We start from the raw sequence: 288,358 nt of genomic DNA on the forward strand, positions 1-288,358 counted from the left end.
TGAGGGTTTCTCTCTCTCTAGCTTCTGGAGGCATCTTTCATGTGGAGCAAGATGGAGTGAATTTCGCCAGGCTCTCCATTGTGCTAGGTTTCAGAGCGCCTCTGGGTTCTCTGGCTGGTTTGCATCTCGTTCTCCTCTCTCATCAGCCAGCGGCTGCGCAACGGAACAGCTGGGGCCAATTGATTTTCTATGTAGTTTGTATTGAGACTCTTCTACATTATTTATTTTCTGGTGTTGTAATATGTCGTCTGACTTTGCATTTCTTGCCACCACGTGTTCAAGGAAATGCATTTTTGTGATTGTTTGCAGTGTTTTGCATGTTATGGGAAGATGAATGTTGTTTAAGGCTGTTTGTTGGATTGGGTGTGATCTGTGTGTGTGGCTATAGATAAAACTGTTTACTTTTTAACCTCTACCTTTCTCTTCCTGAGGCCTTTAGAAAATGATTATGCTGTTGTAAAACATCCTCAGAGACCGAATTATCCTTTTTATACATTTGAGCGCATAAGCCCCTGAAATCATAACAGGAGACCCCATGCAGCATTATGCCCTTTCATTCACCTATTTATCAGCTTTGTGTTTGTGGTTTATCCACAGTTTCTTGCATTATGTTTCACATGAAGCGTTGAAGAGATTATGGGTAAAATTCATGTGGCGTGACATAGTACATCTGTTTTTGAATTGTTTTCTTCATATCTACAGTCGATCTGCAATCTTTCTTTCTGTCTGTCTTTCTTTCTTTTTTAATTTCTTAAAAATGAATATAATTAGTAGTGTCATAATTTGAAATGCAGTAAACGGTAAAACATTTTGGTCTTACTTGAAACTTGTTGTCATTAAAACTTTGTTAATAGTTTGTTGTTGATTAATAGTTTGTTGTTGTTGTTGTTTTTAATCCAAATCACAAAATTGGCCTTAGGTGTGACTGTCTGTTCAATAAATTACAACTTTTAATAATTAAAAAGAAAAACATAAAAACGTTATTAATGATAAATTCCTCAGGCATATTTTTAAAGCAACACTTTGTAGTTTTTCGACCTTAAAATAATGTCTCTAAAATTATTTCAGTGGTTGAACACCTCTTAACCGGAAGAATTCTACTGCTGCTGCTACCTGACCAGCCTCATAGTGGCTACAACCACACTCTGTAAATTCTGTGTTTGGGTCGGTACAAACAGCCCCGCCCATCCCCTGCCTGCGGAAGAGTGCGACATGGTTTCCAAACAACATTTCTGCATTTGCCGGTTCCATCAGCTTCACGTGTTCACAAATTCACGTGTATTGCGCTGCCCACGGGGAAGCTTATACAGCGACAGTATTTATGACACTGATAACAGACAATTGCGCTTATCAACCACACGGGGGAACCGTGAGCAAAAGATCTATGGTGTTGCTTTAACTAAAACTTTTTCTGGAACCACTATAAAATTATGTTTTGTTGTCCTGTGGTATGAAACCATATAGGATTAAAAGTAATGCTCATGGGGAATTTTTTTAATTCATAATAAGGGTCTAACAATGAAGATAAGTCTCTCTTGTGCTATTTATGTATAATTTGCTATTTGTGTTTTTTCACGTCAAACCATAGGACACATTTGTGCTTCGTTTTTCAAACATCAGACCTAACACTACTGCACAAACAATTATGTATTTCTTCAAAAACTTTTTTCCAATCAAAAACTACCCATTGACATGTTACCGGACATGACACGTAGAGTTATTGCTTTGACATCTGCAACAGTTTTGGATATTATATATGAGCTATATAGGAGGTGTTTGCATGCCTCCCAGTATGTTACCAGTATAATAAATAGATGCCTGGGGGCGTTGCCAAGATGGCCTACATGTGGACTGACATACCTTAAAGGAACTTTGTTATCAGTTTCTTTGCTAATGAGTTAGCAGGGGATGATCTTGTGTGTATATGCGTGTCTCTGCAGGGGGCAGATGAACCAGATGGCGGTGGCTGCTGGTGATTGGTAGATGAGGGAATTAGAACCCTCCTCCTTTAGCTTCTCTCCATAACCAGCTGGAGCACCAAATAACAGGAGACGACCAGGGAGAGGACAACTGTACGCTTTCATAATTACTGCAGGTAATTATAACCTATACAAAACCGAACAACCTTGTATTAGACTCTAGTAATTGTGCATTAATATGAATGTTGAATAAGGATGTTGATGTTGATGTCGTTCTTTGCTAAATTGAAATGAGTGTAACGGGACCCAAATGTATGCAACCTGCTCATTTGTTTTTATGAACGCATCAAAAAGCCAGTATGCTTCCAATACAAGTGCAGTTTTGTTGTACAGTGTTTGGCCCATTATAAATGACCCCCGTGAAACAGCACTCCGTTCGATTCCAATCCGTCTCTCATAAAAGAGCTCGCCACTCTCTTGAGGAAACTAATCTCATTTTCAGATCAAAATATATTTAATCTGTGAGTCAGACCGTTGTGAAGGAAGTCATTAGTCTTGTGTTTGCCATTACTCAATCGCATATCCAATGTACAAAATCTAATGCATTTCAAGTAGATATTCTTAATTGATGCCGGAAGCTCGAGACATAATCAGGATCAGTTTTCCACAGTAATTTACTGTCACTCAGATGGAAGCGTCTTCATGAAAATTTTGTCGTCCCTGGCGAGCCTGACAATTGACGGAACCAAGCCTCCGTTTCATAGCTCTATATAGCACAAGATTTATTCGAGCAAATTAACGCAATCACCATCCGATTCCCAGTAAGCGTGCCATATTTTTCTTCATGTCCTAAAATGTGCCCCCTTCCCGAATTCCACTCTCCGAAACACTGTGAAGTTAATTCAATTTGTATAATCAAGGTGATAAAAATGTATTAGGAGTTGACTGAACTCTTGAACTCGTTCTTGTTGCAGTGGACTGGGCCACATTAAATTTCTCAGAAACTTTGCAGACTCAGCGAAAACACTGCGCTGTCTGTATATCATGAGAGTCAGTGTCTGCTTATTATGATGAGAGAAGGAAGAGGAGAGATGAGAAACAGGTACGGTAAACAGTATGTGATGTGTACAGACATGTACACTAGTGCATAGAGAAATTGAGTTAACTCAGAATAGCATTTGATCATGGGTTACTAGTGTAAACAAGAACATTGTAAAACAATATTTTAAATTACATAATGCTATATTCCTAATTATTGTTTTTTATTTTATTATATTTATTATATATACCAACTTACAGTGGGTGGTCACATGATGCCATAAACAAATAATAAACGTATCACAATACTGTAATGCTGATTCATAAATTTTACTACAGTTTACTTTAATGTGGGGACTAATTCAATGTGGGACAAACATTTAAGGAAATCATTTAAATTCTTCAGAAAACTAAGAATATACATTGCAATGAAAATATAATTTATGTTATAAAAACGACAGAATCGTTCAAGAACAAAGAAAGTTAACGCCTGTTTCTCAATATGTGTTCTTCAGTGATCTTGCATCTTTATGTTCTCGCTCTCTGTCATCATCATCCGTCAAAGTCCTTAGACCAGCATCCAACCCACGATGTCTTTAGGGGCGATTCACATTTCACATCTAAAACCGCGCGGAAAATGCGAGCCGCGCCGCTTTCTCTAGGCAAATGACCCGCGTTGCACGCACTCTGAAAAGTAGAATTATTTCCTTCTCAATGCGGTGCCGACGCGCCTAGAAAAGTGTGTCGCTCCCTATTTGCGTGCGGCTGCCGCGTGTCTACATTTCAAATAACGAACTTGCAGGCGCAAAAGATGCGAAATGTGAATCGCCCCTTAAATGCTGGTTTTCCAGTAGGTTTCTGAACAGAGCAACTGTCTTTTCACCGTGTCCACGGACTGGACAAGACACACAAATAAACACCCAACAGCACCACTGTACGTGTTGAGGATTACAGACATGTTGACTAAGTGCATCCTAGTGGTTTATTGAGCCAGGACTCCCACCCAGCTTGAGAGCGATGGAAAGCAATTTCATCTATCTCATTCTCCGGTGATGCATTTGTTGTGGAGTGATTATGTTCGGCCTGAGTTGATGTCCATTTTCCAGCAAACTGTAATCAATAGAGATGACTGCTTTCTCGCACTCAGAGGTGCTTTAGTCTTCTGGTTCTCATCTGGCTGTTCCTGGATCTGTGTGATCTTCATGATCTATGGGGAACAGACGTGTCATCACACGAGTGGTCTGCTATGAGCGATGAACAGGCTAAATGGTATTGCATGTGAAATACAAGTACTGTACAGGCAGGTTCTAAAATTAACTTTGCGGTGAGACAAATGGCAAGCTACCGGTCTTCTTTTTTTTGAAATTGCAATCTGTCACTTTTTTGTAGTTGTTGAAGAAGAACAAAAATCAGGTATTGAGAAAGAACATATAGGGGTGGTTTACAGGACAGAGATTATCTTAAACCAGGACTAGGCCTTAGTTAAATTAGGAAATTTAAGCAGTTTTTATAATCATGCCTTACAAAAAAGCTTTACTGGTGTGCATTTTGAGACGAAACAAGAGGAGTTACGTATTTTAAAACATGTCACTGTAAATTATTTTCAGTTTTGACCGCTCTAACATTTATTTTAGTCTAGGACTAGTCTTAAACCCTGTCCAGGAAACCACCCCATAGTGTTTTATTTTACAGAATTTTCGCTTAGTGGTTTCCACATATGCATCTACAGGTTGAGCCGTGGTGCTATGCAGGTGGCATAGGTTTGAGTCTGCACGATGTCTTCATCCCATTTCCCACATCATCAACATAATTTCCCTGTAAATTAGTGTTCGATTGGGATTAAGATTTCTAGGGGCGGTTTCCCGGACAAGGATTACCTAAAACCAGGACTAGGCCTTAGTTAAATTAAGATAATTAAGGACATTACTGTGTGCATCTTGAGAAAAAACAATCGCAGTGATACATTTTAAGTTATGTCTGTGCAAATTGTTTTGATCAAGACATCTCTCACGTTTAAATTAGTCTGAGACTAGCCTTAAGGCCTGTCAGGTTTTGTAATGCAGCACTTTTTTGTGGATTTATTAAAGACTTCAGCCTGCATACCCAATCCTAAAGAGTGTGTTTGTTGATAAAGTTTGAGATAGCGGCAGATTGCAAATGAGGTGAGACGATGTTGGGGGGGAGTGCGATACAGGTTGTTGCAAGACAGGACGGAAGAGAGTGAAGACGGCATGAAGAGAGAGATGGAATGAGTTCATTAGTAACGGAGCGAAGATTCTGCAGTTTGAGCGGAAATTCAATAAGGAGGAAGTAATACACAGCGCAACAGTCGAGACTGTCTTTGTCCAATTACAGTGTGAAACAAATACACACATTTGCACGGAAATAATCCATCAGTCTGTTATGATTCTGATATATTTGCAGACTAATGACTATCAAAATTAGATATCTGTGTATAATTAAATTGGGAATGTCAATATATTAGAAAGTGTTTGACAATATAACATTGCTTGTGACTTACTTTCAATAACTAAACAATTTCTCTTATCCAGGGGCCTATGAAAAGTAAGGGGCATATTATAACTTTCATCACCTAATAACAAGTACTTTAAATCTCTATACACACATATGAGACACTTTAAAAGTTTTAAACTTAAGCTTTCTTTGAATGTCTATCATTTTGCAATAAGTTTAATTGCGAGGCCTTAAACATTTATGATGATTAATTTTTTATATAGGCCTATAGTTGTTGCAACAGAGATGATTGTTCTTGTTCATATCTTTTTCAACAGTGCCGCACACAAAATGTAGCTCATGAATATTAATTTTGTCTGCCCCACATTATACTTTCTATAGTTTATTGTCACGGTCCCACCGTCTTGTTTATGAAATTCTAGTCGTGTGGTGGGATCGGGGCAGAGTCCTTAGGTTATGTGTGGAGAGAAACATATTGTTGTCCGTTTGACAATAATATACGTTCTCTCCAGTGTCTTGTCATTGGTCCCATTCCTCTCGTTTCCTCGTAATCTTTCCCTGAGTGTTTAATGTCTCACACCTGCCCCATGTCGTTATCCCTCGTTTGTGTTTCCTATAAATACCCTCTTGTTTCTTTGTCTTGTGCTCGTGCATTGTATGTATGTGGTTGTTCTCGTGTCCTACGGTCCTTGTTCCTGTGCTACTGTGTTTGCTGATGTTCCTCGTTTCCTCCCGTGTCACTTGTTCCTGTTATCATTTGTTGTAGTAAGTGTTAGTTTAGTTTGTCAAGTGTTTATTCAGTCTTGTGTTTAGTCAGTCTTCGTTCTGTGCTTGTTTATTATTTCTTGTTGCTGTTTTACCCCATCGTGGGTCCTTGTTTTGTGTTGTTTAATAAATATCTTGTTTAACCCCTTCACTGCCTGCCTGCGCTTGGGTTCTTCTGCCAGTCCTTGACAGTTTATAGTTTTTATAGTTATTTTACAGAATTTTCACAGATTGTCAAATTACAGAAACAGACTGCAAATGTACAAGTTGGCTGCGGAATAACATAAAAAAATTACTGTACAAAAAAACGTTCTTTTATGGTGTTTTTGTAATTAATTAATTAAATATAAATAATATAATATTAATGTTAAATGTTTTGGTTTTTATCATTTTTAATTCATGGTTTTTAGCAGGGGTGTTGTTAGACCTAAAGCTCCACTGGGGCACAGGCCCCCATTACTTTTTCTATCACTTTTTTTCTCAAAAACCTGCTGTGTGCAAGAAGTGTGCAACACAATTCCTACAGTGCAACATTCCTGGGGATGGTAAACATTTATGTATTTAAAAATATTTATTTTCAATATACTTAACATAAACTTTATTAACATGGTTGCATGCACTGTATAGAAATAATGAAAGCAGAGAGAAATTTTTCTTGCACATCTGCATTCATTACACAGTAGCCGGGTTTCCATCCAAAGTTGCGAATTTAGCTTATGTGCAAAATTGGAATATTGCATAAAACATTTGCGAATAAGCACCGTTTGCATCCAACTAGTCAACCTTCACTTCCTAAAACACTGCCACTAAATATCAGTAAGAAAAGTAAGAGAAGCCACTAAATATAATAATTTTCATATATAATACTTGCGCAAGCAGACGATTACGAAACACAATAAATGCGGTGCTTTTTTGGATGCCTGCTGTTTGGGAAATTTGGGAAAAAGGCAATTACAGAAATACTTTGACGACTTTGCTCAGGCATTTTACGAATTACCATAAAAACATTTCTCATGCTGTGTAACAAGATCAGTACTCTGGTTAGTCAGGTTACGCCGTCACATGGTGCAGTTACGTGACTTTTGGGGGGGATTTTGTCATGATCCTGTCCTTCTTGTCCGGAGTTTTCTAGTTTTGTGGACAGGGTCATGACAGTACCATGTCTTGTGTGTGTGTGTGTGTTGCGTCTTGTGTGGAGACACGTGGCTGTTTGTTATGACATTGCGCCAGGTATCCTCCTGTCTCCTGCTTTGGCCCCGCCCCCTCGTTTCCTCGTTATCTCTCCCTTAGTGTTTGATTCCTGTCACCTGCCCGTCACTAGCCCCATGTAATTATACCTTGTTAGTGTTCCCCTTTATTAAGCACCAGTTCCCTCTGTCCCGTGCCTGTTCGTTTTGTAACATTTGTAAACCGTGTGACTTTTGTGCGTTAGTTTGTCTAGTTTTCAAGTCGAGTCCTGCCTGCCGTGTTTTTGATTGTTTATTTTGACATCCTGGACTTCCTTTGTTTTTGATCCTTGTGGGTAGTGTTTTGGTTCATAGTCTTGTTTTTGTTGGTTTTGCTCCCCATCGTGGGTTTTTGTTTGAGTTCTATTAAATAAACGTTTTTCTGTTAACCCCTTGCTGTCTGCGCCTGGGTTCTGTCTGTAACTCATGACAGGATTTATTCAGAAAATGCATTTCCATCTCCCATTATTCGGATTAACCCTTTTTCGCAAAAATGAAAAACCACCTCAAGTGAGCGTAAAAACTTTTTTGTGAATTAAGGGTTTTTAATTCGAATGTGTGAGTGATGGAAACCCGCTTACTGATGACAATGAATAATTACATCATTTCAAGAATTTACAATTACAATGGCTCATGGTCATTTTATGGCTCTAATTTAAAGAACAAATTTTGTTTAAAAAGAATATATATATATATATTCTGGTTTAACAGCCAAGTCCAAACAAAGTTGGTTCATTTTTTGAACCAACTGTACTGCCTATAATACCACAGTTATATCAGCCATAGGTACTGGCAACTTTTTATGTGATGTCCTAAACTAGAGCTAGTAAATAAAATATTAATTTAATTTCTGAAAGTACAGAACACAAATGTTTTTCTAAGCAACAGTGCAATTTTATAGACTTGACAAAGGTTTTCCTGAGAAATTTTCCTCTATGTCTGAGACCTGACTGGCTGGGGATGTAACGTTACAGTAGTTTTTTATCAAGTCTTACCAACCTCAAACTCATCATCTCCTTTCTGCTTCCATTTCTCTGCTTTGCACAAACAAATTCTGATGTCCATCTACAGGCGCTATTGACGATCGAGTCAAAATATGATGATTGCTATTATTTCTAAACTTAATTTAGCCTTCCTCAGTCGTGTGTCGTCACCCTTGCGTGCCTGTGTGCTGCAGTTGTTGCAAGGAAACACACAGACGTGCGGGGACATTGATTTCTGCGCGAAAGTACGGCACGTGCCCCAGTAAAAGGGGTCTAGCAACGCTGCTGGTTTTTTGTCATTTTTAGTTCATTATTTTGTCGTTTACGTTTTGCAATTTTGTCATGTGCTTTTGTCATTGTATGATTTATTAATTTTTAATAAATATTATAATAATTAAAAATAATAAAAATTTTTACAATATTTTGATAAATATTAATAACAATAACAATAATAATAATAATGACTATTTAAGTTATAATTATAACGCAGTTTTAGTTTAGTTTTTATTTATTTTCAGTTCATTATTTTAAAGGTCCAGTGTGTCATTTTTAGGAGGATCTATTCACAGAAATGCAATGTAACAATACTAATAATTAATTTCATTTATATAGTGCTTTTCTGCTTACTCAAAGCACTTTACATGGAAGGGGGAATCTCCTCAACTAATGTGCAGCATCCACCAACATTTCTAATTTTTTCATTTGAAATTTCATTTCAATTAACAGAAAAATGTCAGTTTTAGTAAAGTATAATAACTTTGTCGTATATGTTTTTTGTTTCAGTTTATGGTGGACAGTGATCGCTATGCCCTGGTCTAAACACCATCTCAACATGAACATTTTTGTGTGTACGTGTGTCCATCAGCTATCACAGTTGGAGGTCGATAGTATGGATCTGTGTAGGCTGAAGGACGTCGACACATAAATAGCGTGAAGCTGAAAGTGGTCCTTCCCTGAACGGCTAATGTATGTGTGTGTGGCCTCAGGGCTACCATTCTCTGCCCCCCAGCCATTACTGAGTAAATGAGTATCAGAGCAAAGCTCTCAAACCTTGAACTCGTCCATGTGAGATGTATGCGTACACTGCACTTACGCTGGTCGATGTTCTTCATCCAGAGAGTGGGCTCAAGACAATACAGAAGGATCAAGAGAAAGAAAAGAGAATCATCTTTCAAAAGTGTCTTGATGCCTTGAGTAACCATTTCAATCTCTGACCATGAGGTTACTATTAAAAGTTACAGCGCTCTTGACACATCTTCACAGACGGCTTATGGTGGATATTGACTGACATGGAGATGGCTCTCTGTGTGTTTGTAGTGTGTATCAGCATGATGGACATCTAGGGGAGATTGAAGGTGGAATTTCACACGAGAGCTTGTGGTGAGTAACTGAATCTATTTGATGCCATTTGGATTGTTCACTCTATGTCAAAGCTCCACCATTGTACCACACACGAGGTGGTCTGGCCGTGTTGAAGACCAACACCAGAAGCAAGTGATCTGTTTGGTAGGGGAAGAGTGCCTAAAGTTGTTTCGGATAAAAACGTCTGCAAAAGGGCTACTTGCACTTCACATCAGCCACAACACGCTGCCTCTCTCTTCACATCAGCATTTGTGAGAATAGCTATCATTTCTCCTTCCATCGCCTTTGGACGCATCCATTTCTTTCTAACCTGCAGGGCCTGGCATCTACCACAACAAAATTACCCAAACATCTTGCCTCCCCATGCCCTGGAGGCGGTTTGTTCTCGCCCGACACCGACCGCTTTGATGGGTGTTTCAAAGGCCGATGGGAAAGAGCCAGATGTCCACAACGTTGGATTCTCACAGTGGTCTCCTTGCTGATCTACTATCCCGTGGTTCTGCTCGCCGCACGAACGCTGACTGCTCACCGCCAGTCAGCCGTGGTCACATTCGGTCATTAGATTTCACGTCGGCTCGCTGCTCTCATGTTATAACGTTAGCTAATTTATGTTGACCTGGGGGTTGTTGACTTTCAGTTTCCCGTTTTTGCCTCCAGGTCATTTGATTACATGGTACTCTCAGTTTCCAGGTCATTTGATTAAAGTGTCAACACATCAGAGCAGCGCTAGCATTTCTTACCAGGCTAATACACTTGACGCAACTCCATCTGCTGTCGCTCAGCGCAAGGACATGCCGCATCCAGAGATTCTCCGTCTGGAGAAATTTAGCATCGGTGCATTTCTTACCTTCAGTCATGAATCACAGCTGTGTTGTAAAAGGCATTTTTAAATTCAGTTCTGTATGGCACACAATCCTGGTAGCAATAGAGCTCTGAAATTGCTTTGCGGTCTATGTTCTGATCCATGCCGCATCCACTTTGCACTACTAACAGACAGATAATCAAGTGTATCCTCCACAATAAAAACCAGAGCCTGGGGAATGACTTTCCCACCAAGCTGGATTTGTGGATAAGACCATAGGATTTCAGGATTGCTCATTTATGGAAGCAAAGAGCTGTGTTACACTGTGTTCCGTTTGAAGATCTGGGATATCCTTGCTTGATATCTCCTACATCCGACTATAAAGGCATTCCTCTGGCTGATGCTCATATGATGACGTCAAAGGAAACAAAAGGACAGTGATGTTTTAGGGTCGCAGGTGTTTGATTGCCAATAAAGAAGTCTGGTAGAAACAAAAATGCGGATAGCAATCCACATTTAGAGGATCATTTAATGTTTTGCACAAACGTTTAATATATACAGATTTTCATAAAATTTTACATCAGAACATTGATTTGTGCATTTGCTTAAAAGGCAATATTTTTGTATTAACTCACTTCCACCGGTTTTAACATCGCAAGCACAGTCAAGTTAGTTCGTGGAGACTGTGTGCTCAGTTGTGAAATAAAAAAAACAAGGCAAGTGCATCTTGGGTGGTGTTACGTGTGGATAGGCAGGCAAACAGGGAGAGGATCCAAATGCAGTAAAATATCCATTTAATAAAGTCCACAGAGTGACGTGACATTACATCCACAGAGAAATAATAAGTCCAAAACCACACGAAGAATCACGAGAGCATAGCATACAACATAACAGGTACAACAATCGAAACTAGACAGAGGAAACACTGGGGTATAGACAAACTAAAGAAGGCTAACAAGACACACCTGCGAGACAATCAACAGGGAACCAATGAACAAAAGAACTACAAAACAGGACAGGAAACAGGAACTCAAAAGAAACAAACTAAAAGTCCAAACTACCAGAGAAAACACAGACAGGATCGTGACAGGTGCAAATCCAGTCTAAGATATAGGCTCAAAATATGAAATATGTTTTGATATCCCCTGTCTGCATGCAATAAACGATGCAATTTTTCTGTAAAATTTGTCAACACCAATTTCCCAAAATTTGCACAGTATAATTTTGAGGGGGTTATTGTCCACATCATGAATTTTTAGGTTTAACTATAATCAATTTTAAAAATTCAGGATGCAGTTTGTGTTTAGAAATCAGTATTTTTTGGTATGTAAAATAAGCAATTTCTAGAAACGAAAAACAGGTTAGATCTATCTGTGGGGGTGTAAAACCAGCGTTTCCTTGTGGCACTTTGTCAGTGAGTCTTACTGAGAAACAACTTAGTCGTTACTTATTTGCATTTTCTAAACAGCCACTAATGCAATGATAAAATATGTGCATTTTCTCTGGCCTTTTGTCTCGAGCCACCTAGTCATGGATTATAAAATACAATCAAAATAATTGTAGTAATGGTTAAGTACACAAGTTACCCTCAGCACATTTTGTGAACTAAAAATCCCCCTCCTTCCAAGTTTCATGGAGTAGTCCTGAGAAGTATTTTGCATTGCTGAGAGGCAGGCGTGATGTTGAGTGAGCTTTTCTCAGACCTCTGAATAAATGAGCGGAGGAAGTTTGTGCCCTCCGAGCAGTCAGGGACAGTCACCCCACATCACACTGATTGCGTGTGAAATGTGTCACCTGTAATGAGATCTGCTTAAATGAGACAAAAGATGCCCAGCTTTCAGTCTTGTGGATGCATCCAGAGACAATTTCTTAAATACAGTGGCAGAAAAAATGAAATTATTTTCAGCTTTTTAAATGTACTATTTATAGGTATGTGTAAATTGATCATTTTTGTTTCATTCTGTGAACTACTAACAATATGTCCGCCAAATTTTAAATACAAATATTGTTCCTATTTGCATTTATTTGCAGAAAATGAAGAAACGGGTCAGATAACAGAAAAGATGCTCTGTATTTTTTCAGAACTAAAAATACTGCAAAGAAAACAAGTTCATTCACTTTTAAGCAATATTATAATATATATAATATTTTTTATGTGATAACCTCATGCTGTCAGTCTTTCACATTGCTGTTGGATGACTTTATGTCACTCCTGAGGTTTGATTTTGTTGAAATTCAACAGACACTGGAAGGCCACACAATAACTCAAGAAATGCTGATTAAATGAAAATTTCAAATGGTCTCTTAATTTTTTCGTGGCTATATACATATATATATATATTATCCGTTAAGGTGAAATGGCTTTTTTATGAATTGGTTTCAAAAAAGCCAGATGAGTAGATTTGTTTGAACCGAGCACCGGGGTAATTTTGCGCTGACAGTATGGTTCACTAATCCGTAATTGAGCCTGTTTTTGATTATTTTTCCCCTTCAATAAAATATGCTCATGTAGAAAGTTCTAACCTCTCCGTGTGCACTGAAACCTTTCAGTGACTTCTAATTCAACTACTTTCCAGAACTTAATAGAAACATGTATTTTTCCCCCGTAGCCATAAAACTGTCAAACTTTCCAAATCAAGACAAACCTCAATTTGGTATGAAATATGGTTCCTGGGAGCCCTACCTAATGTGTTTGTGCAATTTCAAACTTGGAGAAACTTTTGTGATCAAATTTTACTTCCAAATCATAATCCCACGCTGAAGAACCACCTTCGAGTTGTTTTGAGTCTCGGAGCATCGCGGTGTGACCGCTAAAAGTATATCGGATATACGGCTTTCATGTATTAACATGAAAATCTCTTGGCTCTGGCAAATGCATATGCAAAAACGATGCCACATCCTCCTACCCAACCCCTTGAAGAGCAGAGCATAAAGGCTTTTTTTACAGGAGGGGGAGGATATTTTCCTCAAAATCAAAGCGGTTTCCGTTTGAAGAAGCCAGCCCAAGAGATATAAACAGGTACAGCTTACTGGCTTTTCCATTATAACGTCTAGGGATTGTGAGGAAAATGGGAGTGAATCTATTCCCTGTCTTTATCCTTTACGATAGATTGTTCTTCAGTCACCTGTATATGAAACACTTACGCGAGTGAAGACCGCCTCAGTGCATTCTGGGATTATTGTCTATTGTCATTCTTTCTGTCGTCTTCTCCTACTCATTTGACTCTTCCTCATCTTTTTCTCCCCTCTTCCACTTTTGGTTCACTGGGCCTTTAGATGAATACATCTAAGTAACTCACACCAGTGGTTTTCACACACCAAACAATATATTGGAAAGACTGCAGTTAGTTCGATGCATGATATGTGATTCGTTCATGCTCATGGTTCAAAGGGTAGGGTATTCACAGACATGACATCTGCCCTGTGTGTTAATCACAAGCGTTTAATTTACAGTGTGATGGTGCCCCCTACCTCCAAACCATGAAACTGAATAAAGTCCTAGGAGTTAAGAAACCTCTTACAAACATAAAGTTAACCTTTATAATGGACTATTACATTATATTAAACATTGCATATACATTATACATAAAGTTAATATTAAAGATGTACAGTTGATAACCTGAATGACTGACGCCTTGAGCCTGCAGTTTCCAATGAATTCTGTAAAGATCTACAAAATGATATCAACATATAAAGACGTTTAAATGTTTATCTTAATGAGACTTTCAGAAATGTATTTTGTTGAACATTATTATAATGGAAAGAAAATGAACAGGACGCCAAATAGTTTAGTTATTAAGCAAGTACATTCAAATCTTACCTTGATTCGCAATGGTAGGCAGATGTATTATGCAAAGCAACCTGCAATTTTGCGTTTCAAACAAAGAGGCAAAAGTTACAAACTGCAGAAATTTGACCAAATTTTGAGTGTAAATATCGTCAGGGTCTCAATCAGCTTTGTTGTCTATTGCTATCAGTACATATCTTGTCTTGTTTTTTTAGATGGTTCACAGTCATGTTTGCCTTTGAGTCATAGTTCACTGTCTGTGTCTTGTTTTCTCTAGAAGTTTCACAGTTCATACTGGATGTGTACTGCCAGTTGGGAACCAGCCTTATCATAAACTTGGCCCTCACCACAGTACAGCATGCTACAGTTCTTCAGAGGTGAAGACTACCATTGAGAAGGCAAGGGAGAGTATCAGGCTATTTTCAAAGCACCATCTGTTTCTTGTCAGAAATGCTTCAGTCGTGTACTGTGCTCACACACAACCTTCACTACAGGCAGAGAAAAGCAAGGCAAAGAAAGAGAGAGAGAGAGAGAGAGAGAGAATCTCAGCTGCCACGCAAGATAAATGTCTTTTTCCTGAGCTACTGTGACCCACTTGAAAGTAATCTCTTCCCTCACCATCTCTGCCAGTTACTTGTTCAGGATGAAACGTTTAATCATCACAGTTGTAGTAAACAAGAAAGTGCTGGTCAATGCTGTAATACAGTGAACCAGCACTGAACTCCAGCGAGAGGCATGAAAGGCTATAAACCATGTTCTTTGTGTTTAGACCCTTGTTTCTTCAGTTGTGGGAATTTCTGGCTTTGTGGACTTTACGGTGATTTTTAAAGTCCCCCTGTGGTTGATCATTCTATCCCGTAAAACTAATCTTACAAGTTTAAAGTTTGTTGTTCTGCTGAACACAAAGAAAGATATTTGGAAGAATATTTGGAAACGGTAGTCAATAATGCCCCAAAGGTTACAAGCATTCTTCCAAATATCTTCTTTTGTGTTCAATAGAAGAAAGAAATTAATACAGGTGTGGAACAACTTGATGGTGAGTTAATTATGACAGATTTTTCATTTTTGGGTGAACTATCACTTCGCAGCACGAATGATGGCATTGTCAAAAGTTTCAAAGACATTTAATGTGACCTTAATACATCAAAATCAAATCAAACTGAAAGTATAATGAGAACGGGATGTGTGAGCATATAGAATATGTAAATTCATACATTAGCCATCCTTCTTTATCCCATTGACAATTTCTTTGATCTTAAACCTTCTGCCCTGCAAGCCTTTGATGGATATAGAATCAGTGAAGGGCTTCTGTGTTATACATTCAATGAAAAGTGTAAACCTGCTTTATAACACGTACATATTTACATGCTTTTTATGAAGGGATTTGTTATAATGATAGAGTATGTTTTACTTTCATTTAAAGGGATAGTTCACCCAAAAATGAAAAATGTTTTGTCATTTATTTACCCTCATGTCATTCCAAACCTGTATGGCATTCATTCTTCTGCCAAACACAAAAGAAGATATTTTGAAGAATGTCAGTGACCAAACAAGATTGGACCCCATTGACTTCCACTGTATGGACAAAAACACTTTTCCTAAAATATCTTATTTTGTATTCCACAGAAGCAAGAATCATATACAGGGTTTGAATGACACGAAGGTGAATAAATGATAGCAAAATCTTCATTTTTGGGTGAACTATTTTGTTTTGTACTTGAAGTTGGCTTAAAGTACTTGTTTGCATATATCCTGCTGTAAATTCAGTTTAGATTAAACAATACTCAGTGAACCCCTTGCCTTAACCTTTTTAATCTAAATTTAACCAAATACTGCAAAACCTTAAAACAATAAAAAAACTGTTTGCAGATGGGGTGAGAAAAAATATCAATATATATTTGCCGAGTCTTGTATAAACAATTTGCTTATTATTAATTGTCTTGTTTGGAACAAATACTGAATAGGAAAAATATGTTTTTTACCATGTGTGCAAAAAACACAGATTATGGAGAAAAGATACAGAGGGGAGGAATTGCTTGAGCCTGTTCTGCAGGTGTCTGTGATGTATGTATTCTTTAACTAACAGGGTCACCCTTTACGTGCGACACATTTGGCAAAAAAAATCCTAAAGTGATGATTCCTGACAGCGAGAGTCACATGATCAATATTTCCAGTATATCTAAGGTATCATTTTTATACCCACATCATTGGTTCCACAGCTACCATCTCCCTATAGGATCTGTGACTAAACTTGGGCTGTGTGTCCCAGCCTGACAATGATTGACAGATATTGTTATTGTGTTAGCACTACATGTCTGATCTCAGTCACAGGATTCCTGCGCTTTCCTGTACATCTTTAATATTTTATGCGATTATTCTTTTTTCCTCTGCATGCTGGCACGGGCACATTTTTTTCACATTCGCTGTTTATCTTTCATACCTGCTGAGTGAGTGTGTTTTGATGTATAGTGCTTTTCTATGTTTTCCATAGTTGCAACCCTTGCAGTATGTGTCAGGTGTTAAATATGACATAAACAACATGTCAAGATCCAATTCCACCTACACACCGGTGAACATTGAAAAAAAAGACAGCTTGTTAAATGTGTGTCGGTTTAACCGACTTTGTGTAATATCACAGCAGTACGTGAGAAAATCTGCAATAAATAAATAATATCTTTTTTTATTAAATGACTATGATTAATAATTTAGTTACATAGCTTTTCCATGAATTTAATGTGTAGATACAGATCATTTTGTTTTTGATGAAAAATAGGTTTTGTTCATTCATTCGTTCGTCCGTCCGTTTATTCATTCATTGTTTGTGAAAGTGGATTTTATAGAATATACTTTTTTATTAAAACTATTATCAAGTCAAGTCAATTTTAAATGAAACTAGGAAAAAGCCTGGCCGATTTGTTGGCTTATATTGTATTTGCTTTTTAAATAATTTAATACCACATCGCTTTAATTGCATTCTCCATGATAATGCATTCTGTCTCTCACCGTGGGATGTTTTTCTTTTCTTTTTATTAAGAATATTTTTCTATATGAGCTATAATCTGTCCACGCCTATCTCATCCAATAAACTTGATTTGATTTTAATATCACAAAGGCTGCAATTCAGTTTTATCCACAGGCGGAGTCTCGCTCAGAGTAAAATTGCCTGGCCCAACAGTAACACCTTTCATTAAAGGAAAGCCAGGTAGATGTAGAGGGGTATTAAAAAGCCCCGTGACCCTGGCAGATGGCACGACCCCTTAGGGGTGTGAGACGACCTTCAGTCGCATCAGGTAACCAGGCTGCTGTCTAGAAATGCTGAGTCGTGCTAACAGCGGTGCATTATGGGGGCGTTGTCAGGTGCCACACGTATACAGCGGGCATTAATATTGTATTACCGTGGAAAGTGCCCCCTGTTCCTTACTTTATGGAAATGTGCATATGTATGCAGCAGAGAAGTTATTGACGTAAGGTGAACCAGACCAGCGAATCTGTGGCAATAGCTTATATTTTGATGCTGCATTAAAGTCATCTAACAAAAGCAAGAGAAACCGAGAATGACCGACAAATATGGATTTGGAAGTTATGTCTGTTAATATGGAATCATTTTATAGATTTTCGGTTAATTTCCATAACCGAGAACCGACACTCGTTATCCGAACATTAACCGTTAACTGATAAGATTCTAATAATAAACTGGAATTAAAAAAATACATGTTGCGTCTCATTTCGAAGGCTGCGTCCTCCGGAGGTAGCGTTTGTCCGCCGCATACGCCTTCGCATGCGACATCCGGAGGACACACACTTCGAAATGAGACACAGCTACAGTTGACGAGGGTCTGTGACACTTAAATATACAAACATTTTTTTTCACAGATTTATTTTAACATGCAAACAGCAGCATAACGAATACATCAACAACAGCACCTGCATTCATATATTATCACATTTTCACGAACCTGCGGCGTTTTGGACAATGGAGAAAAACTAAAATAATATATAAATCCAAAGCATAAAATAAACAGGCAAGAAAAAAAATGAATTAATTAACAAAATATGACAAAACGAAAACACAGAAGAACCGGCAAAGTTTATATCCGTCAGAAAGTTTTTTCATCAAATAAAAATAGCAGGCCTACCTCAATCCAAAGCTTGGAGTTTTTATTTAATAAAGTAACATGTTTACGTGTTGTGGTGACAGTCTGGAGCTTGTTGACAATTAGACCCGAGGCAGAAAACACCCTTTCAGATGGCACGGATGTCCCGGGAATGTAGAGATAATGCCTCGGGAAGCGCGTCACATTTGCTTTCCACCAGCCAGTCTTAGCTAAACATACATAAATCCGATCTGCTATACCACCCAAAATACAAACATTATTTTTTACTTATTCATATTTCACATTCGTATTTTTACGTCACGTCTAAAAGAAGGCAGGGAAACCACCGGTCGCGCCGTTTTCTTCTCCAAAGCGCACGGGCAGCCGATGCTAAGCATCCATGAGATAAGTTTATGTACAGGATAAATTGATGGCTAGCACCGAAATTCCCTTGCAGTAGCTCCGCTATTAGCTTTGCTGAGCCGTAGACACGCCGGGAAGACAGAGAATGTCACAGCGCATTGTGAGCGCGATTGTCCCGTGTCTACATTTAAAACAAGAACTTGAGCAAGGCTGCCAAGTGGCACTCCGTTTGGAGGAGTAAAGCCCTGACAAAGGTGGCCTCAACAATCAGATGAATTACACGTGTCCTGTTTCGTCAAGTGACTTGCGTGATCGGATTTTAATCGGTCTCGAAAACGTTTCGGAGGACATTTACACCTAGTCGCACGTGTCTGCACGCTCAGTGAGTTAATGCTTAGCATGTTTTTCTTTCACCATACAGAAAACTAAAAACATGTAGATTTAATAGTCGTTTAAAAACGTATTATTAAATTATTTGTATTATTATATTATTAATATTATTAAACTTAAAATAAACATACCTTTTAAATCGTTTAACTGTTAACAAAATTTTAACGATCAGTTAACGGTTAAACGGTCAATATGAGCATCCCTAATAGATTTGCAAAGCTTTCATCAATTTGTTTTAGTATGTAACTGGTGATTTTAATGGCTACATTTGTGTTTTAAAATTTTGTTTTGTTTTGTGTTTTTCTACATAAAAAACTTCTCATCTGAATATATCTCTTGAACATTTTTAATTGTTTGTGGTTTTCTCAGGTCACATTGCAGAAACTTCCTATCTTAAGTAAAGATTGGTTCAGTGATCTGAAGAAGTTTCTAACAGAAACGTATGATTTCTAAAAAGCTAAATTAGGATTCTAGTTAGCTTTTTGATATGGCCCAGTGTGATCATAGAGGTTCATGTTGATGTGCCCTCTGTTAATCTAGTGGCATAACTACAGTTAGCTGCCGTCATAAAAACTGAGGAAGATCTAGTTGCATGTGTCTAAAACTAAAAGTATTTTTTTGCATAATTAACCTTTGATTGTCAACAGAATAATGTGTTCTCTTTATTTCTCATTCAAAATCGTTCAGGTCTAGAAATTATTTTTCAGTAAACCACTAGATGGCAACAAAGGCCTTTCGGTCCTCACATTAAATCCTCATCGTAGTTATTTGAAAGGATTTTCAGTTTCTGTTTGGAAACACGAAACTGCTTGAAGAGCACAGAGTAACTACACATTAAGCCAGTATGTATGTATGTATGTATATGTAACCTTTTAGCACTAATTATACACATTTACAACCATCTCTCAGTCTCTGACGGTGAATTTACTGTTTGGTTTGTGTCCATTGTTGTAACTGGCTAGACTTGTGTGTTAAACCAAAAGTTAAAATCACACACCAAGGGGTTTTTCAGTAATAGTAACATTTACTGTGTAGTCTACATAAACAGTATGTAAATTGCAAGATACAAGCGAGTCAATGACATATACCTGTCAAGCAGAATACATAACAATTGTTTTGCTCTTCTTCAATTTGTTCTTTTGTCACACTCATTCTAATCTTGCATTGCATTTTTTTTTTCTGATAGATCAGTCATCCTTTCATTTCATCACTTTCATTTTGAACTGCTGCTGCCACCTGCTGGTTGGGACATTTATAAATTCCTTGATGTCACAGGAGGTGAGCTACGTATTTGTTTGTTTTAGCCATGCTGTTTAACAGTTACAATTTTATTATAGCATGATTCTGGCTTTTTTTACTTGGCGCTGTGGTTAAAAATAACAAAGTTTACTAAAGAGTGAAATGTTTTATTCTTAAATACATAATTTGCTTACAGTGCATATTTTTGTTTACGTAGGTGAGGAGGTTGCAAGAATTTAGTCTCCTAAACAGAAAGAGGGTTCGGCCCGTTCTGGTTGAAAACACCAGGTCCAACATGTTATTATCCAACAGAATTGTCTGTTGTGTTACACCTTGTAAGACAAATTCTGTTAGCAGTGCAATGTCCTCCACAAACCAGTTCAACATCAGACTGACATTTCTTATTATCTCCTGCCTCAGGACAGAGTGGATGTCTATGGCAACATATCAAATTGCTGGGCAGGAAACCGTATTACCAAGATCTAATCCGGCATCACGGTCACAAAAGTAGTGAAATGGGACAACAGATGAGAGAGAGACAGAAAGAAAAGGGTCATGGGTAGTTAGGTAGGTCTTTTCTCCTTCATTTACTGTTCAGTAATTGACAGGAAAAGCAGAACAATGGTCTTTCCCAGTAAGGTGGTTGACCTCTTCTCAACTTACTCCCAATATACAAACAGTTTCTAACGTGAACACACACATAGTGTCGTTTATTCACTGTATAGAGGCGAAACTTTGAAGAGATTGAAAAGACAAAGAGTAAGAGTAAGTATGAACTTTTTGTTGACTTCTACCATTTTCTGGCCAAATTTAAAAGGTATAGTTCACTCAAAAATGAAAATTTATGTAATCATCATGTAACAGTTCACTCAGCTCGCGATGCGATTCACGATACAGATCTCATGATCACAATATTTTTTCATGATTTATTTTTACAAAAGTTTTACAAAACAATTCTACAAATTAGAAATGAAAAACTGCCCTTGTATTATTTCTCAAATGCTGCACATTCCTTTGTAAAATATCTTTTATATCAATTATGTCTGTGCTTTTCTTGGATTGTTTTTACATTTAAGAAATATCCGCATATCCACGGTTTCAAAGTTTGCCATAAACACAGCGGCCCCTGCTGTTGAAAACATGTATTGCAATTCATTGACAACCGTCTTGAATCGTCACATATTACTATCAATTTTCAACCAGCTCATGGTGAATCGTTACATTTCTATCATCAGGTAATCAACAAGGCAATCCCAGAATGCATTGCAGTGCACTCCAAAAATAATTTGTCATTTTAGAAAATAGATTATTTTAGTCAGGGGCGGATTTAGGGATTTGGGGGCCCTAGGCAAATCCATGTATAGGGGCCCCAACTATGCGCCATTTTACTTTACTGCAACCCTTATTTTTCTTCCTGCTCAAAGCACACAACTTTTCATCCCAGGGGAAAACTAAGCTTAATAAACACAGATACTCACTAATTAAAAAAGATTCGCTTAATAGGACTAGGTGCTATAATCCCACTATTTCAGCACAGTTGAATTTCCCAATAGGACATTTCCCACGCCTAATGCATGACGGGGGAAATAATAACGAATTCCCAAATGAAAAAAAGAGTAGTTCACTGAGCTTTGAACGATTCACAGATCTCTTACATTCTGTGTAAACGAATTGGTTCAAAGGAGTCATTTGTTTGCGAGTCTTTCTGATCACAATGTGCGTTCATACTGACGAACTCGCTGTGTACAGAATAACGCTGATTCAACGATCGAGCCAACTTCACAGCTAAAAATATTACAATGATGTACAGCAAGTTCATTTAGGAAACCTTTTAAATAAATTTAACGTAAAACACAGCTAATACAGCTCCTAATATAGCTCTTTTACTGAACTCTTCAGCGTTTCACTGTGCTGGTAACGAAACAGCGCCTGCATTGTGGCGTAATGCTGCAAATGCAGTTACAAATGACAATATGTTTAATGCACGCAGTGTTTTTTGTGAAGACTCGACATATTTTTGACGAGAGTCTGGGGCGGCACGAAATTTGACTCAGGCGGCCGCCTCCAATTTCTTTATGCAGGAAACCCCTGATCTGGCATTACTATATACAACGTGTGCCATCTCTCCGTATGTTTTTTGTGGTTTACGACCTTTCATGCATTTAAATGTGACCAAATATCTGTACTAGTGCGTACAGTATGAATCGTTAGCACTGTACTGACGTTATTATATTAGCCTATGCCTTTATGTGCCCATCGGTCTGCGCAGCGGAGTCAAACAACCTTTCTACCTTTGAACTGGCCGCCCTCTCCTACCAAGCGCACAGCGCTCTTTGTTCGACAGATGTTGTGGTCGGCAGTCATGATAACTGTGTTGTCAGTGTTCATGGAGAGATACTCACCGGCACATTATCATTGCTAGTAGCCGGGAGAGTGCTGTGTCTGGCGGGAGAGAGAGGCGCTGCTGCTGTAGGAGCAGCGGTGGAGTTTGTGTGGGGAAAAGCAGAGACTTTGGCAACAATCTTTAATAAATAATCTTTTTTCCTCTCCGCTGGTGTAGCTGCGTTTCTTTGTTGTTTTATTTCCCTGCGACTTTAACTTCGTTTTGCAGCTAATGTACCACACAATGACACTCTCGCGGTGGGCAGATCTACTAATTCCGCCGCTGCGTTAACTTTCTCTAGTGTCGAACTCGTCTCGCGCATATACGGTGCTAATGGAATTGTCCACTCTAATCTGTAATGGGGGCAGTGCCTTCGTACAGATGTAATAACGTAAAACGTTAACATGGATATCCCAACTATTTTGATGATTACTTGGGGCTCTACGTGGCTAGTGATATGGCTTATTGGTTAAGTCCGCCCCTTCCTTTTGGAGGCCCCTGGTAGCTCGGGGACCCAGGCGAATGCCTACCTTTGCCTAATGGGTAAGTCCGCCCCTGATTTTAGTATATGTTTGATGCACTTATGTGACCCTGGATCACAAAACCAGTCTTAAGTAGCACGGGAATGTTTTTAGTAAAAGCCAAAAATACATTGTATGGGTCAAAATGATCGATTTTTCTTTCATGCCAGAAATCATTAGGATATTAAGTAAAGATCATGTTCCGTGATGATATTTTGTAAATTTCCTACCTTAAATATATAAAAACTTTATTTTTGTGAGTGGATGGCCTGCCACAGTGCTCCTGATTAACAACTTCAAAGGCAATTTTCTCAATATTTTGATTTTTTTGCACTCTCAGATTCCTGATATTTGATTATATGAGTGAGGTAGTGAGGTGGCCTAATCTGCCAGCAATGTGCTCATGTGGTCATTTCTGTTTCCATAGAAACTACTTGTTTGTCTTTGATAAAACTTCATTTTCAAGTCTATTTTCATTGTTGCGGAAAGGACTCAAAAGTGTGGGACAGGCACATTTACTTCATAAAATTATAAAAATATGTTTAAATATATTACATAAATATATGTAGTTTTATATTTTTGTAAAATATACAAAAACATTTACGATGCTGTAAATTAATGTATATTAAACAATTCTATTTGAAATAATGTCAAATTGTAATTCAATTAGCTTATTTTACATATCTTAATATTGTGACCAGAGTTGTGGGACATGAACAAAAATGGTGTTTGGACCTATAAATGCTATATAATTTTATATTAAATCACATAAATCATGAATTATATTTTTTTCAAGGTGTGTGATGACCTTGTATATATGAATCAAGTGTATATGAAAATTTTGACATAAATCTAAAATTTCACTGCTGGGACTTTTGAAAGTACCCTCAGTTGCAGAAACACCCATTAGACATGCTAATGTCAAATTCTGACATGTGGAGTTGCTGCCTAGGGCATTCCACATCCATCACATTTGGTTCATGATGGTTTGGATGTTGCCTTTAACGTCAGCTGTTGGCATTAAACAGCTCACTTGATTTTGAAACTGAACTTATTTTTCTGTCACTGGGCTGCCTGTGTGCTGTGCTTCTTATTCTCTCTCTCTTCCTCGTTTCTAACCTCCCTTTATCTAAATGTCCCTAATCATCATAACTGTTATCTAATGATGTCGTGCCCCTCATTCTGTCATTCTCTTACCATATACTTCCATGCCTGATTGATTTCTATCATCTGACCTCGGGATAATAAAGCAAATCCAGTAGATACACACCACCTCTGAAGGCCATATGCCCGCCTTTGGAGGTCGCAGGGGTCCTTGTGAGCTAACACACATTTTGTCAGGAGAGGTCTTGGTGCTGGGGTTAGCACAATAACTGCTCCTGGGGGACATATTAAGGCTGGGAGTCTCCTGACCCACCCTGTAATCAACTCTTACTGTACAATATAGCGGGGAGGAGCAGGAAATGTCTGCCAGGGCTTGTGAAGGAGCGTGTTCACAGATGATGAATAATGAGGTAAACGATGAAGAAAGAGTTTGCCCAAACATTTTCATTTTGTTGTTGTTTGCTGTTCTTTCAGATACCATGAATTAAGATTTCTGTGTTTGTGCTCCATCTTTTGGTTTTGATTAACATAACAAAATGTTAATTTATTTAATATTAAGGTATTTAAGGTGTAGCAACTGTTCTCTATGGTGAAAGGAAACATGACTGGACATTGTTAAAACACACCTTCCAGAGCTGTATGTGTGCTGGTAAGGCAGTGTGAGTGTATTTGGCCGTGTGCTGGTTACACACTGTGAAATAGTGCAGTGGATCAGCAGATGTCTATCTTCAGATTTGTCCCTGAAGAGCTTGCAGGCTTCTGTCGTCCCTCTCTGCATCTCTAAGACAAGTGTACAGACTCCCGCACACACTTACGAACGCGTCATTGGAAATCACTGGCATTGATCCCGCCTGATCAATAAAGCCATATAGCAACTGCAGCGCAGAAGGTTTTACTAATACAATCTATGCAAACCATGACCTGTACACACGCACACACGCTACACGTTATATTTTAAAATCTGCAGGAGATTTTGCCTCCGTTTGCCTCCATTGCACATGTACACTGTTGGCTGATATTCAGTTTACTACTATACTATTCTATTCTATTATACATGACTAGTAGCAAAATAACAATAATTAATAATAAGATTACATTCATGTTTTAGCTCATTTTTTTCTTATTTACTAGTATTCTATGGAGTGTTTTTTTCCTTACCACATTTGCCCTGGGTTTGCTCACTAGGGGCATATTAACTCTTTCCACACCATTGCCAAAGTTTTCCGTCATTTATGCGCTATTGACAGACGTTTTTGGCAATCCATATTTTATACAGTAGGGGGCTGTGTTCAGGGTTGCCAGGTCTGCATAACAAAACTCAAAATATGCCTACACATAAATTGCATATTTTACAGCCACTGCAAAAAAAAACTACATTAGTAATCATAAACACAATTCTTTGTACTTTACTTCAACACCCTGTCTTAATCTGACGTGACCCAGCACGACGCAACACCATAAAAGACTATAGAACCCATTATCATTTTAAATTTTGTCCACACCGGATGCGGCACAACGCAACACGACAAACCTATTAAGAACAAGGCATTTGTTGTGTCGCATCTGGTGTACACAGCTTGTAACAATGACGGTTGAACAACTAAATCATTTCACTTTTAACCCGCAGAATAAAAAACAAACCGTGGAACCGTTTAAAGGTAAGGAAAACCACAGACTTGGCAACCCTGGCGCTGTCACACATCTTCTGATAGAGTACAACATCTGCTGATCAAAAAGCAGCAAATACTCTTGATTGGTCAGTGTTCTGAATCTGATCTTCATGAAGTCATTGACAAAAACGTGATTTTCTCAACATTTTGTCGTTAAATGTTGTATTTTTGAGGAAATCTACCTAAGAGGATTTGAAACTGTGCTTTTTCGTTACTGTCGGCCTACCATGTTTCATGTCCTTCAAATGAATGAAAGTGCTGAAAATGGGTCTAATTACACTATTTAAAAAACTCACCCACCCATATATCTTTAATTTGCAAACTGCATAAACCTTACAAGTTTACAACTGAATACAAAATGCTAAAAAAAATTCTTTCTCATTCTAAAAGTTCACCACACTCCTCTGATTTATACCCATAATCTACTTCTTACTTGAACCCGCTACGCGGCAGCACTGAGTGCGTGAGATCACAGCTCAAAGTTGTGTGATCTTCTGACAGAGATTTACATCTCTGGTTCATCTGTTTGTATCTCCCATCAAAGAGCCTCATCATGTTGGCCTGCGGGAGAGGGAGATTACCAGCATGTGAGTGTGTAAAAGAGAGAGAAAGAGAAAATCACTAGCCTGTGGCTAAAAGCAAACCTCTTGTGACAATCCACAACTTCCACTTCTATTCTGAGTCATGATGTGTGTAAGTGAGCGTCTGTGTTTCTGTACATCTGTACGTCTGTGATATGGGTGGGTGGGTGTGTGTGTGTGTGTGCGTGTGTGTGATGACGGTTCTAGCCAGGTGGGTGGGCAGTCGGGGCTCTCAGTACACACTCAGCCCAGCTGTTGATGTGATCCTACGCCTCTTTGAAGTGCGGCTATCACCCGCCCCTGCGCACACCCTCATACACAGACGCACACACACACAGTCACTGAAGAAGCTTCCAGACCTCTCCATGCCAGTCATAGCACTAATAGCTGTTTTGACGTTGTGTGCAAGTTTACGCGTGCACGCATGTCCGCGAAATGTTTGTGTCTTTTTCTGAGTCACATTTCAGTGTAAAGTGCATGTGACAGCACACGGTGAATGATCTCGGTCGTAGACAAAATTACCAAGCAGGGAAAAAAGTGCAACTTCAGTTTAGACTTTGATGCCTGAGTGAGTTGGATACAATCAAGAGCATCTCATCTCAGGTCAAAGGCATATCTGTAAGTGCATGTGCATGCGTGCCTCTTGGTCTGAACCAAAATCTAGTGTGTTAACTTTCATCATAGGCACGCTTGTAGATATTCAAATGCCTTATTTTAGCCATATTCCTAGGTGTCAGCTTTTTCATGTATCCTTCTATAGTGAAGGCAGTCCCAAAATGCATTGTGATGAGCTCAGTGAAAAAGATAAATCAGATATTCTTCGATGTTGAAAGTCAGTGTAATAAAATGGATAGAATGTCCAATAGTTGTGTATGCTGTGTTTTTTTATGGTTTTTAAAGTGATTAGCCAAATTTTGTCATCATTTACTCACCCCTTTGTCATTTCAAACCTGTATGACTTTCTTTCTTCTACAGAACACAAAAGAAGATATTTCGAGACCTGCTCACACAAGAAATGATAACGATGACTATAAAGTTTTAAAAGTGATAAATGTAAGAGAATAGCAATTCAAAGGAACAATATTGTTGGGATCATTCTCAGAGCATTTGTTTTTTTCTTGTGCATTAAAAATGTAAAACCGCAGCAAACTTTAAAAAATAATAATATTGTTCACTAGCATGGATGCTAATAAAAGTGTTATAGACCACTTCGCAAGATGTAAACACTGGTCCAGATGCACTTCCGGTTTCATTTATTTATTTATTTAATATTATTTTTACATACATAGAATCCTAAAGATATTTATTTAACATTTTGATTTGCTTATAAATGTTCTGTTGGTTGTATTTTGTTCAAACGTTTGTGTAGTGTTAAAAAAGTGAAGCTGGTCTATAGTTATCGTTATAGTTAGGAATGCGACTGTATCACATTTTTTCATAACGCGATAATTGCTAGGGCTTTTATCGCAGTATACCATATTGTCGTGGAGTGTGTTGTGTTGTGTTGTATTTAATAGTCAGGTATATTTGCTGTTGTCAATAGCGACACTGTTTCATACAAAAGTGCGCCATTTAGCTAGCTTTTAATTATTTGTTTTTATTACTTTTAATTATTTTTCATTATTCCTTATTTGTTTGCATTGAAAGAATACTAGCATGCTCGATATACATGCTTTTTATCATAAGTTTTGTTTACACTCGACTTGACCTTGTAATGGAAACAAAACAATGACCTCTATTGAAATCAGTTATGATTCAATAGTGATATTTGTCTGGCATGCAGAGTTGCCATTTAAAGCGTTCTAGGTCACTTATAAGGTTCTTTGCATTTTAAGATGTTGCCTTATAAGCAGTAGGTGTGTGAGTGTGTGTGTGTGCGTGTGTGTGTGTGCGTGTGTGTATGTGTGTGTGTGTGTGTGTGTGTGTGTGCGTGCGTGCGTGCGTGCGTGCGTGCGTGTGTGTGTGTGTGCATGCGTGCGTGCATGTGTGTTTCTGTGCATCCATTCATGTTGCTTTATGTATGCATGCTCATAATTACTCTCTCAGTATGTCCTTGTTCACATTTCCTTCAATTGTATCTGCTGCTGAAATCTCTCTATACCTTCCAAGCATTAGACTCTTATCGAGTTACAAGGCACTTCCCAAAACCCCCTTATCTAGCCCTTTAAGTCAGCACTAGCAATACATGCTAATGTAGCTTTAAAAAGCTCCTCTCTGAACCGACATGATACCTGGCCTTACCTGGGCCCCCTGTCTTCCATCTGCCAGTGGTTCCCAGCCCTTGTAACCCCGGTGAAGAGGCCTTTTGTTGGGTCGATAAACCCGTCATTGTCTCCCGTCCCTCTGATTTGCGAACCACAGGGGGTATCAACATTCAGTCGCCCCCCATCATCAACAACAACCAGGGTTCCCTTGCTGCCTCTATTTCTTTTTTACATTCACCCGAGAGCACTTAGTCTGGCAGAATGTGATGATGGGAAGGAGGGGTAGAGAGATGCTGAGAGAGGAGAGAGGAATATGTCTGTTTCGGATCTTGCAAGAAGTACTGTGGTGGTACCACGGTAAAATTATGGTATCAGATGGTATACATGTACTTCTGTGTATGTCATGGTTTTACCCTGGAGCATTACCATGGTACCATTTTCTATATCCCATGTAAACGCAATGGTATTTTTCTCAGTGAGGTGTCGGGAATGATTTCTAGTTAAAGTGAGTTAATAATAGTCTTTTATGAGGAAAATGTTGGTGTTGTTTGCAAAATATGTGGACATGATGCTTGAATTTTTGATACGTAACTATAGTTTTTATGATATTGTGGGTGGTTGCGAGAATGTCCAGAAAGAAGTCTTTATCATATTCTGGTCCATACTGAAAAAAGGTTTGTTGGAATTACTCAATTTAATCATGTACATCAGTTCCACAAGATTTAATTACGTTTTTTTAACATAACATTTTTCAAATTGAAGGAAAAGTTATGTTAAAAACTTAATTAAAATGTGTGGAACCAATGTACATGATTAAGTTGAGTAATTCCAACAAACCTTTTTTTCTCTCCTTCAGTGTGCAACTATGATATTCTTAGCTTTAAACAGAATCATCGGCTAAAATTTTCACTCAATTTTTCACCCATCAGGCAAATATCCCAAATATAATTACGTACAAGAAGTAACATACCACCTCTCCTTAACATGTTTCCCAATTTAAGGTGCTAGTTTGCTTTTAGTTTACATTAGCTTGCCATTTTTACAATGGTGAATTGTGGGAAGTCGTTGCTACAACTACTAACTCTATAGCAAGCAGGTGGCACCGGGAACGTATTCAGAAAGAATACATTGTCTTCTCCAGACTTAGAATTTCACATCGCACTTAGGAAATGAGTTTAGTACGGATGTGCGACCTTGTTTGTCTTACATCTCCCGTTCGCTCTCTGTTGACTTGTAATTGAAATTGCACACTTGAACAAACAACTGAACCTTTAAGGATTGTTACGAGTCTCAGAAAGTCTTTTTTGTTGACATTGAATGTTAATATGGTTAATGCTAATACAATATTTGTGTAAAGCACAATTTTGCTGTTGCATTTTGTTCTTAATTCTTAATTTTGTATATTGTCGAGCCTGTGTAGTTCATAATATTAACACATTTCACTGTTTGATTTTTTGCACTATTAACTTAAAAATATATATATTTCATAACTTTTTACATTTTAAGCTTTTCAAAAAATGTGTTCATTCACCTTAACAAATCAATTATTTATAGCTTACACCTTCTTTTGACCTCAAAAGCCCTTTGCCGACATTTCCATGATTGCAAGGTCAAACTCTACAACGCATCAGGGCTCCATTGAACTTTCCAAACTACCCGATACTTCAAAGCAAATAAATCCATACGGGTAACCAAGACTGATCGCTTTTGGCACATCACCCATATGCCGAATCTTGTAGGAGCCCCATTGGGTATAGGCTGTCAGTATGACAGATGTGTTTAAGTCTCTTTCCTTTTTTTGAGTGACTAGTAGACTAATGTTTGGAGGACATTTAAACCTGTCCTAGGTTTGCTCACTCAGCGATCTAGTTATTGGGCAGAACAGGTTCCGCCCTCATGTTTCGTGCTCTCTAGAGTCTGTCAGATTGGCGTGTTGGCCCTTGGGTGACTGTTATTGATAGACGTTTTGTCCAAAGGAATTAAATATTAATGATTTTAAATTGGAAATCGGACGTAGGAACGGGAATCACATGTGTGTGTTTTCCCAAGATTCTTGTTAGCCTTTCCTCGCCATCCAGAAGCATTTACAGATTTCCATCAACGTGCGGTCGGCTTTTGTGTCTTTCCATTAGAGCTCTGTATGTAGTAAAAGATATACATATTCCTTTCTTCTTGTCGTTTTCGGCCTTTGATTTATGTGTGTGTTTAAATTGAGATCTTTAAAAGCTCTATGTGTGTGTCATTACAGTTTGTTTTAAGATCTGCGGGGCACCAGGAATTTCCCTTAAACACTCTAATGTACCTCCCTCTACCTCCCTAAAATCGTTCTCTTCTCTTTTCTTCTTAGCTGTGAATGTGCGTACTGGCTCTGTGATTTGGCAGGCTGCTGTCGTCTTGTATCCGTTCTTGGTGTGATTTGTTTGTGTCTGTGTGCGAATGTGTATAGGATTCTCGCAACATGCCGAGACCTCGCCGAGGAATGTTATGCATTTGAGTCAATAACACACACTCGTGCACATGCAAAAAGCTGACATCATTTAATCCCTTGTGCTGCAAATGTGTGATCTGCCCCATTGCGCCACTACCAGGTTTGCAATGCAGAAGCGATGTGGTGCACATGTGCACATTTTACATGCAACTTCAATGAAAAAAGATATATCTAATGATTGATAAATATATATATATATATATATATATATATATAATATTAAGATGCATCTATTATGCTTACACAGTTCCATAAAAACTGCGAGAATTTGCACTATTTCTCTCTGTTTTCTTCTCTTTCTATATTTTTATACTAATGTTTGCTATTTTTTAAATGTAATAGCTTTATTATTAATATACTTTTTTCTGATCAGGAATATATTTCACTGTTTATTTCACCGTTTTGCACCATGCAGGCAAAATCCTTGTACATGTAAACCAGTACTTGGCAATAACGTTGATTCTGAAATTTCGTCAGTCCAAAAGTCACACCCTCCACAGATCATTTACTTTACAACACTAAAAATGTTGTCATCCTATACCCACCCTCATCTTTCGAAACTCGTATGACTTTGTTCCCATGAAAAAAGTAAAAGCTGCTATTCTCCAAAATGCCTGCTTCTCATTGGCTGTTAAGTTCAGCTACAATTTCACTTGGTTTCAACACAAACCTCAAGTAACCCATCTTGCACTTATTTAAAGAACCACAAAGTTATTTTGCATTATATCATCTTGTCCTTGGCACCAAGAGAAAGATAGCACGCCGCCCCTGTTGCGATGTACCTTGGTACTGCATGGCCTGCAGATGAAAAAAAGAATGAGAAAAAAGACAGTGGTATTGAGAGACAGGAGAGATGTCTCTCAATACTACTGTCTTTTTTCTCATCTTTATTTTGATCTTTCCTTTCTCAACCTCATCTTTTTGTCTTTGTCTGGCTAGAGTTCTGTATCTCTCTTTCACCCGCATCCTGTCACCTCTCCACCGATCGTCTGTCTCGGCGGCCGCATCTCTCTTTGATACCCGAGCCCAGCAAGTCTCCTGCGCAAACAAAAGTCTTCTTTGTGTGTTTGTGTGTGCGCGTTTGCGACTCCGTTTTCTGTACGTTTGCCGGCGCAAACCCTTTCTGCCCAGAATCACTGTACCATCTCTAAGCTGCATGGGAGAGCTAACAAACCCGATTGGCATCTTAAAGTCTCAATGTGCGCGTAGAGGGGTGTGAAGGAGGTCAGACCACACCGTTGTGTTTGTGTGTGGCACGGTATAAAAACAAGATTGTCTTGCGAGTCTCACGAATGTGATACGTTGGCATCGGTGGTTTGAGATTCATAATTCATAACATTTGATACAGTAAGTGACATCATACTCATTTAAGAGGATGTAATTTAGCACTAACAGAGGATGTTTTGAGTTGCAGTTCTACCGGCGAAACTAGCACATACACGTGTATTCACATTACTGAAGGAAAGAAAGTCACAAATGATGAGATGGGAATAGATCACCATTTGTGAGACCAACGTTTTACAAAAATACCATGTATGTTTAAACTGATCATCCATGACCTTAGTGTTGCTAGCGCCATGGTCTGCTGGCTGACTCTTATTAAAATGAATAATGATTTAATTAAAGTTACCTTGGTTTTTTTCGGTAGTATTGTCTATTCTGAGTTGTTTAAATCCATTGTCAATGTCAAATATAAACCCATATTAATAAAACCCAATGGCGGTGTTGTCCCTTTTTGACCCAATGCTGGATTGAAAATAACCCAGCATTATTTTAATTGTAGTTTTTTGTTTTATTTATAGTCAATCCATAATCCAAAGTTAACCATGATTTTACTACAAATAAAACCAAGGTCATGGGTACAAATCCCAGGGATAAATGTAATTGTGATGAAGTGACCTTCAAATTTCCATTAAGTGGAACCGTATTAGTTATCTATGTCTGAGTCAAATGCTCAAATAAGTCTATAAAAGAGCAAAGTTTGAGAAATAAAAATGTGGTCTTACGCTACTCTATAAGAAGAGCAAAATAATCGATAGGTGTTCAGCCTCCCTTGTGCGTGAATGATCCAAAGGAGGAAAACACATTGCTTTCATTGTCTCGTTTGATCTGAGGCAGTTTCACATGTTTCGCACACACACACTGCCCGAGGCTGAAGGTTGTACAGGGTGGAGGAGAGATGCTCGGCTGTTTGTTCCTCTCAGATAGACATGTTTGTTTTTTACACACCAGGGCTCGGTATAAAAGACTTGTCTGTGCAAATATAACGTTTATTTAATCTGCCCCTGTATACACACAGTACTCCTGCATGACAGCACACACACACACTCAGGTACATGCACACACAATTTACACTTTGGTCCACACATATGCACACACACTTCGTTTTATTGAAATGGTTTGAGTTGAGGTCAAAACGTGTGATTATTAGATAAGCGCCATACTGAAGCCCCTCCCCTAACCCCACCCATAAATCTAACATCACTGTTGCGAAAGCAAATCATACTACAACGTACAAATCAGATTGTACGAATTTATACAAATTAGCCACCTCGTAAAATAGTTACGAATTGCTTTTTTTTTTTTTTTCAAAAAAATGTGTCATTACGTCATCAGTGTAGCTATTTGAGCAAGAAATTCAATTGACGAATTGATGAAATTTAGAATATGTCTGTATTTTTTATTTGGCTTTAATGACATAATTCACTTGGCATGGAGCTGGCATGGTGTCCACAAGTTTGTGCAAAGCCTGATGATCCATGTTATGATTTAAGAATGTTGCGTGCTTAACACTTCATTACCTTTTGTAAAAGTTGAGGTGACATGGCGAGTGTCACAAATTAGCTTATTTGAAAAGTAGTTTAGAAATTGCGCTGAATCGTATTTCTTACTTCATAAAATGTTCTTAAATGTGCAAAATCATATAAATTAGATTTCACATTTTTTGAATCCCATATTTTCTCAGTTTTTGTAACCAGCTGTATGTTAATGGCAAGTTGTGCTCATGTACATGCAAATTGGAAGTATTCACAAATGTTATTTAAGTACTGCAATCTGTTGTGAGTTTTTGGTGTTGGAATGATCCTGTGTGATAAAAAGAAATTGCCGTGCCACGTGCATGGAGAGACACAGAGCGTGTGAGAGACATTTTCTCCACCTGGCTCTCTGCAATGCCTTTGGAATGAGATGACAGCATCACACAGTGACGGCCACTGCATAGCTGTCAGGGCAAGAGAATGGAAAGTTTGGCGCTCGCTCGGATTTATGTGTGTTTGTGCAGGAAACACAGCAGATGAGCTCATGCGGGTGTATGGCAGAACAAACACATACAAAGTGATTGAGGACACATGCACGTTTTCTCGCTCATCATCACTTATTAGGTCGAGATATGAGACGCACAAATGCACAAACACGCAATAAGTAATATCTTTGTTGCTTATCACAAGATCTAATTGTGACTGATCCTTGGTTTTCCCAACCAGGGAATTTCCTCCCCTCTCTGCGGCCCCTTTGAGCATACGAGTGCGTGCGTGTGTTTGTGCAAGAAGTGGCTGCACGCCGCACCACCAGGCGCTTTTGAAGTGTGTCCACACACACACACACACAAACCGCATAAAAATCTAAACCAGATAATGTTTGCTCTCCGACAGGTTGCAGCAGCCCTTTAAGTTTCATGTTGTTTCCCTTTGCACTTGCTGACACACCAACACACACACTTCTTTAAAGGAGTGATGACACATCATGACAGTAGACGAGGAGAAGAGAGGATTGAGATCACCGTTTCTTCTCAACAAAAGTTGTGTTCCCATGCTGTCCATCAGTGTTACCGTATCTCAACTGATAGCGCTGGCAACATCAAGGTTGTGGGTTCAATTCGCATGGAACGCATAAATAGGTCAAATGTACATCTCTAATGGGATAAAAATGCTAATTCTTTCATCATTTACTCGCATTCATGTCATTCCAAACCTGCAAGACTTTCCCTCTCTTGCAGAACACAATAGAAGATATCTTGAAAAACGTTGGTAACCAAACAGCGTTGGCCCTTTATATTGACTACTGAGACATTTCTCAAAATATCTTTGGTGTTCCAATGAAAAAGTCTCACATACAGGTTTTAAATGACATGGGTGAATTAATAAATAACAGATGGGGTGAACTATCACTTTAAGTCACCAACTGGTAACAGCATCTCCTTTAGTAAGCACAACCCGTCCAATCAAAATCATCCGTCTGTAATTTTTTGTCCAAATGACAGCCTGTACACCATCTCAAGGTGTTTTATCTTTAATTAGGACCAGGTGTGTGCGGGAATTGCGATTGTGTCTTATAAAGTGCGGTATCCCCTGACAGTTACCGTCCTTACACAGGCACACTTCTCTTCGTACCGACTTGCCGGGACTCGTCTTCTGCCCATCCACCCCCCGTCCCTTGCCCTGCGTGTCTCTCTCTCTCTCTCTGATTGTCTGATTGATCTCTGCACTGTCTGCACAAGCTTTCAGTGCTTGCTAACTGCGCAGCATTGACGTGCGCGGGCTGTCTTCGCCGTTTCTGATCTGCTTCTTGATCTTACTGAAGTGATAACTGCAGGCCAGGAGAGGTGGGACGATAGAAAAATGCAAAGTAGGGAGAAAAGACAGCAAGCAAAAGCCCAGAGCTGGTTCATTATTATAGAATATAGAAGGAAAATTGAATGTTCTTTTATGGCGCAACAATCTTCTGTGTTTTCCAAGTTATTTTAACTACAGTGCTGTGAATAGTATTTGAGAAGTATTTGCCCCCTTCCTGATTTTTTTGTTTTTTGCATATTTGTCATGCTTAAATGATCCAGATCATCAAACAAATTTTAATATTACACAAAGAAAACCAGAATAAATACAAAATGCAGTTTTTAAATAATGGTTTTATTTATTAAGGGAAAAAACACTCCAAACATTTCTGACCCTATGTGAAAAAGTAATTGCCCCCTAAACCTAATAACTAGTTGTGCCACCCTTGGCAGGCTCGCAATGAGTCTTTCACAACGCTGTGGAGGAATTTTGGCCCACTCTTCTTTGCAGAATTGTTTTAATTCAGCCACATTGGACGGTCTTCGAGCATGAACAGCCTTTTTAAGGTCATGCCACAGCATTTCAATTGGATTTAAGTGCGGACTTTGACTAGGTCACTCCAAAATCTTTATTTTGGTTTTTTTAGCCATTCAGAGGTGGACTTGCTGGTGGTGTGTTTTGGATCATTGTCCTGCTGCATAACCCAAGTGCGTTTAAGCTTGAGGTCACAAACCGATGGCCGGACATTCTCTTTTAGGATTTTCTGGTAGAGCGCAGAATTCATGGTTCCATCAATTACGGCCAGTCGTCCAGGTCCTGAAGCTGCAGAGCAGCCCCAGACCATCACACTACCTCCACCATGTTGGACTGTTGGCATGATGTTCTTTTTATGAAATGCTGTGTTAGTTTTACGCCAGATGTAACGGGACGCACACCTTCCAAAAAGTTCAACCTTTGCCTCATCAGTCCACAGAATATTTGCCCAAAAGTTTTGGGGATCATCAAGATTTTTTTTAGCAAATGTGAGACGAGCCTTTGTGTTCTTTTTGGTCAGCAGTGGTTTTCGCCTTGGAGCTCTCCCATGGATGCCATTTTTGCACAGTCTCTTTCTTACTGTAGAATCATGAACACTGACCTTAACTGAAGCAAGAGAGGCCTGCAGTTCTTTAGATGTTGTTCTGGGATCTTTTATGACCCCCTGGACGAGTCGTAGTTGTGATCTTGGAGTAATTTTGGTAGGCCGGCCACTCCTGGGACGGTTTACCACTGTTCCATGCTTTCTCCATTTGTGGATAATGGCTCTCAGTGTGGTTCGCTGGAGTCCGAAAGCCTTAGAAATGGCTTTGTAACCCTTTCTAGACTGATACATTTCAATTACTTTGTTTGTCATCTGTTCTTGAATTTCTTTAGATCGCAGCACGATGTGTTGCTATTTGAGATCTTTTAGACTACTTCAGTTTGTCAGACAGGTTCTACTTAAGTGATTTCTTGATTCAACAGGTCTGGCAGTAATTAGGCTTGAGTGTGGCTAGGGAAATTTAACTCAGTTATTCAATTCATCACAGTTAATTCATGATTTACCAAGGGGGAAATTACTTTTTCACATAGGGTCAGAAATGTTTGGATTGTTTTTTCCCTTATTAAATAAAACCATAATTTAAAAACTGCATTTTGTATTTGCATCTGCAGAACACAAAAGAAGATATTTTGAAGAAATACTTCTATTGTATGGACACAAAACCAATGCAAGTGAATGGGGGCCAATTAACAACATTCTTCCAAATATCTTCTTTGTGTTCTCCAGAAGAAAGAAAGTCAAACAGGTTTGAGATGACAAGTGGTCAAGGTTATAGCCACACTATTGAACTTTTGCTCACGGCTCCCCCATGTGGATGATAAGCGCAAGTGTCTGTTACCAGTGTCGTAAATAATGTCGCTGTATAAGCTTCCCCATGGGCAGCGCAATACATGTGAATTTGTTTACTAAACATATGAAACCGGTGAATGCTGAAATGTTGCTTGGAAACCATTTCACACCCTTCGGCAGGCAGGGGATGGGCGGGGCTGTGTGTACCGAACACAAAATGTACAGAGTGTGCTTGTAGCCGGTCTGAGGCTGCTCAGGTAGCAGCGTTAGTACAATTCGACCAGTTAAGAGTTGTTCTACCACTGAAATTATTTTAAGGTCAAAAAAACTACAAAGTGTTGCTTTGAAACTCTGGAAAAAATATGAGAAGTGCAAGACTTCTGTGTGCTCTTTAATCTCATTCTAACAGAAAAAAACTGAGGTAGAAAGAGTTACCTTTTTCCTATAAATAGAATGACATCGGGTTAATGTCATCCGAAGTGAAATGCGTGAGAAAACTACTAATATTTTCAGCTTATTTAAAAAACTAAAACCCAAACAATTCCATCTGAGCGTTAAAATCAGATATGGCAACACGTCAATAACTTAAAATCTGAACTAGCTGTCAATATGATATTTTGTCTATACCGTTGAGATTTACCTCACTTAAGTTTACAAAACTATGGCATATTAGAATTTAGTGCTCTGATGCACCTGTTCTGGTTTCATCTGAAGGACATAGTGATCTTCATGTGCTCGCATGTGCATTCACATATGCAAATGCACAAATAGAAATGTGTGTATACATTATGTTAAAAGGAATTTATACATGCATAGCATGTGAATTCATAAAAAAGACTCTTAATTGAATCCCAAGGGTAAACATATGCTCCAACAGTCACACTTATGCAATGTCATATGGATGTCATTCATACACACTGCAGCAGCTCTGAGTGCAGCAGTGGACGTGTGTGTACTCTCTGCAATCAATATATATCCTTACTAGCCATCAGTCAGTGGAGAGGAGTGTGTGTGTGTGTGTGAGAGAGAGAGAGAGAGAGAGAGAGAGAGAGAGAGAGAGAGAGAGAGAGGGATGAGTTCAATATTCTTCAGTCCCCCTCCACTCTAACTAATTACTTTCACACTGTTTGTTTGTGTGTGTGCACATGTTTGCGTGTGTGTGTTAAGCAGGTGCCTCAGGACTCTTCTGATGAGGCTGTTTATTCTGCTTTGTGAGAGCCTCAATATTTCAGGCTGTTTGCAGTGATGAGAGGACACAAGTGAAAAAGAAATAGTTCAACCCGAAATAAACATTCTGTTGTCATTTACTCGTCCTTGTGTTGTTCCAAATCTGTATTTTTAGTTTCTCTTTAAAACACAAAAAATAAGTTTTAGTTTCTCTTATCGTTGTGATGGGGACGTCACAAGTACTAAAGCTGTCGAGCCCAAAACTTGACAGAGAAGTAAAAGTGTCGCAAAGGTGGTCTGCATTATTTTTGGACTGCTGAGCATACTGAAGACAAAATTGTCCAAAATTTAATAAAAATGTTACAGTATTCATTTCTATCATACTTAACATCACATAACATTAACGTTCATGTACATTCTATTAGGATGTAATTGATGTCGAACCTTGTTGATGCATTTGGACAAATGATCAAATTCAAGCACAATTATCGTGGTTTTGTTATTTTTTCATGCTTCTTTTGATGCATGGAATAGTGATGTTTTGATATGCTTTAAAATCTTCAAATTTCAACAAACAAAAAGGTGTATTTCTGGTTTAAAACAACATGAAATGACAAGGTAGAGTAAATTAAATTAAATTAAAATAAGTTTTATAAATTTTATATAAACATATCATAAGGGATCTGTCATTTGTTACAGTTTCTCTTTGGCACTACTGTACTCTGTTGTCTTGAGGTGATTTCTTCCACTAAGTAAAAGTAAAGTGTAAAACCAAATCGGCATGTTCTCAATAAGACATGCAAATTAGAAGATCGTGTTTTGGGAACGGGCTGTCAATCAGACTGAACCCCAAGGCGATGCTCAATCTCTCTCACCTCCCAAAGCTTAAAGCGGAGTTCAGTGCTGAGATTTAAAACTTCCTCATCCATCATGTTAAACAAGTGCTGTCGCAAGCAGCTTCCTATCTGTGGATAGATGAAAAATACTGAATGTAAATAATTATTTATCTTTATGAGCAAAATTTTGTGTTTCTTGTGAAAATGATCAGTTATGAAAATGTCTAGCTCTTAGATTCTCTTCAGTCATAATAGTCAAAAAAGGTTATTTTGTGATATGCATGTGCTATTATAGTGCCATGTGTTTAAACATATATTTAAACATATATATTTTTGGGTGAAGGGGGGACATTGTAGCATGTAATATCATGGATCATAGTACCAGGTGTGAGGGCTGTCCATCGCATGGGCCAGAGATCAGTACTAGTGGACACACACACACACAGTGTGCGCAGAACCTACATGAATCCATGCCCTGATTACACTCGCATCAGTGCTCAGGCATGGCAAGCCAAACTCATTAACCATCTCACATTCCTCCAACCAATGGCCAATATGTAAGCCATTAAGTCTATCTGCTTTACACGTGGGAGTTTAAAAACATTTGCATTTAGGCATTTAGCAGAGACTTTTATCCAAAGCGACTGTTCATTAAAGTGATAGTTCACCCAAAACGAAAATTCTTTCATCATTTGCTCACCCTCGTGTATGAATTTCTTCTGCAGAACACAAAAGAAGATATTTTGAAGTACATTGGCCATTGGCCTCCCATTGACTTCCATTGTATGAACACGACACATGAAAACCACTGACACATTTCTAAAAATATCTTCTTTTGTGTTTCACAGAAGAAAGAGTCAAGAATTTGAATTAGTTAGAATGAAAGAGTCAAACTAGACTGTGAAGAAACCTCTCACAGTCAAACCCTTTACCTGGCACCATTTTAACAGTAATATAAATAATGGGAGCTAAAGAGCATTTTGATCTTGTTGATCTTTGAATATGTTGCCTTTGTCAGTGTAAGGTGCAATGATATGTATGTGTAATACTGTAGGTGAATTAGTTTCTTAAATACCACCTTTGATGTCAATGCACAAACTGTGATTACACTAAACCCAAACTGTGCGTAAACTCAAACACTGTGGCAAAAAAGAAAAAAACATCTCTCATTCTCATTCTCATTATTCATTCTCTATCTTTTGACATTTTTATTGCTCAGAGGATGCTCTTTCAAACTCAGGAGACTTATTGGTAACATTAGCTGTTGTATCGACTTAGTTTCAGATTTTCACCTTATAAGAGAAACATAATTTTAGCAGAAATTGGTTCCAAAGATGAGACAGTTCTTGACAAAGGGTTAAAGTAAAGAGCTACAGGATCAATTATTGTGAATGGTAAAGCTAAAGAAATTTGGTTATGGAACATTTGGTACATGAAGTAAACATATAAATAAATTCAGGAAAATATTTTTATATTTATACTTTTATATGCACTGAAGTAAAAAGCTCACTCCAAATGTTAAACCATTCAACTGTAAATAGAGGAAAATGTGATGTTCTCTCACTACAAGTGGCGACATGATAAGCAAGTCGTTCAGTAGCGCAGAAACATTCAGAATAAAAAATGTACGATATTTCCAGGTCCAGTGTTTACAAGTAGAAAAATGACTTAATAGCACAACAATTCCCTCAAGCTCTTAAAATCAGACACTCGTCATCAGTGCTGTGTGTGTGCGTGTGCATATGTGTGTTCGTGCCTTTGACGTGCCGCATGAACACCTGTGCAGTTTTTACCTGAGCCGCAAAGACATGCAGGTGAAAGATCAGTCACTTCAACACCTGTCCCAGAACAACACCATGTGTTAGTCTCTCCTCTAGAACTATAAACACTCACGAAATCTCACAAACACATAGATGTGTGCTCACATAGACCAGTGATTCCCAACCAGGAGTGCTTTTAGCACGTTCCAGGGGGTATTTTGTTAAACCTGTAAAACAGGATTTATGGTTTCTAAATGGAAAAAACTACGACTTTTTTCTTTCATATTTTTGTAATTAATACATGTACTTTTTAAGAAAAGAATCCAAGTAAGTTTTTTTAAGTTAAGTTAAGTTAGTAGATAAGTATTATTTATTTATTTTGAAGAATGTTGGAAACCGAACAGCACCAGCACCCGTTCACTTCTATTGTATGAACACAAAACCAGTGCAAGTTAATGGGTGCCCATTAAAAACGTTCTTCAAAATATCTTCTTTTGTGTTCTGCAGAAGAAAGAAAGTCATACAGGTTTGAAATGACGAGAGGGTGAGTAAATGATGCTAGAATTCTCATTTTTGGGGTGAACTATCACTTAAAATTGGCGAGTATTTCATGTGACCTCCCTTTAATCTTGAGCAATAGCAGGAACCGGGGTCTCTTAAACCTAAATTGGAACCCTAAGTTTAGGATCACATAACTAAAATGACAAAAACAATCTGAAGGAATATGATGTGTTTGAAATTTGTTTTGTGGACAAAAGTATAATTGTTCACATTAAAATTTGTTTAAATTTTTTTTGAAATAGGTAACTTGAACTGTTTAAGCCAATAAGAGCCCAGACTAAATGGGATACTGTTAGTAAGGCATCTCCTGGTGATACATGAAGAAGATAACCTTTCTGCTTATTCTAGGCAAAATCTGGCCTCTTGTAAGATGCTATATATACAGTATTGACATATCGCTTATTGCTCCCTGAACTCTCTGTAAATCGCTTTGGATAAAAGTGTCTGCTAAATGACTAAATGTAAATGTTCTATAAAACAAGCATTATTTTACTGACCAAAGGTTGGTTTTTGCAGTCTGCAGCACTGTTCTTTACTCATTTACTAACACAACAACAGACCAATATCAAACTAAGTGCAGTTATTAAATAACTAATTCTGGTTTTAACAAACTACTTGGAGTCTGTCTTTTACCAACAGTATTAAATGTTTTATGTAAAAGATGCCCATTTTGATAATGCTACCAATGCATTGGTGTTGAAGGCTTTACTGATGGGGCTGTGGGGGTTACTGTACATACTGTACATGTGCTGGAAATAATAAAAAAAGTTGATCAAGCCACATCACTCTCACCACATCCCTTCTTTAGCTGTAGCTGTGTTTTTGCTCAGGGGAAAACCCCTGGTGTGTTTGTGTGTGCGTGCGTGCGCATGTGTGTGTCAGTTAGTAGAACCCCTGGATCATCATCACAGAGATTCAGAGATCACACATCACACAGCGTTTGCTGATGTGCCTGCGCACACAAATAGAACCATCAGCCCACCCTCGAAACCCCCCAACAAGAAGGGGAAAAGACACAGAGATCAGACATTCAGACACTCCTACCCCATACAATGTCGGAAGATGTGCAGACCTGTGAACTTTTACACTGGACGAAACCCTTACTCTTTCCTTTCTATCTTACGCTGCTACTCAGCAACCCATCTCTCTCGGGTTGGTGACCCGGAGCCCATATCAGCATTACTTTAAAAACGCACGTGTGCCCCGCAGCCAGCTTACACTATTTAAAAAGTATCACTTCCTTTCTAAAACACACACACAGAGACAGCCAGATTGACTGGCAGCCAGTCATCAAGTGTCTACAAAGCAAGTGAGTCACACAACTGTGAGGAGAGGAAAAAGAAAGTGAGTGAAAAAAAGAAAGGGGGAGCACAAAGTAGTTTCAAGATTGTACAATTGAGACCACACGTGGCTCCGACCTCATATATTTCCTAAGTGCACTTCCACCTGCCCTGGGTCAACAAACGTAGACACGACAGTAGAGTCACCCTCCCAGAATGTACCATAGTGCTTGCTTCTCAAAAAGACACTTAGTTAAAGAAAAGACCACTTTGTGGAGAGATCTCTGCATGCCAATATGTCACTTGAGAAGGTTGCCGCAGGGAGAAATAGTTTTGGGCCATTGTGTTTTAATGCTAGCGTCGCGCGGGCCTTTTAACAGCGGGGTGTGTGAGAGAGCTGGAAATTGGATGGGAGAAAGAAAAGCGGGAAGATGCTGAAGCAAGCATTTTTTGCAAATTGTATAGTCACGCCGTACATCTGTACTGTTTAGCAGAACTCAAGTATTTAGGCCATTAAGCAGCATTTTAATTGGGAACAAACTGTCATTTCATTCTACTGCAGAAAGATGGATGAGAATCGGCCTGTTGTTGATACCTGCTGTCCTTTCTTGAGTTTACTCAAAAGTCTATGAAAAGAAATTCAATAGCCATTCACCTCTGACAGGTGACCTTATGTTCTTTAGAAAGGAGACACACGACAAAATGCAGTCATTTCAACTGTTTAATTCCCCAGTGGTTTCTGGAACATTCTCAGGCTTTTATGGATCTGGTTTAATGACATGAGAGATAAACAAACACAGGGGACCGCGAGGAGCGCCAATACAACCGAAAAATGTACAACTTATAAGAAAATACTTTCTTCAGTAGTTCTAGTTCTAGATAGAAGTCATGTTTCACTGTCTATTAATAGCGGTAGAAAATAAAGCTCTCCTGTTACATCTTGCATATATTCTTGTAAAAATATACTTTCAAAATAAATAAATATATAAAATAAATATCTTTAAAAAACATAAATTAAAGGACCTAAAGATAGTTTTTAGTCTCCCGCTCGTCCGTGCCAGTGTTGGAAGAGTCTCAAAAGCATAACGCAGAATTCCTTCAGAAGCCTTCTAGAATTTTCAGTAGTACAGTGGTTGTCCGTCATTGTCTGGCAAGCAGTCCACCAGCGGAAATTTAGCTCTCTCTTAATCCAAACTCCCCTGTGCCCTACAAACAGAAGGTATATGGATCCAAAACAGTGTCCGTCTCTTCAGGAACTATCCAAAGTTCAGATATCTGGTTCCTGGTGCGGGCTTTCCCTCTCCTGCTATTGCTGCAACCTTGGCCGCAGAAGAGGGCCTCTGCCCCCAGCTCCTCGGCTGTCTCCCGAGACAGGTCTGCCCTGCTGGCTGCTGGGGGGATGAAGAACATGCAGGTGCGTTATTTTTTTGGTTTGAGTTTAAGGTTGAGTGGTTTCAGCTGTGTCCTAGTATCTCCTTGTAAAGCTCGGGAACGCGGTCCGGATCCACTGGCCGTGGCAGGAAGTGCGTGAAGCGCTGGTGCCTCCGGGAGCGGGCTCCGTCTCGAGACGTTCCGTCTTTATTGAGAGCTACGTAGTAGTGTGACCCTCGCTCGCCGTGCCGGTAGAGGTTGGAGGAGTAGGTGTTGTACCAGTTTTCTTCAAACTGCTCTCTGAACACACACTCGGCCGTCAGCTTTTCCTAAGAGAGAGAGAGAACAGCAGAGGTTAATCACACAAGAACAAAGAGGAGGATAAACTATGTCCAAAGGCTATTTGAAATTGCATTGGAATTGTGTCATAAATCACGTTCTCGGTGCAGCCTACGAATGGAATTAATTGTGTTGCATGCAAGTAAATGAAAAAATGTGGATATTTCTATAGTGAATACTTACAGATCCATATAGTTCGCCCTTGCTGTTCATTCCAAGATATAATCCACTATCCACTCCACGGATGCTCACCATTCCCACAGCGAGACTAATGAATTCCAATATACCTGTGAGAAAAACACAGCTGTTAGTACCCAGTTGACATGTGCACCTGCAATGGTGGTGCTTTTAACTGGCCTACTTAATTCATCTAGCACATTTAATCGCATTGTCTTAGCTATGGTTGTCATTATAATAATATCACATTTTGCATTACAGTGTTCGCATGAATAATAAAGTAAATGCAATTATTTTGAAGCAATATTAATACAGCAGCTATTCGGTAACATATTGCCTATTATACTAAATAGTGCTTTACTAACCAAATCTGCTGTGGTCTTTTCTCGTGCCTTGCACTACACCGTCCGGTAATATCTCGAGGTGGTAGCCGGTCCTGCAGTACAGCTGCCGTCGCCGTAGGATCCCTTTGAGATGCGTCAGGTCCGGTGAAGTGCTGCGTGACAGGCGCTCGGCAGACACGATGTGCTCGTTCATCAGACCACCGGAGTCCCCGGGGGGCGTGAGGACGAAATGAGACCCGTGGCCAAAGCTCTCAAAGCCGTGAGAGAAGCTGCCCACCGGCTCACCGACTGCACCCATCACCGACACTCAAAGACAACCGCCGGAAGAAAAGTTACCGTATGGAGGAGAGCCCCTGTGGTCTCTCTTTCCCTAGTGTTTTGCGCAGTCACTGGTTGCGGCTTTACAGTCAATGCGTGTTTACATCCGATTATCTCTCTCTCTCTCTCTCTCTCTCTCTCTCTCTCTCTCTCTCTCTCTCTCTCTTGGTTTAGCACATGCTCTCTCGACCTTCCAGGCTACTCCCCTGTGCTCCGGTCCCTTCTGTATCCAACACACTTGTATTACGCACTCCAACACAAAAGCTTATGCGGCTCCTCTGGTGCTCTCAACTGGATGTGCTGGATGTGACTGGCTCTGCTCTGAGACACCAGCCTAAATATGCCCTTTATGTAAATGCCCACTTGACATATGCTAATGGAGCCCTTTATAGATGACTGTTTGAAACATAACTCCGTGATCGTTTGATCCTTCGCTTCTGTCGTCTTTGATGGTCGGTTTCATCTGCATCCCCGCGTTTATTCCATTGATGGATTAGGATAAAAGTGAAGAAAGAAACATTGTGCAGAAGACGCGAGACCAGTGTGAAGATGACGATCTTTGTAACGCGTAAAAGAAAAGTGCAGTTGTATGGAAAAGAGGGATGCGCACCGATCCGTTCCGTTCCCCGGGGTGTACGCGTACTGAAGCTCTGGCGAACCTCTAGTGTGAAGCAGGTGGAAGCCAAGGAGGAAAAAAGGAAAAGAAAGGGGGCGGTGCTCCACAGAGAACGAGAGAAAGACAGGGAGGGAGAGAGAGAGAGAGAGAGAGAGAGAGAGGGAGAAAAAGAAGTCTTGAAGGTGTATGTGTGCGTGCGTGCGTGCGTGTATGTGCGCGCGCTATTATCTGTAGTAGGTGCCAAAACGTTAGTGTCCCGTCTTGATTTGCAGCTTGATTTGTATCCTCGTGCTTACAACTTTCCCTTGGTTGCATAACGTTTCACACAGGTGTAAATTTATATGGCCGTTCAATAAAGTGCGCATGTGACTGTAAAAAAGAAAATGAGTCAAAACAACCTGCACGCACATCTGTGCAAACGCCATCAGTGCACTTTCAACTCTGACTGATGTCAGTGTGCCTTTGAACACTTCCCAGCGAAACACAATCAAAGATATCAGAGATCAAAGATGTAAAAGGAAGAGTTTTCCTTATTACGCACCAAAGATGGGTCATTACCACAAAGGAAACATAAACTGTTTGATGCTAAATCGTTGATACTCAGAGTGATTGATATAGAAATATTCCTACCCAACAGCTAAGAACTTGCCTCGAAGTTGCAAGAATGATTATGTTTTTGTTTATTGCGTTATAAAGCAGAGTATTAGATGTTGTCCACTGTATACAGTAGTGGAAGTGATGTTTTTGTTAATGTAAGCACATATATGTCACTGTTTTATGTCATTGTTTAAAAGACGCGTTTTTTCCCCGTGTGTGTCATGTTTGGTACCAATAAAACAATACTTAAATACGAATCATTATTTCATGTTTTATATTACAGAACACAACATTAATACATGCTGATATAACTTTTATACATGCAATAACACTGCTAAAATACATAACATGTATGTATCATATCATGTTAACCTTAGTGCCAAAGGCTTTTTATTTTTGCTTATTTGTCTCAGGAGGTTAGATCACTTCCATGGGTGATTTATCAAGGGTTCTCTCAAGGGACACGTTCTCCCACGTCGTTCCCCTTAGCTCATTAGTATTTATGATTTCCAAAAATACCTTAAACCAAAATCAATGTGGCCAGATCAGGATCAATCCACAGGCGCAGTTAATCGATCACTTACAATAGAGATGTCAGTTGTGTGCCAGATTTCGTGGTGACACTGACAGTTTGCTGGGGTAGACTAAAACAAGTCACAAGATTCTGCGGATTTCATAAAAGCATCATATAGGCTCTGATGTGACTCGAATCGCACGTGCGCTTTTCATTAGACTTCAATGACTGCACAATGTGTCAAAACTGCGATTTGCGCAGTCACACGAAGATGTGTGAAGTGAACAGATCATAATTGTCAAAGGACCAAAAATGACTGAAGTTATAAATGATACCAAAGGAGGGAATATTATAATTGCACCTCTTATCCACAGTGGACAAACATAATGTGTACTTCATAAGTTATCAAAGCACGGATGACTTGTGGACTTCTCAAGCACGCGTCTGTTTCTGATGATGCCAGTGAGAGAGCGGCACATCTCGCGATGAATGAGAATTCAGCTCTAGCACAAATTCAGTCACACCGACAATAATGGCCGCTATGCGCAGACTGGGAGTCATATTCAGGCGTTTGTCGCTGTCGTCCGCTCCACCAAACGCTTCTTTGCGGTCTCCGGTAAGGGATAACCGATGCGCACGCGGAGGAATAGCCGTCGCTGTAGGCGTTGCCGCAGGGGGAGCGATTGCATATTATTATTATTCAGAAACGAACAGATCGAAAGGGAGGAAAACCCATATGAACTTAACTGGCTGTCGGGCTCTGCTGCCTTCACTGCCTGCTGTATCCGCAAGGGAGAAGGTATGAGTGTTCACACTGTTCTCAGTGCCACGTAACGCGGCTTGCTGTTCAGTTTTTCCTGGCAGGAGTTCATGTACGCAACTGCAGAGTTTACAGCTTACAACTCCTGTTTGGGCGGTATGGTTACTTGTTTTGTGTAGGTACACATGCGCGTTATTGAATTTCACGTAATGCTTTTTTAGACATGTAGCTATGACGGTGCGCATTTCAGAGATGATGCTGCACGATCGAGGGGCGCTTTCCTTAGTGACGGTGCTGAAATGATGATGCTCACTGTCTCAGATCAGATATCCAGAGTTACGCTTGGGTTAAAGAGCCGTGCACTTATCTGTACTGTGTTAGAGAGGTATGTCAAACAGTAGCTATATCCTTTAGCTGTCAAAAAACAGAATTCTTTGGTATTTGAATATAAACATTTTTTTCTTTTGGCACATGCATGCTCATGTTTGGTTTCAATGGGTCCCTGGTTAGACTTTTCCACTCAGTGACTAAATGTTTACTGTAGACTAAATGTTGAATGTAGTACATGTGTGCATTTTGTCACACTTAAGGCAACATTTTCTAACATTCCTCTTTGACTCTGTGTAGTGTATAGAGATAAAACAGTATATTCATATAAATGCACTATATAGTTTTTCAAAGTCTGGCATTTAAACCATAGAAACACATACAATCAAAGGAAAAAGAAACATAAGGAAACAACAATCATTTCTAATTATTAGTCATTTCTACTGAAGTCAAGCTTTCGATTGAAGTTTATTGATTACTCTTTGTATCATGTTTTTGATATTGATGTTTTGATGTTTTTGACAACACATTAACACCTTTAGGCTCTGTTTTATTTTTAGTTCATATTGACAGAAATCAAATTGAAAGTAAAAATATTCTTGATGTATTTGTTACTTGTATGTTTTGTTAGTAAACATATTTTGATTTATTTTAAATGCTAGAACCAATATTTTCACACAGTAGGATAAAAATAAATATATCTATGCACAACATTTTCACAAAACCTACACTGTTTAATAATATAAAAACAAACCATACTAGACTTTATACATTTAACCCAAAAATGAAAAAGCCATTATTGTGAAGGTAATTATGTTTTTAAAATATTAATAAAAGAATAAAAACAACATTTTCCTCAGTGTCAGCCACCTTCCTGTTCTCTCAGAACGTGTTTTTGTCATATTTGTCTCATGTTGTACAAAGATATTCAATTTAGAAATTATTTTATGCCATGTGTAATGCCAACATTTTGATAACAATTTACAAAAGTTTCCTTTTGTAGTTGTTCAATAAAATGTATGCTTTGGTCTGTGTGATTTATCATGTGAAAATTACTGTCTCACCCTTTGTTGTAATGTCACGCTGAATTGTTTTTTGTACAGTCTTTACCACATGGCAACACTGTACGAGTGACAAAACTGCAAAAATGAATGACATCAAAGGCAAATTGCCCCATGACCTTTTGATGTCCTTCAGAGATGTTATCCATTTATCCTAAATTGAGAAAAGCAGCTTCCCTGCAGAGATGATGAGCAAACTGACTTTGAAATCAAGAAGTGAAGCAAAATGAATGTTGTTGTTATGTTTTGTTGTTATGTTGTTAACTGTTCGTGATTATTTATTTTTCAGGCACATGTGTTTGATTTTGATGACGGTGATGTGTACATGTCATCTCATGAGCATCGCTTCCGTCTCTTCAGCTCAGTGGAGTATGATGGGCAGCTGTACATGACTCCTCAGAACTTCATCGAGTCGGTCACCATGAGCGAGCCTCGCCGTGAGTACACCTAGTGTCAATAAACAATCATTTTAAATGGAATTAGAATGCAGACCTGTTTTAGATTTGTTTTTAATGGCAACACAAATGTCGAAAAATCACACTGAATTCAACTTTTTTTGCAATGTGGCTTTGTGAACTGTCAAGCTTGAATTCATACTGTAGTTAATTTACATTATTTAAACAATATTTTATTTGCATTATATGAAGTATACACAGAAATGTCCCAAATATAATATAATCTTTTAAATATTATATACAAATATCAAATCCAAGTGGGAATAGCAGTAGATTGCAATATTCTTGTAAGTCCTTTATCTAATAAATGGATAACATCAAAACTCATTATTGCACCTTTGCATATCAAAGGTGTTCAACCTACCCACTGTAGTGATTATTTGTTTGCTGGATTACATTTCTATTGCTTTGAAGTGGATTTGACACAATACATGTCTTAATGTTCCACAGTAGAGCAGGCAACATGATATGCATTGATGCCAAAAATCCTGTCGATCCAATCAGCTTTAGTTTTGTTGTTTTGTCTGATTGTTAAATAGTATGTGCTGTTATATCTTAAAAGGGTCTACTGGCACAGGGCATGATTGGTGTTCTCGTGCCATGGAGAACATATTGGTATGGGACCCCCATTCTGATGTTATCTCACCGCCCACCCACTTTCTGTTTCTTTTTCTCTTTATCTTCCCCTGATGTCCCTGTGTTCCTTTACACTTAGACAAGAAACCCTGGAGGTCTCTCACTAAACAGGTCTGATGTGAATCTGTTGCTACTGTTATTTAGATTTGGTAGTTTTATTATAAGGTAAAATGTGTATCATTTTGAGGTTACAGTGTGCAGTTTTGTTTGTTGCTATTAGTTGTATTAGCTTAGCCAATACTTTTTGCATATTTAAAATGAAAATTCTGTCTTCATTTACTCACCCTCAAGTTCATTCATTCATTCATTCATTCTTTATTGAACCAGGTAAAAACACTCATTGAGATTAAAATCTCTTTTACAAGAGTGACCTGTCCGGCAGCTACATATAACAAATATACAAATTTACAACAGAACACCTTACACAATCATAATTCACAACAACAAATTATCAAGTAACAAAACACATAATTTGTTAAAAGTGTCTTGAACTCATTTAAAGACGGAAGTACAGTCAGCTTTAAGATGTTTTGTAAATTATTCCAAGCAGAAGAGGCACTATATATATAAATCCTTTTTTCCCTAACTAAAGCCCATTGCACATTGAGTCCGAAATTTGCGTCCGAAATTTCTGCACGTTAAAAATAAATACGACCTCACGTTGTGTCAATCACATTTACACACTGCCTCCGATATTTTCGTCCGTCATAAAAAAATTCAGACCGGGTTCGATTTCTGCGTTTTTCGCATCCGTCAAGCATTTTGAGTGGCCTTTTTTAACAATTCAGAGACACCGTACAAACAAGAGATAAATACGAAAAAACGCATACGAAAATTTCAGACTGTATGTGCAAAGACCTTCAGTTCGAACCCGGGGTAATTTAAGAAAACTAAGTTGTCCCAAATCTGTATAAATGTCTTTTCTTTCAGACAAAGATATTTGGAAGAATGCTTGAAACAAAACAGTTCTTGGACCGCCTAGACTCCCGAAGTAGGAAAAATTGATTTATACATTTCTTTGTTCTGTTGAACACAATTTAGGAAAGCAAACAGTTCTGGGGCACTTTTAACAATTGTAATTTTTCCTACTATGGGAGTCAATGGTGGCCAAGAATTGTTTGGCTACAAGCATTCTTCCAAATATCTTTCTCTGTCTTCATCCAAGTAAAGAAGTTTATACAGATTTGGAACTCGAGGGTGAGTAAATGATGACAGAATTGTTTTTTTGGGGGGGGTGAATTGTCCCTTTAATTGTATGCTATGATGTTAATATTTCTAGGAGCTGGAAAAGATCTTGTCTGACACTCCACCTGTGTGGAAAGGGTCGTCCAAGCTGTTCCGAAACCTTCGTGAACGAGGTGAGTTGTGTGGTCATTATTCCTAATAATATGTCAGGCCAACAGTTTGACATATGAAACAGCATTCCAAACCCATTTAACTTTTATACAACAGAATATTCAAGATAAAAACAAAAGTAATTTTCAGGGTCAGATGTTTATGTTTCATACATGTTTATGTTAGAGACAAAAATCAAACCGCTTATTGTCATACTTGTGGCTACTGTATAAAATCATGCTTATAAAATCCAGACCACACCTTTAGACCCAGTTTCCTTAAGAGTTGATTGTGAATCTTCCCTCCCTCCTTGTGTTCTGCCCTTGGGCTCTCTCTCTCTCTCTCTCTCTCTCTCTCTCTCTCTCTCTCTCTCTCTCTCTCTCTCTCTCTCTGTGGGTACCAGTCGAGCACCCATGAAGCCTGGGCCTGGGGCTTTTACTTCCTGTGATCACCTCTAAAAATAACTCCACTCACTCCCGACCTCTCTCTACCTCCCTCTCTCTCCCTCTCTTACTGTTTCCAATTCCTTTCTCTGCTTCTCTCACTGGGACCAGTGAAATATACATTCTCCAGGCAAATACACATGCCTGCTTACCGAAACGAAGATAAAGACAGAGCAGAATGACGGCTCCAAGTAAATAGGTGTAAATAAAATAACCACAAAAGTAAAGCAGCTCTTCAAGAGCTCAGCCGCAATTAAAGTATTTGCTTGTGGCGTCCGTAACATCGCTCGCTCACACCACAAGCAAATTCCCAGCGGTGATAATTATACACACACACTCCACCCTCATACGTACACTCCGGCAAAACGCTAAAAATAAACCCTCTGAATTCTGCTCTTCCTTATAGTAATTACAGTTTTTGAAATCGTCACCTCAAATTGGCGGCGGTACGTTATCTAGCTGGTTTCACTGATGTGGAGACATGCTTCCAGAAGATGCGAGTGAGGGGCTCGACGCAGCGTCTGATCTCAAACGGTGGTAATGATAGCATGCTGATGTTAATTGAGGAAGCTATGCTAACAAGATCCGTGGATGCCCTTGGGACTCAAAGGAGCGGTTTCTAAGAGCCATCCAACACGAGGGAAGGCTCAGTGAAGAACTTGAAGGAGGCTCGGGAAGTTCAAAAGTTGCGTTGGGTTTTTTAATGTGCTGCAGGATGGACTTCAGTGTGACTTTTTTGATTTATGATTTTACCTTCCTGTTTTACAGACTATGCACACTTGAAAAAATGCTAACTCTTTACAATAGGGTCTCATGAGCATTAGTTAAAGGGAAGGTTCACCCAAAAATGGTAATTCTGTCATCATTCACTCACGTTCAAGTTGTTCCAAACTTATATAGTGTGTTGTTCTTCTGAACACAAAGAAAGATATTTGGAAGAATGCTTGTAACCATACAGATCTTGGCCACCATTGACTACCATAGTAGGAAGAAATCCTTTATAAATTGAATTGTTCTGTTGAACACAAAAGAAGATATTTTGAGGAATGCTTGTAACCAAACAGTTCTGGGGCACTTTTGACTGCCATTGTAATGTTTCCTACCATGGTAGTCAATGGTGGCCAAGAACTGTTTGGTTACAAGCATTCTACCAAATCATTTTCGCGGTGTTCATCAGAACAAAGAAATTAAAACAGGTTTGGAACAACTCAAGGGTGAGTAAACGAATACAGAATTATTGTTTTTGGGTGAACTGTCCCTTTAACAAATGGAACCTTACTGCAAAGTAGTACCTTTTCAGTTGTATGTATTTTGTTTAAATATACTTTTAACTGTTGGGTCTTTTTCCAAAGATGCAGTGTTAAATGCAGGTAATAGAAACTAACTAATAGCTTATCAACTTCAAAAGAAATGCAAAAACACTTCTCATGTCTTTGATTTTGATGTCAAAGGTCATGCGCTGTTTTTGTGTGGTACTCTACTCTAGTTCTTCTGTTACTTGGTTGAAGTTAACTAGGGTAAAGCAAAGTAGGCAGATGCCAACATTGGCAGGTGTGACATGCCCTCAGTCTATTTTTGTCCCTATAGAACTCGGAATTGCGCCATACTCATACATGTTTTTTTTTTTCAAGAACGATGATGCAAATATTTTCCATTTTCATTTCTAATCACAACAAATAATGTTTTAGAGTAAAGAGAAAGGTAATGATGGGAATGATTTGTATGCATTCTCTAAGTCTAAATAATACTAATCTTTTAATACAGAGACATTTAATATGCCGGCTAAAGCCAACACACAAGTATGAATCTTTATTCATTTAAATGACCTATTTAACTGGAGCCACAGATTTTTCAGTGGATCTTAAAGGTATAGTTCACCCAAAAATGTAACTTCCGTCATCAGCGTAAACATGTAGATTGTCATTTTAAACCCTGTATTATTTGAACATGCGCAAGATTGTGAGCATACAATACAGTAGCTACTGCAAAACAATAAATATTTGACACGACTTGACAATTTTAATTCCCACCCACTTTCCTTGTCTAAAAGAAGCATCTTTGACATTCGTTCTATGATCTCATAGAAAGAAAATAATATGGGCTTGTCACAATAGGATTTTCTTGCGTTTATTGACTGTGATTGTTCCGAGTCATTTTGCTTAGCGGCCTCTGAATGCGTCCGTATTGCATGAGTGAGTGTGTGAGACCGGGTGTTGGGTTGAATTTTCAGTGTCAGGTTTGCCTCCCGAAGGCGCGCGGGCAGTGTCCCGGAACACTCTGTCCACTCACCCTGAACTATCTCTGTGTCTGCTACTGTCTTCATGTCCCCCTTCACACAGAAGCTGTGGAGAGGAACACTTTCAATGGAGGTGCAGGAAAACTTATCCCTTCTCCCAGTCCTCCCCCGTTGCCTTTACATAACAGAACCTCGATCTTTCCGACAGCCCACCTCTCTTTGTGTCATTTCTCTCATTCTTTGGACTCTCGCTCTCTCTCGCCTTCTCTTTTACCCCGGCGCTCTGCTCAGCCTCTTTCTCACGAGTGGAACAAAAGCAGGGACAGTTCGCTGTCTAAATGGGGCACATCTCCCAGACCTGACGGATGCTTCTGGAGCACCCTTATCCAAACAGAAGCCTTTGAACGCAGCCTCTGTCTCCATGGTGGTCACTTACAGTGTCAAAGGCTTCAGCTCCAATGTGTGGGCCAAACGTTGGCTAAATGCAGACGGACGCTTCAGCCGAGAGGCACCTTTTTAGATGTTATCATCATGAAAGGGGGGGATTACTTGTCTTCTTCTCGTTTTTTTTGGAGCAGGAGAAGGGAAAAGGGTCCGCGACTCCATCTATCTCTAGAGGCCCCTGGCTTTGAAAATGAGTAAACATTTTAATCTGACCTTCAGATGAGCCGCCTCCAGAGTTTTCAGTTTAGACAAAGAGTAAAAAGAAAAACGAGAGATTAAAAAGGGCCATTTGCGGGTTGTTAGTGTGTTACTGTACATTAGGAGAATGGATGTGACCCTTTGATATCCTTTTCCAGGCATCATCGCTTACACGGAGTATCTCTTTCTGCTGTGCATTCTGACAAGTGAGTATGACCTTTATCTCTTCATCTTCAACTTTTCATTCTTCTCCCCTGCTTTATTCTTCCTCTCCGCTCTCGTTTTAGATCAGCTGTCTGTGCATATATCCTATTTTAAACATGAATCACTATGCTCTGATCCGTGGATGTTTTACGTCTAGAATGGGGTTCGTTCAGACAAGGCCCACCCAGAATCTCACCCCCCACGAAAAAGTCTCCCATTTTCTATGAAAAAGTTTCACAACAAAGCCACTTTGGTCTCACTGTTTTACAGACATCCAGACAGATATATTTTCGGATAAACCAGAATTGCTCTTTTAAAGGGATAGTTCACCCAAAAATAAATATTCTGTCATGATTTACTCACCCTCTTGTCATTTCAAACCTGTATGACTTTCTTTCTTCTGCAGAACACAATAGAAGGTATTTTGAAGAATGTAACCGAGCAACAGCGGTACCCATTCACTTGCATTGGTTTTATGTCCATACAATAGAAGTGAATGGATAATGCCGCTGGTCGGTTACAGACATTCTTCAAAATATCTTCTTTTGTGTGAAAGAAAGAAAGTCATACAGGTTTGAAATGACAAGAGGGTGAGTAAATGATGACAGAATTTTTATTTTTCGGATGAATGATCACTTTAACAGAGATCTCAGTTGTGACTCATTTAGGTATCAACCTGTATCAGTCAGATGTGTCTTCCAAAATGGCTTAGGAGAAATAAAAAAATACAATAAAAAACAAACAGTAGGAGTTACAAATAAATAAATAAACCAGATTGTTGTGGGGAACCAAATCTCAACCATTGACAAACACAGTATCTATATTTATGGGGGTTTTGGCCCTTGGCTTAGAGCACAGCTTAGACAATTTAGTTTTGAAAGAATATTTTAAGAAACATGTAAATAATTTATTATTTGTTATCATTTAATAATTTAAATTTATTATTTTGAATAATTTTATATTTTTATAATTATTATATAGTATTTGTACCATAAGTTCTCAATTTTACCGAATTGATATCTATGAGAAATAACAGATGTGTAAATTAGGTTTTAGTCCAAATTTGCTGTTTTTCAAGAAATTAAAAAAAACACTGTACTCCTTAATGATTAAATGCTGTGTTGACAAGCACTTTTTAATACGTTTCTTGGTTAGATATTAGCAAAACCCAGTGACAGACGTAAAGGGTGACTAATAATATGATTTATGGCCAAAAATAATATGGAGATACAAGGTTTCAGAAGGACGGCAGCAATTTGCAATATATCGTGACTGCATGGCTGTTTGCAACAATCTACCTGAGCTTTAGCTGCAAACATGTCTTTAGGTCTGAACAAAAGTGTGCTCTGCTGTTGCTTGGGAAACATAACAGACTGAAGACACGCGGCTTCTCATAGGGTTCAAAAACAACACAAGAGTGTGATGAAAGGAAAAGTGGTGAAGAGAAAAGGGCATCGCAAGTTCTTGTGGTGACAACAAGTTCTTACAAATACGGGACTCACCTCTGATCACGCCTCTGATTTTGCCACCTAGTGGTAGAACGTATAATGGTTGTTTAGCCAGCATATGTATCATCATCTGAAGGTATCGATTTTACACAAATACATTTTTACATGACTTTGAACCCCTCGCCTTCTATGGGCAAACAAATAGACTGCCACAACCCAAATGTCATTCCATTGGCTGAGCAGATGTTGCTTTTTAAGTGTTGTGCTTCATGTTTTGAGCCATTGTTTATATTTTGTGGGGGAAATCAACCTGCAAATGGCTTACTGTGCATGTTAAGCTGGCATACGATAATTAAAAGTAATAATAAACATGAATAATCTTGTCACATCTTTTCGTCAGAGCCTCATGCAGGCTTTAAGATCGCCTTCAACATGTTTGACGCAGACGACAACCAGATGGTGGATAAGCGCGAGTTTCATGTGGTGAGTCGATAGACTGTAGATCAGGTTTGTTTTTAAACAGTAATCTTAACTGTTTCATTACTCACCAGAATTTCCTCAGTTCACTTGTTTCTTGTTTTTTTTTTTTTTTTGCATGTAGCTGCAAGAAATCTTCCGAAAGAAAAATGAGAAGAAAAGCAGGAAAGGAGATGCAGAGAAATCTGCTCAGCTGGTAAGAACGAATTAGAGCTATCAATTTCAGGAACTTTGCTTACAATGTGATTTACAGTCATCTTTGTGAGTAAGGGTCGACTGCAGACGTTTTGTATAGTGTATATTTTTATTTATATATGTCTTTCAAAAAATAAACTCTAATTCGTTTGGTTGTATGTCAGATGACAGTAGGTTCATGTAACTTGATCAGCAAATTTTGCAAGGTTAATGTAATGTGATAGGATTATACATTATGAAGAAATCACTTCTTTGTAAGCTTTTGAAAATACATTTCACTCGTATTTGAAATTTAGGACAACCACCTGTATTTATAACACCGTTTCACATAAGTGATGTCACTCCCAAGATTCATTTTCTTCTATCACGTTCTTGTTCTGTCCTTAATTGACATTGGTGCCATTTTTACATATGTATTCATTTTTAATATTCTTGAGAAACAGAAATCTTTGAGATCGTATTTTTGAAAGAAGGGAGATAGTGGCATCCATATATGCTCAGTATAAAACTATAATAAACTATACAGTCAACTGTATTTGGTGAGAGATGGTAAAATAGGAATATCGTATTTGGTATGACAACGAGTGATGCTTGCTCATACTTGGTTTAAAGGTTTATTCAAACCTCCCTGTTTGTAACCAGTTGTTTTTTATTTTACATGTGAAACATGTTAAACGAATTTTTAATGGGGGACCAGAGCCAGAATGTCATGGACTTGGGAGGGGGCTCTTTTGAGTTGGACAAAAAACAACACCACCCAAAACACCCAAGCATATGACTATATCCACTCAGAAAGCCTTCACAACACCCTAGCAACCATTCAAACGTACAAGCATCCACATATGAGATCGCTATAACGACCCGGAATGCCTTAGCAACAACATAGCAACAGCCTAGCAACCACCCAAATAGTTTCAAGTTTAGTTTATTTATATAGCACGTTTTCAACAGCCACAAGGCTGACCAAAGTGCTTTACAATAAAAGACAGCATCATAAAATTAGGAATACAAAACTGCGACCATAAAGATAAAACACAGGAATACAAATACTACAACCACAAAGACACTGATAGGAAATACAATGGGCAAAAATTAAATCCTAATAAGCCAAAGAAAACAAATTTGTTTTTAAAAGAGACTTAAAAATAGGCAGGCTAGGGGCCATTCTGATATCTACCGGCAAGTCTCTCCAAAGGCGAGGCCCAAGTAAGGCACGGTCACCTCTACGCTTGAGTCTAGAATGTGGAATTAAAAGAAGGTTCTGATCATAAGATCTTAGGCTTCTCGAGGGCACATACTGATGCAGCAATTCGGATACTCAATACTAACCGCTCAAAATGTCTTAGCAACAACATATTTTTAAGCCATCCACTGTCTGTTTTTATGATGTCTGAACTCCTAAAATACGAACCACATCTACCTATGAGTAACCCGAACCTGAACATAGTAACACCCTAGCAACCACTCAAATGCTTTAGCAACCACATAAACACAGTAGCTATGACCAGTCAGAATGCCTTAGCAAACACATAGCAACACCCTGGTAACCACCCCAGCACAGTGGCTGAGAATTTAACATGAGCAAGCACCACTTATGTTTTCTTTTAAAAATGTAAAACTCTAGTTTCATGTGAGGTGCTTAAAATTCTAGCTCCATTTTATAAACAACTGGGTACTATTGGCCAATCACTGCGCACCTCCTCCAGACTTACTTTTTCCTGTGTTAGTTGCATAAACCCTCTTATCTCATTGACATGTCCAGTTTATCAAGGGCTGTCCGAGAGGGAGCCAATCTTGTCATCCCTCTTGGAACCTTGAAAGTGTGTCAACTGTCCTGTGGTTAAACCACTTTCTGCTCTTTGCATGTTTGACATGTTTATCCATCTCTACTGATGTCACTATCTGCTTCCTCCTCTCTCCCGCATGCTCTGATCTCTCCTCTCGTCTCTGTGTAGAGTATGCAGCTCTATGGATATCAGGTTGCCCCCGTAAACAGCGTATGTATCACCCGCTGCCCTCCGACCTGTGAACTATAACCTCTGTGTGAATCTTAAAATCATGGGAGGAAGGATGGGAGAATGAGAGAGGTCTACAGATGACTGAATGAAAATGTGGTGGGAGGTGGTGCGCACCTCAGAGGTCAGAGAGCACAGTGAAGTTTGGCCAGGATCAGTCTAATTTGATTCTTATTGATTTATTTCTTTAACTGCAACATGTCAGTTACAAACTTCATCAGTAGGTTAAAAAGAGGATGCCCGAGTGGGCGGAGTTGTTGGTGCAAATGTGTTTCTATTGAGCCAGATCAGGAGTCTTTCAAATGCACGTACGTGTAATTGCTGATTCTCTCTCTCTTGCTCTCTCACAGACACATACATACCTGAAGGATCATTTAATTTCTCAATTAGAGCGCAAATAAAAAAGTAGTTGAAAAGAAATTGAGAAACGTCTCCTAGGTTTTTCAATGATATCCTAAAGATATCCGTTTAACATTTTAATTCAGTTCTAAATGTTCTGTTGGTTGTAATCTGTAGTTTTGAAGTCATGCAGTGTGCAAAACTGAAACTAGCGTTGGACCATCATTGTTTACGTTTTCTGAAGTGGTCTATACATTGTCATTCAACCACATTCACTTTTATCACACTATTCTCCTGTACTTTTTGTGAACAGTTGTCTCATTTGGTATCTATTTTTATTTATGTTGTTTGTTGAGGAATTTTTATGAGAAACATATGAGACAAAGTTCAAGCTGAAATTTTAAATTATTCATTAAAAATTCCATTAAGTCTAATGAGCAGTAACATTTTCCATCTGGGAAGACACAAACATTCTCTCACAAGTCTCTCACACACTCAACTCAACTCATAAAAATACATGCAACTACAGAACAAGAGTTTCCAATGAAAGCCCTCCTGAGCTGGTGGTCTTATTTCATGGTTCCTTGATGTTAAGACAAATTGATTCTATGTCACCAATAAAGAGAGTGACAGTAGAAAAGTCTAAAACAGGCCATTGTCTGACTGATTGAAATCTATATATTACCAGTCTGTGTGTATGCACGTTACATCTGTGGTCATGGTAATGGGAAAATTGTTAAAAGAAATGTCATACCTGATGTGTCACTATCAGTCTCTCAGCCTCTGTACCCACAACGTGATGATGGGCCATTTAATATTAATGCAACCCTAAATGTAGGGTTATAATATGCATTAATTCTCAACGGTTGTGAGTCAGTTAAAATATTGTGACAATTTTGAGGTTTTTATCCCTTAAACATTGAAAAAAAAAGATCCCTTGTGTTGACATTTCGAAACCAGTTTACAACTAATATGCACTGCTGAAGTCTCACTATAACTGTTATATTTTGATCGAAGCAAATCCCCCAGAAATGACTAATAATGACTAATAATTCATTTTTTGATGAGAAAATCCCCCACATCATGTAACCACATACACTTAGCATGTGGCTAACATCAACAACTGTCTAACTTCAAACATCCCTTTACAAAATTTTCCAAAATATTCATTTTGTTTTGTGTAGACAACACTGACGTCCGTCGTGTTAGAGCAAGAACTGGGAGGCTATGCGACACATCCTCTTTTCAAACGTTTCTACAGCGACTATATGATAACAACTTTCCATCTCATGCTAACTCCTCTGCAGGTGCTAAAAAAAGAGACTCAGGAGTTTGTGCCCAGGAGCTACTGGGACATGCTGAGACGTGGCGCGAGCCAAGCCCTCTTTTCTGACCTTGCAGAGGTACAGCCGGAGCCCTATGTCCTCTTAAACTCATCCCATGGTTTTTATTTGTCCCCACTCAAGTCTCTAACCTGGAAAATGTACATTTTAGCCCTCTTGTTTTCGCATCCCAACCCCTGATCCAAAATAATGCTTCTTGTCATTTAATAGCAGAATGAAATCATTTTATTGGTGTTTATAAATCAGATTCATCCCTATTTTTAATCCATCCGTTGGACATCAATTGTTGACTGAGACATTTGTTTGTTTTACTGCAAAAAAATACAAAGGAGTTTCTTAGTCTTGTTCACCAGTAAAAAAACAGACTGAAAAAAGTGAATCAAAGTGATTGTTCACCCAAAAAGGAAAATGATGTCACCCTCTTGTCATTTCAAACCTGTATGACTTTCCTCCTTCTGCAGAACACAAAGGGAGATATTTTGAAGAATGTTTGTGACCGGTACCCATTGACTTGGTTTTGTGTCCATACACTAGAAGTGAATGGGTTCAGCTCTGTTCAGTTTCCAACTTTCTTCGAAATATCTTCTCCGGTGTTCTGCTGAAGAACGAATGTCATACAGATTGAAAATGATGAGAGGGTGGGTAAATGATGATTGAATTTTCATTTTTGCGTGAACTATCTCTTGAGCCTATTTTTTAAGTGAAGTGAAATTAAGGTTGCGATTTAATACGAATTTGTTGGATGTGAACTGTACAAAATAAATGATTATTTTAAACAAAAATGTAAGAATAAAGGCCCCACACCCATAAACCGATCATCTCTAAGGCAAAAGCACGTCATACTAAAACAAATGAAATTGATAAATGTAAACTTTAAAGTCACTTTGGACAAAAGAATCTACCAGATGCATAATTTTACGTCATAAGCTAAACTTTATAAGATTTATAAGATTATATTCATTTTGTTATTATTATTTGTTTATTTTTATTTATTTATTGGTGTTTATTTAAGAAACATTTTATTTCTTTATTGGTGTTTATTTAAGAAAAAAATATTTATTTTTATATATTTATGGGTGTTTATTTAAGAAAAAAAATATTTATTTTTATATATTTATTGGTGTTTATTTAAGAAAAAATATATATATTTTAGATTACCTTTCAGATTTATTTTTCTAAATGTATTAGATATTTTTCCTAGTAAACAGGACAGAGATACTTGTGAAGAATGTGACAGTTGTTGTTTTGGTGTATTCAGCCTGAAGATATTAATGTGTGTTGTCATGTTGTTTTTGTGTATGTGCTGTTGTTTGTGTCAAACTGTCCCAATTTCAAATACTGCCTACCATTCATCTCACGGATTGTACGAATCCACAAATAGAGAGTGGCACTTTTAAGACCTTTGTTTGTCCACCAGTTCAGAGTGCCTCTATTCATCCTGATGTGTTTGCGTTGTAATAGCTAATAGAGGCCGTCTGTAGGAAGCAGTATTTTAATGATTGTTGAGGGTTGTGTGCGTATGCCCTGTATTTACTCAGTCTGTTATTCACAATGAGAGGGTAATTTCAGCTCGGCTTCCTCAGATGACACAGCAACTAGACGGGGCTGTTTGTCTGAGCTGACAACTGCAGGGTACCAGACATCATGTGTTTGAGAGGGGCAAAGGGTGCATGTGTGTAAGTGTGATTCGGGTTACTCATCTTCGACAGCGGTAATCACTGTTTTAACCAACATTTTGAGATCAAAGAGTAAAACGCCTCAGGAGGTGTCTAAACCACGTTGTGGGCGTCGCTGAGGTGTTACATGTAATGATGACCTCACAGTAATGGTTTCCTGTAATCGCTGCGTTGTGATGTCACTTCCAGCAGATTGATGACGATATTGTGAAATACCAAAACAAAAAAATATTGTGAGACCACTCCAATTTAAAAAATGTTAACTCTCAGAGCAGTTTTACATCCATGTACATCCATGGCTTTATTCTTTGGGAGTTCATTTTGCGATATGTGAGCCTGAGACGATGTGGCTCATGAAACAGAATCATTCTTTCTCTCTTTAAAACCTTTCTCTGGTTGTATCTCCATGGATAGGATTATAATCTAAAGGTACAGCGGTGGCATGGAACTGCATTCCGGCTCGCTTTATTGCACAGAGGCCCGCGACCGAGGAGTTTTTTCCTGGTTTTAATAGTTTCAGCATGAAAGGGACGAGGCATGGAGAGAAATAACCTAACCAAGCCTGGCATCACCTTCTTCCCAGTTTGTTGGATGCGAAGCCACTGGCAAAAGTCTTTTTCTACTGACAGACTGACATCTTTTTCTTAGATCCACTAAAAAGAAAATGGTTTTAGAACAGATCTTAACTCTTGCAAGAATGCTCTAATGAATCTCAAGAGTTTAAACACACAGACGATCTGTCCGCAGAAGGAAAGGTGGAATCTGCTTAAATCTGTGCATTTCTTTCACATCTTGCCTTGCAGATGCGATGCGATGTGGAGGTTGCTACAGAAATGCACGTGATCTGAATGCTTTGTGTGTCTGTGCTTTTGTTGTCCTGTCCATCACTGCCTCAGGCCCTTTGTATGTGGAAAAAATGGCACGTCTGTTTGCATGTTTGTGTATCATTGCTCTTGATTGTTGAGCTAATATGCAGTCTCCATTAACTGATTAAAATGGTTAAAGGGACAGTTCACCCAAAAAACATCATTTTACTCATCGTCATGTTGTCTATGTTGCGTAGAACACGAAACGAAAATGCTTCTTTTTTCTATACAATGATATTGTTATACTACTGTATAGTCCCTATGGACATTCACATTACACTTTTGTATTCAACCCAAGTGACCATTTGATGACAGGCTTTTCATTTTTGGGTGTCCTGTACCTTTAACTGTGCCGTTTCTGATGGTATAATGATCTGCACGTCTGCTCAGAACATGTGGACGACAGGGCAAAAAGCTTTATGGATGCACACTATGAGATGCTGGATGGTTGGTACTCTGAATGGCTTGGCGAGCCTTTTTTTTCAGAGACAGCAGGATTTTTGTCATTGTTTGTCTTTCTTTCCTTGCCCTCTTTACTGCCACTCCTCACCGATCGCAGCGTGGCGATGAGAATATGATGGTTGACACCACACTGCTCGTGCACTTCTTTGGCAAGAAGGGAAAGGCGGAGCTAACGTTTGATGACTTCTACAGGTATGAAATCTTGGATTTACAAACATGTCAATCGTCTGCTTTTAGAATTATTTTGGCACTCTCTGTCTGCACTGTGGACATTTTTCGTCACAACATAAAACAAAAAACAGATATGTATAAATATATAAATATAAAGCTCAATTATTACAAACCTCAAGCCCCAATCACACCTTCTTCAGTAAATCTAAAAAACATTGTTTCAGGAATAAAATGTGATTATGATTATGACTTTTCCTCATTTTACTTTGACTCTTTTTTTTGTCATCATTCAGATTCATGGATAATATTCAGACCGAGATGTTAGAGATCGAGTTCCTGACCTATTCCAAAGGCATGACTACCATCAGTGAGGAGGACTTCGCCCGAATCTTGCTCCGATACACCAACGTGGAGGACATCCGCAGCTATCTGGAGAACGTGCGTCAGTGCATACCTGATGAAAAGGTAATGAGTAACCACACCTTCATGCTAAATTCTTTTAAAAAGGAACGTGTTGAACAACTGTGACAACAACCCCACACACACACACACACACACACACTCAGTCATACTTTCACCCTTAAAGCCCATTTAAATTGATTTCTTTCAAAAATATTACTTTATTAACTCATTAGTTCAATGAAGATGGGTACAAATTCATTCCTAAAAAAGTGGGCACAGAACGACCCTTAAGTGGTCATTTACTCCTGAATGCTTCACTGCCCCTTTACCAGAACATTGTGTGACACTTCCATGTAAACTGCGGTTTAATCTTATAGTGTCCGTTCTCATCACTCCTCAACTAATACCACTAACTCCTTTCATCCCGTGGACAGCCTTCCCTCTTTATAGCCTTACGTTTATTTAATAAGCGAGTGTCAAACTCACACTTGGCTGTAAAATGGAAATGGCCTTTCCCAGGCCCAGTTTTCTCAATTATATTGTTGCGGTAACACTTTACAATAAAGTTGTATTTGTTAACATTAGTAAATGCATTAACTAACATTAACAATGAACAATATAGTCTTTAAGGATGTATTAGTCCTTGTTAATATTAGTTAATGTCAATACAGTTATTCATAGGTTTTTATATTCATACATTTATAGTTTTTCAGCATGTATTAATCCTTGTTAATATAAGTTAATGTCAATACAGTTATTCATGTTAGTTCTTGGTGCATTAACTAATGTTAACAGTTATATTTCATTTTAAACATGTTTTAGTAAATGCTGAAATTAGCATGAACTAAAATTAATAAATGCAGAAGTATTGTAGAAGTTTTGTTCCTTCTTAGTTCATGTTAGCTCATCCATTGACTAACTGTTACGAAAACAGCCTTATCGTAAAGCGTTAACATTGATGCAAATGTAATATTGTTGCGATTTTGTCTATTTGTTGTATTTACACTTTTGCGTCCCTATAAAGATTTTAAAAAATTCACAATCAGTTAGATGAGGTTTGTGGAACTGGATTTCTGGTGGTTTACATTAAACATACATTAAACATGTTCATTTGAGTCAAATACACCAAAAACACAAGGCCAAAAAAGCATGAATAATAGAAAGGCATTCATATCTATAGAAAAGCATAAATGATAATAATTATATACACATTTTATCATGCAGATATTGCACATAATTTCCCTTTATAGCATGATTGAACTTTCGAGATATTGAAATAACTTAAAAAAAGAGGAAAACATACTAGATTGTGCAGGTCTCAGTTGTACAGCAGTGTACAAACACTTCCTGTGTTTTCTTTGTCATCCCTGTTTATCACACGCCGGAAGAAAGCAGAGGTTTGTTTGCGGAGGGCTGATCCGTCGTATTGCGATCTTTGATCCGTTCACCTTTTGTTTTTCTTCTCTTTTGACCTTGTAACATGCTTAAGAAAGTAAATTCTCATTTACTTTCGACCTGCTAAAATGATCTTGTTTTGTTAGCCGTATACAACTTACAACATACTGTATCAGTTTCATCTGAGAACATTTATAACTTTTGTTATAAATAAATACTGTATATGCAGTGACTCCATAAAGTACATTTGGACACTAAAAATGTTGCTGTTAAATAGCAAAGCACATGCACTTTTGAGCAAAAAATGTTAGTTTGTTATTTTATAAATAAAAAGGGTAGTATTTGTATACTTTCTAGTTATAAAACAATACATTTATATACAACCATATGTCCGTGTTTAAAATAATGAACTCTGCTTGGGCACCTGTGTGAACCCGTTTAGAAATTAGACCCAGGTAGAAGAAAAGTAGTCGTATCATTTGTATGCAGATGCTTGGATTGACATTTTATCTACGTCTTGAAATTAGTGAGGATTAAATGTCCAAATACCTTTAGGGGCCACTGTATTTGTGTGGGTGTCTTGGGGGAGTGTGTACATGTGTGTATGCTTGGGGCCACGTTAGTATTTGAATACAGATTGTCATGCTGTCCTTCTATAGACGCTCAATTGATGTAGGTTTCTCCATGCCTGACTGCTCGCTTTTAGCCCTTTCCCAGTCTTCATCTGAGGGATCTGTTTGTGTTGAGGGTATCAGGTTTTGGGGCCCCTTAGCAGTTTGTACATTTGGATAGAATGACTTTACCCTCCCCTGGAATTCCCACGGAACAGACCCTCAACTCGCTTTTCTGGTGTTTATGGTTTTGCAGAGTGAGTGCAAAGTCTTGAATATAGTCAAACAAATATCCATCTCGAATTCAAACCTAAACCCGAAATAACCCCCAACTAAACCTAACCATGTTAAATGCAACTCTGTTTTCATGTTTGTGAGACCATTCAAAGGAAAAAAATACAACCGTTTTGATGTTTCAAGAAGAGATGGGCTTTCAAATAGTTATTTAGAGGTTAATGGTGTTTTGTTGATCTCGATCCTTCTTTGATTTCAGTCTGTGAGCTCATGTTTGTTTTCGCTCCTCATTCAGACAGGCAGACAGGTTTACAACACCGTGCTTTTAAATGACTCATGCCTTTCATCATTGCATGTGTCACCGTTTGCCGATATCTGAACACGCATCTGCAGGCGAGCATGAGTGACACAGCGTCTGATTCCTTTCTGAATATGTCATCGTTTTGATTTCTCTGTCCATCAGTGCATTTGCCTGTCAAGTACAGATTTGCTTGGGTGTGAAATAGGATTTGGAATGAGTATTTTTGTGATGTGAAATCACGCGCTGATCTCTTGAGTTGGAACTGAATGTACCTGGTTGATGGCGGCGTTGTTTGTCAGATTGAACATCTCAGATATAAAGATTCCTGTTTTTCACTCATGTTTTCTTGCTGCAGGGCATCACCTTTGAGGAGTTCAGATCCTTCTTTCAGTTCCTTAATAACCTAGAGGATTTCGCCATTGCCATGCAGATGTACAACTTTGCTTGTCGTTCCATTGGACAAGGTGAATAAAAAATGTGTAACTTAGAATTTTTTTTATACTAAGTATACAGTTTATTTAATCTTCTATGTCTCGTTCCCTCCTGCACTTTCTCGCACAGATGAGTTTGCTCGGGCAGTGTATGTGGCCACAGGCCTGAAACTGACTCGTCACTTGGTCAACACCATCTTCAAGATTTTTGACGTGGATCATGATGATCAGCTCAGTTACAAGGAGTTTATTGGCATCATGAAGGACCGGTTGCATCGTGGAGGCAGGGTGGGTGTGATTTTTAACATAATTTTTAAAGGTACCAGGTAACATTTCTTTTTGGATACATCTCTGAATACTGAGTGCACTTTGATTTCAGCTTGTTAAAATGTGATGCAGGAAAGTGGTTGTGGCATGGGCAAAATTCTTGCAACTGCAGTGCCACCTAGTGTTAATCTTTGAAATGACCACTTAAATTCACTGTCAAGACAGCTTCAGAACTTGTTGAATGGTTGCTATTGTCCTTTGCTCTGGTTTGCACAGAATTAATTTTGTTTTTTAATTTTAGGGTTAGCTTTAGTTATCTGATTAATTTCATCCTTATGATTAATGTTATCTGATGAATAAAATGTTTTTTTTTTACAGTGCAGTTTTATTTTATACATGAGGCAATACATTTTATACTTAAAATATTTTTAAATTAATGTAATTTTGTAAAGAAAATTATAAAAAAATATTATAATAAAATAATAATTATTAAAGAATTCTATAGTAAAAATAATAATTTGCATTAGTCACAAATAGTCACATTTTCTGAAATTTACAGTCCGTTAATGAACAACACAATCTAATCTTACTCACTTTTTGTGCCTTTTTTATTTCTTGTTTTTTTTTCTCTACCTGCAGAACTATAAGACTGTAGAGCGTTTCACTTCCTTTAGGTCATGTCTAAAAAAGGAACTGGCTGGCAGATAAGTAACCCTAAAATAAACTTTCCGCATCACCCAACTCTATTCATGAATATATATTTTTGTACATCATTGTCACCACTTGCATATAATTGTCCTAAATAGTAAAAGTAATAAATTATAGTAATAAATCATAATTGTTTGGTAATTGGCTGAATCAGATTTAACATTGATTCTTAGATGGTTTCATCGGACGCAGGCTACTTGCCCGAAGTTAACTTCCAGTCTGTGTTTGGTTATAATATAACCATTTATTTTATATTGAATTTATATTAATATATATATATAATATTAATTTATATTCATATTAATTTATATTCATATTTTTTATGTATATTGATTGTATTAAATTAAAACAACTTAACAGTTATTAATTCTAAGTTAAGTTTGGGCCAAATATACACCATTTCACCAATTAACTTCCGGTTAGTGTTTGGCTAGTGTCTAATAATAACTATTTATATTTATATATTATCCTGTAGTTCTGTTGCATTTAAACAAACCGTATGGTACACTGACATCTAGCGGGTGAGCTTGGTATCAGAGTCTAAATTCAAAATATTGGAGTTATGCCAAGTAACTGTTCTTCCCGGTTTCTTTTGATTGTTATCATAAATAATCTACAGGCACTCTATTGTTTGTTAATGTGTACCGGAAGTTCAGTTGGGGGTCACAAAGTGCGCATGCGCAGTAACGTTTGTTTATGTTGTTAAGATGAAACCGTCTATAGTTTATGCTGCCGCTGAGACCGTCCATAAAGATCTGCCGTCCAATCCAACTGATATCATTATCCACACAATCTGTTGATTTAAAGTTATGATATTATACTGTATTATTATATAATACGTATATAAATATTATACTGTATTAATACATGTGATTATTTGGAAAAAATGTTTCTAATGAAGTCCATACCATTTCTCTTTGCACCAGGTGAATGAAAGATGTGGCTTTTCCTTCTCATAAAGAAACATTTCAGAAAAGGTTTCTAGAGAAGGCATATCTGTCATGAGAGCTACCTCTTCTTCTGATCTTGAAACGTGGGGAGATTGTGTTCCTGAAATCAGCACTCTGCACTGCATGTTCTAGTACCGGATAGCTCTGCATGTTTGATCTCTTTCTACTTTAGTTCTTCTATAATCTTATATTCTTGTTTGCATGCAACCTGCGGATGATATCTCTGCCTTGAATGAATTGCAATTGCTACAAGATTTTTGTACGCTTTAGTTGCACATATTTGCCCAGGCAACGACAGAGATCACATTTATTAATTTTTTATGAAGACCTATTTAGCAGTATGGGTTCATGATGTTTTCATCTTTTTTCCATAAATATATGCATTATGATTATTTAATCTTAATCTTTTTTTCATGTTTTTTAATGTAAAGAATTGTACTGTGTAAAAGGAACATACTTAAGTGTTTGGAAGAGGGCTACCTGTAATGTAATATTGAAGCTAATGTAACATGATGAGAATTGCCTTAATCTATTATTATTTCTCACACAAATTATTTAATGTGGTTTGATTATGAAATGTCTTGACCGCACAAAGATTGTACAAGATTGTCTACCAATTGTCGTACAACGTCATCCAAAGCAATTAACATCTTAAGTTTATAACTATGATTTAAGGAATAAATATATAGGGGCGGTTTCCTGGACTGGGATTAGACCTAGACTAAAATAAATGTAAGAGCTGTACAAACTGAAAAAAACTTGCACTAACATATCTTTAAATACATCAGTGCCTTTGTGTTGTCTCAAAATGCACACAAGTAATGTTTTTAGTAAGGCATGTTTGTTAAAACTACTTAAATTTTCTAATTAAACTAGTCTTGGTTTAAAATAATCCCTGTCCGGGAAACCGCCCCTTGATGTTCTGTCAATGACAAAAGATAATAAAGTGTTCAGTATGTATGCCTATAAATGCAGACATGGGTGTTTAACACGCGTTGCGTCCGAAATTGCATAATATGACAGTACGTACTGATTTAAATGAATTCCCTACACGGACTATTAACGTTCTATATAGTATGTGTGGGTAGTATGAATACAACAACCGTTCATGCAACACAAAAATATAAATGACAAGAAAAGCTCAAGAGTATGCATAAAGTGAATGGAAATTTTTGAGTTGTGCAAACTAAAGTTGAAATTAAGTAAACATAACATACATTACCAGTGCAATGAACTTAATATTATCAGTACAAATGCTGTGAGGAATACCCATAAACCCTTGTGCCTGAAAAGTTTGATTATTCATGCTTTTTTTAAATAATAAGCACTTTTGGGGCATTTATATAGATCTTAATAAGATGTACAGTATAAAGATAGTTAAGATGTCTTAAGTATTATTGGTGGTTTTTTGTTGTGAATAATTGTTTTCTGTGAAGTTACCCTTCAGGTGATTTGTGTTTGCTTTGGTAAGGCTAGACCCTGTTCAACTCATCATAATTTAAACATCAACAACGAAAAGACACATCAGAAAAGCAGTAATTAGAGTGCTATGTGTAGCTTCAATCAATGACTGACATCAAATTAGTCATCAATTACTTCAACTGTATCCAATATAATAATTTACTATATGAATATTAAAATGAGTTAATTACATGTTTAAGTACAGTCTACATGAGAACTGTAAATTCATTGAACTCGTGCGACATATTTTTTCAAGTAAAGAAGGTCAAGTGAATTCATGTATTTGTGTAAACCCAACAAAGATTTTCTTGTTATTGTGACTTAAAATCTCCTTAAATTGAATCAACTTAAAAACTATGAGGCAAAAAGGGCCCACATACTGTATATTTTAAGTAAAGTCAACACATCATTTTTTACAAAGTTGGTACAAACATAATTTATTCACGAGAAATTCATTAATCTGTACTTACATGTAAAAAATGGACACCCGCTTCAAAGTTTTCCGCTATTTTGATTTTGTTAAATTTGGAATTTGACCATTGCTCAGCTCCCGTTGCACCATGGGATAGAGAAGTGTCCATTGCTGTGTCCCAATCTGCATACTATCCGTCCTAAATAGTATTCGAAAGTAGAATTAGTATGTCCTGAATCGTAGTATGTTGAAAAGAGTATTCCAAAGATTTCCGGATGATCTACTACTTTCAGTAGAAATTCGAAGTGCAGAACTATGCACACTCTAGCGAGTAGCATCTGATCACACTCACAAATCTCGGCAGAAGCAATAGACCATCCGGGTATTTCTTGGCTACTGTTTTGTACATACTGAGGTTTCGGACATACTACTCATGACTCATTTTCGCATACTATATAGTATGGAAGTAGGCGATTTCGGACGCACGGATGGTGTTCTCCAACTGTATCTTACAAAATATTGCCTTATTGATGTAATGTAAATGATTACATTTTCAGGTCTGTGGTACACATGGTTTTTAAAAAAATGATATACCGTTTTAACAAATTGTTTAAAAGTGATACTTGACTCCACATACACACAGTCGGTTATATCTTATGTGAACGTTAACACTTGGATGTGTATCAAATGTACTGGATCAGTGCATTAAGCTCAAAAAACTGCTTTTGTCATCAATGTTAATGAAACAGCAAAAGACAAACAGAAGTCACACACTGCTCTTGACTGAATAACTTTTGCACCTTTAATTCGAATCACATATCCACACATCCAAGTTTTTGTTGCAGTATGATAGAGCTAGTAAAATACATGTCACATTAGGCCTACTTGGTTATGTTCTGATGAAAGCCACTCCTTGCTAAGCAAAGTTGATCTGATAATGTTAAATGAAATTCAAGTGGATGATATTTATTCGAAAATGACCAAGTTTGGGGTTATTTTCATGTCGGATTCTGCATAATTTATATACAAGACTTTATGGCAAAGACAATAATAGCAAGTCAAAATGATGTGGTCAGCAAGTTACACTTTTGCTCTTAAATCAAACAGAAATGTATTTTTCTAATGAACTTTTTCTTTAAGGTGTCTATTTTCAAACTAATTAAATTATACTAAATAAAATGTCATGCACCTTAAATTAAATAAATGAAATAAAAATGACTAATCAACTATTTAACACTTTATTTACACTAGGTTGAAACTTGGCATATCATATCTAAATGACAGGACTCTGGAACTATAAACATTAAGAGTTTTTTTTTCAAAATGTTAAACAAGACGGAATGTTCCATTGTTAATGTTTACAGTTAACAAAATAATCCTTACCTGTCCAGCAGAAGGAGCTAGCAGAGGTACACTTCTGAACAAAATCTTAAGACCCGGGAAAACGTTACAAGTATTCGCATTTCTCGCTGGTGGATCGTAACCAGGTTATAAGTACTGCTTCAAAATGCCAAAACAAGAAACAGGAGCAAGAGACAAAAAAACAGAGAGTAGGCAATTTATTGAAAACTTCATTTATCTTAATCTGTTATTTTACTATTTGACATTAATAGAAAATTATCCAACATAGATAAACCCACAACCTGACACAAAGCTGTATTATGGCCCAAGAACACGAAGACTAAATCCAGCACACTTGGATACCTAGATATTTGTCGCCACCTACTGTTTGATTTATTATAACACTCCATATCTTTCAATAAAGTCAAGAAATATCAGGATATATCCTGCTCTATATATTTGCTCTTTTTCTGTTTATATTGATACGTATATATAGATACTTTATACATTTATTTTTATCTTATCTGTATTTGTACAGAATGTTTATATTTAATGTTCCTGTGCTTTGGCAATGTAAGATTTGTTTTATCATGCCAATAAAGCTTCTTTGAACCTTGAATCTTCATATCTGGCGCTGCGTGTTCATCTCCTCCGGCTTCTACACTCCAGTCCCTCTAGATCCATCCTGGTGCATCAAAACATAAACCATTCTAATCAAAATCTGTGTCCGAAATAGCCCCCTATACCCTAATATAGTGCACTATTTGAGGGGACATCCATTTTTAGTGGTGTCCGAAATTCATAGTGGACATTATTGAGTGCACTCATTTAATCCCATGATGCATCATAATAACGAGTGTACAACCGATGTACACTCACGGCTAGCTGCTAGCCATACATCGTGATGCTCGCGCTGATTGCTCGGCAGAAGATGGCGCCCGCAGCATTTCGAGTGCACAGGGTGTCCTAATTTACTCACTCGTTTTGACCCGCTCCCGGACTATATTAGTGCACTAATGTAGGGAATAGTGAATGAGGGTATAGTGGGAGATTTCGGACACAGCCAAAGAGATGAAAGTAACACGTGTGTGACAGACATCGGTGTATCATCTTAACTTCTCTCCGGAAACACATATAGCTGAATATTAGTTCCGCAGCAGAAGCAATAGTGTTCGTAAAGCATGGCTAGAGATTAGACAGTTGTGCTTCCTACCATAAAGAAAGAAAGAAAGAAAGAAAGAAAGAAAGAAAGAAAGAAAGAAAGAAAGAAAGAAAGAAAGTGAAGAAACTGGGACACAAACTAAACTAATATTAACATTTACCTTTGCCCATAAATATGAAGTATGAAAAAGCATGAAAAATATAATTATGAAAATAACATTGTTTTAGACGTGTAGTCATTCGTGCTATACAGAGCGACCTCAATGAAATCTGACGCTACAGTCAGAGTACCGTCTGTGAGACCGCGAGTGTCTGAATAGACTCGGGCTGGTTTGTGGTGACAGAAATTAAGACTATACTTTCAGGGATCATTTCTATAGTTATTAACTAGGAAATGTGTTTTTAAAAGAGATTAGTCTCCCTAACTACGATGAAGAGTTTTGAAATCCTTTTCTGAGCGTTAATCGGGCACTGAGAAGTGAATTAATTCACACGCTCGGTGTTATTGATGATCGTCCCGTATCACTTTAAGGTGATATGGGAGAAAAGGGTTTTAGCGGAGTAGTTTTGGTAAGATGTATGAAATAATAGGTTTTTTTGCGTGATGTCGTAATCTTTAACATTTACGTTGTATTTCAGGGTGAAGGTTGTGATCAACTCATTTGGAATGTAATATGACTTTTATTCGAAAATCGACTATTGACTTGTCTGAATGTCACTTATTTTACACACACATTAATATTAATAATGTAAATTGTGTTTACCTTTGACCGTAAACATGAGGAACGAAAAAGTATAAAAATAATATTGTTTTGGATGATTCTTATAAGTTATACAGCGCGACCCCTATTCATAGGAATCTGACGCTGGAGTACCGTCTGTGAGACCCCGAGTGTCAGAATAGACTCGTGCTGTGAGACCCAAGTGTCAGAATAGACTGGCTGGGTTGTAGGAGTGAAAGCTAAGATTGTATGGCTACTGTGAAAAATTCTGTTGTTGGATGCGAAACGAGATTCCAACATACGTCTTCGATACCACGATAAAGTGTCTTAAAGTTCCTTACAGAACGTAAATGCAATATCAAGAAAGGAAGTTTTTCATGTGCTTTGTGTCATTGATGAACGATCAGCGTTATTGAGTAATGTGGAGGAAAGTGTTTGACCAGAGTGGTTATTTAATATTTCGTGAATAATAGATTATCTTACTATGGATATAAGTCTGTTTCGGTGTGTGGTAAGAGTGTGTTCTATATATATCGTTAGTGTATGCGTGTTCTACATAATTCAAATTGTGATGTATAACCTATCTGATGATATGTGTTTTACTATGGACAATCGTCATTTGCTTTGTACAAATATCCCTCGTTGACAGAACTCGATGTACATTGGGCGACTTCCCACCGGACATTTGATACAGACGTACCAATGCACGCTTTAAAATAATACAAATATAAACACTTTATTAAGAGTTCTAATTGTTCTATACGTCAGATTATTGTTACCTATTTTACTATCGAAATTCGTCCGTTGTCTTATAATGTTAGATATCACTCGTTGACAGAATTCGATGTACATTGGGCGACTTCCCACCGGACATTTGATACAGACGTACACGCTTTAAAATCCTTAACCCATATAAGCCAAATATAATACAAATATAAACACATTATTAACAGTTCTAATTGTTCTATACGTCACATTATTGTCACCCATTTTACTATCGTAAATCGTCCGTTGTCTTGTACATATGTCCCTCGTTGACGGAACTCGGTGTACATTGGGCGAGTTCCCACCGGACGTTTGATACAGACGTACCAATGCGCGCTTTAAAATCCTTAACCCAATTATAATACAAATATGCACACTTTATTTACAGTTCTAATTGCTCTAAACATACATTTTTATATACCCCTGAAAGTTTGTACACCAATAATAATTTTACGAAAGTTTTAAAAGAGAAACATACATTCTCGTATTTGATTGGTTGCTTGTTCATATAGCATTATGGGTAACCGTTTGTTTAAAAATAAAAGTGAATTTACCGCTTTACTACAGTCAAAATTAAATGTTAAACGTGGTTTTCGTACTATAGTTAACTACGACAATAAGATCGTGCTTTAAATGCACAGTTATATAAAGTCGTTGTTTTTCTCATTGGTGAACATGGGTAAGCACAGTTTAGATGCGATTTTATTTCTACAAGTTTGTCTGTATATGACTATCTATTACATATGATATTAATCAGTATATGTACTGTTTACAAAGCTTTGGCGGGTGAAATATTATGAAATGCCAGTTAATATGCTTTTTCCCATCGCTTTTTGGTTATATTGACCAAGCTGACTAGTGAACACCGTCTGTGAGACTCCGATTGTCAGAATAGACTCAGGCTGGTTTGTCAGGTGTTTAGTTAAGACTATACTTTCAGGGATCATTTCTATAGTACTTAACTAGGAAATGTGTTTCTAAAGTGATAAGTCTCCCAAACCACGATGATGAGCTTTGATACTTCTTTCTGAGCGTGAATCGGGTGTGCAGTAATGATTAAGTTCATATGCTGTGCATCATTGATGAACGTTCCTTACTGTTTCACGCAGTGGGGAGGAGGGGAGTATGAACAGAGTGGCTTGAATAAAGTTAAGGAAAGATTGAACACTTTTATTATGTCGACGATTTGATTTAGGAGATCTTATTGTCGTATAATTGTTAATTGTACTGATATTTTTTAAAGTATTACTTTAATATTTTTGAAGTAAGAGTATTATAAACTGTTAACGTGTTTTAATCTTCTATTCTCTTTAATATTTTTTATTCTGTTTAAAAATGGGAATTACACGTGAGAAGGATGTTACCAAGATCACATTTAAGACGCGACATACTTTGTAGGATTTCTGTGAATTAAAAGGCACAAACCAGAAACAGTAATAACCAAAAAATGGAGAAAGAATGGTCCTTTATTCAACAAGCAAGTTTTTAATAACCATGTGACCATTCTGAAAGCCGGACAACGGGGAATCGTGTCGAATTATAAAAAAACTTGGAAACCTTGCATGAGTATTTAAAGCACCAAATATTGACGTCTGTGCTATCAGTGTAGTGAAAACCTTTGGTTAAAACATGTTCTAATGACAAGGTTGGCTTTGGGGCAAGCCACTTATGTTTTGCCAAAAGCCTCTTATCTTTTTGAAGATTGAAAACGTTTCACTAAATAATAAATAAATGTATATTATTAGGACTTCTAAAATGTTTTCGTGACGCGGGTTGTGGTAGGTTAGCGTTATTTTACATTATTAAACGCAGTTCTGAAGCGCTGGTTGTGCCGTACTGTTAAACAGTACCTGATCCGGCCAGCAGGTGTCACTGTTTCTACGAACGTCATTCAAGAGCTAATGAGTTATACAGTCGATCTGCAAAATTAACTACTTATTTCTAAATTCTAAGAGTATTTTTTTACTGTTATATGCTGCAGCTAATAATTTGGTAAGAGAATTTTGTGTTCAGATCATTTTAAGTCTCTTTGCACTGCTATTGTGGACCAGGTTTATAAAAGTCTATACAAGCTTCGGGTCATCTCTAATGACTGAGAATCTTGCTCAAACCACCTGTAGAGAAGTGGGGGGGGGCGCAAAATGGGGGGAAATGTTTTTGATTTGAATCCATCACAAATTCAAAATACCTATGTTTTGCGTTGTTTTTGATTGTTTAAATTGATTAAACCATGAAACCAAAAGGTGTTTTTATTGTGTAGCAAAAGTTGATGTTCATGAAGGGGGAAAATGCGAGTATTGACTGAGAAACGGAGGAAAACCTGAAAAACTAAACCTGAATCTGCGGTCGGAAGGAGACGAGCCGGATGACTTTGTAAAATGCTTCAACTCAAAATCACGTGATTGAAAACAATCTTTCAGTGACCTATGTTTAGTGTGCACGCGATGCGCGCATTGACACAGGCAGGCAGACTCTCTGTGTCCAGCTCGGTCCTAGTACTTCGCCGTGGCGATGACGGCGTGTGGTTAAAAAAGTGAGGGGGAACATGAAAGTGAGGGAGACACGAACGGGATTTTGAAAAGTGAGGGGGACATGTCCCCCCTGTCCCCAGTGGAAATTACGCCCCTGACTATATTGGTATACTTTTTACATAGCGTTTTTTTAATAAGCATTGCGTTAGCAACTCAAGAGTCATGGGTTCTATCTCAGGGAACATATATACTGATAAAAGACATGTATAGACTAAATGCACTGTAAGTCACTTTTGATAAAAAACGTCTGGCAAACGCATAAATGTAAATGTTCTCAGGGGGCTAAGCCCACTATCCCCTCCAACCCTAGCAACGCCCCTGATTGACCTTGCATGGAATTGCCACGGAATGTTATAAAAATGTAAAAAATAATTGTAATACCAAAATTCATGTCGACTGTAAATTGAGATTGGCTGCTGGGCTTGGAAACAACAAAGAGCTTCATTACAGTTTCACATGTCCTCTTTCTTGACATAAAACACATGCTAATTTAATACATTTTACCTTAATTTCTCAGACGAGAACAACCATCTGACACGTACAGACGTTGACCAGTCCACATTCAGTCTTGTGTGCAGAGTTTTGCCCCTTTTAATTTGGATAATAGGTGATGTATATTTGTTTTTAAACCATATCTTTTTTATTGACGACAAATATTTAACAACACAGTAATAAAAATGTATACACTAGGGGGAGCTTGATACAAGCGTACGTCCAAATAGTAAAGATACAGAACATGTCTCTTTAAATTCCTCACCGCTGAGAGTGATGACGCAAGCAGCGTTGAACAGCTTGACGTCACGCTCACAGGGTTGTTTTCTTCCGAGCCCGTGTATTTGAGACTACAGCTTAATCTCTCACACTATTTATTGAAATTTAAAGGATCTTTTATCCTCGTTTTTAACAGCCACAAGCTTTTCGTTTGTTTTTCCCATGTACCCATTTAAACGAGTGATCGGTCGCTAATATCAGTAAAACACCAGATAAAGTCGTGGCTAATGCTAATGGTCGCGTTGGGCATTTCTTAAATTTCTGTTTAATTTCGTCACACCTTTTTGAACTGACACCGTCAGGAGATTCAAGCATTAGTTCGTGTGGTAGGAGACGATAATGAACTGGATTTTCCCACTTTCCAAGGGCTCCGGATCGATCCCTCCTCTGAACAGTTTACAGAAACAAAGACAGAGACAGATCGAGTCTCTTAAAGCTGCACACACCAAGTAAGTCAAATATATATTAGTTGAATCAACAGATGAATATCTAGATAGAAGCTGTTCAACAGTAAGTTAGTTAAAGTTAGTGTTAGTGGTCTAATGTTTAGTCACGTGTGTGGTGCTCCATAAATGTTAGGCATCGATTGTTCAGTTTATTGTAAAATAAAGTCTTGATTTTCAGTTCACTCGAGTATTTTTATTGGGAGCAAAATTTGATTGGAACAAGAAAAACAACACAAACTAAACAACGTTATTTCCTGCTGGGTCTTCAACACGTTTGATCAGCCTGGGGAGTCATCCAGAATGTGCTCAGTGTTGTTGTTGTGTGTACTTGCGAGGAACAACTTGTCTTATAATCGTAAAATGTCAAAAATGGACACACTAACAAATTGGCACAGTCAAACTCCTCCTGCTGAAAATCCATCAACAGATGTTTAAACCTATTACAAAATATCTTCATGAAGGGCCTTCCAGTATCTATCCACCTGAAAAAATCCCACCAGCTCATTACCAAGAGAGACCCATAGCGACCATTAGTGTCCAATAAAAAACAACACTATTCTAATGAAAACCATTGAATTTCTGTGATGTTTTTACTTAAAATGTTTACACAGGTTTGTTGAGGGGTGAGAAAATATCATTAGCCTGTTATAAAAGCACTGAAGGTCAATGCAATGTTTCACTATTATTAGTTAGGACAAACCTGTGTGTCTGCTGGATGTTCAGATCAGATGTACTGTGGTTCAGATTAAAGTATTAGCTCAGTACTCCAGATCCGTTCTTACTCAGAAGGACAGGTCTTAAATTAGTGTCGTAGTACACCTCTAGTTTGTCATTTCTCAATAGATACAGGCTTTAGTTTTTAACATAGGCTTTTTTATAATTCCCTCCAGAACTGTTAAAAGCTTATTTTCTAAAAAAAATACAATGCATAATTGTACTAATGGCTACTTTAATATTATTTATGTTGATGATACACCATGCGACATGAGTTAAAAAGGAACATATTTCTGGTTGTATGATGTTTATTATTGAGTCTTACTAATGGCACCATGGGGGACATTTGCAATCTCACTAGTGACATTATACTGAAGTGCATCAAATACAGTCACAGGTAAATGGGTCATTTCCATATAAGTGTTATTTGATATTTGTCAGGAAGTGGAGACGTTTCACATGTGGACTTAAAATGTCACATAATCTAATGCTGTTCATGATGTCTTCAGTCTTGCAGAAATCCAAAAGGATGTGGAGTATAGAATTCCTTTTACTGTCAACAACTCAACAATTACTGTCAATATGTAAGTTAACGTTGCATATTATTTATATCTATTTAATTTGCATGTATTTGACTGCTGCTTCATATATTGTGACATGTCATTCACAGCTTGCTCCCACCACAGTTCCCTCAGGAGAAACCAGTGGTCAGTGTGTTTCCACCAGTAGGCCATCATTTAGTAGACAGTAATAATGGAACAATGGTTACCAGCCTACTCATTACTAATGTAAGTTTTTGTTATTGTTTTATTACTTATGTAGAATGTATTTTTCTGCATTGCAAATGAATAATCAGATTTTCTGATCGGGTTTTTGTTGTACAGTTGGATAAAGTTTCATTTAGTTTTATTTCTCTTTCTGTAGTGCATTACAGAACATGCTGAATTTTTTTTATTTTGTTTTCACTGGCTTCTTATTTTCCTTCTCTACCCGAAGTTCGGAATGCATTCAGATTTAGGAAAAGTAATCCAGAGTTTACTAGATGAATTCTGGACAAGTCCTCCTGTCTTGATGTCAGGCAACGCCACCTTTCAATTGTGAGTAGCCTTCAGAATTTGATCTTCCACATCCATAACTTGAATATTTAAGGATACTGATTCTAACCTGTATAACTTATTTACATTTATTTGCGTGATTCGCTTTTTTTTACAATTATTTAAATTTAGCTTCAAACATACTGTAACCCTTGTTTCTTCGTTGTTTTGAGAACTGCCTTGTGCATTATCTGATATGGTCTCTTGTCAGAAAGAACTATAAATTGTCCTCTTGTTGTCTCTTGTGGCTCAGTATGTACAAACCATCTGGGATGCCTCCTTACCCAACTCAGAGCTTCCATTTTGTTCCTGCCTTCCCGCCACAGGACGGTCAGCGACCGGTTGGCCCTGTGTCACACGCAGGGGTGGAGTCTCAACAAGCCCCTCCCCGTCCAGCAGCACCATCTTATGGACTCATAACAGACCTTCCTCTTCCAGTACCAACCGCTGACTCCCAGGTACTTAAAGAGAACTTACTCTCGAGTTGGTAGCAGCTGTTGTGCTTTGCTTACACTGCACTGCATTTCAATGCATTTAAAACCCAATCTTTAGGACTGACTTGAGTCAGATAGATTTTGGTAAATGTGAGGTGCCGAAATGGTATTTCAGAACTTTCAGATTCAGTTATTTGAATTACATTAGTAAAGGCACAATATTTACTTTTGGTCTTCTGATCTCTGTAGTCAGGACTGAATGGACACATGTACAAGATGCCTGAAATCCCGGATTCATTTCCAGAACTCTCTGAGATTAGGTACGGTACTGATAGTACGGTACTGATTCTGCTGATACTGTTGTGGGTTTGTCTGTTCCTTTATTTTTTACATTGTCTTCGGATTGTTTGTGATCTCACAGTGTTTCCCAGCTGAAGGACATGAGCGATCAAGACGATGTGTTGTTGGAGTTCTTCATGTGTTTGCCTCAGCTTAAACAAGTGACCTCGGATAAAGAGGAGCTGGTTAATAACATAGTGGAGATGGCCAGTGAGTTGTCTGAAAAACATTGCCAATCGGCTTGTTAGTGATGTTAATATCAAATTTAGACTATTATATTTTTTCAGTGCCAACTGTTTATTTTCTTGTAAATGTTACAGTAAATGATTTGGAACGTCCCAACGTTTGACATAAACCCTGAACTCAAACCTGTGACGTGATGTGGTTTATTGTTTTTGGACAAAGTTTGCACATTAAAGAGAGAATTTATTTAACTTGCAGAGAAGAACTTGCAACTTGAGCCTCAGCTGGAGGGCAAGAGACAGGAGATGTTGTGTAAAGTATGTTTTCTCAAAAATATTCATATTCATGCAAAGACATCCATACAGTGAGGTTCAAACATCTAAGACTATGTTGACAGTACATTTTTTGTTCATTTAGGATTTTTTTTGTTAAATGTAAATTAATTTTGTACGAGATTGTACAAAATTCATATATATATATATATATGCTGCATATATGCTCTTTAAATCATTCTCAGATTATAAAATAAAAAAAGTATTATAAAGCGAAACAGGGACATGCTAATACTAATTCATGTTAAGTTTGCAACATTTCATTCAGATTGCTATGCCAATAATGTCATTTTTAATGTACAAAATGTTAGATTTTCATATGTTAAGGCCTCGGAGATTTAGACCCGACTGCAAGTCTCTTCTTGGAGGATGCTAACTGCATTTTCTGATGGGGTTTTTTTGCTTTAGTTTGAACAGCTAATGCAGATGAAGTCAGTATTTGAAACCAAGATGCAGAGACAACATGAGCTCAGTGAGGTAAAGCCAAGAAAAATACTGTTGGTCGTTTACATACAGTATGACAAAGAAAATGTTAGTACTATTTTGCATATACGCATTTGTGTTTTTCTGCCTTAAAGTTTATGCAGTACTTTTTTCAGCCTTATGTTTTTAGTAAATTGAGTTATATTTGGTTAAATTTAAGGGGAATAAAATACACGTTTTATCTGAAATGTGTTTTTGCTCTGACAGAGCTGCAGTCTCAGTGCACTGCAGGCCAGATTAAAGGTAGCAGCCCATCAGGCTGAGGAGGAGTCTGAGGAGACAGCTGAGAACTTTCTGGAAGGAAAGACGGAAATTGATGATTTTTTAGCCAGCTTCATGGAAAAGAGAACGGTATTACAACTAATATTTATTTTGAAACAACGCTTAAAATGTAGAAGTATTCAAATTTGAATCAATTTTACAGCAGCAGGATAAACATTTACAAAAAATGATCACATAGTTTTGATAATGTCTTCATAGATATAATACCACCTATCGCTACTGAAATAGCAAGTAACCAATCTTAAAAACAGTACTCACTTTTGATGTTTTTAAAATAGGGCTGATATAAATAATTTATGCTCATCCCAAATGTTAACATGTTAATAATCTTCTGTCTTAAATATTCCCAGCTTTGCCATTGCAGAAGAGCCAAAGAGGAAAAGCTTCAGCAATGCATGAACACACAGTTTCCTGCCACACATTAAAGCGAAGGATTGGTGCTCTTTTCTTAGAGGAAGGTAGTCTATCTTGTCTTTCTCCAATCTTAGATCTTTAATGAAACCGTTTTCAACCTTTGGGTTGAGTAAACATGAATATTCTTTATCGCAGGTTTGGGATCAATCTACCAGCAGATCAGAAGCCAATCTTGTGGTCTACAGCTTTGATTAATACTTCTGCAAAGAGATTGTTCTTCAAAGTGATTTTTGCACAGGATTTTACAAAGTGTTAAGTTTGAATAGACCATATGTCAGTGACGTCTGGATGTGCCCGGTCTGGCTTTGACCCAAAGGCTGTAATCAGAGGAGAGCAATCTGTTCTTATTAGCTGTCAGAAACAGGCAGTTTGAAGCTTATTAGATAGTAGGTAAAAGTACCGTCAACTTGTTATTTTAAGTTGACTTTGCGACAAATGGTGTTGGGCCTTGTAAGCACTTGAAAATGATCTTAAACAATGTTAATGCTGCCGGAAACTTAACGACGACAAAAGCATACTGTATTTAATAATGTTGATAAAAACCTTTATTATTGTATTATATCTTTATTTAATTTGATAGTTAATAAAACATTAAGAATGTCTGTTATGGTTTGTTTCTTAACATTACTGCCAGTTATGTTTATGCAAGATGCTACTCATATTACCCCAACCTGAAGGTCACTTGCGTTAGCTCAGGTTCTTCTGGTTATTCATGAATGAAGTGTGTGATATTTTGCTAAAATACTTTCTCCTATCACAAAGGCAACTGTAAGCCATTTATAGGTTGCAATCTTGAAGAGTATAAACAATGTGGTTTTGTGTGCTAAATGGCCGACAGTAAATGACTCAACCAGTGGCATCATTTTTGGGCAGAACTAGAATGGTTTAGGTCAGCAATATAAATATAATATAAAGACCAGAAAACCAATAACATGTTTTTATTTGAATGGAAGTTGTTTAATTGTAATGCAGCAGAGTCGTATGGCAGCCAATGACTTAAAACATCCTCAAAGAATAGAAGGCCTAATCTGCATAGCAAGATTCAGGTTCGCAATATACCTAAATGAAGCTCTAGAATTCAAAGCGAATGATGAAATGATGTTAAAAATGACACTAGACATACAGAGTTCGTCATGTAGTTTGCTTCTCGGCAAACAATTTATTGAGGGTATTTGTCCTGGAAAGTTTATGTTCCAGACGAATCACTTTTAAAATCTACTGGTATACTTGAAACATTAAACAGAGGGATGTTGTGAAGGCTTGATTGTCTACATTCTACAGATATACAGAAATTAAACATACTGTAGTATAGGTGCCATTTCAACTCCGTATAAGACTTCCTTTAAATACAAATGGAGAGCACAGACTGGAACATAGTTTTGGCAGGAACTTTTTTAGGAAGACATGGGCTATGTTCAAAATGGAGTACTAGTGTACTGTATACTATATTTTAAGTGTGTGAATAAACGCCATAAATTGTAGTATGCCACACTGTGGTCACATTCAGTAAACTTAGCAAATATTGTTATTTGGGGAATAAAAACAGTTTGTTGTCTATTTGTTAAAATGCTTTAAAAACTGGTTTAACTCTTATCAGTTCAGTCAAAAGTTGTTTAAAATTGGGGCATTGACATTTCTTCCAGATCACTTGTTGCTAGAAACAGAAGTTGAGAGCAATGCATTGTGGGATAACATATTCCATGTGTGTTGTGTTGTGTATTTGCACGCTGCACGCAGTATATACCATATGATGCAGAAATAGTTTGAGTAGTGTAGCTTCGGAGAATAACAAAACCTGTCAGTACTGAAGGCTTGAGGGGAAAACTGGTCGAAATATACACAGCAAGTTAAATAAAACCAAAGACACTACAATGGAAATAAAAATTTAAATACAAATTCACACACCTATAAAAAAAATTAAAACACAGCAGTTCCCAGATACCCGTTATTGTGCTTTTTTCACCTTCCTGCCACCAGTTTTGTTTTTCAGGCGTTTGCGTTGACCCCCTCATCACTATCAGGTTCCTTAGCCTCATCTCCGGCACTTGAGGAGTGGCTGCTGAGGTCAGCCACACCTGACTCGAAATCACTGTAGGTTGAAAGGTCATCAGGGTCGCCGCTCATGGGCGGGGCCGGTGACACCAGTGGCAGTGTGAAGGAAGGAGGGTGTGTCTCGCTTCTCGGGTCGGTGAAGTAGTCTAGAGGGCTGCCGAGTTCACCCTTGTTTGGGATTGGACGGCGGACTTGTTCAGACGGCCTGTTGGTGTTCTTTCTCTCCCCCAAAGTTTTCTTTTTCAGCTGAGCGAGTCTCTGTTAATGTGAAGAAACCGTTGTCAGTGTTTAAAGAGACTAAAGATGATCTGAATCAATCTAACAGATAGGGATCATTTATATTACATCATCAGTTATTTTGTATTGTTCGTCCCATTTTGTTTAAAGAGATTGTTCACCCCAAAATTTAAATTCTGTTATTTACTCACCCTGATGTTATTTCAAACCTGTATGACTTTCTTTCTTCTGCAGAAGAAAATATTTTGAAGAATGTTGATCTGTCATGATTTGCATTGGTTTTGCGTCCACACAATAGAAGTGAATGGGGAACAATGTTTTTTGTTTACTAACATTCTTCAAAATATCCTCTTCTGTGTTTTGCAGAAGAAAGAAAGTCATACAGGTTTACAATGAACCTCAAATTCATTCTGCGTTCATGTGGTACTATAGCTCACATACAGTGATGTCTACCAGCGGTTGTGTTTTTAAAATGCATGTGATGCTTATATGTGATATTTATGCATGCTTCTGTATGCCTTGTCCAGCGTCCGTCTCCCGTGGTACCTCCTGGTGGCTGCTAAGCTCCTCCTCCAATTGCTGTGACTCGTCCCTCACTGCGTTCAGGCAATCGGCGGGAAACTGCTGTGAAGCCACGCTTTTCTCAGCACGGCTGTACATCCCCTTCCAAAACCTACAACATCATTCCCATTCGCTTAAAACAGTCGAATCAAAAATGCTCCATGACGAGTCACACAAATTCATGTTCCATTATTTTAACATTTTAAAAGACCCTCTTATCACATGATTGTCTTTTATCTTGCTAAAGAATTTACTGAAGTGGGAGGTGGAGAACTGACTGCTGTGTTTTCCCCCATCCGATTCTAAATTAGAGAGGTCACCGCCCTTTTTCTGTTGCTAGATTGGCCACTTAAAAGAATGCACAAAAGGTGTCAACTGAAACTATTAAAAGCCCAATTCACTTTCAATTTGCATTCATATTCACATCGAGCTTTGTCACTTCTGAAGCATTTCGTCGCTGTCCATCCAAAACCTTGGATGTCCATATTTGGTGTTTTCAAGTAACTTAAAAAAAACACTGTACTTTTTAATTGATTGAATACTGTTGTCAAAGTTTACAAGAACTTTTAACACTTTTTCTTAGTTAGATATTTGCAAAACCCAGTGACAAACATAAAGGGTGACTAATAATAATGGTGTATGACAAAAATAAAAATAACGAAATAGGGAGATACGAGGTTTCATAAGGACATCAGCGAAATGTAAAACAAGCCATGTGACGTGTATCAATGCCTACTACACAAAGGGATGTGAAAGGAGGTTTCATAATGCCATTCATTCAGGGATGGCAGGCTGTGGTTGACTCACTTGAAGCAGTAGGCGGTGGTGAGAGGCTTGAGAACACCCTGTGTTTGGCTGTGGTCTGTCCTATACAGAGGGTTTGTGTATTCTGCCCTGTTCTCCCACAGGTGAGGCCACAGAGAGTGTGTTCGGTCCTGTATCCTGCAAAGTGTGGAAGCACAGAGGGAAACTGAAAGCAATACAAAACACTTCTAAATCTAAAGGTCTTTACATAAAACCGATACATCTGTAGTTATGCAGAGCCGCACTTTTGACGGTCGGCTTAAAGTCTGGTCCCCTTATGCAGCATTCCCCGTATAAAAAAACGACAAAAAGTGGTTGATTTTCTTACTTCAAGTCTTTCCTCTCTTTCTGGCAATTGCCAATGAAGTTCCCGTACTGGCAGGAGTAGATGTGCGTGTGCAGCTGTATAAGGAATCGTTCATTGAACTCGAATGCGCAGGGGAACTGCTGCATCAGCTGCCAAACACACTCCAGAAACTGATCCATGACCGGCGAAACTTCCTTAGGGTCACCGTCCAGGTGAGCGTACCTGGGTAGTGCAGAATACAGTTAATCGTGTTGATCCACAAGGCGCTTGTGAAATTTATGATGATGCAATGCAGACAATGTCCCCGTTCGCATTGTGCAATCACATTGAGGGCACATGTGGTTTCTCTGTCGTTTGTCACAAGGTATGACAAAGCATGACAAAGGGTTTTTAAGGGAAGTCATCTTATTCTACGACCTTGTAGGCAACGGCGTTACAAATGCAGCTTCAATCTACTTGAATGGAGAAACGCCGAGGTCTCCAATAATGTTTGTCAAAATAACATTTTATTAACTTCGAATCAGACATAAAATATGACAAAGTAATGCTGGTATAACTGTATTTTTCAGTCTGGACCATATTTGTTCTAGTTTTTATTCACAAAAACATGACTTAAACGGATATAATCTCTAGATGTCTTGCAAAAACAGGCATGAGAGACTCAGTGTCTATGTATAGCATATCTGATGGTTTGGTCACTGTATCTGCTATGGATTCTGGAATAAGGCCTATGTGTTCTCACATGTTGTCCTTGTGAAAATGTTCAATCAATTACTTAATTCAAGGAACTGATTTCAACTATAGTGCATACGTAATCTCTACCACGTGATATACACAATCTCAAGGGAGTGAAATGGAAAATGCAAACCTGTGGGAAAATTTGTGTCCGAACGACACCCAGTCTTTCTCTATTAGAACCTGTAAACAAAGCGACAAAACGCTATTCATTTATTCTTTATAGATATTTGTACTGGTTTTATTCTTTTAAGAATAATTAATGAAATGATCACCATCAGTCCTTTGATGGTTCTGTAGTATGGGTCTAGTAGTACACTAGCTACTGAACAAGCCTGAGCCGTCCGATCCCAGCCGTCTGAACAGTGCACCAGAACACTTACTCCATCTTCTGCCACCGCCTGTGGAAACATAACAGAAACACAAATAGAAAAGTTTTGAGTCAAAACCATGACAATCATTTTGTGCCATTTCGTTATTGTTATTATGGTGATTTTTGGTACTACAGTATTCTACCAATCATAGGTATGGACATAGGTGTCTCAATATAATTGTCTTGACAATAACTGTGACATTAATGCCATGGTTATTGGTATCTTATAATAGAGCCGAAAATACTTTTCTGATATCATGAACTGTCGATTTAAAGACTAATGCTCGAATGCTTGGATCTTTTCTTTTAATTGATAATATATCTTTTTTTTTTAACAGTTGCGTCAATTTTATAGCTCAAGGCTATTTTAAAGATTTTGAAAGGAGTTCTACCTTAGCAATAAAGACTCCAGACTCTAGTATAGCTTTGACGTGTTTTAACCATCCAGAATTCTCCAGACCCCACAGGAATTCACTCATGGAAGGAGACACAAGATCGGCAACTGCAGAGATAAAAGAAGAAGAGGTAACTACTTGCTGAACATTTTATCTAGATAAAATCCATTAAACATATTATCGTTACAGATGCATAACAACAAAAAGCATGAGTCCATCTATACCGTCTATAAGCTTCTGTTGGCTGTTTCTCATGACGTGGATGTTTTCTATACCAATGAACTGCAGTTTTATGTTGGTGTAGTGGTCTTCGTTCTCGTATCCCTTTCCAGCAGCACGATTTGCCATTGCATTAAGCTTGAAACAATTACAAACGGTATTAAAGTCACAACACTGCTAGTGTTTATGATTATTTTCAAATGCACAACGTAATTTATTACTTTTAATACCTTTAATATTTCAAATGTTTTCAGGTGAATCTCTCAGTAAAATCGCAACATCCTCTCCAATCAGTTCTGTCACCTATTTGTTTTCATGACCTCTCACCTTTGGCCTCGTGTCCACCACATACATGAACTCGCTGACAGGGTTCGACTTCATAAGGGCCTGTAGCATCTGCTCGTCGTCTGAGGAACGCGCGCTGAAACCAGAAAGAGGCTGACTGCTCCGACAGATAGACGCCTGGAAATACAAAGTGTGGAGGTGAAGACAGCAAATGTTCACTAAACAGAGAATAATGAAACTTGGAGGAAGAGCTGAATGGTTGAAAACTGAGAAGCCTGCAAAGGGTCTGCTTGCTTTTAAAAGAAGATGTGTCACCATTTATACACTTACACTGGTGTCCCTGTGGAAGTAAGAGAGAACGGGAAGGCGCCCTCGACTCCGGAACTTGGCACTGCCCACAATGACTGCAGGAGAGGCTGACATTGGCACATACAGCTCGGATGGGTAAGTGTCACACAACTGCCAATCGAAATAGTTTGATCAGATTCTTTTATGTCTTTAAATTCCACATCGACACTATTTACATGCTTAACGCACAGTCCTGGTCTATTTGTGCATTGTTTACTTGTATTGTGACCTGTATGAAAAACTTGCTTTACCTCTAATATGACTTTCTTTCCCTTTTCTTTTTACAGAAATGCCCACTTTTCCCAATCCAATCAATTCCTGATTGATAACATCAAGTCTCAGAATTGACAAACACTCCATTGCACCTTCTTCTGCCAATATTCTAGCAAACATTATAGTCCCACTTCAAAAATGCTATTGGTTGAACCAGGTGAGCCATAACTTTTACAGTCTTGGGAAAGTTAACCTACTAATAGTTGTCACTGTACATTAAACTGGGATAGAATAAGTATTTTAGCATCAAAGAACAGGAATGATAGAGCTGTGATGTCATACTGACTCTGTACTCGTGATTGGCTGCTGTGACATGCCAGAGGTTTCTGGGTATTCCCATTCGACTGAATTCTGCCTTGAGATCAATGAAGCCCCAGGCCTTTTCCCTTAACTCTTTATCTAAGTTAGGGTTGAAGGAAAAGCAGAACAGCTCTCCGTAGTGCTCTGTAAAGAGAGACAGAGAGAGAGAGAGAGGGTGTGAAAATGCTAAGGCCTTCTCAAAAGCTCAATAAAAGCTATCAATGTGTTAGGATAAAAAGCACAGTGTTTCACAAAAAAGCAAATGTATGGATACTTTTCAACGCTTCGCCAATTACAACGTGAGCAAAGGATACAAAGGGCCTGAATTCAAGGAACTATTTCTGGCCCTTTTCTGTCCACCAATATTACATATTACAGAAGAGGATAGCTTTGGTCACCATTCTCTTTCACTGTATGGCAAAGAGCCACAAACGGCTAAATGGTGGATGACCCCATAGAAACAGCTGCTGATGTGGCATCTAGTTATATAGATTCTATACACACTGTTGTTCTCTGTAGAGCTTTGAACATCATGCACTGTCATGGGCCAACAGAACTGTCGTGATTAGACATGAGATTCATACACTGGTCATGCTAAGGACGTTCCTCTTACCAGAAAGGGAACTTTCCCAGGGCACAGCGGTCACAATACTAGCATTAGAATATGTGTTTTTATTTTGGCTTTTACCTGGGCGTGATAGATGAGTGAGGGAGGCCAGCACATCTAAACAGTCCTTCTCCTGTGGGATTAGCAGTCGGTAGACATGGAAGTTTTTACAGCGGATAATGAGAGGACTTCCTGAAGGGTTTGTCGGAAGTCTCTCCACATTACTCACCAAACTGTGCAGAACCTAACGGAGAAAAAGAGATCCTCAGTGTTTTATTCTTTTATGACTTTCAGGTATACAGTTGCAACAGACACGTTTAGGTAGATATAATGAGAAAGATACAGTAAAACCATTTAACAAAATCCATCTAGTTGCTCTTTAAACTCAGATGAAAGCTACAGCAAATGTGGCGATTTAGAGTAAACTCTATAACATAGTGGATGACGACGTGTGTTCCTGTGGTAATTCGGATTATTTGAAAAGTAAGTCTGATCGTCTGCATGGAGGATTTTGCAGCCAGTTTCAATTCCTACCCAGGTCTCTTTGCGTGCCTCCAAGTTGTCTACAAATATAGTGTGAGTAGAGGAGAGGTACAACATTCCCAGTGTGGATCTCCTGGGGTTCAGCCAGTCTATCATGCGCACATTTTCCACCTGGAGGGAAACACGTCACAAAAAAACAATTCTGATATCTCAAGTACAGAAAAATGTGATTAAAAGAACATCATAACTACATTTACAATGACCCTGAAGTATTTCATCATTGCTTTTCCCAGCTTGGCATATTTCAAGATAGCATTTGAATACAAATGAGGGATGCAAGCATTGATATGGCCAGAATACTTATCATGCGTAAAATTTGCAGTAAAATATCATACTTTGATACTTAGTGTATACATAGGAAGACCCGATGACTCCCACATTTATTCAGCGTTCAGGCTGAACAATTGATCCGATTGAATTTCAAGGGGTTGTGTGAATGAAGATGGAGGCTATCGTTGTGGCCTATCACCGGGTTTATTCTGGGAAGTTCGTTTATTTTCAATATTTTCAATAATAATATTTGCGAAATGTTACTTTTTAGAAAACCACATGGCGTTCAAGCATAAAGACATCTGAAAGATAAATGCTGCACAGCGTGCGTTTATGTGATAGCGGTGCATAAGAGAAATGTCACAATGAGCGTTACCTTTGGTGTTCTGATGTGCTCCATCCTAGAGACGCCCGTCCAAATGATGCGCAGAAAATGTATCCCAACCGACTGGAAGATCGGGTCTCGTTTACGTCAGAAAAACAGAACCCGGCGTCGCATTTGAACAAAAAAAAGCATCATTTCACAATGGGTTGACCCGCACGTATTGTGCTTCCAGCCATAGTCGTGGTGTAACTGCGGGGATCCGCTGTGCGTGAGTGCGCGCGCACTGGCTGGTACACTGTGGTCACAACCCGCACACTCCGTATCCTAGTATGGCAAAGAAGTGGCTCATGAATATTAACTAAATTGCGTAGCATTTACGCAATACTTTTAAATGATTGGGTAAACGGCAGCTGAGGGTAGGCGGGCTTTAGTAAGAATAGCGAATGAACTATGAGTAATGTGCAGCGAGTATTGTTCGTGAATTTCTGATTAGTGTACGTGACTGGATGCCCAGAGATGGTAAGCAAGTAACGTCACAGTAATCTATTTAATATTTAAAACACAATTCCTTGTCGTAGTAGGATTCTTAATTTCGCAGTTTCGTGGATTCGTGGAGTTGTTCTGTATTGACGCATGCGCAGATGCCTCTCTTCAGGAACGAACCATCATCCAGGCTGGATGCATCGTCACTGAAAAAGTTTAATACTGTTTTGATGGCTCATCCAGTAAATTATCAAAAATAAATGCTTTATATGTTCCTAACCCTACGCTCGTAATGTATTTCTGTGTATTACTATAGTAGTTTTAACAGACATTAAAAGTCATACGATTGATATAAGATCGATTATGCTCAATAGACCCATCCGTTACGAATTTTTTTTGTAGGTTTATTATTACAGAAAACCATGGCTAATTTGGGGTACCAAATGACACATCATCAGTATCACCTTTTTACAAATAAAAAATATATTTTACAACATGCTGCTCATGACGTTTAGAGCTACGTCATTTCGCGTATTTTAACTTATTGCTCAAATTTTATATACACGATTACGCAAATTCTGTTGTCTACTAGGTGCTATTTCAGACATTACCAAAAGATGGCGCTAAATCCCCAAAGTTATACATTTACAAAGACGATGGGTATGACGTTCTTACAGCCTCCGTACAGCGATGTGATCAAAGATGAGGTGAAATTTAGGATCTACATATTCCTATTCTTATTGTAAAACATTTCTTGTAGTCAATAGTTTTAAATACGAGCATTTTATAAAAGCTTATGTTAATACGTCAGTAAAAAAACTTAAACGCTTATAGCAAGTTATATGACTTAACGTTATACGATTTTAAAGAACATTAATGTTAGCTAGGCTAACAATTTGTTGTAATTATATTGCGAAATATATAATATATTACTTAATATAAGAGAAAGTTACGTAAAGTATAGTGTAAATTGTTGTTTGGAATATTTTATAACCATACCAACTAAATGTTTTATAACCATACCAACTAAATGTTTTATAACCATACCAACTAAAGGTAATGTTTACGTCAAGTGCTCCAGGTTAAGTAATTACGGTACTGATAATTACTAGTAATTACTCACGGTAATGAGGTTTACCATGGTATTTGTAATAAAACCAGTAAGCAAGCTCATACTTGCATTGTCATAGTAGTAATCATAATTTAACTGTGATATTTGTAGAGAAACTATTTGTGTTTTCATTTTGGAATTTTCCAACAGAACAGACTCGCTTTTATAGTCTTATATATCCTTCTTTGTTGCAAATATTTAAAGGTTAGGAGGATACTCCACCCAAAAACGAAAATTACCTCAAAATTTACTCACCTGCAAGTTGTTTGAAACATGTAGGCCTATACATTTATTTGAACACAAAGAATGACATTTGCAAGAATGTAGGAAAGCAAACAGTTGTAGAGCACCTTTGACTACTTTTTTTTTTTACAAATTTTTACTACTATGGTAGTCAATGATGTCCCAGAAATGTAAGCTGATAATTCTTCCAAATATCTATGTTCAACAGAACAAAGAAATGTTTACAGGTTTGGAACAACTGGGGGGGGTTAATTCATGACAGATTTTTCATTTTGGGGAATCCAAAATTAATTGGGGTTAATTTGGGGTATCCCTTTAAGATTATGGTGAGCGTGTATATTTTATATTTTTAGAACTTTAAACGGCCATTCTCAACAGATAGGTGAGACTTTATTGAGAGATTCTCAATCGTTGTGCAGTTTGCTTTTTTCTGATTCAGATAATTGTATACTGTTGCCAGAGGTATGTGTTAAGGTCAGTGTTTCTGCATGTTTACTGATCTATTTTGGGTCATGGAAGTTGCACAAGGCCCAAAGGAACTACTTGAACATACCTTGTCAGGTGCAGGTGTAAGTGCATGTTTGTTCTTCACTTTAGGGTGTCAGTGGAACCTGTTAGTGCTAATAAAGAAAAGCATTTCTTCTTTTGGTGAGTACGTGTTTGTAACAGTGCAGAGGTAAAACCAGTGACAATGTTCCCAGTCTGCTCTTTACTAGAAAATACTCCAGTCTTGCAGTTGTCAGAGCTAGCATGATAAGCAAGTGATGGACTGCTTGCTTCAGTATCATTTCTGTTTTACTCTTCTGACAAATAACAGCTACACTTGCACTAGTCTCAGCCTCAGACGTCACGCCCACGGTCCGTTGGCTGAACGTCTGATGCATATGGCACACTTTTCTGGAAACACTTCAGCACGTTCAAAGTCGTCATCTGATTGGTTGAATTTCACAGGATTTCCGGGAGACATGCGTGTCGTGTTCTTTAACGGTCCGCCTGGAAACAACAAAGCCTTCTGATCTAAGAAGTAAGCTGTCGTGTTTACAACGGTTGCTATAAGAATTCATCACGATTGACTAAACGCTCAATTCTTAAAAGTATGCGAAGTTCATGGCATAAACTTATAATCATTGTTGTTACTGTTAACTTTTGACACGTTCATGAATGTATATCGGTCTGTTACTGCGGGGACATTTCCACGCCTCTAAACATGACGCGGCACAAAACGAAATGTGATTGGTTGATTTACCTGTGAGTCATATGGCTTCTTGGGCGGGCCTTTCCAAAGAAAGTGGCGATAAGTCGGTCTGGCTACGCGAGACTACACTTGCACAAACAAACAGATACTATTTGCCTTTGGTATTATGATACATTAAACTTAGTTAAATGCTTGCTGTTCGATAACAAGATTGTTATAGTTTGAAACTACCGCTATTTGCCACATTTGGAGTTTTGAATGATTTGTTTATCATTTAACTTGATACCCAAATGACCCTATGCTGTGTTGCTTGTGAGGTTTGAGTTTAATATTATTAGTAACTCTATCCACGAAAGTCTGGTCAAGTGATGTTGAGTGGAAGCCCTGAATGGCTCTTAGTCCAATGTGGGGCGCTTGGGAAGCATGTGACCTGCAGGGTCTCCTACAACATGTTCTTGGGTGGTCAGGATTGTCCGTGATCTCCGTTATATGTTTTAGTGAAGATGGATGCAGCTATATCTTTAATGACCCCCATGAATGCAGTAACCAAACACTAATAAAGAAAGCTGGAGACTAGACATAAAGGAGTCATGCCCATTTATGGGACTAGCTAACATGTTATTTATACCCCTCTATCTCTATACCAAAGAACAAGCTGTGGACTCTGATACTAGCTATGGAGTGTGAGTGTGTAGTGGAAGAGGGTGTTAAAAAAGCTTTGAACAGATAAAGAGTGAAATTAAAGCCCTGCTATCTAGGCTGTTGGCTCCACATACACACGCATCTGTGTGTCCAGACTTGGAGTGTTGCCATGAAAGTGATAACAGATTTATTTATTATACTTGGTTGCATAAGGTAATTTTTACCTTGGCTAATATAACATAATGTTACTAATTCAAGCTAATTTGATTCTTAGATTAAAAAAGTAGTTGAATGAACTCTGTTCCTCTTAAGTACATGTATGGATGAGAAATCACAAAGTTTTATAAACCAAAAAACAGTATTAAAAAACGGAATTGTAAGGTATTGTAAAAAGTAAAAACTGTATAATTTTTTGTAAATCTGAACATATTCATTTTTTATATCTTTAAAAATGTTTTTTTTAATGTTACATTTTTAGGGGAGAATATTATATCATGCTTATTTAAAACAAATGTCTCTTGGTTTGATATCGATGTGTAAAGCATTGCTGTAGGTTATATTGGACCACTGTTGAAAAAAAATACAGAATCATCGTCAGTAAACCTGTTGTTGGGTCACTGGAACACTATAACTATCAAATTGATCTTTAAACGGATAACATGACCGGGCCATGCATTGCACAATCCTGACTTCTGTGTTAAATATTGTGTTGTGGTGCCGTTTGGAGTATATTGGGTGCACATATCTTTATATTGATTGGCAAGACATGAAATGTTTCCGACAGTTTAAAAACTCGCAGACGACAGTTAAGCTAAACAGAATTCTTTTGAACGTTATGTAAGTTTGTCTCTAACCTCTACATGGCCTGAGGAAATAAAGATGGTCACTGAAGCCAAACAAAAAGATGAACCTCATTCTAACTGTCTATTTATGAACAGTCAAACACATAGTTATGCAGCACTCTGATAACATGCTTCTGAATGTCAGTGGTTTCAACTGTGGTTTTGGTTACTGGCTGGTGTTTCTTGTGTGCGTCTGTAGATATGTGTGTTTTACGCATAATGTAGTATGTGTTAAAGATGTATATTTTTGCTTAATGGCTGTTGGTATTAGAAGCAAGATTATCAGTATACTGTTACGAATTGGATCAAACTTTTCTAAAACTTTTTTGTAGTTGTGTGTGTTTCTCCTCAGTGCCTGTCAGCACTGTTCTTCTGGCGTCTAATATGATAAGCCCGAGTATGAGTTCTTGGAGTTTATCAGGGAAAACAGCTGTGCAACTTGAGATATTTCTATTATTGACCACTTGACCACAGTTCAGTGATAATTTAGCTGGCTGTCACACACTACTGTTTACGTTGTGATATATTAACTAAGGCAAGCATCACTATTACTATTGTTGATACTTACGTTTAAGGATTTGAATCGTAATTCCCTCACACATATCCTCTTGGTTCATAAATCAGCTACAAGTTCTATAACTTACCTTAAAACAACACTTTGTAGTTTGCTATAGTGTAGCTCAGTGGTCTCCAACGTGGTGCCCGCGGGCACCTGGTGGCCCGCATGAACTCTGTAAGGTGCCCGCCAAACAAAGGGCTCAACAATAATGCTCAGGACAGTTGACAAATCTGTGACTATACCAATCAATCAAGTGCTACATCGTCATGAAATGTGATTAATATGTTATTATTAGCACGTTTTAAGCTTTAACATATTCAAGTGCAAAAATATGTGAAAGAAAACTCAATTTGATCCTGTGAGCCAAAAAATAATGCATCACATGTTTAAAGTTTGTAAGTATTTTATCAACAAGTAGCCCTCTAGATGATTTTATCTCTTCAGGTAGCCCTCGCTTACAAAAAGTTGGAGACCCCTGTAGCTTATACTACAGCGACATTATTTACAACACTGGTAACAGACAATTGCGCCATATGGAGGAATCGTGAGCAACAGTTCTATAGACCGTTTCATAGTAACGTCACTTTGAAACCGTCTATAGAGGGTATGCATTGACGTCACGTTCCCACGTGGGGGCACGGTACCCTGGGTGGCAAAACACCCAGCAAAATGGCTGAGGAGAATAGGAGAAACAAAGAAACCGGGACTAAAACACGCGATTATTTGCTGAAATTACAAGCAGCTGGACTCGACGGTGATCCTTACGACTTCCCTACAGGGGGGCCACAGCTGACTTCCAAGGGGGGCTCAAGATGACTAATAATTTAAAATTAAACAAAAAATATATTATAAAAGCTAAAAACAAGTCTTTTTTATTATTTTACCATTGTATAATAAAAACGCTTTTCCAGTTAATGTCAAGCTCTGAAATATTTTATTGGGTAGAAATGTTTAGTTTTTGTGACTGGAGGGAGGCCTTTGAATATTGTTGAATAAAGTGGGGGACCTTGGATTTGAAAAGGTTGAGAACCCCTGCCTTAAGCAATATTAAAAGAATTGTAAACTTGACAATAAGTATGTGCTCGGTTTACTAGGATTAGTAAGTATCCACCTTAAAACCACCCAAAACATTCTGCGTAATTTTGCAACGGCATAGTAATGCGTCCTTGCACACCCTGGCACTGTGTCCTTATAAGCAAATTAGAAAATAAAATGTAGTTGTTATTACTTTTCTTTTCATCCGTTTATATGGTCCTTTTTGTTTGTTATAATTTGTTGTTCATTTATCGAATGTTTTTTTAATAAATGAAAGCAAACTGTATTTTGTATTAAACTACAATTAGTTTTTTATTGGTAATGTGAGACTACTTCATAGTCATTCAAACTTGCCAATTGGCGTGTACGTGCATAATGTAAACAACACAAACTTATAGTGAAACAATGCAATGATGTACTGTGTACGTATGCTGTAGTTCTGCCCCCCTGCACGCCTCCAGGCGCTCGTCTTTTTCCGGTAATAATCGTACAGCTGTATCTGGTTTTTATACATTTGATCAAACTAAATACTCTTCGAAGATACAAAGTATGCAATACTACTGTATAGGTACTTAAGATTAATATGAGATTGGCAGAAACTGCCTGTGTTATCTCATCTTTAAACAAATATGATTCTGTTTGTAAGGACTTTCAGAATGTGTATTTCACTGTTAATCTGTGTGTGGTCTTAATTTCCCAGTTTGAGAAGCCCAGTTTTAGTGAAACTTGTGTCTTTTATGTTATCTTTTGTTTGTCATGTTTCCTCACAATATCACTCTCTCTCCTGTCAGGTCTACAAGTGAGCAGACAGACAGAGCAGAGATTTTCGGCAGCATAGCAACCACGCGTTCTGATACACACAGGAGCACCCCTATATCTACAGAATTTGTAGCCAAGAGGAGGTAATCTGCCCACCCAAACACACACGCACACACATTCTTAGTCAGCAGTGAACTTCTCTCTGTGACTCATTATTGGCAGCAACCTCAGACCTTGAGCAGTGTACACGAGTGTTTTTGGAAAGCAGTCTTAGTATGATGCTCTTGTACATTTGTGTCGCAGAGGTGGAAGGATCACCCAGTGTCACCTCTACTGCGTCCGTTGGCATGAATGGTTTTGATAAGAGGGGGAACATACATTTCAAGACTACCTTGGAAGTCACAAGCTCACTTACACACACACACACACACACACACACACACACTTCTGGTTGGTTACTGCGGCATGGTTTGGCTTCAGCTCAGAGGAGAGGGGAGGGGTCTCTTTCTCTCTCTCTGTTCAGGCTGGAATAGCTCTCTTGCAGTGCTTTTGCTGGCAGGATTGCATGAAACAGGACGTTTTGTCCAGGACAGACTTACCTGTGTACGTTAAATGTGGAATACATGTGTTTTGTTGAGACATTCTCTTGGTTTGAAAAACTTCAGGTATGTTTTTGACATTTTTAAAATATGTTTTATTCATTACTTGCCTAGTTGTTTGAGGACAAACTTTCCTCTGCTGTGCGGTACGTGTGAGACAGATGTTTTCATGTGCTGCTGTGCATCAGCTAAACCTATGTGTTTCTATGGCTATTTCAATAATCACAGGGTGTGACTTGCATTATAATCACAATGTAAATTCATGTACTTTTATTCATGTTTATTCTTATTTGTTTGTATAATTTGTTACACCCCCCCCCCATTCCCCAATCTATAAATCTGTATGGTGCTAGTTACAGTTGTGATTATGTAATGTCATGTTGACTTGTTTTTGCACGTGATGCTGGTATTGATAAGTTGTTCTTGGAATTCAAATCACAGCAGTAATAACTTAACACTGACGTTAATCACTGATGTTAATCTTTAACGCGTAAGTTGTGCAATACTGGGCAATTTATTTATTAGAGCGCATCCTTTTTTGGTCGCTGTCCAGGGGTCTTTGACGTATGGTGATTTATCGATCATTCACGGGTTGACGCACGTCATCTTGCCACAATGTTGCGCACGTAAGCCCCAAGGTCAAAATGCGCTGGACATCATCGGTGCTACAGAGGGACGTGACTCTGTGTGTGTGTGTGTTATACGATTCTTTGCTATAGTATGGGCTTGTTTGTGATCTACCTGTCGGTATCTACCTGTCCTTTTTGTGTACACTTTTAAAATATGTTATAAGTCTGTATAGGAATGGTGTGATCCGTAGAGATCTCTTCGTGTCAGAGATACTGCAAATGACAAAGCACACAGCTCATCGCTATGGCAACTGTTTGGTGCTGACGGAAACGAAGAGAAATCCTGAAGAAATTGTGAGAGGATTTAGAGCAAAACTTTATAAAGGAAGATTCACTTTCTAACCGTATATGTGTAAACTTATATCCAACGATACTGTCACGTTGCCACTGAAGTTAATACAGTACAGTCTGAGCTCTTCACATCTGCTGTTGATTTCAATAGAATAAACATCAGCATTAAAAATCAGTATATCATTTCATTCAACACATAGGTCTGAATGCAAGATAACTCGATTCTTTGTAACCACTTACCTTCTGTTACCTTCATTTTCAGGGCATTGCCAAATAGATAAAAGAAAAATTTGTATTAAAACCTCTGGGCTGATACATTCTGCAATGCAACCAAACTCCAGCCATAAGTTATCAAAAGTGCCATGTTCAAAGACCTTAACTCACAGTTTGGACTGTTCTCAAATGGATTGTACTATTCTACTACAGGAAGGAAAATGACTGGCAGCTATGATTAAGTCCTAACTTAAAGTCAGGGTAGGCCATTCTTTCCAGAAACTTTATTTGTTATACTGGTTGAAAATGTATTCACATCCTGATAGGAATCGCTATCAAAGCTAGCTTGCTATTACTAGCCTCTCCAAAATTTGCCTTTACGATTATGAACTCATGATTAAGTTCTCTTTTTGTTTGTGCATTTCAGAGTGAAATTTTTGAATGACATTTTATTACAATTTTGTGTCATGCAAGACTACATTTACATTTATGCATTTGGCAGACGCTTTTATCCAAAGCGACTTACATTGCATTGGACTAACTGTCCAATATCCATAGAGGAATTGGAGGAGAGTGACCTTTAAAAAAGGAAGAGTGTGGGAAAACCGAGACGTTTGCGTAATCGCATCCAGCATCTCGGAAAGAATGACATTTGTGTGGAGGTGTAACTGGCCACCTGAATAATGTATGATGTCATTTATACACAAAATACAAGTCATCTACAAAATATGCGGGCTGCTAAAATGTTTGTGAAAAATAATGGTTGTAAACATACAGAAAAACATTTGGTCATAATGATTCAATATGTATATACTGTGGTCTATGTACTAGTATTCTTTTTGACAGACAAACGACACGAGTTTTAACAATGATAAATGGGGCCCAAAATAGTTGCAGTGGTAAGGGTTTTGTTAAGCCATGCGTGATGTATTTAGGTGGTTTCGGAGAACATACCAGCCTTTTGCCTCATGCTGAAATATTTTCGTTCTAGGTCATCAGTCTTGCATTTCTTTGTTAATGGGATAATTCACCTAATTACTGAAAACTGTGTTATGGAACGATCATGAATATTAACCTGGGGAATTACGCAGGTGCTAAATTTGGGATGTCCTGTAAGGTTTTAAAGGTGAAGTAAAGGTGTTTTACCAAATGTATTGAATTACATTGACAATACAAGAATATGCTTTTGAAGGTCATGCTGAAACTTAATTCCTGGTTGTCTTATAGCAGCATGGCCCAGTATTTATTATATAAGTTCATTTCAGTACCACGCAGCTCATATCAGTTATTTCCAGCCGAGACTCTTGAGTCTTTAGGCAATGAGGAGTGCTCTAGAAATCCACTCAGTTTACCTAGAACATCACATTTATTCACTGTCTCATTCTGTCAGGGGTGGACACTGTGGTAAGGAATCCCCCCTCTAATTTCACTGTTCCTTTCATTTAAAGGGCCAGCGGGCAGACCTTGTTAATATCTGTCATAACTGGTGATCATGAAATTAAATTATATTTTTTAAATACTTGTTTAACCATGTTGTTTTGTATAGTAAAACTATGTTAAAAGTGTCTTTTATGGTAATCACCAAAAACTGTTCCTTATGAAGAATTGTGTGACTTCCTTTATAGTGTGATGTCCGCTCAGAGATTATTTCAGTTGACAGGCATGCACCACAGCGTAGCGGGGCTCACGCTTCTCGTCATGTATGTATGTTGTATCTGTGTGTGACGTGTTTGTGCACGTGTAGACGTGCATGTGTCGATGATTATGTGATTTTGGTAGAATCTTGGTTGTATAGTATAGAGCAATGTGACTTGTTTTGTAACGTCATCCCAGATAACCCAATTCAATCAACTCAGAATTGTGATGCATCCATAGGCTGGCTGTCAATGTGTCAGACTGTCAGTCTCTTCAATCTGGTCATCTGAGTTGTCACAGATCACATAGTTGTTTGACCAAGTGTTTTATCATTTTTTATCAATGTATTGGATTAATCAATCCAAGTAGATTATAGTAGCTTTAGACGGCCCATGTTATACAGACTTGGAGCACATAGCCGGCCAGAGGTCATGTGCTTAATGTTCAGTATCCCATTGGGCAAAGCAGTAGGAGGCAAGCCTTAGAGAACCTGTTACATAATACTGATCTTAAAGTTGTTAGCAGCTGTTTGTTAGCTTTGAAGCGATCAAATAGCCAAATAATAAATATTTAATTTAGTAAAAAATTACAAATGCAAACCTTCAACAATTAAAATGTATTTTTTGTTTGGTACAGTTGACCCAAAATGGCTTATCTTGTCATTATTGTCTTTCTTTTGCAAAAAATAGCAAAATTCTAAACGATAATAAGTATAGATTTTTAGCTATATACACTATATATATATATATATATATATATATATATTTCTTGTCAGCTGCAACAACATAAACAAACTTTATGTGGCCCAAACTTAACTTCCGATCGACCTCTGCAAAGAACCTATAACTGTTGTTTAAATTTCATTTAATACAATTAATATACAATAAAATATTACTATAAATTATATTGTTATATTCTAACCAAACACAGACTGGAGGTTAACTTCAGGCCAGGCGCGTGCGTCCAAAGATACCGCCTGTAAGCATAGCTTGTTTTAAGTTTTGTAAACATCATTTTAGCAGCATCTTGTGACCATTTTGCTCCGAACCCAATGATTTACCATTTGAGCTAAAGAACACCTATAGCTCAATAGCATCAGGAAGATGAACAGATGAGGATTATCTGCCGTGATTCATCGGCATGTGAATGAGACAATGCGATTCTTTCACATTTCTAACATTTTACTGTACACTACACTGTATAACCAGCAGGGCTGTTGTTGGAGAAAGGAGAGACATTGTCCGTATCAGGGGCCCACTTAGAGTTCCTAAGTCCTTGGCAGAACGTCCCACGTTATTAACTAGAATAAAACACCTGTTTATGGCTGAGATCATGTAGTCAATGGAAAATAGCTTCACTTGTAAATGTTAAAAGGGCTGGAATGTGTTTATGCAGTGTCATGGGGTCATTCACCAGCTCTTAGAAATGCCACCCACTTTTCCACCCCGGTCTGGTTCATATCAGCTTCCTCTTTGTATTAAAAATGGCTTAGAGACGTAAGTGTTTCATAGAAAAGTTTCTGTGAGCAGAACAATCGGACTCTTGGTCAGAACTGTTTTGGGTGGAAACACAAGGCTAGTGTTGTGGATGTAACTATCACCATCGCCTTGTGTGTGAGAGAGAATGGCCTGAATCTCAAAATAAAAGCCCTTTTCTTAGCTATTGTCTGACCTACATTATCAGCCACATTTGATCTAGAAGTGTGACTTTGATACAAAGCAGACTTAATTGTGCAGTATGCATAATCTATATTAATAGTGGATAATTGAATCATTTAAACAAGCTTTTCCAGTCCTGAAATTTAAGATTTCAGTGGAGTAATAGAAAAAGGGGTAATCCTGCACCTGTGAGTATGATGAAGCAATTCAACTCAATTTATTTTGGATTTATTTTCTACTGAGCATCAAAATGAATGATCTTAACAAAAACCACTAATCTTAATTATTTTGTTTATAATTGCAAGCCTGGTCGTTGTTTGATGCCAGATAATCATGTTTTTTTCTTACAGAAGCAATGTGAAAGAACTTTGTTCTGTTCTACATTTTCTTGCCCTTCACTACTGTGACTCTCAGTTTGAAAGGAAGTCACCAGTAGGGAGCAGTAGTTCTCTGCTTACGTGCCTCTGCATAAAAACTTAAACAAAAATTTTGAATAGTCACATTTGTATTTTATGAACACATACCGAGTCACCTCTCCATGTTTTCTAAATGCGGTCTTAAAGTTGGTTTGGCATCTTTAGATCTGAACTGGTGGCCCTGTGTTTTTAACAATCTGTATCTATAAATATCTAACACTGCCCTGATAAAATGAACTTGACGTGCTCTTGTCTTCTTATGTTCTCTAGGATAAATTAAAAGAGGGTCAGAAACATCACAGACACCATCTTCAATCAGACCGACCTGAAGGGATGGTAAACACCTTTCTCACCATTGTGGTATTTTTTCTGTCCGACAGCACTGGACTGGGTCTAGCTATGGGAGGAATCTCTCCATGATCGCGTCTTAACATCCTCTGCTCTTCTACGAGTTTCATGGAACCACCAGTAGACAAATCTGAGCTTCCACCCCCTGCTGTTTCCAAGAGACCATCTCAAGGATCTCAGCATGGGATGTGTCTGCCATTACACGGCAGTGACCAGAGCAACAATGCTTTCATCTTTGAGTCTTCATTGTCGTCCTCATCAACTTCGCCTCTGTATTATAGAGGTGAAGCTTCGCCAGACTCCATGCGGAGCTTGTGCAGTCTGAGCAGTGCCAGAACGGATAGCCCGCTGGATGTGGACATGCCAGAGGTGGAGATGGGAAAAATAACTGCTAGCAGCGATGATTCGGGTATACAAAGTCCAGAATGCCGTCCTGACTGTAGTGAGTCCAATGACAACGACAACTCTGTGTCTGTCTATCTGGACGCCAATGAAGAATGCTGGAGTGATGATGAAGATGATAATCATAACGTCGCTTTGGTGGTAACACAGAAGGTTGGACAAACTGATAATGATGATGAAAGATCCTTGTGCTCTTCAGAAAATGATGAGGAGGAGGAAGAGGACTCTTTTCTCTCTTTGGCATCTGCAGATTTGGTGATAAAGAACCAGATTGGTGTTTCTGCTCTGGAAACGAAAACCAATACATTATCAGATATTTCTCAAGGCCAAACAGAAGAAGGTCAGTTGCAAAACTCCAATTTAGTGCTTAATTTAGCTACCGTCAATGACCTCGAGAAGGAAGTGGACAAAGAGAAAGATGACCTCTCTGTTGAGTTGGTCCCGGTCACTCAATCTACTGACGTCATGAATGAGCCAGTGGTGTCCCCTGGAGATTCAGAAGGTAATGAAATCTGCATTATCACTTCAGATACCAAAAACAAACAGATCAACACCTCATCAAATGAGGAGAACCAGCCAAAGTCCACAGCTAAAATGACCAATGATCTGGCAGGACGTGCTATGCAAACCAAGACTCCTACGAGAGCTTCTCTGACCAAAGCCACAAAGCCAGAGCTGAAGAGGTTCCCCAGGCCAGATTTGAGGAACGTGAAGGCCAAGATAATCTCCAGGGCTGCCTTAGCTCCAAGATCAACCAATCCCCGAAAAACAAACGCTAATCTTTGCCAGTCACCTTCAAGTATAGTGAATAAACTTCCTGCAAGAGGAAGAGGCTCTGGAGCTAGTAGGAAAGTTGAAGATAAAGCTGTTGTAAAAAGAAGCAGGTCATCATCTAGCCACGCAAGGGGGGCTGAATCAAAGACCTCAGACAGTCCAGAGTCAGACCCTGAACCTAAACCAACAGGTCTTCTGCTGGAGAAACCTGTCATTGAGTCCTCAGTAAAAGACTGTCAGAAGCAGGATGTAGTCATTTTATTTTTGCAAACACCAGATGAAGAAACAGCAATAAAATCCGAGTGCCCTTCCTTGACTGATTTTATTATTGAAGATGCACAGCTTGATAAAGAAGCAGACGTAAAAACGTCTAAATGCAAAAACAAGGTAAGTGAATGTTCTTTTTCTCTAGAAGCTCTCAGTTACTGATTTGTTTTTGATCGTTTATATTCATGCATTGTAGATATTTTAATCCCAATCACCTAATGTTTCACATTTAAAGTTTAAAGTTTTCATTATGGATGTTAAATATATGTCTTATTTTTGTGGCATTGTTTGAATGTGTTGTTTGGTTACAAACATTCTTCAAAATATCTTCTTTTGTGTTCTGAAGAAGAAAGTCATATGGTTTGGAAGGACATAAGGTGAACTGTCCCTTCAAATATGCTATGCTTAAACTGACTTGATTCATTTAAACTAGCATACTTATGACAGCTGCGTGATGTCTATCTTCTCCCTATGAGGAGAACTGCTACAACTTGTTCAGCTTAATGCGTGTCATCACATGAGTGAGTTATGCTGTTATTCAGGCTTATGTTGTCATCTCAGGACTGTCGCAAGCAAATATAGAACTGTAAAACCGTTTTAGAGTGTGAAGACTGTGATTAGGGAATGACACAAACGCTCATTTGTACATCAACACCTTGTTTTCTGGATCTGTTCACAGGCATGTTAGAGTACTTTTACATAAGCGCTTTCGCATGTTCTGTTTGTTAAGAAACGTCCAAGATCTTTAAATGCAAGCTCCATCTCTCTCTCTTAAACTCTTTCAAGTTTCCTTAACTTCGTCGTAGAACATAAGTGAGATGTTTTTGCCAATACAACAACCGTTTTAAAGGGCAGAGAACTGAATAAAGAAAAAAAAACATTCCTGAGGCTACATACTGACTCAGACAACAGAATCTTTCCACAAACTCACTCCATGTGTGCATAGAGTGTCCAAAAACGAGAGAAAGAAAAACAAAAAGGAGGAGAAAGAGGAAAAGATCTGGGCTGGTCCTGGCATCAGAAGCCCTGAGGGAATCACATACAATAGAAACATTTTCCCCTTTTTTTCTCTTTTTTTCCTTTCTGCTTTTTGGAACCGGCTAGTCTTATTTCCCCTCCCTCCTTTCCGCTCCTCCTCCCTCTCTTTCTCCTCTCTCGTGTTTCTCCCTCTTAATCGCTGCACATTTTCTGTCTGCTTTGTGGAATGGCTAATACTATGGTTACCCTGCGGCGCCCCGAGCTGGGCTCTCTCGCGTGGGACGCTGTCACTAACCAGCGGCTCTTTCTCCAGACTGTATCTTCTAAGCTGGGACCATCTCTAGGGGCTGCATCTACCAATGCATCCACATCTGCACCCCCAGAACACAGACTGAAGCCCCCCGGCCGAGAAGCCAGATCTACAGGTGGTCTGGGTCCACCGGGAAGTCGAGCTGTTCAGCCGGCAGGTGGGTTTTGTTTGTTTAACACGGCACATTCTCCGAAGAATCTCAAGGGCAATGCTTAGGAAAGCCAGCGAATAGTGTGTAGAGCTACAGATGTACTTGTATTTCAAGTATATTCACTGTTACTCTTACGGTATCTAACTTTCTGCTGGGTTTATATTTTAGGATCTACAAGCAAACTGTGTACACATGTGTATCTGTTTTATATGTGAGTTATATGTTTGTACTGTAAATCTTCTGTCTGTCTGACACACCTTTGCAGTACATGTTGACATGACAGATTTGTGATATGAAACGTGTTCCATATTCCTCCGATGCACACACACAGATACACACGCTATTTAAATTAGTTTATACTGTAGTCTGTTGTGTTTACGTAAAGCGAATGATAAATTCTACAGTCTAGCCTTGAACCAAAACCCTTTACAAGCCCCATTTTTTTTTTCATTTTTATAGCATTGTTTGCTTCATATGAATCACTTCTACATTAAAACACACATTGTCCAGCTAATTTAGTACATACCATAAACCTATTGTTTATATTGAGATGATAATATAACAGACTAACCCTAATCCAAATGTTACACCTTACGGAAACCAGAGCCAAAAACATATTGACAATTAAAAATCACTTTAACTTTTAAGAACTTCCCCAACAGGAGGTTTAGTTGATTTGGGGGCAGTTTCGTCTGTATACTGTAGCAGAACCCACAAGGACGTAGACAGGCACTTACAGGATTGACTCATTAAAGCTATCTGGATGCTGTCGGGCAGGAGAGAGAGTGTGTGCGCGCGTGCTACACCCGGATAAGTTGGGAAAACTAGGTAATCAGTTACATCAAATCTCAATTTTAAGTAAGCAGAACTATAAAGTTTTGAGTTTGTTGTACTCCTGCATGTTATTTCCTTCATTTAGTAAGGTAACTCCTTTTTTATTTACTGTTAAATTAAGAAAGGTCTTAATAAGATAACCTAAACATTTCAGCTGCATCAACAATTATCAAAAAGCCTTCACAGAGATTGATGCAACACACATGCCTACAGTGGCACCACTCACACAACCTAATCATAAGCAGCACTCTTCTGAAAGATGGTAACCCCAAAAGTAAAAAATACAGCAAACTCTTCTAAATATCCAAGAAAAATGAACATTCATCATTAACAAGGCTTTATCCTTTATAAAAACTCATAAAATAACACTTCATTTCAAAATTAACTCCCCTAATGCAGTCTCACGCAGAGCATGCTGGGAACTGAAAATCATTCCCAACAAATCGTGTTGAATTAACTTGTTTTAATTAAGTTAAACATTTACATTTAATCATTTAGCAGACGCTTTTATCCAAAGCGACTTACAGAGACTTCAGGGAGCAATAAAGGGATATGTCATACAGGAGCAATAATACAATAGGTGCTAATACCAAGTAACTAGTTTCAACAAAAGTCAGAACACTACCTGTTGAGAGAAAGAGAGAGGGTTCGTTTTTTTTCTAACTCAAGAATTAGTTACAAGAACTCAAAATATTTAAGTTAGTACAATTTTTATGTAAAATTAAGTTTACATTACTTTGTACATTCGGGTTTACAGTGTATAGAGTGAGAGGGCAGAACGCTTCAACTGGTGTTAATAAACTTGCAGAATTCAACGCTTCATTGTTCAACCTCTGCGTAGTGGCCACACGTTCATCATTTATAAGAGACACTTCAGTTTAACACCTCACACTAAGCGTTCATTCTCATTTTGTCCATTCATATTTCTTCCAATGTGTGCCTTTCCGTGTATCATTTCCAGTTTTGTGTATTTGTTTGTGTGTTGAGTGTTGAGTCTAAAACATGTTTCCTTGATATTATTCCAACCTCTGTTTTATTCAGAAAAATATATATTTGTTTAAGGAAATGGCAATTTCAATGTGTCAGTGTGTGTGTTTGTTGGTGTGTTTAGCTTAAGGCATTTTTCCTTGATATCACTCCAGCCTCTGCTAATGTCAAAACAAACCTGTTTGTTTCTGGAAATAGTGATCTCATTTTGCATTCTGTGTGTATCTGCGTGCATCCACATAAAAGCGTGTTGGGTTATCCTGTAACGTAACCCTGCTTTGTGACATCTCTTTCTGTTGAGGGTTCCCTTTTTCTTTTGTCGCATGTGGAAGCAGGGATGCATATGTGTACACATGGTTTCAGGGGCTATATACTATATGTTTATGTCAGTCGTGTTTCATTGTCAACGAAATGTGGATTGAATTGACCGGAGAAGGTCACATTCCTCGTAGACAATTGTCATCTTGTTTCTTCTCCTCAGAGACACTGTGACTTTAGCTCTTGAATCTAATAGTTACCAGTTGGGGGAAGTTTTGTGTCAAAGGATATATGTCCTGTAGCTGTGTGCTGATTCTTAGTAAAGGTGCTATTTTTGTGCATGTTTGTTGCCATAACTTACTACTGATGTTATTAACAGCATATTTTGATACAATACATTTGGCTGTTTATAAGGAAAACTCGTATAAGGGAAAAAACAACTTAAATGTACCTTTTACTTTTATTCTAAGGTTATCTATCTATGTGCCTTTTTCCTCTGTGGGCAAAGTGCAATTTTACTGTAAATGTGATTAAGTTCAACCCTGAGACATATTCCATGCATGATTTATAATAAGACACACTGAACTTTTTATCTGCATCCAAAGAAAATGATTGTTTATTAATGACATCTTTAGGCACAAATGGCAGCTTTCCTAAGATCAAATAAATCTGTCATTTATTCAGTTGCTTATTGTTACCCATATAGCTACATTAAATTATCAATCAACAGAATTGCATTTACTTGATTCAGTTTAACCTCACATAACAAAGAGATGGCAGATTAAACCATTTCAGTTTTTAAAAATCCAAAATTAGAATATTTTCGAGGTGAATGAATAACATGTACTACCATATATCCTCCAAGAGGTGGCATTGGTCTCGTCTCATTGATGTTAATTTGGGTGCAATTATACATTATATATTCAGAAACAGCAAATGCACAGAAAGTGTTTTCTGGACCAAGCTCTGGAGAAAGTGTGAAATGACATCTCATGTTCTTCTTAGTGCAGTATAAGGTGTGCCAGACCAGTAGTTTCAGACCTGCATGAACAATACATAATGTAAGCTAGCTGGTATAATGAGTCTTTGTGTTGGAAAGTCTCCATAGCGGTGGCCCCAGAAGACCTCATTCAGAACATCTACGCATTGAAGTCAAACAAGTGCTCTTCCACATAGGAAATGATGTGTAGTGTAGAGAAACAGGATGCAGGAAGAAGATACACCAAGATTTCCCAGCACACATCTGCACGTTTCTCACAAAAAAACTGAATTGAAACAGTATTAATAAGAACTGTTTATGAAAAAATATTTAATTAATGTGAATTACAAGTTTATCTGCATGATACAGAAGACGCAGAGTCAGTCAGATTCATCCATACTTATATCTGTGCATACCGTATGTGTCTGTACTTGTTGTATTCTCCAAGGTACATAAGTTGTTCTAATAACGGCATGGATTTAAATAAAAGTGCAAACTGATTTATATGCAGAAACATTTTGCTGGGAATAGAGGTGCCCAAGATCAGCCTAGATGAATGCACAACCATGTATAATAACAACAGTCTATACTAGCAGTGTGAGTGCAAATGACATGCTTTTTATTTTTGTGTTCAGGTATTTCAAAGATGCGCACCACAGACAAATCTACAACCCCCTGCAGCCCCACAACTGTTTCAAGCTGTAAGGGTCCTCAGAGAGCCTCTTCCAAACTTCCAGTGAAAGGCATACCCACAAGCCCCAGCTCCTCATCCAGTACATTCAGTGAAAACAACAGTATTGCTGTAAACAAAGGTGCGTGGAAGAGAGAGTCACCATCTTCATTATTATCAATAAAAGTTTTTCTCTCCTTTAATGTCAATTTACCAGCAGATTTACCATAATTTCTGGACATGTGCCATTGCCTTGCCAATACCACAGTTGTCTTTGATGTACCTTAAAGTACCCATGTATGTAAATTAGGGGTGTAACAGTGCATGTATTCGTACCGAAACGTCACAGGCAACATTCCAAATATAATCATCTATATAATCAATGATGACTTCATTTTGGAATTTTCCCCTCGACAGCTAGTGACGGTTAGGTACGTACGCGTACCGTTATACCCCTAATGTAAATAAAAAGAAACGTTATTATTGTAGTCATTCAGTACCACATTACATATAAATGCACCATGGTTTTACGTTCCAGTAGCATCATCATCACCATCACCACCACCACCGTACATGATGTTAGGGCTTCTCCTACTTTCTCTTTGAGCATTAATTAAATCTTTACAGCCTAGACTGCCCTCATTCCTTTCCTCAGGTCAAAGGTCGCATCTGCTCAGAGTTTAGCTGTGACTACGTGCAACAATCATTTCTGCCATTCCAATGCTGAGTGTTTCATACATCAGAGAAAGCATCCTCCGTATACCACCCTCTCAGAATCATAATTGTTTATTCCCACACTCACATACAAACGCCTCCCCATGATACACTGTGAACTTAAATCAAGAATGATCAAGCTCTTTCCACTGATTCTAGTTGTCATGGTAACTTGGAGCAGTGAGATGCAGCCGCTGTTGGTATGGACATGAATGTGTTTACTTAACTATAAACAAGATATTCCAGGTGAATTCACACTTAATTTGCCTATCAATATCCACACAAAAGCCTTTCATTTGAATGATGAACGTTTGAAGAACTGGTAAAGCAATCATATATTGTTGTGATTATGTGTGTTTTGTAATCAATCTGTGCTTAATTGGTTTGCTTTGAATTCTGACTGATTGGGAGTCCTTTACTAATTGCAATTGTATAAACACATTGAATTGAAAATGTCTGCGAATGGAAGATTTCGCGTGACTTGGTCATTTGTTTTAGTTACAGAATGGGTGGCATGTTTGAGCTCACACGCACACTCATGTTTTGTGGATTTTTCCTCCACAAAAAAATATATTTATGCATTAGTGCATTATTACAAGGTATACAACATTACGAGACTATTCTAACTGAGCTACAGGAAATACGAGTTACATTTTTTTTTGTAAATCAGTAAAACAAAATGCATGTGTATTTAAGATGACAAGACTTCAAGAGAAGAGTCTTAACATGATAAATTAATCTGCTTTTCAGAATGTTAAGAGAGTTTTGCAACATAAGAATAGTGTTTTATGTAAGGGATAATGTACAGGCAGCCGGTTGTTATCGCAGAAATAAGCCCCCACAGTTTGATCTTGTATCACACTGAAGGGGCTTATTTCGCAATAACAGCCGGCTGCTTGTACATTATTCCGCTTATTACACGGCTACTTGCCACATGAGAAAAAACTGGACATGAAATGTGAATTTGAAATATTTGATTAGCTCATTTTTTTCCAAGAGGAAAAGCCATTTACTTTCGGTTTTAAGGTAAGAAATGTCGTTCGGATGTCACGAACAGGCAATTTGGTTTAATCATTTGTAAATATAATGTCATATATGTTATTTAAATACATATTTCATTTTAATTTGTATAAAAAAACTGTCAAAATGTTTTGCTGCATCCGGGTTAGTTTTGAGAGGTTGTTATCTGGGAATAACGAACCTGCAAATGTCGCGACTGGCCAATCAGAATCAAGCATTCCAGCAAGCCGTGTAATAAGTGTTTATAATTCTTGTGATTTCTCTGTGATCAGTCCCAGGTGAAGTGATGAGGAATGAGGAGAAATCTATCAAGCAATCACCTTTATCCCAGATGCAAGTAAAGTCTCCGGTCAGTAAACCTGTATCTGGTCACCGCAGCAGAACGAGCTCCATCCCATCCAAACCAGTGGCAGGTGAGAGAAACACACGCATCAGTAGAGATTTGCGCATAGTAATCTCACTAAATCCTGCTAACACTCACGCACACCCTTTCATGCATTCATCCACATTAATCTGGCTCTCATCATTTATTGTTAACACATCAAATCAGCCTCAAAGGGAAAATCTCTTTGTTGACATGTCTTCAATAACCGTTAATCAGTGAGAAGCACTGATTGTCTTAACTTACGTAACCCTCTTTGATGTGGCGTTTTAGTTTATGAACAAGATATGATTACAAACACATGTTTAAATGCTGTTTGTAGTTCCCTAAATAGTTTTGCATTTGTAATTATGAATAGAAAAACACATGTAATTGTTATGCTAAGGGAAACTCCTGATTTAAAGAGATTTGGTCATTGTTTTAGAGTATATGAAAGCAGGTATAAGGGGTCATGGACCTTGATGTAACACGTACACGTAATAATAATCTTTCTTTTTTTCTTTTTCTTTTCTTTTTTAATATTTTTCTTATAGACAACAAAAAATTGAAGCAAAGTTGCATATCGCTGATGTCCTTCTGAAACCTTGTATCTCCATATTTTGTGATTTTTTTGCCATGAATAATAATTATTAGTGACCCTTAATGTTTGTCACTGGGTTTTGCAAATGTCTAACCAATAAAAAGTATCAAAAAGTGCTTGTCAATTTTGTACAGTGTTTTTTTCATTTCCTGAAAAATTTGGACATCTGAGGTTTGGAAGGACAGCAGCTATGTGCAAAAATGAGTATTAAAAGAATATTTGAAGAGTTCATTTGCAAAAACAAATAACAAAAAAATAAAAAATCTTGTTTTTTTATTGTGCATTCAAATTAATATCAATCAAACTGCAGTTGGGTTGTTTTGATTAAGTAGTAATAACTCAAAAATATAGCTATAGCGTTTTTATTTAGTAACACAATAAAACACACAAAAAAACATGAGAACACAATAGAAACATGATTTTTGATATTTTTTATAAACATTTTATAAACCAAGTTATCTGTTTTTGCAAATAAACTCTTCATTTCTTGAATGTAAGTAAATTCTGTATTTTGCATTTGCAAATTTTGCAACTTTGCAAACAGTTTCTGTCACACACTACTACACTTTCAAGTTTCATTATCTAATAGTTTCCATTATCCAAAGGGTTCAGGATTGGGTGTTAATAGTTAAGATTGAAAAACAATTTTGTCAAGGTCGATAATGGCCTTGTTAATTGTCCAGAATGGGAGTACTTATGGTTTAAACGGCTTTCTCACAGCCCCACCCTGTCCTACCCACTGCCATTAAAACACTCACATTCATACATCCTCTTCAGAAAACCCAACTCACTTCAGTGCAACATCTCACTGTGTGGTCTGTAAACATGAAGTTTGATTTCTTCTGCACTGTTTTAATAGGGCTGAAGGCCCCCGTGGTGACCAGCCACGTTACGGCTAAGAATAACCAGAATGCTTTGCAGCGCAGTGGATCTGCACGTCATGTTCGCTCAACAACAACAACAGGTAAGAAGTCAAGAGCATTGGTGTGTATGTTTGTTTCCAGAACGTTTACTATAAATATGTAAGATGTTTTACTAGGAAGGTGTTTTTTAGGAATCAGTGAATGTAGGTCGATCAGCATATGATTATGATCAGTGTAAATGTATGTTTTATTCATTGATCTAAAACCCATACTCAGCAATTACAAACTTGTTATGTTGTATTTAATGACTTGAACTTGTTTTTTTAACAATTTGAAAAGCACGATTTAGTTCTTTTTAAATTGGTTGTTGCCTTAAAGTATATTTAGTAGCGTTTTGACCTGCTGTCATTTAATTTGAGTCCTCCTGAAGTGTGTGTGTGTGTGTGCAATTTGTGGTCATGCAGGTTAACTTACATTGTGTTTATACTGTTCATGAAGGCCTATATGCAGCTTAAAATGGATTCTGAAACGTGTTTCTATGTGTTACAGTATAGTGGGTATGTCTTTTAGTGTGTATAGGGTAGTCGAACTGTCTTTGAATACATAATACAACCATGCACAAGCATACAAGATAATAGGCTACATAGTGTGCATGCATCATCCTCAGGTCTATAGTACACTTTGAAAATCTATAGCACATTGCCTCGGGCCAAAATTTCAGACACATTGAGTACCTTACTAATGCGCGTTTATTGGTATTTCTGGCCTTTCTGTCTTGTTTACTTACTAACAATTTTACTTTAACAGAATTTTACTCACAAGCATATCCTCCACCCCTCTCTAATTGATGTTGTTGTGGCTGTGCAGCTGTCTGACAATTGTGTCACACCACAGCCGTTCATGTATTCTGCTCAACGTCTCTCTGTTCAACAATGTCACTCATCAGTATTCCAAGGCGTTTGTTTCTCTCACTTCTCTCTTTACTCTCTCCCTCGGTTTCTTTCTCTCTGTCCAACAAAGGCATCCATTCAGGAAGCCTGCTGCTTGGTCGATGCTTCAGAAAAGACACCTGAAAAAAGAAAGAGAGAAGAAGAATTTGAAACGTAATTTTAATAGAAACAATGTCAACTGCAACAATATAAACCTGTTAACTAAAAGTTGACAAAAATGATATTAGAATTAATAATAGGATAATGTGATAAATTGAGATAACCATTTACGTTATATTAAGTTTTATGTGAACTTTCAAGTTCAATTCGCAACCTGTCTAATTATGCCAATTATCAGTATATTTTGTGCGTATTTAAGTACATTTTTATAAAATACCAGTAAATTTATTACCAGTATATTATACCAAAAAAACATATTGTAATGGCTGAAACATTGCTGATGTATTTTTACAGTGAATTCAACTCAGTTTTTCTATGAATCCCAAGCTACAACCTTTAAATGCAAAATTCTCCACCATCATGTAGCCAGGAGAGAATGACATTACTCATAAACCACCATCTCCCCGCTCTGCACATACACCCTCCCCTTCACAATTTTATTACCACTTTCTCTCCATCCCCCCTCTTGATTCCACGAGTGTGTGGGTCAAAGCTGCAGAGAGCGTGTGTGCGTGTGCAACACATATAAAGGATTAGTGCTTGCACGCCTGTGTGTAAAAGAGAGAGAGCGAGGGAGAGAGAGAGAGCGAGGAGGAGGATTGTATATAAAACACTGGCTGGTTCAGCATCCAAGAGGATACCGGTGAACAGAGCTGCCGTTCCCACAAGAGCTACTCGACATTCCCAACATCCACATCATCACCATCTTCTGTTTTTCTGGACTTATATTGTTTCTTACATCATTTGATCTCTTTTTTTGGAACAGGAAGTTCTGTTTTTCTGTCACTGTCAGAAATTATTTTCTTCACTCTTTTTTGGATTTTTCTCTTCACCTTAAGAACACCAACTGTAATGTGTTTAAGAAGAAACCGCACAAGCTTTTTCTAGCGCACATCTATTTTTCTTTTTCTCTTTCTATTCGCCTAACATATTTCTAGACGTTTTTTATTTATCCTGTGGAGGATTTGATTTTCCTCCGTTGGCAATTGACGGTCATGTTATGGTCTCCGCGACTTCCCCTATCGAACTTACACGTGAAGCTCACGGCTAAGGGACTATTCCGCAATCTCCAGCTGCTGCCAGGATGCAAGAAATCCACAGTGGTGTTCCATGCAGGTTTGAGAATCTCCCTCTCTCAGTCTGCGCCTCCATCTCTCTCACCATACGCCCCTTCCCCCTCCTGTATTTCTCCTTTTAACAACCTTCTCTCCATAGTTACTGTTGTTTCATCCGTGCTTTTGACAGACGTGTGGCAGCCTTCACAATTGTATTTTATACAGAGGATTCTTACAAAGAAGTGTGTGTGTGTAGTGATGTGAAAAGTCTGCTGGCGTGATCTATAGTGGAGTGATACCCGTGCCAGAGGGCACCACCATGTGCAGAGCTACAAATAGAAACCGCCTGCTGGTTTTCAGTGTGTTTGTTTATTAACAAATTGCATTGTGTATTCTCAAATCTATACGTAAACAGCATGTTTGTTCAGGTTTACAGTACACAGCGATAAATTATACTGATGATTTTTATTCTGACAGTAAATAAAACACAGATAGAGATAGATGGTGCAAAGAGCTTAAATTACTGATTGAAAACATGTTTCTGCACATTTTGGACTTTAGTAACAGAAATTCTCTCCACCCTAACCCAAATTCAGGATGCTGGATGCTGTCTCTCTCTCTCTCTCTCTCTCTCTCTCTCTCTCTCTCTCTCTCGCTCGCTCGCTCTCTCTCTCTCTCTCTCTCTCTCTCTCTCTCTCTCTCTGTATGAGTGCTTTCTCTCATATATTTTTGAACAGAAGATGTTCTGTCTGTCGAGTCTCTCAATATAAAAATCTAGTGAAACCTGTCAATAGCATGTTTGATTAATTAAAAGTTAAAATACTGAAAATAATATAACATGAATATGAAAGTAAAAAAATAAGAATATGATGCTTACTTTAGGGCCATTTTAATTTATTCACATTTTCTTCACAATACAGTTCTCAATACTGTAAACCCTTTCATTTCTGTTGATTTTAATAAAACATGATTGTATTTACAGTAATGAGAATCTATTAGTGAGTTTCCGCTGGAGTTAAATTATAATTTTCATGCCAATAATGTCACTTTTCTTATTTTTCTCTGTTTACTTATGGGTATAATATGTGTCTAACACGTTATTTGTAGGCTTCATGCATGAATGGGTGATTTTTATATGTGAGGCCCAAGTGAATCAAACACTGTGACAAATTTGACAGCATTTGTTACGTTGAGAGTCTATTTCCATCCAATCTGAAACAAATGACTTTTGTAGTTAGTTCAATTATGATAAATAATATATATCCAGCTAAATTACACAAGGCTCATTTATTTATTAGAATACCTGACAGAATATTTTTACCTGTATTACTGTAATTAGATTTAAATAACATGAGCCAACAAACATTGAGGTGTAGAAACACCATGTAAAGTACGTTTTAAGATGCTTGGTATAAGGTTTTGGACAACAATCTAATGCAAGACACTGTGGAAAATTCCAGAATATTCTTGAACACACACATTGAGAGTGCAGCATCTCCTCATGGTTGTCTCCATAGAAACTAGCATGCCGGTTCATGGTTCATGCAGCGCTGTTAGAAGCAGAGCTTATATATGTGTCCTAAACAGCCGGTCTGTGCGTGTATGTGCGAGAGTGTCAGGAGAGAGAACAGTTCGTACCCGCTGAACGCTTTTCATCGCATTGCACGTTATTGGCTTCCAAGCTGACATTCAAATGAATCTTAAACTGAGGACCCAGCCTCCTTATTCAGGCCAAACGCTCTATAAACCCTGATATTAGGGGTGTGATGTTTGTGTGCCAAATACACTGGGACACTCGGTGTACTCAAAGTAGGCCAGCTGAACTCAGACAGTCTTTTTTATTTATTTATCTGGCTTTAATAACATGCTCTGGGCTTGTAGTTTTCATCCCTTATCGTGAGATTTAATCTAAACTGCCTCTGGCCTCATTCCCAGAATTCCAATACAGATTATTAAACCGAACCCATCTTCTTTTTCTGTATGTGTGTGTTTGTGTGCGTGTATTCTCGTGTTCTTGATTTTGCTGTCCAAATTGCACGAGGAAGCTGCATAATTGAAATAACTGGTTGTAGGTTTTAAATATGTACAGTGAAGCAGAAATCTGAGGGAATTTGCTCAAGTAGAGTCCAGTGTTCTGTAGGTCAGTGAAATGAAAGAATAGGCAAAAGCTTCTGTCACTTTTAGTCAGAGGAAATGACAAATCCTTGAGTCACCTTAAGCGTTCTGAGGCATACCATGAGACTAGCTAGTCTGAAGCCGGTGACGACTGTCTGCGGATGCGAAATATTCGGGTACGATCGGAGCTTCGGATGCGTTAAAAAATTGAACTTGAGCGACTAGACCGCATACGACTCGCCAACCGGAAGTGATGTATTTCAGTGTACTCCAATCAAATCACCGTGTGAGAACTGAAAAGTATTACTTCTTTTTGGTTGAACTTTGTGAGTGACGCGCAAATCTTTTGTTATTGATAATTAACCATTTATTAATTTAATATTTATATATATTATTGTTTTTAATCTTGTCTCCATATTGTTCCTTACGAAACACTGGCGCTCTTTTGTCATACATGCATAGCAGTTTATTGTTTGCAATCGTTTATTTAAGATGGCAAATATTGGGAGAATGAAAGCTCTTGCGCTGCTTTATTGGAAGAAGCTTCTCTCCCGTGTTGGCGTGGGTTTACGTTCAGACGGAAAGTCTCTCGCGACTGCCACTAGGGGGCGAAATCCGACAGTCGTGTCCGAATGTCTTGTGCAGTGAAAAGGCGGCTTAATAGCGCAGTGCAAATACTTTTCTGAACATTCAATTGTTGATGATAAAAGGGTAAAAAAATCCCAAGGCTCTAGCCATATGTGGGGATCCAGGGATATGCATTTTGTACCTAGGCCAATACACAACCCCATCCTAGCGATGCTCTAGTATCCACCAAGAACACCCTAGCAACTGCATAGCGACACCCTGGAGATCACCCATTCTGATGTCGTAGTGGCAAATTTTGAAAATGTTGACATTGTCAGTCAGCCACAACTTAAGGACTGTTGAAGAATAGATCTTTAGGTTGGTCAGGATATTCAACGACAAGCAATTCCAAATTATGTGTATTTGTGTTTGGGTGTGTATGAGCATAATCACACTTATCCTCTTGACTTTGTGTTGACTTCCCAGTGAGTCACACCCCTGGCTTACCCTGTTTTTATCCCTGATCTTACCTTTATATACACTACAGTATAATATTCACACTATTATAATGGTTTTGAATGAAGTAATGATTAAGGTGGTATGTTATTCTACCACAGGCCCTGGAGGTCACTCTCTCTGTTCACCAGACTGGCCACCCCTCTGTCTTTCCAGCCATGTTCTGATAGGTAACATCAGTTTTTTGCCTCTTTTAGCCCAGTTCCGATAAATGGTATTGTTTAAACTCTAAACCCTACAGTTCCATACTGGCCTTTCAAAGATACATATTCCAGATCGCAGCATTGAGTATACTTTATGCTGAAACATCTCAAATTTACAGCTGTATCTAGACATGACTAAATGAAAATCTCACTTCCATATCTTCTTCTACAGTATTTTATTCACATTTATTATGAGGGACATTTTGTCTTTAAAATGTGAGTCCTATTATGTGCTGTTTGTTCTTTGTATTTTTAAACGGAACCCTTTTCCTAAAAGTCTGTGGCTCTGCTGTGGTATTATTGAGATAATTCTCTCCATTAAGCAAAACACTACAGCGTTTACTCAGGCTTTCCTTCAGAACGGGTGCATAATTTCCTCTTCTGCCCTCCAGCAATTATGTGGAAGTGTGGAAGCTGTTTCGGTGAGAGGTGGTGTGTGACCGTGTGTGTGATGTTTAATCTTGCAGTGTAATGAAAAGGGGATTGTTTCAAAAAAAAAAACAGCATCAAAGGAACACCACTATGTCTGTTAGCATAACCGTGAACATATCCGGTCTGGACATGCTTGAAGGAGCACCAGTGTGTGGAAACCTGTGGTTGTGTGTGGTAGGTAGTCACGGTCCGTCTCCAGTGGTGTGTTTGGGGGACAGCAATCACAGTGTGTCTCCTGTCACAGTAGACTGACATAAACACTTATTATGAGGCCTAGACTACATACTAATTACAAGCTTCTCGTAGATTTTTCCCGTTCACACAAACATACACAAAGTGATTGTAAATGTGTGTGCACCAGCCCCCTAAAGAGGAGCAGTGCTGTTTTTGAATGGCTAAAACATCATCAAACATAAAATATTATGTTGTTTTATTATAAAACAACACTAACCAAACACACTAATACATAGTAGATAATCTAGATTCAATTTATGGATAACTTTTTATATAAATAGTGTATGTTATACGTTTTAATATAAGAAATGTTTAATGATACATCTTATACATTTAATTGATGGAGTATTTCAGGTCAGCGGTGATGTGATTGGAGTTGATGACACAGTCCTTCTGGGCAGCGGATAGTGCAGCTGTGGTCATGTGACCACCGGCAAGGACATGGTTCAGCAGGGTGCCACAAGTTATTACTGCCAGAGGACATGTCTGATTAACACACCACACCCACTCTTGTATTATTAGAGTAGTTATTTAAGGGCATTACATTTCAGCCCATCACATCACTCATGACCTTTGTCCTCCTCTCTAGACGGTCAGCCAGAAAAGAGGTAGCAGCCATCTCATTATTTCAAGCCTGTGTTTAAATAATGTAACAGGGACATTCGTCACTGGTGATCTCTGTATTATTCATCACTGCATATTTGGGTTTGGCTTGAAATAGGTGTAAGAAAGAAATATATGAAGTATGGTCTGTATATATAAGTGTGGTCTGTTGTTTGGGAATATATCATAAGGAAGAATGTTTGTTTTTGTGTCTTTAATGGATTACTATTGAAACAAAGGGGGAATAGAGTAATTTCAATAATTTCACATGTTTGCTGAGTGCTCAGTTTCTTTGATGGTCACAAAGACTCAAAGACTAATATCATTGATGTAGTGTGTGTGTGTGTGTGTGTGCGCATGTGAGCGTGTAAAATCCCCACAGGGATGATGTTATATTGTGACATCTAACTGCAGTCTCCTCTCATTAAAAATCATTAATTATTTGTAGTCGATATGTGGAGACGTGTTTAATTTCCAAAACGCACACGATAGCTCCAGAGGCTATGTGATTTTAAAAACAGTGTTTGAGAGCCAAATGAATGAAGTAGTTTGTGTAAATGTGTATCTGCCAGTAGGGGGCACTATATGAACTCTTGAATATGTGTTTGTGCCTTTCGCATCCTTTTGATCTTGTGCCTCTTGTAATAAATTGACAGTTTGCTTTGAAATCATTGCAGGTTGCTTAGGAAACAAATATTACATTTATTTAATAATGTACACAGACTTAAATATTTCCTATATTTCTGTTAAGTTTGTTAAATGTACAGTAATTCAGCAAATAAAGCAAAAATCATAGGCACATACTGTATATTCAACTCTCTGTTGATGTATAGTGATATTATGTTTTTCTAATATTGTAAAGAAAATTCTGGCGGGTACATTTAGACACTGCAGATTATATCACTAATACACATTTGTTCAACCAGCAGTGCCATAAATACTTAATTTTTTTATTTGTATTTGATATATTTGTTTTGTTTTTCAATAGGCAGTATGGGTTTAAAATATTGAATCAATTCTTATATACCCCATACAATACAAGTGTTTCCTGTAGAAGAGATTGTAGGATGGGAAACCTTTGACTTCACTTAGCTTGTAGATGATGGGGCCAAATGCACTCTCAGTACACACACACTCTCTCTCCATTGCTCTTTCTAATGCACTCTTAATGTGCACTCTGGACCTTAGCGCATTATCATTAAGATTCCATCCCAGCATGCCCTGGGGCTTTTTTGGATCAAACTCAAGAGACATTGATGAGGGCGTGTTGTTTGTGTTGTTTTAGGTATTTGTTGTATGGGTTACAGTATGTTAGTCATGTACATTTCTTTCAAATGATGTCACATTTGTATCTTTATATTGTGCTACTGTGTGGGTGTGTTCTCTTATGAAGGAAGTTTTTTGGCATTTACTGCCATTGGTTGAAGTGAGATACTGTATGTGATGCTGGACTGTGAAATCATGCTTAACGTCATGACCACGCTCAACACCTGCTCTCTTACAGTGGACAAGACCTCCAAAACACCAAAAGCTGCAGGGACAACGGCCGGCAGGATACAACTGCACAGCCCAGCTGGGGGAAACGTGCAGACTGAGGAAGAAGAAGAGAAAGATCTTCGGATTCAAAATGAGAAAAAGAGCCAATGTATCCTGCAGCTCCGCAAACTCATCGCTAACGGCAATCGACGTCTGGAGGCTCTTGCGCTGGTTGTTCAGCATGTGTTCAGAGAGGTAAGAGCTTATTGCATTATTTAGTGTTTTATTTAATAACTACACATTTTGTATATTTTTATATCTTATTGGATTTTCACTATTGAGATTTAGTAAAGCATGTATGTTGTTGTAGAGAAAACAAAAAGATGATCATACTTTTAATGTCAAGTTTCACCTTTCAACTAGGTCTAGGTACAAAAAAATTGCTAAATTTTATAATGTTAAATTTCTTTTTATTAATCTTTTTATTAAGCATGATTAATCAAAATAAAATATCTCTAACAGTATTAAACATATCGTTGCCATCTTTCTGAAACTTTCTGTATGTCCAAATTTGCTGTTTTTTAGGAAATGGAAAAACACTGAACTTTTTTAATGATTGCATACTGTGTTGTCAAAGTTTACAAGTACTTTTTATTACTTTTTATTGGTTAGATATTTGCAAAATCCAGTGACAAACATATAGGGTGACTAATAATAATGATTTATGCCAAAAATTCATGAAAAATTGAGATACAAGGTTTCAAAAGGACAGCGATATCTTAGATGATAATTAATCACATTTTTTACAATAATCAACATTGTTTTGCACATATCTTCCATCGTTAATAATACAAGTCACATTATAATTTCAGTTTTTTAAACAATCCTTTAAACTGGCTGAAAATGCAATTGCAAATTTGTAAAATAATGTTCAAATGGCTTGCCATAGTGGGTCATTATCTATTTTGTCTACAAAGCGGAATAAACACTTGTTAGATAGTGGTACCATTAGTGAACATTTCCAGGTGTGTGCATATGTGTGCTGAAACTGCAAAAGAGAAAGCCAGGAAGTTGGATGACATTCACTTTAGATGTCATGCAGGATTTGGGTTAGTCAGTAAGCCAACCTTGACGTGAGCCCATAATGTGTTCTTATCAGCATCTGTGTGCATCCACCGAAAACAGGATCCCCCATTCTTTCAGTCAACCATTTGCTTCCCAACCTTGTGTTACTCCGTCATATTTCCCTAGGTGTTGTACTGCTGGTGTTCCATTTCTTATTTACTGTCTACCCTCAGACATTGTTCTGGGTTATGGAATGTGACTTCAGTGTGGCTCTGATATGTATGTGACTGTAACCAGCATAATAAAGGCTTTACAAGTCGAAGATGGAATAGTCAGTGTTGGATCAAGAGTCTCTTTGAGTAAATGTCAGAGGCATCAGATGCTTACGTGTGGGGCCCAGCATGATAAAATATCTGTTAGTGTTAGCATAAGCTCTTTATTATGCGATTGGCTGTATCCTGGATAGAGACCTGTCATGGAATTCATACTAATTTCGTTTTCTTTCAGTTTGCAAATATTTGCAGATAAAAGAAGCTGTCAATCATCTGTTGTAGCTAAGCATTTAAGCCTTCTATATTGGTCTGAATGAATCCAATATACGTAAACACACTGCATTGACATAGTGAGAGGACTTGATAGTGAGAGAAATGGATAAAATTATTTTCTCAAAAATGACCATTACCGGATCGAGCGAGCATGCTTGTTATTATTTAAATGTTCAGCCTCTGGTATTCATCTTGCTAAACCAGTAAAAGGGAATCATGATTCATCATCATTGTCACATTCTTGACTCAATGAACACAAGCAGGTGTTCGAAAGCTTTCGTGAAGATCTTCTCGGGGAGTAGCTCTGATATGTCACATGTTTTTGAAAAGAGTTAATGTGGTGCATAGCTTATTGCGCTCTATCCTTGAGCTACAGGTTTGGTATGCGCTAGCATAAGGGTCTGATCTTTTTTTAATGCAAATTGCATCAACTTTGACCAATCTGAAACCCTTGTGGTCAACTACAAAATGGCTCATGAACTTACATAGTACACCGTGAGAGTGCTGATTTACAAGCATACTGTTTGTCTGATTTGGGGCGTTTAGTAACACACTTCCATTTTGCATTTTGGTTGATCTGACATGAGAAGGTATGATAGTAAACCCTCACAGAGCCCGAGGCTGCTGGCAGTAAAATCATCCAGACCTACAGTACAGTACTAGGCTTTATTGGGTCGTAATTGACATCCGTCTCTCTGTGATTATGTGTGGTGGATTAGGATTAGGTGTGAACTGTCTGTTCCTTCTTTCATGAATGGAGGGATTTTTGTTTTAAAAGTTAAGCAAGCCAAAAACGCCAGAGGCATACCTGACGAAGTTTGGGACTTTGAGAGGAAAGCTCTGTTTTGTGAGCTGCCACGTATTTAAACAAATTTTATACAAAGCAAACGTACCTGCAGTGCATACAGTGCAAATTTCCAAGAGTATAGAATTTTTTTAAATATAATTTAAGAATATTTGTTGGATTTTGAAATATTTAATGTTATGATGCTAAATAAAGAAGGAATATTTAAGCCCCTGCATTTGTTTGAGGTTATTAATCAAATGTAAGCAAATCTGTGGCAAACCATGTGAACTTTGCATGAAGGGTTGACTTTTTGACCCCACTCTGTATACATACATACAGTACACATATACAGAAGTGTTCATTTGCCTAGATGTAACCCAGCTCTTTATTATTAATAACAATAACCATCCGAAGTAGATTCAAAGGTGAAAGGAAGGTGTTTTACCAGAATTTATTGTAGTTGGGTGTGGTCTTTAGTGAAAGGTGGTTGGAAAATAAGACGACATACTGACATCAGCCCAAAGGAAAGGAAGAGTTAGAGGTAGAGCAGGGTCTTACATCTTATTATTAGACGGCTCATTTGAATGGTTGATTCTGATTGGCCAGTCGCGACAGTCCAAGGGTTGGTTTTTTCAAATAATAACCGCTCAAAACTAATAACACCCTGTAACCCAGATGCTGCAAATCATTTTTGAGATTTTAATATTACACAAAAATTAATTATAAATATGTTTTAACATGTATGATATTATATTTACAAATGATTAAACTAATTTGCCTGTTCGTGACGTTTGAACGTCGTTTCTTACTTTAAAACCGAAACTAAACGGCTTTTCCTCGCGGAAGGTCTGCATTCGGTAAAAATGAGCTAATACAATATTTCAAATTCACATTTTATGTCCAATTTTCTTTCTTTCTTTCTTTCTTTCTTTCTTTCTTTCTTTCTTTCTTTCTTTCTTTCTTTCTTTCTTTCTTTCTTTCTTTCTTTCTTTCTTTCCATACTTTGACTATGTTCATTTTTCCTATTTAATCCGACCCATTTCATGCATTCCTGTGCATTCCAATGCAAATTTGTTATCTTATCTCCTTATCTCTCACTAATACTGCATTTTTCCACCATCAGTCCTTCTTATCCAAACAAGTTGAGAAAACACTTCATGAGAAGTGCCGCTCTTAGAAAACCCACGGAAGGCACAGCTCATATACTGTCCAGAAGACTCGCAAATCTTACACATTCTTTCCACACATAGAAAAGATGTGAGATTTCACTTCGGGGAAAGTTGACAGTTTTAGCCTTCCTGTCACCCGCCGTGATTGATAGGCAGCACAGAGGAGATGTTTTTGTGAGCTGTGTGGAATGCACCAACTGCTACTCCAAGGCGGAGCCTACGGAAAAGGGGGTGTGGTCTGTTTTCCCACCTCACAGCTGTTTTGCTGATCACAGTAGAGCAGTGTTTCTCCTTACCCGCCCATTCTTAGCACTTTACCGTATTTCATAGAGTATAGTCACATATAGTATAGTTACATGGTTTTTTTAAAATCTTGTTTTCCAAGTTTTTTAAGATTTCAAAAATATTTTCTGTATTTCTCAAAAAGCCAACTAAAACAACTAACATACCTAAACATTTGGCAAGCTGCATGTGTTTTACCTGCCATGGACTTTTTTTTTTAAATGGGTATGTTTTTTTGGCTCATCATGCTGCATTCCCTTTAAACTTTTAATAAGATTCATCTTATTTTATTTCTTACTGCTCATATTATAGCATTACAATTAAACTAAAGCAGATCTTATCTTCCCACAGTGTTTAACACTCACTTCACTGTTTCATAGAACAGTATCAGAACTGTTATGCGATATTGCAGTTTAATGCTTTCGTTACTGTGATCAGTATAGCATCAATACATTTTCCATCATCTTTCCATTTTCTTCATTCTGACGTTTCACCTCCCCCTCTCTTAGAAGGAATACGGGGGCAGGCGGGTAATAGGGAGGAGACAGTTTCTAATGCAGCATGCTTGGAGACTGATGCCGACAGACCAGTTCTTAGAATAGAGAAGGAAAAGAGGGTAGCGTAAGATTGATTGGTTGGATGACTTGGGAGAGGGGAGCGTGAAAGTCGAAGATGGGCTCCTCTGGGAGCAAGCCTGGTCTGAAGAAATTTCCTGCCTCCAAGAAAAATGAAAAGGTGCAGTTTGGTTCTTTGACTTTTTTTGTACCTTCTTTTTTTTGAGAGTGGTTCATTTGAACCAAGTGTTGATAGCTGCCTTACTGGTCTGTTCTATGTTTTGATTCTTGACTTCCTGTTGGCATAAACAGACCTATTGTTGTTAGACCTACAGTGATTAATTTTGAGAAATGTGGGATTGTGGTAGCCGTGAATTCTTGTAAACTGTGACATCAGACCCGTGTGTTTGCAGCATGTTGTCGCTTTTAGTACGTCTCTTTAAATATAATTTTGTATGAATAAACAGTTCTGTATGCTCTTTATTTATGGTTGACACTCTGGAATTCCTACTAGTTTTGTGTTGCTCATTCCTGTAGTGTACAGCCATGCATTTGCCTGGTCTCCTGAGGTGTTGCGAGACTGTAGTTGATGTTCTTTTGTGTGGGTAGGCCAGTCAGTTTGTTTGATTGGTTCAGAGGTTAAACCTTTCGTCCGGCTATCTGAGGCCGTGAACTTTAAACTCACCCTGAATGTGTGTGTGTAATCGTAACCATAACAAGGTGCTTGACGGCAGAAGTTTGTTCATCTTGTGTTATACGATCTCGGGTGTTCTTCATCACAGATCCTCGTAATCTCTTCCAGACCGCATGAGCTTTAGAGGTTCCTGTTAACCATTGCTTAATCTCACATAAACTCACACACCTCCCATCTTCCTGGAACATTCAAACCCTTGATGATACAGAGTGATAAGAAACTGATTGAAATGGTCCTTATCCAAAAACAACAACCCATTCTGTCAATACAGACAGTGTCTGGACGCGAACCACGTAATACATGACATCATTTCAAAGTCTTGAGAAATATAGTTTGTTTTATGCATGGTTACAATCGAAGGTAAGTGTCTAGTCAGTGTGTGAAATGAGTCATAATGATAACTTTCTCCAGGTTTTATTTTGAAAAACGTTCTTCTGTGGTTTCTTACAGCGTGAGGTGGCAATCAAACAGAAGGAAGAACTTTCCGTCCAGCTCAACAACCTGCGAGACCAACTTGGTAAGCCACGCATGTCCGGTCACAGTACAAAAAGCAGATGTCAGAAACGACATATACACGGAATGTTGGCTTTCATCTTGGTTATGTTGGCCATCATTTAGCAGGTGCTTTCATCCAAAGTGATTTAAGAACAATAATTGTGGGGCTAATCTGTCTGTAGAAACCTTCTCTGTCTCGCTCAAGGGCACAATCTTGATAAAGCAGAGTCGGGCGGACATCTAGTTTCGGGGTCACACCTATTTGGAATTGCAACCATTGTTTAAGCAGATTCTTTCTCGCAGACAATTTATTTATTAGTGGTACTTGCTGAGACAAGCATCACTGCTATTGCTTGTGGTTAAGGATTGAAACAACCCCCCCCAACCCTTTAGCCACTTGTGCTATTGATGTGAAGGATCTTCATTGACGTGAATTGCCTCAAATGTGGTTAGTTTTTTAAGCAATCAGAGATAATTCAATCTCATTGACTTGCTTTAAAAGAGGGACCTAGATTTTATAGAGACTGTGGTGGGGCATCTTTGGACTTAAAGTGAGTATTCACCCCAAAATTTTAATTCTATCATCATTTATTCACCCTCTTGTCGTTCAAAACCTTTATATGACTCTTTCGTCTGTGGAACACGAAGATATTTTGAGAAATATCTCAATGATGTCTGTTAAACGGAAGTCAGTGTGGGCCAATGTTGTTTGGTTACCAACGTTCTTCAAAATATCTTCTTTTGTGTTCTGCAAAAGAAGTAGAGTCTTTCATGTTTGGAATGATATGGGGCCGAGTAAATGACGAAATATCTGAAATATCCCTTTACATGTATTCATAGCAGATAGTTTTATCCATAGCAACTTACAAATGAGGGAACATTCAGCATGTTAAGAGCCAACAATAATACACATGGTACACAAAGCTATGTTTACACGTGGGAATGGTAATGAAATTAGGAGTAAACAACATAAAAGAGAGGGTTTGTTTTCTCATAGCAACACCTTGACAACCACCCAAACCCAGGCTTTTGCATAGGCAAGTTTTCTTCATAAAATGTTCAAATCAAGTTTAGAATGTTTCTGTCGGTGTCATCATTAAAACTATTTAACAGCTACGTGAAGCTTCAAATGTTTTTCCGATGATGATGTTATACCTCACATTCCAGTGGGAAGTTGTTTCATGTTTCATCCCGTTGGGCGCTCTCTTCTGATGAGCACTATATTGATGGAACTATGAGCTGTTGTGAATTGACAAGCATGGATATGACATTCCACACACCAATCACAATGCACCTCTGCCCTGTGGATATTTGGCAGACTTTCACTATGTTTAGACTCTATGTATTTAAGATCAAATTTGACTTCTGGATGTGTCTGTACCTTGAACGCGAATGCGTGCGCATTCTTGACGTGCCGGGACACACACATTTCTAACGGCGCAGAATGCTAAGGATTTGTTGCATGTTATGTTTAATTGGTTTGGCCTTGTGCACTATCATGGCCTTTGGCTTCAGCACAAGTGTGTGTGTGCGTGCGTGTGGCGTATGAGGAATGTTTCACCCGCACTGGCATCTGTCTGGAAGTCTGAAGGCTCATTCGAAAAAATGATACTGCTATTCACATCACTAAATAAAAGTTCTAGTTTAAACTGTTGCTTTAAGATCAAATTGTATGCCAATTTACAAAATAGTGGAATATGACTTGAGAGTTTAAGCAACTCTGTATTCTAGAGATTCTTTGAAAGACTGATCCACAACTTTGATTCATTCTCATTTCATCTCCTCTCTTCCTCCTTACTCCTCAGGTAACTCAGTCTCGTGCTGTGAGCAGCTGGAGAAGGACAAGGAGGAGGTGCGGGTGTCTCTGGAGTCATTGTTGCAGAAACTGCAGGAGCAGCATCAGAATGAATTACAGCAACTCGAGGAGGGATTAAAAGAGTTTTATTCTTCAGAATGGGACAAGACTCACCAGGCCTACCAGAAGGAGGCGGATAAATGCAGGGCGCTCATGCAGCAGCAGGTAAGCATTATCCGGGCTGGTCCGTGTTTGCATCACAGACGTGTCGAATCTTATGTAATCACTTTTTAACTATTCAAATTGCACGGCTCTGATCACGCAGTGCTTCACCTTATTATGTAAGTGCGCCTGTGAAAATATTTGAATGTGTGTTATTTCATACGTTCCCAGTAGCGCATTTAAAGGATTAGTTTGCTGAAAAATAAAGATGTGTATCATGCCATTCCAGGTGTATGTGACTGACTGACTGACTGAGTTTGAAAAATACTGTACAAACAAATCAAATGAAGCACATTTCACTTTCGATTTGGTGCTTGTTAAATAGAAAGTAAGTCTGATGTTGCCAGAGCATTGACTCTGTCTGTGCTACAAAATTATATAGCAGACTGTTATGCAACGTAAAAGTGCTTATGTGCATGTATCTGCTGTTTTTTAGCTTTGCTAGTCCATTTTTACCTGTCTAGATTGACATTTCTGTTAATGAATAACAGTGCCGTGATAGTACATCTTTACGAGTACAGCGACATACTGATGATGCTGACTAAATTTAAGCAAACATGCTCCTGAGCAGCAGTTACTCCTAAAACATAAACATCCTGATTAAAGTGTGATTTATAGCACTTTTACTGTTAGATCCATGATAATGATGACTGTTATTTTGACTGACAGGTGGATGAGGTTAGGAGCAAACACGAAACCCTGAGGCACCAACAAGAAGCTGCACATGCCAAGCAGATAGAGACACTGAAACGTGAACATGAAAATTCACTCGCAGGTAATTTCCTCTCAGAACAGCGGATTTGTGTTTTGTGATGATTTCTATTTGGAATGGATGTATTCTGTGCCCAAGGTGTATCAACCTAACGATTGTTTTTCTGTTCCAGAGCTCAGAAAGGCTCATGAACAGCACACGAAAGACCTGGGCAAAACACTCAAGGAGTCTGAGGCCTCGTTCAATGTATGTATTGCTAGGTGTCAGCTTAAGTTCCACAACTGTCGTATCGTATTGTGCAACTCAATTCCAGAATATTTAGGAAAACATGATATACAATATGCCGGTTTTAATAACTTTATATATTTAATAACTATTTTCCTCTTTACAGGAGAAATTTCAGACGTTGACAGCAGAAAATGAGACTCTGAAGGAGAAGCTGAGACAGGAAGAGGAGCGGAGGAGAGCTCTGGCAGATAAGAGTCAGGTAAAACTCGAACAGAAGTCTGGATTCTAATCACTAGCATACAGTATTGAAGGACGCTTACAGTGTGTACATTACAGGTTACTCATATAGGGCTGGATGACATTTAATGCTTGTAAACAGTATTGAAGGAGTAGTTCACTTCAAAATTGGTCCCCATTGACTTTCCATAGTCATTTTTATTCCTTTTATGGAAAGTCAGTGGGGAGCAATTTTGAAGTGAACTACTAAGTTTTTTCTTTTTATGTCAACATTTGACTAAAGTGGGATCCTGTTTTTAGATTAAAGTTGAATTTACATAAACGTTAGTGTGCGTGGCAAGCCATTTTATCTTTTGATCAAATACCAAATTTACCGTCTGCAGGGTAAATCATAAATGTACAAATGTGTAACAAGACCCTCCTGTTCAGTTGTTCAGTGTTTTAATCTTTATTTATGTTATTTTTTATTTACTTTAATAAAACATACATGTACAGTACCAACAATCGATGAATTGCTTGACAATATTACACTGCAGTACTACAACAGTACTTTACATGAAGTGGCATGAAATTATCAGATAAAGATATTAAGATCACATTCTTTGTGAACGACCCTCATTAGACTTCATCACAAATGTCTTTACGTTTGTTTGTTGTGTAAATGCAGTTACCATACCAATCCTGGGGTCAGATTTAAACTGTGACCCTAGAGGTACTCCTGTACTTCTTTGTGGTCCCAGATGGTGCAAAATGCCAACTAAACAGCTGTTTCTCTTTGTACAGAAGGACGCGCACACACTGTATTTGGAACAGGAGCTAGAGAGTCTCAGAGCTGTGCTGGAAATAAAGACTAACCAGATACACCAGCAAGACAAGAAACTTATGCAAATGGACAAACTGGTGAGATAGACACATACAGTATATAATACACCGATATACTGACACCCTTGTAGCTCTTGGCATCACGAGCCAAAATATTTCACGGATAGTGCCTGATGTATTTATTTATTGATTTGAAACTGTGTTTGTCAACAGATTGACGATAATTTGAAACTGGAAGAGTGCCTAAATAAAGTCCAGCAGGAAAATGAAGACTACAGGGCTAGAATGGACAAACACGCTGCCCTTTCAAAGTAAGTGCCTCGCTTGCTTTTCCTTTTGAGAGATTATTGGATACAACATGGCATTATTTGTTTCATATCAGCGTATCATATTCTCCAAATACAGACTGTTACATCATTTTTTGTATACAGGCAGCTCTCCACAGAACAGGCCATGCTTCAACAGACCCTGCAGAAAGAGTCAAAGGTCAACAAACGGCTATCTATGGAGAATGAAGAGTTGCTGTGGAAACTACACAACGGGGACCTCTGCAGCCCCCGACGCCTCTCGCCCACCTCCCCCTTCCACTCGCCCCGAAATTCCGCCTCTTTTTCCACAACCCCGATATCGCCCAGATAACCTACGACCTCGGATCATCCTCACCTGGGGGCACCTATGGACCTTTTGGCCGTTTTATTCCTATAATAGGACTTGTACAGTTTGTACAGACTTTAAAGTTTATAAATGTCCCCTTTCAAGACAATGATGCACAGTTGCACTTCTAGATCGAGGAAATCCCTCGATCCGTTACATGCTTGTTTGTTATGTTCTATATTCTGTGTCATTCCCTCACAGTTTTTCCTCATTGTTTCACATTCACACATTTCTCTGAGGAGGGGACAGACCTCAGGGCTTGTACATAGAGTATCTCTCCCTCGGACTGCCATTTGCTGTTTTTTTTTTATTAAAAAGTGGTTTGTACATTTACAGGGAAACGATGTAAAGCTGTTATTTTCTTTGTGTCCTCACAAGAATGCTATTTACAGAAGCAGTGGAAACAAGAAAAGGCTTAAAACACAACATCTCATGTACTAACTGACCTGCATATTAGTCCAGTTTGCTGTTCCTAACATTGTGGAATGTATTTACTTTTATTCCCAAACCTTTTTCCAGTGGCCTCCACATTCACAACCAGAGTGATCTTCTTGTATCTTTTTTTTTAACTGATGAATTAAACTTCTGGATGCTTAACCTAACATGTTGTATTTTTTTATTTTAATGCACTACACACGAACTGAATTAATTGTAGTCATTTTTCCTGCGCAAAAAATATTTTTGGATTTAAATACTACTATATAAATAAGATAACAAAAAGATGAATCCTCAAGTAGTTCCAAACCTGTATAAATATCGTTGTTCTGTTGAACACAAAGAAATATATTTAGAAGAATGTTAGCAACTGACAATTCTAGGTTAGTCTGGGGGTTAGTCAAAAAATTGTGCCCCAGAACTATTTGTAATTTTTCAAAATATTTTATTTTGTGTTGAAAAGAAACAAACAAAATCAATACATTTTCCTACTATAGGGTCAATGATATCCCAGAAATCTCAGTTGCCAACATTCATCCAAATATATTTGTGTTCAACAGAACAAAGGCATTTATACAGGTTTGGAATTATTTGGGAGTGAGTAATTCATGACAGAATTTTCATTTTTGGGTGGACTATTCCTATAATTCTATTTCAGAGTTTCACTCAAACGAAGCCTTAAAAACAAACCATATTTGACAGATTTTTTTCAATTACAGTAACGAAAAGAATACAGTTTTGTACGAATGTACAAATTCAGATATTAAACAGGTTTCACAGCTGTGAAATTCCGTGGTGTTACTCTGCCATCTTGTGGGTTTTGTTGCTGTCAGCTTCGACAGCTCTTGAACAACGATTCATTTGACGACAGTGACATCTAGTGGGCATACATGGAAATGCGAAATACTGACGTTAAACATGAATCAGGTTCAAACATTTAGCAATCATGTCTACGTTGTTTCCATATAAATGAATGGAAAAAAAACAAATCTGCGGGTCTATGTAATTATTACCAATCATATAGTATTTTTGATGCTAAGTATGTATCTTTATGTATGATTTGTGTGATAAAGTCTAGTATGATAAAGGGCATGTGTGTGCATGTTAGAGAGAAAGTGAGAAAAACTGCATACGTGTGTCAGTATCCGTACGGCCATTCCTCATAGACTGCAGAAGAGGAATGTAGCCCATAAGTTAAGCTTAGATCGAAACAGAAAGGAAAGTGTTTGACTTGGTGAAACCGTGGCTTCAATTTCATGTATTCGGCAAACATGTTATTGCCAAAAATAAAAAAAAGACATTATTGCACTTTTCAGCACTCTGTAGAGTCTATGCTAACAAGCCATAACTGCGGCCTAATTAAAAAATATATATTTTATTTAGCCTGTTACGGTATTGTGGATGTATTGATTTCAATAAAATTACAAAGTATACATTATCAAAATAATGTATTTAGTCTATTTAAGATACTTTTAATTATGCACAGTTAAGTGTTGTCTTTTTTCGTTTCACTATACATGTTGAGGCTGAAATGACAGTAAAGCTTTTCTGACTGACAACGGTTTTATATCCTGAGATTTTAAAGTGTGTTTTTTATTACACGCCTTTTTTACTGTTACATACTGACAAACACTGTTACGACTTTTCCACAATTTTGAGGATTTTTTCTGTCATTATAATTCCATCAGTCACATTAACATTTCACAGCATCTGTACTTTTAAGACGTTGCACGCAATTTCTTCAACAGTTCCTATTATGCGTCCGAGAAATTAAATAGTACCCACCTTTTGTGGCCTCAATTTGTTTTCTAGCCTAATATGGAACGATACAACCATCGTTCCATTCACATATTCAACCGCTACTGTAAAATCATATAGAAAATAGAAAGAAATTTACAATAAATTGCATTACCGAAAATGAGAGCAGTATCCCTCCGCCTGTTTGTTTGGCTGTGAGGTAAAGATGGCCGAGGCTAGAGAGGCGGTTACACTGAGTGGAAGCAACGCTACTACGCATTGACACTTTATCTGGAATTTAAATAACCTTTATATGGGAATTATTATATCCCAGTGACAAGTCGCCGCAGCGAGAATCCTTCACACGGCGTTCAAGGTAATTTTTCTAGTTAAGTAATTTCCTAGCCGGGCTCGTGTAGTTGTTTCTCAACTTCTGCTAGCTTGCTAACGTTAGCTCGCTGACTAAAGATATTATGCTTTTCACAAATAACAGCTCACTGGCAATTAAACGTCTCAAAAGCGTGAAACCTTTGCTTTGATTCCACTCATTTTTAATGACATTAACATATCAGAAAGGCCGGGGATACTGTGTAGCTCATGTTAGCCAACGTTACACAGAGAATAACCGGTCAGATGCCTTTGTGTCAGGTGGACAAGTTCGTATGTCTTAAAGAATAAACACTCTTCAACAAATGCAGTCATCATCTCATAATCTCTCATCTTTATATGTATACATGACTATCAGAGGTGACTGTTTATCATTCGTGTTGTGACTGTCTTTTGGTAAGCTTTGTTTCCCTCAGCCGGGAGTTTTCGCGGGGAACTGGAGTTATGTACGTTAGCTCGTGCGCAAGGTTACCATGGTGACAGGCCAAAAAACCTCCAGCCTCGTTCAGTATAAGTTTTTGTTTGTTTGTGAGGCGACTGGTATAGTCGGGTTTATAACAAAGTGGGAAATACTTTAAAACTTCTCTTAACTTAGACTGCTGCACCTTTAGAAAAGTTTAATGTTACTCGCAGTGGAGTGGACAGGTGAAATCGGCTCTGTAGGGGAGACAGGTGTTGACAGTTAGCCGGGAAATCAAGCGGGTTGACCGGGTTAACCGTTTTAACGGACCCTCTTCTCAAACTACAGCAGCTTATGAGAACAATACCAGTCCACAGTTCAAATTTCTCATTGGATAGAGCTTACAGACTTCAGCTATCTAATGTAAGTTACATTTAGATCACAGCACTACATGTACATACGTATTGTATTCATTCTTTATGTTATGGTAATAGTATTTAATACTATTAATGTACAATGGCGGAGGTTGAGTAGCATTTAGGTTCATTATAATGGGTTTTACTCTTCAAAATTACATGCCTAAAACATATACATTTCGTTAAAAAATGGCTCAGTTATACCTATTTTGCTAGGATAATGCTGTATGTAATTTTAGCTGTATAATAATATCTGTATGTAATTTTTAGTCGGGTTATTGTCATGTTCTGTGGCGGGTTGTTGCTTGGCAGCTAGTCAAACAAAACGGTTGGGTGAAGCTTTAAAATCAACAATCTGTGTGAACATTTCTAAGAATGAAGCTTAGGTGAGAGGATGACATTATATTCGGATTAGGGTTATGTATTTCTCAAAGTTAGATTTTAAATATGGTTTGGTTGTTTTAGCAGTTTCCGAGTTTTCACGATGGCAACAGGTGGCACACCATTTGAAGACGGCGCAGAAGAGCAAGAGCTGCACACTTGGAGCATCTCAAACGGCAGCCTGGATGACAGACTTAACAATATGGTCTCTAGATCAATTATTCTGATTATTCTTGCCAGAATGACAATAATGAAATTTAAACCTGTTGTAATCACATCAATAACGATCTTATATAGATTTATTAGTAAACAATTTATATTACCAGTTCATAATGAACAACTGTGTGGTTATTTATGATTGCTTATGTTGACTCGCTCCTGTCTCAGGATTGGGGAGTACAGCAGAAGAAGGCCAACCGTTCCTCTGAGAAGAACAGGAAGAAGTTCTCAGCCATGTCAGAGAGCCGGCTAACCAATGACATCTCTCCAGAGTCCACTCCAGGTGCAGGGCGGCGAAGGGCTCGGACGCCCCACTCCTTTCCTCATGCGAAGTACAGCACTCAGATGTCTGTGCCCGACCAGGCTGAGCTGGATAGACTCCGTCAGGTCATAAACTTCACAGATCTGGACGAGGTGAGCTGGGGGTTCAAGACCTGGATCAGATTTATGACACGCTTTCATTAGGACATTACTAATGTTTTAAGCAGGCTATCAAATAAATTCAGGTCAGCTTTGAAAGGACTATGTTAACATCCCAACCATCCTTTGATAAAGCAAAATATAAATTTTCAACCCAACAGAGAAGCATTGGCAGTGATTCTCAAGGCCGCGTCACTGCAGCCAACAATCAGAGACAGCTGTCTACTGAGGCCAAGAAACCTTTCAACTTCCTGCCAATTCATCTCAACACTAACAAGAGGAAAGAGCCTACTGCATCCACCTCTGCAATCCCGGGAGGCAAGGAGCCTAAGAAACAAAGCCCAGGGAAAGACTTGTTTGCCCCAGTGCCAGCAGTGGGTAAAGAGGCTTTTAGTATGGACAGTGCCCATGGGTTTGCATTGGAGGATGGAAGTGGAGAGCTGTCCATTGACAGCAGTCAGGTAATCAAGATCAGTCCTTTTACTGAGAGTTTTTAGTCTTTCAATGCATTGTAGATCATAACGTAACTTATAACATACGTTTTTTTGTTGTCTGAACGCATTAAAGGGATACTTCACCCTAAAATGAAAATTCTGTCATCATTTACTCACCTTTGAGTTGTTCCAAATCTGTATACATTTATTTGTTCTGATGAACACAGAGCCAGATATTTGGAAGAATGCTTATAACCAGACAGATTTTGCACCCCCCATTGACTACCATAGTAGGAAAAAATACTTGATCTTTTTTTTTTTTGTTCTGTTGAACACAAAAGAAGACATTTTGAAGAATGTAGGACAGCAAACAGTTCTGGGGGACTTTTTACTACCATTGTATGTTTTCATACTATGGTAGTCAATGGGGGGCAAAATCTGTTTGGTTACAAGCATTTTTCCAAATATCTTTCTCTGTGTTCATCAGAACAAAGAAATTTATACAGATTTGGAACAACTCGAAGCTTTTCATTTTTGGGTGAAATATCTCTACATATTATAAATGCCAACTATTATCAATTTTAGCATTGTTTTTATGGTAATAGTCTTTAGAATTACATGCTATTCAGAAGTAGACTGCACAACTTCCTTGTGTTCATTAGAACATTCCCCCTGTCGTTGCTGAGCAAAAAGTAGAGCACAGATGTGTCAGTGAGCGCTCATGAATTTAGGCCAGTTTAAAAATATGCCACTGTCCGTGTGAGAGCTCTTCCTTGGTCTCTTTCTTTGCTCTTCTCTGTTTTTCTGTTCAGCTAGTTTTCTGCTCTTCACCTTATTTTCTTATTTGCGTATCTGCTTCTGCCAACTCACACGGCTTGTCTTTCTGTTCAGGTGGTCAGCAAATTGGTGCAGATTCGGGAATATATTGGGAAGGCCACATCCATGAGAGACGACCTGGTGGAAAAGAATGATGTGCCGGCAAATGTGGAACGTCTCTCTCTTCTCATCACTCACCTGAAGGAACAAGAGAAGTCGTACCTGCGTTTTCTTCAGAAGATGCTGGTAAGGATTTAGGGAATTGTTTTGTGTTCTGTGCTCTTTTTTTAATAAACAATGTATGATATATGAACTGTTGTGTAATGTGTTGGTTACATCAAGAAACATCAGGCTTTGCAATACTTTTGTTTTTTATTTATCTGAACTGGTTTTATCTTTGAATTCTTGAGGTGTGGTTCTCTAGCATGCCTTTTTAAATTTGAATTTATTATGTGATTGTTTTCACCCTAAGATGTAAGCTGCATCTTTTGTGAATTATCGTTGTGTGATCAGCTCAACCACAACAATGTTCAAGATCCAGTATCCACTCCTTAAACATCAAAACTATTTTTGGAGATTGCACAAAACTGGTCAGCTATGTCAAAACATGAAAAATATCAGAGGTATGCAGTCTAAGGCTTTGTTCTTAGTGCCACAGGCTTGATTAATGTAGAGCCCAAATCTAGGGCATCATGTCGACTTTTTCCCCATAGCGTGTTTTTGCTGTTCATTGTGACCTCGCTTGCAGTTGCTGTGTATTGCGTTTAATAAAGAGGTTTTGAGAGTGAAACGCAAAGTTTCTTGCTATAATTTCTGATTCAACTTGGTGATCATTTTAATAAATATCACAAATCTTGCGTTTAGTAGAAAGTGGCTTGAACATTGTTTTCACCCATTAGCCCAGACGTAGTAACCCAACCCATAACCAGCAGCATTATTGGTAAGTGTCTGCAGTATCCAAATCTGAATTGGGTCTGTTCTGAGCCCTGCCCCTCCTCCCTGCGCTTTACAGGCGAGGGAAAATGAGGATGAGGATGATGAAGGTGCCACGGTGGACTCGGCAGTGGGTTCAGGCTCGGTGGCCGAGAGCACGTCTCTTAACCTGGAGCCGCGCTCAGAAGCCTCCAGTGCCGCTGTGAGTAGTCACAAAGGGCCCGTCTCGCCTTCTGATTCCTGAACTGAGCATGGATCGCAATGTTCTAGGCATGCAAGATGGAATGTAGTGCTCAGGCTGTTTGGATAGGTGCCTTAACGAATGGGAGCATTTGTTTCGTTTTATTACCTTCGGATAGGTTTTTACCAACATTTTTCATTCAGATTTATGTGGTGCACATTAGTATAGTGTTCTACATAAATTGCAGTTGGTGTTTAAACAAAAAATAAAATATGGAAAAGTATGAATTTCATACAGTTAGCAATATCTGTATTGACCAGGATGTGTGATAATGCTTTGTCAGTCTAACCATGTTTTGGTGAGCTTTAGCAGAGTTCAGGGAGAAATTTGATGCTGACGCGCTGGCATGAAATTGCTGAATGATGATATCTGAAAAGGATGCAGCTCAGCAGGTTCTGCGTGTTAGATGCTGTCCTTTTTCTGATGTTTTTCTTTTTTATATACTTTGGAGTTGGTTGTATCAGTAGATATCTATTGGCTAATATTCTGCTGCAGATATTGATTCTTTTGTCTTGCGGTCAGAATATAAAGTCATACGTGTGGGTAGGATAAAGCAAAATAAATCTTTACATGGAAAACTGAGCTATTTTTATGACCAATAAATGATTCTGTCTATGACTACATTTTTCTTTAAATTGTGTGGTTGTGCCGCATCTGACTGTCATTTGCCTGTGGATATGTCCCAGTCTTATCCCTTGTTCAGGAGTAAGTTGCACTGTCTGGCACTATTAAAGGGATACTTCACCCAAAAATTTTAATTCTGTCGTCATTTACTCACCTTTGAGTTGTTCCAAATCTGTATAAATTTCTTTGTTCTGATAAACACAGAGAAAGATATTTGGAAGAATGTTTATAAGCAAACACAGGGCTTGACATTACGGATTGCCCGATGGCCCGGGTCCAGCATGGGAGATCCTTGGGCCAGTTGAGAGAATTGTCACTTGCCCGATCGGGCTGGTGCTGTATGGTCATGGAAAATTATCATTTGTAAGTTTTTAAGACTTGCCTGTTTATATATTCTCAAGAAGATGCAAAAGAGGACTGGATTCGGTTCTCACGTGCTGTTTGAGATACGCGCGCGTCTGGAATGCCGAATCGGACAACGCGCAAAATACTGAATCGAGTTCTCTTTCACGTCTTTTTACTCTTAATCAGATCATATTATGCCAAAATGCCAGTATTACCAAATATCGTTGTAAAAAGTGATCAATTATGTCTTACGGGAACAAAATGCATGTGGAAACAAAATGCGTGTGTTACGTTATAATAGATCCGTGCATCTCTTAAAGGGCGGCAGCATAATCAACGTCTCAGTTTTGTTCATCAAACAACAAAGAACGAAGACAAAAAACACTTACTGCTCTTCACTGATTAAATTATAAGGTTAAATCAAAATTATATTCAATACAGAGAAGACTATTGTAGGGGATTTACATTTAAAGACCCGTAGACCAGTTATGATGAATGGAGACAAGAAGTCAGGAATGCAATTAATAGAAGAGAATTTACTGAAGAAAAAGAGTTTGTAGTTTTGCCAGCAGAAGTCAGCTTCAGCACTCTCAAGGAGTTCCACAGGCCGACCTGCCTTACATCCAAAATGCAGTTTACATTGTTTAATTTCTGTACCTGATATCTACTATTATTACACCAACCTAAAACACCTGAAATGCACTGATTATTTGTTTGTTTGCTTGCTTTATTACATTTATCTGTGCTATTGCACATACTTTGATTACTTGATCTTATTTTATTACTTACTGATTAGTTGTCTTCAGCAATATTTGAAATTTTGAGTTATAGGCTAATAGTTTGTATGGTATCATACCCTTATTTATTAAGATTACATAGGTATAAAACAACAAACAAATGACTAGATATTATTTAATACTTTTTTTGTGCTGGGGCAGTGAAAATTTTGGCAGGGCCAGTAAAAATTGGAATCACTTGCCCGACCGGGCCAGTAGAAAAAATCCTTAGCATTGAGCCCTGCAAACAGATCTTGCCCCCCATTGACTCCCATAGTAGGAAAAATTACTTAATCATTTTTTTGTTCTGTTGAACACAAAAGAAGACATTTTAAAGATTGTAGGACAGCAAACAGTTCTGGGGCTCCTTTGACTGCCATTGTATTTTTTCCTACTATGGTAGCAGGGCTCTAGAGTGCGACCAAACAATAAAAATAATTCAATCATAAACCATGATTTGTATTCATTTCTAATTGATTTATTGATGTATTAAACACATTTTAATGAAGTTGTAGTGATTCTTTTTTCTTACCTCACCCCACGACTCTGGTGCCACCAACTGAATAACTTAGTAGCACCAGTGCCACCTCTCTCAAGTGTTAGTCTAGAGCCCTGCTTTCTTGTAGAATTGTGCTTCAAATAAAGAACTTTATGTTGACCAGGTTGTTAGTTAATCATTTACAAGTCAATATTGCCTATATGGACAGCGATTAAAAAAAAAAGTGAACTTGTAAAACTGCGGTGTTAAATGCGATGCGGTCAAAAATTTGGGTGCACCTAACTTTTGTGCTGGTGCACCTAAGAAAAAAAGGTAAGCGCACCAGTGCAACCAGCGCAAAAAGTTAGTCTAGAGCCCTGTGTAGTCAATGGGGGGCAAAATCTGTCTGGTTATAAGCATTCTTCCAAATATCTTTCTGTGTTCTTAAGAACAAAGAAATTTATACAGATTTGGAACAACTCGAAGCTGAGTTAATTATGACAGAATTACATTTTTTGGGGGGTGAAGTATCCCTTTAAGGGCTGTCTAATTGTTAATGCTACTTAGTTTAAACACGACAGAATTGTTAATGTCTTGAGTTTTTTGGGTGACCTGAGGATGAGTCCAAGCATGATGACTTTCTTTTATATATTCTTTTATATATTTATTTATTGTTGTAGTCTCATTCTTAATGTGTATTATTGAAAAACAGAAATCCAGATTTGAAAGATAAACCATTCTCATGTATTGTTTTGCTAAACATGAAAGAAAACCATGATGACACTTTTCAACAGTATAGCACAAGGTACGCTGTTACAATAAGATATTTAGGAGTAAAATGAGGTGCAGCCTATGATGACCTGCAGCCCTTTCATACTGTTCCTTCAAAGGTAGATATCAGTTGTTCGGTCCCATATAAATATTTTGCTCTTTCTCAGGGTCACGATGTGTGTGGAGAGCAGAAAGAGGAGCTAGAGAACATGAGGAAGCAACATGACCTTCTCAAAAAGATGCTGGAACAGCAGGAACAGCTCAGAGCACTACAAGGCCGTCAGGCTGAATTACTGGCCATGCAGCAAAGCGCTGAACAAGCCATTGCTGTGATGGATGACACTGGTGCGGAGAGCATGCATATATTCTCATGTCATTCATGGCTTCTAGAAATTTGAATGACTTGATTTACGTTGTATGCATGTGTTACAGTTGTTACAGAGACTACAGGAAGTGTGTCTGGCAGAAGCATTACCTCAGAGCTCAATGATGAACTTAATGATCTTATCCAGCGCTTCCACAACCAGTTGCATGACACTCAGGTATATATACGTATATATACGTACACCTAACATTGTTTCAAAGTTTTCCACCAATTGTAATACACTGTATATACAATTTATTCACACTTCTTTATATTAATTGTTCTTTATGTAAAACAGCTTCACGTAGTAGTGTGACATCACTAACAAAGCTAAATAATAACTTAAGTTCTCTCTCTCAGACACAGACAGTTCCTGACAACCGACGACAGGCAGAATGTCTCTCTCTTTCTAGGGAAGTCTGCCGATCACACACTACCCCCAATTCCCGGGGTCAGTTGCCGTCTGCTGCCCCGCTAACTACTGCATCAACCTCTGCCAGCACTAAACTACAGGAGCTACAGGACAAAAAACAGACCATGGACAAGATCCTTCAGGAACTTCATTCACTTAGAGACCAGACCCTTAACAACAGTGCCTGTACGCATCCCTCACACACCACAAGCAGTTACAATTTCCCTTTCAAATGTTTAATCCCTTTAATTGATTTTATTCATTGTTTGTATAGATTATAGCTGCTTCTGTCCGAAGACAATGTTGTTGTGGTTAGCTAAAAGATGCTTGCGTTTCCTCAGGTCAGAGTGGCAGTCAGCGTGGCAGTCAGCGTGGGGCACGTACAGGCGTGTCCGAGCGTCCCTTAGTGTTGGGTAGAGAGGGAAATGGGCCGCGTCCAGCGAGGCAGGGCTCCTCCTCCTCTTACACACAGATGGATGATACCAGCCATCCTGCTGATAAACTCAGGTTCTGCTTTTCATCACATTTACAGTCTCAATTTCTTTAGCTAAAGTGCTTGTTCCAAAATGAATGTCTCATATAAGTGCTGTATGTTGATTTCTAGTTTGTTCTTTCCTGCAGAAAACTGAAGGAGGTGCACAAGCGTCTGAATGAACTGAGAGAGCTGGTTCAGTATTATGAGCAGACGTCAGATATGGTGGTGGACACAGTTAATGAGAACGTGAAGGATGATGATGATGAGGAGACGGAGGACGGTTCGCTCTTTGAGGCCATGTTTGATTCAGAGCAGGAGAATCATGAACCTGTCACCAACATCAGGTATGGGAAGAGAGAAAAAAATCACAGAATGCTGTTTTCTTCCCACAGTCACCTCTGAACCCTGCTCTAGTGGTTACCATACTCTGGTTCCAAGATTGCTGTAAGAATAATGCAACTGCAGGAAGTTGCACCTAAAAAGATTTCATTTTTGTGCTTGTTTTCAGAAACCCAGCTCAACCGCAGACTCCAGGTAACTGGATGGACTTGAACAGTCTGACAAAAGCTCATAGTGCCTCCAATAACAGAGAAGGACGCCTGAACACGGAGTGTGAGATCAATAACCGTTCCGGAGCCAACCTCCACAGTCTCAACATCCCCTCAGTCATAGGTCAGACATCACACTCTCAGGCACAAATCTAAATTTTGAAACTGTAATTTGTAGTATCATCTTCAAGCAATGTGAGCACCTCTCCAAATGTTTCAAGGAATTCCTTGTCTATTAACTATTTCTTGAATCTGTTTATTTGCATTGCAGAATGCCAGTATAACCGAGACATGCCTTTCGATAGAGTTAAGCATGAGCATGATGATGATGATGAGGTACTGGATAATGATGATGATGGGGCAAGAGGAGGAGGCAGAGACACGGAGGGTTCAGGATCCAGTCGTAGAAGCAGTCTAGGGGGTGATGCAGAATATGCACAGAAAGTTCACCGTCTACAAACTGCCAAACAGAAACTCAGGCAGTTGCAAGAACTGGTGGCGATGGTGCAGGTGAGTGCTTGCAGCGTTAGAAAAGCTTGTATGAAGTAGATCCTTCTGACATGCTTTTTGTTGACTGGAAATGTTTTTGTTGACTTTTGACATTACTATAGAGTGATGATACAGATGGTACAACAGCTAATGAAGATGAGGGTTTGAAGCAGCAACCCAATAATACCCGAGCAACAGCTCCCAAGACCCAGAGAGACCTCCCTCTTTGTGACAAGGCCAGGTTAGTGCGTGTAAATGTGATAACACTGGTAGACATGCTTCCTTTCCTGTGTTTTGTGGGTTTTGAATGAATAAAAATGTAAAAACATGGGTATTAAACGCATCACCTATTTAAAAGCAGGAATGTTTGTTTGTGTATTTCAGAGAGAAATTGTACGAGGAGAAGCTCAAGCAGCAACAGCAGGAGCTAAAGCAGCTCCACGAAGAGAGACAGAGGTTAATGGACATTCAGGGCAAGATTCAGGACATACAATGGGCCTGCCCTGACCTCCAGGTACTTCACATACACCTGTGACATAGATGAAGAGATGAAGTCTTGTTTTCTTAAATCGTGTGTTTTTTCTCATATCTCTTTAGTCATCTGTGAGCAGTAGTGCCAGCGGTCAGATGATGAGGAAGATTCCCGCAGCAGCCTCCACTCCAGCTCCCGTGACGTTACACTCCTCTTCTTCAGCTAAAGCCAACACTAGTGGACTTAAACCCACCCTTGAGCCTCCCCCTGTTACTGTCACCGACAATGAGGTGAGTGTGCGAGTCCAAATGAGATTTCCAACTTTGGACATTTCTAAGGTTGGGTTAAGAAAACTTGATTATTAAAGTAAAGGATAGTAGGGATGTAACAATATTATTGATATCGTGTAGGGATGTGCGATAAATTATCAGGCGTTTTTAATGTTATCGGTATCGGCCGATATATTAAAGCCGATAAATCTTAAATCATTTCCTCTGGTTAAACTACTTCATCTGCACGCTGCTCGCAGTTAAAATACAGTACAATACTGTCTTTCTGTTGTGATCATTCACTTACTGCTATTATCAAAACATTGCTGATGTAGGTACAGTATGTATTGTTTTAATCAGACTGCTGTCTGAATGCTTTCTGTCTTGAGACCTGTTAGACATGTGGCTATTGAAAACATTTTTCTGGAAGAACATCTATCATTTGTTTATTAAATATACCAGAAAAGTTTGAAGGTTAAAGAATCGTTAACTAGTGTAAAGTAGGCTTGGTACATGATTTTCAGGGGAAAAAAAGAGAACTAATGGTTACCTTGTTTTCCGAGGTGAATGCTTTCAAATAAAAGCAGTTGTCCACTTTTTGCCTTTTGTTTCAGTCTTAGGGAATTTTATATCAATATTTAGATACTCGATATCGGCCAATATATCGGTTATCGGCGTCTAATGTTAAAGAATTATCAAAATAGCAAAATTGTCTCAATATCATCGTGGTCACATGATGTTTCCAAGTCATCATTTGTCATTTTAAATACAGCAACAAACACCGCACCTCGGACTTTATACCGTGATATTATCGCAAAGTGAGATTTTGATATTGTTACATCCCTAATAGACATGGAAAATAACAACTGGCTGACTATATATTATTCCACTTATTACACACCTGCTTGCTGTGTTGTGAAGGACAATGGCTGAGTTTTTTCTGTGTGTGTTTTTCTGTGTATCAGCTGTGGTCAGAGATGCGAAGACACCAGATTTTGCGTGAGGAGTTGAGACAGAGACGGAAACATTTGGAGAGTCTGATGGCCGAACAGCAGAGGAGAAGCGCACTCACTGACTCTACGTTCAGGAGCGACATACACGATATACAGTCCTACAACCGTGATGAGAGGTATTGATCTGTCACATCACTGACGTACATCACTCAAGACTACAGACCAGAAAAGTGCAGTGCTACTACATTACCTGCTTACAAACAGTCGTACTGCATCACAGCCCTACATCTTTTTAGGAGTTTTAAGAACATTTTTTAATACCATATTGCTTTGATTCAGGGTCTTATTGTAATTACGAGTTGTTTGATGCAGTCTACATATATGATATCTTAAAACCAGTCTTATGGGTCAACTTTTCGTTAGGATTTGTGAGGATAGGACAGTATCTGGCGGAGATACAACCATTAAACTGCTTAAAACTGGTTTTGTGATTAAGGATCACATATGGCATTTTAAAAGACATTTACTTGACTTACAGAACTATGGCTACCTGGGGTGGTTCGACACAGTGTCATCTTGAAGATGATGACGATGATGACTACTCGGAAGTGGGAGCTGAGGATGATGATGAGGATGACCACGACGAGGGTGAAGAGTCTAGTTCCACTGATGATATGCATGCACGCTCTGCCAGAAAACAACACAACTACAGCAGGAACAGCAAAGATGGGTACGTTTACAGCACACACAGCTTGTCTACAGGTCAGACCACGCCAGTATTGGTTACACTGCCTTTTTCGATTCCTGTAGTCTGAAGGTTCGTAGAGAGATTAACAGAAGTCCATCCCCTCGTGAGTCAAGCGGTCATCCCTGTCAGCAGAAGCAGGGTGAGAGGGAAAGTTCCAGCAGAGCCAGACGGCAGGAAAACCTGCGTTGGGCAGCAGATCTGTCTTTGTCCGAGGGCACAGCACCAGCACACTGGCAGGATCAGATCACACACCTGCAGAAACAGCTGAATTTTAGCACCACAATGTGCCAGACTCTGCTGCAGGACCAACAGGTGAGCGATGCACAGCTTTTTAACCATTTTGTTTATTTTTTTCATTTGTCTAATAGTCTTTCTTCTCTTGTCTCTAGACTCTATCATTCATGCTGCAGGCTCTACTGACAGGTCCCTATGGCGTTATGCCCAATAATGTGACCTCTCCTCAGGTCCCACTCATTATGCACCAACTAAACCAGTGTTACACACAGCTGGCTTGGCAGCAGAACAATGTCAATCGGTGCGACTCTTAAGTCTTCTCTATAAAATCCTAAAGGAATTTACGGTCTATGCAACTTGACTTGGAAAGGTACTTTTGTTTTGAAAATACATTTTGAAGTAAGTTTCTCTTTTTGTCTTCCTGGCAGGTTAAAGCAGGTTCTGAACGATCTGTTGCGGCAGCAGCAGAATCAGTCGTTGTCAGGGCAACAGCAGGATCAAAATGTTGGGCCCGATTCTGTATCTCCCTCTCTGTTCCAAAACTTTCCAGCTGTCAATATGCCTGGACTCCCAAACTTCTCACCTTTTCCCACTGGTATGTCTGAGACAGGCTTTCTTAAATTACTCGAACAAACAAAAGTCTTTAGTTTATTATTAACTTGCATTCTTTTCTTTTCTCTTCCTCTTTGTCTTTAGGCTTTCATTTCAGTCACATGTTCCCCTCCTCATCACCAGATTGTCACCAGAACCCGGCCAGTTCAGATCAACAGCATGACCCAAACATTTCCCTCAAAACCGAGTACATGAGTTTCCCCCCTCCACTGCAGAGATCGCCACTTAACAACACGGACAAACGGTACAAGTGGGTTTCTGTGTGGAGAGAATTGTTTATTCAACTGTATGTTCAACAAAACCTAGTAATTGTTTTTTTTTTTCTTTTTACAGGTTTCCATCTCAGTCTGATACTATGACAGACCCTCATAACTCTAGCTGGTTAAACTCCTCTCTGAATTGCTCTGATCAGAGACACAGTCAGATCTCCCCCTCCGCCCCTCACCCTTCAACCTCTCGGGATCGTTCCTATATTCCGGACTCCCAAGAGTCTGTGAGCAGCCTGCCAGATAAGGTAGACCCGACTACTGTCACCAAGACTTTTAGAGCGGGACGAAAGGCGGCGGCACAGGCCAGCCTGGCCTCCAGAGACAAGACACCCAATACAAAGAGTCGTCGCAAGAGGGGCAGGGGACAGAAGAACGCAGGTATGTCTGTATTGAGAAGCAAATTTTTCAACAAAAAAACCCCCTCTATAATTAGAATTCTCAAAGTTGCTGCCTATACAGTGTACGCATTCGTGTACATAATGTTGCAAGTAAAATGGTGTTGATATGCCATGTTCCTTCTGTCTTTTATCAGCTGTGGAGAGTGACAGCGTTTCGAGTGATGCTCACTTTGATCAGGACAGAGATCGCTGCCCTCAGGTCAAACACAAAGATCTGAACCAGGGGCTGCTGGACAAACTCACACAAGAGAAACTGGACAGCAAGACGCAGAGCAGCAAGCCGAACGACCTCTCATCTGGTATGATTCTTCACGGATACTTCTGCACACTTCAATATGTAATCCAATAAACAATGTCAAGTTTATTTTTATAGGGCTTTTTTACAATTCGGATCAAATCAAAGCATCAGTACAGGAAAATATGTTTTAACAGAATGAATATAGATATAGCCTGAAAAAATGATATCAAATAGAGAAAAGTAAAGGAAATCAAAAATGTACACATATGTAAGAGGTTACGAGGTGAATGGATTATTGGAGTAATATCATGGATTGCACATTAGCATTACGCGGAAGTAGTAGTTGGGTGTCTATAAGAGTTTAGTCCGGCTCTGAAAATAAAAGCAATAAACAGAGTATAAAGCCCTAAACCTGATGTAAGCAGTCTCCCAGTGAGCAAGCCCAAGGTGACAGTGGCGAGGAACCAAAACTACGCTTACGCTGTTACACTAAGGCCCGGTTTCACAGACAAGGCTTAAGGCTAGTCTCAGACTAAAAGGAATGTGTGACCTGTCTTAACTGAATATAACTTGCCCAGAAATATCTTAAAATATATCAGTGCCATTGTTTTGTCTCAAGATGCTCACCAGGAATGTTTTCTTCTAAGGCATTTTCATAAAAGCGACATAAATATCTTAATTCAACTAAGGCATAGTCCTGGCTTAAGCTAAACCGTGTCTGTGAAACCGGGCCTGAGTGTAGAAAAAACCCGCACCCATAGCAGCTCACAGCACTATGAATTAGCTTTTCTAGGAAATGTATTTTTGCAATATCTCACCACTTCCCATATGTTTAGTTAAATTGTATCAAAGACAGCAGGAAACTTTCATTTGTTTTTAACATCTCCCATTTTTATGTTCTGTGTCCTCATGCTGTTTTATATCTTTGCATTAGCTCGTTTCATTTTATTTTTTGTTTGGATTTCATTTGGGGTTTTGTTTTTGGTTTCTTCACAGCATATGCTTGGAGAACACCTTTTCTGTCTAACAGAATTGCATGCACTGAAGTCCCAGGTAACTCCCAAGCTTGCCATCTCATTGACCAGCTGACTGCTCATTAACTTTTTTTCTTGTGCTTTCCTTGACTCCTTACCTGCATGTTTTCTGTACTGTCACCACATGCGTAAGAAACATATTTTAATCATCACTGGTTACACCATCAAGAACAATGTTAAGGGAAATTTAATGTTGTAAGTAACTTGTGAACACAAGTTACAAATGTATGTGTATTTATTTTTGGCTTTTGACAGTTGACATCAGACAGGTCTAAGCATGGTTTTTAAACCGTGGAAAACCTTTTTAATAACATATAGTGATTGTTTTGAATCTTTGAAGTATGCTTGAGGCCTTGCCACAGATGCACTGAATTGTTAAATACGATCTAAATATTAAGCATGTCAAAGGTTCATCAATAGATTGAAATCTTTCAGTAGACTATTTTCCCTTTTTCTTCTTATTGTGTATATGTTTCTCTTGTCTAGATGCGAGCAGTGATTTCTCTCTTTTCGAGGCCCTGAGAGAAACCATCTACTCTGAGGTGGCAACTCTGATCTCTCAGAATGAGTCTCGTCCACATTTCCTCATCGAGCTATTCCATGAACTTCAGCTGCTCAATACAGACTACCTGCGGCAGAGGGCGCTCTACTCTCTACAGGTTCAGTGCACCTACACACATTCTGTGTATCTGAAATGTTCTTAGAAACGTTGTAACGTATATATGATTGTTGGCTTTCTCCCCAGGACATTGTAACAAGGCACCTGACAGAAAAAAGTGTAGCAGAGGATCAGGCTTCGTCTTTGGGTCCGGCCATGTGGGCCACAGGCTCCCAGTCGGAGCTCACACCCAGCGAGAGCCTGGCCACAAGCGATAATGTGAGATGTTTTGTATTACTGAAGAAGACCACACTCTGTTTTCCTCTCTATAATACAAACTCATTTTGCGTGTTGTTTTCAGGAGGCATCTGAGAAGAATGTGACAATAAAATCCGGCTCTGTTGTGAAGAAAGCAGCCGACAAAGAAAACACAACCGACAACGAAAGCCTGCTGTCGACCTCCTCTAACCTCGAACCTTTTGCCAGCGATGACCTGGGTAAGAAGACGGCCACATGCTGGCATATAGACACAACCGTTAGCTTATCGTAATCGGGCTTGCTTTGCTGGGTGGAGCTTTGCTGAATCTTGGGATGCTTTCACATTCTGTTTCTCCATCTCTCTCCTTCCCTGTTCTTTCTCACTTTCCTCTCTGCTCCTGCAGGTAACACAGTGATTCATTTAGATAAGGCCTTGGCCAGGATGAGGGAGTATGAGCGCATGAAGCTGAGGGCTGAGTTTAATACAGATAACCCAGAGAACAGCCCTGGAGCCACAGCTGCCGCTGCTGTCTCAGCACTCACTCAAGGTACCACTGCAGATTAGCCCATATAGTGAGAACTATGATGAACTATGTCTTTTTCAGTGATTTTCTCTAAGACGTGCTGTTGATGCTGTCTAAAATAATTTGGACTCATCCAGCAGTGTGTATTGTCGAACCAGACATGTCACCTGGCATTCTTTGACCTGTAAAAGTAGTCCCAGTTCGGGATGACATAGAAGGCCACCAGTCTTGTTATAGCTCTTATTTAGCTACTGAAGAACTAACGACAAAAAACTACAATCTTTAGATTCTTGTTTTAAACCATATGTTTCATCTGCCTGCAACTTGCTTGTCTTTACCGTAAACATATATTCATTGATGAGGTTGAAAATGTGTAGGAAATTCCTTGGTTCATGGTTATGGGGTTTAGATGTTTAATCAACACAGGCTAAAGCTTTGCTTACTTTAAACGGGCATATAATGCATGCATGATATTTCAGTTATTTCAGAATTGAAAATATAAATACTTCATAAAACTGGTTAATGATGCCACATCCAAAAATGTACCTTTATATCTACATTTCTGTGTGTTTGTTTAGGCACGAGTCACTCATCTGCTGACACACACTGTCCTCAGATTGACACACAGCAGCTCGACAGACAGATCAAAGCCATCATGACAGAAGTCATCCCGTTCCTAAAGGTATGCTTGTACTCGGTGTCCTTTGAAACACTTGGTGAAGACGTGTTAATGCTGTCGTTCACAAACACGCTGTGTCCCACTTCTGTCAGGAGCACGTTGGGGAGGTGTGTTCACACCAGCTGCTGACATCTGTAAGACGCATGGTACTCAAACTCACACAGCAAAACGACGAGAGCAAAGAGTTTGTGCACTTTTTCCACAGACAGCTAGGTGGCATTCTGCAGGTATTTCACTGTCATTATCACATTTTGTGTGTTTTGCTACTTTTGAAAAGTTTACTTCTAAAAGTGAATTTGTGAGAGTTATTAAGACCAATGAAGATGCTGGGATATTTTGCACCATCATAATGGTACCTTACATTAGCATTGTTTTATGTCGTCTCCTATCATTTTTTAAATTGAACTTGCCATATAATGCTGTCTTGATAGACACCTCACTAGCTTAAATTTCATTTAAGATCCTTTAGTATGTATGATGATGATGTTTGTTGGCACGCACAGGACTCGCTGAGCAAGTTTGTGGGCCGCACGCTCCAAGACTGTGGTGAGGACCTGCTGGTGGAGATCTCTGAGATTCTCTTTAATGAGCTCGCCTTCTTCAAACTGATGCAGGATTTAGACCAGAACACCTCCAAAAGCAAACAAAGGACCAAGAAGTGCTCGGACAACACATCCCCCAAGCCCTCACCCAGGACTGAGGTAAAAATAACTTCATGTTTATGTGTGGTGTGCATACAATGCTTCTGTGTTTAATAATCAGTGTTGTTTATTCAGGAAACCAAAGCAGTAGAGAGAGAAAATACATTCTCACCATCCTATTTTGATGAAGACAAAGTAAGTCAGAATTGTTGATATACTTGTATTCAAGTTTTTTGTCGTGTTGTGTTCTCTCAAACATACAGAGCTTAGTTTGTATTGCTTAATCACATTGTGCCTGGTTGGAACATTCCTGAATCCTAAATGTTCTGTTGGCAGTTTGCTCAATTTTGTTTTGTCCTCAGGATCAGGATGAGACCGAGCAGGGAGAAACGGCCCATGAGAGACAGGAGGAGAAAGATGCACAGAGCAGTGAAGCATCGGAGATGGAAGATGATGGAGATGACCTGCCTCTTTCTATAAGTATGTTAAACGTTTGCCTAGATAACTTAACACTTTGCGTTTTCGTTGCACACACTTTCAAAATGACCAGACGGATATATAGGCAGGGCTGTACGTGCTACGAAAAAATCATTCTGTGCTACAAATAAATTTAATAGTGTAGCACGCGTGCGATACAGTTTGTCAGGTGCATTAGACAAAGCCGCTTGTTTGTGTGAAGTGCGTTTGTCGTTTTGCTTGTTGGTGTGTGAGGTTAACTAATGGCACACCACTATTTATTTTAGTTTTTGCAATTAAAACTTGTTTTCCAGCTGCATCGAGTCCTTTGATCTAGAGTCCTATGATCTGCTCGATGTGGGAAAATATGGAATGAACCACGAAAGCGGAATTCTACTATTTAAATTCTTGTTCTGCGTGTCTATGAGTGAATGAGTTGCACACTTTAACATGTTACAAGCCTGACACTTGTGGATTTGTCTGTATCTTACTATACGAGGACATGGACATATGAACTTCATCCACAGAGTTCTAAGTTTATTTTGCGAGCATTTCACTGTTTGAGTGAAGCTACTGTCAAAAACACTCAAGCGTCTTCGCGACGACCCACCAAAATAAAAGTCAGCTCAATTCGAATAAAATAAATGATGATAAAATAATTAACTTGTAGTAAATATATAAACTGTAGTAAACACTATAGTATACTTCAATATTTACTGTAGTAAGGTTCAAATATATAATGGTACACAAGAATTTTACTGCAGTTTGCTGTAGTAAATACTATAGTATGCAGTATTTTTATGGACAAATGTATTTACTACTGTATAGTAAAGCATTGAAAATACAGAAAAAACAATTTGCTAAAAATTAGTTTAATCTAATTTATCCATTTGTATAATGTTAATATCCTTTTTCAGTTATCTGTCTATTTATGTGATGACCTGCACTTGTGTTTTTTAAGATGATAACAGACGTATACAGTTAACGTTCAGCCCTGATAGGCCTTTTGCTTAAATTAAAAGTTACAAAAAAAGAGCTCTAATATATGTGTATTTGAATGGGTAAATGGTGCAGCAGAAAACGCTTTGACCATTCAACAGTTGCTTGCGGTTAGCCATCTTATCACCTATAGGTAGAAACTGTTTTGTAATGTGTTTGACTCTGATAAGAGTTTGCTCCGTTCCTGTTTGACTTGTCACATGTTTGCCGTCATTTTCTTTAGGCCTGTCTAAAGCAGAGACGCAGGCTCTGTGTAACTACGGCAGCGGAGAAGATGAAAACGAAGTGGAAGAAATGGAGGAGTTTGAGGCTGGACCTGTTGAGGTGCAGACATCACTACAAGCCAACATGGACAACACTGCTGAAAACAGACAGGTGGGTTAACATGCACACATCTGTTAATCATACCCAGCTCAGAAACTAAATCTTTTGTGGTGTTCTAGTGCTCATCAAACGGAGTTACCCAGGATGCAACCTCAGACCTAGAACGCAACCAACGTATGGCAAAATATTCAAAATCTAGTTCTTTGTTAATAACTTTATGAACCCAAAAAATATGAACGAAAATGTCATCCCACCTGTTTTCATTTAGTGGAAAGCGATCAGCCTGAATCCAAAGATGCAGTTCAGGCTCCAGAGGAGAGCAGAGAGGTCAAACCTCAGTCAGAAGGAGAGAGAGAAGACAAAGAGAGCTGTACAGTTTCTCCAGCACAGGAAACCTCTCAGGGGTCAGACACAGCCAGCCATGACACTGACTCACCGGTTATGATCAACACTGATGTATGTATCTCACACACCTCACATCAGCAACATTTCTTCTTTTTAAATGTTTCTATATAATTCTTTGTCCGTGTGTTGGCCACACAGGAGGCTGGATCTGGAAACACCAGTCAGAGATCAGATGAAGAAGATTTTGTGAAGGTGGAGGATCTTCCTATTCAAATGTCTGTTCTGTGTGAGGTAAGATTTGTGTGTGTTCTCTGTAATAGGAATGGGTTTGTGAGACTGTCTGGTAAGTTTTACTTTTTTGTTTCTCTGTCTTTCTATATATCACTGTTTTGCTTTAAATCTGTACAGGAGGAGCTTTGTAACAGGATCTCAGAAGAGCAGCAGATTAATAACCTTGCAGCCGAGATTCTGAATGGAAACACAGATGGTTTTACGGGGTTGGTGGGAAATGCTCAAGCACTCAAAGAGCCTGGTAACTGTTTAAATTTACTCAAACCTATCTAAACAATTTTGAAGTCACTTACTGTGTACTGGTTGAATAAGGTGAAGTGGATTTCATTGTGCTCACTGCCTTTCGTTTTCCTTTTAGAAACCATTGGAGCCCAGAGCGCATGAAAACAGTCTTTTTGACTTGACTTATGACACTACAAATCACCATTCATGCAACATGACTGTACGTTAAGCTTAATTCTTTAAGATTACTTGCAAACAAAAGCTAAATCTTGAATTAGCAAGCCGCATGCCATCTAACAATTCAAGATATAAGTCGTTCTATACATGTATAGGTCATTTTCTTTTAACGTTTGATGAAGAATGTAGGTGATGTTTGAAAGGGGGTTTGTCTTGAAGCTTTCTGTAGTCTGAAAGGATGCGTGTTGTTTTTTTGTTAAGGCAGGTTTCTTGCTTGTTCAAAAGTTAAAAACGATGCAACATTTGTCTTTTCTCTTTGGCATGGTTATGCTTTAGTCTGCTTTTCTTTCTGGGATACTGTGAACCTTTCTTACCAGTGTGATGCATAGAAGTTTGAACCTTTAATTCAGAACTTCACATTTGGCTTGACCCAGATTGCTCATTTAAAATTATAAGTGGATAGAGCGGAATCATACTAGCACTGATGTCTCCATTGTCCTGTTCTCTCTCTTCCTGAGGACTGAGACATTACTGCACTTTTAAATGTTCTTGCTTTCCTTTTTATCTTTTTATTAAGGCACGTTGGCCAATGCTTGGGTTCTTGCCCCATTTCACCCCATGTCATTTTTCAGTGTTTAGAATGCTGTTTAAAACAAATAAAATATTGATTTTTACTCTTGCTGCTGCAATTTGTTTTTGTTCATTTGGCAAAAAGTATAGCGAAGGCAAGTTGTCTGAGTTTATTTCCACTCTACAGGTTGTTAATACTGTTTCTGCATGTGACTTTTTGCACACTGCTGTAGTATACAAATCATATACATTTGTTTCTTCCGATTGATCATTTCCCCCAGTTGTTTGTTCTAATGTGAAGCAATGTACCACACTTCAGTTTAACCGACAAGATAAAACAAAGCTGGCACACAAGTAGTGTTTATCAAATTTAAATGTGTTCCACAGGACATTTCTGTATGCAAATTGTTACAAATAAAAGTATTATATACAAAACCCCAAATCACATTCCCAAAGATGTGAGTCAATCAAGAAAAAATAAACATTTACAATCAGTTACAGTTCTGAGCGATATGAGTGCAATTTATAAATTCTTATTTACCTGTTGACAAAGTGTAGCAGTAACTCTAAAATTAATGATTTTGCATTATGAACCAAAAGTAAGCTTTGTCAAATTATTCCAATAACAGGTGCATAACCTTTAAAATTAAGACGAGCGATGTTCAAAAGTGACGTCTGCCAGTGATCTCTCTAGATGTGCAGAAGAATGTCCCAACGATGCAGCAGGTCTTGATGGAACCTGTTACCATGGCATGCAGGGGTTGGGGCAGTCACGAATGAAAGACTCCAATGATCCTTTGGACACCTCCATGATAGTAGTGTATGTGGTCAACTGCACAGCACCATGAGAGACAGAATTAAAGCTTAACTCAAAAATGCTAAAACTCTGAAATACAGAAACTCTAATTTACAGATTCATAAACCTACTTTATTTAGGACGGGCTTGGTTGAGAGGACATCATAGACCGTCTTTATAGAGATATTCTGAAAGAGAAAAATACAGAATTCTTAATTTTCTTTTTTTCACCTGAACATCAGTGTTCAAGGGTTAGTTATTTATTTAGTTTATTAAGTGTTTAACTTGCAGATCTGTATCAGCATTATTACACCTACTGTTACAATACACAACAAACATTTTCACAACATTTAAACAATCTTATGAATGGAGTTTACAGAAACTCCAGAACTCACAGCCTGTGTGGTTTGATTCATGCATTTCATTGCAGGAGTTCTGCGGTCATCTAAAAACAGAGGCGCTTTCCAGTGGTCATAGTTAGTCTCCAACACGTACCACCTGCCATTCTTTAAATCTAACCTGAAATAGAGAAACTGTTAAAACGAGGAAAATTTTCACATCGGCTACATGTATGACAGCAAAGAAGAGACTCACTCTAGTGGATTGAGGTTTTGTGTTCTGGATCTGGTAATAATGCAGGCCTGGCCTGTCTGGTTTCCTCCAAGGATGAAGTAGGCTGGAGCCAGGAGCTTAGTGTCAGACAGCAGGGCTTTGGCATTCTCATAACTACAGAAACACACATTCAACATCTAAGTTGATAATGAATGCTATCACTGACATGATTCCTGAAATATCGCTTTGCAAACTCTCAGAATTCACCTGGTGGCGTTCTCCAGTACAGAGCGAGTCAGAAAACTCATCCACATGCCATCTCTCTTCCCCAGAATCCACTCCAAGATCCCTGGAATTAATACACACTTTAGTACAATTACACTTGTTTGCTTTCCACCAATGATCAGGCCTTAGAAACAAACAAACAAAAAACTCCAGAAAAAAATAAATACTGGGATTATTCAGCATGTTTACAGCATATGACTCTGCAAATATCAGGAGGAGGAATAAAGGCTTACCAATGTACCCTCCGTCCAGACTGAATCGCTCATTCATAGTGAGAGTGAATGTGTGCTACAAAGACAAGACAATACAAAGAAACAGTGAACAACAGAGGGAACGAGATTACTGCTAAACAATCCAACCTTTCACAATTCTCTTTTGAATCATCCTGTTAAAATGCAGAAGAGAAACTAAAAACAATGATCATTACGGATATATCCCAGTTTTAAATGTCTGCATATAAAATTAAGCAAATACATCTAACTGTTTATATGTCATCTCACACTAAGACTGACTATATCATGTTAATCGTCTCAAGTGTCCTCACCGGGCGAATGCCAGTCAGCATGCCTACGTATCCAGCAAAGTTGGTGGATTTAAAGACGGTACGGTTGTTTCGCCTGAAGTCAACGTTGACAACCAGTGGCCTCAGCTTCTCTGTTATGATCCATGTCCTGTTCTTTATATCCCATCTGTAAGCACGGACAACAACACACTAATGCAAACATCATTTTTTTAAGTATCCAACTCAAATATGTTTTATTGTAATGTGTAATGTAATCTATTTGTGGTTTAAGACATTTTTTGAAAACTGTTCTAAGTCGAAGCCGTGAGAGTGGATTTTAAACAGTTCATTTTTTAACAGTTTAACTAGAAACATTTACATAACAATGTTGTTATTTTGTTCTCAAAAACTGAGGAAAAAGCCGAAAAAAGACAAAACTCCTCAAAAACTGAGGAAAAAGCTGAAAAAAGACAAAACTCACCCCATGAAAAGTCCAAAGTCAAGATTTCTGGCATGGATTAGATTGCCTTCTGTACACGTGTGAAAGATTTTAGGGCAAAGTTTAGAAAAATCACACGACATGTTATTTGTATATGCAAATTACATAAAACTACATGAAACAAAAATAGTAACAGATATGTCTCTATTTGTTTACATTTCACTACATTAGCATGTATTAACATTATTCCTTTGTCCATGGCACTTACTAATACATATCAAATCTGCTAATAGACAACTAACTAACATGAATGCACAACAAACAACTGTATTTGTATTAACTAACATACACTCTCTAATGCATTAACTAATGTTTATGACTGACACTTTACTGTAAACCTCACCGTTTACGTTCTCTGCAACCAGTGAAGTGCATACGGTGAACACCTCATAAAATATATTGAAGAGCATCACCTCACCTGCATTAAAGAGAGAGCAGTTCATGTTGTGATCAGAGCGTGCTTTAGGGTTCAGTGTGAAAAAAGAAACAAGCAAATATGGTTTTCAACAACACAGCATACCCAAAGGAACTCCAGACACGGATGCAACTCCCTTAATCTCTTCATTAAACGGATAAGGAAGGGTATTGACCATCAAGGGCTGGAGAAACGCACATAACACAGTTACTGTCAAAAGGTCAGTGTGTCTGTCCAAAAAGAGCATTGGTTGAAGTGTGTAGTAAACGTCTAACATCCAAACAGACTCACCAAATCATGATCTACCAGTTCAATGAGCTTCCCACTGGGAACAAAGGCATCTGCTAGATCTCTGATAGCCTGAATCATGCTGGCCATCTAAAAAAATGAAGCAAATCAGCTCTAGTAAATCACCAAAAGTTTTAAAAAGTTGTCAAAGAACACGCACTTCAAAAAAATCATCGGATGTTGAGTTTTGCAGCTTTTATGGTTTTCAATTGTAAAAATGATGATCTGACATTTGAAATCTAACACAGCAACTAACAATCAAGTGAACTTGTTGTCAAGAAAAAAAGATTTGTTTTTATGGCAGTTAGAATTGTTTGATGACTGTTAAATTAATTTAAAACGGTTAAATGAGGATATCAACTCACATCATTCTTTTTATCTGTAATGATATTTGTCCATCTTTTGCTCGGTGGCAGATCCAGATCAACGGTGTACCAGGGAACATTACCTTTGAATCTGAGACACACAGAGACCCAAAATCAGACTTTATCATTCTCATCTCAAGAGATGTGTCACACTTTTAGCGGTGAAGAAACTAATATGATATAACAGCCATAATATTTGCATAACATCAACGGATTCCTGCCCTGTTGTTACAAAACATCTAGTTTCACGAACTCAAAACCTTAACTAACACAGGTTTTGCAGTGCCTCTATACTCTTACAGCACTGCTCTTTACATCGCAGGGAATAAAATATACCGTTTCGGTTGACATACTTACGTTGGGCCGTTTGGAGGATACATTCCACTTCTGCACTCTTCTGTGTACTGTAATAATATGACCATTAGTCATTTAGCACATTTCTACTAAACAAATGCTGGAGATTAAGCAAAGTTTCTTTTGATAACAGCACATTTCATTAGTAAACTTTTTAGGTTGCGGCATTAAAATGTCGTTAAAGTGTTATAGTAAACAGATTTTAAATCGAATGAAAGACATATTCCATAAAATCGGTTTGTTTTGATTGAGCTCATCAACAATATCAACTTCACAGCTATGACTTACCGGCGGTACATATTGCGCAGACAAGCACAAAAATATATATGTAAGAAGAAAACAACAAAAGTTTAATTTAGTGAACATCTCTAGCCAAGCAGTCACTGATTTCCAAAGCACGTCTGTGAACGCGGAAGTGCTGATGAGCCTCGTGACAGCTGATACGCGCAAATCCGCGAGACACTGAGGGAGTTACAACACACAGCAGTGGCAAAAACTAAAGATGACTTGACACTTTGTGGTTTACGGTTTGGCCTTTTTGCTTACCTATACTGCAATGCTGCTCATTTGTATTCTATTTTGTAAATGGTACATTTTTTATGGGCAAAAACAGAGAATAAAAAGTATCTCTTTTTTAAAGACCGCACATCTTGTAGTTAGAAACATCACGGTAATGTCGCGCCATCTACTGGACGTGGAGGGGAGTGCAACAACAAGCTTATAAAACTGATACGAGGTTTAGTGAAACATTTCTCCAGTAAACAAAGCGCAGGTTCGAAAACTGTAAATATTGATGTTGTAATTCACACTGTGCTTAACACTAGACAAATGAACAGGCTTGTTTAAAGGTAAAACTGACCATGATGAGACGTTTTTCCATTGCTTGATCATGATGCAAATGAGTTGTATTTTTTCTAACATAAACAAAGGTGTTTGTAGCATCTGCAAAGATATCTTTATTGTGGAATATTTAATTATATATATACTGTATACTAATTTGCATAAATGTATACATTTTTATTTCATATATAGTCTAAATTTCTTCATATAACTTCAACAGTGGACCACGCACACATACAAATCTGTTTGCCACTGATCCTTATTTACAAATTGCTTGGGATAAAAGTTTCTACTAAATGACTTTTATAAATAGACACATAGAAACAACATAAAATGAAAAACACTTAATAAATAAAAACAAAAGTTCTCTTCATATTTGTAAATCTTTTTAATATGGAAAATGAAACAAATGTCAAGTAAAATACTGATGGCTGATCAAAACAGCAAACTCTTTTAGAAACTAAAAACATGTTTTCCTGTGAATAGGTTTAAATAAAAAAGCAAAAAGTTGTCATTAATGCAAAGTATCTTCTGTTTTCACTTGCAGTATCGGTCAGCTTTCATTTTAGCTCTCCTACAGGGAAGAAAAAACATCTCTCAATAAATCTGCACAAGGTCTGATAGCCCATTTTCTATGATAAATCATAAAAGCACACATCTTGAGCAGACATTAACATTACTTGCCAACATTCACACAGCTAAATTAACATGCTACAATAATGTATTATTCAGCGTTAGCAAAAATCTTAGTAAGTACTACCGATCCAGCAGGGTTTCGTGAAATTTTCCATCTGTCCTGGCATTTTTCAGGATGACGCTTTCTCCCTCATTCACCCTCAGCTTCCGATCCTGAAAACTCTGAAATTTCTTCCTATAGGCAAAGAACAGTATATCAGTATCACTGATAATCATATAAACATAAAAACTCAAAAATATTTCCTTCCAAACTTCCATTATTCACATAATTGAAAACGTAAATGCAGCCACTCACACATAGTTGACCTCACAGCTCTTGACATCACCCATGTCCTCTTCTGCAATATCATCCTTCTTCTTCACATCTTTTTCTGCAAATGACCGGATCTGTGAATGAGAGATCAGCATGTTGGGTGAATTTATTGTAATTCTGCATATACTGTATGTTCAGGAGGAAGAAAGTCACCTTGATCATTTCATCATCTCCAGCTGTCTTGTTTTGGGCCACTATGTCTCCGTTCTCGCTGTATGAGATGAAGCAGCTGTTCGAAGCAAGCAAGGCCAAGTTACCCTAAGAAAAATACACAATTTAAGACCACGAAACGATGATTTAAAATCACGTTTTTTTATTATTGCTGGTGGATTGACTTACATCCTGAAACACTGGCTCCCACTGCTCTCTGGAGCCGATGGCATCTGATCGACCAATCACAACACCATCTATGTTTATACCTAAATACTTCCCATAACCTGATTTCAGCGCTATCCTACACACCAGCAAAACAGGCAAGAAACGTCAGTCGCACAAAAAACCTGTTCTGATGAGCTTTCCATCTTTTTGTTTGGAGTCTCAGATACCCCAATGATTAATAGTTAATACTAGTAATAATTAATAGTGTTAAAAACTATTTTAAATTGACTTGATTTTGACTTGGCAAAATATGACACTAATAGTGATATGATATTGGCTTGGAGAAAGTAATGTTACCTGGAGTCTGAAAGTCTGACAGCAGTGAACTGTTCAGGGGGATCTGGGCCCTCATCCTCTGCAAACACATGACACAGATTTATTTTAAAAGATCATAGTCCATAAGACTAAACTATGTGGCTAAGCACTGCAGTATTTTCACCGACCTAGCATGACTGAAACAAAAGAAAGATTAAATCGGAAAGCTGATATATTCCATCTTGCATGCATGCATGAAGAACTCATGAATTATTAAAACAATTAATTCTGTAAGTGTCTTTAAGCGAGGAAAAGTCAAAGAGTCAGAATACTCGATCTGCCTAGTGTCTCGCCTGAGGTGGTGAAGTAATTGTACAGGTGCATTGGTCATGAAGTGGGTGTCAATGACACTTAATAGTTACAGATGTTCTTTTCCTGATTCTCCCTGCCGTACAGTTTCCCCCTAAACTAAATTGATTTTAGGTAGCGTGCACACATTCCACGGCACTTCGAGAATGAAGTACAAACGGATCCTTATGGTCAACGGTCAGTGTGGAGTAGAAAATGAGGCTGGAAAAAACAATCGTAAACACCTCCCCTGCTAACTGAACTATGAAATTGCTCTGTGCATTGCATGAACGACTGTGGTAATAGAGGCTGACGATCCATAACATTATTCAGGTTTTAAAATCCCTCCATACTGGGAGGGACGGGGAAAAGCAACAGCTAGCCGCCTCTACCACAGAGACTTATTTGTTCCACACCATTAGAGGGACCTTTTCAATTTAAAAGACAATATGAAAGCCACATGACGTGACTTTCTGAAAAATTACATTGTGGTGTAATTGCACAGCAGATTCACCTCGTGCATTAAGGTACTGCACTTATTTTGCAAGATATACTGCAAAACATGAATATACGGTTCTAGTTCTTTTAGAACAATTAAAGTTCCAGATTGTATTCAATAAATGCAAGATCTGTAGGCCCGGTGAGGACCTGAGAGGAAAACGCTGTACATACAATGTATACAAAAATACACATAGAAAAGGAAGTGTGATCTAAGGTCTCCATGAAAATGAAAGTAATACAATCTATAACTAAGTTAAGTGATTTTCAGCATTGATATTTAATATGGATTACAGTCCAAATATTGGTGTGCTATGAATCGGAGGTTTGTATTAATCAAAATGCAAAGATCAACCATAGACCAGCTTTTTTCATGTAGATGCATATAAAAATAGAAAAGAATAGAGGTATTGTACAGAAAGCATAGAAAAAAAACAGAATATCGGCTCTGTCAGTACCTTTATGTGGAGCTCCTACTGTGAACAGTCCAGTGTCCAAAGCATGAACGTAAGAGTTGTTTTGCATCTCAATGGCCACAGTGCCTGTGATTTCACCAAAACTCTTCACTGCCCACCATCCTCCTGAAACACACACACTCACAAATGAATCTCATGCATTTCTTGCAAGACATGATTGTCTATAGAAATGAAAATAAGAAGAAATCTAAATAGGCAGACTAGCACGTGCAAATCTTTATGTCTTTCCAAATACACACACTGAACATATATTGAAATAACCAATACGCACGCACGCACGCACGCACGCACACACGCACGCACACACACACACACGCACGCACACACGCACGCACGCACACACACACACACACACACACACAGCTTTGGTTGACTATCCCCGTGGGGACAGTCCATAGGCGTAATGTTTTTATACTGTACAAACTGTATATTCTATCCCCTAACCCTAAACCTAAACCTAAAGATCATATAACACTTTTTGCATTTTTAGATTTGTAAAAAATATTGTTCTGTACAATTTATAAGCTTTTTTGCCCGTGGGGACCAAAATTGAGGTCACGAGTCCCCATGTGTTGGTGTGCATTCAGGTTTAGGTCCCCACCGGGATATACAAACATGAACACACACACACACACACACACACACACACACACACACACACACGCACGCACACACACATACGCACACACACACACACACACACACACACACACACACCAACAATGTCCGGCTTGTCCTGTCCATCGTCTCGTTTTCTCTTTTTGTCCTTGTTCTTTTTCCTTTTTCTACACAACGTGGAAGACAAAACATTTACATCAATAGAAGAAGGGATGTTTAAATGAATCGTAAAAGTAACTTAGTATTAATGCTAACGTATGTATTTATACAGATGTTTGACAGGGCGGACTTTGTAAATAAAGCCTTACTTCTTGTCGTTTAAGCCTTTCAGAACCAGTTTGGTGGATTTCACATGTGAGTACTCAGCCATGATTATAACAACGCGTTTGTGTTTGTTATTCGCAGCAGGACAGTTGCTTCCTGCAACACGGTGGCCGAGAGGATTGCGGAGCACTGTAAGTCTGGAAAGAAGTGCGACACGCATCGGTCGGAGGGGTACTGCATACACTTTTATTCAAATCGATTTCAAGCTATATTTTTATTAGCATGTGTGTTACCTGGCTTCTGAACCCACAACCATTACGCAATGCTATACCCATGTCGAACTGGAATAGTAACATCCTTTTTTTTTTTTACCAGAAAAGCTTTATTCACAGCCAATGGCAAGAACAGAACACATTACAACTTATTCCAGGTGTACTGGCCCTCATTGAGCCAGCTTTCTGTTGAAATTGCAAAAATAAAGTAGCCTGGCAAAACAATGGAAAGCTATAGACCACTTCGTAAAACGTAAACAACGCGGATCCAACGCTGGTCCAGAAGAACTTACAGTTTCAGTTTCTTTCTTTAAATCAAAAACAACCAACAGAACATTTATAACAGAATCAAAATGTGAAACGAACATCTTTAAGAGTTAATTGTATATAAAGTTAAAGGTACAGTTTGTAACTTTTTTGCAGTAAAATATCCAAAAACCACTATAGGCCAGTGTTATATATTTTGTTCAGTTGAGTACTTACAATATCTCAAATGTTTCCAACTATTTGTAAATCGTGAGAAAATTGCCATTTTAACCAGTGACACGGACCGTGTCTGGCAGTCGCCTGTCAATGGCGTCGTATCCGCGTTACCAAAGACAGATGGAAAGCCTGCAACCTTCAGCGGAATGCAGGAAAGGAGTCTGAGGCTGTTAAATGATTGGCTGAGGTCCCTCATGTGATTCGTGTAAGCCGTTACGCTTTCTAAAGACCTTGCTCTTGCTCTGGCATTACCCTCGGTTTCCACTTTTACTGCCGTAGAAACCATGACAACACCGTCTCGTGGACAAATAAGAAAGTATTAGTTCGTAGCGTCTTTCAAGCAACTATCTTGTTTTGCGCAGTCATTATGGAGCACAATTATTATTTACTGTTTGCAGCCGGTTCTGTCAACAAAGACATACGGGTAGACCAAATAACCCAAAAGAAGAGTTTGGAACAAGAAGATATAATCGAGAGAGATCAAACTAGGATCAATATCAATGTGGCATTTCCTAATGGAGAGAGCTGCGCGACAAATTTTAACTGACAGAGACGATGATCTTGCATGTGTTTTACTAGACAGGTGAGCAACTGTTTAGATTCCTTTACTGACAGAAAATGTAGGATTATTATATCGATCAACAAGGTTAGTCTTATTGCTTGAATGTCTTTTTCTTAATTTAGCATGAGCGCATGCATATATATGCATGCAGTAATCGTTTTTAGATCATCTGACTAAATAGTAATAAATTAATTTTATGAATTACGTCTAATGTGTAATTCAAGCAAACTTACATGTGTGCTAATATTGCTCCTACCATGGTTAGGGTGTTCCAGAAAACATTGGGATTGCCAGATTGCCAGAGAGAGAGAGAGAGAGAGAGAGAGAGAGAGAGAGAGAGAGAGAGAGACTGGCCAAGCCAGTGTCTCCAGGCACATTGCACTCCAGACAGAGTGTCTACCATGAACAAACCACTATTTAAACCAAAATAACCCTGAACATGGCAAAGCCCTCTCATTTTAAAACTCACCAGATCACTGTAATAACACACACACACATACGCACGCACGCACACACACACACGCACGCACGCACATCGCACACAAACACACACACACACACACACACACACACACATACACTCGAATCAGCCGGACAGGAACGGTCCCCTGAAGATCAACCTACTGCTAATGACAGGAAGTAAAATAAACAGAGACATAGACAGACATTTAAATGCAAGCAGGTTGGAAGAGGGTGGAGGAAGGGCACAGAGAACTTGCATGTGGATGCCATGCAAAGCCTCAATTGGTGCCAGATATGCCACACTCACACATAGAGAGAGAGAGAGAGAGAGAGAGAGAGAGAGAGAGAGAGCGAGAGAGCGCTTTTAAACATGCTCCCAAAATACACAGAAATTACCTGCCAAAAAAGTAATGCATTCAGGCGTTTCCCGGTAAATGGAATCAAACATAATTTTTCTCCTGGGATGGAAGGTTTTAAATTAAATGCTACATTAAATGCTACATTTTAGAGGAAAGCCATGGGAAACATATAATCATAAATGATAAGACTAAAGAAGCGGGATGTTTAATGACATGTTTGTCTGTGTGTTGGGTGTCTTTCTCCTGTCCTTGTTGAAAAGCTTTTTGTCCCGTGTTCAGCCTGCCTCACAACCTCTGCCTCTCAAGTGCAATACAGAATTTATCATCCTTAGCCAGTATTGCTGTTGTATGAGACGCAAAGCAATTGGGAATAGGGGGGCGTTGAAGGGAGGGAGGAATGCCTTAATATATAGTGTTATGAGCTTGGTCTTTCATTTCCTCCCATGTTGCGAGCCATCAGTCAGGCAAGTTGGTTAAAGATAGTGATTGGTCTGACTTTCAAACTAATACAAACCACGATAGAGTGCCTAGTCCAACAGAATGGCTGTGTGATTACCAACAAGTAGAAGACATAAGTAATGTTGAAGCATGTCATTTCTGCACCAGCATCACCAAAAGTAATTGCTAAAATTTAGATACCAGCTGGTACGAGTGGTGCGGTGTATAAACCTTACTTCCCAGTCTCAAGAGGCACATGAGCAACTGATGTTAGCCTCCTTGTTGGTGTGCCCGAGTCTCATGGCTCACTAGTTTGAAAACCGCTTAGGGTTGAGCTTAAAGGGAAACTTCACCCAAAAATAAAATTCCATCATGAATTACTCACCCTCAAGATGTTTGAAACCTGTATAAAGTTCTTTGTTTGGTTGAATACAAAGAAAGATATTTGGAAGAATGTTAGCAACTGAGATTTTTGGGGCACCATTGACTACCATAGTAGAAGAATTAGGCTACTGTATAATTATTTGTTCTGTTGAACACAAAAGAAGATATTTTGAAGAATTTAGTAAAACAAACAGTTCTGGGGCACCTTTGACTACCGCACACGCACGCACGCACATCGCACACAAACACACACACACACACACACACAACACACACACACCACACACACACACACCCAACATCTATACTACATTCAGGTTTAGGTCCCCACCGGGATATACAAACATGAACACACACACACAAACACACACACACACACACACACACACACACACACACACACACAAAATGTCAGTGTAAGTGGGAAAAATGTGTTTAATCTTTGGCATGAATGTCAACTCTAGAGCCAGCTGTTATTCTTAACCAGAATAATCAAAATCGACCAAAAGACAGGTGTTCCATTTGAGACCGGCTTCAAATCACAACTATCACTACCATTCCGATTAAAACATGACTTGTTTATGAGCCAGCATATGCCGATTCTGGCTTTGACCAGGGCAATAATTCGGCACTGAGCCAAATTCAATTTGGCGACTGTAATGAAATTAGCTCCACAATGTGATTTTCCAGAACAAAACAAAATGAATGAAATTTGTATTTGAAACGTTCCGTATAACCTTCAACAAACAGTCCCTTTGGAAAATTACCCATAGTTTTTTATAGTTTTATTTTCTATTACAATTTTATTACGATTATTAGTTTTACTACAAAATACCATGGTTAAACAATGCTTATTGTTTTGAGACCACAGGACAGTTGTGCTTATGTGGTTTAGCTACTACAAATAAAACCACAAAACTATGGTTAGTTGAACCATGGTTCATGTTCGTGTAAAAGGGAATATTCAGCTAGTTTATTTATTAGTATATGCTTTTAGAGATGCAAGACATCCCTAATAATAGTTACAATAAACTTTTCTTGCAAAAAACACCTGTTTTGCCACTTCACAGTTCACATAGACACCCTTGTTTCTTTGCATGTCTCAGTTGTTCTCAGCGGTGTTACGGCGATGCACCTCGCACATCGTGCTTGCTTGTACTGTTAGTGAAATTCTCCGTGGAGATGCAAGATGAGCGAGAAGATAACGCTTCCTCCCCAAGGTGTTACAGAAAATTGCTGAGCGAGAGATTCCGACAGTCTCTCTTCCCGAAAACCTCCGGGGGGGAAAAGCGCGTTCCCATATTTGACAGTGACTGACAGAGGAAGCGAGAGAGAATGCAGGGCCAGAGAATGCAGCTGCTAATGGGACCGTATCTGCTCACTGTGGCAGACTTTAAGTGATTTTTGGCGCTGGCAGGCAGGCGCTTCTGGGTAGCTCGGGGTCTTTGTGCCTTCCTGGGCACGGATGTGTTAATGAGAAATGAATTCAGCCGCATCGGAGTGATTGACAGTGAGGAGCAGGTGATCTTTGGACTCGAAGCTTATCATGTTGGTCTGTGAAGCAGAGGTCCCAGAGCTTGCTGCGGCTTTTGTTTCTGGATGTCAGTCTCTCTATCTCACCTTTGACTCTATGACATATCGAATAAACCCATCTGACTTTTAACTTCTTGTTGCTGACTTTGATGTGTATGCTGATATGGGCACGACAGCTTCTTCAAGTAAACATATCTCTGGGGTGCCATCTTTACCCCTGGGCTCAATGCAGGATATGATGTCACATCTTGTGAGGTTAAGCATTCGTCTGTCATGACCCTGTCTCTGGGATTTGCTGACAAATGACATGATAAATCAAGAGTCAGATAGCTACAGAAAAACGTCTCGGGTTACGTCTGTAACCCTTGTTCCCTGAGAAGGGAACGAGACACTGCGTCGCCACGGCAACGCTTTGGGGAACGCCTCAGCGTGACCAGCTCTGAGGATGTGTGTCAACATTGTCCAGTAGTGATACGTCATGGGCGGATGACGTATGGACCAGGAAGTATAAAAGGGCATCCGAAACAGTCAATTTCAGCTCGAAAACTTCGAAGCCAGAGGCTAACAGGGATGCAGGGAGTATGGCAGGGAGACGCAGTGTCTCGTTCCCTTCTCAGGGAACAAGGGTTACAGACGTAACCCGAGACGTTCCCTTTCGAGGGAACTCGCACTGCGTCGCCTCGGCAACGCTTTGGGGAACGGAATGCCCAAATCGCAATGCACCCAAATGCCTGTCTGCGTGTACATGAAGTCACATCTGAGAATCAAGCACTTGGGCTCCCGGAGTGAGGTTCATGTCCAAGCTATAAAATCTCACAAATGTGAGTGGCGAGGACCATCCTGCCGCATCACACACATCTCGCATAGACGCCCCCGACCTTAAGGCCACGGAGGCTGCCATACCCCTTGTAGAATGAGCTTTGACACCCAAGGGCGATGGCATGCCAGAGGCTTAATAAGCCAGAGAGATAGCGTCAACTATCCATCTGCTAATGGAGTGTTTGGTTGCCGAAAAACCTTTCTTCAGTGATCCAAAGCATACAAAGAGCTGCTCCGCTTTCCTCCAAACTGCAGTTCTGTGTACATATGAGTCCAGTGCTCGCACTGGACATGACAAGTTTAGCTTTTCCTGGTCCTGGCTCCCGAAGGGTGGAGGACAAAAGGCCTGCAGGGTAATGGGTCTCGGCACATTCTGCATAACCTTAGGCACATACCCCGCCCGGGGAAAAAGGAACGCCTTAACTAACCCCGGAGCAAATTCAAGGCACGTAGGGGAAACCGACAAGGCCTGAAGGTCTCCCACTCTTTTGAGAGAAGTAATAGCCAACAGAAAGACAGTCTTAAGAGTGAGAAACTTAGGAGCGACTGATTCCAGAGGTTCAAAGGGCGGACCCGAAAGACCCTCCAGAACTAGGGCCAGATCCCAGGTTGGTACCCTAGAGCAGCACACAGGTCTCAGCCTGCGAGCACCACGTATAAAGTGTAGGACTAAAGGGTCTCTACCTACAGGTATGCCCCCTAACAAAATGTTATAAAAAAATAAAGCTTCCTTGTGGAGGGAGCTCTGGAGTTAAGTATGGTCTCCACAGCCTCAGCTGAGAGACCAATGTTTAAGAGACCAGCCCTCTCAGAGGCCAGACCCACAGTTTCCATAACTCCGGGCATGGGTGATATATCTGACCTCCCGCTTGAGAAAGGCGGTCCCTCCTTAAAGGAATCTCCCATGGAGGGCTCTCCAACAGGTCTATCATGTCCGAGAACCACACTCGGGCCGGCCAGAACGGGGCTACCAGCAGCAGATGAACTCCGTCTCTGCGCACCCTTTCCAGAACTCCCGGGAGTAGAGGAATCGGGGGAAAAGCGTACAGGTGAAGCCACATTTTCAGTGTGTGCAGACATCTGCGTGTCACTCTGATCATGTGCAACGGGTTGCCTCTCGGGGAAAACCCTTTGGTTCTGAGCCACCACTGCAGAGGTCTCATATACAGCAGGCCGACAGGTATTATGTTGGACTCAGCTGCCATGAGCCCCAATAATCTCTGAAAAAGCCTTACAGTAAATGATGCTCCCTGGGGGGACATGCCCTCAAAGGTCCCGACATGCTGTCAGGACTTTTTCTTGTACTCTGCCTTCCTCGCCTGAATGACTGCCCTCAGGTCAGTCCTAGGTTTGTCTGCCTGCGGATGGGAATATCTTCCTGAACCCCACACCTTCTGGGGTGGAGCTCAAGAACCAACACTCTGCCTCTGGCGCTCACGATGGCTAGTAGACGCCTGTGGCTGTTCCCGCCCAGCCGCCCCGGGAGTCTGTCCGCGGCGGGCGAGATAAAGTTTGAACGCCGCCGCCTGCTTCTTAGCCTCCTCGAATCTCTCAACAACGGTGTCAACTGCGTTGCCGAAAAGACCCATAGGAGACAACGGGGCGTCCAGAAGGAACGACCTGTCAGATGGTTTCATGTCTGACAGGTTCAGCCACAAGTGCCTCTCAGTGGCTACCATAGCACCCATGGAGCGGCCCAAAGAACGGGCCGCCTCACGAGTAGCACAAAGCGAAACATCCAAAGCATGACGGACGGGTTGTAAGACATCCGCCGCCACCACCCCAGTATTGACTACTTCCCGCAGTGCATCAGCCTGATACGCCTGAAGCAGTGCCACAGAGTGTAAACACGCCCCCGACTGCCCCGCTGCCGCATATGCCTTGCCAACCAAAGTCAATGTCACCCTGCATGGCTTTGTTGGCAAGGTGGGGGCTTTTAGGGACGACGCCGACGATGGAGACAGATAGCTCGCAAGCGTCTGTTCTATTCTCGGCATCGCCGCCCCGTACCCTTGTTCTTTATAGCCCTGAACGTTAGAGTAAATGCAGGTCTGTGGCGTAAAGACTCACGCTGTATAAGGACGCTGCCACGACCTACACACCTCTTGATGTAGGTCCGTGAAAAAGGGGAGCTTGCGCCGTGAGGGCTGTGTGCTGTGCTTAAGACATCGCTCGTCCAGCTTACTCTCAGGACGAGCGCTTGGTTTATCTTGCGGCCAATCTATTGTCAGCTGGGCTACCGCCGCTGTCATGACTTCCACCAGATCGGCGTGTACCGAAGCAGAAAGAAGGGGAACATGATCTAACTCTCCTGATTCAATACTCGTCACATCTACATCCTCAGATGCAGAGAAATGCAGTACCGGACTCCCTCTCTGAGCGGGAGAAATCGCAGTGCGTGCTCCCGACTCAGCAGAGAGAGAGGTGGAAGCCACGGAGGGCAGAGAGAAGCCGGAGCATGTCTCTTCAACCTCCGTGACGTCCATCTGCGAGCCCCACGAGTGAAGTTTCCACTCTGCCTCGGCAGAAGCGGACCAGCACCTCGTGGAGCTCGCACCTGGCCACCCTCCTCAAAGAGTGCCAGGTGGAAACGGAGCATACGCCTTGGAAGGAGTCCACAGTGCACACAATCAACTCCCTCGAGCGCTGACCGTGCATGCTCCGCTCCCAAACAGACTACGCAACGATTATGCGTGTCTTTGTTCGTGATAAAACGCGAACAAGGAGAAGCACAAGGTCTGAAATTTTTCTCTGACATGTTAGCAACTGACTGACCATACACGCTTCTTTTAACTAAACACACTCACGCTTCTTTTAACTAGACACACACACGCTACACACAGAGCCGCTTGCTGAGAAGACAAGAGCTGAAATTGACTGTTTCGGATGCCCTTTTATACTTCCTGTTCCATACATCATCCGCCCATGACGTATCACTACTGGACAACGTTGACACACGTGCTCAGAGCTGGTCACGCTGAGGCGTTCCCCAAAGCGTTGCCATTGCGACGCAGTGCGAGTTCCCTCGAAAGGGAACACACATTTAGGTTTAAAACTAGCCTAGTAAAACACAATTTTAGAGAACTGACTGCAAATTAATTTTAGATGGCCTCAAGCCTGGCCTGAAGTTAACTTCTGTATTATTTGGTAATATAATAGAATAATTTATTTTATATTTAATTTATATTAATATTAATTTATTATTAATATTTATATCAATTGTATTGAATTAAATTAAAACTACTCAACAGTCTATAATCCAAGATGCATCAAATATTAAATATGCATGGGCCTATGTCACTGCTCTATGAAGACATTTCAGGTTTCTAGTAGAACAAGGGTTACAACAATTTGATAGACAATTATTGCAATTATTTGATATATCCAATTTTTATAGGACTTGGATCTAGGAACATGACAAGTTTTTCAAAATAGCACATCGTTGCATTTGAACAAAAATACATTTAGGCATTTCAAGCATTTTAGTCAAACAGTTATTGAGTAAATATTGCTTGCATTCTTTGAGCAAGACCAGTTTGGGATAAAGTGTAACTAGATTTTGACCTATGACAAACCCTCAGCAATTTGGATTGTCGTAACGGAGCTGTTAGGACAATGGCTTCAGGCAAAAGAATCCATACCGAACGGTTGTATAATGCAGTGCAGAAGAGATGTGAAGAGCTCTCACAGACTTTACCCAAGCTGAGCTTTTTCTCTTTGCCATGGGTCTCTACCCTCAAACACACTACAAGCTAAAGTCACTTATAGGGCTCAGCCAATTTCTCACTGTGATTTGAAGGGGAAGGGATCACGCCACAAATAACTAGCCGTGAAATTCCCCCTCAACACTCCAGGAAGAGGTAATAGACCAGATTTCTCTGACCCAGCTTTTCTCTCTCTTATGTTCTATTTTCCCTCTTTCAACATTTTTCTCCCATAAGAAGATTTCTTGACCCTTCCTCCGTGAAATGCTGATAACATTTCTCTGACAAGCACCGTGTCAGCTGTCGCACCGACATACACACAACACACATCATCCAGCAGACAGGAGTAAGATCCCGGGGTAGCTGGCACAGTCGGACGGAAAAGAAAATCCAAACATTTATTTGGGGTGTACACAAATCATGAAATCATGGTAATCAAATAAAAGATCATCGTCTTAAACGCAGGGTAGTGTTAATAAATGTTGAATGATGGCCCTAGAGTCTTTTTAAAGTAAAGAACCACAAGTCTCTTTATAATTACACGTTATTAACAGAGCCCATCATTATAGAGATCCACAAAAAAATACTCGTTCTCTGCACCCGTTCACTCCTCTCTGTGTTTATCATTGACTGCATAACCTTATACACAATACAATAAATACGTAAAATTAGTATTTTTAATTGAATTTTATCATAATATTAACATTAAAAATACATGATATGTCTATCTGACCACTTCGAAAAACGTATGCAACAGTACATTTATAACCGAATCAAAATGTTAAATCTTTAAGATTCAATATAAAATTTGAAGAAAAAAAAATGAAACCGGAAGTGTTTCTGGACCAGTTTTTACATCTTGCAAAGTGGTCTATAGGCAACCATTATCCTTACACACTTTTTAATTTCTCTCAACAGACAAGCATCTCCCTAAATAACACCTGTATTCATTGTCATGCCATTTGTAAAATGTAGAATGAGGAATAAAGTATCTCACCCTTGTATTCTAAAATATATGCAGAAAGCGTGCATCTGTCTCAGCTTCATCTATGACACGCGGACATTTTCTTTTTTAGGAACACATTCTTGTCTGATGAGTGCATTGCTTTGTCTTTTTCTCTCTCTATTTAATGTTCCCTGTCTCTAATGCACTCTCTCTGGTTGCAAAAAAGCAAAGCACTTTCTCATTCACAGCACTGTCCTCATTTGTTTCATGCAACATGTGGGAGTTTTGCATCATAACTGATCATATTTTTGTTTTTGCCTACAGCACTCACTCTCTGAGGACTTAAATTTAAATAAACCTGTAGGGGGCAGTATGTACACACATAAGACATTCTTACTCTCTACACTCTGTGACACGCAATACTGCAATATTGGGCAATAGCACATCCATATCATTAATATATGACTCACTCTCCCATCATTAATCTTATATGTTGACTACAGTGTAGCGGGTATTGATTTTATTATTATCTCAGCTAGTCACACAATGAACGGTAATAAGAGGTATATACAACCTCACTATAAGCCATTTGTCACACTTAACAACCATAACTAAATTCAGCATAAGTCATCAGATACATAAGTTTTTGGGTTCTGATTTACCCAACCCTGAAAACTTTCTGTTTTGGCTGTTGTTGGTGGCCAGGACACACTAAATTGTATTCTCTGTCTGGAGGCGGCCCTCCCCAACTGTGCGTGGCTTTCAGCCGTTTCAGAAGAAAAGTTTGGTAACTGATCGAAAGTACAATCTCAAGGTATTATTAAATACACAGGAGATACAGAAGCAGTTTTAATAAACGGGAGTGAGAGGTTCTCATAAGTAAGCTGGTGTTTATATACACAGAAGTGCAAACATTGTTTGAAAGCTTACCTTTAGTTTGAGTTTAGGATTTTCTGTAAAAATCACAGTAAAACAAACTTAACTTAACAACATAGAGCAAGAATTTCACACACAGTTACATGGCTTCATAGATCTTTGAATAGTTGTATGGCCCACTTTTACGACTCTTTTTAGAGCTCGACACCCCCGATCATGCTGATTTCGTTTTGTGTTCCACGGATAAAGGAATGACATATCGCCTGTAAATGATGACAGAGCTTTCATTTCTGAGTGAACTATTCTTTCAAAGGTGAGGAAGCAAAGAACTCAATGCGTTATATTTTGACTAGCTTTACACTTTAACAGCTCAGTCCTTTTTTACCCATAATCCTTTAGCACAGTGATTCTCAAACTGGGGGTCCCCCAAGATGGATCCAGATTTTGTGGCATTTTATGAAATATAGAAATTTATCATCAATTTTATGCAATCAAACACCCAGCAAATCAGACCACCAACCTAAAGAATTGATGTTACAGAATTGTATAACTGAAATATGTTTTGGTTTAATTAAAATTATAAGTGTTTATTTGGGGGGCTGCAAAGCGATGCCTTACAACGAAAAAGGTTTTGAGAACCACTGCTTTAGCAAACATGAAATACAACCGGGAGGGATGATGGCATGAGATAAGACACAAGTTTGAAATAACAGCAAAAACTGGAAAAAACACGACAAGAAAGGCAGGTAGCAGGCCAATAAACGGGATCGAACGGGCCCTGGCACATAAGAGGGAGAGATGTTCAATAATTGACAACCTGTGTATTTTGAACACTCTCTCCATTCATTAAAGATGCTGTTGGATGAGAGTCACAGCTACTCCAGTTGCTCAGGGACCCACAGGCCTGTAAATCATTCAGCGCCACCACGTGTGCTGCCCCTCTTTGCACGCGCTAACCAGCGGGGGTTATTGTAATTTCAGCACCAGGCTAATGCTAATGTTAATATTTGGGTGGACTGGTGCTAGCCAATAGCAAATAGATATGATATGTAATATGGTATGTATACAATACAGCCGTGCTAAAAAACATTAGCATATGAAGTCACAGGTGTTGATCCAAAAGGTTCTCAGGGGCTCAAGCCCTCACAGATATAGCAATCACCTACATAATTGCGCAAGATACATCTGCACGTTTCTCTTCTTTGAGTCTGATGTTGTTTGGTTACCAATGTATTTCAAAATATCTGTTTTTGTGTTCTGTAGAAACCTGTAAGTAAGTCATACAGGTTTGAAATGACACGAGGGTTTTTCCATTTTTGGGTGAACTATGCCTTTATCACATTTTTGCTGTATTTTCTGTTTATATTTTAGAAAAAGTTGTGTTAAATTTTTGAACTGTTTTTTTTCAATACCGGTATATTATTGTGGGGTCACAGACTTTTTGACCCGTTCCGATAAATAAAATAAAAACAAAAATGATCATCTAAATAATAAACAGTGTTTGCTCGACATGTTTGATCAGATGATTTGATCAGATGGTTATCCCTGAAAAATGTGACCCTGCACTCTTAAAAATAAAGGTGCTTTAAAGGTTCTTCACAGCAATGCCACGAAGAACCATTTTTGCTTCCACAAAGAACCATTCATTCAAAGGTTCTTTAAAGAACCACCTCTTTCTTACTTTTTTTTATAATCTGAACAATCTTTTTTCACCACAAAGAACCTTTTGTGAAACAGAAAGGTTCTTCAGATATTACAGTTTCTTTATGGTTCTTTTGAAGCACCATTTTTTTTGGGAGTGTGTCTGTGAAAACCATAAGTACTCATAATCTACTTTTTAGATAACAAGCATCAATGTTTGATTTCAATCATGAATTTCAATTTCAAAATTACAGATCTCAAGGTTATATTTTCACAGAACGTTCTTTACTTCTTTAGTACCTTCTTGTCTAGAATAAACGCCAAATCTGACCAGACAGACAGACACCAACCTGCAACCTGGTCTAGTTAATTCAGCAAAGAACAAGCCAGTCTATTAGAAACCACTATGCTGTAGTTATTTTTCTGAGCCAATAATTTAGCTATGGGACAGTATTTGTTTTATCAATGCACCCTCGGTCTACGCAGAATAATGGTCCTTGGCAGAAAATCTGAAAAATTACAAAAAATTGCTTGTCTCAAAATGTCCCAAAAATGTCTCTTTGGGTCCATGTTTCCATCATAATAATAGACAGGACAGTGCTTGGACCATCTGGCTTACCCACAAGTGCCTGCTCAAATGTGGCATTTCCCTGGCACAGAGGTATTTGTGGTTTAGCACAGTGTCTCTGCTGTGACTGGACTGGTCATTGTTAATCTGCTGTTAACGCTGAGAACAGTACATCTCTAGAGAGAACGGCAACAACTGCTGCTGTCAGAATTACAATTCCTCTGCTCTCTCTCTCTCTCTGTCTCTGAGGTGTTGATTATCACGGTGTATACGAAGGGATGCTTGTAATTAGCTTGAAAATTATATCAAGAGTGGCAACATTCTCAAAGTAGTCAAAAACAAACTGAAGTGGAAATATGTATAATTCATGAATGTAGGACTGCATGTAAGTGAGGTCAATTTGGGTTTTGTCTTGAAAATAGGGAGAAAATAAGTGTGGAAACTTTTGTGGACAAACATTGCTATTATGATGCTATCTAGAAACAAATTATAAAATGTTCACACACCTACCGAGCAAACCACTGCATGTATTTACATGTTTATTCAGGGCCAGTCCATCCAATGGATATAAACAATATTGCCGGTGAACCTTATGCAGTTGATCCATTCTAATTTTGTGTCACAACGCTCAGCTTGCTCAATCGAGAAGATCGTTATCATCAACAAAACATTTTACATTTAAATAAACATACACGTTAAATAAACACAACATAACAAAACTAAAAGTGGCAAGAAATACAGCAAACAACAATACAAAAATCAGCAAAACATTAATTCATAGATTCAATCAATCATTCATTCAGTAAACATTAACATAGCATTCCACTTAATTTATTCATGCTGGGAAATACAGCACTTCGACAGAAACAAAGAACAAAAGTCCTAGAAAAATACGTTATTTGAGTCTTGTCTACTAAACATTTTTTTAAATAGCGCCTGTCAAATGAAAGATGCGTTCTCAAGAATGAGATGGTGAAGGAATCAAGACACCGTTGACGACATACAAATTAGTCACACATTATAAAACTATGCAAATTATTCTGCAGCCTAAGTAAACTTTTTGCTGTAGCCTGTAAATAAACACTGAGAGAGTAACAACAGTGTTTGGCAGTAATGCTATTACTTTATTTGAAAGCATGTCTTTTATTTTATTTTTTATTTTATTTTATTGTATTCCTGGCCTAATATTAATTATACTGGTACAATTACTTACTTCATACAATTTTTACTATTTTATACTTAAATTTTAAAGATGCTGTGGGTAATTATTTGGAGGATCTATTGACAAAAATGCAATATAATATACTTAAGTGTGTCTTCAGAGATGTATAAAGACCTCACATAATGCTTAGAATGAGCTATTTCTATCTACATTTAAAGATCTTTACTTTATTATTCTATTTCATTTATGTCATTTATTACATTATTCCATTTATTTTTATTTACATTATATATTTACTAACCCTTACTAAGTTTTATGCATTCATTACATTTCATTTATCATATATTCATTTATCATATATATTCATCCATTTATTTTGTCATTTTATTATTCACTTTTATTCTCATCATTATTTACATTTTGTCCTTATTTTTAATACTGTTTAATCTTCTTTTGGGCGCTGTATTGTCTTTTATGCTGATATGAGTCTCCAATGGTCCCCATCTCAAGGTTCATAATAACATCACGGCGAGACAATGTTTTGATACCGTAATCTTGCGTGGTTAATAATACCTATCTGTTTCTAGGGAGACGAGCATTGAAGCACAGCTGAGATTATTAAATAAACATGTTTCATTTTATTCAACATCAATTAGTGTCCTTCCTGATATTCTTTCCTTCATCTCTGTATCTACCTGGTGGTTGATTTGAAGTATTAACTCACAACGGAGTTGATATTTTCAGATTTAATAAGCTCCTGATGGGGAGAAATCTAGTGAAACTGGACTCTAATTTTGACTCTAATTTCTGCAAACCATATCCATAGTTGGATCTATCAACATACACCGTGGGTCCCCTATACATGGAATTTGTCATGTTGTTTCTACAGTCGCCCTAAATGAACAAACTGCTCTGCGGAGCGTGTTTCGTAAATACGTTATCTCCTTCAGTGAAAATGTGACAACATCTTAGTTCTGTGTCAGCCGCCATAGTGCTTCGAAAGGGAGGGGTGTAGTCTGCCGTTTGGTTGCAATTTGCAACCTCACCGCTAGATGTCGCTGTATTTAATACACTGGACCTTTAACTGTAAAAGCTACATAATATATAAAAATAATAACTTAGAGAATTTTTCAAATGTGAATTTAAAATGATCCAATTCTGTGACCTACTATACAGTTTTTATACAGAACACACTAAAAGAGCACTTTACACTCATCATTTTTTTAGGAGACCGATCGTGCCCACAACGACCTTGAAATCATTCACTTCAAAAAAGAACAATTCACAATGCTAACCATGTAAAACTATCACTCAGGAGCGGGAATTTTAAAGAGTTATTTATAAAGTACATGGGTTTGAGTACAGGACGAATTCATGTGAGCTAATATCTAATGATGGTCAAGACCAATGATGCCTCATTATAAAGCTCCCATCAAAGGGAAGTCAGGTAAAGCATAATCCTTTCAAGGACAAGCTTTACAACCGAACAATTCCAGCTTCTGCAATGCCGTTTACTGTCCAATGTCGTTTAGCAGGCAAATGCTTGTTTGCCTTGCTTCTTAGTCATAATCTCATGGAACTGTTGGATTACCCACAATGGAGCATTTCATGGATTTGCATGCTAGGATTAGTACTGTTTCTTGCACATGCACATTTCAATAGAAGCATTTTGTTATATAATGTATGTATTTCCAGCTGTACAACAGCATTTCTCTCCAATCAGATGTAATGCGATGAATGATTTGTGTATGGAGGTTGTGCTATATGAATCTTCTCCAAACAAGAGACGTTCTCCTGTGCAGTGTTGGGTGTAACTAGTTACTAAGTAATTAGTTACTGTAATTTAATTACTTTTCCCTTGAAAAAGTAAAGTAAGGGATTACTCTTATTTTTTCTGCAATTTAATTACAGTTACTTCTGATGTAATTAAACTAAATACTTTGTGTAATATGTGTGTGTGCAGAAGAGGAATTTACATCAAAATTCAAAGCCTAACTTTAAAATCTGTGCTTTAATGTATAATTCTCACATTTGTAATTAATAATAATACTTTATGTAGTTTATTATTTATTTGAATGAATTAAAAGAGCCATTTCATGTCTATCCTTGAATCACTTAACTCATCAAGGTTGATGTAGGATATAGAAAGTAATTAGTAATAAGTAATTAAATACTTTTTCAAGAGAGTAACTTGTACAGTAATCTAATTACATTATCGAATGTGTAATTAGTAACTAGTAATTAATTACTTTTTCAGAGTAACTTACCCAACACTGCTCCTGTGTTTCGTCTTCTGGCACAATCTCGGAGGTTTAATTATGAAAGAGAAAATGGATGAGCATCACTCCCCCCTCTCATTTCGCTCTATAGGAAGAAACAAACAGTGCAAGTACAAAAGTTTATGTTTACACCAACCTTGAACTAAGTTCTAGCTACGATCACACATGGGGAATGCAATGTGTTGCTGGTTGAATTGACCAGGAATAGCATTAATTTACTTATGTGAACATTAATAAATGCTGTAATAGATTTGTTCATTGTTAGTTCATGTTAACTAATGCATTAACTAATGTTATCATATACAACCTAAAGTATAGCTTTTAATGCATAATTTACTGGCAAAGCTTAATTTCTTTGAACATTGGGAAAAAAAACTGCACAGTTAAGCCCTCTGAAGACTACTATAGTCTCATTTGTGCTTTCAACAGTTTAATATTTCCATACCAGCTCCACATATCTCACCAAAGCTTCAGTAGACACAATGAGGTTTTTTAAGGGCCAAATTGACGTTTTCTTAAATCCCAAAAGAGCCACTTAAGCAGTTAGTCTGTACTGATCCATTTCACTGGGGATTGCATATGTGCAGTCTCACAAACGCTGTGTGATTTCAGTCCTCAGCAATTTCAGCTTTGCATTCATTAAAGGCAGATCTCATTCATGCAACCATCTTCACCATCTAATATTTGGCAAACTAAGACATCTGCACTTGAATCAACACAAGAAACAAAAATCGCTGATGGTGTATTGTATTGGCTGGCTGGAGTGCCCCCGAGTCAAGAACTTTGCGGTTTTGTATTTTCCCAGGGTTGACGGATTTACATCAGATGATGAGTTGTGAAGAGTCATAGACTCGCCGACTCGCAGCTTGAAAACATGCATGCATACGCATAGTATATATATTGAGGCAACGTGTTTATACCAAAACCTTGAGTGGATTTCTTTGCATGCACAGAGGGTTAAGTGCAAAGACGGATGCCTCTTCACATATCACAAGGTTTTCATACTAATAAACATTGACATGGAAAATTGTGCTGAGAGCTAAACCATGGCTCTTAAAAAAGGACAAGAAGATCTACAGTATATATATAAATAAAGACACACAAAACATATAGCCAAGGTACCCAGAGTCATGGAAAATCTAGAAATGTTTGGCCATTTTAAATTGAATGAAATTATTAAAAAGCCTTGAAAATTATTTTCTAAAATGTTTTAGTTTCTTATTTATTATTTCATTATTTAGATCATTAGTAAAGTGAGTTAATTATTATTATTATCATTATTAATAATAATTGTTATTATTATTACTGTTATTGTTATTATCATCATCATCATCATCATCATAATTATTATTATAAGATTCATATATGATTCATATAAATACCTAATAATAACAATTTCTAGTAAAACAAACAATATTTTATTATTAATAATAATGTATAACACATTTTTTGGTCAGCTTATATAATTCTTCATCTGTTTTTTATAAAGGCACGGAAACCTATACACAAACTCTATTTATAAAAAAGGCAAAAATGTCAAGTTGAAGGTATGGAGAGGAGGTGTAGGACGTGCATTTAATCTAGTGCCTGATGCAAACAGACTTCGACAACGAACACATGCAGTGTCTTAGTTATTTTAGTCCCATGTCTGTATATAACCATTTCCCACTAGAAAACATCTACTGTAACTTCAAAATACATTCACACACACTCCACCTTTCTCTCCATCTTCCTTTTTTAAATAAAACATGATCGCCTTAATCAATAAATCACAACCTCTCAAAACTAAAAAGCATAACTTCAACTTTCCATGTTGTCTCAGAAACCACTTCTCACAAGTGAAGTCCTTTACACTGTCAACATCCACAACTGATGGCAAGTCAAGCACTTTTGATGTCAATTAAACGGTAGACACACAGGCTAGGCACTTCAGGGGTCTCTGGACTGGACTTGGCAATAGCCAAATAAGTTGTAACCTCACCTCTTTAACCAACAAGAACGTGACATCATTGGTAGTCTCACAAATTTTAGGTTTCTAACTTTGCTTTTCATTTTTTATCTCATCTTTTTTATTGAATTTTTTGCAAAAAGGCATATATTCATTTTTAATGTCTGTTATGTTTTCAGGGTTCTGCCTGCATGTCTAACAACGGCATGAATCGCAAAATTCAAAACAGAAGCCCAGGAGAAAAAGATTCTTACAGGTGATTTTTAATAATGGATCAACATCTTAACCTACACTGACAAAGGCCTTTTCCTCTGTGCACACACATCCGTAACCCCAGGATAATGAATATTCTCTTCAGCGTATACGTGTGGTCAGGAGATCATTGGCCTGTGGAAACTGAGGTCAACCTGAAAGCGTGAAAATGAAAATGTGAAGCTTTTACCAAGCAGGTGAACAAAACTCATTAGACACATAAAACATCACAAGAGAAAGCACTGCCGTGATCTCTGCCCCAACACATTCATCTCTGTTCTTTTACATTATTTCAGTCCCACAATGCAGAATTACAAAATATTATTCATAGTTTTATCTTTGAGCATTATACATGACTGCTTTTTCATGTATAGAAATGATGCATCAATCCATTCCTTAGTATAAACATTTATAAACTCAGAAACTTATGTACTGTACATGAATACGAGTGTATACATGTTTATTATTCCTTTAGGGTTTATAGAAAACTGAATTCATGGGATTCTAGATTGAGTTCATAAAATGATTGTATTTATTATAAAGGAGTTTATAAAAAATCATCAAAGTTATTTATGGATATTATACGGATATTTCTGCGTGATTATGGAGGAGTTAGAAACACAAATAATACACACATTCACACAAAAACTAAATTAATGAAACACGCTTTTGTCAATACATCTGATCCAAGGATCCTCTTTAGTTCTTGAAAGTCCTGAATCAGAGTATTGAAATCATATGGTTGTCAACAGTGTTGGGCAAGTTACTCTGAAAAGTAAATAATTACTAGTTACTAATTACATATTCAATAGTGTAATTAGATTAGTGTACAAATTACTCTCTCCAACAAGTATTTAATTACTTGTTAATAATTACTTTCTATATCCTATATCAACCTTGATTTGTTAAGTGATTCAAATAAAGACATGAAACGGCTCTTTTCATTCATTCAAATAAATAATCTAAAACAACATAAAGTAGTATTATTAACTGACCAAAGTATTACAAATGTGAGAATTATACATTAAAGCACGGATTTTAAAGTTAGACTTTGAATTTTGATGTCCATTCCTTGCACACACACATATATTACACTAAGTATTTAGTTTAATTACATCAGAAGTAACTGTAATTAAATTACAGAAAAATTTTGAGTAATCCCTTACTTTACTTTTCAAGGGAAAAGTAATTAAATTACAGTAACTAATTACTTAGTAACTAGTTACACCCAACACTGGTTGTCAACCAGTTATACCGTCTCCAGTATCTATTGGGGAGTAAAATATATTCTTCCCCCATCCCTTAATAAAAAGAATATATCAACCTAGGGTGTGACCTTATCAGCTCAGTCAGATCAACATTTCAACCCTATATCAACCCACTGAGACAAGGAACTGAGTATTCAGCGGCCTGTCCCTCAAAGTTCTTGGAAAAGGTCAAGGTGAGGTGCAAACATTCAGACACAGAATGAGTCTGCAGAATAATGTTTGTGTTTTATTGATTTTTAAGGGGACAAAACAATACAAAGTGAATTATGGCAAAAAGCTTGATTTTTTATATCAACAGAGCAGACGCACACAAAAGCAGCGCTTTGAGAAATTTGACCTTCACTGAATTTTTTAAAACATTGACTCTTCATATTTTACAATAGAAGCTGAAGTAGAGTCATGTCAAGAAAGCAGTTATTTGTGCTACATCTTAATAGATGCACTGAATTTAAACCATTTAAAGAGGGTTGAAGCAGACTGTGCATGCATTTTAAGGTTCTGCTTAAAGGTCATTTTTCGGAGGATCTATTGACAGAAATGCGATATAATATACATAACTATGTGCTCAGAGTGAAGTGAAACGTGAAAACGTGACGACATCTTAGTGCTGTGTCAGCCACCGTAGTGCTTCGAAAAGGAGGAGCTGAAGTGGTGAGCCGTTGGTTGCAATTTGCAGCCTCGCCTCTAGATGCCGCTAAATTTTATTCACTGGACCTTTAAAAAGCACATTCTAAATAAACAGATTTACAAATCTATATAAGCAACAGTAAGTAGAGATCCAAGTTATCATCTTTAAACCATCAAAGTGTTTCTAAGACTTTAACATTTACATTTACATTCAAAGATTTACTTTGAAAACACCTGACCAGCGGTTTAAGACACAATCATGAAGGTGAGCGGGTTATTGTAGTCATATACAACTTTGTCTGGTCACCATAGAAAATAATGATAATATTAATGCAGACTATTTCTAGTCCTTTTGGTTTCTCTGTACATATGAGAGGTGCAAACAAGACTGGAAATAATTTATTTGCTGTGTGTGTATTTTTATCAGTACAGCCAGGACTCTATCATCTTTCTGTGTGTTTGTTTGTGTGTAACAACACAACAGTCTCTAATGTGCTGTGTAGCAGTTGCTTTTTCTGTCCAACACAGTCCTCGTGAAATCCCATCAGCCCTCTCTTTGTTCCGTTATCCTTTTCCAGTCTAGCCACAAAAACAGACAGCAAGGGACTGTTGACACCAGTGTGTCCACTTCTTAGGTCAGCTGATGCTATAATAGCACTGAAGCAAAAAAAGAAAAGTCAACTGAACAGCTTCACTGACTGAGACTGCTGAGAGTTAGATGCATTCAGATCCCAAAAGAGCATGGTTTATGAAGTATTTAGTATTGTTGACCAGCCTAGGTTTCTTCAAGAAGACTGCCCTTAAAATTGGTAACCGAACAGCAGTGGCACCCATTCACTTCTATTGTAAAAACCAATGCAAGTGAAGGGTGTCAGTTAACAACATTCTTCAAAATATCTTTTTTTGTGTTCTGCGGAAAAAAGATAGTCATACAAGTCTGAAATGACAAGAGGGTGAGAAAATGATGACAGAATTTTCGTTTTTGGGTGAACTATCCCTTTTATAAATAAAGTTCCAATGGTAAAAAGTGCAAAAGTATTACAAAGCTTTTAATGTACAGACATATACACATATACAGTACATTTAAAACAATACAGAATACAACAATCATACTTTTTGTTGTTTGAAAGTGTAATTTACTATTAGTTGGTGTGTCTTGTGGAATGCACTGAAGCTTAAGTGCTGTGGATAGTTGGTGATGTCTCAGTTTAGATGTTTAAGACTCATTGCTGTTACTTCAAATCTGGCTCTTTTTTCTCTGTACAGATTTTACTGGAAGTTGATGTGACTTCCTTTTAAACTTGTCCTTGGTGGATTTGGATGCCGATGTTGTCAGGTAATTCACAGAAGTACAATTTTGTTCAATTTAGGAGACGTTTCTAGTTCTGGAACGTTACAGCTTGTACTCTCATTTCCTACTTTCTCCCATGTCCAGTCACACTATATTATATAGCAGTGTATTGTAAAAATGTTTGTAATTATTAAAACACGCTAGACAACTGTTAATTGGTTAACTTAAAGATTTTTTAGAATACAAAATATGCAGTTTGTATGGGTAAAAGCTAATACCCTAAAAAGATGTACCTTGCATGTTGCATTACTTTGCATCGTCCACTGTAAAAAAAATCCTGTTAAAACTATATTATTCTGACAGCTGGGGCGCCAGAGAAATACTGTAAAAAAACTGTAAAATTGCATATTTTTTTATGTTTTGTATTTAAAAAGTATGTGAAAATTCCCTAAAAGAATTATTTTTTTACTGTGTTACACTGAAAGTGTGTAAAGTGCACACAACTGTTGGTCAACTGTAATGCCTATGCCGATGAGCATTAGCCTTGTAGAGAATTTAGCATAAGCCAAATGGTCGGAATCATTAAAAGATGAGCCATCAACCCCCTTTCTCCTGGTTTCTTGATACGATCATCAAAAGACCAGAGTCAAAACCTCTCACTGAGAGTGTTGATAACCTTTTGTTTCTCTGTTGGATATTTTACGACTCCTAAACTTCAAAGCAGAGGGGAGAAGTCTCTCGGTCTAATCTGAAACTTGGCTAACCAGAGAAACTTCTCTAACAAATAGGAACGTGTGATTCAATTGTCCTTTTCTATAAATATATCTAGAACACTTTCTTTTCATTATGTTATAATTGGGAATGGTATTTTGTAAAGTTGCCAGGAGGTCATAAAGATGCAAATCAGCTGTTGAGTGGACAAAGAACCTCTTCCCTGCTCAACTCTGATTGGTCGATTCAAACTCAGATGGGCCTGCCCTCTCGTGAGTTTAAATATCGAGCCTGCTCTGAAAATCTCCCTCTCTTCTCTTCCGGCTTCGTCTCTTCCTCTTGTCTCTTCGGAGACTTCCCTTTCCCCCCCTGGGGGAAAGGATGGAACAATGGACTTCTACTGCCACGTGGTTAAGCCATGCGGCCGATCACGAGGCCCGCAACTTTCGGCAGGACTTGCCTTCTGAAACCTTTTGAACAATTCCATCACTAAAAGCGCATACAGATATCGGTCCAGCACAGAGCTTGCAAGTATCCGTTTCTATTTATAGAATAGCTGCGTTAAGTCTGTGCCTCTTTGTTAAAGATGATTTTTATTGGTGTTCAGAAATCGCTGCCATGCCCTCTCTCTCTCTCTCTCTCTCTCTCTCTCTCTCTCTCTCTCTCTCTCTCCCTCCGCGCTTCCAAGCGCATTTGTGTTTCATGTATTTGTTTGTTTTATGCGATCGTCATTGTTTTGTTTACCATGTAGAGTAGAGTTTAATAAACAACCATATATATTCATTTGTGATGGGTTTTCTGTATTCACGCTCACAGAATTGGTCCCTTTTACTGTGTTTCGATTTAAGCTACCTTTGCTCTAAATCCTGTTTGGTAAAGTCACGTTACTTATGGCCATGAGATAACGTAAAGTATATAATATCATTGAGGCATTTGCTGGACGAATGCATACAAGTATTGTTATGCTTTATATTACTAATCAGAGACCGTAAAATATGTATATTCGATCACGATTATTAAACGTATTTTCCTTTGAGCTAAACTAATTCCTTGACTGAAATTGATGTTTTAAATAACTCATTTCATGGATATGATCTTGAAAGATCTGGTGGAGAACCATATTTAGTGAGCTTTGCTCATCAATATAATAACGTTAGCTAAAACCGCTACAGCCTACTGTGTGTCTCATAGTCTTACCACCAGTATTTCCAATTTTTACAGTTTGTGTTTATATTTATGTATTACTCATAAAAGCTGTTTTACTGTGCTATCCGATGTGCAATCTGTCCTTTTTTTTATGGCGGCAAGAGAAATAATTGTAAAAATAATTTCTCAAATCTGTTCATAATGTTTACAATGTTATTGTTGTTTGGCTGTGAAGCTGTTAATTAAATCCCTCTTGTTCATGGGCAGAAAAGTTTAGAACCTTTTTGTCATTTTGGAAAAACCAGAATCATGTCCAATTAGCCTTTTCCTTTCCAAATGACCTTTGAATCTATCTGATTAGTTGATCTGCTGTTAACACATTGGCATCTCTCTGTGGTCACACTTTTACACTGACTCTTTGTTTCCACTGAGCAATAGTGGCATTGTTTTACTCCAGAATAATAGAATAAACCAAAAAACTGTGAAAAGACATTTATACAACTTGAGTAAAAGTGTTTTTAAAGATGTCAATAAACGGAAATATAACGATGACAAAAATTATCATTATCAAGAATGTAGCAGTGTGAAGATTTACTCCAAAATCTCGACAGCACATCTCTTACTCAAAAATCCTCAAAAATCTCATCTTGTGCCTGAGAAGATAGATTTCATTCCTGCACTTTAAAACAACTGAAAATATTGAAATCAGAAAAACATACAGTGCTCTCTGCAATCTGTATTCAGGTCATACTGTATCTGCATTCAATTATTTATTTCTTTGTTTAATACACCTGCTGAAGCGTAAAATGTTTACAGTGTTAATAATTGATCAAGGCAAATTAAAGGTCATGCTACCTTGGGTATGTACATTTTGTTGTGGAGTACCCGGTTCATTTAGCCATCATTTTTCCCCAGCAATCCGCATACAGAGAAGTTAATACCTTATGCTTGTTATCAGCAGGCATTAAGTTCTGAGAGTAATATTACTTTACTATTTTTACGTACTTTAAAATGAGATTGAGGTGAGAACGGTAATGCACTTCGTTCTCAACTGTACCGCTGTACAGTCTCTTATCTGACTTTCGCAGCTGTCGGCTATGAGCTCTCTGCCTGTGAACGATGATTGACGGGTTCTTTCCCAATTACTTTCTGTGTATAAGTGATATGCGGATCAGTCTGTGTGGCCGTTTGTACAGCAAACAACACCGACAAACGGTAAAGAAATATAAATAAATAGTGACAAAATTACCGTGAGTCTGAAATTGGAGCCCAGTAACATACAATGGAGTAAGAAGGGAAAGGACTGTGTTATATTTAGGGATCTTCATAGGCGGTACTACTGAAAATAAACACTGATAAGGGCCACACAGAAGAGTTCTTATCTTGAAAAACAACTTTATTACTGCACTGAATTGCAGGTGAGAGAGAATTGGAAAAGGAAAAAGAGAGATCAAGTTGTTTTTTCTGGTTATCATGGTTGTAGGTTTGCTATCAGAGAAAAAAAGATATGTGGAAACTTTTTTTATCATTCCGAAGCTGCACAGGTTTTAAATAGCCCTTACTAATAATAAAAGGAGCCTACACCACCATATTTTTAGCTTTCTCAACATTGATTAGAATCTATCATTTATTAAAATTGCACATTTGTGGGTGTGTGTGAAAATCAGACTATTATGTTACAAGGGAAGATGTTTTATATTAGTCCTTAATGAATCCTCTTTAAGAAGACAATATTACCCAAAGAATAAGTAAGTGAAACTATGACCAAACCAAAATCAAGCAGATGGAGTATAATGTAATTGCAACGCTTGCATTCCATTCAGATTTATAGGGATGCGCAGATTTCGGTATCACTTGTTCACTTTTGTCATTAAATGTATGGATCATGTTTTATTACTGCATCATCAAATCATTTTTATAAACCTTTTTCATTCTACAGCTAAAATACCGGTGGATGTCAATTGATGTTAATTAATTTAGTTTTTAAATTTGTACTTTGAACTTTTTTCAAACTCAAAATTAAATCCTGTCATTGTGATTCAATTTCTAATTCAAGTTCCTGTGGGTTATGAGTAATTCAAATAAAATTCATACCCATGAATTAAATGAGAACAAATTCTGAATTTTGACAACCCTGTTTTCAGTGAAGTTTCTGTGGCCTTGCTTGACCCAGTTGAAACCTGGGAAAGCTGTGACCTTCACGCACACGCACACAGTCTTGACGTATCAAAGCCATAAAGTAGCAGTGGTGATAACGGTTGGGCCGGGGTGTAAGTAAGCTAAACCAGGCAGTAAACTCACTTCCACAAGTGTAAAATATGTATATTACTTATTTACCACAATTCTGCTTATTGAAATTTTCACTGTTTTCTTGCAATTTGCATTTCCACATCATATTTCTTGCCAAAACCAAAAGCAAGAAACATCTCTGTTTGAGAGCATGCAGTTAAGAGGTGCAATGGAAAAGATTAATTATACTTGTAATTATGACTTAACGAACTGTAATCAATGGGGCTGTTTCTGTCTTTTCACATGACTCCCTGTTATGCCAGCTAAACTTAATTTTTCATACGCACTCCCTTGAAATCAGTAATTGCCTAAAATTTAAATGCACACCAAAAAGAACAATGCATTTATGACTATGAAATCGCAAAAATAAATTTTGGTAAGCAGGCAACATAAGGTAAACACCATAAATGGTGTTCTTGTGGTAAAGGATCTGAACAGGTAAAACCAAAAGCTAATTTTATGCATTGCGTTGTAATGTTTAGTCGTGTTTTGATGTCAAAATATGAAATGGAACACATCATATCAATCCTATAGAGCAGGGGTCGGCAAGTAAGTTTGGCATCGGGCCAAAAAAACAAAGGATAATTTAAGAAATTCATTGATGAAAAATGCAACTAGAATAGCCTACTTTTAAAAATATAGTTATTATAGAATTATATATGATGTATAATTACATAATAGTCATATAATTATTTAACGTAGCCTATTTAACGTAAGGTAACGTATTGACTTATTAGCGCTGGGCGGTATGCTATTACATCGTGTCGTGTGATGTTAACAATTAAGCTAGCTAGATGGTGAGAGAAAATGGCACTGTCTTAAATTGAGACTTTATTCAAGAAGTTTATTATAAACTTAAACAATTAGGCTTACTAGACACATTTTATGTCAGAGCGGGATCTGAGCGGGATTTGGTTTACCCGTGAGCGTAATGTGAGCGCAGCGTTTGCTTGGTCCGTGAGCGACTGTGCCAAGTGCAGTCATTGAGCGAAATATTAGTAGGCTGAAAAAGAACAGTTATGTTTCAGTCCGACGTTCTGTGACATTACAGCCAATAATTTTTGTCATTTTTTATTTAAAGAGTGCCTAAAATAATTGTATAATAACTGATAATATACTGTATTTGATTTTCATTACTTTATTTCCGTGAACATATAGCTGCCATAGTGCAACATTCAAAATAATCGCTCAAAAGATGAAATGCACTATATATGAACACCTTTATTATTACTGTTAATAAAAGAAACAGGCTCTAAAGAAAAATAGACCAAAACAAGGGGAAATGCGGTCTTAAAACGTAAAACCTCAATCGTTACAACATTTTAGAATGTACTTTTAGAAACTTGGACAAAGTAGCTGCGTCTGAGACAAATATACTGCATATGACATCGAGGTTTATTCAGGTTTTATTTAAGAAAATCAACTGTTACATTGGGTAAGTGACACAATTTCTTCTTAAGAGAAATAAATATAAATGTTATAATGATTTTTTAACTGAAATGAGCCTGTATCAAACCTCTTGTCGCCCGCGCCCTCCGCAAATGGACTAGGAATTTGTAGTTGACGCTCATGCCATTTCCGTTGTGCTATTATTCAGGCTTCAGGCTCATGAGGTGTACACGATGAGACAATAATCCAGAAGTAAATCACCAAGAGGGCTGAGCGAGAGACTCTGAGACTGAGGGAGCAGTGCAGAATTTTCAGAAAGACGCTCTCCGCTCCATGAGAAATATTAACGCTCTGCTCCCCGCTACGCTCTCGCTCCGCTTTGCTCACATGCTCTGCTGGCGCGGGCCAGATATTATTGCTGGCGGGCCAGTTTTGGCCCGCGGGCCGCCTGTTGCCGACCCCCGCTAGAGCTTGAATCGATGTCACGCCGCGTTGAATGTTGCGCCATCTTGGGAGGATGGCTGCTAGTGTGTTCAATGCAGTGTTTTGTTTTTCTTGTGTGATTAGGAAATATAATTATGGTAGGTCGGTCTTGCTGTGTTAAAAACTGCAAAAGCATTACGCAGAGTCGTTCAGGAAAAGCCCCTGGTTCTTTCACCTTCGATTTCTCCATATATCAAAACAATAATAGCAGCGGAGTATGATCCTCCCAAGATGGCGTCGCCACTGCAACATGCAACATAGGGCGTGACATCAGCTTCACATTCTCTATTGCTGTGTTATTAGGATGAGCTTATTTCTATTGTTGTCCAAGTTTTTATTAATTCATTATTTCTTATGTAATACTTACTACATACTTATATTTAATAATTCAGTGATGCATCACTTATTAAATTTTATTAATGCAGTGTAGAGTCACTAAACTCTGCCTATTGTGGTGAGTTGTATATCATTGAATTTTCACCAGAAACAGTAAACCATCTGGGTACTTTGAGAATGCTCATTTTAACATTCTATTATTCGGGACATACTAATTCTAATTTATACACAGAATAGCCTTCTTTTGTGTGCATCTGTAACACATTATGGGTCCTCAAAAGAGCTCCCTTTGGGGTCGGCAATGAACTTTTGCGGACCTCGTTGCGGACTATTACCCAGCTTACAGTATGCGGCAAAGTTAAAATTCAGCGGAGGAGTGCAAGATGTGAGGCTGCTGTTTCAAACAGGTCTTAATGAGCCAAATCAATGTGTGTTAACTCCTCTCATGGTTCTCCCTCATTAATACTGTCCACCCACACGGTTACGTCCATGTTTTTAAGAACACTAGTTCAAAAGCAGCTTTAGAGTGGAAATTAGCACTCACATGCACTTTCAAAAAAAGAGATTTAAAACATAAAATGTACTGTCTTCAAAGTTCTGACGCTTTTTCATATTATTAAATCTGTCAAGCTCTTAAAACAAACATCACAGCATAAAGAAATAAAAGGCCTTCTTCAGTAAAAAAAAGCAATCTGTTCCATGAATTCCACATCCCTGAAAGCAGGAAATAATGAAGAAAATAAAAAAACAAGGATGAACACCATACTTGTCTTACATGAAGAACCAAAGCTTTTTTTCTTAAGTGAGTGTGTGCATCGTCTTTCTCTTCCTGTTTTTCAGTCTGAGAAAATAAAAGCAATTAAAAGATAACATACAGACAGAAAAGTGTGTGCCAAACGTTTGGGTGCAGATCAAGCAAGTGCAGTCATACAGTACATTCATAAATATAAAAACAAAGATGTTGATGGAAGGGAAGGTCTCTCATTCTTCTAACTGAAATAAAATCTTATAATGCATGCTGGTGAACTCATTAGTCACAGCTGAAAGAATCATAAAAGTGTAAAACCTCAGTGCTTGTGAAATACGTTTTATACAATAACTATTTTCAAGATATAAACAAATAAGATCTTGGACATTATTTAAAGGGATAGTTCCCCTAAAAATGGAAATTCTGTCATTATTTACTCACCCTCATATTGTACTACAATGTCGGTAGGAAAATACTATGGGAGTCAATGGGGATGAGATCTTTTTGGTTACTGACATTCTTCCAAATATCTTCCTTTGTGTTCAGCAGAACAAAGAACGTTTGCAGGTTTGGAACAACCTGAGGGTAAGTAAATGGTTACTGAATATCACTGACAATAAACTTTGTGTTTATTAACTGCTGTTTCTTCTTATCACATTATCGTTCCACTCGATTTTTAGGATACAAAGATCCAACAGCCAGACATAAAAGAGCTTTACAAACAGCCCATAATCACCTCATAGCCTAATAAACATGCACAACCTGAAGTTGCTGCTCTTTTGGTACAAGGGTGCCGGTATGTCTGGTTATGAATTAAACAAAAGACCAATTCACCCTTATCTCTGTGTCTAGGCTCTTAGACTCCGTCCAGCTATCTCAATCTGACGTCTACTGATTGTCCAGCATTTATTTTTTACAATGACAAATGAAATTAGCCTACATTAGCTTTGCTCAACAGTCCATTATCAGGACAAATATTACAGTAATTGGGTTTAAATTGTATATTGTTGTATAATTGCTTGATTTTATTCTTTTTAACTGCTCAGAAAATATACTTAAGCGTGTTGTTGCAGAAATTAACATGCATTGTTTGCGTGGTTTACGTCAATTAGCCTGCAGGCAAAGATTTCTCCTGCTAATCAGTTTACACAATGATTTTGATGAAATCCGTCCAGAAATGTAAGAACTGCAGCATTAGCAATCTGCTTTTCATATCCAAACTATAATGAATTATAATGAACTATAAACTACATTGAACATGGTTTAAACTTTAAAGAGTGTGTACGTAAGAATGTTCATGTCTAAGTTTGTACATCTTGCAACAAAACTTAAAAATGTGACCTTCCCTGGCTTTCCAGGTTGTCTATGAAAGCCTGTAGACTGATGTTATGTGAAGGACTTGTGATGGTTTTGCCAAGAATGTGCTTATCTGTTGAGCAGTGTTGGGTAAATTACTCTGAAAAAGTAATTAATTACTAGTTACTAATTACACATTCGATAATGTAATTAGATTACTGTACAAGTTACTCTCTTCAAAAAGTATTTAATTAATTATTACTAATTACTTTCTATATCCTACATCAACCTTGATGAGTTAAGTGATTCAAGGATAGACATGAAACGACTCTTTTAATTCATTCAAATAAATAATATAAAACTACATAAAGTATTATTATTAATTACAAATGTGAGAATTATACATTAAAGCACGGATTTTGAAGTTAGACGTTGAATTTTGATGTAAATTCCTCTTCTGCACACACACATATTCCACAAAGTATTTACTTTAATTACATCAGAAGTAACTGTAATTAAATTACAGAAAAAATAAGAGTAATCCCTTACTTAACTTTTTCAAAGGGAAAGTAATTAAATTACAGTAACTAATTACTTAGTAACTAGTTACACCCAACACTGCTGTTGAGGTGATGTCGGTGTATCATGTTGCTGACTGCAGTTCACCTAATGGCCACTGGGTTCGCTATTAACAAACGTTTTGGAGTTCAACATAAAGCCTTCTTGAATCAGCACCAAACATTGAATCTACATCATTTTCATGCAACTACTTATCCAATCAATTCAATTTATGCAAACAATCTGTCTGCATGTAAAGTGTATTATGTTGTAAAATGCTCGTCTCTCTTCAATTTTGATTCGATGATCTGGCCCTTAAAAGAAACCTGTTATACATTTAACTGTAATACATTTCAAAGAGCACCTTTAATAAAAAGTTCAGATATTTTAAAAGATGGCGTTTTTAGTGCAACATGATGAAAATGAATCAGTGGCAAAATTCCCACTGCATTCCATAGCATAGCCTATTGGATTATGCAAGGAGACCAAACACCTCACCTGTTATTTGCATAAATTAGCATTATATTCTTCAGGCCTATTATTCATAACTTTAACGCTCTTACAGGCAGAAACAGCAGCTCTAGAATGAACTCCCACACGGAAAGAATCAGTGTTTGGGTGACTTTGTGTTGCTCTCTGAGGGAGGGGGCATTTGATTAATACCCCCGAGCAGAGGTTTGTTTCAGGGGGATCGGTGTGTGTGTGTAAAGCGGGCTGGAGAGATGCTTCTTCAGTGGGGTAAAGAACAGCCAGACCTGTCGGTTATCATTGAAGGCTTCCAGAGAGCTCTCGACAGAATGAAAGAGAGCCAGCGTTCTGACAGTAAGGATTATCATTTCAGTAGCTATATAAGTCAAAGCTTTGAAAACAACATACCAGCGGGCACGAAATACAAACTAGGCTTCAGCGAGGATTAAGACAAGATTATATTTAAAAAGGAATTTAGTCAACACCGTAAATCCTCGAACACCTAATACGTGTAATGACGTGACTGCTATATTATAATAGGTTGTGATTCGTTGTGCTGTGTTTTTTTCTCTCTGAACTACAAAAGGCACATGCTTATCAGTCATGTCACAGATATCAGACCTCACTAGTTTATCTAATCATAGTTTATCTAACCAACACTTTTATTTTCTATACACGTTCTTGGCATTAGTGCGGTATCTCTTTTAATGAAGATTCTTTACTGTCACTATACAAAGTGAAATTGGAGCAGTCCTTATAGTGCAGTCACATATAAGATATAAAAAGAAGTCAAACGAATAGGCCTACGTATATACAGTCTAAAAATAGAAAAACAAAACAATATGCACAAAAGAAGTTCAACAGATAATCGGTTTTAAGGTAAGACAGGAAAGACACAAAGTTCAAATGCCACAAACACGCACTTTTGTTGAATCATTTGTAAATATAATGTCATATATGTGATTAAAAGACATATTTATATTTCATTTTTGCATAATATTAAACTGTGCCTGTCAAAATGATTATCAGCATCCGGGTAACCATGTGTTATAAGTTTTGAGCGGTTGTTATCTGGAAATATCAGACCATGGAATATCACGATTGGCCAATCAAAATCAAGTATTCCAGAGCGCTGTGAAATAAATTTAGAGATAAAAGCATTGAAGTGTTTCTAGTCATACATTATTTTGGTCTTTGATGCTTTTGATAACCTAAAACTTTGTCATCTTTAAGCAAACGTTTTTGGATGAACTCTAGCGGATACTACAACCGTACTGTACATGAATGACTACACGCTCATCTCAAAAAACGCCATATTTCTCTATGTGGGTACCCTTAAAATGCGGAGCTTTCCAATTCATAGTTATTTTTACTGTTTGATACAGGTACACAGAATAATACCTTTCATTTGTTCTTCCTCTGCATCATGACTCATCTCTGGTGTAGTAGTATGTGTCACTCTGGGGTTATACAATAGGGTGTGCGCACATGTTCTGTATGTACATGTGCTAAATATATTTGTCACGTAAAATTTTTCAAAGGCCAACTTACTCTTTTCTCTTACTTAACGCCAATTTTAGAATTTAAGTACTGGTTACCATTTCTTTCATTAGTTGGATTTTGAACTGAACTGAATCAAAACGGCAAAAAAAGAGGCGTATACCCACACATGTCTTATTTACCAGTAAACTTATAATTGTCATGCTTCTTTCATGGTAAATAAAATGAACTTACTAATACAATGAATAATATATGTAAGGGATAATGTACAGGCAGCCGGTTGTTATCACAGAAATAAGCCCCGACAGTGTGATCAGGACCCGACACGAAGCGGAGGGACTTGTATCCCACTGAAGGGGTTTGTTTCGCGATAACAGCCGACTGCTTGTACATTATCCCGCTTACTACACGGCTACTTGCCACATGAGAAAAAAATAGACAAGAAATGTGAATATGAAATATTTTATAAGCTCATTTTTAGGCATATTTAAAAGACATATTTATATTTAATTTGTTAAAAAAACTGTCAAAATGATTTGCTGCATCCGGGTTACCGTGTGTTATCAGTTTTGAGAGGTTGTTATCTGGAAATAATGAACCTGCAAATGTCGCGACTGGCCAATCAGAATCAAGCATTCCAATGAGCCATGTAATAAAAAATAATAACATATTCTATAGATGGCATTGCAAACATGTGATATAATGTCTCTGTGAAATACAACAGCCCTTGAAAACGCCTCTCATCCAATCATATTTGAGAACCTGAACTAACAATATCTCAGCAGCCACTATAGAAGAGTGAGAAAAAGCCAGGTACTTATGTGAAAAACGTACTGTTCACGGTCTGTAAGCTTGAGTTGAGTCTGCATCCCAAACTAATAGCTCCCTTTGCTCCCGAATAAGAAATACTAGAGAACAGGAGCTCGGCTGTACCGAGATGAGCAGAGCACGGGTGACTGAAGGAGTCAATGGCATGGGTATTTCTCCTTAATGCCTCTTGAGTATTTGTGTGTGTGTGGATGTGACACAGCCCCAGATGGTTCATCAGTGTGACCTCAGTGGGTCAGTAATGCTTAGGAGAACGAAGGCAGCACAGCAGGGCAGGGAATATTGCATTTAGAGGGTCAAAGCAGCAGGAAAAGTCACCTTTCTGACTGGAACGTAGAATAACATGTTCACTCTGGTGGTAAAATGTTAATGTGAAATAATACATTTAGTTTATATTGCATTGAACAACGCATGTGAGGGTCACTATAAGTTTATACCCCACACAAAACAAATGACACATTTTTATGTGAGGAAAATGTTATTTTATTTATAACATTTGAGTCTCACACTCAAATTTGGTTCCAACATTCTGGAACCTCAGGGTATCGCTTTGGCTCGCAAAATTAACCATTTTTTTGATTGACAGCAACGAAACGAAATTTATTTCTTGCAGAAAAAATGATTGCATATCACATGCATATCAAACTTCGACACTCTCGCACAAATACCCTCACACTTCAAGAGGAATCCAAAAATCCATTTCACAAGTACAAAGCCGGTTCTTCACTTTAACGCTTCACATCCTCCGAGGTGCCGATAAAACGACAGCCGACAATCACGGAGAAGTTTTCGTGTTCATCAGCCATCCTCCCCAAACCCAATCCATTTCATGTTTAACACCGGAAGTATCTCATATCGATGTGAAATGTCAGACTGATGCCGCAGGTGATGCTAGGTGTGTGCCGTGTATCATATTGAGCACAAAACACATCTGAAACCAAAGTTAGATAAGACCGCAGGTCTCGTTATCATCCATCAGCTTGTTATCGGCTCGGCTCCTGAAGATCTAATTAAAATCTCTCACCCCTCTTAAAAGAACTTCCAGGCCCTGTTCAGTCAGCCGAAAATATAGGTTAAAGCCGCATTAAACTCGCCGGCCTGCGAAACTAAAACATTCATTCACCATATGAATAATCATTGTTTCGTTTTTTTATCAATGCGCTATCGACCCGCGCAAACCGTCATTAGCCTTAGTGTCCGTTACAACTGCTACTGCTGTACGCAGTCATTTCTCCCAAAAACCTCTGAACGCAGTGTTGACTTGCGTGATTTTTCTGCAGTCTGGGATTATAAATGCACCAGATAAATCCAGGCGAGGTAAATGTGGTTAGCGCACAGCTCCGTAACTACTGGATTTCATTCCACCCTGTTCTTCACCTCTCCTTACCGGGTTTCTGTTTACCAACTAGGGCCAGACTAATTTATATAGTAATGACAAGAGGGTATGCGTGCAAAGCAGCAACTTTAAAATGCGTTAATGGCCTCATAGTTATTCATGGGATTCCAGGGAGATTCCTGCCACAAGAAATGTGGGTATGAAATATCTTATAAAATATATTCGTTTACATACAGCATGTGGTGTTGTGGATGATGGAGAATGTTACTATTGGGGTAGGGCTATAGGTAATTTATGACATTTAGTACAGCATAGATTTGCATGTTTAAAATTAATTTCGATTGGTTTGAAAACTGCTTCCCTTGATCAGACACAGGGGTCTGCGGAGCGGAAGCCCTTCAGGGGGGTTGCCAATATTAAAAAAAAAAAATTATGTTGCCAATAATAATTGAACTAATTAAAAAATAAAATATGGATTAAACAGAAATACAGATAAGCAAATTCAAATCTATGACATCAATAATGATTATATTAATGGATTTGTAGTGAAGGTTTTATGTCATGGTTCTGCCCCACCTTGTCTTGCTTCTCTTGACCTAGTGGCAGAACCATGATAGAACCTCTTGTTTTATGTGGAGAGTGACGTTTTGTCCCTGTTGGTCTTCCACTCTCCGGTGTGGCGTCTTTTTTCCCGCCCTTTCGTCTCCTCGTTATTGTTTGTTAATTAGTTCATGTCCTGTACCTGTCCCCTCTTGATTTATCCCCTTTATAATGCCCTTGTGTCTTCTGTCTCGTGCTGGTTCATTGTACTGTCGTGTGTGTCACATATGTGGTGAGTTCCTGTCTTGTCAGTGTAGTTTAGTTATTTTGTATTTAATTCAAGTGTTGTCTTAGTCTGGTTAGGTGTAGTTAGTCCTTGGTGTCATGTTTTATACCCTTGTGTTTTGTTTTGTTACCCCCACGTGGGTCTTTGTTTTGTATTTATATTTTATTAAATGTCTTGTTAACCCCTTACCCGCTGTCTGCACTTGGGTCCTCTGTCATTGTCTCCGTGTCCTCACCACCCACGTTCATGACAGAATGAACAGCCAACGTCGGACCCAGCAGACAGAGGGATCTCAGCGGGAGGGGTCGATGCCGCCGGACTCCCTTCCAGGGTTGAATCCGCCGGACTCCCTTGGAGGGTAGAGGCCGCTGGGCTCCATTCCAGAGTCGGGACCGCCGGACTCCCTTCCGGGGTCGAGACTGCCGGAACCCGTCCAGGATCGAGACCCCGGGCTCCCTTCCAGGGTTGAGGTCGTCGGATTCCCCTCCAGGGTTGAGGCCGCCGGTGTCCTGTTCCCGCTGAAGATCCCTGCCGGCCTCCCAGCTGGTGCCCAGGCCTGTCGAGTCGACTGTTTGTGTGTTTTGTCCTTGTTTGCTGCCCAGCTGCCAGAGAGCGCTGCCCAGCCGTCGGAGATGCTGCCCAGCTGCCAGAGAGCCTGCCCAGCCGCCGACATCCTGTCCTGTCATGTCGACATCCAGGCCTGCCCAGCCGGTGATAGCTGGTTCTCCCAGCCGGCCATCCAGCCGGCGCCATGTCTGTCCAGCCGGCCATCCAGCCGGCGCCATGTCCTGTCCAGCCGGCCATCCAGCCGGCGCCATGTCCTGTCCAGCCGGCCATCCAGCCGGCGCCATGTCCTGTCCAGCCGGATGTACGTCAGCCGGCCTCCAGCCGGCCCATGTACTGTCCAGCCTGCCATCCAGCCGGCGCTCATGTGTTGTCCAGCCGGCCTTCGTGCCGGCACCATGTCTTTGTTTGGACTTTTTTTTCCTATTTATCACGTTTTTGGTCGTGTTTTGTATAATGTTTTTTTGTCCAGTCTGTCTAGTCTTGTTTGTTCCTTGAGGAGCATCAGGATGCTGCTCCTTAAGGAGGGACTTCTGTCATGGTTCTGCCCCACCTTGTCTTGCTTCTCTTGACCTAGTGGCAGAACCATGATAGAACCTCTTGTTTTATGTGGAGAGTGACGTTTTGTCCCTGTTGGTCTTCCACTCTCCGGTGTGGCGTCTTTTTTCCCGCCCTTTCGTCTCCTCGTTATTGTTTGTTAATTAGTTCATGTCCTGTACCTGTCCCCTCTTGATTTATCCCCTTTATAATGCCCTTGTGTCTTCTGTCTCGTGCTGGTTCATTGTACTGTCGTGTGTGTCACATATGTGGTGAGTTCCTGTCTTGTCAGTGTAGTTTAGTTATTTTGTATTTAATTCAAGTGTTGTCTTAGTCTGGTTAGGTGTAGTTAGTCCTTGGTGTCATGTTTTATACCCTTGTGTTTTGTTTTGTTACCCCCACGTGGGTCTTTGTTTTGTATTTATATTTTATTAAATGTCTTGTTAACCCCTTACCCGCTGTCTGCACTTGGGTCCTCTGTCATTGTCTCCGTGTCCTCACCACCCACGTTCATGACAGTTTTACACCAAATTACTGTTGGTTATACATTATTATAATATATTGGGTTGTACGTTAATTTAACCGAACGACTGTTTTGAGTGTAACTTTTCTATTAGAAAACTAAGAAAAAATTGTGCTAATAAATAAAAAAATAAAATCTTATCTTTGCTGCCAGTGACTAATAGCACGTAGGGAGTGCAAAACTGTCAGCATGTTTATAAATTCTCGGAGGGCTTCGATATCATACTTGAGTCTCTTCATTAAGATTTTTAACTGCTGCATTTCAAATCACATTCATGTGTTGTTTGCATAAAGAGAATAATTTTTCAGGAGGTGGTAGACATCTGGTGGATTTTGCTAGGGGAGTCTACACACACTGTTTACTCGGCTCCATGTCAACACGGAAATATTTGCCGGAATCCATCAAGGATGTGTCTAGTGCAGTACACAGGGACAATAGATCTCTTTATATGATAGCTGCAGGAGAACAATGAAGTTTTCCAAATAGGCATCTATCTATCCCAGGGTCAGTCAAACCACTTATAATGTTATCTACAAATAAGTACCAGAGTCCGTCTGCTCTGTAAACTGGTGACTATTTGAAATACAAGACCGAAAATATTTCACACCCCATCTCACAATCTATTGTGCTGACTCACTGTCTGCTGCCTATACATGCTGTCTACATAAATAGCATCGGTAGAGAGACAGAACCTCACAAGAACCACATTGGAGACTGCACACTGCTGATGTTCAACGTTTGTCGTCATGTCGCTATGCTAACAATTCAAAAGGACCAAAGCAGACACAAATCACTGTCATTAAAGGGATAGTTCACCCAAAAATGAAAATTCTGTCATCATTTACTCATTTCTTTCTTCTGCAAAAAAAACACACAAAAAAGATATTTTGAAGAATGTTGACTTCCATTATATGGACACAAAACCACTGAGATATTTATCAAAATTTAGTCATTTGTGTTTCACAAACAAGAGTCATAACTACAGATTCTGAACCAAATCAGGGTGAATAAATGATAATAGGATTTTATCCAGACGTTTTCTAAAATTTCTAATATGGTTAATAACGTTGCACGCTTTTGTGGCCTAAACTTAACTTCCGGTAGCCTACACATCTGCAAAAAAACCTGCATTATAACCTGATTATTTCTAAAAACAAGCAAAAGAAATAACAAGTAAATTACATTAGCTAGCAAGTTAAAATTATATCTAGCCAGTATTATTTTGGTTACCAATAGAAGAACCGTTACTTGGCTAAACTTCAATGCGACAAACTTACACAACCAATTTTAACAAATTGTTTATTTAATATAATACCATGGTCTTTTTGAATACTCGATTCTGATTGGCTGGAAGGTGTGCATTAAAACCCTTTAACGCACAGGTAGCTCCAGTAAGTTTGATTATATTTGAAATTTAACTGATAAAATCACTGTAATTTTCACGTGCGTTAAACGATTTTAATGCACTTCACAGAGGCAACAACCCTCCGCTTTGCGTCGGGTGGTTTTTGGCCTCCACGTCGTGCATTAAAACCCTTTAACGCATGGCTAGCTGTGGACATCACTTACATATTAATATCCAATAAAATTGTTTATTTAATACAGTTATTATAGAATAAAATATAAATTTGTTTGAATAAAATAAAATATAAATAGTTATATTATTAGACACTAGCCAGACCTATCAAAAAACACAGACCGGAAGTTTAACTTCAGGCCAGGTGTGCGTCCGATGAAACCTTCTATACCCAGAACATTGAATTTAGGTAAACAAAAATTTAGGTATAAATAAAAAATATGTTAATGGAACTGAGGTTGCTGTATTCAAATATGTGTTTTTCGCAGGAAGGATAACAATAAGCAAGTGGTGCAAAGCGTTCATTTATGTTGTGGTGGCATTTGAAGTCACTAATCTTTTTCTGTTGCTTCCTCTATTATATTGTGACGTGCGAGACAACTGGCTGTCATCTTTTCATGCATGTTAAAACATATGGTATGACAGCGTCCTCCTGCTTTGAGATGATACATGTGACATTCAGAAGAGTGTGTGCATCTGATTTCAGAGTGGATGTAGATAAAGCTTGGATAATGCCATCGCAGTAAGCACCGCCATCATCTTCATCCCACGCTGAGACAGAACCACAGACATTATAGAGTTTTTACAGGTCTCAAAGCTGTTTAAGGCAATTTTATTTTAAATATGTAACTTTTTAGATTTTATTTTTTCAGAGACATTTTTCTTGCTATAATTCATGACACATATTTCAGTAATATTTAGAGATAGTGGACGGTGTAGAGTATCGTTTGGCTATCACCTCAGCTCAGTAAACTGTGAACCTCTTTGCCTCACTAATGTATATTTAAAAATAGCCACATAACACTCATTTGCATCTGGAAAAAGCTGCTTTCTGCTTGCTTTGAAAACAGAACTTACTTCATACTCCAGTTTTGCTTTTAATCAGCATTATTGTGACCATTCCAGTCCCGTATCTGTTGAATTTCAACAAAATGAAACCTCAGGAGTGACAAAGTCATCCAAGACTGAAAAGAGAATGCAAAGATACATGAAACATATATAGAATATACTGTATACACATTTTTTAACTGATCACAAAAACATCGCTGTTGTTTAAACATGAAAATGAACTTTCCTTGCAGTATTTAAGATCTGCAAACATTGCATCTTTGTTATTATTTTGACCACTTTGACCCGTTTCAATTTTATGCAATTGGATGCAATTAAAAAAGTTCTCACTAGTTCTCACTAGTTCACAGAATGAAACAAAAATGACAATTTTACTTAAACACGTACCTATAAATACGTAACTTCAGAATTTTTTTTGGTAGTTTGTGGTATATGCAACATTCCAAGCATAATTCTTGCCTTACATCTGAAAAAAACCTTGACATATAATCACTGCCCCAGGAGAATGAAAGCAACTGCTGAATGTACTTTTAATTACACCTTTTCACTAATCCAAACCAGAAAGTTAACTCAACTAAGACTTATCTGCCCGCCATGGGATCCATTCCCCTTTCTCTGGTGGATCAAAATGAGCATCCTCCAGACTGCCTTTTAACACACTTGAAAGACTTTTAATGACCATCGCTCATACTCAGGCCGTTGAGGACAGGCCTGACAAATTAACTGTCATTAAATTCATCAAACGCTCTGTAATTGGATTGCTTTATGAAGAAGACATCGTACAAATGAATAAGAATAGATGTGAAGAGGCATTCTTTTCAAGACGCTACCTTTCAAGTTTTAAAGGCATTTTTGAGAAGACAGAAGAGAATGATCTTATTTTTTTACGTGATGCTCTGTGACAATGTATGTGCATTTTACTAAAGAGTTGCACTGATTTTGCTGGCAGCATTTCAGCACAAAACTGTCATGTTCGCGAAGCATCTACATAAAAATCTCATTAAAATTAAGTCATTTTTAGAGCAAACATGTCTCCTTTTAAATATTTATATTATTATATCATTATTTTTTTACCACAAAATTCTGGTGCAATTGTGTTGAAGCAGTTGTAAAAACAGATTTTTATATGTTTAATGTTTGTCAATATTTTCAAGCGATTACAGCAACATTGATATGATCGCCGTACTACATGGAGTAAAGCTGTACTATTCTTGTAAAACATTTAAATTTGGAGTAGTCTGCATCCTCCACTACCACGAAGACCCATGAGGGATTCACACGCTTCATTCTCAGCGAACGCCCCCCGGTTTTGTTCACATTAAATCAACAGTTCAATAAGGACACCCTCTTTGTGATCAGCATTTGACAGCTGTGATCACTTCGGTTTTAGTTTCTCAAAACGGCAATCTTCTCGCATTTGGGGCGATCCCCATCCTTGACACAGGGTCGTGAGAATCAACTAGCATCAAACAGCGTGACCTTATTAGCCAGATTTTCTCTGCTCTCCAACCATAACCGCCTATCTCCTACGGCCCTCGGTGTCATGTATTGGCGCCCAAGCGCAATGAATCAAACGTGAACTTTCGTTTGAGCACCGCCACCCACGTATCTCTTTCTGCGGGACATTGCGTACGCTTGTTCATCAGAGTCTGTCTCGTGACATTTGGCTGAAATATCACAAAATGTCAGTGCCATGTTCGCAAGAGGGAGGGAACAGGTGGAGCTCGTCATAAATCCGACGCAAACATCGCTTAAGGCGTCTGTCTCTACAGCGAGACCAATTTAAATGAGCTCTTACTGTGATGTGATGTGATGTTGTTCAGGTCTCCTTACTGACAATCTCCTTGGATTACGCCATCTAGGCTTTCTCTTGCGCAAACACGGTCGCTTTGGATTAATAGGCTGCTAACCTCTCGAGTACAGATTTGTGCTTTGGGCGATTGACATTTAGCTTCCTGTGAGTGAAGAGTGACACTCCCCGACTGACTTTCACAGGGCAGGGGGTACATGCTAGATCCCAGTGGTTTTGTTTCATACAGCGGAACCGAGCGCTGAGGTCATTATTATTGACTCCAATTTGAATTGCATCACTTCCTGCTGTGCTTGCCTCCATCATTCACGTGCACCTGCAGACAGAGGAACGATCGGAAAATAACATTATTAATCTCATCAGCCTCACGAGCATGACACAGTTTTTAATGCCTAGTTGCCATGGATACAGTCAAATGAGATGCCATTTAAAGCCTGAAAACAACAAATCAGTCAATCTTACAACCTAAAAAAGCATAATAATTAGGCTTAAAATGTTTTGACAAACATGAAAATGTTTTTTTTTCAGTATTTAAAGCTCTGCTTAAGAAGTTTACTTCCTGTCAGTGTCTCGGCACACAAAATGTGCTAAGCACGGCTTGGGTCATGAATATAAATCGCATTAAGTGACATCCACCAGAAACAATATGGCACAAAGGTGATATTGGTATGTGACATGATATTGGTATGTGACACAGGCATTTTATATCTCTAATAAAAGCACGGTCTAGCATCAGTATGCATTTAATAATAAGAGCTTAATATAAATTAAACCCAATATACCATTTTGCGGTATAAAAATACCCGTTTCTCAGGCATCATAAATATCTTCCTTTTGGGGTCCATGGAGGATAGGATCTTGCCTGACACTGGCCTGAACTTTTATAAAAATCCAAAAGTCTGGTTTGAAGACCATCTCTGCTCCTTGAGTACAACTATTAACTCTTTTTTTTCTGTTAAAGGGGTCAAATGACACTGCTAAAACAAATATTATCGTTTGTTTTAGATGTAATGCAATGTGTATACATGATTTAAGGTTCAAACACGCTGTATTTCCACATACCGTGCATGTTTGTATCTCCTCTTTGCACCGCCTCTCTGAAACGTGCTGATTTTTTACAAAGCTCATCGCTCTGAAAAGCGAGGTGTGCTATGATTGGCCACTTAACCAGTACGTAATGATTGGTCGAATACTGCAATCATGACGGAAATGTAACGCCTCTTACCATATTTGGAACATCAGGTTCCAAAGCAATTGAACTGACAGGTACGCCCACCTTACTTGTGTATACATTTGGGCGGTCTTAGTCAACTCATACCACAAACTGACGTAGATTTGTGGGAGTGTGGTTACACGAGGTGTTTCAGGCAGGTCTGGGTGAGCATTCGCTTTTAGATAGAATGCATCTTTTCTTCCGACACTTTAATTTTTGCAATTTTACGTGTCTAATACATGCATGGGCAACTTATAACAATGACACATAAAAACACGTGTTCGCGCCATATGACCCCTTTAAGCCTTGTTCTAAGAGTGCCTATAAATATGTGGAATAAGGGAATATTTATTTTGTCTTTTGCCTCTATAGTCTTTAGAGGCACACAAATATTTACTGAAATTGAAAATTCGATTTTTGTCAATTCGATTTTTGTCATAATTGTATTTCAAATATAACTTTCCATTGACTTTGCTCATTGAGACATGAATTGGCATTAAAGTGGAAGTTCACCCAAAAATCAACTTTGTGTGATTTTTTACTCAACCACATGACGTTAAACATGTTTAGAGAACTTCCGGCGTCTTCGGAGCACAAATAAAGATATTTAGGTGACATCCGAGAGATTTCCAGGCCTCCTCATTGAAACCATGGTGTCAGTTTTTGCCAAGGTCCAGAAAAGTACTAAAGACATCGTTAAATTGGTCCATCTGCGCATAGTGGCTCAGTTGAATTTTTTTGAAGTGACGAGAATGCTTTATGTGCGAAAAACAAACCAAAATACCCACTTTAATCGATATATTCTCCTCTGTCTTGTCAATGTATGGTGCGTGTTCACGAGAGCACTTCTTCTTCGTCTTCTTCTTGGACGAGAGCACTTAGACAGGTTTGTGCACCGAACGCCGCATGGGGCTTGCTCCTATTGGATGCCGGCGCTCTGACTCACAACGCGGAAGCGCAACTCTGTGTTTACATGCAGAGAAAGACAAGAATATTTTGGCAAATGAAAATGACAATGTGAAACACTAATCTTTGTTCCTCTGAGATACGTCTGGGCTACATTAACTTGATTTATTTTTATTTCTATTCACTGACCATTCATCCTAGAATACTGCAACTTTGCTATTACAACTTTTACAACTTTATTTTCACTGTCAGATCAATCTATTCTGTAACGGTGTGATTCTTTGAAACCTACGCTTTCTAACTTTTCTTTAAAGCTTCTTACTGTAATTCTATACTTTTGTCCTTAAGCAGTTTTGAAAGTCTCTCTCTCTATTTCTCTCTGACTGTATGAGCTCTCCCATGTACAGACTGCTTGCTGAGAGCAGAAGGAGAGAAACAGGCTTAAAATCTTTTTCTGATTGACTCTGTGTGCTCTGTTACTCACTTTAAGGATTTCAAGGATTTTAGAGAAGTGACTTTCACAGATTTACATTGCGCAAGGTATAACACACTCAACGCATATATATTCAGATAAAATGTATGGTTGGGTAAATGCAAATACTGAGTGAACCAGATGTGTAGTAGAGTAAGTAAACAAGTAAACTCTAACAAGTAAAAAGTTAACAATTAAATTAAAATAAATTATAAAGGAAAATAATATTCATTATCTGAAGCAATCTCAGTTTTTCTATATTTGGACAATAAACACTTTATGTAAGAAAAATTGTTACAAAATATTTATTTGGACAGTTGGATGGTAAATTGAATCACACGGCAAGTGTGAAAACCAAAATGTGTGAAAATTTATTAAAGCAGAACTGTTTTTGTTTTCAGTGTCTTCAACACAGATGTTGAATAAGAACATATGCTGTTAAGCACTGACACGTTAGTGCATTGTTTATATTGCATATACTCAACTATATTCCATATATTTCTACTGTGGGTACAAATATATAAAATGTACCCACAGTAGCTTATTGGAGGTCACTGAAGAAATAAGACACTGATATAAACAGCAGCCAGCTGCTTGGTACAGTACAGCAACATAACTATGATTTCAATAACTCAGAATGAATAATTGATAGAAGACTGTTTTTCCTTTTGTCATAAAATGAATAATTAATATACAGAATAAATTATACAAAAAATGTTTGAAAATCCATTGCCAAGAAACTATTGAACTCTAAATTGCATTTTAACATCATTGCATGAACATCATAAACTGCTTCAGGTTGGTAAGAATCTCTCACAGATTCCTCAGATAAATCAGTCGGAGAAACAAGGAAATGCCCTTTAACCTCACGCTGTGGTACAATATACCCTTCCCATACTAAGTTGGAGTGAAGCTCTGCCTTAAGCCCATCCTTCATTGTATAGTGCCTATAGACCTCATGACCCATTCAGTCAGCATTCACTCCTTCTTTCTATGCAGGTTAAAAACTGTGAAACAATCTCACACTTACTTTTGCTTCACGATTTGTTCAATCTCGGTGGTTTCCCCACTCGTACTTCTCCTCAGTGCTCGTGTTGCTCTGAGCTCCCATGAACTTTCTTGCTGTGTATTCAGGGTCAAGGAAAGGGGAGAGCAGTTCAATTTGGACCTCGGCACCTCATTACATTTTTTCTAAGAAAACAGCCCATATTTGCTTTTAGAATCACCATTTTAATCGGTCGAATGGAGTTTACTACATAAAGTGAGAGTTACTCTTTGACAGATAGTGCCACCAAGTCTAATTGAGGGATGAAACACTTTATCCTGTTTTATCCTGCGCAGAGGATCTAAAACATGTTTGATCAGAACGGAGGACATCCGACTTAAAAGGCAATTTTATTGGAGTAGGTGAGCAGAACCTGAATAGATCTGAAGGAAAAGTCTTGGACCGGTCTTCATGAATTTCTTTTAAATGTCTTTTAGGGGGTTGAGAAGTTCCTAGATGAGGACAAACTCACAGATAACATGAGTCAAGTTCTTTTTCGTTTTGGAGACATATAAGCATCACCATATAGAACTCTTCAGAGCCCAAATTTCACTGTTAAAATTTTTTCCCTATAGCTGGTACTGTTTACATTTATAATTTAACAGCTTGCACTCTAAAAAGTGATTCGTTGTCTCAACAACCATATTGTATTATGTTAACTAGCTTCTACTTAAAAATAAATAAATGTATAACATTTCTAGCTTAACTTAAAATCCTTTGTTCATGCAACACAAAAATATAAATTACAAGAAAAGCTCAAAATGAATGGAAACATTTGAGTTGGGCAAACTACAGTTAAAATTAAGTAAACCTACATTTCCAGTGCAATGAACTTAATACTATCAGTACAAATGCTGTGAGGAATACCCATAAGCCCTTGCGCCTGAAATATTTGATTATTCATGCTTTTTTAAATAATAAACAGGGGCATTTATATAGATCTTAATAAGATGTATTTAGTATTACTGGTGTTGTTTTGTACTGAATAATCATTTTCTGTGAAGTTACCATTCAGGTGATTCGTGTTTGCTTTGGTAAAGCATAGAACCTGTTCAACCCATCAGATTTCTTTCCAGAATAAGGAAGACACACATCAGAAATGCAGTATGTTGTGTGCTTCTGTTGAGAATCATTCAATGACTGACATCAAATCAGTTATCATCAATTATTTCAAAACGGTTTGTTATAATAATATACTTCACTATGCTATATGAACATTAAGGTAAATGAATGAAATATTTAAGTACAGCCTGCATGAGCACTGTAAGTTGATTGAACTCGTGCTACATCATTTTTTAAGTAAAGAAGGTCAAGCGAACTGATATATTCGTGTAAACGCAACAAAGATTCTTTGTTATTTTGACTTAAAATCTCCTTAAGTTGAATTTACTTAAAAACCATGATGCAAAAATGGTGCACATATATTTTAAGCAAAGTCAACACATCATTTTTCAGTGTATTTTTTACTTTAGTTTTTTAAGATTTTGCTTTTATGCACATTATTCCTGAATCTTATAGAAAAGGCCCATTCTGGACCAACAACAAACTTATTGTTCATACTAACCTACGGTGGTCAAGCTGCTTTGGATTGGGGGGGACCAGCAACTAGTTCATCTCAAACAAAGGTACTAGTTTAAGATAAATATTCCTGCAGAGATGTTATTTCACTGGTAAAGTTTGAGAAAAAGTTTCCATTCTCTGCCCTGATTTCTTTCAAAGTTTTTTTTTACTAAACTCTCGAAACTTCTTCTTAGACATATTTTGTGCAATCCATCTTCTGTAATTCTAGAGTTGGGTAGACCATCTGTGCATCGTCCTAGATGTCAGTGTTTTTGCTCTTTGTGTTTTTCTGTCTGTCTGTATTTGTGTCTATAGGGACTCTGGTAAAACCATGGTGAGAAGCTCTGTGTTATCGCAGCAACTGTTTTGTGACTTGTTTATTTAAAGGTGCTGTAAGCTATAGGCTTTTTCAGACTTTTGAATAAAGGCCCCTTTTATGACCCCAAACTGTTTGTAGCTGTCACCCAGTTGCTGTTACCATAGAAAGCATTGTGAATGACATAAACACATTTCTAAACTCTTAATCAACTGTCTTTTTTTATTTTTCTCAACAAATGAGTCAGGAATACCATGTGAACCACATGGACTTGCTGTGAAATTTTCAGTAAAACATGAAAAATACATTACAAGTCTTTATGACAGGTTTTTTTTTACTGTTTTAATGTTTTGTACAAAACCGGGGTGCTTCAGAAACATTCACATCAAAGTCAAGTCAAAATCCTTTATTGTCATATGAAGTACAATGGAAAACTTGAATGGTTCTTCCCAGACCGAATATGGTATAATATACTGTTTATGTCCTGCATTTTCCAGAGATAATATAAAATGTAAAAGAATTTCAACGAACGTATGGAATTACACAATTACACAAAAATGTAACAATAATGATTACTGGGCATTAAGTGACAGGACAGGACAATAAAGCAGAACAATAAAATGGGCAGCTGTAGAGGTTAATTGTTTATTGTTAAAATTGTTACTGCTGTTGACGTAAGGTTTTTTTGTTATTGCATTTTAATGTGTGTTGAACAGTCTTATGGCAATGGGATTAAAACTGTTCTTGAATTTTGTGGTGTACTTTCTTATAGACCTGAGCAGTGCTCAAATTAAGGGGGTGAGGGCGGGGGGTGGGGGGATCCGGGACCCCTCATAAAGCATAAAGAACCCCCCATAAGAAGTAAAAATAGACTTCTGGTCACTCGGATCAATTTATTTTAGAAAAGACACTGCAATAATGCAAAATCAGATGGAATTTGTGTAAAATTGTCTAAAATGTTTACTTATGTTTTCTGTTCAATTTTAGTGTTTTTGATGTGCTATAAAGTCTAATATTATTATAATTATTACAAACTACATGAAAAGTTTTGTTTTAAGACATTTTTACTTTCGGGATCAGTTTTCAGCCAAGTGCATCCTAAATGGCCCAAAATTAACTTTTTGTGCATCGCTACATATGATAAAATAAATATTGTATATTGCTGGATCCCCCCCAAAAAATATTTTGTGGCAGGGACTTGATTAAGACTTGATTAAATTCCAGAAATTTGTGATTATCATGATGTGGATAATAGTATCTGGGACAAAGTCGGTCCTTGAAATAAAAATATGCTGAATGACTTGGAGGATGACAGTGTAACATCCATCATAAGAGACATACCATATTGTACAAGTTCATCCAACATTCAAATGTTAAATGATACAAAAAGCTATAATTACTTGACAAAGGCAGCTTTTTGTACCATATTTCTTTAAAAGGAGAACAAAATCACAGGCACACTCTTATTTATCATCTTAAACGAAATCATCAATCCCCCACGGAATGGCATTGACAAACAAATGGAGTTTATCACAGAAACCATCACTCAAATTGAGCACCCCTTTCACTTTCCCTCACACAACCCTCATTAGACAAAGACACGCTCTAGTCAATAATATCCTGCCAGATGTCAACATCAAGAATAACATTTAAATGCTTGTGAAAGCTTTTAGGGTCAAATGATTACAGGGCTTGTAACATTCCATAACCATGCTAATAATGTAAATTACGCCCGACAGTTGCATTTGAAAGGAGAAAATGGTAAATTATTGTTTGTCTTTGTTAAAAGTGATTGCTGTCACTGGTTGTATGTAATTAGCTGGCACAGATCTCATCCTATCAGGCCCTATATGAGTTCTGTCAACAGGCCTCTCCATTCCTCTCTGTACTCCTTTGCTTTGAACTGGTGGTAGGCAGTGGGAACTCTGGAGAGTTTGTCTGTTTGAGTGAGGTCGATGATAAAGAGGAAAAAGAATATCTTTCAGCGCTGTCGATATGAGACCATTTAAAGGCCTTTGAGGCAACCCAGGTGCAGAGACCACGTGCACATGCATAGATTAATATAGTGTAGTGTCACAGTGCACAGCTATACAGGAATACCTAAAACAAATGATTTTATATAATTTTGCATCAAATCAGATTTGCTCACTACATTGTTGTTACAATGTACTTTTTGAAAAACAATAAAGGAAAATATAATATTGTTTGTTTCTCTCCCTCTCTCTTTCATTTACAAGTGCTATGATTATTATAACCAAGCCCCGGAAGATATACACTTTATAATGTCAATAAAGTAATAAATCACAAATTACGTCCTAAAACGGTGTTGGGTTTATTTTAACCCATCATTTGGTCAAAAATTGACAAATCCAACGGACCCAACAATGAGTTAAAACAACCAAGCATAGGTTAATTTACAACTGAATGGTTGGTCCATTTTTGGGTTGAACACTGAGTTGAAATAACCCAACATTGTGTAGCAACCATGTCTACACTAAAAATGTTGGTTTATTCCAACCCATCATTGGGTCAAATATGGACAAACCCAATGGTTGGGTTAAATTAACCCAGAATATGGTTATATTTGACCCGACAACCCAAACAAATTTACAACCAAATGGTTGGTATTTTTTAACCTATGATGGGTTGAAATAACCCAACATTTTTTTAGAGTATACCCTCTCTTTGGACTTCTTAATGAAATGGTTTTTATTTTACTGTGCCTTTAAGATTTTTATGAAAATTCCACGATTATGATTGGCAAACATCTTTGCAAAAGAAAGTGTTGATGCTGACACAATAACAAAAGAAAGGAACTGTTTCAAAAACTGTGCTTGAAGAATAACAGCAGTACAACCGTATCTGTTTATAGATGGCGTTTGATCCTGCAGCACAACCACAAAAATGCATGAACTGCAAGACGACAGACATGAGTGAACATAGACACGAACAAACACAAATGTATGGTCACGTTAGCAAATACACTACTGGTCAAAAGTTTTAGAACATTTACTCACATATTCATATTTTTCAACATTTTACAACAAAACCTTTTACAATAAACCAAAAAGTAATAAAAGAAACGTGTCATAGTTTAACATCTTAGTCACTGTTTTCATGTCATTGTATCATGAGGTCTTTTAAAAAAATATTAAAGAAGCATCTATTCTAAGCTCTTTGGCTGTCATCCAAAAAAATATATTTTTTAACTAAATAAAGTGTTAGTTTTTATGTTGATTAAAATGTTTATGTATTTTGTGTCTACAAGACTATTTCAGACATTTAAACATACACCTTCAGAAAAGTTTTTTTAAGATGATGAGAAACATTTCACTGAAGTGTTCAGAAACTTTTGACCATTAGTGTACTGGTCAGTTTTCAGTTGGACAAAATAAAAACATAATTTTTCAATTAATTGACTATGAATACTAAATTAACTGAATATGAAATTTAAATATTAATGGCATTCATGAGCACATACAGACATTAAAAATTCAACATTTCCTCTAAATCTATTTATAAGTGTAAGTAAACGCAGGCCTCTTTTGCTGTTCAAGTGCACTTTTGAACAAAAATGTATACAACCTCTGTGAGAATTCCTCTAAACGTATGACTTCTTATGACAGGGATACAAGCATCTGAAAAAAGCATGCAGTGTCTGATCTTCTAGACATCTAGAAGCACTTATCTCTCAATAACACTCAAGTACCAACATTTCATTTTAATAACCAATTAAGAAAAAATATTTCAAATGATGTCTCTCGGCTCATAGAAGTGCACAGACGACTGTGGTATAAACAGATTTTAAATTGAGATATTTAGATCTACAGTGCCCTCTACTATTATTGCCACCCTTGGTAAATATGAGCAAAGAAGGCTGTAAAAATAAATCTGCATTGTTTCTCCTTTTGATCTTTTATTTAAAAATCTACAATATTCCAACATTTCATTAAAGTAAAACAATTTGAAGTGGGGGGAATATCCCATTAAAACCTTTTTTTTTCCTCGAATACACCTTGGTCACAATTATTGCCACCCTTGTATTAAACACTTTCTGCAACTTCCATTTGCATGAAAAACAGCTCTGAGTCTTTACTTTTATGTCTGACGAGGTCTGAGAATATATGGCAAGTCATCCTAGTCCATTCCTTCATACAGAATCTCTTAAGATCCTTCAAATGTTGGTGCTCTCTTATCTTCAGTTCATCCTACTCATTTTCTATAGTGTTCCGATCAGGGAACTGGGATGGCTATGGCAGGATCTTGATTTTGCGTTCAGTGACACATTTTTTGTTGATTTTGATGTTTATTTTGAACCAGTGTGCAGAAGAAGGTCTTACCTTCACCCAGATGTCCAGGACCTCTGGAATAAAAGTAGGTTCACAACAATAAAGATCTGGCAACAAATTTAACTGTGGACATGGGCCATTTTTTATCCCTGTGTCCCTCTTGTGTTATTGCTGCCAAAAAAACTTTTTCGTTTCATATGAACATAGAACCCAGTATGGTTGAAGTTCCAGTATGGCAGACTAATATGATGGAGTTTGTTTTTGCATGAGAGCAGAAGATTTGTTTCTTGAACAGTGTCCCAAACAACTTGTGGTGATGGAGGTGCAGTTTTCCTTTATTTTTATTAAATGCTTTCTGACCCCAAAATTCAACTGATTACTGCAATTTTCCATCTGTGCTCTTTGAAGAGTCTTCGGCCACTCAATTTATTTTCCTCACTGTGCATTGAGACAATATAGACACACATCCTGTTTCAAGCAGATTTTCAACATCTCCAGTCCATTAAAACATCTTGATCATTGCCCTGATGTTGGAAATTAGATATTTTATTGTTTTAACTATTTCCTTAAAGCCATTTTGTATTTTGTGTAGCTCAACAGAACTATATTGCACATCAGAACTATATTCTTTGGTTTTATCCATTGTGATAAATGATTAAGGGGGTTTGGGCTTTGTGTTACTAATATTTATTCTCCGTGCAACAAGAAGTCATGACTGGACAACATCATGTTTCTAGTCACCTTGGTGTGCTAAAAAAATATAAATATGAATGGGAATATACTTGGGAGATATTTTACTCATAAGAATTTCAAAGGGTGCCAATAATTGTGACCAGAGTGTATAAGAGAAAAACATATTTTCATAATGTTATATTCCCCCCACTTCAAATTGTTTTACTTTAATGAAATGTTGGAATATTGTAAATTTTTTGAGTAAAAGATGAAAAGGATAAACAATGCTGATTAATTTTTACAGCATTCTTTGCTTATATTTACCAAGGGTGCCAATCATAGTGGAGGGCACTGTATTACATTAAGTGATATTGTGAACAAGGCATGCACTTGCATTATATATTTTTGCTGTTGAAGTGTAGACAGAGGCAAAAAGACAAAGGCAGAATGTATTCCATGTCCCCGAGTGCCTCAGTATTGATCCTGCAATAGTTCAGAATTCAACACTGTGGTAAACAGTCCCAAAAGAGATCTACAGTACCATCTCATGAATTTGTATGATTCAATTCCCTATGTGCTAATATTGATCTGTTATTTTAGATGGCCTATAATCTAAGTATTCCAATGTAGAATTGAAGACTGGCAGGTGGAAATGCAAGATAATTCATATAATTTCTTCGGTTAACAATGGCTTTAATCTTTTTTAAAGTTGTGATGTGTACCAATGGAAATATTTACAAGACGCTGTTCATTTAGAGATGGGTAAACACACACAAGCACTTTTGTTGGAGTACTGCTTTAGCCAAATGCTAACATTTTTAAAGGTTAAGTGTGTAATTTTATGTCAGTTAAAAAAAATTCTACAGTCCCAGTTTAAGGTGAAGCCGTAAATACCAACGACGAGCGCAAACATTAGTTAATAGTGTTGGGTGATTCATTTAATTAGCCTACTCCCAAAATATTTGCGTCTGAAGAGGTAACTCCTAAGCATATACAATAAGGTCAGTCGCAAAAACAGCTTTGTCCACGCCTTTTCAGCGCTAATTTTCAATGCGTGTCTTTAGTAAATGCCAACAGTCATTTTTTATAGCCATAACAGACGTTTGCGTTGTCGCAAGCTGTTAGTAAATCTGGTCCATAGAGTCTTTAATGGTAAATTACTGTTAAAAGATCATGTGTTAACACCCAGGTAAAAAAAGTGCATTGAATTCAGTTCAATTCAATTTATTTATATAGCGCTTTTCACAATGTGCATTGTTCCAAAGCAGCTTTACAGGAGCAAATAAGAAAAAAAAGACAAAACACATAAAGGTAAAACACAGCACAGCGCATGGTGTTTATAGACCAAGCAAGATCATTCTAATAATAATATCTAATAAATAAATGCAGTCTCCCGGTGAGCAAGCCAACACTGCTCTGCTGTGGCGAGGAAACCAAACTCCAATGATGAATAAATGGAGAAAAAAAACCTCGGGAGAAACCAGGCTCAGCCGGGAGGGCCAGATCTCCTCTGACGTGTTATAGCTGCACTCAGTGACCCCGACCAAAAGCCACCGAGCAAACGTCCACGAAGAACAGGGAGAGCCCATCCAGCCACGACCCAGGAAGCCCCAGCTGCCGAAACCGTGCAGGTCCAACCTGGTCCCATTCCGCGATCGACACCAGACAAAAGAGGAACAACCAGGGAAAAATAGTAATGGCATAATGTAACTTTATTCCTCTGTTGTCCGACATCGACCACAAAACAAGACTAAACCAGACCCACACAGCCCCAACAAATGAAACCCCCCAAACCACAACCAACAAGGTTGGAGGATCTAAGGAGGAGTCAGAAAGCTTCCAAACCTTAATTTGAGTTTTTGGGGAAAATGGAGGTCCTACAAATATTAAACTACTTGAAGGTAATTAATGGCAGAATTTTCATTTTTGGTCAGAGATCCCCTTTAAATTACCCAGTACTTTCTAAGGTAAGTACACTGTAAGTACACTATAGGTACACGTACTGTAAAATAAAGTGCAACCATTAAAATTATCAGTACTGTATATACTAAGTCAGAATGCGCTGATATAACATGTATGCCTTGGGTCGATCATACATTCAGAGGCCGATGACTCCTTTACTCTTCTCTGTTCATCTATTGACATGTCTTCGGTCCACATCTCTTCATGAAACCTGCTCCAAAAGACTTTGCCTGTACTTACCGACTGGCCCGCATCCTTCGCACATACCTCTGAGTATCCATTTTTTTGAGCCGCCCGATGCTAGTGTCTAGTGACAACACTTTTTCTCTTACAGTTGAGTGATTGAGTTGGTAACCATCTTGTATAATGTTACTGGGTCAAAATTAACTACATGAATGTAAACGTATGCCACAAAAAAAGTGTATCTTTGGATACAAAGTCATAGCCAGCCATGTATTCAAATGAGTTCACTAACATCACAGAGTTTACTGGTATTTTGGTTGTTATGTGTAAATGGTATCCTATACTGGTAAAAAGATAAAACATCAATGCTTGAGCAAACCACATCTTTATTTCTTTATTATGGTAATTTCACACTAGTTTACCATTATGTGCCACCAGTGCATAAAAAAGCACACACCGTTTCTATTTTTATTTGACTGTCTAAGCACACATTTATACTTTAAAGGGATATTCCACCCCAAAATTCTGTCATGAATTACCCTCAAGTTATTCCAAACCTGCATGAATTACATTGTTCTGTTGAACACAAAAATATTTGAAAGAATGTTAGCAACTGACAGTTCTGGGGCACCATTGACTACCATAATAGGACAAATTATTGTATAATTTTTTTTGTTTTGTTGAACACAAAAGAAGATATTTTTAAGAATGTAGGAAAGCAAACAGTTCTGGGGAACCTTTGACTACCATTTTATTTTCTTCTACTATGGTAGTCAATGATGTCCCAGAACTGTCAGTTGGGGTGACCTGGGGTAGGCAGCAAAGTTGCATGTTGGTGGGCTGGTGGATTTATAATGACATGGAGGAATTCCACCACAAAAAAAAATGTTTCCCCTTCTTGTCATCTTGCAACCACTAGAACCTAACATGTACAAACATGTCAATTCTGTTTACAGTTTGATGATCTTCTAATTGAACAGAACATTCATGCAGTAATCAAGCTACATTAATCAAAACAACCCTGTGACATTTAGCTAATTGGAATGAAATTTCTCTCGACTCGCAATTCGCAGACAGTAAGCAAAAAGACAAAGAGAACAAATTACTGGGGAAGTTCATGGTTTAACATTTGAGTGCTTTAGCATCTGACTGGATGATGGATGGAGTTCGATTCCAGAGCTTGGTGAAGTGTCCGTTTAAATAAATGTGGGGATGTAAGTAGCTTTTAATAATGCCAAGTGATGTGGGATTAAGTGCATGTGCATAGCAGCAAAGAATCAAAAGGAAACATGTAAGAGTAATCCTTCACATATTTTAAGTTGTCTGCTTAAATGCAAAAAGATATGAGGTGATGCTTTATGGAGACTCGAAGGTGGGGTTAAATTTAACCTTACAGTGGTCTTCATTAAGCAGACACTTTCTTAAATGACTCTGTGATCCATTTTTCTTACAGGGCCAATCCCTGCATTATCTAGAGTTAAATGGCTTGCTCAAGGGCACCATGCTGGTAGCCCATAAATCGCCCATAAATACCACACATTAACCACAAACTATAATGAAACTCCAGCAAAAACATTAACCTTTGCAGATTTGTACCCGAAGAAGACTGAAAAAGACCAGAAAGCGATTCAAGGGATGTCTGGTCCACCAGCACATTTCCATCATCAACCAGGTTGGAAATTCAAGATGGTCTTTTCAAAACCAATGCATTCAATCCATCAGTCTTTATTCCTACAGCACCTGCTGTTCACACTAACACACACCGACTCACACATACACTTGTACTGACATGCGCTGACACCATCGGCCGACAGATACCTTGAAATAATATAATATCTGAAATAAGATTCATGTAGCAGATGTTCTCAGGCTCTGCAAGCTTGACCTCACAGAAGGTCAGCATCCCAAACACTAGTCGAGGTGTTGAATGATTCATCACTGTCTCTGTGTTATAGACTCTGAACAATTGGTTCCTCAGTTGGTCTGAGCAAGAACAAGCACTGGTGTGGCAGGACGTCTGAGTATCTCCAGCCCAAAGATAGCATTGAGTAATTGGTGTACCAGCTGAGCGAGGCTGATTCTGAAGAGAATGGATAAACTGATGTCTCAGAATGGCTCCGATTGTTTGTCTTAGCTTGCTGTGACCTCCAGTTGTTCCTAAGAAAAAGCTGATCAGTATAAAACCCACAAAGTTAAAGAACAGTAGAGATCTGTTGTGGGTTGAGTTCTGGACCCACATGGCTTTGAATTGGAATTAAAGCACTAGATGAGTCACGCTAGAAGATATATTTGTGTGTGAGGGGATTCTCCACAGGGAATGCAGAAGGGCAGATTATGAGATTTTCTTCTCTCCCTCACTTTTTAGAATGAGACAATCTTCCCATCTAGACTGAGAGTGATGTGTGAATTTCTTAATTATCTTTCTCAGCGTAAATCCATCTGAACCGCTGTCTCTGGTGGGATCTAAACCAAGAATCCTTTCTTTCATGTCGGTGAAAATCTCTAATTTCATTATGTTCCATTAAAGGGACGGTGCACCAACTCAGCATTCTGCATCAAAGGTAAATATTTAAACATGAAGTTAGCTTGTTAAGCAGACAGGAACTCAAATTAACGAAATGTTGTGCTGAAACAGCACCTTCTGATGTCAACAGACTCCTACAGTTCTGCACCTTTGTTCACAGTCAGGGCCGGTTCTAAACATTTGGAGGTCCTAGGCAAAATTTATTTTGGAGGTCCCTCACAGCACCCCCAATATTTTATTACACTGTAAAAATTTACAATTTTAACAAGTTAATGATATTATTAAAAAGTCTGTTTCAATTTGAGATTGCTCTAAAGCGAAGCGGAGATACCGACTGTTTACTTTCATTTAAGACACAACGGACTGTTTTCATGTGTTTTTGACATGACCTTGTATTTCACAGCACATAAAACACGATAGAGAACTTGCTTGTAGCCTTGCGCTGTTTGAGAACTGGCGTCTGTGCGCGCACTTCAAGTGAGGAATCGATAGAAAGTTTAAATGGGCAAGCGTTTTAAAACGAGTAAAAATCATTTTCTTGTGATGACAAACAATGCCAAAGACTGTAAAAGAGATATGTAGCCTTATGCTACATGTGAGGACAAGTGCGTGCAGCCAAGACCCAAGACTCTGCGTATATGCTTTTGAAACACTGTTGCAGTAGTTTGATGTTATGTGTGTCGAAGTTGGAGACACGTTACAGTTATGGGAGGCCCCACCTCCAAGCCTGATGCCCTAGGCAACTGCCTGCTCTGCCTATAGGTAGCGCCAGCCTGTTCACAGTTTCCATGTCTTGTTTTTCAGATTACATCAGTGCTGTTTAGCTATTCAGACTACAAAAAATTTACTCCATTCTAGTGAGCCTGAGTTTTATGCAATGACACTTTAGATGTAGCTTCAGTGATACTTTTTTACACTCTGTAGTGTCTAACGTAATATTTAGGCAGACCAATATTTATCCAAAGAAACTTACAGTGCTGCACACATTTGGGAAGGTATCAATTAAAACATTATTACACTCTTTACAAAAGCTGTTTCAAAAGCTTCGATGCCATAGAAGAACCTTTTGGTTACATAAAGAACCTTTAACATCTGAAGTACCTTTATGTTTCACAAAAGGTTCTTTGTGGCAAAAAAAGGTTCTTCAGATTATAAAAAAGTAAAAAATGGATGGTTCTTTCATGGCCGTAGCCAGCAATGAGGTAACCGAGGTCCGGACCTCATTAATTTTTCAAATTAAAAAATAAAATATGAAGCTCTGAATGAATAATCAGCAGTTTAAAACTCTTCTGAGTATCTATTACTTGTCATTTGTTCCCCCGTCCACCTTAATTAAACCTTCTGTTCACTCCAGTTTTGTCTGTGGCATCGTCCTTCAGTCCAGTGTTGTTGCAGAAGACCTGACCAACACCTACGATGTACACACTGTATCCGGACCTGGACATTGACATATTCTCTCCAGAGACCCAGCTCATGTATGAGATATGTGGAGGATTTTGCTGAGGCGTGCAAACTGGTGAGTTTGAGCGACCTCAGTTTGAGCCATTTGTTTCTGTCTGGGATGGATGATGAGTTCCTCGCTCTCATCATGCTTCCCGACGTAGATGAATACCCCCTAGAGGATTTTCTCAACCTAGTCCTCCAGGCTACGGGGTGTGACATCTGTGTCGAGGAAAGTGATGAGAGTGGGTATAGTAATCGTCCAGTCCCAGCCGTAAATGGGGGGCCTGTTCCGGCTCACCTGGAATGCAGTCCTCCACAGCCCCGCGATCCACACCCGAGCTCCACCGAACCCACTCTCCCGAGCCTCCCCTCAGTAACCCTTAAAAGTCGGCTCGTCGCAGCGCACGCAACCGGCGTTCTCGCCGCAGGGCCGCAGAGCTCAGCCCCGAAGCCTCTCCAGAGCCTGTCACCCCGGCAACACCATCACGGCCATGGCAGCCATCAGCCCATGCTCCCCCGGCAACACCATCACGGCAGCCATCAGCCCCTGCTTACCCGGCAACACCATCATGGCCACGGCGGCTGTGGTAGTTCCCAGCTGCCCCAGACCCTAGCCTCCCGAGGTCCCGGCATTGCCCTTGCCGCCTGAACTGCCAGATCCCCCTAGACCTTCATGCCGGGAGCTTCGTCCTACCCCGTTTTCCCCGTGTTTTCACCCCATGGACTCCCTTTCACTGGACGTTTAATTTCATGGACTTCATTTCCCATTACCCCCTTGCACCGGACACCATCTTTGATTTCACCCACACCTGAAAGACATTATTGCACCCACACCTGAACCTTATCCCCTGGACTCTATATCTGCAATGTGTTTTGTCTGGTGCTTTGTCAGGTCTAGTTGTACTCTGTCAGTCACTATTTCAGACTAAACTTTGTCATGACTCTGCCTTATCTTGTCATGGTTTTCTTGGTCTTGTGGCAGAGTCATGACAAAATGACACATTTGGTTTTGTGTGGAGAGGAACAGATTATCGTCATTATTGACATAATATGCGTCCTCTCCGGTCTTGTCATTGGCCCCGCCCCTCTCGTTCCCTGTATAGCCTTCCTGCCGTGTCTAATGTTCCTCACCTGCCCCTTGTTATCTTCCTTTGTTAGTTACCCTATATAATGCCCTCATGTTCATTGTCCTGTGCTCGTTCATTGTATTGTAATCACGCCTGTTCGTCTTGATTCCTAGCCTGATCTTGTCATAGTTCCAACCGTGAGTAATTGTCTAGTATATGTCAGTTTATGTCAGTGTTTGTTAGTCTAGTTAGTAGTTTATTGTTCCAGCCTAGTCTGTTATATATTCCCCGTGTCACTGTTATTTTACCCCCGCGTGGGTTTTTCCTTTGTTGTTTGTTATAAATAAAACTTTCTTGTTAACCCCTTCACCACCGGCTGCCTGCATTTGGGTTCTTCTCACTCATACCTTGACAAAACTTACCCGTGGATGTTACCTGTTGTTACTATACTTACCCGTGGATGTTACCTGTTGTTACTATACTTACCCGTGGATGTTACCTGTCGTTTATACTTTCTCCCGTGGATGTTTTTGTACCTGTGGATGTTTTTGTAGTTTTTTACCCGTGGATTTTACCTGTCATTTGTTCCCCCGTTCACCTTCATTAAATCTTCTGTTCACTCCAGTTTCATCTGTAGCATCGTCCTTCAGTCCCGTGTTGTTACAGCATGTCCATCGGAAGAAAAGCGCTTGCACGTCTGACGTTTTGGTTTCAGTTTTAAAACACGCAGGATTGAGAAAATAAAATGCGGGACTGATGTTACATTTACATTTATGCATTTGGCAGACGATTTTATCCAAAGCGACTTAAATTGCATTATACTACACATTTGTTTCACATTTGTTACACAGTATGTGCAATCCCTGGGATCTAACCCGTGACCTTGGCGTTGTTAACACCATGCTCTAACCACTGAGCCTCAGGACCTGATTGATGCAAGTTAGAAGAGCTCAAAAAGAAAAAAAGAGTTATTAAGAGCTTTCATAAAAAAGAAAGTTCAAAAAGCAGATACAAGCAATACAAAAGTAATCCGCGCGGCTCCTGACGGCATATTAATGTATTATGAAGCGAATTGATCGGTCTCTAAAATAATTATTAAATATCATCTGTAAACTACAGCTTCTGCGACTAAAACTTCGGACGAATATCAATCGCACCCAAGTTATTTACTCACTTAGAAGGGCAGAACTCTAGAAGTGGAAATTCGAAAGGGAGACTGGAAACTGTCTCTCGTAACATAGCCGTTTCGATCACACGGACGAAATTATTAATAAATATCAATACCATTTTCTCTTCATCAGAGACGACACTTTGCGTTCGTCCCTTACAGCAATGCTTTTCACGGGTGCAAACATGACATTTAGAACGCGTGATTCTGGTTTGCCCAAGGACCAAAAAAAGATGATGCTGTTATCTTGATTCTGGTTGGCCCATGGACCAAAAAAAAAGACGATGCTGAGTCTAGTTGACCCAAGGACCAAAAAAGACGATGCTGTAGCTGTTATCTTGATTCTGGTTGGCCAAACGAAACCAAAGACGTTTCAGATGCTCAAGTGTAGACGCCTAAAAACCCCCAACGGAAAAAAAAACGGACTAGTTTGCATGTATGAGTGTGAATTACAGTGCCCCCTGATTTGGCGTGTAAACTACATAGTTTTGAGTCAGTTTAGCGGTTTCACATGTACGCAGATATTTCTTGAGACATTGCCGTGAAAAGGAAAAAAAAGATTGGATAGGGAAAGCTCTGGCTTCGTGTGGATGTGGCCTTAGTCTCTTGGAGTTTCTGGGTTATTTTCAACCCAGCGTTAGGTCAAAACGGAACAAACCTAACCGCTGGGTTAAATTAAGCCAGAAAATGTTTACATTTGACCCAACAATAAGTTAAAACAATCTTGGTTTAACACAACCCACTATAGATTAATTTACAACCCAACGGTTGGGCTCATCCTTTTTGGGTTGAAAATAACCCAACATTTTTAAAGGGTTATTCGTAAGTCGCTTTGTGATTGATAAATGAATGCAAATGTAAAAAGAAAACATAGCTATGCTAACTAGCATACAAGCAACATAGCAGTAAAATTTGGTTTGAGGACTGGCGCGCCTTGTGAGAGCGACTTACGGTGGCTCAAAGCTTCAATCCTGTAAGTCTGGAGAGTCTTACAGTACGTGCCCAGAAGAGCTTGTTTAACACGGCTAGATAAATATATCTCAAGTACCCAGTACTGGTAGCCAGGGAATATCTTACAAAGATGCTGTGTCCACATCCACACTGGCTGCAGTATTTTCTGAATGTAGTAAGATGTCACTCAATCAATCCGGAGTACCCAGAGGAAACACATGATGACACGGTGAACATGCAGACCGAAACAGAACTGAAAACCTTCTTGCTGTAAAGGCAACAGTGCTACCCAATGAGCCAGTGTAACGGAGGCCAGCTAGTGAAGAGTTCGTCTCCCATCCGGACCGACGCCGGTTCGAGGCCCGCGCAGAGCGGGGCGAGTAGGACCGGTTACATTGGTGCCGTGACCCGGATGGGAGTGAGGTTTAGGGGGGTGAGTGTAACGGAGGCCAGCTAGTGAAGAGCTGTGCAGTTTGTAAACCTCACTCCCCGACCAACAGAGACGCTCTAGTGACAGACGCTAGAGACTGCGGTCTTTAGCCTCCTCGTTAGAGCGCCCGTCTCCCATCCGGACCGACGCCGGTTCGAGGCCCGCGCAGAGCGGGGTGAGTAGGATCGGTTACACCAGCATGCCACCCTTTTAATAACTTCAATATTGTCAATTAAACTAGCTTCAATATTAGATGCTAAATTAGGCTCTCGATTAACAATACATTAATCAGTTAGCTTTTTGTACTTGCAGATTTAATTACAGTCTTAACGCACTAATCTGTTTGACATTATGGTGTTAAAACCAAATTGTAGCAAACTAAAGTAATACATTTGATGATATTGCATGCTGATTAAAACACAGATCATGAAGCATGCTGAAATTAATTTTGTGCTATGCCAACAGCAATGTAGTGCAGCAAAAACGAGAGGTGATCTATACGAACTCAATCTAAAAACACAGTATGACTCATAAATACTGCATTTAACCTTAAGAAAGCACTGTGGTGTAAACATGTTGCTGTGCTTTGAATGTTAAAGATGATGAATGATGTGTTGCATAATATAAACACACATATACACAGTCTGATGGAATCTCATAATAAAACAAGTCATCTTCCAGTTCTTTATGGGGAGTGAAGGGCGTCATAGGAAGGGAAGCTGGTGTAGTGGAGATAGAAGCCTGTAGCACTCTGAACTGACACACTTGAGATTAACTCAACACATGATAAAAATCTAAAAAAATCTCTATATGCCTCCATTTTCATTTCACTTCTTATGTTTTTTAACATATGGCTAATGGCTTAATGATGTACCAATATCCTCTGCATAAGTCGCATCTAGTGCATCACCCAAAATTACTTAAAGTTGACACATTATGTAAAATATATGGCGACTCAACTTTTTGGGGCACCCTGATGTTAAATCACCATCTACTGCTTTTGCTGTTTGCATCCACACTTTGTGCAAAAAACCAAATGCATTGGTCGACTTGATTAAATCAACGAATTACAGCTGGTGGTTGTGAATCTCAAAAAAAATGTTTTATCTTTTTTTGTATATTTTAATGGAATCATTCATTGTGCTGTGTTTAAGCAAATAAGCATACTGGTTTTACAACAGTGTCAACAGTGTCAGTGAAAAGCATGCTTGAAGTAAATACCAAATCCAAACAAGCTTGTCCAAAATCCAAACATTTAAACATACTTTTATTTCGACATGACTGTTTCAAATGTTCATGACATACAGTGGCCCCTAAAACAAACCGTGGACCCTCAATTGCATTTACTAGCTGAACTCTTATTTAGAAGAATTTGAAACTGGTATTTCGCTAATGTAATTAAATTCATATATTTCATGTGTGTCCAAATACTTCTCTGTGCTTCTGTACATTATTGTCTATTAGAAATAATATGTGCTCAAAGAAAAACACAATCATTTTAAACATCATTTTACAGGACTGTTGTATAAAGAAATAAAGAAACATATTTTTAAGCCATATCTTAATTTATAGTGATTCCTTTCATGTCATTTAGATGTCTAGCCGTGTCACATTTTATATTTCCTCTCTTCATTACACAAATAAATCTTTGGCCGTAATCACTTCAATATCTTTACTGGTGCACTCATCTACATCACCATTATCTTGACTTATAGTCATTTTCCACATGCACTTAAGGCTGTGTGTTTTCATTTCGTCGTTCTAAAGAGAAAGACTTTGTGGGTATTTAACTCATAATGACAAAGTCTATGTTTCATTCAATTTTCATCAGGTCAATCTTTCAAGCAAGAAATCTTTTTTCCTAGAAGTAACAGTGTTTTGTTCTTTTTCATCAGAAAAGCACTTGAGCATGGAGCTTTATTCAAGTATTGGTCGATGTTTCTTAAGCCAAAGAAACCAGTGACTTTAAAGATGCCATGAATTAAAACCTCAATTTTAACCCGAGCTTTTGTTGTATAAGAGGGAATTGTATTCATGCGAACATCATGTAAGTGTCAGAACTGAAAACGCCCTTGTTACTGAGATTACAACTGTTATCGACACCAGGCCCAGAGAACACCAGGTTCTGGAATGCACCTATCTATGATAGGTTGAACACCGCCTCCCCAGAAAGGATATCAACGTCTACTTCTCTAGCCCTGCCCACTGGTTCGCGCATGACAGAACTGAAGTAACACAAGTGGCGCGGAACCAGATATAGCTAGCAAGCAATAAACAAATATGCAGCTAAAGATAGCTAAATATTGTGCCATCCCAGGTTGTGGAAGAATACTGTCACTGCATAACCTTCCTTCGGATTCCGATATTAGGAATGCGTGGTTAAAGTTGATTTTTAAAGACATTTTAAAGACATAAAACTCACTTGAAGTTCTTAACCCACAGAAAAATAAAATTGTTTTACTGTATATAAAGACTTGAATTGATGTGTTTAAAACCATATTTTATGCACAGTTTATGTTGTATGTTGAGAGGATATGCTTACGTTAGACTAGAGGGGTGTATATTGTAAATATTAAAACTGTCCACACACGCACACGCACACACACGCACACACGCACACACACACGCACACACACACACACACACACACACACACACATTTAGCAATTACCGAGTGGGCTGATCATCTGCTGTGTTTGTCATGCCTCTGTTTCATCTAGTGTAGTCTGGGGAGAGAGCAAACAACCGCTGTCTAATCAAAGTTTGGAGCCCTGCTTCCCAGATGTTCATTACCTCAGACATTTGTCCACTCTCACACAAACATGTTTATTAATTAAAATACTTCTGTGTATGAAGTGTTTGAGACTACATGATTAAAAAGCACAGCATATGGTTCACTAATTGAAATACATGGACTCTCTCTACTGCCCAACTACTAGGTGTAAATGGGTGTAATTGAAGAGCCAGGTGTCCACTGGTACTGCCTTTTTACCATTACATTTCCAAACTTCTGCATGTTCTTAGTTCTTGTGCTTTAATAGCTGCTTGGTGATCAGAGATTGGACTGATTTTTACTAATTTAATTTGTTGCACACCTGGATATTTTAAATGAATGATAGTTTAAAAGAACTAAACATTATAGACACACAAGATCAAATGAAAAGGCTGGTCCATTGAGTACAATTTAATAAATTTTCTCATTTTCAAATCAACATCATTTAGTTTGATTTATAAGTTGTTTTCCTCATGGGCCAAAAACATTTCTTGACGAGGCTATTACTATCTTTGTGGGGACATTTGAGATATTTGTTATGTGATTTTAACCCTTGTATGTCCTAGTGGACCCACAACCTTACTTTTTTTAATTTACCCATGTAAAATCACATTTATGAATAAGGTGCTATGTGTTTTGTGTAAAAGATATACTGAAAGCTAAAATCTTTGTGTGAAAAACATTCTTATCTTAAATAAATATCGTCGCTGTCGGGCGGAATCCTCGTATCTCCAAAACCATTATTTTTCAGGAAGTTAAAAAAACTGCATATTTTTTGAGTTATTAAACATTGTATCGTTAAAGTTGGTATTATATCTTATATTGCTATCATATACTGTTGTGTACCAACATTAACACAACATTTCCCCAAAACCATGTTTAATCGGAGATACAAGGTTTTTGACTTGGGAGCAGGGAGATACGAGATTACGCTGTCATTGATAAGAATGGTACGGACACAGACGTCGCTGCTGCCAGCAGTGTTCATCAAAGTCTGCGGTCGCGTTGAGCCTTTTGACAAGAGACGAGGCTTTAAGAGCTAATGAAAGCTACCCACTAAACATTAGACGTCTGATGGACGTGCAGATCATGTCTATATTGCGTCCGTCGGTCCAAAACCAATGTTGCACGTCTACACGACATGCAAACAAGGTCTGCTATTTGGACATCTAACCATGACCCTATGTGGATGTCATAATGTAGTTCAACATTTGAACGTCGGACTAGGTAACTTTTTTGGACGTCTAAGACACGTGCAGAAAATTGACATTATGGATGTAATATTTTTTATTTAAGACAAATATCAACATGGTTAATGATTATGAATATAGGTTATTTGTGATGAAACAGTAAACAGTATCTGTTATTTGATTATTTATTTATTGAGTACATGTTTTAAATTTTCCTGTTTTTCCTCTAATTTTCTGGTTTATTTTGTGACTGGACCGCAGTTTTTTTCTACATCGTTGTGTTTAATGTGTTAGATGTTATCAAGAAAATTCTAACTTTTGAGTTAGCCGAAAGCAAATATATTGCGGCAGTGGACTCGTCGAGTTGTAGGCTGTGTGGTACACGACCGTTATGATTTGAACCAGTCAACGCCACTCTGATTGGCTGAGGCAGCAAGTCATCATAACCAAACCAGTAAACGCCACTCTGATAAGCCGAGGCAACACGCCAAGCATTCGGCACGTATACTTCTGAAGCAAGTGGACGACGTTCGGCTCTGTTCAGCTAAAGCAAAATCATCGTTTTCCACTCAGTTGAAGGTAAATTCGGTCAGCTTATTTAATTTTATGTTCATTTATAGTGTTAGCTGTTTTAGCTTTGTTGTCTTAAACTACCCAAACCTGCTATGGGTACAATTAGCATTGCATCTCTTCCCAATATAAGATAAGGCTTCATTCAGTGATTAACAACACTACAGGATTGTATTCCCTTCCAAGATGTACAATATAATCATATAACATGTAGTTTGACCTGTTTCTTTGAGAGTTTTACAAGTCTGGAAGTAAAGGATAGCTTAGCTTAACGCAATTTAGTGCACTCGCACACAGTTAGGTTCCTCTGGGGAGTGTCGGTCAACTTTATCATGGACTTATTCCAACAGGTGCTGCAAATTGCAAGAATTGGAGGGAAGAACACCAAGGACTGTGTCCACAATGTCCTTGACAGGAATGTTTCTACATACAGTATGAATTGTGTGTGACGTGTGGGTGATCTGTGGTTTTCAATGTCTGAACAATGCATCGGTTCATTTGTCGTTTTTTCTTGCTTAACTCTTGTCCACCCCTTGGTAATTTTTTTTGCATTTTTCAATTAAAAATACTCCATTTCAAGTTCACAACACAATGCATTGTGAGCTTATAGACCAGCTTTTCAGGGACAAGGAGATATGTTGTATGAGGAATAAAAGGAGGGGACCACTGTAGAAGACACTACTCGACGTAGTATAAAGGGTTTATGACATGCATAATGTTATTCCTACATATATCATTTACATTGAATTATAAATGTTATCTATTTTCTTTAGGCTCTTCACTTGAGCCCTGATGGCGCAATTCAGTATGAAGGGGAAGGGAAAAAGGGCATGAAACATTTGGAGAAGACACAGGTGTGTAGAGCAATGAAAGGTAAGCCCATATTTCATGTTGATCAAGGGAAGATAATTAGCTCCTGCCAATCTGTGAATAATGACTTAATTGGACAAAACATGTCCTTCCCTGTTGACATTTAAAATACAATGCTTACTGTCTACCATGGCTATTTTATCATTTGCTTAGGTGGTATTGTATCAATCCAGTATTGGTAGTTTTGCTTATGAGTAAAGGGACTTTGTGTAATGACTGCAGATTGCCTTTGCATATTTCTAATAATCTGCCTTTTTTTCTACTTGTGCAGATGGAGTCATGAAATTTGATGACACAGCCACAGAGGACTTCATGGGGATGAACGCTTCAGAACATCTGAAGCATGCACCGCAAAGAAGTGTAGGACATGCAGCAGCCACTCAGGACTGATTATCCACTGTGGTGCATCTTGTCATAGTTTTGTTTACACAGCTTTTGTACATTGTCTTCTTTTCTGTGTTCAGTATAGTTGCTTATGGTTGGATTCTTACCTCAAAACACTGTAATTATTTTCTTATTTTTATTTTACCCTCAGTGTTGATTTTAGAAAGTTAACTGTTCTGCTGGGTTAAGATGGGGGTTAATGAATCCATCAATCCTTTTCTATTACTGGTAGTTTCACTTTCATTTTAGTTTCGGCAGACAATCAAAGGTAAAGCATGTTGGCTTCAACTGATACACAACATCGAAGTGATGTCTGCATGCAAGCCATTCAATTCACGTTCCTTGTTTTTACTGGTAGTTGGCAGGGAATTCAACAAGTCAAAGCTTTATTAGTGACATGTTTGTGAAAGTGAATAAAAATAAAGATGGAAATAAATGAGTGGTGATTGAATTGTGATTTATTTGTAAACCTCTGTGTATAACTGTAGTCCCATGTGTTTCCAGAAAGTTGAGGACCTGTCTCCTGCACCAGTTCATTTTCCTAGCTTAGTTTGGCTCAGCAGCAGGTTTGAACTGGAAATGCATGTTACACCTTTGTTTGCTTTTCCAGTTAACATCTGCTGCTGTGACAGTCAAATGAAGCTAAAGGATAATGAACTTGAACAGGATGCCATCTTCTGAAATGGGACTACAGTTATGCACAGAGCCTAGAAGCCTTATAAAAACGTCTAAATGTATAAAAATATTTTAAATTTGATGTAGAAAAGACGTCAACAACGACCACATTTGTACTACAATTAGCCCCTATACAGAGGTCCTGTGGACGTCAATGCTGGACGTTCGGAAGACGTTGAAAAAAAGACGTCGTCTGGCGTCACAGTCCGCACCTTCCGAGGACCCAAATTGGACGTGCAGAAATGACGTACATAAGACGTCGTTTGGACGTATCTTTGCGCAGTGGGTAATGATTGTGGTCACATACATCTTCCTAAACTCTATTTTAAAGGATTAAGAACTATAAGTGATGTAATACAAAAAACGATGAGCTGACTAGGTTGTCTAATAGGCGGAAATTAGCCGAATCTGCTCGCAAATTTACCTTCGTGGCTCACGGCTTCCTTCTGCACCGAAGCATTACAGCTATCGATTTTTAACAAAACAGACCTACTCAAATGTATCTAACCTAACTATTTTCACTCGTTATTGTCTACAAAACTTTCAATCAGGAGACGTAATGCCGAGAAGCTCCCGCGGAGTGAAGAAGAGGTGGAGTTACGAGACTTCTCAGACAGTTGAAGTGTCCAATGGAGTTAAGAGATTTGCTCTCAAGCTATTTTCAACACTTTAGATTGGTTAATAATTTGTAAAAATAACAGACCCACATGGGGACTGACCAAAAAATATGAAATTGACCAAATTTGGACATAGGAGGTTTCCGCCTGACAGCAACGATATAAATGTTTGATGTTCAATAATACACTGTAAAAAACAACTTTAAAACTTAAGTTTAATTTTTAAGTTAAATCAAATTAGCTTTATGTGCTAATTAAACTTACATTATATTGAACTTACTTTAAAAAATCTAGTTATATTTAAAAAAATGTTGTGGCGAGGGGGGCGTGGTTTAGCGAGGTCTGCGGCAGGAGAGAGAGCCGGGAGACGAGCGGTAAGTGAGTGGAGTAAATACAAACAACCAACACCTGTGTCTCGTTCCAGTAAGGGCGTGGGGAGACAATATATAAAGACCCAGGAGACGCTCAACGGGGAGAGAGAGAAGGACTGCACACGGGCTGCCACGGTCACGGAACCTCGCAGGAAAGAACGAAGGACTTTGCTGGATTATTATCGTCTCAAGCCAGGCTGAATGAAAAGCTGTGGATTTATGTGTTGTATGAATGGACTTTTTGTTTTCTCGTGTGGCGAAGCAATATAAGCTCGTGTCAGTCCCACCAACCTCGTCCTCTTCCTTCCTCAATACAGCGAACCCGCTACAAATGTTTTACAGTGTTTAAATGTGTGGTATTTAATCATTTATTTTATTAAATGTTGAAAACAGGACCATTCAAGGGTTATTTGTCAATCGCTTGGTTTCTGCAGCCACACACAGAGTAGCCCCGCCCATTGTGGAATCCCTTTACTCATGATTGTAAATTAATCTGAAATATATTTATTTGGATGTGATTGTGACACAGTCATTTTAACAGTAGTCCTGTGCAGACACACACACATTACTCTATATTGTCCTAAATAAAAGTTTTGAATGTATTTAAACGGTATATAGAGTAAAGAAAGATGTGTGAGTGAAGATGCAGGTTGTTTAGAACATATCTATTATATTGTCATCCTGCCATTGTCTGTCTTTTTTCATAGGCATTGTGCCTGTGGTCAGGCTTACACCTCCACAAGAACTCAACTCCTTGGATCACGGGAGTGGTATAAGGCTAGTCATCCATCATTCAGTGAGCTGAGAAAAATGTATTAACAGAATGAAAGTACTGTATAGGGGTTGGAAAGTGTGGCTTGTTCAGGCCCATCATGCTTTTACATTGACATATAATAAGACTCAAAATTCCTTCCAGGTGGAGAATAAAAGGAAGGACCAACCTTTAATAAAAACAACATTGGGAGCATGGGGGGATTATACAGTATAGACTGGTTCAGGACAGTAAACATTAAAAGTACGTTTTATTCACTGTATGGGTTTCTTAACAAAGGAAAAGACATGTTAGTGTTTGATGTCCTCATACACGGCTTACATTACACTAGTAGTTTTTTTGTACATTTGAAGGTCTTTGTAAAGGGCAGCTTGACTGAACTTGTAACTTGTAACCAAACAGTTATTGGCCACCATTGACTACCACAGTAGGAGAAATTGCTTTGTAAATTACTTTGTGTTGAACACAGAAAAAATATTTTGAAGAAAAGGAACCAGTTCTGGGGCACTTTTGACTACCATTGTAACAGTTTCCTATGGTAGTCAATGGTGGCAAAGAACTGTTTGGTTACAAGTAATCTTCCAAATAATGTTCGCTGTGTTCATCACACCAAAGAAATTTATATAGACATGGAACAACTCAAGAGTGAGTAAATGATGACAAAATATACATTTTGGGTGAACTGTCCGTTTAAATGATTTCAGAATTATTAATAGCCTTATTTAATATTAGCTTCCCTAAACGTAGCGGCAGCAATCTTTATTTTATTAAAAAATGTTCCATCTTGACTGACACGTGTCCTCCATAAACTGAAAAACGTATTTCAAACAAAAAATACAATTCCATATCCTTTTCCTAAATATCATCCTGTCACTATTCATCAGAAAAATCTAACATTTTATCAATAAATTAACCTTATGTTACAGCGTAATTGGCTGGTGAGATAAGATGATGACAGTTGCATAACTCTTATGTGATTAATAGGTTAAATGAGAAAGGCGTCTTGGATAAGGGAACGAAAAGTGAGAGAGAATTAGAGAGATAAAAAGAGAATGAGAAAAGCTAAAGAACAAAGCAACATTGACTTTGGGAGCTGTGCATAGTCATCCAATCAGCATGCAGGGCGAGTTGAAGTGAGAACGGGAAATCTGTATGAAATAAATTGAATGACCTTTATACCAACTCCATCTAATATAGCAACTCCGTCTGCTGCTTCTGCCATCCTGCTCTGTAAACCAAAATGGTATCGACTTCTGTGGGAACTGAAATAATAACAGTCTGCCGGGTTGCTCATGATCGCGGCGAGCTAATTTACCTCAGAAGGACACCCAGCTCCGAAAATCTATATCTTATGTCAACTGCAGAAATAATAACCAATTTAAAGAAATTCCTGCGTTACTACAATTCCTGCGTCTTATAGGTCTTAAACTTGGTCATCTCCAATGGAAAGCGAACGCCTGCGCTCGTGAATCTGAAGGAAGTCAGAAAGGCACTAAGGGATGTGTCTGTTTTGTTTAAAAAGAAAGTCAAGGAGGTTTTACAAGGGAAAGTGACTCATGAAGCAAAGGAGAGGTGAATCTCTGAGGACAAAAGTGAATGTGTGAATGAGCACCGCGCTTCACATCCTTCATCCTCATGACACACAATTATCCAGAGAGCATCCTCCAGTAGAGCCTACATTCAGGAGGACTTTCAACATCTCTCTCTCTCTCTCTCTCTCTCTCTCTCTCTCTCTCTCTCTCTCTCTCTCTCTCTCACTGTACAATCAATGTCTTTTTTGTCTTTCACTGCAAAGTCCACAATTAAACATTTTCATCACTATCAAGGATATACTAACTGCTCATTACTTTAATTCCATTTTTTCTCTTATAAACCATTACGAGAGTAAAAGCTGGATGTGCTGTTATTAAAACTGCAAAACATTTCTAAAAACATTTCTTGTATCCACATGAAGTATCCACTTGTATCCTGTTTGGGGTAAAATTACACCTGCATTTATCGCTCCAGCATTTAAAATGACAATAAAACATGCTAAACAAATAAATGTAAATGTAATTTTTTTTCAAAAGCTATTTTTATACTTTAACGAACACAGCTTTTTTCTAATGTATGTAAACTGAACTCATTTTAGATTCACTTAATCACAAAACATTCACTGCCTGTTTCAATTAATGTTAAAATATGCTATTATGGCCCGAGGAAGGCAGTCATTAACTTTATTTTAGGGAAAAAAAAATGTGTACATTTCCTACTAAATCAAACGGGGGAGATGAGCATCATAACCAAGCAGGAATGCAAAAGCAATCTGAAGAACGTAAATTAATTGAATACATTGACTTATGTTTATTGAAGATTAATTAGGTGCTGTAACATTCACACATGGCATAAATCACCGTTTGCCGCTTGCATATTTGTTCACTTAATACAAAATGACTGGTTCCAGAAACGTGAAGTCATTATTTTGTGTGTCCAGATAAATGTTTTTTCTAATGTTGTTTTTATTTTTATTTAATTTATTTTTTTTTTTCAATTAAGCGTCATTTAATTTATAAAAAGTTAGAGTGAGTGAATTTTTACGGTAAGCCCCTCTCAGTTATCAAGCATACATCCAGACTGGAGTATACAGTCCAAGTCCAAGGTATTGTCGAGGTTTTCTTTAAGCAACAGTACATCCTCCACAACCTACTCAGAACCACAGACACAAGATGGATAGTGCATTCAGTGCCGATTTATGGGTGTGTACAGTGTGCAGCCATTACCTAATTTGCATAATTATAGTGAATCCGGTGCTAAAAGCATGCAGACAGCGTGACTCACTTTTACCAAATTTTCTCTTAGAAACTCCCAATCATGACAGGGGACATAAAAAAGGAAATATTCGGGTAGAGTGCACCTTAATAATGCCAAATAACTTCCGTGTGCTCTCTGAAGTAGCATCTAAATTGCCTCTTTGGATTTTCTACGGCACACCCATAGTGGTGTAGCGGTCCTGCACTTTCAAACACTTAATAAGTCAATAAAATCACAAGCAAACAAAAGCTCACTTAGACGTCAAACACGGGCTCTTTTCCTGAAGCGAGCGGTCCCTGAGATGCTATTAAGAGTGTTGATGTGTCTCTTAAAGTGGTTGGGTCTTTCAATCTGCTCTTTCAGAGGCACAAGCTAAAGAAATTGCCTGAATGCATCTCTCTTCGTTTCTTTTTCATGTCAACAAGGCACATGAAATGCCACCTTTATGGCTCACTCTAGAGATTAGGGTAGCATCCCAGAATGCTTTTCTGCTTGGCACGGAACATTGATTTCACTGTAAATGGTACACCATCAGCTCAATGAGCATTTGGAGTGTATTTGGTGGGACAGTATGCTAAAATGTGGGTGGTCATGTGGGATGAGCTTCAACAGAAATTATGTCTACTTGCTGGTTCAGCAATGCCGGCCATTTGTATCTATCTGTGTGTGTGTGGTCAGAGGCCAAAGACATTATAAAGGGATCATGGGCAGCTGCCCACAGTATCCAGAACTGCTGACTGAACATTCTCTTTTAGTCATTTCTCGCTGTGTGGCAGAGGAAGTGTCTGACCGGGAGGAAGTTGAGGGTCTGTGTGGAGGAATAGAGGCGTGTGTACACACGTGCATGTGGCTTTGTGTTTATATGCTGAAGGACACGAGGAAAACATTCCTATGCTGTGAAAGTGATGCCAAAATAATTCTGGTCCAAAAAATGGCTTGCACCAGACAAAACAAAGTACTTTAAACATTAGTTTGAAGTCCAAGTTTACAAAATGTTTACATGTGTTAGCAAACAGACAGATGAGGGAAGCTTATTTTTGTCACAAAGGGAATTTAAGGAAACAAAAATGAAAAAGATATGAATTTGGTGCATTTTTAATATTCTCAGAGGAGGTTTTAGTGGGGTGTCATTTAAATATATTTTTATCACAAACAGCATGACATGCGGATTATTATTATTGTTTTTAATTATTATTATTAACAAAATATTTTTATTTAAATTAGTTTAAAAAGCCAACAATGCTTGCAATATTTAAATTGTTGTAGGGCTGCTTGGATTTGTGGTCCCCTAGAATCAGTCCCACCTTCACCCTATTAGTTCTGGCCTTGAATGGAGACAATGAAACTGTCATAATTGCCTTTATTTGTAAAGTAAGCAGCAGGTTTGACTTTTTTCTTCTATTTCTACAATTACAAAACTGTAACATGGCAACAAGGGAAATATCTTATTACTTTATTACTGTATATTAAATCTAGTCATTAGGAAATTATTCTTATTTTATATTCATATTAACACATTATGCTGCTCACACCCTGTTATATTACAATTCCTTTGGCTTAAGTAACTGTCAAATGTCGCAATTTAAACATCCTCTGTAACATGATATACTGTATAAATAATCATAGAGAAAGCATTTTAATATTCTTTTTTTATATTATATTCATAAAATGCATATGGGTAGTTGACAAATAAACCACATGTGTCCCATAGTGTGACATAGCAAAAATGTAGAAAAACTAACGATACGTATCTCTTATTATTTTATATTATAAACAATATAAAATAATTTATTATGAACAGTTTCCAGTTCTCATAATCAAAAATTAAATAGTAACATTTAAATATATATTAGGAGTGTCACAATATTCTGGTACAAAGTATATAACCATGATATTACTGTAATAACCACGATTCTCGTATCTTGTGTTAACAATCATCAGCATCATCATTTAAAGTCAAAAGATTGAAGTCTGTTACTAAAACATATATTTTTGTAATGTATGTATTGTGTATATTTACAAACATTACTTTCATAGCTAACTAGGAAAACAGTTGTATTAGACATGGTCCCTGTTAAATACATCAAATAAACCAAACTAAAGATGAGATAATAGACCTCAAAAGTGTCAAATTCACTTTTATTGCAATTTACAGACTGGTGCAACCATTCCCTAGAGTTTGAAAAGAACTACTGAAAAGTTAAAGTTCTAAGTTCACTATGGAGGGTGTTTAAAGGTGATAACTTTGTTCGCCTCACTGTCTCTTTCAAAATTTGTGCTGTGGCAGCATTAACACAGTGTGCAATTCAATGAAACCTCTGCCCTGAATGGCAAACAGAAGAGAATAAAGGAGACACAGAGTAGAATGTTAATGTCATTACTAGACTCCCATTTGCCTTCAGTGTCATTTTCAAATGAAGCAAAGAGCAGTGATGACCTCACCATTACCATCAGTGTTTATACTGTAGGAAATCAATAAAACATTTTGGTGAAAGGTCTGGATCTGAGTCTTCTTCTGTGCTGTGTATACAGTAAATATTAGTGAAACAATTAAAATAACTTAGCCAGGACTGTAACTGACTTGATAATCTCTGACAAACTTTAGTTACTCTGACTAAAACTCCAACAGCTGCTACATAATTTTCTATATAATGCTTTCCTGATCACTGAACAAAGCCGAACGGACAGAGCCAATAACAGACCATCTGTACCTGAGCAGTCTAGAGCCAACATTCCAAAAACTAGGGCTGTTTCACTGCCAAAACAGCCAATAACTCGAAAGGGAACGTTTTTGAAGGCAACTTGCTTTTAGACTGCTTTCATATCATTATCCAAAAAAGTTCAAATAAGCTAGTAACAAACAAGCATACAATCCGTAAATGTTGCCTCTATATCTCCATCTCTGTTTGAAACAAGATATTTACGTAACTTTACCTAATTATATGTATGTGCGTTTAAAATGCATAATTGTAAATGTAAATGACATTTCCCACAAAAATTCACCTATAGCGGCAATATATAAACTTCTTTCAAATCTGGATTAGATAAGGAAACCGCTGGGAAAGTTATGGATTGCAGCTTTAATGATGTCTGTGCTTTATTTATTTCTTTATTTATTGCAATTCTTTAAAGGGCACACAGGATAGCCCTCAATAAACAACCAACTTTGATTCCTTTTCAGATACAGACCATTTCTTTTTTTAACACTACACAAATGTTTGAACAAAATACAACCATCAGAACATTTAGAGCTGAATCAAAATGTTAAAACGAATATCTTTAAAATTTAATTATGTATGAAAGACTTAACAATAAAATAAATAAAAAATAAAACGGAAGTGCTGCTGGACCCATGTTTACATCTTCCGAAGCAATCTGCTGTTTAATGTCTGAGAAGGTAGCATTATTTTGAACCTTTTTTTCAAACAGCCTGGAGTTCTCCGAGTTATAGATGTCGAGGTTCTTTTCTGATTCTCCCTCTTTACTGTGTTCATTTATCTTGCTCTGTGACCTACAGAATTAGCCAGTTCAGCTAATGAGGAAAGAAGATTAAAAATGCAGCCGCATGTGCTGTAGATTAATTACACTCATTGGCTTTGGTAATAATGTGATAATGTGCTTTTAGGGCGCTAATGTAAACTACGATCAGAACTTCTAGACAAAGATAGAGAAGGAGAGAGAATTAAAGAGGGTGAGAAGAGCTATTTGGTCATCTTGATTAATAGCACGGGGAAACTCTCTGGACTCGTGTCCATGTTTCTGGGTGGTACAATGAGGAAGTATTGATGAGCTTACAGCACGTTGAAAAGCAGACTGGAGAAAATCGCACAGCCTCTTCATGACATATTGATTGGAGAAGAAATAAGGGAGGGAAGGGTCGGTTCAGACCCACAAACCAAAGATGCTTTATAGAGCCTTCAAGCAACAACTCCGATTTACAATCAAAACCATACTGTTCTCATTGATAGGCTTACATAGTGTTTTGGAGTACCGCTGTGATTTGAGGATTGCATGTGTACAAGCTCTTGGAAGTCACACCAACACCGTTTGAACGAAAGAGAAACATTTTAACATTAACAATAAAAAGGCTGAGTGTTCATAAACAACAATAATTATGCATCATGTTTGGGTTATTTGTGGATTCTGTTGTTATCATTTGTGCCAGTTCCAGCACAGCAATGCTGACTTAAATCACAGAAAATGGGACATTTAGTTCAAGTAATCATATCAGAAAATTGTATTATATAGAATATAAATAAAAAATAGATATTATATTATTTGTATATTATTATGATTATAATGTCATAATATAATAACAATAATACAAATTATAATGATATGTATTATTCTTATTTTAATATTATTTTTAATAATAGTTTTAATAGTATATTATTAATTAAAAATATATTATTATTATATTTTTTGTGTGAAAATGATGGGGGTTTCATTCCATTTGGGTTTAAGAGAGACAGGTTTGTTCTATTGCTCAGGTGTAAAGGAAGTTTAAGGGCACAAAATACTTTATCCCACTTTAGCCTAGAAGATTTATAAATAATCAGTCCATGTAACTTGTAGGAAATCTGAATCCATTGCATGGAGAAAAACAGCATTAGCTTTCTGATANAATTTTTGAATTTTGTTCAAAATATCGAGATGTGTATCGTATCGTGAGCTGAGTGTATCGTTACACCCCTACTTGCTAGCAATGCCTTTAAGAAGCTAAGAAAACACTGATTTAAATGCTATGAATGTATAATGGTTCACACAAACAGTTTAGACAGTCAGAGAAACAATCTGAGCATTAAAAAATTACTTTCATCTTGAAATTTGGTTTGGCTAGAAGGAATGGTCACATATGTCAGATTATTTCCAGAAGGGTGAAGGGGCTAACTGAAGATATGCAGTACGAGTGTCATCACTCTAGCTCATTCCTGACCGGAGGAATAACCCATGTTGCAACCGTCCCCAATCTCCCCTAAATAAATGCGGCGAATGCATCTTAAGCACACAGAATAAAACCGAGATGAGAATGTCTCCGCTTCTAGATTCACAGAACTTTGAAATTTATTTGATTATATGTTTATCACAAAAAAGCGCTTGGATAAACGTGATCGCTTAGCACTGTTCTCTGTGTGTCCTTGCAGAGTTTGTGCAGATTCTTCAGATGGAGTTATTGTTCACAAACATTGAGCCCACTTTCCTGAACATGTAAAATAATTTTAACATCATAATCACACCAGCGTTTAGCCTATGAATGCTCTATAAATGAGCTAATATGGGCAGTTTATTAGCTGCTTGTTCATTCATTCTGCGCTAGATCAAATGCGTTCTTCTGTAGCCTACTTGATCTGTAGTACTTTTTGTCCATCGCTTTCTATTCGCTTTCTTTGTTTCCACACATTGCTTTGCTTAATAAATAAAAAATAGGATATAATGTAGGCTATATTATCTTGTTTGTTGATAGGCTATAGGCCTACCCTAATTATAACTTGTTCTTCAATTGCGACATAATTTAAAAAAGCAATGGTCATTTAAATAAACAAATAATGAAACAATTGTTTTTAAGCTTTTAATTAATAGTTGTTAAATATTTTAAATTGAATGATTTCAGTGTAATAGACACACTTTTACAAAAATTTTATTTAATTTAATTTGATTACTAAAATTTAATTGAACTTTTAGAGTCCTAAAAAACAGAATTAAAGAAAAAAAGTCAGAGTAAGGAGAAAATAAAATGGATTTTAAAAGGTAGAGCCCAGGCAGAGACCAGCCAATCAAACACATGCTCATGACGTCAGCCGCTAAACGCTCCAGTCAGGGTTAGCACATCAGCAAATGCAGAAATATTACTGATCATAACGTAAGGAAAGTGGAACACATAGGCCTTTGCCTGTTTTAGCTACATTAAATATTGGATTTGACAGTTTGACTAATACATTCTTTAGTCTTTAAAATGTATTACATATGCCCTACACAAAGTTTTTGTACCGCCTTCTGGGCCATTCTTAGTTTTAGACTACATGGTTACAAAACTTTGGTTAAAAAGACTTAGTCCTAGGGCACATCCCTCATTTATTTGGACACGTTTACAAAGCTTGTGAAGCTGTTGTTTTATTTAGCTGCATTTGTTTTGGATGTTTAATTCCTATTTGCACTTTCATTTTGAATGTCAAGTTTAAGCTAGTGAACTTGTTATATTTTGCAATTGTTGCACTGATGCTGGTTTAATAAACAATGCACTAAACTTGTGAATAATTTGTTTTGTTATTTTGTTTACCAGGGTTAGGAAATGATTGTTTAAGTTGAGCCTGATGCCTTGCACAGTGCATACAGTTTGTTAAGTAATTCAGCCTTGGTATCGGATCGGTAGTCGGTAACGGCCAATACTGAATCTCAGGAATCAGAATCAAAAATGGTGGATCGGAGCACCTCTGATGTTCACATCTTATGTGTGTTTGTGTGTCTGTGCGCACATCTTCCTCACAATACACAGGCATGTACGTAAATGCTTTCATCACGGAGATCATGACAAGACGTACATCTATAAAACTATCAATGGCCGTGAGGTCATCGTTTGTGTTCGATGAAAACAGGAGTCAAGGGGTTTGCTGGTGTCATGGAGATGTGATGTTCAGTCAAAATGAATGCAGATGTACATCATGTAGCGTGTGTGTTTATTTACCGTCTCCGAACAAGTTGTAGCCCTCACAGCCCGGAGCCATTTTATCCAGCTGCCCGCAACACATCCACTCGCCCTCCTGCCAGAACTGAGGGTGGAACTTCGCTGCTATCTCGGCGTTATTCCTAATCTCTGAACAACACAAGATAAAGAAATCAACACACGACACACACGTCTTTCTTCTAGTCAACTATGTTGTCTATGTAGGTATTGTTCATCGACCACCGACCACGACCACATGCGAGCCGAGCGTCACATCAAATCACCTTTTATCTGCAGAAAACACTCACGCTCACTTACCTTCCTTGATGTTCTGCACCCAAACACTTCTGCTCTCATTACTGGGAGCAAATATATATAACATAGTTGAATCATGAACAACCTGACAGAGAGAGAGAGAGAGAGAGAGATGTGTGACATAAAGCTCAGTGATGTTAGTAATGTTTGTGTGACTCTCTCTCTCTCTCTCACCTGAAATGGATATTTGTTCTGACAGGGAATGATGGTCGAGTTGGTTCTAACAATCTCAACACATTTGATTCTGTTCAGCTCCACTGAACCCTTCCTAACCCTCTTCTGTAAATTACACACAAATGAACACAGCCTCTTAAAGCACACAAAAACGGTGTGTTTATCGTATCCACTCAAAATCTAAATATTTTAAAACAGTATGTCAATGTCAATATCGTGGGTGTGTGAGAGTGCGCGCGTGCGCGTACCTCCGCTCTGAGCTCATAATATGTGAGTTTGCTCTGGGTTAACACAAACACCCTTTCTTTATAGTTGAGTGGAGACGTCCGTTTCTTCTGCTGAGAACGTTTGATCAACGTTTCCTCAAGAATGGGTGTCAAACTCATCTCCGACACACTTGAGCACTCAACATGGCCATGGGTCAGAAACTATATTTATATACAAACATAAGAACACAACGCTGTCACGTGAAATGTTCACATGAACTAAACTAAACATTTACTCGCTCAATCGCAGACATACGAATAAAAACACTTCCTTACCTTCTGCGCTTGTGTTTGTGATCAATGATAAGGAAACACGAATGAAGGAAGTCAAGTCTTGTGTGCATGCGAGAGCGCGCGCCCGAGAGAGACATGCACGGTGTCTGAATGCGAGTTGAGGTAACGTGTGTGATGACGTCATGCCTGCTGTCAATCAAAATAGCCGAATAATCAATCGTCCAGCATCATTCACAACACTAAATGAAAACATTTCGTTAATCTCTCCGACTATTGAACATGCTGTGTGGTGTTTGTGACGCGGGTGCCCGAGAACAGAACACAACAGTGAAACACGTTCTAAACATTAGACGTCTGATGGACGTGCAGATCATGTCTATATTGCGTCCGTCGGTCCAAAACCAATGTTGCACGTCTACACGACATGCAAACAAGGTCTGCTATTTGGACGTCTAACCATGACCCTATGTGGATGTCATAATGTAGTTCAACATTTGAACGTCGGACTAGGTAACTTTTTTGGACGTCTAAGACACGTGCAGAAAAATGACATTATGGATGTAATATTTTTTACTTAAGACAAATATCAACATGGTTAATGATTATGAATATAGGTTATTTGTGATGAAACAGTAAACAGTATCTGTTATTTGATTATTTATTTATTGAGTACATGTTTTAAATTTTCCTGTTTTTCCTCTAATTTTCTGGTTTATTTTGTGACTGGACCGCAGTTTTTTTCTACATCGTTGTGTTTAATGTGTTAGATGTTATCAAGAAAATTCTAACTTTTGAGTTAGCCGAAAGCAAATATATTGCGGCAGTGGACTCGTCGAGTTGTAGGCTGTGTGGTACACGACCGTTATGATTTGAACCAGTCAACGCCACTCTGATTGGCTGAGGCAGCAAGTCATCATAACCAAACCAGTAAACGCCACTCTGATAAGCCGAGGCAACACGCCAAGCATTCGGCACGTATACTTCTGAAGCAAGTGGACGACGTTCGGCTCTGTTCAGCTAAAGCAAAATCATCGTTTTCCACTCAGTTGAAGGTAAATTCGGTCAGCTTATTTAATTATATGTTCATTTATAGTGTTAGCTGTTTTAGCTTTGTTGTCTTAAACTACCCAAACCTGCTATGGGTACAATTAGCATTGCATCTCTTCCCAATATAAGATAAGGCTTCATTCAGTGATTAACAACACTACAGGATTGTATTCCCTTCCAAGATGTACAATATAATCATATAACATGTAGTTTGACCTGTTTCTTTGAGAGTTTTACAAGTCTGGAAGTAAAGGATAGCTTAGCATAACGCAATTAAGTGCACTCGCACACAGTTAGGTTCCTCTGGGGAGTGTCGGTCAACTTTATCATGGACTTATTCCAACAGGTGCTGCAAATTGCAAGAATTGGAGGGAAGAACACCAAGGACTGTGTCCACAATGTCCTTGACAGGAATGTTTCTACATACAGTATGAATTGTGTGTGACGTGTGGGTGATCTGTGGTTTTCAATGTCTGAACAATGCATCGGTTCATTTGTCGTTTTTTCTTGCTTAACTCTTGTCCACCCCTTGGTAATTTTTTTTGCATTTTTCAATTAAAAATACTCCATTTCAAGTTCACAACACAATGCATTGTGAGCTTATAGACCAGCTTTTCAGGGACAAGGAGATATGTTGTATGAGGAATAAAAGGAGGGGACCACTGTAGAAGACACTACTCGACGTAGTATAAAGGGTTTATGACATGCATAATGTTATTCCTACATATATCATTTACATTGAATTATAAATGTTATCTATTTTCTTTAGGCTCTTCACTTGAGCCCTGATGGCGCAATTCAGTATGAAGGGGAAGGGAAAAAGGGCATGAAACATTTGGAGAAGACACAGGTGTGTAGAGCAATGAAAGGTAAGCCCATATTTCATGTTGATCAAGGGAAGATAATTAGCTCCTGCCAATCTGTGAATAATGACTTAATTGGACAAAACATGTCCTTCCCTGTTGACATTTAAAATACAATGCTTACTGTCTACCATGGCTATTTTATCATTTGCTTAGGTGGTATTGTATCAATCCAGTATTGGTAGTTTTGCTTATGAGTAAAGGGACTTTGTGTAATGACTGCAGATTGCCTTTGCATATTTCTAATAATCTGCCTTTTTTTCTACTTGTGCAGATGGAGTCATGAAATTTGATGACACAGCCACAGAGGACTTCATGGGGATGAACGCTTCAGAACATCTGAAGCATGCACCGCAAAGAAGTGAAGGACATGCAGCAGCCACTCAGGACTGATTATCCACTGTGGTGCATCTTGTCATAGTTTTGTTTACACAGCTTTTGTACATTGTCTTCTTTTCTGTGTTCAGTATAGTTGCTTATGGTTGGATTCTTACCTCAAAACACTGTAATTATTTTCTTATTTTTATTTTACCCTCAGTGTTGATTTTAGAAAGTTAACTGTTCTGCTGGGTTAAGATGGGGGTTAATGAATCCATCAATCCTTTTCTATTACTGGTAGTTTCACTTTCATTTTAGTTTCGGCAGACAATCAAAGGTAAAGCATGTTGGCTTCAACTGATACACAACATCGAAGTGATGTCTGCATGCAAGCCATTCAATTCACGTTCCTTGTTTTTACTGGTAGTTGGCAGGGAATTCAACAAGTCAAAGCTTTATTAGTGACATGTTTGTGAAAGTGAATAAAAATAAAGATGGAAATAAATGAGTGGTGATTGAATTGTGATTTATTTGTAAACCTCTGTGTATAACTGTAGTCCCATGTGTTTCCAGAAAGTTGAGGACCTGTCTCCTGCACCAGTTCATTTTCCTAGCTTAGTTTGGCTCAGCAGCAGGTTTGAACTGGAAATGCATGTTACACCTTTGTTTGCTTTTCCAGTTAACATCTGCTGCTGTGACAGTCAAATGAAGCTAAAGGATAATGAACTTGAACAGGATGCCATCTTCTGAAATGGGACTACAGTTATGCACAGAGCCTAGAAGCCTTATAAAAACGTCTAAATGTATAAAAATATTTTAAATTTGATGTAGAAAAGACGTCAACAACGACCACATTTGTACTACAATTAGCCCCTATACAGAGGTCCTGTGGACGTCAATGCTGGACGTTCGGAAGACGTTGAAAAAAAGACGTCGTCTGGCGTCACAGTCCGCACCTTCCGAGGACCCAAATTGGACGTGCAGAAATGACGTACATAAGACGTCGTTTGGACGTATCTTTGCGCAGTGGGTAATGATTGTGGTCACATACATCTTCCTAAACTCTATTTTAAAGGATTAAGAACTATAAGTGATGTAATACAAAAAACGATGAGCTGACTAGGTTGTCTAATAGGCGGAAATTAGCCGAATCTGCTCGCAAATTTACCTTCGTGGCTCACGGCTTCCTTCTGCACCGAAGCATTACAGCTATCGATTTTTAACAAAACAGACCTACTCAAATGTATCTAACCTAACTATTTTCACTCGTTATTGTCTACAAAACTTTCAATCAGGAGACGTAATGCCGAGAAGCTCCCGCGGAGTGAAGAAGAGGTGGAGTTACGAGACTTCTCAGACAGTTGAAGTGTCCAATGGAGTTAAGAGATTTGCTCTCAAGCTATTTTCAACACTTTAGATTGGTTAATAATTTGTAAAAATAACAGACCCACATGGGGACTGACCAAAAAATATGAAATTGACCAAATTTGGACATAGGAGGTTTCCGCCTGACAGCAACGATATAAATGTTTGATGTTCAATAATACACTGTAAAAAACAACTTTAAAACTTAAGTTTAATTTTTAAGTTAAATCAAATTAGCTTTATGTGCTAATTAAACTTACATTATATTGAACTTACTTTAAAAAATCTAGTTATATTTAAAAAAATGTTGTGGCGAGGGGGGCGTGGTTTAGCGAGGTCTGCGGCAGGAGAGAGAGCCGGGAGACGAGCGGTAAGTGAGTGGAGTAAATACAAACAACCAACACCTGTGTCTCATTCCAGTAAGGGCGTGGGGAGACAATATATAAAGACCCAGGAGACGCTCAACGGGGAGAGAGAGAAGGACTGCACACGGGCTGCCACGGTCACGGAACCTCGCAGGAAAGAACGAAGGACTTTGCTGGATTATTATCGTCTCAAGCCAGGCTGAACGAAAAGCTGTGGATTTATGTGTTGTATGAATGGACTTTTTGTTTTCTCGTGTGGCGAAGCAATAAAAGCTCGTGTCAGTCCCACCAACCTCGTCCTCTTCCTTCCTCAATACAGCGAACCCGCTACAAATGTTTTACAGTGTTTAAATGTGTGGTATTTAATCATTTATTTTATTAAATGTTGAAAACAGGACCATTCAAGGGTTATTTGTCAATCGCTTGGTTTCTGCAGCCACACACAGAGTAGCCCCGCCCATTGTGGAATCCCTTTACTCATGATTGTAAATTAATCTGAAATATATTTATTTGGATGTGATTGTGACACAGTCATATTAACAGTAGTCCTGTGCAGACACACACACATTACTCTATATTGTCCTAAATAAAAGTTTTGAATGTATTTAAACGGTATATAGAGTAAAGAAAGATGTGTGAGTGAAGATGCAGGTTGTTTAGAACATATCTATTATATTGTCATCCTGCCATTGTCTGTCTTTTTTCATAGGCATTGTGCCTGTGGTCAGGCTTACACCTCCACAAGAACTCAACTCCTTGGATCACGGGAGTGGTATAAGGCTAGTCATCCATCATTCAGTGAGCTGAGAAAAATGTATTAACAGAATGAAAGTACTGTATAGGGGTTGGAAAGTGTGGCTTGTTCAGGCCCATCATGCTTTTACATTGACATATAATAAGACTCAAAATTCCTTCCAGGTGGAGAATAAAAGGAAGGACCAACCTTTAATAAAAACAACATTGGGAGCATGGGGGGATTATACAGTATAGACTGGTTCAGGACAGTAAACATTAAAAGTACGTTTTATTCACAGTATGGGTTTCTTAACAAAGGAAAAGACATGTTAGTGTTTGATGTCCTCATACACGGCTTACATTACACTAGTAGTTTTTTTGTACATTTGAAGGTCTTTGTAAAGGGCAGCTTGACTGAACTTGTAACTTGTAACCAAACAGTTATTGGCCACCATTGACTACCACAGTAGGAGAAATTGCTTTGTAAATTACTTTGTGTTGAACACAGAAAAAATATTTTGAAGAAAAGGAACCAGTTCTGGGGCACTTTTGACAACCATTGTAACAGTTTCCTATGGTAGTCAATGGTGGCAAAGAACTGTTTGGTTACAAGTAATCTTCCAAATAATGTTCGCTGTGTTCATCACACCAAAGAAATTTATATAGACATGGAACAACTCAAGAGTGAGTAAATGATGACAAAATATACATTTTGGGTGAACTGTCCGTTTAAATGATTTCAGAATTATTAATAGCCTTATTTAATATTAGCTTCCCTAAACGTAGCGGCAGCAATCTTTATTTTATTAAAAAATGTTCCATCTTGACTGACACGTGTCCTCCATAAACTGAAAAACGTATTTCAAACAAAAAATACAATTCCATATCCTTTTCCTAAAGATCATCCTGTCACTATTCATCAGAAAAATCTAACATTTTATCAATAAATTAACCTTATGTTACAGCGTAATTGGCTGGTGAGATAAGATGATGACAGTTGCATAACTCTTATGTGATTAATAGGTTAAATGAGAAAGGCGTCTTGGATAAGGGAACGAAAAGTGAGAGAGAATTAGAGAGATAAAAAGAGAATGAGAAAAGCTAAAGAACAAAGCAACATTGACTTTGGGAGCTGTGCATAGTCATCCAATCAGCATGCAGGGCGAGTTGAAGTGAGAACGGGAAATCTGTATGAAATAAATTGAATGACCTTTATACCAACTCCATCTAATATAGCAACTCCGTCTGCTGCTTCTGCCATCCTGCTCTGTAAACCAAAATGGTATCGACTTCTGTGGGAACTGAAATAATAACAGTCTGCCGGGTTGCTCATGATCGCGGCGAGCTAATTTACCTCAGAAGGACACCCAGCTCCGAAAATCAATATCTTATGTCAACTGCAGAAATAATAACCAATTTAAAGAAATTCCTGCGTTACTACAATTCCTGCGTCTTATAGGTCTTAAACTTGGTCATCTCCAATGGAAAGCGAACGCCTGCGCTCGTGAATCTGAAGGAAGTCAGAAAGGCACTAAGGGATGTGTCTGTTTTGTTTAAAAAGAAAGTCAAGGAGGTTTTACAAGGGAAAGTGACTCATGAAGCAAAGGAGAGGTGAATCTCTGAGGACAAAAGTGAATGTGTGAATGAGCACCGCGCTTCACATCCTTCATCCTCATGACACACAATTATCCAGAGAGCATCCTCCAGTAGAACCTACATTCAGGAGGACTTTCAACATCTCTCTCTCTCTCTCTCTCTCTCTCTCTCTCTCTCTCTCTCTCTCTCACTGTACAATCAATGTCTTTTTTGTCTTTCACTGCAAAGTCCACAATTAAACATTTTCATCACTATCAAGGATATACTAACTGCTCATTACTTTAATTCCATTTTTTCTCTTATAAACCATTACGAGAGTAAAAGCTGGATGTGCTGTTATTAAAACTGCAAAACATTTCTAAAAACATTTCTTGTATCCACATGAAGTATCCACTTGTATCCTGTTTGGGGTAAAATTACACCTGCATTTATCGCTCCAGCATATAAAATGACAATAAAACATGCTAAACAAATAAATGTAAATGTAATTTTTTTTCAAAAGCTATTTTTATACTTAAACGAACACAGCTTTTTTCTAATGTACGTAAACTGAACTCATTTTAGATTCACTTAATCACAAAACATTCACTGCCTGTTTCAATTAATGTTAAAATATGCTATTATGGCCAGAGGAAGGCAGTCATTAACTTTATTTTAGGGAAAAAAAAATGTGTACATTTCCTACTAAATCAAACGGGGGAGATGAGCATCATAACCAAGCAGGAATGCAAAAGCAATCTGAAGAACGTAAATTAATTGAATACATTGACTTATGTTTATTGAAGATTAATTAGGTGCTGTAACATTCACACATGGCATAAATCACCGTTTGCCGCTTGCATATTTGTTCACTTAATACAAAATGACTGGTTCCAGAAACGTGAAGTCATTATTTTGTGTGTCCAGATAAATGTTTTTCCAAAGGTGGATGCAATTGTAATTAAATTAACATTTATATTTCAATTAAGCGTCATTTAATTTAAAAAAAGTTAGAGTGAGTGAATTTTTACGGTAAGCCCCTCTCAGTTATCAAGCATACATCCAGACTGGAGTATACAGTCCAAGTCCAAGGTATTGTCGAGGTTTTCTTTAAGCAACAGTACATCCTCCACAACCTACTCAGAACCACAGACACAAGATGGATAGTGCATTCAGTGCCGATTTATGGGTGTGTACAGTGTGCAGCCATTACCTAATTTGCATAATTATAGTGAATCCGGTGCTAAAAGCATGCAGACAGCGTGACTCACTTTTACCAAATTTTCTCTTAGAAACTCCCAATCAAGACAGGGGACATAAAAAAGGAAATATTCGGGTAGAGTGCACCTTAATAATGCCAAATAACTTCCGTGTGCTCTCTGAAGTAGCATCTAAATAGCCTCTTTGGATTTTCTACGGCACACCCATAGTGGTGTAGCGGTCCTGCACTTTCAAACACTTAATAAGTCAATAAAATCACAAGCAAACAAAAGCTCACTTAGACGTCAAACACGGGCTCTTTTCCTGAAGCGAGCGGTCCCTGAGATGCTATTAAGAGTGTTGATGTGTCTCTTAAAGTGGTTGGGTCTTTCAATCTGCTCTTTCAGAGGCACAAGCTAAAGAAATTGCCTGAAAGCATCTCTCTTCGTTTCTTTTTCATGTCAACAAGGCACATGAAATGCCACCTTTATGGCTCACTCTAGAGATTAGGGTAGCATCCCAGAATGCTTTTCTGCTTGGCACGGAACATTGATTTCACTGTAAATGGTACACCATCAGCTCAATGAGCATTTGGAGTGTATTTGGTGGGACAGTATGCTAAAATGTGGGTGGTCATGTGGGATGAGCTTCAACAGAAATTATGTCTACTTGCTGGTTCAGCAATGCCGGCCATTTGTATCTATCTGTGTGTGTGTGGTCAGAGGCCAAAGACATTATAAAGGGATCATGGGCAGCTGCCCACAGTATCCAGAACTGCTGACTGAACATTCTCTTTTAGTCATTTCTCGCTGTGTGGCAGAGGAAGTGTCTGACCGGGAGGAAGTTGAGGGTCTGTGTGGAGGAATAGAGGCGTGTGTACACACGTGCATGTGGCTTTGTGTTTATATGCTGAAGGACACGAGGAAAACATTCCTATGCTGTGAAAGTGATGCCAAAATAATTCTGGTCCAAAAAATGGCTTGCACCAGACAAAACAAAGTACTTTAAACATTAGTTTGAAGTCCAAGTTTACAAAATGTTTACATGTGTAAGCAAACAGACAGATGAGGGAAGCTTATTTTTGTCACAAAGGGAATTTAAGGAAACAAAAATGAAAAAGATATGAATTTGGTGCATTTTTAATATTCTCAGAGGAGGTTTTAGTGGGGTGTCATTTAAATATATTTTTATCACAAACAGCATGACATGCGGATTATTATTATTGTTTTTAATTATTATTATTAACAAAATATTTTTATTTAAATTAGTTTAAAAAGCCAACAATGCTTGCAATATTTAAATTGTTGTAGGGCTGCTTGGATTTGTGGACCCCTAGAATCAGTCCCACCTTCACCCTATTAGTTCTGGCCTTGAATGGAGACAATGAAACTGTCATAATTGCCTTTATTTGTAAAGTAAGCAGCAGGTTTGACTTTTTTCTTCTATTTCTACAATTACAAAACTGTAACATGGCAACAAGGGAAATATCTTATTACTTTATTACTGTATATTAAATCTAGTCATTAGGAAATTATTCTTATTTTATATTCATATTAACACATTATGCTGCTCACACCCTGTTATATTACAATTCCTTTGGCTTAAGTAACTGTCAAATGTCGCAATTTAAACATCCTCTGTAACATGATATACTGTATAAATAATCATAGAGAAAGCATTTTAATATTCTTTTTTTATATTATATTCATAAAATGCATATGGGTAGTTGACAAATAAACCACATGTGTCCCATAGTGTGACATAGCAAAAATGTAGAAAAACTAACGATACGTATCTCTTATTATTTTATATTATAAACAATATAAAATAATTTATTATGAACAGTTTCCAGTTCTCATAATCAAAAATTAAATAGTAACATTTAAATATATATTAGGAGTGTCACAATATTCTGGTACAAAGTATATAACCATGATATTACTGTAATAACCACGATTCTCGTATCTTGTGTTAACAATCATCAGCATCATCATTTAAAGTCAAAAGATTGAAGTCTGTTACTAAAACATATATTTTTGTAATGTATGTATTGTGTATATTTACAAACATTACTTTCATAGCTAACTAGGAAAACAGTTGTATTAGACATGGTCCCTGTTAAATACATCAAATAAACCAAACTAAAGATGAGATAATAGACCTCAAAAGTGTCAAATTCACTTTTATTGCAATTTACAGACTGGTGCAACCATTCCCTAGAGTTTGAAAAGAACTACTGAAAAGTTAAAGTTCTAAGTTCACTATGGAGGGTGTTTAAAGGTGATAACTTTGTTCGCCTCACTGTCTCTTTCAAAATTTGTGCTGTGGCAGCATTAACACAGTGTGCAATTCAATGAAACCTCTGCCCTGAATGGCAAACAGAAGAGAATAAAGGAGACACAGAGTAGAATGTTAATGTCATTACTAGACTCCCATTTGCCTTCAGTGTCATTTTCAAATGAAGCAAAGAGCAGTGATGACCTCACCATTACCATCAGTGTTTATACTGTAGGAAATCAATAAAACATTTTGGTGAAAGGTCTGGATCTGAGTCTTCTTCTGTGCTGTGTATACAGTAAATATTAGTGAAACAATTAAAATAACTTAGCCAGGACTGTAACTGACTTGATAATCTCTGACAAACTTTAGTTACTCTGACTAAAACTCCAACAGCTGCTACATAATTTTCTATATAATGCTTTCCTGATCACTGAACAAAGCCGAACGGACAGAGCCAATAACAGACCATCTGTACCTGAGCAGTCAAGAGCCAACATTCCAAAAACTAGGGCTGTTTCACTGCCAAAACAGCCAATAACTCGAAAGGGAACGTTTTTGAAGGCAACTTGCTTTTAGACTGCTTTCATATCATTATCCAAAAAAGTTCAAATAAGCTAGTAACAAACAAGCATACAATCCGTAAATGTTGCCTCTATATCTCCATCTCTGTTTGAAACAAGAAATTTACGTAACTTTACCTAATTATATGTATGTGCGTTTAAAATGCATAATTGTAAATGTAAATGACATTTCCCACAAAAATGCACCTATAGCGGCAATATATAAACTTCTTTCAAATCTGGATTAGATAAGGAAACCGCTGGGAAAGTTATGGATTGCAGCTTTAATGATGTCTGTGCTTTATTTATTTCTTTATTTATTGCAATTCTTTAAAGGGCACACAGGATAGCCCTCAATAAACAACCAACTTTGATTCCTTTTCAGATACAGACCATTTCTTTTTTTAACACTACACAAATGTTTGAACAAAATACAACCATCAGAACATTTAGAGCTGAATCAAAATGTTAAAACGAATATCTTTAAAATTTAATTATGTATGAAAGACTTAACAATAAAAAAAATAAAAAATAAAACGGAAGTGCTGCTGGACCCATGATTACATCTTCCGAAGCGATCTGCTGTTTAATGTCTGAGAAGGTAGCATTATTTTGAACCTTTTTTTCAAACAGCCTGGAGATCTCCGAGTTATAGATGTCGAGGTTCTTTTCTGATTCTCCCTCTTTACTGTGTTCATTTATCTTGCTCTGTGACCTACAGAATTAGCCAGTTCAGCTAATGAGGAAAGAAGATTAAAAATGCAGCCGCATGTGCTGTAGATTAATTACACTCATTGGCTTTGGTAATAATGTGATAATGTGCTTTTAGGGCGCTAATGTAAACTACGATCAGAACTTCTAGACAAAGATAGAGAAGGAGAGAGAATTAAAGAGGGTGAGAAGAGCTATTTGGTCATCTTGATTAATAGCACGGGGAAACTCTCTGGACTCGTGTCCATGTTTCTGGGTGGTACAATGAGGAAGTATTGATGAGCTTACAGCACGTTGAAAAGCAGACTGGAGAAAATCGCACAGCCTCTTCATGACATATTGATTGGAGAAGAAATAAGGGAGGGAAGGGTCGGTTCAGACCCACAAACCAAAGATGCTTTATAGAGCCTTCAAGCAACAACTCCGATTTACAATCAAAACCATACTGTTCTCATTGATAGGCTTACATAGTGTTTTGGAGTACCGCTGTGATTTGAGGATTGCATGTGTACAAGCTCTTGGAAGTCACACCAACACCGTTTGAACGAAAGAGAAACATTTTAACATTAACAATAAAAAGGCTGAGTGTTCATAAACAACAATAATTATGCATCATGTTTGGGTTATTTGTGGATTCTGTTGTTATCATTTGTGCCAGTTCCAGCACAGCAATGCTGACTTAAATCACAGAAAATGGGACATTTAGTTCAAGTAATCATATCAGAAAATTGTATTATATAGAATATAAATAAAAAATAGATATTATATTATTTGTATATTATTATGATTATAATGTCATAATATAATAACAATAATACAAATTATAATGATATGTATTATTCTTATTTTAATATTATTTTTAATAATAGTTTTAATAGTATATTATTAATTAAAAATATATTATTATTATATTTTTTGTGTGAAAATGATGGGGGTTTCATTCCATTTGGGTTTAAGAGAGACAGGTTTGTTCTATTGCTCAGGTGTAAAGGAAGTTTAAGGGCACAAAATACTTTATCCCACTTTAGCCTAGAAGATTTATAAATAATCAGTCCATGTAACTTGTAGGAAATCTGAATCCATTGCATGGAGAAAAACAGCATTAGCTTTCTGATAAATGTTCCATAAAATAGATAATACAAAAAACACCATATGGGTTAGGAACAGCAAGTGTGGGTTTGTGAGTAATAACAGAAGTTTGGTAAAGTTTTTAAATGAGTAAAACTATCAACCACAAAGTAAATTACACGAGGTGATTTAAATGTGGTCACAAGTGTGGACACAAGTTTCAATTCACATAACAACAAAATGTATTTTAAAAAATGTCATGTTTCTTTGTAGTCCTCCACACATTTCTCTGTGCCTTCCACACAGTAAAATTGCCAGTGTTAAAAAAGGTCAAATTAACACTCACAGTGTATATATAATCCACACTCTTAAAGTGTGGATTATAAACACTGTGAGAGTTAATTTGACCCTTTTAACACTGGCGATTTTGCTGTGCAGCTCTAACCAGAACGCATTGATGCTTCACTGTCATGTTAGGTCATCTCCAGGCCTTTTCATAGCCAATCACAATTGTCCATTAAAGTGTGCCTCAAAAAAGTAAAAAGGGTGTTTTAATTACCCCTGCAATCATCATTGCCAAGACTGTCCTGTGAAAAATGTTCCAACCGAAATCATCCAACGATGAAACATACCCACTGTTTTTCATCTTTCTTTCAACTTCTGAGGTAATAATTCAAACTTGTCAGTTGATATTGGGTTTCTCGACAGGAAATAGGCTGCTTGTGACATCTATTGACCTGATACAACACATAATGGAAACCTTGTTATTTGCGTCAGTAAATACCGAATTAGGATTCCAGCAATGTCCTGATAATAAATTGGACTATGTGTAAGAGAAACGTGTTTATTTGGAATGGTCTTAAATTCGAGTTAAGCTCAAGGTTGTTTATTTCAGAAGCGTTTTGTAGGAGAGTTTACCCATTCCAAGGTTATTCCTGTGATGTATTGGTTTACGGAATCCTATCAGCCTCGCTATTACGGACAGGCTTTCTAATTTTGCTCAATTTGCACTGGCATATGGAGGTATGACCAAGCAGAATGTACTGCGTAAGAGGAAGTAACGGGTACATAACAGTTTTGTTAAAAGTGTGAGAGAAGCACAGGATGTCAGGATGGGGAGAAGATCAGCAAACCTTTGAATTCGACATGTTGACCAGCTCATTATGCATGTTAAATAATATATGTTTCATTTAGATGGAGAGCTTGGAATTATTTGAAAATGAATTCTTACAATTTTATGGTTCTTTTATTGCACAAAAGCAAGAAATTTCATTTATTGTGACAGATTGGTAATATAATTTTAACAATTGACAGGTGTGTGTGACACGTTTGAGGGGCATATTATTAATTAGTTCATTATTATTCACATTGATTTGCATTCATTAACAAAATAATTCAGCATTTTCCTCAGCACACAGGAAAAACACGATAAAACCATTAAATCATTAAAAAGGAAACCATTATCTCACACAGAAACAAAACAAAGCAATCAATGGCATGCAAGATGTGCGACCGTCTACATTTTCTACTGATTACTATTACAGCATCACTTTTGTGTAAAATAACTTATTCATAAAAAAAGTATATAATATATTCAAAAGGTTTATTGATGCATTGGTTGAAAGCAATGAAAAATTATATTAGAGATTTTTCTTCTCTATTTTGCTCACTATACGTAGCTGGATAAAAATGTTTTTCTCATTTATTTCTATTTGCAGAAACCCTTCACTATTATAGAATGTCAAAGTTATTGTGAAAAGCTAAAGCAGTTGAATGGTTCCTCGTATTCCATATCTATGGGATGAGCTCACAATAGGAATTGTGGCTGCTTTTTTTGTTGCCATAACAACTAGTAGACGTTGGGCCTTTGATGACTACATCATAATCACTCCTAAATTTGTACAACATCACCTGTAAATCATACCGCATGCCATTTTTATTCAAACATTTGAACGCAACTATAAAACATAATATAGTAGCAAATGGAAGTGTTTAATCTTGTGTTTAATTTAAGACAAATTGCTTTTGCATTGGATGGCAGTGAACAGCTTTGCTATTTCGTTCTTAACCCTTAAGAGATGCAGGCGAAAAAAGCCAGAAGCCAGCTCATGTATGTAATCACATTCATATATGGAGTGTGCTCAGGGGCTTAGCAGTTTAGGGGCATAAAAACATATTTTGACATTAAGTGGTTCATTTCAGAAATAGCCCATGGGCCTAAAATAAAAATACGCTATGTAATTGGACTTTAGCTTGTAAATCTATTCTAATCTGTGTGGATATGCTCCTGCAGTGTTGTGCTTCATTAGAATGGATGCCTCTCTCCACCAGTCAGTTACGCAGTAACCAAACCTCACTGCTGGAATAATAATGCGGATATATTTACTGGCACCGAGGTGCAAAAGAGAACTTCCTGCTACACTCTTTGGGAAATGGTGCTGGGTAATGTTGAAATCTGAAATTTAAATTTGAAAATTTATTAAGTATTAAATAGATGTGATAGTGCTGCTAACAAGACTCTAGAGGGAGAATTCGCTAAACACTTGCCCCATTTGCGTCTTATTCACATCCCACCTGAAATTCCATTTTAATCTTTGCTAAATTCGCTGAAATAATGAGTATATAAATAAAGTCACTGTCATTTTTGTGCACAAGCACACATCCTTTCTATGTAAATGAAGTTTATAAATTAAGAATTATTCTCAATCTAATAGCTATTTTGACGTAAAAAAAAACTATGCTCAGGATTTATTAAAGACACGCAGTGAAAATTAGCACTGAAAATGCGTGGACACAGTTGGTTTTGCGGCTAACCTTATTGCATATGCATTTATGTTTCCCTTTCAGAGCAGAAGTGATTATTTAAATGAATCACACAACGGCATTTACTAACATTTGCACTCTGTATTTGCGCATTATTTAATGTAAAACCCAACGCTAATTTGCAAAAGAGATATTGCGCCTGTGTTTTTTAATGTGCGGGTGTTGTCAGTAAATCACCTGCAGAAACTTCAGCGCTTTTTTGAAATTGCGCTTTCATGCAAATTTTCCATCTTTAGTAAATCTGGCACTTAATGTTGTGCTGTTAGCATTTTGCACCAAACCTTAAGCCATGTTTGCATGTTGATGTATTTTTTTAATCTCACAGGAATTCATAACGAACTCTTTTATGAGGTAGATAATTTTTATAAATTCGTACAATGTGAATTTATACTCTTAGTAGAAAAAAGCAATATTGAAGCCCCACCCCTAATCCTGCGGTCTTGACTTTGAAACTTGACTTTGAAATATATTCTAAAAGTCAAGTTTGATGAACTCTAATGGCCCTATTTTCACGATCTAAGCGCATGGTTTAAAGCGCACGGCGCAGGTTCACTCAGGGCGTGTCCGAATCCAATTTTGCTAATTTAACGACGGGAAAATGGTCGGCGCGGCCGGGCGCATGGTCTAAATGGGTTGTCCAGATTCTCTTTGGGCGTAACATGCAGTAAACCAATCAGAGTCTCATCTCTCATTCCCTTTAAGAGCCAGTTGCACTCGCGCTACTTACACGGCGGAATTTGCAAGAGCAAAGACTGGATGCTTCTCTAGAGAGGAAACGCATCCTCTGAGCACACCTCTTTTTTAGACCAACACGCCCATGGGCGCACAAATGAGCGCAAATGCATTTGCTATTTAAACAACGCGGCGTAGGATGGTAAAATGAGAACTGCATCGAGCGGAAACTAGCAAAAACACTTTCGCTGCACCTTGCGCCGCGTTGTTCCCGGTGTACAATAGGGCCCCTAACTCATGAATTCATATTTTGAACAATGTTGGTAGGTAAACAACAGCTTGTACTTCTACTGTACGGACACAAAACCAATGCAAGTCAATGGCTACTGCCATTGTTCGGTTACCAGCATTCTTAAAAATATCTTCTTTTGTGTTCTGCAGAAGAAAGAAAGTCATACTGGTTTGAAACGATGAGAGGGAGAGTAAATGATGACAGAATTTTCATTTTTTGGGTGAACTCTCCCTTTAATAGAATAATTGTGCATTTCAACAGCATTATTGCAAAGACGCAAGTCTGAATGCAAAATTGTGTCTCCCTTCTCTGTCCTCCCAAGGGGACAAAGCCATTTATTCTGTTCTTGTTTTGCCAGTGGAGTGACAAGATAACAACGTCGTCATTACTCACACAACTCCAGGGGATCAACAACGTTGGTCCAGAAGCAAAAGTTCTGACACCGAAACTCAAAGACAGCTAACCTTTACCTGAGCAATGGGTTTGCTTTTAAAAGCTCTTCAGACTTTAATACAAATAAATATCTCCTTCGAAACCCGCAATTCACCACGCTCCTAATTTACAAATGCGGGAAATTAAAACATACTCCAGAGAGATCTTACCACATTAGGAAGGAAAGAACTGTAAATGAAAACGGATGAATAACAAAACTGAGAAATCTTAAGGGTCATTATCGTAGAGGTAAAATATTGGCAAATTATGCTGTATAAAGATGATTTACAGTATTACCTCTTTCTGCAGTAATGGTGAAATCTTGGAATTTGCCAGAAAGAGCACTTTTAATATTCTCTCCAAGGGGGTAGGGGATGCTGTGGAGTAACAACTAGCCATTTAAGAAAAAAAACCATTTGTAGAGCTGCTTAATATCTTCAGTGAACTTCTGTATTTTTCTTCTACACCACACAAGCTTTAATCAGATTTAGCTGCATTTAAATGTGTAGAAAAATCAAAAGCTCTAAGCAGGAAAATCATTTCAAACATGTGCTAAACAAATCTCTCCTCTTGCAAATTCTCTCTCCCTGCTTTCCCATCACGCCATGGTGAATTTCTGCCTGCAGCTGCTCTGTTGATTCTTTACAGCAATTCCTGGACACACTGGAGGGCGGATGTGCCTGGGAAAGACAAGCAGATCTGTCTCACAAGGCCCCGCTAGCTTATCGTTCTGGGCTCGAAGTTGACTCTCTCTGTCCCCCGAGCGTGCACGGCCACTGGCTGTTTAACTTCCCAGCTACGCTTCAGAAGCAGAGAGCTCTTCAAAAAATGAGATTTGACTTTAGCTAGATTAACTTGCGTGGTAAAAACGCTATATATAGATTCATCACATGACACACTTTTACTTGCTTGACATTACATGCATCACGCATATGCATGCGTTTCGAGAAGCTATTATCTATTGACCTGGTGACTAAAATAGATTCCTGCGCATCTTTGTTGAATACATTCGGATTAAATGATTTTTAAATGGGGGAGTCAAAGGTTTTGATGAGAAAAGCATGCAAATTCTTACAGCCATCTTATTCAGTCACACCATGGTTATGCAACTTTAATGGATAATGTTAATCGTAGCTAATGCTTGACAAAGAAAACAAAAAAATAGGCAACAATTAGTTTTTTTGTCCCAAAATGTGTCCTAAAACGTGAACATAAATTAATTTCACAATGTTTTTAACACGTCCAGATATATGAGGACTTTAAAGTGATCAACACAAGGTAACTGATGAAATACATTTGCTTCTGTTGCACTTATTGTACTGTTATACCTTATGCCAAACAAACAAACAAAGTCATTGTGTCTTTTGTGAACATAAAGCTGCAATTAGCTTTTCTGAATGTTCTGTTTAATTATTGTTTAATTATTATCATATATTTTAATGTTCCAACCATCTGCCACTTCACGTTTTCCCAGTGTCAACATATTATTATCATATAAAAAAGTTGCTGCAGTTGAACTTTGAAAAACAGCGCAGGTCACGTTCAGTTGTGGTTGCCAAGCAATGGCAGACAGTCAATGCTTATTTCACGCCCTGTGAATCTGACTTACGACTCACTCATGCGTTTTGTACATAAATAAATAATACTTGCAGCACTTGATAAACGCAGGGAGCTTTACAGGTATATGTTGTTTATCATTTCTAGACATTTGTACATAGACAGGTATAGATTGTTGTACTGTACCTTTTATATTTTTCGACATGAACCGATTCTGTGAAAGCAAAATGGTTGGAGTCTAAAAGACAAACAATGAAAAACAATGTGTGTTAGTCAGAGTTTATTTGAAAGTTAAATTCATAAACGTATCATTTATTCTGAATTTCAATTGAGACAGCAGGATTGTAATTAAAATTTCTATTGATTTAAATCAGTTGTGATTTATTAAATTTCTGTCGTTTTTTATTGTACTGTGTACTATGAAACATGTTTTATCATTAGCAGGATTACATTGTTATAGCTTATTATATTTAGACATATTTCAATTTTAATGTGAATATTAAATTTTACACATTAGGTAGGAACTATTAATCCAAAAACGATCTTCGATCTATACATTTTTTATCAGCATGTGTGTCCTGTGGAAATCAACCCACAACCTTGCGCTGTGATTGCAATGCTCTAACAATTAAGCTACAGTTAAATAAGAATTTAATATATCATATTAAATGCAATATTAAATACAGTTTAAGCCAAATTTAATATGTGATTCACATTCATGAATTCAAAGGAAACCATTTCTAAAATCTGGACCTTGATATGATGATACATTTTATTTTCTGTGCATCAGTGTCAAAATATCACAGTTGTATTTTAAGCATATAGAGACAAAACAAAAGTTAAACACTGAGGACACGAATGTATTCTAACAGCAAAAACCTTGTTAGAATGCAGTTCTAGAATGCAGTAACAGTTCATTTATTTGAATAGTCTAAATATAAGTGTCAGCAGTGCCAATCCTAGACATCTGGGGGCCCTAAGCAAACTTGTGAGGGGCCCTTGTACAAATAATTAAAATTAGATATAGGCCTAAACAGTGGTGTAGTCTAGTTTTTTTGTAGTGAGTATACTCTGATTCCCCCCAGCCTACTCATCCGTCCCAGATCGACAACCCATGAGCACCACTACACTCACGAATGCATAGAGTATGCCTGTGACGGGATGAATGATGTCCCGTCACGGCAGTCATTGCTGCCATTGGACTGTGTACTTTTAATATTATGTTTTGTTTACAAACATTTGATTTTCAACTTGAAACATTGTTTCTCGTATATAATAACCTGATGATTTTAATTGACTACGGCAAATATCCAAGGTAAGACACACACCGTACAAGGTACATAGCCACAGAAGCACAACAAACAAGCACAAGACAATAGACACGAGGACTTCTTAAAGGGGAGAAAATCAAGAAGGGACAGGTGCGGGGCAACTAATTAACAATCAATAATGAGGGATCCAGGAGGGCGGGGACAAGGGGCTCTCTCCTGGAGAGAGCATGTGGAAGGCCAAGTGGGCCAAAATGCTTCTCTCCACATTAAACAGGGGATCCTGCCGTGATTCTGCCACAAGATCAAGAAAGATATGACAAGATGAGGCAGAATCATGACATGGGGTGACTATTGGTTTTGTTAATCACCGTCTAAATGAGTCAGTTAAGTTACATTTAGCCTTAGATGGTATATGTATACAATCCCTAAAGCACAGGTTTTATCAGCTGGCAATTTTCAATGCACATTTGTGATCCATGTGAAAACCCAGCTATAAAGTCATTATTTGTGATGCACTATTTCTACATAAACCCACCCTGCTAAAAAATAATATTACAAAAATTCTATTGGTTTCCTTTAAAATACCATTATGAACCATCATGTTTTCTATTACAAAATTTAAAAAAAATACTTTGGCATTAATGGGTGTTCTATTGATTCCCATCTGCACCTCTTGTGTTTTGGGCAGGCTTGTATTATTTTTTCAGCAGGACAACCAACATAATGTAAAGAATATCCTGTGAAAGTATCATCTTTAGATTTTGATTTAGTTTGACCAAGGCCATGTCAAAGACTTACAGTAAATCATATTGAAATAAATAGTTAAAATTAAACTTTGCTGTTGTCACTAATAACTCGATTTTTAGCCTAGTTTTCACACACTGGGTCACACTTATGAGTGCAAGTTGCGCGTATTATTGACATTGATAGTTAACTACAATAATTAACAATGAACATTTGTGCAGTTTTATCAAGCACCTGTTGCACTTCATCGCTGGCGGTGTCTCTATAGCCTGACTTTCACAAGGCTGGCCAGGAGTTCTCATCTCTTATCATCTAAAACAATTATGAACATTGCTGTATAAGCTATCTCTCCCTTTCTCCCTCGTTTATTGATTCACCACACAAACTAAAGTTTGTGAAGTTGGCTAGTTAGATACAATTTAATATGCCAACAATCCCCTTACAGTTATGTTAATGATAACAAAGATGCTCGTTTTATTAAAGACTATGCAGTGGTTTTAAAAGTGGGGTGAGTTATCAGCAGAGAGTATAATACTCTGGCGAACAGAGTGCGCAATTGCACTCTCTCTGATGTCCTCCGATGGGGGCCCTGCGTACAGCGTAGCATGAGCCTTGTTGGGCTCATTTTCTGTAACACTTGAAGTGCCAGCTTCAGTGGCAGGCATACGAAAACGATTCTCTTATGAGAAATAGTGTAGTTTAAATGCTTGCCTTTCATGATATCCTTTTGTTTCATACAGTATCTCCTGGTTGCACCAATGGTCCAAAAGTCAGTGCGTCGCACTTTTCTGACACAAAATGATGTTGTTACGTATCCTAGCGCTTTTTTAAGTGGGTATACGGAAATTCTTGATCTTTTCTAGTGGGTATACGCCGTATACCTGCATATCACGTAGACTACACCACTGGGCCTAAACATAACTGTAAACTATAAGAAATAAAAAATAATATCTCAATATTATCAGCGCATCAGCACATCATGTGCATGTCATTACCTACCACCCACTGCATGATATCTGAGTATGTAACAGTAATTAAATAAATTAAGTAAAAAGGAAATTTCCAATTGATTCCTCTAAAATTGAATCCGCAAGTTATAAAATAGTGTCTTGTTTACAATAGTGTTTTTGATTCGGTACTTAAGGGGGCCCCTGGTGGTGCAGGGGCCCTACGCAACCTGCGTAGTCTGCGCATAGCAAGGAGTTAGCAGTGTCAGCAGTTAACCTCAATTTTATTTTATTGTCATGTTTGCATAGTAACACTTGTTAAAGTCTCCTTTTGGTGAAAATCAAGTTTTTAAATGTTGTTTATATGTCTGTGTGGTATATTAATATGCTTTAAGACAAAACGTGTGAAAATTAATCATTCAATGCCATTGCTGAGTATTTTCTCTATAAAACTGAAGTTTTCCAAAGAAAGCTGTTTAAACTCTCCCAGGTTATCTACGTCACAAACCTAAGTTAACAAATTTGATCACGTGGATCTGATAGTCCGACGGATAGTATGGATGCCACATAGACTTGACATTGAAACAACAAAAAATCTTCACAGGGAAAAAACTTTTACATATCGCTGCTGTCCTTCTGAAACCTTGTCTCCATATTTTGTGATTTTTATTTTTTGCCATAAATCATTATTATAAGTCACCCTTTATATTTGTCACCAGGTTTTGCGAATATCTAACACCGTGTCTACAGCGGATGCGGCGCAGCACGATGCGACAAGAGACAATAGAACAGATTAGAACCCATTATAATTTTAAATTTTGTCCACACCAGACGTGGCATGGTGCGGTGTGACATCTCATTAGAACAAGCCGTGTGTTGCGTTGCGTCACATCGCGCCGCGCCGCGTCCGGTATAGACACGGTGTTAGCAATAAAAAGTATTAAAAGGTGCTTGTAAACTTTGACATCACAGTATTTAATTATTTAAAAAGTAAAGCGTTGTTTTGAGACTCAAAGAGGAGACTTAATTGACCAAATGATCAACTGCAGGGGTGAACTTTAAGGTAATAAATACAAAATAATCTTTTCATCTAGTGTTGAGTTTTACAAAAAACATTAATTAAGCATATGTACTTGGTTAGAATTGACAAGAAAGTCATTTTTAGACATGAAGCTTTTAAACGGTCAGCTGTTCAAATATTTTAAACCAATGCCAAGTCGCGCCAAGCCAAAAAGACAAAAATGATCAAAAGGGTAAACACTGCTCACATACTCTAATCCCACACACATACACTTAATGAGAAACTAAACAGCATAATTACTCCTGTAGCAGTAAAGTAGTCAACTTTTTTATTTGAGGCTATGATTAATACACATTATTTTCAGTCTGTGTGTGGTTAGAGTATGCAGACCATATTTCAGAATTATGAGTTCGTAATAACCACATTAAAGTGTCTCTCATGTCCACTGATACAAATTGTGGTACCATGGGGACAGAGTTTAAAGAGCAAATTTGTCCATTTGATTAGAGGAGATTAATCTTATAGATGGTGACACATAAAGATGAAAAGATTGGAGGTCTTGAAGAAATCCTAAGAATGAATGATTATTACACACAGAGGGCTTATTCATATTCTCTCATATTCATACACCCTCATTAGTTGATTTTGTAAAGGTCATTTTGCTGGCCCAATGGATTTTGTTGTTTTATTGTGCCGTGTAAAATATTTGGAGTTTGGTTTTTGGTTAGTTTTGACTTCAATATATTTAATCTGATTTTAATTTTAACAATTTATAAATTTCTCATCATTTAATTAGTGAAATTATTTTGATATTTTGATTATTCAGAATAAATCAAGTACCTAAATAATTTTTCTGGTTATTTCACCCAGTTTATTTGGACACTGCTCCCATCCTCAGCTAGTGTAAAAACATGCTTCCTGATAAAAATAATGAAAACCTGCAAAAATGTTAATAAGCGATAAAATGTTATGCTATAGATTTACAGAAAAAACTACAAGGCCAAAATTGACCTTTTCTGCTCGATTGAAATTGTACCCTTAGGTTCTGTCTGGAGTACCTAGTGCCCATTAAAAGTCTGAGAACACAAACTATTCCTAACATTGAAGCATACGGGTTATAATACATTACTTTTCCTCATGAGAGCTGACAACTGGCAACATGTATTAGTTGTCAACAGTGAAAAAAATATTACCTGGGGCTGCAGAGACGGCAGATATATAAAACTAAATAAACACAATATATTTGCACAGGTTATGGTTTATTTGATAGGTGTGGAGATTCTGTAGAGATTCATTCATGACATTTTATTGATTTGTTTTATTATATTTTCTATAATGTGTTTTGGCTCGGGACAGATTGATTTGGTCAGATTTTTGAAAAGTGCATGTCTATTTGAGATATAACAGAGTTGGAAAGTCCAATTAATTCTGTCTACTAGGTTTTGGTTAGTTAAGAATAATACATTAATATGGGTTACGTCATTGGGTCCCAGACATAAAAACAATCATAAAATCATTAAAGGATATGAGCTTTGAGGAATTAAATTTTGAATTATACATCATAAGTTCTATTGTTTCAACAACGTTTTTTGTAAATATTTGTTTTAAATGTAAGTGATGTGCAGTTATATCATTATAAGTGGATTGGCCCACAATGACATTTGTTGTAAAGGAGAGTTAGGGGAACAGTTCTCACATTTACCATTGCAGATATTATACAATTCTTCAGCGGATACAAATATTTTTTGAATATTTTATCTTTGTCCATATGCAAGGGAAAAGCACCCAAAATGTTGACCAGAATATTGAATAGTGATCCAAAAAGCACATAAAGCCATCATAAAAGTAATCCACAACATTCCAGAGGATTAATAAATGTCTTATGGAGTGAAGCATGAAAAATATAAATATTATTGAATATTATAAAGTTCTTTCATGAAACCTCTCGAGTCAAAAATCAAAACACATGTTCATCAAATACGATGGCATGTCAACAACATCAAATATGTTCTTATGTATCTTATTATGACTACGTATCACATGGAATTTAGTCACCAAGACCTACAGAATACGATGTTGAGAGGATGGCATAAGAGCGAATAAAGTGAACTGTTCCATTAACGGTTTCCTTGTGAGATCATAAAGCAGAAGCTTAACCAAGCATAACCAGTATGTTGAGCGAGGAACCATGATTTATATGAGAGTCAGGAAAACAGTCTGTGTTTGAATTTATAGTTGTTTCCTTTTACTTAAAAAAAAGAACATTTAATTTAAACTGCAAGTGCATAATGAATGACATGATGCAGTTAGCATGTCATCGAAATGTTTCTCTGAACGTCTCTGTCCTGACAGGAAAATTGCCCTGCGAGGACATGTTCTGTCTGAAACTATTTTTTCTGTCCATCGGTGTGTGGTTTTTCCAAGAAAAAAAAAGAAAATTAAGGGTTTTCTATTTTGAGGGGTTGTAATTATCTTTTTCCTCAACATGTGATGCTGGGCTCCACTTCACCGCTCTGCCTTCTGGGATTTTAGCTGGCGCAGTGCCGTCGGGAGACTGGCAGAACATTGGCAGGATGCTGACCCTACATTAGCCCTGACACGCTCACATTAGACAGACATTGAAAAAGAGATTCTACCTTTTTCGTGTTAGTCATTTATATTTCCTCGTGGTGCTGCTTTATGGAATTGTTCAATTGTCTGAAAGGGAATAATTAAAGCTCAAACGAGGCATGCACTTTTTTTGGATGTTTTGACATACAAGAGCCATTGTACAATAAAGCATTCTGTGACTTTCTGAACTCAAAACAACTTCTCCAGTAAAAAAGAGCCCATTTATTGAAATAGTTGGACACGTTACTGCCCACATTTACATGTCAACAATGCCCAGGCGATAGTCAGAAAATAGGCCCGCCCACTCAGAGTGAGGTATTAAATGGAAAGCTGGATGGATACCAAAAGAACTAATGAGAAGAGCAAAATATGGGACACTTTAAAGCACAGATTGTTTAGTAAACCTCTCACAATGTGATACAGGCTTTAAAAGATGCAAAATGATGGAAAGGTAAGTTAAAAACTATTAGAAAAGACAGCAACCCCGATTAAAAGAGCAGCACAGCATTGTATTTCACACCTGTATATGAAGAGTTTGGTTCCAAAATGAGATAACAAAAATCATGTTGTTCATTATGTTATCATGTTTTTATTGTGTTTTGTCGTGTTAGTATAGCTGTATTTTATGACTTAAATAAAAACAAACCAACAGCAGTTTAATTGATAGTAATTGGAATGCACAGTGAAAAAAACATGATTTTTTAACATTTTTAAAAACAGAGTTATCTTATTTTGAAACCAAACTCTTCATATGGACATTTACGTCAGACTCTTGAAGAAGACTTTAAAAACTGACTTGTTATAGGCAGAAAAGTGAATCGTGTCCATTTAAATCCGACTCACCTAGAAAACAGGAATTAAAGACACGATCAAAGCCTTTTCAGTTGCTACCACTTTATTCAATTGGGGATTATCCTCATAGACACATGCTTAGGATATTAAAATTGCTCTGAAAGAAAAAACTGGTAACAGGACAATAGTTGACGAAGGGGATGCAAAAAAAATCTAGGGTTTCCATCAAATAGGTGCCAGTCAACTTTGAAGATAGAGGTAGTACATCAAGGCATCAAAGAGAAGGCAAAAGTGACAGACAGACAGACAGATCAAGAAAAAAAAGAAAATTGGTATGGTCTAGTAAAAAAATGGGCATTATCGTTATTTTCTGTATCGAGTGAACCGACATTTCAATTTCCATTTGAAAACTCCATACACAATCACAAGATTTGGGAGGCAATCTGGAAAAAAGTTTGTGAGGTTTGTCCTTCCATACAAAATACATTCGACTCCACGAAGTGCAAAGAACACATCAAATATCTCAAGCGACGATATCGAGACTGTTTGAAGCAAAACAATAAGACTGGGGCGGACGCTCAGTGTTGCGCATTCTATGATGAACTGCAACCTGTGCCTGGTTAGTTACTGCTTACGTTTTTATAATTGTATTTATTGCACTATAAATAAAGCTTTTCTCAGTTTATTTATATTGCACTATTTAAAACACAGTTTACGGGAAAAATAGCATTCATATGAACTACATAAACGTTCTTATGAAAAAATTTAACAAATAACTGAACTGTGGCTATAACAAATTTGATCTTACATCTGTTTGAGTTAATATTTTATCATTTCTGCCAATATTAAGTTAATACGTGATGTGTATTTCATTAGCTTGTCATCTTATGACTAACCCTGGGGATGGTCATATAGACATGTCAAGCTCAGATGAAGGAGAAAATCCATTTAAGTTTCCCAAAATTTGTAATTGCAAATTGTCACTATTGCCATTGAAATGAGGTCTTGCAACTTTTAGATGTGCAAAATCATATTTGTCCCTCAGCTCCCCAGTTCAGAAACATCTGGAATGTCAGATAATCTATCAGACCAATCAGCTACATCGACAGCATCTGAGGATGACAGCGGTGTTAGGTCACAGCGGACCTCCAATCCTGGCCAAAATCTCCCCATTACAAGTATGCTGTTTTTATGATGTGTTGTTGTGGTTAAGTAAGCTTTCTTAAGTAATAAATACTGTACAACACAAATATTCCATCTACATATCTGATTCTCTGTAACTGTCAATAATTATGTCTTGTTGTCATGATGCAATGCAATTTTCTGATCTTTCTCATCAGGCTGCAAATGCAAAACATGCAGTGTCTATTTACACCGAGAACAAATAGCCAGCCTTGTTGGCAGAGACTATTTGCACTAGCTCCGCCCACCAATATGTGATTGGAATAGAGAAAGTGTAAACGACGCCATTTCAAGTGACTCCAGTGGCATAAAGTGTAAAGTCTGTATAGCTTTGGCACTGGAGACTGGGTTTCTAATCCAACTCTCGCTGTAATCACATTACAGATCATAAAGGTATTTGTTTTCAATAAAATTGATTTAAGACTTAAAATTCATTTTTATTCATAAAGTTTAGGTTTAGGGTAAGGTTAGGGTGTAGGACTTTAATATCTCAATAAGTCACCATCATTTTAATAATTTTTATAAATATAATGATTTACAATGTGTGGCATTACAAATTTATAAAATGTTATATCTTTCAATGTAATAGTATATAAACTAAGAAAGTTATGTACATTGTGTTTCACATTTTGAGGTAAAGATGATGACATACTAAGAAGATCAAGTCAGGCAACCCAGGTTTTACCCTTTTGTCTTTATGCACTTCCTGACCATTGGGCAGGGTCCCAAGTTAAAGGTGAATGTTAAACTCAAGGCACAGCTGTGCCTTTATCTCTATGATAATGTGAAGGTATGGGCAAAACTGTCAGGCTGATTGGATTAGCACCTATGCATTTGAATAACACTGTTATGCGATCAGGTCTGGGGAAGATTCCGGTAAGGGGCTCCTGTACTGCATTTGCATGCTTTGTTTAAATCGTCTCCACCTCTATGTATCCCTCCCCCTTGAAAGGTATAAAACTCTACTCTGCTGAGCTATAGTCAGACTTGGATGACTGCAGCGACATACAGCGAGTTCTCAATAAAGAGTAACTTCTGTATGAAAGATATCCCAACGTCTCCTGGTCTCTGCTTCGACGAGGAAAAGGTTTCCTACAACTGTTATTATTGCATAATGTTTAATGCACAACAATACTGAGGTGCACATAGTAAAGTTATCTACCACTATTTATAAGTACCAATAGCATCTAACTACTATTTCTACTTAATCCAAAGAAAATACAGCTATTTTCGGTTAGTGTAAATAGCATATCGCTAAGAAATGCTGCCATTTTCACTTAGTGCAAATAGCCGCTGCCGGCAAAAAAACTCAAATCATGGAGGCCATGAGAGAGGAATAAACATGTACAAACAACGAACAAAGTTGCGCAGCACAATGCACGCTAGAACGACAAATTTAACGTTTTTAGTTTCACTGTAATTTTAGCGCCATTTTCCTTTAAGATGACCAAATGAATGTTCAACATGAATTCTTGCTCTGCTGAGACATTCATTGAATTGTAGCTGGGACCCTCTTGCAACTCCTTCGGGGAATGGTTTCATGACAATCTTAAAAGATAGGCTGTAGGCCTATCTGGTCAGTGGTGGAAAGCACGTGCTATTCTCCAGCTTTGCATGCAGCTTTGAGTTTTGAAACACAAGAGAGTCATAGCACTTACCAGGCCAGCCAACATCAAAATCCATAAACGTACTGACCCAGATAGCAAACTGACTACGGAACGGATCCGCCCCGGACGTGTCACAAGCTCCGGAACGGATGCGCAAAACGGGTCCGGAACGGAGTCCACTTGCACAGCGCAGCGGATCCGGAACAAATAAGGATTGCGGATCCGGACCAGATCTGGGGCAGACCCGCCCTGTATCCACTGATAAAGCAGCTGATCAGCCACGGATCCAATCAGGACCCGTTTATAAAGCAGCTGATCCGCCACGGATCCGATCTGGTCATTCTGTCTGGATACCTTTCAGATCCCTCATTTAAAACTAGTATTCTGGCCAAAACTAGCTAAAGAAATATTTCAAATCTAATGGACCGACATTGGATAGACTGGATTGCTCTATAATATTTAATATGCCTGCCTTTATTAATAAAACATGATGAAATCATTCAAAACTTGTAAATCAAAATTCAGCCATTTTAGCCAGTAACAATTATTTATGTATACAATTAATAAGTATTACAGAAAATGAAATGCAACCATAAATTGTCCAAAGAACATTTTTTATTTAATGAAAAAGAACACTTTTTTAATGTAGCTCAAGAAACATTTATTCTTATTAATGTTGCACTGCTTATTTTTTTGTGTGGAAACTGGGTTTTTTGAAGATGAATAGAAACAAAACTATTTAAAGTAGTAAACTTTATCTCAACTGTTACTACTTAACTGTTAAACGAACACTTCAAAACACAGAAGTTAACTGTGAAACACCGAAACGCTACTGTTGGGTGCTGACAGTGGGACGGCTCCTTGAGTTTCCCCTATCTGCTGCCAAGTTGAACCACCGTATTACGTGTTTTGTAATGTCATCATCAGTGGCGGCACGGGAGACATGGCTCTTTCTCACAGCACCTGTGATACACAAGCAAATTTTCATTAAACAAATTCATGAAATCACATAGGAGATACCAGTTTTTTTTAAGGATACACATAACCACTGTCTTTAAAAACAAGAGTGTACAATCTGACATTTATAGGTACACTATGTAACTTTTGGAGCTCTAGCCGTTAATAAACAGAACTGCATGCGAGTTGTGAACCTCCGTGTTCTTTTTAAGTCTGTAGGCAAAGTTTACATACGTACCTTAAAGATGAAATTCTCCAAAAACAGACCAGTGGCACTTGAATGAGCTGTAAACTGCAAGAGAACACACATGCACAGTATCTTAATATGATTTAATATCTTAATATGACATGAAATAATTAGTCTACCAGAACTGAAGTTTACAGATACAAGTGGGTTAGTAAACTACGAAGTAGTTTATAAACCTAAAAACGTTAAACTTTAAATTATTGGTATGAATCTTTTGAAACTGCACATTTATTACATGTTAAAATCTGTAGTGTGGACCATTATTAGTATTTTGACAAAATAGCTGGCTAAATCAAGTTTAAAACGGTATCAAATCTTACTTTACTCGGTTGTTTGGAAAAGATGAAATACTGCAAGACCAGTGGCACTTGAATGAGCTGTAAACTGCAAAACAACACACACACAACAGAACACACGCAAGCACGCACAGTATTTTAAGATTTAATATGATATGAAAATTATCTGAAACAACATTACATGGGGAGGTGGAGAATATATGTCAAAATATTAACAAAAGACTCAAACTATACCAGAAGTTCAGTGTAAAAAAAACAGGTAACGTTAACGTTAGGCCTAACATCAGTTTATCTCGCCTGCTATTTTACTGGAAAGGGGAGAAAACATGCGCTCAGGGTTGGATTAAAATCCGATTGAATCACCCCACCTCCTAGAGAGATAAAGACATTCCGTCCAAAAAGCTTTCACTCAAAAAGCTAATGACAATGTGCTGAAACTTGGCTTGCAAAAATCACTTCAGAATTAAAAACATCAAGCAAAGCAATCAACAGTAATGTTACTGGCTACGTAACTGTACAAATAAAGCATATTTTAACTATTCTTACAGTGTTCCGTCCTCACCGACCTGCCAGCTCCAGCGTTTCCACTGTGTGAGGAGATGGATTAAGTGACTGTGACAGTTTAAAAAAGGCGCGTTCGGTCAGAGAATTCGCCCAGCGTCAGTTGCGAGTCCGCGAGTTGACAGTGCGTTGTGCAGAGGCGGGGCATATTCTGTGCGTGTGGCCGAATTGAATCTGAGAGTACAGCGGACCAGGCGACTTGAAGGCGGATCCGCCCCGAAGTCTATTGCTATCAGGGGATGATCCACCAAGCCCTGTAACAGCACACTGCACATCCTTTTCTGTTATAGTCATCAGTGTGAAAGCTGGATGGTGCTGTGATTGGAAAGTGTGTTCCATCTAGGGCCCCACCACATGGGAAACCTTGACTTCTCTTCAAAGCCTGTAATAATGGACTTGACCTCTTCTTCAGATCTTGGCATCCTAATTAACTTCCTCTTCAGTTGGCAGATACCCTGACACACCTCCCAGCACACATCACATGCAGTGCTCACCCTAGTGCCAAAACATCAAGAAATTCAACATTGCTTGTTAATTTGTAAAGCATCACAGCAACCCTTTTTTTCTAAGGATACTGGGGTCTTCATTGTTGTGGATTGCTTTTGTATGTGCAGACGAATCAGGAAGGCATCCTGTGGCATTATAAAGTTTAGGTACCACTCAGTTTCCCCAAAATTTTGCAGTACATCTGTCTCCCAAAAGGCATTTGTTCGCTCCTTCTTGGCACTTGGTGTGGTAGTCATGCCGTAAACTACACAAAAGTCAAAATGGCAACACCACTCATTTACGTGATCAAAAACATTTTTGCTTTAAAGTTTAGATTATTACAGAAAATGTAATATATTTATTTAATTCTAATTTATTAATTATTAAATGAATCTTACAAAAATAGCCTACATTTTTTTATAGAACTGCTTGCTTAAAATAAACATGATTATTTAATATAATAATTTCCTATTTTCATTCATTAACATTACGTAATGGAAAAATAAAGCTGAGTTCCTTGCCTGATACTGATATTACAGTTGCCAGTCTTAACAATTTATGATATTTGGCTTGTCTCGATTTTTGTTTTGTAATTCGCAGAATTTCAAGCATCCATGTCTATGAGTGGGATGCAGGAAGTACAATATACGCGCGTTAGTAAGAACTTACGGCACTCCACGTTGGCCAAAACACAAAGAAACGCGTTTGAAAAGATATTGTCAGCAATCATAGACATTCACATTCGGACGGGATTAGATTTCTTAGAGGACCACTGACTTTGCCGAAAAACTGTGTAAATTGCTCTGGATTTTTTACAGAGATCGTGTGAGAAAAAAACAGACATGGCAGATTTAAATCAGGGATTAAAATCACAGAGCACGTCTGAGAAACACGAAATTCTCAAACCTACTCCGGTAAAACTAGTCCGTCCGAACAGGGTTTAAGGTAATAAAAACATAACGCTTCATATTGTAAGATCTTTATACACCTCTGAAGACATAGTTATGTATATTATATTGCATTTCTGTCAATAGATCCTGCAAAAAATAAATCATTGGACCTTTAATGCATTTGTTTCTCACAATCACAATCCTGCTAGACTATTGCTTGACTTAATTTGCATGTTTGAAATACAAGTGTATCTAACAAAGTCGTTATAAAAGTGCACTTTGCAAGTTTAGAATGTCAGACAAAATGTATTCATTGCTGAAGTGTAATTTTCACTATTTCACCTATGGACGCAGATTCATTAGCTGTAGGATCATGGGAATGTATTCATCATCATACATTCACACTGCGCAATTTGCAAATTTTGCTAACCTAAAATCTTTTTTGCTCTCACGTGTCTCGTGAAAAAACATCACATGACAACTTGTCACAAAGCATGTGAGATATTATGAATGAATAATTATTAGAATTTAAAATAATTGTTTTTTTTCCCTATTTAATTATGCTAATGAACCAAACATTCACCCACTCTTGTTGTACAATTAACCTAAAATAAATGACATTGTTTTTGTTTCCAAGTCATTGGGGATGCCACCTTATAAACCGCATCATTCTCAAGTGATTCTCTTAATCTGTTCCCCCTAAATCAACATCCTTCCCTAAATCACTTCATTATCGGCTCCAGATTTAATTAGGGTCTTTAACTCTGAACACAACCCTCACTTGTATGAGTCAATTGGACAATTAATTAGTCAAACAGGTCTCACTGCCTTGTGGATCATTCTAATTGTGGGTTGCTCCTGACTTTACCATTGTTCAGCTTTGACAGTGTTCACTCATACAGACACCATCTACAGTAATTATGATCTGCATGTGGAAGTACTTAATAACAATTCAAAACATGATGCTATATGCATGCTTATTTGCATTTTGAATCGTGTCTAAAAAATAAACACAAAACAAGATATTATCGAACAACGGCGGTACCCATTCACTTCATGTATGGACACAAAACCAATGCAAGCGTACCGCCATTGTTTGGTTACTAACATTCTTCAAAATATGTTCTTTTGTGTTCAGAAGAAAGAAAGTCATACAGGTTTAAAATGACAAGAGGTGAGTAAATTATGACTGAATTTTCATTTTTAGGTGAAATATACCTTTAAGTCAGAGATGTTAGAAACGCTTGAAACCTAAATGATTTTGATTTTGTTCTTCCATGGAGTGCAACAAAAAGTCCAAACTGCTGTCATATAACAAATGTTGACAGTCAGGTTGTCAAGCGTCATTCAAATAAAAAACAATACTGAAATTCTGAAATTTTTGTCATTATAATGTTGATATTAAGTACAATGGCATTCTTGCTTAATCTTTCTGTTTGAAATACAAGTGTACACGTGAAATACAATAAAAGTGCACTATACAAGCTTAGGATCGGAAATGTAATTCTCACCATTTTACCACCCATGCAATCAGATTCATTTGTTGTAGGATTGTGGGAATATAATCATCATCATTCATTCACACATGGAGCATTGTACAATTTACGATGGATGTGACCTCAGTGGGGGTGTGAATCCGGATCACTGAGGGAGTCGCCTCTCTCGTGCTGTGATGCACATGTGTGAATTGGAGTGAAATTGGTGGTGTACTGTACATGTCATAATGTTATTGTAAGTAGCTATCTGTATTATTTCTGCTTTTTGATATGCCTCTATTGGCAATGCAAAATGACAATGAATGTAAGTTTACCTGTGGTATGGTATCACAACTGGTTCACGCTCTTGCGCCGTAATGTTTTGATAGATGTTGTGAGATACCAGTTTTCAGCTGTTTCAGTCATATGACCTTTTCTTCACAGTCACCATTTTTCCTCCATCAGCAAGCAAAAAATTAAACATTTCAATAGTATCAATAAATACATAAAATACGAATAGATTAATAAAGTAACATTACAGCCATGAATCACGATGACAGTAGCTAGCCAGTGCCAAGTCACAGGCAAAGGGGGTTTCTTTTTTTAGAGAGCTTTTGATTTGATAATTCATTGCACGAGAGCAGTAATCAATATTTTTAATACCTTAACCTAAAAGTGGTTTGAATCTTAACGCTGAAAGCACAAAAAAAGGAATAAAATTCCAGCATTCTGATCTCCTGTCATCTTGAGCATTACCCTTTGTCAAACCCATAATAAAAAGTTTTTGTTTTGGTGCTAGAGGTGCACAAGCCTCACAAGTTCAAGCTGCCGCAGGATTTTAGTGATGTGTTCTGTGAAGGCTTGTATTTCTGGGCTTTGAAGTGTACCCAGGTGTCATCATCATATCAGATCTACTGTGGAAACAGGTGGCTGGGGTTGTCTCAGGTTAGCTACAATGGGAGTAATAAAGCTTGTTGCAAAGCTTTTGGTCTCGGTTATAGATTGCTAGGTGGACTTCAGACACATACACACAACACTGTATTTGTTAGATGTCTTGTGTCTGAACAGTGTAGTACACTGTCACAAACTATTAAAAGGCCTTGCTCAGAATTTCCACCAGAGTCATTGTTGTTTTCAATAATTTACGTGGTTATTAATGACAAGCGGTATGAAGTGGAACTCATAATGTTTTCAGATCAATACCACAGAGAAAAGGAGCTTGAGGCTCTTTACAGATCGCACAAATGGGAAAATGACATGACTAATTGTTTAGGGAATACAATCTATTACCTGCTGCCTGTGGAGAACAATGTGATGCAGAGGAGTGAAAACTCAAGAAATATAGAAAATGTAATCAGCATTTCTAGATGTATTGTGGTTCCTTCCAGTCCAGTGTCTGTTGAATTTCAACAAAATCAAACCTCAGGAGTGACAAAGTCATGCAACAGCAATGCGAAAGACAATGTGTGAATGTTGCAGAAAAGCACGCTGTCTACACTGAAAGTGGCACAATATTTTGAAGGGATAGAGATGTATGCAATACGTTGGGGGAACAAAGTCTTGTTAACAGCATAATATTTTAACACTTTTGCAAGTATAGCACTACTAACTAAGACATTACTTTCCATAAAAATAAATGAACCACATTTATTTTTAGCATGTAATCTACACATTTTATCAATGTATGTTCCATGGAAATCAAACCAATGACCTTTGCGCAGCGAACACTCTACCAATTGACCTACAAGAACACTATATAATGTATAATGTGTTACTTTGTCAAATGTATTAAAGAATGTTATTTTTAAAAGCCAATTATAAAATAAATTCATGCTAATCCATATTTTTTTCCACATCTCTGTAATGAAATCCAGTGATAATTATACATCATACTGTAGCTGCGTCTGAATTCACTCACTCATTCACTATTCCCTATATAGCGAATGCTAAGTACTCCACTACATGGGGAAGAAGTGAATGAAAATGAGTGACCGATTTGGGACACTGACGTAATATAACCTGCGGCTGACAGTACTGTCGTGGACATTCGTCATAACGCTTATTTTACACCCCTCTGGCTTTATGGATATAAACGTGCATTCGTGGCATTAACGGTCAGCTGATTCTAATCAGACGGTTGATTCGCACTGTCTCATGGGAAATAGTGAGTGAACGAGTGATGTACATCAGATGTAAACTCAAAATCAGAATGTATTGTGGGTAAAAAGTAGTGAATTCGGACAACACTACAAAATGGCGGACACCCGATATAGTGCACTATGTAGGAGATAGGGGGCGAATTCAGACACAGCTTGTATCTATACTGTACTGCAAGACATCAAGACACAAGAGTCAAATAACATCACAGTATTTATAGGCCATATCAGTATTATTTAGTTTTTAAGTCTAGATATGCTTAGCCTATAACATAAGCTTTATTTAAACAATAAGGATGTGTGTATGTTTTTTTAACCAGTGTGTTTGTGTGTTGCGGTCAATTTGTTGTTGTCATTCAAGCCCCAGCCTGCCATGTCATTGTTGGCTTTACACACACAACACTGTACTTGTTCTCTGTTAGTGCCTGAGCTCTGGCTTGAGGGTGATTTATAGCCCTGTCATTTGCTGTTCTAGTAATTGCTCAAGAGTATGACAGACAGACTGGAATTATATTACATAAACCAAACCCGCCGTACACCATCTTTACGTGAATTCGGGCAAATGAATGACGCACAAATAAAAGACGCAGATTCGTCCCCAGGGGAGTGTTTGTTTTGCACAATTACACGAAAAACACTGCAGAGACACAGAGGTGCTGAAGTGGATCGGGTTAATCCCCAAAAGCCCGGGGTAAGGTGTTCAGGTGTTTGCTGGAGTGTAGAGATGCGCAGGTACGCGGTAGAATTTGCCGGCAAACAGGGTGGTCACAGAACGCTGGTCAGATGAGTCTAGTCACTTTCAGAGAACAGCCTATACCAGGACCCCTGTGGGGCTCATTGCTCGCCTGACTGGGAGGCTGTTTTGTGTTTTGTCTCCTCACGAGACTCACTTGAAGACAGGTGCAATAGATGCCGTGATCTCAAAAGCAAAAAGGTACAATAAAACAAGTCCATATGTCTCTAGGGCAATATTCCAACACTGATGGTAGCTTCGTGTAAGAAAGTGTGTGAAATTTGCTTCATGGTCTTACTGTAACAGATAAATAAATGCCATTCAACTACCCTCATCTCATTTCAAACCTGCATATATGACTGATATTTTTTATGCATCCTTTTGTAGCTTGAAAATCTGAATTCCCTTTCTGTCGGTCTCTCGACGTTGTGTCGAGCCGACAGATGGGGTTCGCTCTTGAGAACCGATCAACTTCTGACTAGTTTAGAAAAGGCCAATGAAATTGGCGAATGGAATTTGCATGCCGGACTCCGCACCTGGATATCCGGGTATAAAAGGGAGACGGCGTGCTGCATTCATTCACCTTTTGTTCTTCGGAGCCTTCACACTGATCGACTTCGAGACTTCAACTCTACGCCGAATTACTGCTGGAACCTTATGACGTGATGCAGCGGACTGTCCCTTCCTGCAGCGACTTCCCCTGGGCGTCTAGGCAGTGCCAGAAGTGTTCGAGTTTTTTCTCTAAAAGAGCAAATTTCTCCAGCGTGGCATGTCCAGCTGTTCTCATGGGTGCAACACACTCATTGAGGAGGGGGACGGACACGATGTCTGCTTCCAGTACGCTGGGGCAGATGTTGTGGATACGTCCTGCCCGCACTGTGGGCGGTTGACGATTCAGACGTTGCGTCATGGGTGGCTGTGTTCCAACGGGACTCAGCCACCACCTCGTCTGCTCCCCGTTCCGTGACGGCAGGACTACAGCCCTGCCATCCGCTACGGCAAGCAGCGAGGGTGATATGAGGATCACTGTGAGCGTTAATCCGCCAGCCACTGGCTCACGGACCATTCGCACCTCATCTCGCTCGTCTGACCGTTCCCCAGGAGACGGTCCCACCGTCTTGTTCCGCAACCACGTATTCGGAGACGGTGCATGATAATGATGAGATGTCCCTTGCAGCATCGGGGGGTGACGTACTGCCATCCGACTCCGGCGATTCGTCGGAGCTCCCTCCCTCGGGGGGGTCGAGCCCAGGAAGAAGCGGACGTCGAAATGTCAGCCATGCTTTCCCGGGCCGCCGTGAGCGTTGGGTTGCAGTGCCCGCACTGCCTCTCCCAGCACTCGCGGCTGGTTACATGGTGCCTCGGGCCCCCAGTGCCGTGTTTTCCGGAAGTGCATGAGGAACTTAGTAAGACCTGGAACGCCCCCTCTCCGGCACGTTCACGTCTAACAAGTTCTGTCACCCTCTCTTCCATCGAGGGTGAGGTAGCTAGAGGATACGTCGATGTCCCCCAGGTGGAGTATGCCGCCGTGGTGCACTCGTGCCCGCAGGCGTCAGCCACCTGGGGGACTCGACCTAGATTCCCATCCAAAGCATGTAGGGTCTCGGCATCTCTCGTGTCGAGAGCTTACATTGCTGCGGGCCAAGCTGCCTCCTCTCTCCACGCAATGGCTCTATGGCCCTGGGTCAGGCGATGTCCACACTTGTGGTCCATGAGAGACACCTCTGGCCGAACCTTGCACAGATGAGTAACGCCGAGAAGTTGCCAACAACCAACAACTTCTTGCCACAATGCTGGCCGCCCGCTGCAGCGGTCGAGGGATGCTCAGGCTCCTCAGACCAAAAGGTGAATGAATGCAGCACGCCATCTCCCTTTTATACCCGGATATCCAGGGGCGGAGTCCGGCATGCAAATTTAATTCGCCAATTTCATTGGCCTTTTCTAAACTAGTCAGAAGGTGATAGGTGATAGGATAGATAGAGCGAACTCCATCTGTCGGCTCGACACAACGTCTCGTCCCCTTCATCAGGGAACTGAGGTTACATCCATAACCAAGACGTTTTCTATTTCTAGTTTCTATTTGTGCCGCACAGAAGAAAGTCATAATGTACCAGTTTGATTTGAAACGAAAAATTGAAATTGAAGATGAAATTTTTTTTCAATGTCAACTAAGTTTTAGCTGCCTTCTGGAAAGATTTGGCATTCAATTTCCCCAATTTAGTATGCACTCATGTGAGCTGAACATCTACAGTGAATTGCATTCAATACACAATTTCTTAAAGGTAATAAATATTTTCACAGAATACGATGGTGAAGTGGCAATGCTGATGGCAGATCGATGTAGAAAGAGACAAAATGCTTATGCCTCTCCTTAAAAATGATTGTCAACTTGAGACAAATGAACGAGTCTCTGAGGATAATGGGGCCAGACACACAGTCTACCACATGCTTAAGTGGAGTCAAATATGCTGGCGATCAGTAAGGGCATCTCCAGTCCTGAGGTGATGGACACTATACGGTTACTGTATAATATAACACAGATTTGTGACACTGACAGTAAAATTTTAAGAGAGTCTCCTCCCACCCCTTCTTAGTTTTATATTAAAAAGCAGAAGAAATGTGCATAATAATAGGAATGTTCAATGAATAGAAGCCTTCACTTACTGATGCCATTATGACAAGGACATAGTGAGAAATAGGTCTGAACGTTTTTTTCAAATGGTCAAAAAGAGGCGCTTGTATGGTTTTAAGAAGTGAAGAGTTTCATTTTTGGCACCGGAATTACCCAAAAGCAATGTTTCAAAAGCATTTATGTTTTAAATGTCTTTCAAAAAGGTATTTAAGTACAGATTTTTTTTCAAACTAGTTTTATTCCAGCTGTTTAAATGGTGTTAAACTCAAACTAAATCCAGACCCCAGGTGGCTCACAGGACACCAAGCATTGATCATTCATTACACAACAATTGAGCCTAAACCCACCCTCAAATGTCTACTACAGCAAAAAAATTAACACACGCTACACGATACATCACACAGTCACAAGCGTCATCGATCATGAAGATGAAAAGCATGAGAACATCTCCCTGCTTGTTGGAGAACAGCAGATACATCTTTTCATGACATGGTAATTGGGCGTCTACGATAGGCAGAGCGCAACGGGGTATAAACAGTTTCTTTGATGGTCCCTCAAACTGTAATTCAGTATCTCACTTTCCCTACCGCTTGCCTTAATGTTCACCATCCCTCACTTCTCAAAACACCCTGATGTATTGGAAGACACTTTTGACTACAGAGATGTAAAACACTGCAGTGGAAAGCTGTTACCTCACAGACGACCGCAAATTTGTCTGAACAAGATGAAGAAACCACAAGTGAAATCGGGGAGCAGGTTTTTGAAGGGCAACTGAAAGTATCGCCAAATGCTGTTATAGTTTAGTTTAAATATAAAGGTTAAACACTTCAGCACACAAACCGCTTAAGAAGCTGATGTATCACTTATGTGTGTGTATAAAACCTAACCTTCGCAAACTATCCGCAGCTCTGCATATATAACAGACAGACAGGGGACGTTTTAAGGGCACTGAATACACAGGGCTTAGTCCAGACATCTGTAAATATGTACAGAATGCTTCAAATGCAAAGGATGTCTCCAAAATGCCACACTTAAAGGCTTTACAATAAACATGCAGGCTTAAAGGGATAGTTCATCCAAAAATAAAAATTCTGTCATCATTTACTCACCATGGAGTAGTTCCAAATCTGTATCAATTTCTTTCTTCTGATGAACACAGAGAAAGATATTTGGAAGAATGCTTATAACCAAACAGTTGTTGGACCCCATTGACTACCATAGTAGGAAAAATCACTTTACATATTTTTTTGTTCTGTTGAGTGTAGGACAGCAAACAGTTCTTGGGCACTTTTGACATTGTAACTTTCCCTACTATGGTATTCAATGGGGTCCAAGAACTGTTTGGTTACAAGCATTTGTCCAAGTATTGTTCTCTTTGTTCAAACATACAAAGAAATTTATACAGGTTTGGAACAACTAGAGAGTGAGTAATTCATGACAGAATTTTCGTTTTTGGGTGAACTATCCCTTTACACCTTTACGCCCAAAAGCCCAATACAAGTTCCGCCCCTGACTTGAGAATATTGAGCACAAATACTTATAGCCCGACGTACAGCCTCCATCTTCAGGCTATTTTAACCCCACAATCTCTGTCCTATGAATGAACAGTACACATGCACACCAACACACACACACACACACACACACACACACGCACACACACGCACACACACACACACACACAAACACACACGCGCACACGCACACACATACGCACACGCACCTTAAAGAGTACATAACATGAGATCATGAAAATTACATTTCATGCAGTGTGTAATGTTGACGTGTTTGAAAGTAAGCAGTCTGCCAAGTTGTAAATCCGAAGGTGAATGAATGACAAAGTTATTGGCTTGAAAAAAAGGGAGTCCACTCTGAATCACGCAAACGTGTCGTCCCTAGTCTGATTCGCGAACCGCCGCAGATTTACGTCACTACATATAGTCCCCGCCTACGTTTTGCTAGGACTGCCCGCGAAGGACTTCACTCTTCTCCCCCAAACACAGTAGCTCGTGAGCCTCATTCGTGGTAAACCAATCACAGCAGACTAAGCTAGTGGAAAGGAGGGGATTAGACAGATGAACTCGAGGACCGAATCATTTGAGTCAGTCAAGAAGTAAGGTAAGAATAACTGCCTATTATTACAAAACAATAGTGTTTTTACACCTTCTATGTACATAAACTTGTTGTTGGACACTCCATAAACCAAAGTAGGACCTTAAAAATCCCTAGTTATGTACTCTTTAATGATGCTAGTCACTCTCTCCCTCCTGGAAACTTGTCACACTGTGCAATGCTTGAAGTTTCCATAAGGACAGTGGAGCGAGTCTTGCCGATGCCATCACCTCCTTGGAACTGTGCCCCGTGGGATTATGTCACCTGGGCATATCAATTATAATGAGGGGCCCCTAAACCCATCAAAACTCATTTAGTGAACAGGCTGACACTTACTGTACAATCCTAGATTTTGACAAGACGTTGCAGTCACCTGAATTACTTCAAAGCTCCCTAGGGAGGAACGTATCAACATTTAATGGCCATTTTAATGGCCTATTTGTCTGTGCTTAATGGTAATATGAGATATGGAAATATCCTCTTTGAGGGCCATGGAGTGTGCCGTCATGAAAACCTTCTTTTTATCCGGCTGAATATTCTAAAACTGCAACTAAATCCTCTTTGCACCTAACACAAGAAAACCTAGAAGTATTTATGCAGACATTGGGGCTTATTGCCATGACAGAGTCATCTTAAAATTCTGTTCTCAACCAAATTTACCTGTCGAAATGTACACATCACAGGATACTTAGCAGCTCACAACAGCTTTCAAGTCATTGGAGTCACCTTTTTTACCTCAGGGTCCACAACAATATTTGAAGACCACCCAACTCACAATTTCTACTTAATAAAATATGGTTGAGCTTGGCATTAGTAAAAATATAAATACATCTTGACTTTTAATTGCTTTAGGTTATATTAATGCTTATTTTGTATTATTGTAAATAATTTTAAGTCATCTCAAGGCACCCTGAAAGTTTGTTGAGGCCCACTAGCGTTCTGTACTTTCTTTGTTTTAAAGGTCCAATGTGTAATTTTTTGGAGGATCTATTGACAGAAATGCAATATAATATACATTACTATGTCTTCAGATGTTTATAAAGACCTTACATAATGAAGCGTTATGTTTTTATAACCTTAAAAGACAAGCTTTGCTGTGGCTCAGTGGTTAGAG

The 288,358-nt window shown here is 38.2% G+C and overlaps 9 protein-coding genes, 4 long non-coding RNA genes and 2 other non-coding genes across 26 annotated transcripts; 9 read left to right on the forward strand and 6 right to left on the reverse strand.

The window, feature by feature from the left end:
* The first annotated feature begins 19,982 nt into the window (after positions 1 to 19,982).
* LOC130553482 (uncharacterized) lies at positions 19,983 to 21,432 on the forward strand. The gene is made up of 4 exons (XR_008962864.1): positions 19,983 to 20,046; positions 20,391 to 20,482; positions 20,661 to 20,778; positions 20,864 to 21,432. It is a non-coding gene; the product is annotated as an uncharacterized LOC130553482 (long non-coding RNA).
* Positions 21,433 to 44,128: 22,696 nt separating this feature from the next.
* fgf20a (fibroblast growth factor 20a) lies at positions 44,129 to 46,770 on the reverse strand. Its single transcript, XM_057331062.1, has 3 exons — positions 45,668 to 46,770; positions 45,309 to 45,412; positions 44,129 to 45,115 (listed from the first exon to the last, which is right to left on the reverse strand). The coding sequence occupies exons 1-3, from the start codon at positions 45,942 to 45,944 to the stop codon at positions 44,870 to 44,872; spliced, it is 627 nt and encodes a 208-aa protein (XP_057187045.1). The 5' UTR covers positions 45,945 to 46,770; the 3' UTR covers positions 44,129 to 44,869.
* Positions 46,771 to 48,133: 1,363 nt separating this feature from the next.
* micu3a (mitochondrial calcium uptake family, member 3a) lies at positions 48,134 to 74,417 on the forward strand. 3 transcript variants are annotated; one of them, XM_057331059.1, is made up of 15 exons: positions 48,134 to 48,490; positions 50,129 to 50,276; positions 51,010 to 51,041; positions 52,210 to 52,288; positions 55,745 to 55,792; positions 57,639 to 57,721; positions 57,840 to 57,911; positions 59,866 to 59,907; positions 61,572 to 61,667; positions 64,709 to 64,803; positions 65,076 to 65,247; positions 68,081 to 68,189; positions 68,287 to 68,444; positions 69,063 to 69,127; positions 70,055 to 74,417. In XM_057331059.1, the coding sequence occupies exons 1-15, from the start codon at positions 48,224 to 48,226 to the stop codon at positions 70,059 to 70,061; spliced, it is 1,473 nt and encodes a 490-aa protein (XP_057187042.1). In that variant the 5' UTR covers positions 48,134 to 48,223; the 3' UTR covers positions 70,062 to 74,417. The 3 variants fall into 3 exon arrangements, with proteins under 3 accessions (XP_057187042.1, XP_057187043.1, XP_057187044.1); XM_057331060.1 differs by lacking the exon at positions 61,572 to 61,667 and having other exon boundaries at positions 48,136 to 48,490; XM_057331061.1 differs by lacking the exons at positions 59,866 to 59,907; positions 61,572 to 61,667 and having other exon boundaries at positions 48,137 to 48,490.
* Positions 74,418 to 74,805: 388 nt separating this feature from the next.
* LOC130553728 (small nucleolar RNA U3) lies at positions 74,806 to 75,022 on the forward strand. Its single transcript, XR_008962893.1, has one exon. It is a non-coding gene; the product is annotated as a small nucleolar RNA U3 (small nucleolar RNA).
* A 1,845-nt stretch (positions 75,023 to 76,867) lies between these two features.
* LOC130553727 (small nucleolar RNA U3) lies at positions 76,868 to 77,082 on the forward strand. The gene has a single exon (XR_008962892.1). It is a non-coding gene; the product is annotated as a small nucleolar RNA U3 (small nucleolar RNA).
* A 2,183-nt stretch (positions 77,083 to 79,265) lies between these two features.
* On the forward strand, positions 79,266 to 84,568 carry vps37a (VPS37A subunit of ESCRT-I). Its single transcript, XM_057331702.1, has 12 exons — positions 79,266 to 79,694; positions 80,915 to 80,989; positions 81,076 to 81,193; positions 81,402 to 81,502; positions 81,753 to 81,957; positions 82,183 to 82,253; positions 82,355 to 82,482; positions 82,714 to 82,772; positions 83,196 to 83,264; positions 83,478 to 83,621; positions 83,903 to 84,010; positions 84,102 to 84,568. Exons 1-11 carry the CDS (start codon positions 79,585 to 79,587, stop codon positions 83,975 to 83,977), a joined length of 1,155 nt encoding a protein of 384 aa, XP_057187685.1. The 5' UTR covers positions 79,266 to 79,584; the 3' UTR covers positions 83,978 to 84,010; positions 84,102 to 84,568.
* A 497-nt stretch (positions 84,569 to 85,065) lies between these two features.
* mtmr7b (myotubularin related protein 7b) lies at positions 85,066 to 92,913 on the reverse strand. Of its 2 annotated transcripts, none has more exons than XM_057332693.1 (14): positions 92,652 to 92,912; positions 91,997 to 92,116; positions 91,544 to 91,706; positions 90,842 to 90,999; positions 90,265 to 90,393; positions 89,977 to 90,111; positions 89,655 to 89,787; positions 89,428 to 89,537; positions 88,938 to 89,063; positions 88,796 to 88,845; positions 87,949 to 88,149; positions 87,624 to 87,758; positions 86,802 to 86,928; positions 85,066 to 86,276 (listed from the first exon to the last, which is right to left on the reverse strand). In XM_057332693.1, the coding sequence occupies exons 1-14, from the start codon at positions 92,673 to 92,675 to the stop codon at positions 85,953 to 85,955; spliced, it is 1,935 nt and encodes a 644-aa protein (XP_057188676.1). In that variant the 5' UTR covers positions 92,676 to 92,912; the 3' UTR covers positions 85,066 to 85,952. The 2 variants fall into 2 exon arrangements, with proteins under 2 accessions (XP_057188676.1, XP_057188677.1); XM_057332694.1 differs by having other exon boundaries at positions 86,107 to 86,276; positions 86,774 to 86,928; positions 92,652 to 92,913.
* Positions 92,914 to 100,001: 7,088 nt separating this feature from the next.
* Positions 100,002 to 134,600, forward strand: mtus1b (microtubule associated tumor suppressor 1b). 3 transcript variants are annotated; one of them, XM_057331489.1, is made up of 16 exons: positions 100,002 to 100,134; positions 105,181 to 105,196; positions 105,291 to 106,821; positions 107,993 to 108,146; positions 111,834 to 112,010; positions 113,875 to 114,015; positions 115,424 to 115,528; positions 123,766 to 123,992; positions 129,284 to 129,350; positions 131,134 to 131,348; positions 132,015 to 132,120; positions 132,230 to 132,303; positions 132,449 to 132,544; positions 133,306 to 133,422; positions 133,558 to 133,655; positions 133,776 to 134,600. In XM_057331489.1, the coding sequence occupies exons 3-16, from the start codon at positions 105,367 to 105,369 to the stop codon at positions 133,981 to 133,983; spliced, it is 3,240 nt and encodes a 1,079-aa protein (XP_057187472.1). In that variant the 5' UTR covers positions 100,002 to 100,134; positions 105,181 to 105,196; positions 105,291 to 105,366; the 3' UTR covers positions 133,984 to 134,600. The 3 variants fall into 3 exon arrangements, with proteins under 3 accessions (XP_057187472.1, XP_057187470.1, XP_057187471.1); XM_057331487.1 differs by having other exon boundaries at positions 105,181 to 106,821; XM_057331488.1 differs by lacking the exon at positions 105,181 to 105,196.
* Positions 134,601 to 136,389: 1,789 nt separating this feature from the next.
* pcm1 (pericentriolar material 1) lies at positions 136,390 to 157,514 on the forward strand. 4 transcript variants are annotated; one of them, XM_057331153.1, is made up of 39 exons: positions 136,390 to 136,546; positions 137,839 to 137,959; positions 138,142 to 138,387; positions 138,555 to 138,854; positions 139,719 to 139,889; positions 143,979 to 144,156; positions 144,244 to 144,353; positions 144,536 to 144,773; positions 144,929 to 145,094; positions 145,209 to 145,406; positions 145,571 to 145,734; positions 145,882 to 146,120; positions 146,222 to 146,340; positions 146,484 to 146,613; positions 146,697 to 146,861; positions 147,806 to 147,969; positions 148,332 to 148,523; positions 148,604 to 148,853; positions 148,931 to 149,076; positions 149,204 to 149,370; positions 149,472 to 149,631; positions 149,721 to 150,034; positions 150,189 to 150,353; positions 151,289 to 151,345; positions 151,813 to 151,985; positions 152,072 to 152,203; positions 152,286 to 152,421; positions 152,587 to 152,730; positions 153,285 to 153,388; positions 153,478 to 153,612; positions 153,889 to 154,086; positions 154,162 to 154,221; positions 154,389 to 154,506; positions 155,705 to 155,856; positions 155,925 to 155,979; positions 156,074 to 156,261; positions 156,349 to 156,441; positions 156,559 to 156,682; positions 156,800 to 157,514. In XM_057331153.1, exons 2-39 carry the CDS (start codon positions 137,858 to 137,860, stop codon positions 156,823 to 156,825), a joined length of 5,979 nt encoding a protein of 1,992 aa, XP_057187136.1. In that variant the 5' UTR covers positions 136,390 to 136,546; positions 137,839 to 137,857; the 3' UTR covers positions 156,826 to 157,514. The 4 variants fall into 4 exon arrangements, with proteins under 4 accessions (XP_057187136.1, XP_057187137.1, XP_057187139.1 ...); XM_057331154.1 differs by having other exon boundaries at positions 137,842 to 137,959; XM_057331156.1 differs by lacking the exon at positions 152,587 to 152,730.
* Positions 157,515 to 157,557: 43 nt separating this feature from the next.
* asah1b (N-acylsphingosine amidohydrolase (acid ceramidase) 1b) lies at positions 157,558 to 161,910 on the reverse strand. Its single transcript, XM_057331157.1, has 14 exons — positions 161,755 to 161,910; positions 161,470 to 161,516; positions 161,113 to 161,203; positions 160,751 to 160,837; positions 160,565 to 160,643; positions 160,388 to 160,462; positions 160,027 to 160,075; positions 159,588 to 159,732; positions 159,277 to 159,331; positions 159,026 to 159,107; positions 158,801 to 158,932; positions 158,602 to 158,725; positions 158,338 to 158,394; positions 157,558 to 158,242 (listed from the first exon to the last, which is right to left on the reverse strand). Exons 1-14 carry the CDS (start codon positions 161,830 to 161,832, stop codon positions 158,153 to 158,155), a joined length of 1,191 nt encoding a protein of 396 aa, XP_057187140.1. The 5' UTR covers positions 161,833 to 161,910; the 3' UTR covers positions 157,558 to 158,152.
* Positions 161,911 to 162,666: 756 nt separating this feature from the next.
* On the reverse strand, positions 162,667 to 166,327 carry frg1 (FSHD region gene 1). Its single transcript, XM_057331159.1, has 9 exons — positions 166,197 to 166,327; positions 165,988 to 166,055; positions 165,253 to 165,375; positions 163,991 to 164,048; positions 163,655 to 163,769; positions 163,469 to 163,573; positions 163,298 to 163,389; positions 163,067 to 163,177; positions 162,667 to 162,880 (listed from the first exon to the last, which is right to left on the reverse strand). Exons 1-9 carry the CDS (start codon positions 166,256 to 166,258, stop codon positions 162,844 to 162,846), a joined length of 771 nt encoding a protein of 256 aa, XP_057187142.1. The 5' UTR covers positions 166,259 to 166,327; the 3' UTR covers positions 162,667 to 162,843.
* A 65,537-nt stretch (positions 166,328 to 231,864) lies between these two features.
* Positions 231,865 to 234,226, forward strand: LOC130553339 (uncharacterized). The gene is made up of 3 exons (XR_008962849.1): positions 231,865 to 232,542; positions 232,884 to 233,406; positions 233,675 to 234,226. It is a non-coding gene; the product is annotated as an uncharacterized LOC130553339 (long non-coding RNA).
* A 10,401-nt stretch (positions 234,227 to 244,627) lies between these two features.
* On the reverse strand, positions 244,628 to 246,912 carry LOC130553145 (tyrosine-protein kinase Tec-like). The gene is made up of 5 exons (XM_057331924.1): positions 246,705 to 246,912; positions 246,411 to 246,590; positions 246,163 to 246,267; positions 245,992 to 246,073; positions 244,628 to 245,823 (listed from the first exon to the last, which is right to left on the reverse strand). The coding sequence occupies exons 2-5, from the start codon at positions 246,546 to 246,548 to the stop codon at positions 245,687 to 245,689; spliced, it is 462 nt and encodes a 153-aa protein (XP_057187907.1). The 5' UTR covers positions 246,549 to 246,590; positions 246,705 to 246,912; the 3' UTR covers positions 244,628 to 245,686.
* Positions 246,913 to 247,047: 135 nt separating this feature from the next.
* LOC130553146 (uncharacterized) lies at positions 247,048 to 249,398 on the forward strand. Of its 4 annotated transcripts, none has more exons than XR_008962818.1 (4): positions 247,280 to 247,714; positions 248,056 to 248,157; positions 248,479 to 248,578; positions 248,847 to 249,398. It is a non-coding gene; the product is annotated as an uncharacterized LOC130553146 (long non-coding RNA). The 4 variants fall into 4 exon arrangements; XR_008962819.1 differs by having other exon boundaries at positions 247,286 to 247,714; positions 248,056 to 248,146; XR_008962816.1 differs by having other exon boundaries at positions 247,048 to 247,714; positions 248,056 to 248,578.
* A 25,902-nt stretch (positions 249,399 to 275,300) lies between these two features.
* LOC130553543 (uncharacterized) lies at positions 275,301 to 276,288 on the reverse strand. The gene is made up of 3 exons (XR_008962867.1): positions 276,224 to 276,288; positions 275,895 to 275,948; positions 275,301 to 275,662 (listed from the first exon to the last, which is right to left on the reverse strand). It is a non-coding gene; the product is annotated as an uncharacterized LOC130553543 (long non-coding RNA).
* Between the last annotated feature and the right edge of the window lie 12,070 nt (positions 276,289 to 288,358).

Source organism: Triplophysa rosa, linkage group LG4, assembly GCF_024868665.1.
Source record: "Triplophysa rosa linkage group LG4, Trosa_1v2, whole genome shotgun sequence".
Lineage (NCBI taxonomy): Eukaryota > Metazoa > Chordata > Actinopteri > Cypriniformes > Nemacheilidae > Triplophysa > Triplophysa rosa.

Coding starts and splice junctions, on each gene's coding strand:
- fgf20a (XM_057331062.1), bottom strand. CDS start 45,944: ATGGGTGCAGTCGGTGAGCCGGTGGGCAGCTTCTCTCACGGCTTTGAG. Junction 45,413..45,667: donor AAAAGACCACAGCAGATTTG/GTTAGTAAAGCA, acceptor TTTTTCTCACAG/GTATATTGGAATTCATTAGT. Junction 45,116..45,308: donor AGGGCGAACTATATGGATCT/GTAAGTATTCAC, acceptor TCTCTCTCTTAG/GAAAAGCTGACGGCCGAGTG.
- mtmr7b (XM_057332693.1), bottom strand. CDS start 92,675: ATGGAGCACATCAGAACACCAAAG. Junction 88,150..88,795: donor GGACACAAATTTTCCCACAG/GTTTGCATTTTC, acceptor TGCACTACCCAG/GTACGCTCACCTGGACGGTG. Junction 86,277..86,801: donor AGCTTAGCAGCCACCAGGAG/GTACCACGGGAG, acceptor TCACATTAACAG/AGACTCGCTCAGCTGAAAAA.
- micu3a (XM_057331059.1), top strand. CDS start 48,224: ATGGCCGCTATGCGCAGACTGGGAGTCATATTCAGGCGTTTGTCGCTG. Junction 50,277..51,009: donor CACCATGAGCGAGCCTCGCC/GTGAGTACACCT, acceptor CTTTACACTTAG/ACAAGAAACCCTGGAGGTCT. Junction 51,042..52,209: donor GGAGGTCTCTCACTAAACAG/GTCTGATGTGAA, acceptor TAATATTTCTAG/GAGCTGGAAAAGATCTTGTC.
- LOC130553145 (XM_057331924.1), bottom strand. CDS start 246,548: ATGAGTTTGACACCCATTCTTGAGGAAACGTTGATCAAACGTTCTCAG. Junction 246,268..246,410: donor ATTATGAGCTCAGAGCGGAG/GTACGCGCACGC, acceptor TGTAATTTACAG/AAGAGGGTTAGGAAGGGTTC. Junction 246,074..246,162: donor AGAACAAATATCCATTTCAG/GTGAGAGAGAGA, acceptor TCTCTCTGTCAG/GTTGTTCATGATTCAACTAT.
- pcm1 (XM_057331153.1), top strand. CDS start 137,858: ATGGCAACAGGTGGCACACCATTTGAAGACGGCGCAGAAGAGCAAGAG. Junction 150,035..150,188: donor CAGGGGACAGAAGAACGCAG/GTATGTCTGTAT, acceptor GTCTTTTATCAG/CTGTGGAGAGTGACAGCGTT. Junction 152,422..152,586: donor TTTTGCCAGCGATGACCTGG/GTAAGAAGACGG, acceptor CTGCTCCTGCAG/GTAACACAGTGATTCATTTA.
- asah1b (XM_057331157.1), bottom strand. CDS start 161,832: ATGTTCACTAAATTAAACTTTTGTTGTTTTCTTCTTACATATATATTT. Junction 158,726..158,800: donor CAAAACCTCAATCCACTAGA/GTGAGTCTCTTC, acceptor TCTCTATTTCAG/GTTAGATTTAAAGAATGGCA. Junction 158,395..158,601: donor TGAATCAAACCACACAGGCT/GTGAGTTCTGGA, acceptor TTTCTCTTTCAG/AATATCTCTATAAAGACGGT.
- vps37a (XM_057331702.1), top strand. CDS start 79,585: ATGAACTGGATTTTCCCACTTTCCAAGGGCTCCGGATCGATCCCTCCT. Junction 81,503..81,752: donor GGCAACGCCACCTTTCAATT/GTGAGTAGCCTT, acceptor CTTGTGGCTCAG/TATGTACAAACCATCTGGGA. Junction 82,254..82,354: donor CCAGAACTCTCTGAGATTAG/GTACGGTACTGA, acceptor GTGATCTCACAG/TGTTTCCCAGCTGAAGGACA.
- frg1 (XM_057331159.1), bottom strand. CDS start 166,258: ATGGCTGAGTACTCACATGTGAAATCCACCAAACTGGTTCTGAAAGGC. Junction 165,376..165,987: donor GGACAAGCCGGACATTGTTG/GTGTGTGTGTGT, acceptor TGTGTGTTTCAG/GAGGATGGTGGGCAGTGAAG. Junction 164,049..165,252: donor AGTAGGAGCTCCACATAAAG/GTACTGACAGAG, acceptor ATGTGTTTGCAG/AGGATGAGGGCCCAGATCCC.
- mtus1b (XM_057331487.1), top strand. CDS start 105,367: ATGGAACCACCAGTAGACAAATCTGAGCTTCCACCCCCTGCTGTTTCC. Junction 115,529..123,765: donor TCGCTCAACAACAACAACAG/GTAAGAAGTCAA, acceptor GCTCTCTTACAG/TGGACAAGACCTCCAAAACA. Junction 123,993..129,283: donor TTCAGCATGTGTTCAGAGAG/GTAAGAGCTTAT, acceptor GGTTTCTTACAG/CGTGAGGTGGCAATCAAACA.